Raw genomic sequence first — 263,929 nt, 5'->3', positions numbered from 1 at the left:
CTACAAAGTATTTATAGGGTCAAGTTTTCCTGGTATTGGCCAAAGGTTTAAATCTTTCATTAATTAGGAAACAGGTGGGAGAGGTTTACTGATAGTCAAGAACATGCTTCTTTCAGTTTGCATTAGCCCCTTTTTTTTTAGGCAAAAAATAAATTCATATAAAGCTGGCTGGTAGCTGACAACATAGTGCATCCAATCACTATGAAACAACTAGAGATTTCTCGGACAAACGTTGGCATGGATGTCTTCAAGCAAAAAGGATGATCATTCCTTGTTCTTGTTGAAAGTTTATCCTGACTGACGTGTCCTTTCCAACCGTGTGACTCTTCCTTCTGCAGCGGCCTGTTTAGGTTTTTAGATACTTTTGCATTTGTATTGAGTGACTAGGTAGTTAATATAAAAGAAACCATATGAGAAGTTCAGCTATCTTCAGGACTAAGAAACCATTCCTTCATAGCTGCACAGGACTGCGCAGCTGTTTATTTTGCATGCTGGTACCTGTAGGACTGTAAAACAGTAGTTAGCATTCATATTATGATAGGAGCCAAATGTTAGACAATTCAGGACCTCATTGTATTAAATTCTACATAGCTGAGTGCTATTTGTTACATCTGTACTGTAGACACTGGTACTGAGGCTTTCATTAGGGACAATATAGAGGAATTGCACTTTTGGGTTACAATTCACCAACTTCTGAGCAAAGACTACAAACTGGGTTTACAACAGTGGCTGTGCTATAGACCTTTTCTGAGCAACTGCAGGAAATGGCAACCCATGACACTTTTCAAATACAATTATATTGTTTTTAAATTCCTATTTTTTATCATGCTGTCAGACACTACCATTCTGGAATCTAATTTTTCTCATCCATTTTACCTGGTAAATGTTGTCTCAGTTGCTGACTGCATATTTTTTGTGTTCCATTTATTTTTTTATTGCCTTGCAATGCCTGCATGGCAAATTGTCTTTGACTCAAAGATGACTGTTAAGGTAGTTTTAAAAAGTTCTTAGGCTTGTACTCATAAGGTTCTGAATTGTTTCAGGAATAAGCAGAGGATTCTAATAACCAAGACTTTTAAATTATGTTCTTTGCAATCTCTACCAACTTTTCTGCTCACACATTCGGCTGTGCATTGGGAGAATCTGACGTCGTGCTTGAATGACGAACAAGCCACATGTGAATTATACAGCATTATCTTTTACTATCTCATCTGCAGTCAGAGAACTTGCAAACTGTGATTTACAATGTGTTACTGGATACTTACTCACATGGCTTGAGCAAGAGCTTGATTAAAAACAAAAGAAAACTAAACTAAAAATCCAACAAAAACCAGCAAGAGGAGGTTTTCTTGCCATCTTGATTCAAATAAATCATCACCAAACGTGGTACATGAGGGATCAGGAATCTCATGTGAATTAAATGGGCCTTTTGCATTCTGTTTTCCATATTTACAACACATGACACAGCCATTTCTCCTGACTGCTATGTTTCCAGCTAAATGCTTTGTGTTCTGTTCCTGCATGTTTTTGCTGCCAGATGGGCACCATCAATTATTATTATTAATAGGAGTGAAGATATTTTCATTGCTTTAGCAGATGTTAATGCTTTATAAAAGAAGTATGTGTTATTATTATTGCCACCTTACAGGTACAGAAAGGTGGAGACATTTGCCTAAGAAAAGAGCAGGAGAGAAGCAGTACAGGGGAGATGAGATCTCCAGCATCCCATGCTCTAACACTTATCCCAGACTGTTTGTGGAGTGACAGATACACTTCAGAGTCCCATCACTGCAGCTCATATCTCTCACTGATTATCGGCAATCTTAAGGCTTTACCTGGACCTATAATTGCATTTACCAAGTACTTTTCAAGTTTCATGATTTTTTTTTTTTTGGTGAAAATGCAGGCAGTGACTGATAAAATCTGGGCATGTGCAGGGTGCAGACTCTACCTTTCTATGTGTGGGTGGTTATATTTTGAAGCTATTTCTATGGAATTGACCAAGATCTCTTTGAATCAGATCTTGGAGCACCTTTTCAACAAAGTTGTAAATCTGTACCAGTGGAGTTGAAGCAGTGATTCCTCCCTCCCTCCCTTTTCCTCCTTACACACTTCTTCTGCTCAGTGAGATGTTCATCAATGAGTTAAGACTATGTTAAAATCTCTGTGGCAGGGGATCTCAGGGCAGATGTTGGCTGGAAAGCAACATATTTTCCAGGGAACAGTTCTTCGAGAGAGTGGAATTGAAGCAGAGATGTGGAAACAGGACCTTCTCTGTCTAACTTGTTCTGGTCTCTTCTGGGTCTCCTACTGACTTGTGAATAGAAACATTTGCAAAAATGAGAAAGGTCTTCAACTAAGCTGTGAGGAGAAAACTTGGAGAGGGCTTTTTCTCTGCCCCCGAGAAGTCCTTCCACAAAGGAGAAATCTAGTCTCAAGCCTAGAGCTACTCAACTGCTCAGAGACCAAAAGTTAGACAAGACAAGGTGGAGAAACACGGCTCATACATCAAATTCTCTTAATTGATCTAATTGAAAAACAATGCTTTTCATGTCTGATTATTTTCTTGGTTGCTGAGCTGTCTTGAATTACTTGCCACAAGAAAGTGTGTTCCCTTTTATTTGGGCCAATTATATACCCACCACCAGGATTCCTTTTCAAAATGAGTGTTTCTTCCTTAAGCTCTGAAAACAGCTCTTTTCAGCCTTCTCCACATGTTATCTGTTTTGTCATTCAAGACTAACAACTCCCACAGGGAATGCTCTTTCCTACACTGTGCTGCAGGGATGGAACAAAGACAAGACCTGCCAAGCCAGTTACTTGTTTAATTGGGATGTAAAACTTTGAGAAACCTTTTTGCTAACTTTTCTTTTCCTTTTTCACACTTATTTGGGATTTTCTTGATTTGATATAATGTTATAAATTCCTGTGGATAAAGATGTGTAGGTAAGTACATAGAGTACCATGAAACCTTCCTTTGAAAAGTATTTGTGCATTTAGCAAGAAAATTTAACTATGTCGATATAGCTAGTAAAAAACTCAAATTAAGGAAGCAAACTACTGACCCTGGTCAAATTTCATGTTTTGAAATCTATTAATTCAGACAAAATTAAAGAGTTAATTAGCAGGATCTACATTGCTTACCTCAGGACATATATCCAAGGACCAGATAGTTACTCTCAGATGCAATGATATAAATCCACGAAAATTAGCAGTGGCCTTGAAATCCTCATGAACATATTTCTGATTCTTACTGTTTATCTGTATTGGACAGTGAGGTAATGAGAACTTTATTTGAGCCAGAATACAATTTAACTGCTTAATTCTCAGTTTTTTTTCTCCTTATAACCAAGCCACTATGCTTTTGCTCTTTCCTCTCATCTATCCACAACAAAAACTGGCTGAAAGTCATAACGTACAATTCTGGGGGAAAAAAAAACACTCAGTTCAGAACTGAACTGAAATTCCCAAACTCGCATTAGAAGTTAGGAAAAAAAAAGAAAAAAAAAAGAAAAAAAAAGATCACGACAACATTTAAGATCGAAAGCATCCAAACCCAGGTTGGTGGGAGCAGGGGACCCAGGGCTGTGTCCACGTCTTGCAGAAGCCCTGGCAGCTTGGCAAGGGCTGGGGTGGTGGGGTGCTGACGTACCCTGATGAGGAGCCAGGACTGCCGGGGACTGCGGGTTCCCAGGTTCATGGAAAGCAGCCTGGAAGCTGCAGGGTTCCCTTCTCTGACACAGTCCAGATGTGGGGGCTGTCCAGGAGATCTGCATCTTCATGTCTACTACAGGCAAATGGGAGAGGTGTCTGGCAGAACCATGCACGGTCAAGCACACTGAAAATGTCAGCATTTTATCAGAAAAGTGCTTAAAGGTATGCCTCTATTTCAACAACTGAAAAATATTCATTGTAAAATTCCCATACTGGCTAAAAGCTCTACTAGTGTTACTGACTGAAGCTTCACTGCCATTTTCACAGAGGTTTGCTCATTTTTGGCAGGAAAGAATTTGACCCCTCTCTTCAGTCATGTTACACCCCATTTCCACCAAGTGTCTCTAAGTCTTTTGCCATTCTCTTAGCTTTTCCCATGATGTAAATATAAACTACAGTAGAAGAGATTGTGTTCCTCTGGATTTACTGTAGAATAACTAAGTAGTATTGCTAAATGCTTCTTACAATGTTTTCCTTTCACTTCTCTGTATCTTTCCCCTAAACTGAACTCTGCTGTTGAAAAACCTATAAGAAATAAGCCAATAAGTCAGGTAATAACTGTCAAGGCAAGAATCAGATTACATGCATATATATATATATATATATTTTAATTAAGTAACTAAATATAATACACAGCTATGATATCCCTCTCCTTAAAATCCTTGGTTACAAGGCAGGAGGAACAGCTCTGCATATGTTCATAGCTGATTGCAGGTGTGTAGGTTCCCTGAAAGCCTTCATTGTAGCTCTGTCTTCTAAAACGAGGCTATAACTAAGATCAGCACTAATATTCTTGTCTAAGTGCAACAATGGCAGTGCAGATGGCTTCTGCCCTGGCTTCTACCCTATCCTATGAAGCTAGTCACGCTATTTTAGCTCACAAGTGGGATCTTTGCTTCTGCTGATTTTGTTTGTTTGTTTTGCTTTGTTGTTGTTGTTGTTGAACAGACTGTTTCACTAGAAGGTTACTAAGTATACTAATACCAATACCTCCAGAAGGGCAGCCAGGAATGGTATTTCCATTGACATAGCTGGGTCATGAGGAGGACACTTGTGCCCAGGTAGATTTTCATGATATAAATATGTCTTTTGCATTCTAGATATTAAAAATGACACAGTAGTTTTCTACCAAGAATCAGAACTCCATCAGATTGCAAACCACACTTACAGAGGTGTTTTTTTTTTTCTTTCTTAATGGTTCTGTATTTTTCTCTATAATCTTGTTTTCATGATTGCCCAAAGCCTGCAGAATCCCTCTCACTCATCATATGAATTGCTGCAACTAACTTCCTGTGAACTACTCTAATTTCATGCATTTCTAAAGATCCACTTTCTATCTGTGTAATTACCACACTCATTTGCATGCAAACAGATGCTTTGGTAATTACAGTCTTGTTTGCTCATTTTCCCACCAATATCAGCCTTTTCTCTTTCACAGTCATGCTTCAGTCTTTTCACACTGCAGAAAAGTTGGTATTCTGTCAATGAAAATTTGGGCAACTTCCATTTTTCTCCCTTAAAAAGAGAAAAGGAAGTGTTTCTAAGGCTATTTTTATGTGACAGAATCCAGCAGTTTTATGCAGATACTTGAGCTAACCCTATTCCAGAAGCCGTGCAGTTGTGTTATTGCACGTTTCCAGATTGTTTGCAATACTAGCAGCATGTCAGTCAGAACCTACATCTTGACATGGAGGTACACTACATGGTGTAGAAATATATGAAAATGTTCCTAATCATCTGTGGGTCTCTGAAGAGAGCTGATAAGATCCAAACAGTTTTGCAAAAGTTTGTGAATGGCAATTTAATGTGTATGTTTTTCCTCTTTGGTATGTGTATGTGTTTCCTCTTTGGTGTGAACAGTGCAAGCAAGCCAAGGCAAAAAATCAAAGGATCTCTAATTCAGTGAGTACCTTTCTGTAAAGAGTGTTCAGAGAGATGCTGAGCATCAACTTGCTTTGAAATCAAGTTGCTATTTTTCACTTATGGCTTCCTTTCTCTTGAGCCTGTCTTGTAATCTTTGGTTTCATGTAGAACCCCAGCTGTCTTAGAAGTTCTGTTATAATAGCACCATCTTCTGACTATTGTCCTGTCAGGAGTACTTTTATCTTTGATTCGTTGCATCTCTGAGGGTCCTACTTTTGCAAAAACTGATAGCTCCCCTGCCTCATGCATTGCTTCGAAGATGCAGTGAAGTGGTTAACTGCATTAGACACTTAGCCATACACTCATCTGCACAGAGCTGAGAATTTCTTCACTTTGGCAGCCTGATATTGAAATGTACACACAATTCCAATGAAAACGCAGAGAGAATTAAATGAAAATAGAAAATGTTCTGCTGATATTTTTGATGCTGGCTAAGATCTGTAGGAATAGGAGCCACTGATAGCACTTGTCTTCTCAACCTCTTCCAAGGTCAAGATTGTATGGCAGATATTTTCTTTTTTTTAAAAGGTCTATTACAGTATACATGCAGTCCAGTTAGTAAAGTTTTAATATAACTCAAAGTAGCCTTATTTAACCTTTGCCTTGTTAAGCACAAAGATGTAAATCTTTGTAAATATTCAAATCAATACAAATGGAGATATTTTCCTAAATAGCCCCTTCATTTGTACAGTTTTCATATTGTACCTACTTTATTTAACCCTTGGCTGTGTTCTAGTACATAAGGATCCTTTCTCCCCATTTTTGTCTGGCTGGTAAAGAAAAAAAAACAAAAACAAAACAGCAGTGACTGTCTATAAAAACTATTTAGTCAATTAATTTTGGAAAGGCTGAGGATTGATGTTTGAGGTCACATGTTTAGTTCATATCATATAAGTTATTACTAAAACTTAAGATACAGTTTCAAGATTATAAGCCCAGAGTCTTGTGCTTCATTTATATGAGAAAAAGAGAAGGGTTCTTAATCTCTGGATTGTTTCCTTGCTTCTGTCTCTGATTCACTATGAAACTTTGGAAATCAAAAATTCCATATTTGCATGTCTTGATGATGCATTTATAAAAGACAAATGAAATAAATTAGTTTTTGTGAAACATTCTGAGATTGAAATCTGTAGAGCAGAACAGAAATAGTGCTACTTTGGGTGTTGAATGTTGGTTTGTTTCCTAATTCTATTCTACCATATGCTTCTTTTTGTGATAGGTGAAAATTTTCAAAGATAGGTTTGCCTTGGTAGGACTTAGGCACCTTATTCTGTTCTCATTTGTAATACAATAATAGAAGCATTTATTAATATCACAGGTGAATTAAGAGGATAAATCCTTTAGTGATAATGAAGGACTCAGATATATCAGTAGTCACGTAAGTTATTTGCATATACACACCATGTGATATAGTACTTTATAGAAAATTATACCTTATTTATCTGGGCTCTTCCTTCCCTATATTTATTCTGATGTGCTCACTTGATTTCAATGTTATAGTTTGTTCCACCCTAAAGAACTTCTTTAGTGACTATCAAAGGTGGTTATTTGCTCAGGCTATCTATCTATTTATTTATTTATTTATTTGTATCACTTCCTTTGAAGTGACTTTCTCCAGTCTCTAAAACACTGATGTTCTTGTTCTCTGAATATTTGACATATTATGAAAAAGACTGAGAAACATAACGTATAGAGCTGATGGCTCACTGGAACTGAGAGGAGGTTTCTGTAATTAGTGACATAGTGGGATGATTCATTGCATTACAGAAATCTTTCCAGGGGTGTACATGCTCAAGCAAGGTGTACACAGTTCTCTCCTGCCATCTACAAGTAGGGCAAGAGAGAACTGAAATCAGTGCTTAAATATAGTTGTCAGTTGTATTGATCTTTATTTCCCTGATGACATTAATTTATGAGTGAATAAGCCAGAGAGAAGTACAGGTGGTTATGGTAACATTCTTTACTGTATAGCTCCTTTAGGACATTTATTGATGTCACTAGAAACCAAAGGGTTCAGGTTTTATGCTTCAGTTTTAGCACACTCAGTGTCATCTCCATTTTTTAACTTTCGAAGTGTATGTCCAAAATCATAGTGAACTTGCTGGATCAGAATACTTGCTACTCCCAACCCTACATTTATTTTCAGATTAAAAAAAAAAAAAAAGGTAGATGGAACTATAGACCTCATCTCAAAGGTCATGAGAAAGTGGAGAACTATCTCAAAATAGCTTGGAGCAAGAAGACTGTGCGTTCAGTTAAAACAGTGGTGAGGTGATATCCCCAGATGGGTTTAGATCTTGTTTTGATTTCTGGCTATACATTTTTGTTTCATCTCCTGAACAAATGGTAGATGCTGAACATCCCAAGGGACCAAGAGCCCTTAAGGAACAACACAGACACCCCAAGAAACATTTTTTTTTCATATTTCTCTTCTTAACTTTTCAGTCTCTAACCCTGTTTACACTGGTGAACTGTAATGTATATTTAATGTCTCTACATTCAGAAATCTATCATGCAAGCTCCCCTTGATACCTAAGCGCTTCCAAGTGAAACCACTTGGAAACCAAGTGAAAACCATCATCAAGGTCTCCAATTGGCTCCTCCATCTACTGCACTAGTACACATCAATCCTTGTTGACCTGGTGATCACAAATCACCAGCATCCATACTAAGGTCTGTTTGACCAATTATTTGCCTAACCAGTTTCTTGTTCCTTACCACATATCTCTCCTCATGCTACCCGTTAAGATGCAAATCTTGAAGGCAATCTTGGCTGCCTGCCTGCTTTTCATACCAATCTCTCTGTGTCTTTTCTATAATCACTGTCCTCCATCACCCAGTCCACAAATCTGTCTCCCATTTCCTTCAAATCGCTGTTCTAGCTAAGCTTTGTAAAAATAAAAGGTAAGGCATAAAAAGCGTTTTGGGGACAGTGCAAAGGTCAAGACTGTGAAGTTGAGGAAATTCCACATCTCTTATTGTATGCGGAGTGGTAATGCGGATCTCCATTTCTCTACAGCACCATCTGTTCTTTTAGATCAGCACTTCATAAAATACCACAGAATCTATGAAAACCTATTTATATATTTGTATTATTTCAAGCCATGAGATATATGACAAGTTCTAAAAAGTTATAATTGTCCCTTTACTAATTTTAACCTTCTGAGCATTGCTACCTCATCTGCCACTTTTCATTTTCCTCTTCACCTGCTATTGCTGTGAAAATGGTTTTAGTTGTCTATTTGTTAGCACATATTCTCCAACTATTTGCATATATGTGTGTCTTTCTATCTGATGTTTTTTGTTTTAAGTGCTTTATTTGCATGGATAAATAAAGAAAATATCTCCTCCTGGAATTCAGATTGGCCTTTAAATGGAATTTTAGCCTTTTTTTCATTTAATCTATTTCAAACAAGTGATGTGCTGTTGAGTGCAATGAATTGGTTTATGCAGAATACCACTGGAAAGGCCAGAACACAATGTGAAAATCCCAAGCTCTACATTCTGCAGTTGACTTTCTGAGTTCCCTGGATGACAGGTAAAAGTCAGTTGCAAAGAGCTAGGTCTCTCTGAAGTATGAACCTATGCTTGGCTGATTTGTGGCCTCTTCCAGATAGTGCGTGCAGAGTACTAGACTGCTCCATGAAGGATGGCACAGAAAGTAGAGCATGGCGTAGTCCTCTTACATCCTTCTTCAGACAAGTTTTGCTCTTACTTTGCAGTTACTGAGCATGGGTGTTTAGTCTGCATGGATCAGTCCCAATTCACACTGTCAAAGAGCAGCAGTGTTTTTTGCATGAAAACAATACCGCTTGGGCTGTATTTTATTACCATCACATATGACTTTGCTTTGAGATGTCGTGCATAAGGCTCAAAGCTTCAGTCCTTGGGCTAGATCTGCAGCTGGTGCTTTTTGGAGTAGCTTTATTATATTTGATTGATATCACCTGGAGAGTTGACACTCATCTGCAGCAACGAGAAATGGAGCTGTCCCATGTCACGGCACTCTGTGACAGCACTGTGCACAAACAAAGGAAACCTGGACCTGGAATTCACCCAACAACCAGCATACATCTCAGTGACAAATAATGGAAAGATACAAAAAGCCCAGAGTTTAGTCCCATGGGTTCTACATGCAATTGAAAAGCTTGAATTTCTGTAATTTCTAGACTTACTCTTGTTGTTTGATAAAAAGCACTTGTAACAATTTTACTAGCTGATGAAAATCCGATTAGAATACCAGTATAAACTCTTTTCCCTTTCTGGCTCCTATGATTTTTTTTTTCTGTTTTACTGCCATTGAAATAGATTTTGAGTAGGTAAAGTAGGTAAAATCACTCCTCTTATGTTTGTTTTTACCTGCTGTTTAGAGTATTTGTCAATTCTTAGAGCTCAGACAGCCACAGAAAAATATGATTGATAATGAATTACAATGCGTGAAAATGCATAAAGATATGATCATCTACTGTCCTTTCAGTTACCACATTTGTGCTGTGACTGCTGTACTTTCATTTTAAACTTATTCATGAAAGTATGAAGAATAAGTAGAAATATGAGAATGGCAGATTCTGCTGGGATTGTTGGATCCTTCTTGGGGCCTGTTCCCAAGGAGGATCTCAGGAAGTGAAAGAAATTTCAAGATTTGGATTAAAGTCCCTCATGGATAGTAAGATGTTATGGATTGTTTTTTTAAAAATTCTTTCTTAAGCAGCAGGAAATAAGTTTGCATAAAAGTAAGGTAATAAAGTAAGCATTATAATGAATATAAATTAAAATTGATTATTCACAGAAACATCATTTTCAAACGCATAACTAACAATAGATATTAGGAGAGACCGTTCTGAGAGCAACTGTGACAATCATAATGATAATCAATCTTCCAAGGAAGCTCAAGCTGAGTACTACTTCATATGGTACTTCTGCTTACTTAGTACATACTGCAATTGGAGTCAGGAGTCTGACTAATGGGAAAAAAATTAGAGAATCTCCTTAAGTCATCAGCAACTTCCTTCATATCTTGTTGTTAAGCACTACAGTTAATTAATTGTTATTTAAATGCAGATTCGCTCTATGTCCAACTCTTGTTTGCCTTTGACAGAGTTGGACTATAAAGGTGTTAATACAGTAATGTGTTACTTATCATATGTAATGTTTGCTTGAAAAGCCTAGTGCAGACTTGTAAAATACAGAAGTTATTACAGCATTTACAGTTATCCTTGAATAGTTTGGGATCATAATGGTTAAAATTCTCAAAGACACTTACACAAATTAGGGACTTCCAGCACATTTTTAAAAGTAGCTTTGATACCAGGAGTTAAAAATGTCAAATTGATCTAGGAATCCAAACGCTATTTTACTGCTAGAATAAACATTTTCACCCAAATGAAAATTAAAAAAAAAAAAAAAAGAATGTCAACTTAAGCATCATCAAATTGTCAAATTGCCTAAACTCAAATTCCTTCCAGTGAAGTACTCTAAAAATGCTTGAATATTTCCCTTTGAGAGTTCTGGGACTGGCTGCACTTGATTAGTAGCCAGACACCTTACACTTACAACAAAGCCCAGGTAATCCCTACCTGTTTCATTGGCAGGTTCACTGGGCTGCTGTGCAAGCGTAACCTGATTTAAATGCTGGATGCCAGAATCCTGACCTCTCCCTTCAGTTTGTTTGGGCATCTCCAGCTGAGTCATTTCAGCAGGCAAATCCAACAGAAAATTAATGTGAAAAAAAGGCTGTTGTTTTCCCAGCACATTGACCAGGTTCAGTGCAATGCTTGTCAAATGCTGAAGTCAGTGTAGTAGAAAGGGTGGGAGCATGAGTGAGAGGGACTGTTGGCTGGCTCAGCTGATGTGGAAATTCAGCTTCAGAGCATGCTGGATTAAGCCACACAAAAATACCACAGGAGTGAAGATGGGTTCCCCACCCTTCAGTAACACAGTGTTTGTGAAGGTTACTTTAACTTTGAGAGATTTGCACCTTTATTTTTTAATCTGTCCCTACTTTTTTTAATGAGCAATTTAAGTCATTTGGAAGCCAAATCACCTGACTGTATCACGTGAGCTGCTGCACATCCAGAATTGTCTCTGTGGTAGCAGGTGACTCAAGATCTGAAGCCAACACTGCCAGATCTTCCTGGGATCTAGCTGAGCACCCAGCCCAGCCCACTCCATCCCATTGGAGCATAGGAAACTACTGTCATTCTCCACCCATGGATTATTCCTGCAGGTCCTCCTCATCTTCTCCACCCTGCCAGGTATGTGGTATGCAACTGCCATTCTCAGTTACATATGCCTTACCTGGGTATCTGCAGGGTGGCTTTCAATTCTGATGGATGTTTTGGAACAAAGTAGCCCTAATGTTACCTGACAGAATTGTTCTTCTTTAGGGAGAGCATTAAATCTCATTGCAGGACTAAAAATATGCTTATAATTTTGAGGGCTGTTACCTTAATGATTGAAGAATTCATGAGGGAAATGTGGGATCTAATCCCCTCACGCTGCTGTGAACCCCAAATTACTGCAACTTGGTCTCTAACACTCAGCTTTTTAGGTAAAGGGAATGCTGACATGATTACCTTTTACCACTGATATTGAGTTTTATGCCTAAGACTGCAAAAATATTAGCTTTCAAAGGAATTCATGGCATGAATTCCAGCTACATGGGGCCTTCTTCATGCACTACAGGTTTCAGCAAATCTTCCAAAATTGCTTTAGCACCATGTGCTCATTAGCTTAGTGAGTTCTCCATTCAGCTTCTGGACCCTAGAGAGAGAGACTTAACTCCTGCAGCGCACTCCTGGGGATGGCGAGGTATGTAAAGCACTGGGGTCATGGTGCTCAGTTTTTTGATGACTGTACCTGATACAAAGCAAGGTCCCAGCTGAAAAGGGGACTTAAGCTTTTAAGTCACTTAGAAGCTTTTGAAAGTATCACTGCTTGCTGTATTAGCTGAAAAATGTTTTATATAGAATGTGATACTCCCCAGTTGCTTCAGGATATGTTATCTGGACTCTGAACCCTGTGGTCACTGTGAAGCCTCCCATTCACAGAAATGTTAAAGAGATGTAGACCAAGAAAGCTTACTGCATTTCTCTGGTGAATGTAATATGAGATCTTCACATAGTAGCTGATCTAATTTTCATCAGACACAGCTCACTATTTTGGGCGATCTCACTGCAGAAAAGAATGGAATTGCTTATACAACTGAATTTCAGCAAATAGCTTTGAAGTACAGTAGCTTTTTCTCCTTGTCTTGCATTGTTAGCTTTAGTTCTGTTCTACGATTGCCAGTTAAAAACTTGTTTTTCATGTGAATGAAGTATTTTTTTGTTGTTGTTGTGATTCCACTGTTAAAGAATTGTGTATAACTAATAAAACAGTAAGACCATGCACAGCAGATACACAAATGCCCATAAAAAGTTTGACCATTTGCTTCCTCTGTACATTTGAAACACACCTCATGAGTCAGGATGGCAATTTTAGCCTACACTTAAACGTCTCCACTTAAATTAAACAAAGCCAGGGCATGGGTCAGTCCTGTTTCCATGTCCATCCTGTTGTCCGTCTTTGAACTGCTGGTTAATAATTGCTGTTGTTCACTCTGGGCATAATTTTGGCTCATGCTACTTGGCACTCTCTTATGCCTCATCTCAATTCAGGGATGTTGTGGGCTGGGAGACTGCTCCCAAGAGGTGATATGGATAAGGCTGTCTTCGTAGGAAGACTGGAGAGCAACTTGGCTCTATAGATGTGCACTATGCCATACCATTTGTCCTTTGAGGCACAAGATGAGCCATGGCCCATTTTGTTGTTTAGTACAGATTTGTTTCCACTGACAGTAGAAGATAAATAGAGCCACAGGACCAAAAAGAGGATTCAGCAAGGATGAGATCTTTTCTTCAGCCAGAGAGGCTGTCCTGAATTCTCAAATAGCAAAGTACAACAAGAGTGATCAAGTCACTCCATTAGACCTCCATTAGACTGGCCATTAGACAACAGGCAGTTTCATATTTTTTGCCTCAAGACTGTTCTCCCACTTGACTTCACCTTGATGTTTTGAAATAAGAGAGCTGGAAGAGGTGCTGCTCTCAGGTGAAAAGGGTTGTGGTAGTGAGCAATGGAGCAGTCATCCAGGGCTGTCCCTGCTTCCCGCAGAGATCAGGGGTGACTGATAACAAAGTAAGTGGCTGCAAAGGAGGGAAAAATATAAACCTAATTAGACAATTCTTCTCTTATTTAGATGTGATTGATACTTTCTGCTTGAATCCTACTGATTTCCCAACTCAAAAAATAAAATATATTTAAGATTATTATTCAGATTGCTTAACATCATCTTTTTCCTTTTGAGTTGCATTTACCATATTGGATCAAACTCATATGAAGTTTGATCTCAGAGGATTCTTAAAAATTTTCAATAAGAGTTGTCTTATTAAATTGGCTTTGAAGGTTTTTATATTCCTCCTAAGACACAAAACTTTTTAAATTAAGCTTAACTGTAATAACCTGTTTATCAGTAGTCATATAATTGATTGAGATAAGCTTGCGATATTGAATTTCATGAGGTAATGTTAAAAATATTTTTAATTTATCTTCTCCATCTCTGTTATCCTTTAAATTCTTTCTGTTTATTCTATCATAAAAAATATTAGAAATACATCATTTACCTTAATCATATCATTCTTTAATATTCTTTTTTATAATGTAGCAGAAATGATACAATCTTTCATATGATTAAGAAAAAAATAAAGATAGAAAATTATTTTGGCTTAAAAGAGACATAGTCATAAAATTAAGGGGAAAACAGAATCCAACATGAGACATACACTTGAGAGAAAAATCTTCTCTAGCTGAAAAAAAAGAAAAAAAGAAAAAAAAAAAAAGAAAGATATTAGAAATACTCTGTGCTCCACAGCACACAGAAATATCAGGTTCCTGAAAAAAAAACGCATTATTTCTCTGAATCGAATACCATAGTCTGGATGTCTTTGTACATGCTAAGGTAGGTTTTAAACATTTTTTCATTAGTCTGGCACTGGATTTGAAAATCAATACTGCATTCCCTGAATCAACTTTTGCTGGAGATGGCAGAAGGCAACTTTCAGAATTAATTTGCTGTTAATACAACTACTTAAGTTTGCGCAGCTGGGAGACTTCTATTTTTTCCTGCAGCCTTTTCTTCCCCTTCCCCCATTCTGATTTGTTATTGTTTGAAATTCTGAGAATGTTTTACACACATTTCCAGTGTACAACATTTGGACACTGATAAACGAATGACAAGTATGATATAAAGCCTTGTGGAAGACCCTGCAGGGTCTATCCAGGGAGAGGCACACATCTGTCTCCAGCTGTGCAGCTATTTAGGAGTGAAATGACTTGTCCTGGGTTGGGTAGAGATGGTAATTATTTTCGTTGTTGATGTGAAGATCAAAGGTTATTCTCAGGAAGTAAGGACAAGGACTCTGCTATTTAGCAGGAAAGATTTATACAGGACATAATTTAATACACGGTTTGCACATTAACCTGGTGCTAATGCATGTAGATGACAGAGAAAATGTAAACAGTCCTGATGTAAGATAAATTATAATTGGTGAAAAGCAAATTAATCTACTGGTCATGAATCTCCCACAAGTTAGCAGAATCTTGAGCAGCTGCTACATTCCACAATCACACTTTGAAAGGGGCTGCTTGATCTGAGGATTTCTTGCTACAGTGCAAATAACTTGTTCCTCCTGTCCAGTGTGGCTGCTTTTTTTTTTTTTAAATAATGACCCCCCGCTTCTAACAACAGCATCCAGTCCTAGACTAACCTAACTTACAGATTTATTCCCATAAGAGTGAATCCTTAGGGTTAAGGATTTTCAAGGTACAAACCAAAAACCATCCCCCTCCCCACAAAGGTAGTAGTTTATAAATGACTTTTCACAACTGAGTGTACCATGACCTCATGGTCAGTAGATGAGATGTAATGTTTACTTCTCCACAGTTTCCTGATACAAGGCCAGAAATCCATGAAGTAGCTTTCGCATATTTTTGGTTCCTAAAATCAATTTATATGTGGAAATAGTTTTTCTCTGTTAAAAGTTATTCAGTGTTAAACACAAATATACAAAGTGTTTGAGCAAAGAGGAAAAAAAAAAAGCTGAAGAAATTATGTGGGAGAAAACATCAGGATCTCTTAGAGAAAACCAAGACTGAACTAAGATTTATGCACTAAGCATTGTGACATAACACATTTTTCAATAACACTGACACATGCATAAAAGCTTTTCTGTTCAACGACTATGAGTTCCAGTATCAGTAGGACCTTAGTTCTCTTTACTGTCAGATTCTGTTCAGATCCGTACAGGTTTAAATCAGGAAAAATGCCATGAGCCAGAATGAGTTCTACTGTTATGAAATCAATATAAATGAGTTTTGAATAAACATGAAATGCTCATTGCAGATTCTTATGATAAACAACTACCTGTTTGGCAGAGGTTTAGTCAAAAACAGTTGCAAAACTATTTCATAACTGTAGTTCATTCACCAATAATCATGGAAACTTGTTTTGCCGTATCTATTAGAATCCAGTCATTTATCTCCTGAATAATTGCTAGGCTATGGAGAAACAGTGCAGGGAATGAAATTCTAGACTTTTTCCCTTGTCTAACTTTCTTTCCATTTTCATATGCGCAAGAAAGCACATCCAAGGGATCAAAAGAAATGTTTTCCTCAGATGGCATTGCTATGATGCAGGTATCAGATGTCTGAGGAAAGCAGCTAGTGGTAGATTGCGCAGAGAATATCTAAGCAGGCTTTCACATCGTAGAGAAGTTTCCACCATAAGAAAATTTGGTTTTCTAATTTTGTGCAGGCCCTAGTAAATCTCTCAGAATAGACTAATCTGCTATTACAGTAAGTACAGCCAAAACCCAGAAATTCTCCAGCTAATTCTGCAGCAAGCCAAACCTCACTATTTCCCCACTGTACTGCCCTCCCACAGAACAAAATTTTACTGGATTCCCTTAAAATAGCAAATGAACTTTGAATTCATTGAGGGAAAATCAACTTCAACCAATGAAAGATAGGCTAACCAAGCTAGGGGTTACTCTTAGTTTAACACATAAAGCATTAATATATTTTATATATTCCATTATTATACATATAATGTAGCATCCTTCAAGAATTTAGATAAATGTGGCATTTCTGTTTTGTTAAACCAGTGGGGTGGTGGAGTGGTGTGGACCAGAAGGTGAAGAAAGAAGCAGTAAGAAAGGCTTGGAAAAGGAGGCTCCACACCTGCTTTTTCAGGTGTAGTAAGCACAGAACAATAGGTACAGTAAAGCTTAAAGTGACGAGATTACCAGTCATTACTGGACTGAGATAATTAAAAGCTGACTTGATAGGAGCTTCAGCTACTGAGACCATAGCTTCCTTGTTTACCCTGGTGATAAAGAGCTTCCATGTTGAAAGATTTGGGTGCCAGCAGTCCTTAGTGTCAAATTGCTACGAAAGGAGCATCATGAAATCAATAGCGGTTCTTTGTGGGCATGAAGAGAGAGTTTCTACTGAGCAAAGCTAGGTCATATCAGGTAGAGCAACTGCTGTGCCATCACCAGGAGAGAAAGAGCTGCATGTGTTTTCTGACTCTGCTGACAATTGTGATACCATATCAAAATTACTATAAAGGTAATAAATGTCGGGAAAGGGTTATCTGTACTCCAACTGATTAGTAGATACGGAAAAATGTTTCTCCACTTAGCTATCAATGATTCATTAAAAACAAACAAAGCAACAACAGCAAAAACTCCAATATGTCTTGTATTGTCTGTAACTGTAACACTTAGTATGGAAAGTTTATAATGGAGCTCAACTCTTTCCTGGTCTCTTTTTCATTTCCTTTTTCATGTTCAGAATGTTTTAATACATTTATTTTTAATGCATTTGCTACATTTTACACTTATTACTCTGTTAACACTATTTTTAATTTTTCCCATGAATAAGTCTGAAGCAAAATTGTTTTGTATCAATTTCTATTCCACAGAGATTTATTGCTAGAGAAAAATAAGAAACTCCACAATTATCTTTTTAAAATGTTCTATAATGACAAAAGTACAAAACTTTCAGAAGATATTTTGGAAAAAAAATCTAACCTTTAGCTTTCAAAAGATCACACTGTGGACACTTTAAATACAAAAGCATATTGAATAAAGTTATATTGCATACAGTTAACCTCTTAAGTACAAGATGGATATTTGCCACGTGTGTCATGTTTTCCAGGATGAATCCATTCTCTATGATTTTACCTATGTTATATATCTTGTGGTAGAAGCTCATAAAAATCCACAGCTAGCCACTTAATAAAGACTAATAACATTAGCTGGCCAGAGCTGGGAAAAGCAACTGAAATGGTCCATGCTACTTACAAAGCCAGATTTCACAATAACTTACAGCAAATCTGTAGAATGTGAATAAACTCCTTAGAGGACAATTCAATTGTTGAAAGAAAAAAAAAAAAACGGAAAAAAAAAGACAGTGGCAATACAAGAATCCAACAGACTTTTAAAAACGTTCTTTTCTAGCAGTTTCATGAAAACCTAATGACTTCCTAGTGTCACAGAAATATAGTTGTTTCATAATATTGCTGGGGAGCGATATTATTAAGCACACAGTGCTATTAAACAGAAGTTCATTCAAAAAAAAGAAAAAAAAAAAAAAAGCTCGTGTTTCCTCCCAGCCTTATACATTTTTTCTTTGTAAAGACGTTTGCTGAGGATCTGGTAATGAAGACTCCTATTACGTAGGAATGTTTACAGTCATTAGCCTTCAGGCAAAGTTCATCAAAGGAACACAATTACTTTAAAAAATACCTCTGACACTTTAAAAATACCTCAGCAACACTTAACTCATCTGCTTTCAAACTAGTTCCACAGGTTGCTGCAGAGCTGGACTGCAAGGGAAGCCAGGGTTCATGGTGTGGATAAGCTTTCTAAAACCAAGGGGCTGCAAAATTCAGTGTCATACTGCATTCCTCACCATGTGAATCACACGCCGTCACAGCTGCTGGGTTTGGGTGGATCACCTTGTTCAGTAGCATGATCAACTGGCTGATAGAAAGCAGGAAAAACAGAGTGATTTCCTGGCAGCAGATCTAGAAGTGACGTATGGAAATGTTTCTTCATACTGGTCGTGGTTAGCTGGTGGAACGCATTGCTGCAAGAGCACATTGAGACGGGCTCTAAAGAAGAATGAACATCTATTATTTTATTTCTAACTCCCAAGATTTAGACCTGTAAAGCCTAAATATACAGATGAGAATGCCAGGAGACAAAACCTCACACACCACAGGAAATGAGCCAACTCCTAATAGATGGTTTACAGGAGAATCTTCTGACATGTTACCTATTTATTTCACCAGTTTTCGTAGGTGGCTGAGAAATAGTGATGAGACTATGTTAGATAACTGACAGTGTGACAGTTTGACAGCTGCTTATAATTTAGGCTATGCTTTGGACTTTACCAAAAACTTCAGCAATTTATACCAAAAGTGAGTTGGTATTTTCTTGTGTTTCCCACCATTTCTGAGTCCTAACATTAGTTTCTATGCAACAATGCTTAGCTAAGAAATCATAGTAGCTTCCAGCTTTAGTGAACAATCAGTTTTATTCCTCACTGCCACAGAACCTTTGATCTTGATGATAATTTTGCCTGTTCTGTGTGCCTGGAATAAGGTTGCTGAATGTTAGAAATGGTAGAATTTTATTTGATGAACTTGTATCCTGCTTCACCTTGCATTAATTGCATACAGGAATGTCAAAGGGATAAGAATCCATTATTTTAAAATGCAGTACAAGTGAGAATAATTCATATGGAGCTATTGGTCTCTGTGAGAGCAGAATCTGTCAAGAAGAGTCCTTACTGTCACTGTGCACTGTTGATGCTGCTTCCTGACCTCTACATTTCACTAAAATGTTATTAATTTGTAGCATCCATAGCTTTTTGGTGTTTAAAGTAGATTGAGCAAGTTTCTATTGCTTCTGGCCTGTAGATATTTGATGTGTATTGCTAAACTATTACAATAATCTGATGATAAATTAAAAAAAATAAAAAAAATTCAAGGTACCCTACAGTCTTTGTGGATATAACTATTCACTATGCTAAAATACAACGCTGCGAGTCCTCTCCTGTCCTGGGATCATACCTTTGATATTGGGAACTCTTTGGAATAGGAAAAGGCAAAAGATTAAAAAAAAAAATAAAGAGTATTTTGAGCTCTCCTTCAGTATAGCACTTAAATCTTTCTTAAAAACTGTGATTACTTATAATAGGGGAAAACTTATACATAATTGAAAACCCAGGATCTAGCACTATCAAGATTTTTAGGCAGCCTTACATAAGTAATCTCTGCACAAGTTTATGAGTTGTAGCTTTGGAGCTGTTGCAGAGGGCTGTTGGTGCAGCCTTCCCTGTCACACAATGGCTTGGTGTTGGCAGCTACCCATCCAGTCTCCTTTTTTGATGCAATGTATCTACCCCAGCTCCTAGTCTCTGACTGTAAAATCCTCAGCTGTATTAGGAAGAATCACCTTTGAGAAGATATCAACACTTATCTTCAATTCAATCATTTACTTTCTATGCTTTTTTTTTTTTTTTTGTACTTTCTATGCTTTTTTGTACTTTCACCCAAGAAAAGAGAACACAAATTATTATTTTCACATCCTGATTCTTACACACTAGCCTAGTGATTGCTTGGCAAATACTTCTACCTTTGCAAGAAAGACATAGTAAAATCTGTGCACTTGGGCCAAGCTTCATCTGTGCAGCTGTGCAATGTAGTGGCATTACCTGGCTGAGCAAGAAACTTGTTTTAGAACAGCACTTTCTTTAAGTGGTGGACATTCTGCATTTCCCACTACCAGGAGAGACTGACTGCGACATCCCAGAACACTATAGATACCACCACACTGTCTGAACTGGGCAGCATAGTTTGGGCTGAAACCATAAAAGAGGAAAAGAAAAAAATTATTGATGTGCTAAATAGACAAAAGGGAAATTAGATGAAAAAAAAAATAATAATTTGGAAATTTACCAAGAATTGGTAGCAGCTCCATAAAACCCCTCAAATGTATTTATTCTATAGCTAAATTTATTTATTTGATTGGTTTTGTGTTGTACTTTGTATGTTGCAACTCCTGTATTGTAAAAAGATGCTAGATACACAATGTTAAAGTTTTACTGTAGATTTAATGAACACTCTAAAAAGAGTTTATATTTGGAGGATAAGAGTTAAATATGTATATAATTCAGAGTGCAAATATGCATTCACTTTGGTGTAGCAGAAGAACTTTTCAAGACTGAAATCTCGGGTTGCAATTTTTAAATGATTTTCCATATATTATATGGATTTAGATTAATCTTAATTTTAAATTGGTTGGAGAGCCCTTCAGTATTAATCAACAGATTTTTCCAAGTAATACATATTTTTCTACCTTCCTGTCTTTGACTCCTTGAATTTAATAAGGCAGGGATTTCCTCCTCCAAAGATGGATCTGCTAAATAAATTTGAATGAACTTAAACACTTAGGAAAAAAAAAAAAAAGAAACCCTTGAAAGTAATGGTCTGATAATATCAGGAGTCTGAATCTATAATCCCCAAAACACGACAATTTGAAATTAAATCTGAATCTACATGCTCTTCAATTGTTGTTCAGAAACGTTAGCTCCTTCTTATATCTTTAAAAACCCTTTCCCCAAGCCCATAACCTGAACATGAAGTTCATATAGGAAAATATTATAGAATAAGGCTATTATTATACAAGCCCCATAACTCCCATGGAATTTCCCTTATGAAAGGGAACTCCAGACTGGCCAGTTGGCTTCCCAGTCATCTTTAGTGGTAGAGATATTCAGTGGGGTTATTATTGTGGGTAATGCCCCATATGCTTCCTGCATTAAGAAGGTGAGGGGAGAAGCACACCTGCCATGACATAAGTCATAATGAAATTCACTCTACAAGGTAGAAAAGCCCTAACAAAAATCAGTGGAAAATCTCTATTTCTGAATTTCAGTGTGGAGTTGTAGAAGGCACTTCCAGCCAAAAACTGATCAGGTTTTGAAAAGAATGATGGGGACAATCTGTATCCTGCATTTGCAAGTTCACAGGAAAGGCTAGAAAAGAAAAAGAGAAGAGTTGCCAGTTTTTTAAAACAGGCTGGTGAGTTCTGAGGGTGTTTTTGGATGGCAGCACTGACAGGCCACAGCAGTTCATTGGTGTTAAGCCCCATGCAAACACAAACACACAAGAGTAAAAGTACACTCCTGCGTGCCCCACAAAGATGGTTCGTAGAAATCGCAGAATGAACTGACATTTAATAACATAACTGTGCTTCGAAGCAGGTTTTATGATGCCAAGTACAGTATATGTCTGCTAAAATGTAACTGTAAAAAAGTCATGCACAACTTGCAGATCTCAACCCATTTATATGGCAAACGTGGGGCAATGCTATGGCAGTGGTTGGGATGTGTGCCAGGGGTATCGCTTTCTCTCCAGCATCTGCTGCAACTCCTGCTGCAGACAGGTGCCAGGCTGGGTGGACTTCTGCTCGGACCACGTGTGGCTTTTTGGAGCTTCATAAATGAACAAACAAAAGGGGCATGCAAATTGGAGCACTCCATTTTCATTTTAGTTGGCTGTTTCAAACCGTTTCAGCAGAGCTACCTGAATGACTCTTTGAAAAACAACCTATACTTTTTACCTATAAACCTTTCTCAGACGTGATCAGGTTAGAGGGTATTTCGTGAAGCAGCAATAGACCGGTGCAAAAACACCCGAGGTGTGCAGAATGGAAACGCTGACAGACCTTCAGCTACAGATGTAAGCAACCCAACTCAAATGTACTGCTGCTAATTAAGTAGATGAAACAGAAAACAGAGAGAAAAATTAGTTCAAGTTCAGTGGTTACTTGCTGCAAATTTGTAAATGGGCTCTCTACCATGGAGATATGTAAAATAATGCTCTTGTTAAAAGTTATGTGGAAAATAAAGGTTCTCAGCAAGCTAATTTTACTCTGTTAACAAAGCATGGTTTCAAGCTATTCTTGTTAACCATCCACCCACTTTCTCTTCCTTCACCACCTCAGATTTGCAGATAGGAGGTACAATTACAGTCCTTTGTTTCATCCTGAGATCTCTTTACAAAATAAAGTCTGCTTTCATCCTGTTGAAACCTATGTGCTTTCCTTCATTGTGTAAAACTAAAGGAGCCGAGGTCTTACTTTAAAGTAATCCTTTGTGCTGCTTTTTTTCCCCTCCCTTCTCTTTGTTGTATGTATAATCTGTGTGCCTTCAATTGAACTTTTCCCCTGCCAAATCACACACTTAAAGCAGGAAAAAAAGAAGCTGGGGTGAAATCCTGGCCCCACTATAGTTAATGGACTTTAACAAGGTTAGGTTTCCACTCTAGTGGCCACTGCTCTTTTTGATGCTCCTTTTAATCTTGCCTGAGATGTTTGCTGCTGGGATGGAGGTGATATGATGCAAATTTCTGATGTAGATGGTCTTCTAGAAAGAACAGAGTGCCATGAATTCATGTGATTTAACTGGGTTTGACAACAGCACTTGACACAGTAGTGGGTGTCAGGGTCTAAGAACAAGTACCCCATTCTTAACACGTAAGCAATTCCTAATACAACTTCAAAAGTGAGTTGTATTTGCATTTGTATTTGTGTTTGTGTCTATGTTTTTGTTCATATTTTTATTTCTTCTTCTCTACTGGACTTTTCTGATCTGCCAGAACATCCCAGCATCCCAGGCCGACTGATTTGTCCAGTGTGCTTCATGGGGTGTTCTGGCAACTTGTAGCAGAAGAGAATGCTGCAGAAGACAAGCAGAAAGGGTTGTAGAAATAAGGGAAAGCACTCAAAAACAATAAAAAAATTACCAACATATGACTGACAACTGTGGTGGGAATCTTTCTTACTAAGGTGGCCAGGGCAAGCAGAAAACTTTGTCTGCAATATCGACATAGTGAAGTTAGAGGGACAGAACAGTTAAGATATTGATGTTAGAGTGCTTCTTGTGGTAGCCTCTGCCTTTTCTTTCATGCCTGTAACACAGCTGCTCTCTGAAGGAGCCAGAGGAGATGGGATTGATGGCAGGCTTGTCAAAAGAGTGTGTGCCTGAAAACTAAACCCTTCCCCCTTCCTCTGTCACTAGTTTTATCCCATGGTGATTTCCTGGCCATCTACTTCATTTCCATTAAGCAATCCCGCTGAGTGCACACTGAGCCCTTGAGGCAGCATGTGCTTTGTGTTGATCAAATCCACAGGGAAACAGAGATTGGAGTAGATATGCTTGCTCAAATAGGCAGAATGAGAAGCTTCACATTTCTGTATCTTTCCCTTCCTTCACCAGTGAGTCTCAGGATGTGCACCATCATGATCCTGGAGAAACTCTGCTTCTTCCTTACTCAGTATCAGCTCCTCTCTGTGACTGAGGCACCACTTTTCTGAAATCAATACTGAAAAATGGTTAAAATTCTACAAGTTTAGCATCTACAAGAAAACTTACTTAATTTTTCAGGCTCTATGAAATCATGTAATGACCTATACTCAAATTTAGCTTAAGAGGAAGAGTAGTTTTACTGTGATCATAGAATCTTTTTTTCCCTTTGTATTTCTCTTCAAATATATTTTCTTATTTTCTTCTCCTGACACAGAAGGGAGCTGATTTTTTAAATTATTATTATTATTATTATTAATTATAATAATAATAATTATTAATTATCCTTTTCCAAATACATCCATGACAAGAATATTAAGAGAAATCATTGAGATTTCTGGTGTTTGCATTTTGCATAGGATCTTCAGAAATTGGAGATGATGGCAACATTTCTTAAGAACTGGAGAAAAGGTCTAAAAACCTTCAATCTGTTTAGGTTATCAAAAAGATGACTGAGTGGTGATTTGATTACTGTGTTTAAGTACATCTGGTGAAACATTTTGACACTGTGAACTAATCCAAAACAGGACTTTCGTGAGGACTGAAATAACCAGCAAATGTCAATGAATTCAGAGCGTAGTTTCAGCCAAAAGTGGAAAAGCTTTTTGTTTTGGTGCTTTTAAAGCTAAAGCTATTCCTGCATTTGAAAAGACTTTACTTTAAAAATTTACTGAAGTGAAAAGAGGTCAAATAAAAGGACCGACCTAGACATTTCATATTGACCCAAACCTTTTGTTTGTTAAAGCAAATACTGGGCTGATTCATTATGTTGATACTAAATGCTCTAGCAGTCCAGCTATCATTGTGTTAATTATTCTAGTTCTAAAGAGACATCCCCTGCAGTGGGCTTTGTACTCTTAAATTGATGCAATCAAGAAAGGCAACAAGACCCTGTAACTGTCTGAGCCTTCTTGGATATACAAATAACCATGGTCTTCTGTCAATGGGAAAGTCAGGGAATGGCCTACCCACATTTTAATCTGATTATTTGTCTCATGTATGCTGAGAAGGGGAAGGAAAATTATACCAAGTATTGTTATCTTCATTGCTTTTTTAATCCAAGTGAAGATTCAAGGCTTTCCTATTGTAACCAAATGATATTAGCAGCAACCTTAAGGTAGAGCATTCTTATGACCTCTAATTCGTGGCTTTGTGATTTGAAGATGCTCAGCTTTATAAAAGTACTTTGCTAAAATATTTATTCTGTATATCCCTGCATAATAACCACTATATTTTAGTTCATTTAAACTGTCATGTACAAATTTATAAAGAATGTAAGAAAAATAGACATCAGAGGTGAGATTGCTGAGTCAGGGAAATGGACCCCTGAGGGGGATGACACAAACTTTTGTCTGAATGACGAATATCAGGTTCAGTGTTTAGGTGGTAGAAGGAAAAACTGTAAAATGGAAGGACACATTTTCATAATTCCTATGAGGCAAAGTGACTTTGTTCATATACAGCCCTTGTACCTGCACGCTGCTTTTTGGAATAAGAGGTAGAACTGGTCTCTCACTGTAAAGAGGACCAAATTTAAAACAATAAAGATTAACAGTCTTCAGCAGCAGTACTTATGTCTGCTCCATAGGCCAGCCAGCAGCTCTGGACTCCTCCAAGCTGTTCTGAAAAAGAAAGCATTTGGCTAATTGGACAAAGGTGCTTGGTGGAGCTCTAAAATAATCACTACCATCCCTCATCCTTCCCAGCCCTAAATATACATTTGAACTCTATCTTTTAATCCTGCTTTTTTGGCAGAACATCTTTAATCTCCTGCCCTCCATACTCAGAAAAATTCATCTGCATGTGAGTGTAAATAAAAGTTACTATTTATAGTAGTTTTAAGTGATTTATATTGTCTAAATTTTTATTATACTGTCATGATGAATTTACAGGCTTTTTTCAGTGATTTGCTTTGAATAGAGACTCAGATGTGTGCTCTGCTTACGCTGTCTAACTACTGAAGTGGGCTGTTTTTTTCTTCCAGTACAAATTATCTTTGCCCCTTCCTATCTTTTTCTAAAATGCAATTTGAAGTCATTCACAAACAGTTGCAAATTTGACTTAAAGTTTGTTTAACTGTTCTCACCAACAGAAAAATAAAGAAAAATTTTGGAAATGAGAAATTTTCCAAATGCTTTAAAGCCTAGTTTAGTTCATAGCAAATCTAAAATGCCTTCATAACCCTGTTTTACTGCTGTCAGTGCATCCACAGGTAGGACACAAAGAAGTAGTTTGAATATTTGCTTAGACGTCCTGCTCAAGTTCTCTGCCTATTTTTTTTTTTCTTCTTGGAGTGTTTTCAGCCTTTTCCTGCAGAATACAGTGTGGTGGCTTTCTCTATCACTCTTTCTCTCCCCATGAATTCCTGTTTAAACCCCTATTATTTTAAAGAAAAAAAAAAAAAGAAAAAAAAAACAACTAGTAAATGCTATTTTGATTAGTGGGAGAGGAAATAAGAATTGTATATTTTGGTTCTGTGGTCATACAGAAAATGTAATTATTTGTACAGCCCACTACCCACACACTAAACTTTTGGGTGATGATTTTCCGGATGCATTACGTTGAATTAATAAAGCAATTTGATGTCATGGGGGAAGGTCTATGAAAAGCTGGCTGGGTTAGTTAGTGACCTAAGGACTGCTTACTTCTTAGTGATTCTGTACTACAACCTGTTTTTTTAATGACTGTTTCATTTTGTTTTAATTCCATGGTTGTTGTGACAGAATGAATTATCGGATGTAGAAAAATGTCAAAGAATCTGGCTTCAATTAATCATTAATCCCCTTGTGGTTTGCAGGGAGCTGTGGCAGGAGTGGGGAGAAGGCTCTAAGGCCTCCATAAGCCAGGCTTAAGTCACAACAGGGCAAGAAGAATTCAGAAGTTTCTGAAGCGTCAAGAAAGAACTTGTCTAGCTTGAGACTGACAGACTTTATGGTATGAAAAATAATCCTTTCATTCTGATTGAGCCTTACTGCATCCAGTTATGGGCTTTGCACTTCAGGAAAAAATGTAGTTCAGATAAAAAGGGAAGCAGAGGAAGTAAACTGAGACCTTGAAGACATGGTTTATCCAGAAAGATTTGATTAATTAATGTGGTAGACTTAAAGAAGTGTACCTAGTAGAATGATATGAAATGAGCAAAGAAGAAAAAAAAGTTGATTTCTTGATCGGTGAGGAAAGGTCAAGAAATAATAGGCTGAAATGATCATGTGGAAGGTACAAATTACCAACAGGAAAACCTTCCAGTGATTAAGTGGTGAAGAGCACTTTTCCAGGTTCCTATCAGTAACAGGAGAGACATAACTCAGAACAAGTTGGGCTGACTCTCCAACACAATCCTATCTTCCACCATGTGAGCTCTGAATCAACAAGATTTAAATGTGTTCATCTTCCTTCAAGCCAAATGCTGTAAACCTTGGACCAGTGGATTCCAAATCAGAAGATAAGGTGTGAACACAATGAAAATGAGCTACAAAGTCCATTAGCAAGCTGTAGGTCTGCGGGACAGTATCAATACCAGTCTTGGGACTGGTATGGGGAAGGCAAGAGACTATGGAGTCAGACCCAGTAATGCATGGGACAGGACCAGTTTGTGTTCCTGATGTAATATAAATACCATGAAACACTATTGTTCTAAGAGAGTGTTAACTGAGACAGAAATAAGCAGTGATTCTGGTCTCAGTAAGTTACTCACCCAAGTAAGTAATGCTTGTGTTTAAGTCCCTGATCTAGTGGGAACGTATTTACATGAAACAGAACAGTTTCAACAGATGCTGAGTTTACCCACTTGCTCCCAGAAGGCTTTGTAACTTTTAAGCCTCTCCTTAAAGATGAGGGTTAAAATTCTTCAACACAGAATTAGTTAGCTACTGTCTAGATTAGTACTTTAACCCATGAGATACAGGATGAAACGAACAAGAAGTTTTGTGTAAAACTTAACCTGAAGAAAAACAAATGAAACTATTGTATAAATTCAGCAGAATTTATGTGTAGGGTTAGGATGACTGAAACTGAACCTTTCAGGGGAAAAAAAAAGACCTTACCACTGTTAAAGGTTGTCAAGACATTCTTATAGCACTTTCTATTATATTACAGTGCTAATACATTTAGACATACAAAGCTAAATCTAATGTTTGGACATGTTCTCTGTGAATGTAATATCTTCATTCTTTTCTGGAAAGATAAGACCTGAAAACAGCTGTTGCCCTCATGAGAATGATGTCCTAAGTATTGTGTAGATGTTTGCTGCTGTTTTAAATAGTTTCAGTGGATCAGTGGACAATGATTCTTTATAGTTTGTTCTACAAAGAGAGAAAAAGTTAAACACATCATGATCCTAGAAGACAAAGAATGAAATCAAAAGGAGAAATCTTGTTTTGTAATTAGGGCACAATATGCGCAAATACTTCTTTTCAGCTCTGCTCATTGATATTAAAATGTAGTACCAATTGCAGCAGAACTATTTTCATATAATGGCAGCCCTTTTGTTGTTTATCCATTTATCAATGTACTAGAACAGTCTCCTGCACTATTTATGACTTATAAGAACAAGTTTAAAGTAGTATCCCCACCATATTTGTTGCTTAGCTTATTAACATTTGGAGAGCAATTGTGGTATAGTCAAATGTAAGTGCTAGTAAATAGATTACTCATTCTGGTGTATAGAACCTACACAGTTCTCAGACAGTCCAAACAAGTACTTATCCACTCCTTAGTTCCCCACTACTCAAAAGAGATAATCACTGTTTTCTAAGCCAGATTTTTTTTTCTCTCTTTTGTTCATAGTACATTACATAGCTCCATTACATAGCTATCAGTTATGGCACTGAAGATCAACATGGTGGGAAAGGTGACACACTGGTGTAAAAAGAGCAAAACAATAAGCAATATAAGTGGAAGCCAGAAAAAAAATCTGCAAAATAGAAACAAAATAATATATTTGGTCTTTTCTGTTAGTTTGCTGCTGTCATTCCTCATTCATTTCAAGAAAGGAGCTTGCCCAGTTTAACTTACTTTTTTTACTAAAAGAAAACAAAACTGGCACTACTAAAGAGCTCTATGTGCAGTTTCCAATGGGGAAAAAAAAGTTGTAAGAACCTCAAGAGCAGATGAAGGGCTGTTGAAGCCTATAGCTGTGACAATGCTTGTGGGAAAGTCTGGAACAGCAGGGAAGAAAGTGTCAGCCAAGAAACCAGAAAAATGGTCCAAACACTATCATAAAGCCCTTCTTTTAATAATATGTTTTTAATTTTAATAATATATTATTATTTGGTTTGTTTCTTAGGGCTCTGTGTTTATTAAAATGCATTCCTTGAAGCTTCCAGTCTTTTGGAGCTCCCCTAAATTCCCTCAACATGCAGATTTGGTGTTTTTCCTCTGTTTTGAGAGGGTACATTAATAACCACACACTACTATAGGCATTAAATAGGCCACCCACCCTCCTAACACGTCCAGTCTATGTTTCTATCCACTCATCATGGCAGCTAGCCTAATGGGAACCATGTCAAGGGGTGCAATGAAACACCCTGTGCACCTCTTGACTTCTATCTTAGGGAGGATCTTTCCCTGTTTGACAGCTATTCATTCGGTCAGGGAGTGGAGTTGATTTAGTGCTGACTAGAAAGGAAGAGTGCCCCCCGTCATACCATCAGCAGCAGATCTGGCTTCCAGCCTGTGCTGTTGCCCTCCGGTCACGTCTGCATACATATGACCTGTAAGTTGCTCTAATGACTCATAACTCTTGAGTTTATCACTCACACATGCTGCATGACTGTGACCTATAAGCAACGTCTGCAGTGGTGGGAGCCTCATTTCTGGCTGACTCCAGACAGTTCACGCTTGTTCTGTACTCCTCCCATCTCTGTCTGGCCAGCTCTGCTGTTTCTGTCCAGAAGGAGACGTGAGCACAGATGAGGTTTTTGAGGAAGTCTATGTCTGTATGTACAACTTTTTATTACAGGCAGGGCTGGCAGCTCTGCTTATTTGAAGTTGCCTGACACTTCTGTCTATAAAATCTCATTTTCAATAGGTGAAATGTAACCATCTGATCTGAAATGGTCCAGAACTGGTCCACCTCAGACTCAAGTAATTGTCCGGGGAATGAGCTTCTGTATTTGAAGTTTTCAGGCAAACCTCTTCAGCGGTCCCCTGAAAGTCAGGGACACCGACATATAGCTTTACAAGGAGTGCATTTCTTTTCCCCCAGTGATAGCTCTTTGGTGAGTTTTTCTTTGAAAATCACTCATGCCTTCACAGTTGCAGGGATGCCTGCCAGCTCAGCTGCCACACTGGTGGCCTCTAGAGTACAGGGATATGGTTTCAGTGAAAATGTGTCCAAATCCAAGTGAGAGTCAAGTCACCACCTCAGAAATTGTAACCTGCCCTATAATTGCAGCTTCATTTGCTATTGCTGCAACCACATAAAGGGCTATGAACTGGTTGTAGGCTGCTCACTAGCGTCTATTGATTGACCAAGCTCCAGACTACAGTGCTCACATGTGCAAGCCTGACACGTACCCTATAAGTCCTTAGGACGTGCCTTACGAGGCACCGTGGATTCACTAGATAAACCCAGTAAATACAGATAAGACGTTATGCTGGTGGCCACCTTTCAATGATCCAAACTGATCTTACTAGGGCCAGGTGCGGGGATCATCCTCTAGATTCAAGACCAGGTGGCTTGACTGCAGCCATACTATGTAACACTTGGCCCAGCATTACCTGTGGGTGCCCCAAATCATTCCCTTATCTCTGAGGAATAGTTATTAGTTTGTGTGTACATGTGTGTGTGCCCACAAATTCATATCTCTCTGAAATAATCTGAGGGATATCTTGCAGTTAATTGAAGTTGTATTTTCATAGCGTATACCTGAGGGTAGCTGTGTGGCATAAAAGCACGTGAGGATGTTTTATGGCACAAAGGCAATTTGGATAGTGAAGGACTCTGTACAGCGGAGAAAGGCAAACTGGGCTCAAGCATTTGATTGCAGTGTTCTTTATTGCCTGAGCAACGGACTGGTTCAGTTTATGATCTGTACTGTTGGTTAGGGATGGTCCCTGGTGTGTGTGGCCTACCTAGCAGTGTTGTGGCATTGGAGGGAAAAGTTAGTACAAGGGAATTAAGTGAAGCCATTTCTTTGATATTTCTCACCATTCAACAGCCCCTCGTTCAATGGCCAGAGTACTCAAATTCCTCCAATGCAAAGATTCTGTGCAGTTTAAAAATAAGGGAATTTATGATGAAACTCAGATGTTCAGTAAACATATATTCAGTCAGATTGGTGAAGAGGCAAAAACCAAGGTACCTTAGAAGGACCAGCTGGGCTCCAACTCAGCAGACAGAAGAAAATCTGACTTACCAAAGGCAGCTTACTCTTCTCCAGTCAGAACACAACACTTCTCCCCTGCTATCACACTGCTATCAGTAGATGCTAGAAAAGTGACCTACCCTTTCTAGTGATAATAAACAAAGAAGACCACTCTAAGTGTGTTATCGAGTTACTTCATTTGTTCAAGTGGAAGAATTTTTGTCTCATGTACTAGGATCAAAGGGTAGTTACATAGAGTTTCTGTTTTCTTTTCTTTCTTATATTTTTAATTTCCTTTAAATGACCTCCCCCCCCCGACCTTCTTCACATATAAAATAATTGTAATCCAATCACATATTCTGATATTCAGAATTTAGGAAATTCCAGAATAAAAGGCATTTCATCCTGTTAGTGTTTATATTAAAATGTAATTCTATAAAACGTAAATATAGAAAAATTCCAGCTATATCAGTGTACCAGTATACATATCAGATGTATTGGTATAAAATGTAACCAGATTCTTTTTTTACAAGTCTCAATCACAACCTACATTATTCTGTGTCCTAATATATAATGTATATATATAATTTATTACTGTGTCTGCTTTGCAAAATATTCTTGAACTGGTATTTTTTACTACTCCTCTCATATATGCCTAATAATATTTCCCAATCAACTGCTAAAAAAAATCCTCAGTTTGATCCTTCCTTCTTTCTAAAATTGCTAGTCATGAGTAATGAACCTAATCACTGAGGTATTTTCCTACTTTATTTGACATTTTCTTTATGTAAGTATCTCAAATTTTAATAAAAAAATTAGAAGTCCTTCAATCATAATTGTAAAGAAATGCAATTGTGTACAAGAAGAAAATTGCATAATACAAAGTAATAGCAGACTATTGTTTTTAAAAATTGTTTCTAATAATTTTTAATGTTGTGAAAGAAAAAATACAGTGCGTGTTGTTTTCAAGCAAAGCAGCTTTTAGAGAGCTTTTATCAACAGCAGCTGTCACAGATGGGTTATGTTAGTTAAGAAGATTCCAAAACGGGGAAAAAAAAAAAAAAAGCTTATATAAATGAGAAGAATATCAGCTTGATTATAATAGTCTTTCACTAAGAGAGTACATAATGTTGGGTTCATCTGTTTCCTTAGACATGAGTAAGGAAGTGTAGACCATAAAAATATAGTTCAGAGCACTTTTTCGCACCTAAAAACTTGTATCTACTCACTAGCTCAGTCATTAACCAGAACACAATATATCATTCTGCATATTTTGAGGACTTCGTAGGAGCCTGGATGAGGGAAGTGTTAAGAAGATCATGAAGCCAAATGCTAAATTATTTAGCCAAAAGATAAATACTTTATTGCCAGATTCATTTCTGAACTGTACTGATATTTTTATCTTAATGTATTACAAATTTATGTAGTTATTCTTTTTTTGTTTTGTTTTGTTTTAAATTTGAATCTTTACAGAGTTTTAATTAAACAAAACTGTCTTCCATAGAATTAACATAGACAGTCACAAAAACATATATATTAATAAACTGGAAATGACTGGAACTTTGTCTGACATGATCTAACATTTTCTTTTTCTAGTCATGTCAATAGTATTAACTGGAGTATAGTCAATGATTCCTGTAATCTGTGTTACAGCACAGCTCTTCATGAAGTGAAAATGATGGTGGTTGTATTTTGTCAAGTTCACGGCATAGTCAGATGGAAGAACTAATTAGCACCATTGGAACTAATCAGGCCATTGATTTAAGTAACATTTTTCTGGCCAAATCCATCAACATAATCTAATAATAAACTATTCATTTCAGTTTTTGCTATCGAGACTGTTTCTATATTCTGATTACCAAGTGTAATGAATATGGATGCAAAAATATGAACATTTTCTTGATCTTATATGCAGAGGGCTCTAACAGTCACAGGTCCTTTTTAATTTTACAGTTTGTGTTCTTGACAGCCCAGCAGTGCACCTTCAGCAGGACAGCCAATAAATAGTTTCATCTTCTGGAAGAGAGATAAGGATTTGAATCACCTGAGGTTAAGGTGGGACCTTGTCTTTCATTTCTTGCCCACATGCCAAAGGCAGTAGATCACGATGTGAATGGAAGTAGTACTACTGTCATTTCTTACTTGAAGAACAGGCCAACCAAAGAGCAAATGTGATGTTTTAGGTACTGACAGTAGTTCCAGCATATAAATCCGTCCGACAGCATTTGAAATATGTGGAAGGGTCAGAAGTCTGAACACTCTCCTTTGGCTGTGTCCCTTGTACTCAAGTAGGCTGAAGTTACCCATACCCTCCTAAGGCAGCTAACTTTCTCAGTTTATTGGGAAATATAGGGAATGCAGATTCTTGACTCAGTGTTATGAATTTTATTCCATAACACTGGCACTTGCAATCAGCCTGGCCACATCAATGTGCTCTTCTCAGAATGTGCCTGAACTAGTGAGTATGACTCACACTAAGTATGCATCAAGCTATAGTGGAGTTTGAACTGCACAAGCTGCTGGTGCAGAGGAATGACTGGAGAACAATTCGTCTCTGCCTGCACTTAGACATGGATATACTGCTTTTCAAACTCTTTTTTTTTTTTTTTTTTTTTTTTAAACTTTCTATCTGACAACCATTGGCTTGATATTAGCAATGAGGTTTTGGAGGAATCAACGGAGAGCAGCTGTTGAATGTAATACATGGAACAGAATGCTTAAACCCATGGGATCTCAATTTTAGTAATTGCCTTATAAATTGGCGTTTCTATTGTAAATATGAGAGTTGAAAATTAAAAAAAAAAAAAAAGGAATAGGTTTACGTATGCCCCTGAACTACAATCTCTTGGAGAACATACTTCAGTAACAATTTGTCTCTTTGCTCTTTAAGGACTAAGAACTTCATCACTTGTACTGTTGCTGTCATCCTCCTTTATTCATATTCTCTGACACATAAGTAAGTCAAAAAAGTTATAATCAGTCTGCACTTCAATTGAAGTTTGCTGCCTGCATTTCAGATTTGTAGAAAGTCCCATGTTCCTAAAAGCATTATCTGCTATTTCTAACAACATTGATCTAATCAATATGTACCATCCTTCTAAAATCCTCACCCTGTGTTATTGAAAATCACAGTCTAAAGGAATCTGTTGTAGCTCTATTTTTCTAAGCATGTCTGTAAGCTCTTTTTGGATATCTGCTATGTATAAAGAGTTTTCTAAACTCTTTGTTAAGATAAGGCATGGAACATTCTATGTGGGAACTGTCATATAACACGTTGTAAAACTTTTTAAAGTTTAAAAAGTTTCACTGTATCAAGAGGTCAGAAAGATAGAAGATTTGAGAAAAGGAATGTGTTAGCTTGCTTTTAATATGATAAAAGGAAGAGCCAGTAAGTAATGCATACTAAAGCTACTAAAGGATTAAAAGGTGCAAAATACTAAATAAAATGGCAATAATATTTAACAGCAATTACATCACCAGTTCCGATGATTTTGTATATTTTATGTTCTTTATGTTAATAACAATAACATATTTGATACTAAAAATATTTTTTTTTGATAAAAACTTTTCCATAAAATTATATCTTAAGAATCATTCAACATTTTAGAGATAGTAAAAAAAGATATATAGCAATAAATTGCTCATACAACCAACACCTAAACAAAATAACAAACTTCAGTTCAAACTGCTGGTAAAATTGAATTTGTTTGAATGAAATGTCTTCAAGTAGGCCAATGAACCAGTAAAATTGAAACCAGCTATCGAAAGCACATCAAGATATCATCGAAAGAACTCACTGGAACCAGAAGTGGAAGAGATTATCACTGATTTTTACATAAGAGTGAATGATATAAAACACAAGAAATCCAAACAGAAATGTTATTTATTTTTTTCTTAATCAATGTTAATCAAACACAGAGTAAGAATTTAAGATTGCTATTTCCCAAAATAAAGTCAGGATGAAATATTAAGGTAACTCATTCTTTTGCCTAACATTTTTTTTTCTTTTTCTTGTTTACTGTTTGTACTGCAGGAGGATCTTGGCCTAGCTCTTACTAAGTATTGCACTAGCCCAGACCACAGTGCTCTTTTTCCTTTTTGCCTTGAGCCATAATTAAAAAAAAAAAAAAAAAGTCTAACAACTACATTTCCAATGGTGTAGCTGTAGTGGAAAAGCTAAGAAGAGCATATGTGAAAGGGAGCAAAATGAGCAGCCTTTTTGTTCTCACTTCCATGAAGTAAATACCCTTGCTTGGTAGACCAGAGGAGGAAATTCAGCCTGCATGTAACATTTTCACCCAATCTCCTGTTCAAAAGAATAGTTAGCAGAGCTGAAGTCATTCTGCCAGAACACTGTGTATCTTTGGCATTCCCAGATAATCAGACACAGAATATATTCCTGTAGGTATAATTGAATTCTGAAATAAGTACTTACTGTAGTATAAAATACACTTGGGCAGCATTTTCATTACAGCACTTAATCCAGCTGAAACCTGTATGAGTGCCTCAGAATTCCCCCAAAGAGCATCATGTTTTCAAAAATAGATTTGACAGATGTACAATAGGTCATGAAGTACTTAACAGAGATAACACCTTGAAAACATAATTACGTCCACAATAAAATGAATAAAAGAAAAGTGTAGAGTCTTCAATAAAATAAGCTTGAAATGCTACACATTTGACTGAAGTACCAAAGAGAGGTTGATCTTTCCAAGAAAAGAGCTGAAACTTATTACAAAGCAGAGGTAGAATATCTACACTCAAGACATGGCTTCCAAGATACCAATTATTTTATTGTGACTGTAGGACATTTAAGACATAGATTGGTAGGAGAATAATTTTTTATTTTTTATTTTTGTTAGGTTTTAAAATGAATTCCTACAGTCTATGAAAATGATTCTAATGATTTATTTTCAAAAACTCCACACTTAATTACAAGACATAATAGAAAAATGCTGAATAGGTTTTCAGTTGCCAAACTGATTTAAGAACTAAAATAAGTCTGGAACTTTTGGAACTTCTACTGTCATTCTGAGATTTCAATATTTTGGAAAGAAGTATTACTGTCATTCTGAGATTTCAATATTTTGGAAAGAAGTATTTATAGAGACACTTATTTCTATTTGATTACCTTAGATGGTGTTTCTGCCTTCTTTACCAAAGAGATTGTAAACTACGGAAAGTATGTTCAGGTACAAAGAATGTTTTAAAAAGATATGTGTCTGATAAGATGTCTCATTAAGTATACGCATAAATTCCCTTATGTGCAAAAAGAAACATTTAATAATATAAAAAACAGATGTTTTCAGCATGGATGACTGTGGAGATTATGTATAGTTACTGAAATTGAATGGTATAATGTCTTTTTTCCATTTACACAGTATCAAAATGCTTCAGTGCTAGGTGTCTGATTTGCCTAACCACTTACAGTTGTTTCTTAACTATGCAGTTTGTAAATCTGTTGGCTCTGATTACTAATAGTGGCTGTCAGGTAATCAGAATAGATTAATTTGCATGATGTTTATGTATTTCTTCTTCAACAGCCATGAGCTGAATAGACAAATCTCTACTTGATTGGATGAGTACAGTCCTGAAGTTTTTCAGAATTGTTATGATAGTTGCCAGCATTAAGGATTCAGTTTCTCTCTTCCCTTCTCTTCAACGAAGGCAACCACCCCGAACTCAAACCAAATAAATGGTGGAATTTACACAGAAGAGAAAGAAAATCTCTTCCCCCCAGGCCTAGCTCTGCTGCAGTTATAGTCAGTGGAAGTTTTGCCAATGACCTCAGTAGGAGCAACACTCTCTAAACTTCATTTTTTCTAGCAGGCCAATAAACTTCTTATCTGCACCATGACTGCCACATATTTGTACCACATATTTTTGCCTACAGTTAGACTAGCTTAACACTGGGAGAAGTTACATAGCCATAAATTTTGAAAGCTTTTAATAGGGCTTTTAGGCACATAAACCCCTGCGAATCAGCAGAAGTTATGCAGCTGAAACCTGACATTCGCTCTGGAAGTGCTGTTGAGGTACCATTTTCTTGTATATGCTATGACTGTTATTAGACATATGGGTTTTTTATATAAGAATAATGAATGTAAAATAGACTGTTTATTTGTGATATATGCTATTGAGTATCTGAATTAATGAAACAGTTTCTGCATAGATGGCATGTACAGGAAGAATAAAATATTAATAATGAAATAAAATATTCAACCTTTGACATACATATTTATGAGTGGCTGAGGTGGAAGTTTGGAACATTGCTGGTTTTGTTGTCTCTTACACTTTTTTGTTATAATTTCAGATTTCTAGGAGGGAGATCGAATATCCACATTATATTTATAATTGCAGTGCAGACACATTCAGGCAAGTTATTTTCCAAACACTGGTGTGCTAGTGTGCCTCAGCTCAGACTTGAGAGGGTATCGCAGGATGTGATGCCAGTCAGATGCAGTCTTTTCTGACTGGAGGAAGAAAAAAAGGCAACTGTGATGTAGCTGTGGGTTGATCACATCTGCCCAGTAGGACATCTATCTCTCTTCAAGCAGAGCTACTGCACAACCATCATTTACATTAAAACTCCCAGTCCATTACCAACAGGTGACCTTGTGACCTTAGTTTAAATGCTTCACATCCCATTACTTTCCTCCTGAGCCATCTACTTTCCGAATATTTTTACAATGCATCTCAGCATTGTCACGTTTCTGGCTTCATTTCTGGAAAATGTTTCTGTTCAAGAAAACACTCTACTGTGTGCTTTATTTTACGTATCTTGTGAAATTACAATGAAGCATGCCATTGCCTTTTGCTGTCCATAGAGATAGACTGAAAATGCACTTATGTGCTTTTCTTATGTCCTGGGCTCTGAATGATGGCAGTTATTTTTTCCAGTCTTTCAAACAGAAAAACTAATGTAATCATAAATGCATTGAAATTAAATACTAATAAAGGGTCTTCGGAAGAATGCATATATTCATGTTCTCACTTAAAATAAAGGTTTATTATACTTGAAAAAGATATTAGAAGCATTCCAGCTTTCTAAAGCCTTGCAGTATACTTCTGCAATAGCTTGTTACCCATTACTGAATAGATTTAATTATGCTTTCTCTGTAGTAGAATTACAGTTACAGATGTTTTTTTGCTACTGATTGGAACGTCAGTAATAATTTAATTAGATATTATGACAGTTTCCATGGCTTATACGTTAACACAGTTAAATTCTCTCTGTAAACTAATTTTGAGAACAAATGTTTCTGTTCAAAACCTTTTACAGTGGAAATGTTTCAAAGGTAGAAAAAGTTAATTATAAGGCTTTTTTCCCCTTCTAAATCCTCTGAAGGAACAAGAACATTTTCCATGGAAATATGGTCAGTCACTGAAATGTCAGAGAAGCTCTAACTGTTGAGCACTGAATAGTATATGGGAAGTAAATGAAATCTAAACTACCTTACAATCTAAGTTAAACGGTACTATTTATTTATATAACTATAGTGACCCTCAGTGTGCAGAAGATATGCTTTTTACTGTGTGGTTTTCTTGTATGCGAGAACATTGAATGGCTGTATTATATTTAATTAAAAGCAATAGTGGGCCTACCCAGATGTTAAAAGGGCTTGATGTGAACAGTGTGTTGACATCAGATGAATAGGAGAGGCCACCTGCTAGCTCCACTTTTGGCTTTGTGGATGATTTGCATTCCTGTGGCCTGTTGCTCTGCATGATTGCTCTCAGCACTTCACAGCCCCATGAACTGTTTAATATCATGGATACCTTCCAGCCATGCAGGCTATCTCCTTTTGTAACATCAGTGCAAAAGAAAGAATGACCACTTGCATGATTCTGATGGGTAGAGTATGATGTTTTCCCTTAGTATATACCACATCAAAGAGGAGGAAATGCTTTTATATAAGCTGGATTAAGATAAAAATTAATCCATTCTTGCCTAAGAGCGCTAACAGACCTTTTTTTTTCTCTTTCTGAAAGATAATGCTCATCATTTGAATCTGAGTACCATACAGTTCAGTCTGTGAGCAGTATCCTTGTCTTTCCACTTCAGCACAAAATATTTTTAGTGTAAATCTGTAAAATTAAAATAATTTACTAAATGTGTGCACTGACTCTCTAAACACTGAGGATTCCTTTAGCAGTGTAAATGTTTTCATGAGCGCAAATGCAACTGTTAGACTGTATGTTTTGTTAGGCCAGTGCAGTCCTAATTTCTATCATGCTTCTAAGAAATTATACATATAGCAAGAAATTATACATATATATATACATATAGGAAGTAATTATACATATAGAAGCAAGAAAAAAATGGAACCAAGAGGAAAAAGAAATCATAATAATATTTTCCAGTAGATAATATTAAAAAAGAAAATAAAAAGTTCAGATTCATATTTCCATATATTGTCCTCTTCTAAGATTACACTTGCTGCATAAGACTTCGTGTAAGTTCCAGCTTGAAGGGAGTATTATCACTCAAGGAACAGAAGCATGCCATTAGCTATAAATAGTCAGAGTTATTTTCCAGATTCTTTTGTATTTGTGATCTATATTTACTTTTCCAGCAGTGAGTTGACCTCATCCCACCAAGCTCCACTAACATTTCCTTGTAGTTTTATATTTTGGTATTAAATAATGCATTTAGCAGACATAAAAATGCATCTCATTATGGTGTGATAAAAGATACGTTCATTTACTTAATTTCTAGAAACAAAAGATAACAATTACTTTAACTTACAGTAAGCTGCTGAGAAACATGCTTGCTTTTATGTTTGATATATCTTTTTCATTATGCAGTATGGTGATTTAAGGTACAAGACAGAAAAATAGAATATTAATTCATAACAGATTTATATACTTCGTGTGCGATAATTTAGTTTTAACTTCATGTTAAAGGTTTGTTAAAATGTTGAACATTTTAAATCAACTTTTTGCTACAACTGAACAACGATCTTTGTGCCAAATTAGCTATTTAAGAGCTAAAATAGCTGAGATTAAAGCAGAATTTATATACCTAAATACCTCTTTAGAAGCCTAAATCTAAAGCACAGATTTTCTCACTCCTTACTCAGCCAACTCTGAGCACTGGTGGTATATAAGATTCCTATGTACTTAGGGTTATGATTTCAAAGCTGCTCATATGTCTCAAATTTTATTTCTCAGCATATCCACAGACAACTCAGCCTTAATGCTTAAAGACAGTAGAGATTTATTTTGAATTTCAGAAGATAAAGTGCCCCTAGCACTTATGAGAAATATGTTTTTGGGCCCATCCTTTGGCTGAAAGGGTCTAACAGTGTTTGTAAACCACCAGACTTCAGAGGTTTTAGGGCATTTGTGCTGTCAGTTTCTTCTGGTTCTTTAAAATTTTTCATTGACTGATTAAATGCTTTTTAGTCAGTGATTAAGAAAGTCAGCAACTCCATGGCATACTTATTGGTATTAGCCCAAGGAAAAATACAGTGGTGGCTAGGGTAATCCTGCAGTGAAATACAAGGACTTGGCTCTGCTCTGGCATGATCTGGACCACTGCCACTGGACTACTGGCTAAACAGGAGGTGTGTGGTTGTCTTGGTTTTCTTGCAAGAAAAAAATGTCCCCAGTTTCCAGATTGTGAAACACCATCAGACAGAGTTATCTCTTCAGTCTGTAATTAGGTATAGAAAGTCTTAAATAGGGTGAAGATGAAGATAATCCACTACTTAGAGCATTTTCTACTAGCTGCTTTTCTAGATCTCTGCTTTCTAAGTCCCATTGACGGGTCTGCAGACACGCCATGGGGGGTTGCACCTAGGACCATGTGAGGAGCTCTAGGGTGTCCCAGATATCCGCAGAAGGTTTGACAGTTGTCACAGGACCTGCAGGAGACCTCTGGTCCTCCAGACTGGCAGCTAGGGGACTAAGGCTTCTCAAATGGCACTAGGTTTTTGTAAGTAGGCAGTTGAATTCCAATAAGGGTGTTTAGGTTCCCATGACAGTCGTTATCTAATCAGCACAGTCTAAAGAGTGATTTAATTTACTTTGTGCCTGGATCTGGGAATGACTCTTCCAGCTCCACGGGCTGTATTGGCTAAGCCGTCACTGGAGCTCCAGTGTCTGGCATACACAGAGACAATTACATGTAGACACATAAAGATAAGTATCTTAATTATGCACAGAATCTTATACTTAATTGTGATATTTTCCTGTATTTCCATTGCAATTAGTAAAAGTATAAGGATTTAGAGAACATGTTGCAACTAATGCAAATGTTGTAAACCACCTATTCTAAGGTGACCATGAAAGCCAACTATTGTACGGCCGGACTGCAGCATAAACAGCAATTACTTATGTCCATCTCCATAGTATTAGGAAAATGCAGAGAGAAGAAGACATACTGATATCATTCTGCCAGTGAGTGGGATTGCAGCACTGGGTTTAACTAAGACACCATACAGCTCATGTCCACTATGCTTCTTCTGGAGGGGCCATGCAGGCCTAGAAAGGCTGAAGAACTTGTGACTGGCAGCAAATTAAAGTTTAATATGCACTGCAATTTGTATCTTTTAGAATCCTACATCACTTCCCCATCATAACTGTGTGTTAAGTGCCATTACATCCAAGTATATGAAGTAATAAATAGGTCCCAAGTGCCAAGTAAATACCAAAAAAAAAAAAAAAAAAAAAAAAAAAAAAAAAAAAAAAAAGAGGCATTTCTTCTCCATGTGGGAACCATCACTAGTGAACTATACTTCTGTAAAAAGAAAGTTATTACTGTTGTTCTACAAGTGTTTTCCTTCACTAGAAAGCTGCTATGGAAAATGACAGAGTTTACTCTTTTGTTGAGTGCTCTGTAAATGCTGTATGCCTTCTCCAGATACAGCTTTGCAGATGGAAATGTTTGAGGTGAGGCTGAAAGCTTTACTGAATTGTGACCTGCTATAACATGAGTTTTCTTCTCAGCCTAATTCTCTCTGCTTTGCACTACTCAGGTGCTGCAAAACAGCTGTTGGGCTAGCTGATCTATACAGATGTAAATTCTCCTGCATGCATGAATGCCCATATAATATTGATGGAAAAGGACTGGAAAGCTGTGTACCAACAGACTTTTAGCCTTGAAAATGAAAACGAATGAGGTTTCCCTGAATAGGTGATAGTCCAGAGCATTCCTGCACTCCAGTGATCCCTGCTTCTTTGAGGCTATGAACAGATTTGTATCATTTTGAAGCAGAGCTAACTTCTACTACTGTCAAATTAGTTTCTACTGAACCTCAAGAACACTGAAAATGACCTAAAATCATCTTTGCCACCCATACATGACAGAGGATTATGTTTAATCAGCCCTAAGTAAGGATTTTCAGTAAAAGAGAATAAGATTATATAAATTTCACTTTTAAACAATTACTAGATTATCATCCATTTGACCATATCATGGAGGCAGCTTTATGATAATATCTCCAAGTACATCCAAAGCGTGATAAGGAATTGATAGTGTATCTTTTTGTTGCTATAGCCAACAGAACGGTAAGGCATGATGATAACTACTGCTGTGCATTGCTGTTGTATACATAACGATCGGGTTGTGGGGCACCACACTCTTTACCACTTATCTTTGTCTATTTTTAAGCAAAGTGTTAATTGAGTGCAAATGTGTCTGATTCTCTGATGTAAAGAACTGTTCTTTGTTGACAGTCCTTAGTCTCTTGATTGCTTGTTTGGTACTGACCAGCTGTGGCTTTAAGTGATGAAATATCTTAAAATATGAACTGTGGTTTCTTCAAAGTATGTATTTCGCCTTCAGTATGGTGAAGCAATCAAACACTTAGATTTAGCTTACAGGAAGAGAATAACTTTGCTATAAGTGCTGGGGGGCGGGGGGGGAGTGGTTAGTTCAAGGAAAGAGGATGCTGAAGAATGTTAAAAGCAGATACTGTTATCACTCCCTTTGAGTGCTGAGTTTACCTTCACATACAGTTGCTTCAGATCCTCCCTCTCTAACCTTGAAGAAAGCCTTTCACTAGTATTGTGACATAATTTAAGGAAGGTGTAGGACTGAGGGAGGGCAGGAGGGGAATATCTCTATCTTTTCTTTGTAGAATTTCTACAGGAAATATATAGGCAACTCTCTGAATTACATGAATCTTTTTAAAGATCTGCCGTCCCAGTAACAATTAAAAAACAAACAAACAATAAAAAAAAAAACAACACAAAACTCTTGTTTTGTAAGAGAAACATATATATATATAATCAGAAATTCTGACCTAGGAAAAGATTAGAATACTTTCATGTAAATTCCTATGTTTGGAAAATTAGAAAATATACACCTAATTCTTGACTGCTGTGTGTTGACAACTTCTCCCCCTGCTCACTTTGTGGGGAATCAAACACAGTTTCCCTGATATTGTGATAGAAGATGAGTATCATGAATTGATTCTTTTTGAGGATAAGCCTTTCCACAGTACAAAATCTTAAAACCTTAGGACCCTTCTGCTTACAAAATAAATATAAAGAACTGGCCCAAATCTCACCCACCACCAGCCTTACAAACACACTCAGCTGGTGACTAAAAACTCACTGAAGTCTATGGATTCACTGGATCTGCAATGAGGCCACTGGGAGATTCATTTCAACAGAGGTACTCAGATGGGATGAGAATTTACAGGACCAAGCACTACTTAGGTGTTTGTCCCACACAGAGAAAACATTCCTCTCTCCTTTTCCAGAATGTAACTTGTTACCAGTGTTTTCTCTCTAGCATACTCTCTGGTGTCTCACAAGATTTTTTCTGCTTCCTTGAGAAATAAATGTAACAATCATATTTGTGCTTCACATTGTGCTTCACATTCATTCCAGTGGGATTCTTGCTTCCTAGCTCTTCTGAAGTACTAGCCACATATTCCCAGCTCTCAAACGAGCTCTTACCTTCATTTTGCTCCACTGGGAGAGACTGAAGCCTTTTGTGACTCTCTCCTTGTGAGAAGCATTTGGTTTCCTTATTTTTTGACCTGTATTTATTACCTGGTGAAGGCAAGAAAGTTCTCTTCTGGCTACCCTGGCTGGCTGTGTTCCTTCAACAGAAAAGGTGGCCTCCTGCTAGCACATCTTTCTCACTAGTGCTTTGTGGACAATCACTGGTGTGGGCACAGCGCAGATCTCAATAGCTGGAAATGGATTGTTAGGCCGAGCTGTTGGTAACACCCTGAGCTGTCAAAGTCAGGTGTTTAAAAAAACAGTAGATTCTGTTTTTTCTCAAAAAAGGCAGTAGACAGTTGCCTTTTTATCTGCAGTGATCACATGAATTGGACATGTTTGGATATGTTTAAGTTGCGGTCTTTCACATATGCGTGACTCATTTAGATACGCATATGTGTGGCTCTATCTTGCATGAACCTATTTGGTAAGTTGGTATCAACAATATAGCTAGAAAAAAAAGTAGAATGTGATTTTTTTTTCTTTTTTTTTTTTTTTTCTGCAAACTTCAGTTATGACAGAAGACACTTCAAAACAGTGCTTCGGTAGCTCAGTGGAGATCATCATACCAGGTTCGCTTCTGCTGTTGTGAGCCAGCAGGAATTACAATAATTCAACAGTGAGTAGAGCTTGCGTGAGCTGTACCCAAGTTTCTTGCAACTGGAGGCTGGAAAAGGGCAAAGAAGTAAGGAAAAATAGAAAGGGTTAGAAATGGAGCATGCTATTCCCTTTCCTTCCAAAATGAGCTCTGGAAAAACAAGACTCTGCTGTCAGGACTGTGCTCTCAACCCACGGTAAAGAGCCTGGTCTTCCAAAACAAGGATGATTTTCCACCTTTGAGCCTCCTGTAATTTTTCAATGAAACCAACAGAGCAGAACACCTACTGCATAAAGCAACAATACTCTTAGAAAAAAAAAATAAAGTTCTGTTTTCAAAAAGAAATATTATTCCTAAGTCACTTTGTTGTGGTTAATTATAGAGTAGAAATATGCTACCTTTGAGGTTTTGATCTTTTTTTCCCTCTGCTACTTATGAGCACACTAGCAGGTATTATGAATCTGGACTATCTCTTCTTGAAGCATGATTATGGTTATCTATAGTCCTGAAGCACTGCGCTCTTCAGAGTTAAGAAGGCAGAGCAAAGGTCAGTGGAAGCTCAGCTCATGACTTTTTACAATCCATTTTTTTCCTTAGCACACAGTGTGAGGAAGTCCAAGCTGTGGTGTTTCAGTCTTATGAATGTCTTTTGGCTTTCACTTCAGCTTGTATTTAAAGCTGGATAACTGTTTTAAAGGGCACTTGAATTCAGTGTCCTTTGTAGCATACTGTTCCGCGTCTGTTTAAGAGGTGTTCCATGTGCTTTTGGCAGATGATATTTCCAACCATTCTGAAATGTTTAAAAAGGCCAGTTTTCTGAACTGCCTGCTGCTGTATATGTTGTAATTCCAATTCAGGCTTTTGAAATTACGGATAGATTCAGTATTTTAGTTTTACTTTGTTATGAAAATAATAACCAAAATAAAATACCCTTCCCAAATACAAATAGTAGAGGAAAAATAGAAAAATGTAGGTTTAATACTTTTGTGGTTTGTCTTTTTACATTTGGAAGACTTTATTTTGTTCCTTTTTGACATTGCTGGGAGCCAAGAAAATCAGTTCTCACTGTAGCAATACAGGAGGCTTCAGGACCAGAATATATCATTGCAAAAGAATGATATTGTTAATTGCTGGATAAACAAAAGCACTAGGGATAATCCCCAGAATGAGAAGATCAGATCTTCATGACCTTATCAATTTTGACACTCTTCATTGTCACATGCACAACATGAGCTAATAGACAGAACAGCTGTTTCACCTTGCTGCATGATGCAACATACATACTTAAGCAAGTAAGATGGGATGATATATATGGATGCTCTTTCTTTCCTTTCTGTTTTGCTCATTAGAAAATAAAAAGAAGCTGTTTTGACAGAGCTCAGGGCAGAGCTTAAAATGCAGAGGGCCTTGAGCTGCTTATCTTGATGGTAACCTTAAACCAATGCTACTTGTTAGGTAATTATAGCTAACAGCCATTCTTGATAGGCATGGGTCACAGTCTCATTCATCTGCCAATCCTCTACAAACCATATATCACCTTATATTTCATAATTGCTAGCCCCATACAAATGTCTCATTCACTAAAGTGCTTAAAAACATTGGGCATCCATGTTTACGAACCTGAATCACTTCCCAGATGAATTAATTGTGAAGAAGCCATAAAAGTGACTGTTCGTTGCAAATATTTATAAAGGAGGGTTCACTGGTTTTCTGGTGCTCCGTTCATCAGTAAACTAGTTTCCTGAGCATAATTTAGATGTTGGAGATGTAAATATGTCAATATTTAAATGCTGGTAGAAATATACACGAATGCTGTGCAAGTTCATGTCTCCGTATTAATAACAAAAGGTACACTTCAATGTTTGTGTGCGTGTATGGATTTATGCAAATTTTCTCCTTAGAAAGTATATTATTGGAAATACTAATCCAGCACATTTTCACACATATAGAGAAGGAACTATTTCTTCCAACTTAGCATATATTGAACATAATCCCTCAAGTCATATGCTTATGAAATCCAGTTGGAATAAATATGTATCCTTTCTATGTAGGACCTGCTACATTTATTTAGGTTTCTAAATTTATGTTAAGCAATATAGCTAATGTATTTTTAGTTAACATAGCATTGTTCTACAGAATGAAATGGCAGTAACACTGAATCTGTACAGGCGTTTGAGGTGTTGAAGGCTTTTAACTCTGGGCTTTTAATTTTCATTAGCATTCATATAAAACTAGCATATAAGGATTTTGGGGTGTTCAAGCACTGTTATTTTGGGTATCCAAACCAGAAACATAATGAAATGCCTTTCTTTTTGCTCTGTGCAGCTCCACATCTAAAAATATTATGTCTTAAGTTAGTAGTGCTCAGCACCTCACAAAACAGAGTCCTGAAGCAGCACAGTTGTACAGTTGCATTTTATTAAGCTAACATTAAACATACACATTTCAGGCTTGGTATCAATTTTATGTTGTTCACATGCTATGGTGGTTTGCTGTTTTCAGGTTTGTTGCTTTTGCCTCACAGTAAGAGGCCAGTTTACAACATTGGAGAACTGGCTGCACCTTGGTAAGACTAAATAAATTGCAGACATGTGCTAAGCAGCCACCCCCAGATCGCCTCCCCATCGCACTTTGTTTCTGATCTGCCACACCATGGTTATCACCAGCCAGAGCCTCTCTTCAGTGAAGGCTGCCAAATTTGCTGAAATCCTTCAAACTTGAGTGGCAAGTCTCTGAAGGATTCATCTGATGTGAGGAAGGCTTGATATCTAAGGAGGCCTTTGCCTTAAAAAAGTGTATCAAATCGAAAGCAGTTGTAATTTGGAGCATAAACCATAGATCAAATAACATATCCATAGTTTGCCTGTCATTTTTAATGAAAAAAATATGCATAAAAGATATTTTGCTGAGGAATACATAAGTGGAGTTAAAACGTAAGAGAGAATGCTTGCTTTAAATAATGACTGGAGCTTTATTTGAGAAAATATACTTTATCATTAAGATTAATATAGGTATCCAAAACAGTATGTGTCTGCAAAATTCCACTATAATTTAAAATAGATTCCTGTTGGTGAGCAAGGCCTACCTCAGACTGATTGCCACATTTGGTGACTTGCAGATCAGGGTCTAAAAAGTTTACATCTCAGTGGGAAATGTCCTTTATCTCCTTTCACAGCAGGTGAGTCTGTCAGATGTGAAGAATGATACCAAGAAGACTTGTTCCAGCCCACTTTATCTTTCAGTCTTGTTTTGCTTTATTAAATTTTTTAAACAGTTCATCAGGTTAGTCACCAAGCTTTATTCTCTATTATTGCACTAATTTTAAAATGATACTATTTTGTCTGCAAGAATAATGAGAAAAAGTCATTGTGGATCAGCTGTGGATACATGGCCCCTCCTTTACTCATGCTCTCATGGGGCAGATTAGTCATGTGTTGGTTTAACACATCCCTACAGGCAATGTCTTATTGCTTAAGGTTCAGAAATATGAATAATAAAACTAGACCATAAGCTATTTAGCTTGCTAGAAATTAAATTTAACAGCTTCAGCTCATGAATCCAGCTGTAAAAGTACATACAAGGCATTAAATTAACAGGAACACATGGAAATCTACAGGATCATATTCCAGAGGAACCAAGGTTTGTGTTTGTCTTACCAGATAATCTGGTACGACTAGACAAAACAGATTTCTTTTTCTTTTCCTAATGTTAAACTTTTCATTCCACTAACAAAATCCTTCTCTGAAGAAACTTTACTGCTGGAGAAGAATATTCATAACCCTTATTTGTCGTTCTCTCATAAAAACACCAAGTCTCTCAACTAGTCCTCCTCCTTGTCCCTGTAGCAAAAAAGTTGACACACTTTTGGAGGGATTAATGTGCCCAAAGAATGATCTTTTTTCAAATATACTGATCAATCTCAATAAAAATATAGCAGCTGCCTACAGACTTGTGCATATCCTTGGACCATCACAGCCACAGCAGCACTAACAGTATTAGCATTTGAGAATATATCCGTATAAACAAAAATTAATGACTAAAATCTTGCATCTCAAAAAAAAAAAAAATCCAACCCAAAGGGACTATATTACTATCATCATCATCATCATCATCATCATCATCACAGTAAGGGCATTGCTGTTGTTACTGATTCTATGTGGGAAGCATTCAGACACTGCAGTAATAGGCAGCAGTACGAAATTCCAGGGTAGATATGATGGGGTTCACTTATTTTTCACTGTTCAGATCATTGTTCACTGATATTGTAAGATATATTTGAGCCTTTTGTGGCAGAAGTTTCATATAAGAAGTTCTGAGGTTTAATGCTATAACTGGTTTTAATACAGTGATGAGTAAGGAAGTATGGGTGACAGTGTATTGTGCTTTATAGAAAGGTGTGCTTTGCATCTATTATGGATGTATCAGTGGGGACATGTTGGGGTAGGCCAGGTTACAAGGAGTAAGGAACATCTGGCCACTTGTCTTCCTCCAGATCCTACATGCAACACCTGCACAAAGGCCAAATAATATGTCATTACATGGGACATGACCATTTCTCATTGTATGAAGAAAATAAAGTGCTTTTTTTTCCCATAGGGAAAATCCCAGTTCTGCTTCTGAGGCCAAAAAGAGTCCTTTGGCATTAAAACTGTGTTTTGGCAGCAAAAGTCATGACAACAGGCTTTGATGGTACATCTCTGTACAGACCAGTGTACCAGTAATAGCTGAGAAGGAAAGCCAGGCCAACGATCAGCTTCTAGCCAGCAATCCTCCTTCTGCACAGCTACACTAGCAATAGGGTGTTCTTCTTACTTATCCCACAGCGCCCCATAAAAGATGAACTGCTATCAAAGTCTTGGGTCATATCTTGTATGAAGTCAGTTCCCTTGTTGCCTACATATTCTTTATATAGTTACTGCTGGGCAGCCCTTTAGGAGAAAGCTGATTTCTTCATAGCCACAAATCCATCAACTTTATTGTTTTCTGACATCATCTCTCATGTATTGCTGTTGCTAGGTGACATATTACCTATTGTGAAATCAGAGCTGAATAAGTGTTGCTCAAGTTGTCATGCTTACTATCATTTCAGCTATTGTATCTAGCCTTATCCTTTGTGGTGGTAGAGATGGAAGGGCTTATTTATGGCACTATGAAACGGAGCAATCAAGTCTTTGAAATTACAGCCCAATCAATATTCTTATAAAAAATAAATAAATAGCATTGTATATTGATGTGCATGATGTGTTTATTTTACGTCAGAGACATGTATTGAGATACTTCTACATACACATTAAGATACAACTACATCAGGTCTAAGGTCTAGCTGGTGAGTAACCTGTCTCAGGATCTGCAATCCATTGGTTATCGTAAAAAATTAGGTAGTGATCAAAAATTAAATCTGCCTTTAAGGAAAACTATCCTTCCAAGCATCAACTGTATAAATACTTGTTATATTTTTTAGCCTTTTGTTCTTAGCTGTCCTTTCATGCATGTTGTCACTAGTCCTTCTTAGAATTCTGGTAAACTCTTAGCTTTTGTGATATGCAAAGATAATAATCTCTACTAGTTGAGAGTTCCCAAAATATGTATTGAAATTAAAATATTTCTGTCATTTTGAAATCTTCTGCCTGCCACGAAATTCATTCTTGTTTTTACGCTATAAGGGAAAAATGTGACATACTCAATTTCAACCTTGGTTAAAAAGTCATACTTCTCTGTTTTATCATGATTACATGTGTTAAGAATCAAAGGAATCATTTGCTTTCTTAACAGGATGGGAATATAATTTGCAGTTTGTTTTTAAAAGCTGAATCACTGTTTTCAGATATCATTCCTCAGGAAATATGTTTTCAATTATATCCCCCTCCCCTTTTTCTCTCAGAGCAGCTACACAATCTTTTTAAGCAAGATATATTAATGTTTTTCATAAAGATACTTCTCAAACACCTTCTTTTCTGAATTTCCATTTTTGGTAGAATTGCTTATTTAATACTTAAAATAATAGGCCACTTATTTTGATGATGTCCATCTCATTGATTGCTGACTTCATTCACTCTTGCTCTGACTCATGAATAGCACAAATCATTAGTGTCCTCTCTGGTTAAAACTTTGCTTCATGATATGGGGACTCCACCTATCTTATTTCTCTGCTCTTAGGGCTTCACTTTGATCTCCTTCCATTTAAGAAGGGCCCATCTTATTCTCTTCCTAGCATATCACTGTTTAAATGCCATAAAAACAATTCACTCAGAGTTCTAACTAGAGAAAACAGATTTTTTCTTGGTTTTCTTAAAAGATTTTCAGCAATGCATCTGCCCCTTCATAGCTAATGTGCTCATTCATAAATTCTAGTCATGACACAGATAACAGAAAACAGCGAGATTTTTTACTCCTTGTTTACAGCTTGTTCCTAGGTGTTTGTGTCTAAAAGAAGCAGGCTATTCTGTACCATTTTTGTCAATGAAAGGCTTTCAAAGCTGATTGTTTTCTGATTACCTTTCCCTTTCTATATTTTGCTCTCTCTTTCGGCATTTTGATAAATTGGGATAGGGACAATGTTTTACGTTATGCCTGGATACAGCTAAGCTCAAGACAAGCATGCAAGTATTGTTATATTTTTGTGTGATCATAATTAACCTCTAATGTGTTAGCAGGATGATCTCTTGCTGGACATCATTATTTTAGTAAAAAGAAATAGTCCACAGGCACAACAAAATACCTTCAGAGCTAGTATTCTCTGAATTAGCATTCTATGGCCTTTCTATCCTTACTATAAAAAACATAGGAATCAGACATTTAATCTGTGAAGTACCACATCCTGTCTGTGATGGTAGCCAGCACCAGATGTTTTACACAAAGGTGCAAAAAACCCTTACAGTAGGCAGATGTTGGATTATTTTTCTATTAAGGAGGTCTCATCCTAAAACCTAATAAGAGATTGTCTGAAGCCCTAAAGAATGAAGTTTTATGTACATTCCAGAACAGTTTTCCAGTGTCTTACTTACTAAGTTTCACTCTTTGAGAGTTTGTTTGTTGTGGAACAATGGCAGGAATTGTGTTGTGTGGGCTCCAGATGTAGGTTCAGCAGTTTCCCATGCCAGAGCAACATGCAAGAACAAAATCTGCTCAAACAAAATATTAAACTGCTTCGCTGGTAGCCCCTAGCAAACATAAAGAAGCAAAAAATAGCAAAAAAATTACATTTCTCAACAGTTTAGAAATTAAATCGATGTTCACCAGGACAACAGAAGGCATGTTCCTGACTCCAGGCTGTACTACTGCTGAGCTCCAAAGTCATACTATAAGACATGGAGATGTCTGTGCTTTTAGAAATAGTTGGACATACATCTGTCATGGAAAAGCTTTGGCAACTTAAATACAGTGGTCACTACTTCAGGCACAGATTTACCATGGGTAAACACCACTGTGTTTACAATGGGAACACAAGTTCATTGTCTCTAGAACATGTGCGGTGACAACACTATGGCAAAAAGCAGGAAATGGATGCTAATGAGGCTGGATGAGACAAAGTCTCTCTGGAACCCATTGCAAAAGCAAGTTAAATCTTCCCTTTCTGTCTGTCACGCACTGGAGCAGTGCTACTGCCTCTGTGGCTACAGTGCTGCCTCTGCTGTTTGTGTTAGGTCTTCTGGTGCTCCATGGCTACCTTCCTTCTTGTTCCTCAGAAGGCTCACTGAAAGAGGAGTGTAAGAACTCAAACCACCTCCATTAACACTATAGTACTACACATCTTTGATAGCTCTCTCCTTGAGCTTTGACTTACAAATCTGATTTATAATAATCAAGGCATTGGGTTAAATCATGATCCTTAACATGGTGTGAAACACCTCAAAAATTTTAATGGAAATTCTGTATGAGCAGGTGAGGAAAAAAGCTTTTTACCAAAACAGTAAAGAATAGCTTTAAGTCCAAAAGTCTATTTATCTGTCATCCTCAAGGGGAGTTAAGCATCTCTCCATACTAGGACCAGCAATACTTAAAGGTCAAATAAAAGTCAGAACTGTAAAACTAATGTATCACTGTAGAACTTAAAGAAATACTCTATGCATTGTTTTTAATTCCTTATTACTCAAATTCCTGGCTGTACAGTGATCCAGTGTCAACATTTGGTTTGGCATTTAGGATTCTCTCCTAGGAAATGGGAAGTGTGGGCTCAATACTCTCAAGGCTTCTCAAACCCTGAGCCAGGAACTTCATGGTTGTTCTGTGCTTGATGTTTCCTACTGGCCAAACCTTACTGGCTACCTGTTCACTATGTGGACATGCTGCACTGCCTAGAAGAGTCACCTAAGCTTCCTTCATTGCAGCGGAGAAGCAAGTCTAAAATTAAGCTGCTCCAAATAACTCCCTGAGTGTTGTGGACCCCTCGCTCTCTCCACTGACTCTGCAGAAATATGCAGCTAATAGGCAATCTAAACTGTCTCAAATGTTGCAATACCTAATTTAAATACCTAAAGTAGGAACTGACTAGTGCTGTCCATACCTATTTTAATTTTCTGCAGACAGACTCTTGTATCTGTTGTCCCTGGTAGGCACCTGAGCACCATACAGCCACTTGCTCACTCCCCCTCAGTGGGATGGAGGAGAGAATCACAAGGGTAAAAGGTAACTTGTGGGGTGAACTAAAGACAGTTTAATAGGTAAAGCAAAACAAGGGATTAATTCACCACTTCCCATTGGCAGGCAGGTGTTCAACCACTTCCAGGGAAGGAGGACTTGTCACGCGTAGCGGTTTCTTGGGTAGACAAACGCCATCTCTCCAAACATCTGGCCTTTCTCCTCCATTCACCCAGCTTTTACTGCTGAGCATGACGCCATATATTCAGCAATATGTAAAACACGGCTGAGTTATCAACGCTGTCTGTGTCACAAACCCAAAACACTGCACTATACAAGCTACTACAAAGAAAATGCCCCCCCAGCCAAAATCAGCACACTGCTGTACTAGGAGCACACTGTCACATTTTAAAGCCATTCTCTGCAATCAGAAAGATTAGAAAATTGCTAATTTTCTTACGAAAGCTAATTCTTGTGTTGCCGTAAGACAGCTGACACACAGACTTTAAACCCCCCAGACCTTTTATGTGAAACAAATCCCTTCTTGTCATTGTTATACAAATATCTGCTTTGGAGACAAATTGTCTTTTAATTGGGGTAAAGAAATCATTAAGGATAGAGTGGAGTAGCTGATACTGCAAATGACATTCTTGTTATGAAAAAGAATATTGTTCTCTTTCACAACATGGCATCAATATTTTCATTTAAAGGTATAACTTTTTTTTTTTCCCAGATGAACCTTACAGATATGTTTTTGTTTCAGATGCTTTGGACTCAAGAAAGTGTTTATTACTGCAACAGCAATATGAAATCATGCACATTAGTTTTTATGTGATCACATCTTACATTAGCAGTGCAGTGAAAAAGTAGACATAAAAAACCCTACAGTTTTTCCAAGTGTTTTATTTTAACTTGTTGTTGCTACCATTATGCTGAAAGGGGAATCTCTGAATGTAAATATCATTCCAGTATTTCCTATGTGATCCTTTCCTCTAGAGTTACAGCATTCATTTGCTTGATTCAGTCTTTGCTAATGAAGCCAAAAAATACAATCCTTTGTCCTAACTTATGCATGCTACCAAAGAGGATTTTAGATCACAGGACACAGCTGAAAACTGCAATCTGACTCTGAAGTTAAATACAAACAGCAGTGGAAGAAATAAATGATGCACACATTTACTTGATGATCTCAGATTACTTTGTATTATGGTGCATGTGATATTTGTTTTTCTTCCCCATTACACACTATTTCAATTTATTTTTCATTATTTAGTCGTATTTTGTCCAAAAGTTTTTGCTATGTTGATAGTTTAACAACTGCACTTGGTTACCGTGGATATGCATTTTTAATTTTATATTGTTTAGGCAAAATGATATGAAGTAAATTGAAAAATACCAAACTGCCATATTAAACACAAGGAGACTACCTTGGCAAGCATGCTTTTTACCATGCAAAATTTTGCTCTAAGGAACAGAAAATGTCTACACAAGATGTGTTATTTCTGTCTTTTCCACCACTGTAATTTTAATTGGAGAGAAAGTAATTTAAAGTGGAGTTAATAGAACTGAGCATGTATTAGTAACTTAAGAATGCAATAAAAATCTTCAAAGAATGCTTGGAAAACTTACTGAGAATACAAAGGCTTTGGAACCCTAGCAAATTCAGAATTAACATAAAGTTAAAAAATCAAAATAGTAAATAATATCAAAACATATCCTGTTATACACATGTACAAATGTATTCAGTAGATGGTAGCAGCTATATTTTCAAATGAAAGTTCATGTCTTTAAGCACTCTAAACAACAACAAAAAATGTTCCTGAGGCTAAGTGTACACCTTTAGTCTGTGTTATAGCAAAGTTTATCTCCAACTTTTAATATCTAGAGCTTAAGTTCTTACACATTCCTAGAGTTCTGAGTAAAGCTGGAAAAAAATAAAGGTTCATGGAGTAACTCTCCTTACTCTGATTTTGGAATATGTTTTTAATGAAATATGCAAATAAAACCATGCTTTGGACATTAGATTTCAGAAAAGCCATTTTATTGATCCACTTAGTTGTCATCCTCCATTGTGTTTTTCAGTAATTGTTGTTTAGAACATTTCAAGTTTTTGAAAATATGTTACGTTAATCCTCTTGGAATCAATGATTCCTGTTTTATATAGCTACCACACTAAACTCTGGTCTTTGTATCTGCATTAGGAGGATAATGTTTGTCTGTTCAGTAACACCTCTGCCTTTCTTACTTTTTGGATGACAAATTAGGAGGCAAGTTCGTACTGCGCCAGATTATTATTTTTTTTTTGTATTTTTAGTCCTACGTTGAGTAATGTTGGTGACAGAGAAGAAATAGAAAAGTTCTAGTAACAGACAAGTCACTGTACCAGAATTTTGGGGTTGTTTAGCCTGGAGAAGAGGAGGCTCAGGGGAGACCTCATTGCTCTCTATAGGTACCTTAAAGGAGGCTGTAGAGAGGTGGGGGTTGATCTATTCTCCCATGTGCCTGGTGACAGGACGAGGGGGAATGGGCTAAAGTTGCGCCAGGGGAGGTTTAGGTTGGATATTAGGAAGAACTTCTTTACTGATAGGGTTGTTAGGCATTGGAATGGACTGCCCAGGGAAGTGGTTGAGTCGCCATCCCTGGAGGTCTTTAAAAGATGTTTAGATGTAGTCCTTAGTGATATGGTTTAGTGGAGGTCTTGTTAGTGTTAGGACAGAGGTTGGACTAGATGATCTTGAGGTCTCTTCCAACCTAGACGATTCTGCGATTCTGTGATTCTGTGAATATAAACCCTTACTGATGCTCTGGAACACTGTAATGCCGGGGACATAGCAAACAGTGCACACCAAGCCAGTTTTAAAGACAGTTATATGGCCAATGCCTAAACAAAAAAATCAAACATAGTTATTCTGGGTATGCTCACAAAATATTTTTTTTGTATATTAACATAGCAATTAGAAGAATAAAACTAAAAAGAATACTGAAATATGACTTTTGATTCTTATTGCCAACATATATTTGTGCGTTATTGGATGGTGCCTAATTAATTCATTGTCACTTGCTAGAAAAGTTTGAAATAGAGAAGTTGCATAATGGATAATAGTATATTAGATCCCACGGTTTGTAATAAAATAGCCAACAACTAAGTTAGCAACTCATCAATCTCTATTTCTCTTGTGTTTCATTGCCTAAGTACCTGGTTCCTTGGACTATCTGGGCTTCCCAGAAACACTCCTGTCCTACTCCATCTTGTCTTCCCTCCCCTTAATACTAAAACTGTAACCAGCTCTGATAGCCTGCAGGAGGGACACACTGTTTACTTATCTCTTTTATCTACCTGCCTCAAAGCTATTACCACTCAACCTTTAATGGATCAAGTTTGGCACCATATCTTTTGCAGTATACAATGAGATTATATACCCCTATTTACAGATTGCATACCTATTTGCATTTCATTTGCACCTTTCCCTAGCAGGATGTTGACAAAAACTAGGATGATAAACTTGCGCATGTTGTTTCCAAATAACCATCACAATTTACTACACATAAAACAAACAAAAAAAAAACACAAAAAAAACCCTCTATCCATCTCTTACCAAAATCACAAAATCTGACACAGACAATTTAATTTTGTAGACATCATCCTGCTGTAAGTTCAATCCACTTTTATCTTCCATGGTGACACTTCCTCTGAAGCCAGCAACATGTTTACGAGGTGTTCTGGTTTTAGACTTTCCCTGTCTGCACAAAGTAGAAACCAGGTATTGAGCTGAATGAAGTGACAATGTAATGGACTTAATAATGTTATCTGGACTGGGAATTATTTAAGAAAATGTAGCTAATGCAGCTATCTACATCTGAGTAGTTACCCGTGGGTCTTGATAGTCAGTAGATATTTATGCATACAGTAGAATATGGTTAATTTGTTCCTAAAACAAATATTTAAAATATAATTGTTGCCTATGAGAAAACAGAAAAGGCACATCTTTAATTTTTTTTTCCTTGTTGGAAAGCACTATCCCCAGAAAGCAGTGCAGGTACACTTGCCAGGTGATTATTTTGCCTTATTTTGACTCTACTCTAATAAATGCTCTGTACTTGTGAAGAAATGGATCTAGCATAAAAGTCATCCCAGCATCTCCATCATCAGTCAGTGAATAGTTCTTAAGGATGACTTAAAGTTTCTCTTTGTACCAAGTGACGTAAAGGGGATGCTTACTGGAAGAACAAAAAAACTGGCCCCACAGACAACCAATACTGTTTTTTTGGCTCTTAATAGCATAAAGGGAGGAAGGAAATCAGAGGTTACTGCCTATTCCATCTTATATGCCATATAAAAAAAATAATAACATCAGTATTTATTGGCAGAAAAGACTGGGTGGAGAGGGAGATACCAGCTGCATTTATGTGAAAAACAGAGATGGAAATGTAGTGTACATAAGGGTAGGCAAAATACTTGCTCTGAAAAGGAAATATATTCTTAAATATTATAATAGCACCTTGAAAATCCATTCAGGAATTGGCTCATTGTTTCTCCTGATAATGCTGAGTAGTAGGTCAAGCCACTAAGATCAAGAACTTACAGCCTAAAAGATGGAGTCAGACAAAAGGCATATTTGGTTTCCATTTACAGAAATATCTCAAATGGAAAATGTAACCCATAAATAGTTTCTGCCACAATTTTTTTTTTATAAGCTTCATAACAATTACATTTACCTATGTAAAGCTGGCACTTTGGAGAGCACTCAAAAGGCTGCAGAGTACCATTCTTACCAATGTCAAAGGCAGTGTCCTTCACAAATACAAAATAACATAGCTTACAGTACAAGTCCTTTCTTTTGTGATTCTGTGTATAGATGAACAACTTCTGTGATTATGAAACTAGGTCTAAGGTCACAGAATTTCCCTTTTATTTAATACTGCTTAGTAGTACTAGAATAAAATTAATTTTGTTGTCGTCGTTTGCGTGTTTTACACTGTGACCTAGTTGGCAAAAACACTGCTATCTGATTGAATTAGGGAAAGGATAGAAAAGAATAGGATTCAACATCTGGCAAGATGTAACTTGGACTTCCTGATTATGTCTGTTTCAAATGCCAGGTGTCTATCACCTGGGGTGCAGCCTTACTTTGGCAAAGTAAATCTATTACTACCTCTCTGAAGAATGCTGTCTCTGAATGATGCCGCTGCTAATGGAACACTGATTTACTGTCACAACTGTAAAGAATCTTTTTTAACATCGTGTTACACTTCCCATCAAATTAGATCAACCAGACCTACCATATGTGAGAAGTTATCTGCATTTTTCTCCAATAAAACTGAAATGATGAAAGCTTCGCTTTCCTTGAGGTATCATCCACTATTGGTAGCTCAGTTGTTTTTTCTTTAGCCCTCATCTTCTCCGTCAAGGCTGGAGCATATTATGCCTGCAATGCTTGCCAGAACTCTATGGCTTATTTGTTGTTTGAGACTCACCATATGTGTCTTTGATCCCTGCCTAGTAGGCACCTTGGCTGCTTGCCAGTTTGGCACTTATGATTATCAGCGGTATGAATAGCTCCCTTGCTTCTGATTCTGTCCTTCTTGCTGTCATCAAATCACTCTCTAAACAACTTTCTTATTTTCTTTTAGATGCTTGTAAATGATCGACCTATTTTTACCATGCCTCTCTTGGCCAAGGGTTTGTGTCACACTGCAGGAAATCCAACAGTTTGAAGTTTCCACTTCTAATGATCTGGCTGCCAGCTACCTGTGTAATTGCATGGGAACAATAAGCAGTACAGAAACATCTCTTATGGTAATATTTGAAGTTTCTCTGTGTTTTACACAAATGTGCCTTTTCTTCCCATCTGGTAGACTTGGTGGCATTTCTTTGAGAGATTATTTATTTTAGTGAAAAGCATTCCTTTCAATAAACATTTTAAAACCTTTAACCAAAATACAGTGAGCCAATGACAATGATAGATTCAGAGGAGTATCAGAATGATAAATAGTTTTAAGAGACAGATGGAAAGCCAAAAGCCAGTCATGTGCGATTTCTATTCACTATCCTGATGTAGCACTAAACACATCTGAGTCCTTCCATGTGTTCTAGTAAAGTGAAGTTGTTCCAAAATGCCATTGTTGAACAAAAAATATGCAGAATCAAAATAAGGAACAGCACAGGGCATATAAAGGTCCAGACCACGAGAGGCCCATGTGCTCTTACAGCCAGATCTGCCAGAAGTCTCCATTATTCTTCACATGATTTTGCAAAAAATGCTGGTACTACCATTGAAGCTAGACAAGGTTAAGCAGCATATGGTACCATAATTACCTTCAGGTTGACTCATAAAGTAGGGTGCAATAAGTTTTTTTAGCCTCTGCAACTAAAGAACAGCATTAGCATGATTATGCCTGCTTAAGACACACTCTGGTCAGAGCTACTTTCACATTGTGTTGTTCCACGTGACTCTTGTTCAGAAATAACAATTTGCTGTAGTTCTACAGCTTTTAACACAGTGCTTTTTCAATAGATAAATCATCACACCCTTCTCCCAAGAAACAGGGAATTTCAGATGAGTATTGTACTCACACAAGTATGTCTCTTGATTTTGAGGCAACTGCCTACGTATAATTAGAAGCACTCAAAAAATTCAGTGCCGAATTGCCAAGGATGGAAAAAAAAAAAAAAGCAGAAAAAGATTCAGGGAGAATTAGAGGTACAATAGAAAAAAATCCGCACACACACACACAAACACACACACATACAAAACACACACACACACACACACACACACACACAAAAACCACGCACAGAACACCCAACAATGAGAAACTGTTTATTTGGTATTACCTTGTAATGTATCACTGTTATATTTTCCTTCTCTGCTCAACAACACTGGGATTTCAGCTAAAGGTGCTCCTTTTCAGCATACTTGGTGGCAATCTGAGTCTTAAAGCAGATTTGTGTCAGAAAATGTTGACAGGGGACTTAGCATGGCAGAGCACATTGAAGGCTTAAGCCCTACAAGAACAACATTCAAATCTTGCAGTATGTTTGGTTATGCTAATACCAGCAGGGACAGACAAAGGAGCAGGGATATGAGAGGGATTTAATTTGGAGAAGGTAGCAGTTTGATGGCTAAGTATGACTTGCTTATAATGAGTCTTATCATGATGCTAATTTCAGCGGCATTTGTGAGAAAGATGATTAAAGGGAATAAGAAGTTTGATTTCAGTACTGGAGTATCTTGAGAAGAGGCAGGGTCAGGTAGGTTGGAGACACAAGCGTACTCCTTCCTCACATGACTGCACTTTTCATCCTATTTCCAAGTTGCCAAGAAATGCATAGACAATGAAAAAAAATTTACATCGATACAATGTTTTCCTATTCACACCTACCACACCATAAATCAACTGTCTGTCACAGGGACACAAAAGAAAAAGAATTGATTTTATGGCCATATTTTACGGTATATTTTATCCCCAGCTTTACAGGTAACAAGACCCAGAGTCACCACGTAATGGGTAATTAGTGGAATTTTGGACTGTGAAAATATAAGAATTCTGAAGACACATTTTTTTTTTTCCAGAAGAAGAGAGAAAAGAGAGTAACTACGTCAGATCTCAATCAGTAGAGAAACACCTCGTCACTTTCCTGTGGCCAGATTTGAAATTATACTAGAGATGCCCACTAGTGCCATTTCAAAATACATTTAAAAATTGTATTTTAAATATTTCATTTCTTTAGAGCTATGATGATGCTTGAAGGACAAAAACTTCCCAGCCCTTCAAATGCTATCCAGGTTTGGTTTACAATGGGAACAAAAACAGGGAAGGGTTTTGATGTGCAGACGAGCAAGCTCGGAATGCAATACAGCTACAAAAGGCAGTGCTTCAAGTGCATCATGCCTCTCAGTAAAGGATGGAAACAGGGACTTGGCTGTAAATCTGGTAATCTTGCAGAAAATGACAGACGGAAAGGTTTGGTGAAATCAAGAACTCACTGATACCCCAGAAAATGAATCAATCCAGAAACAACTTCCAGTGCATACGGTGTTTCACTTGAGAGTAGCCTGGAAAGTTGGCTGACACACTGAGTGCTGAAGATGACAAAATACAACCTGCTGCTTCTGAGACATGTTAAAACGTGAACAGTATTGCGTTCGCTCCGAGTTTCTGCCACCCAAACCACCGTGCACAGAAAGCCTCGACGAAGACCTGCTGACCCGCGACCGAGTGAGGGTCCAGGTTTTATCCTGGGAGGGCCACGTTTTATCCCAAACGCCTTGCACAGCCCCACGATCCCTCCCAGCAGCCCTGTTCCTTTCCTTGGCCCTGCGGAAAGCAGGCAGAGCCCAGGCTGGGCTCCATTTCCTCAGGCTGCGCGCACTCCCGGGGGGATCGGGTGCCCCCACACTTGCTCCCCGCAGCCTCCCCCGCGGGGTCCCCAAGTCTCCTCAGCGGTTCCCTCCCCGCAACGCCGGGCAGCCGCGGCGCCAGCCGAGCTCCTCAGGTGAGGAGAGGCCGAGGGTGGCGGCTGGCGGCCGGTAGAGGCGGCGGTTGCCGCAGCGGCCGCGGGTGGGGGCGCGGCGGGGGTGCGGGCTCCCGCCCTCCGCCATTCGCAGGCGCCGCTGCTCGGGGCCGGGCCGCAGCCGGCTGCGGTTGACCTTGCGGCCGGCCGCCCCGCCATGGGCACGGTGCCGTCGGCGCTGAAGCACTGCCTCAGCTACCAGCACCTCTTCAAGGAGCAGCCGTGGATCGGGGAGCCGGTCCCCCCGCCGCAGCCCGGGCAGGTACCGCCCCGAGCCTGGGGGTGGGTGAAAGGGTGGGAGGGGGGCGGCCGGGGGCGGCGCGGCGGCCGCCAGGGGGAGGCAGGGGAGCGGCCGCAGTGGCCGGCCGGGCGGGGGTCGCAGCGACTCGCTGGGGGAGACGGGGATAGGGGTGAGGAAGCGTTAAATAGAAAGCCACTCGTGTGTGCCCCCCCCTCTGCCCCCCCCCCGTTATAACCCCCTGTGGGACCAGCGGAGCAGCTGTGACATTGTAGGGTGACCAAGATGTCGGCGAGCCGCGCTATGGTCACTGCTGCCCTGAGCTCGTGTTTCTCAAGCTCGAGTCAAGTTGAGCATCCTGCAGAGCCCCCGAGCTGCTGCCTGCACCCCTGGGCCTTTAAAGCGTGCCCCATAGTGAAGGGGGGCCCCTCTGCTGGAGCACCTCCAGCCCTCCTCCTGCACTGACCTTGGGGTCTGCAGGGCTGCTGCCAAAAGGGTGCGGAGCTGGAGCCGCCAACGCGTCTGGAACAATTTTACCCTCTCGTGGCCCACTGAGCTCCTGGTAGTGGTGGGCTTGTGGAGGGAGAGTAGAGGTAGGGGCTCATCATCCTACGTCACCTCTGAGTAGGTGTGGGGAGTGGTGGAGGTACTGGGGGGTGGAAAAGGACATGGGATGAGGAGACACCTAGGCAGCTGGCCAAACAAACGCCATAGGGCATGACTCTGCTCATCACAGCTTTGGAAGGGAAGAAATGAAGGAAGGGGAAAGCTACCTGTAGTGGAAGAGGCTGGATAAATCTAGAAAGATGTTGAGGGGAGATGTCAATACAAAGTACTCAAAGTAGGAAATTTTGAACATGACATTGTCTTTGCTATAGCAACCCATGTATTGATAAAGCATATTGTGCCTGATCGTTCATTCCAAGTCTAACCCCAGTAATCAGTAACTAATCCAAACAATAAAAAGCACGAGCCAGACCTAGAACAAAATTGCTTTAAAAATCATGTAAAATGCATTTGTTGTTCATTACATCTTTCTTCTGTTTTCCATATGCTTCAGATATACCAAGAGCACATCTTCAATTTTTGTCCACCATCTGGAACTGACATGAAAATACTAGGTAGCAACATAACTTCAGAGGTGGGAAGATCATGCAAAATAAAGTGTTCTCAGTGACATGAAAGCTAGTAACACTGCATTATAATTTTGCTTCAGATGATCTAGGGTTGATATCTCAAAGCTGCTCATGTGGAATACCCAAAGCAATGCTTATGGGAGATGTAGCTAGAAGCTTTGCCAAGCCATAGAAAATACTGTTGTGAGCACAGAACTTTACGTAGGTAAGCTCCATACAACTTCCAGCTATTACAATTCCATGAGTATAGTGTCTATCCAGCAGTGAATTTTGGGGAAAACTTTAGACATAATCCTTCCAACTGTTTCTGTATAAGTGGAAAAATGTTTTCTTCTAACAACAAAACAGAATGAAAGATATATATATATATATATATTTGGCATGAAACAAAGCACAATCCTCTTTATGTGCCCTTGCTACATTTTGGTGCATCATTTTCTTTCAAAAGATGAGAACATTTTGAAAAAGTTCCTTCAAAATATCCTGATTTGCTACTTCATTGCATCAGTCTTTGCCCCCTGTCAAACAAAACACATGAACAGTTTAGGATTATTGTAAAAAATTAGGGGTTTGAAATAAAAAACAAGCATTAGTATCTTCCCAGAAGATCATAGATCAAGAAAAAATGGTTGATTTCTTTATTTTAATGGATACCTGTAAATTCTGTTTCATTTCTGCAGTGCTGTTTAGAGACTATGTTTTCTTTCATTCTCATCACCATTTTTCTTCCTCTGAAGAACCAGAAAAATGTCTTCCTCAAGTGAATGGTAGCAAACGTGAGAATTAGCTCCTCATCCTCCTTGAGCACATTGATGTGACTACAACGTGCACAGTCTACTGAGCCCCCTGTCAAGTTGGTTACTATTAATGTTCAAATATTTGCTTCTGTATCATCTTCGTTTGATTTTTATTAGGTAAATTTGGTAATTTTCTTTACCTTACATGAAAAAATTTCCATTTTTTCTCACATGGATTGTTTCACTGAAACAAAGTGTAAAAGTTTTCTTCATGCTTGAGTGCATTCTGTAGTAATCCTGTTCAAGAAAAAAGATGTTCTTTATGTGATGCAGAAACTATAGTAGCTGAATTGACATCTAGAAAGAGTTTTTTTTTTTTTTAATTTTGTTCAGTGTATGTGAGACAGATTTGTAATCACAATTATGTGGGTACACCAAGAAATAAAATAGGAGAAGATGTAAGAACAGTTTCCAAGGAGAAAGTTAGTGCTTTCATGTCAGATGAAAATACAGAGTTGTTTTTTTTTTATGTTTAAAATTTTCAGGAGTTTTTCAGGATTTTTCTTTAAACACAAAGTAAAAAATACGTATAAATTTGGTTATATACTCTTCTGACTAATTTGTAAAGGTCTTTTAAATCACCTGGAGCAGTATCTGAGGTGAAGTAGTAAGTCCTAGAGTGAGTAGTGGGATACCTTAGTCTTTGTTTTCCCTTAATTTTTCTGTTTCATTCAGATGGTAATTTTGTAGTATTTTTACAACTATATTTCACTTTAAAGCATAGGGTTGCTTGGAGAGCAAAGTTATTGAAAAGGAAAAGTGAAAAGAAAAAGGTAATTGGGCTAAAGGCTAGATAGACAGTAAGTAGAATTTACCAATATCTGTTAATGTAATTTGCTATCATCCGTTTCACTTATATTTAAAATATTCCATATTGCGTAGATAAACTATCACACATTTGACTTAGTCAATGGGACACCACATTCTTGTTGCTTTACATTATTCCATGTTCTTCATTTCTTAATCTTGTTTTCTTCAGAAAAAAATGCTATCATACATTTTATACAAGAGAATCATAGTTTTGGTTCATTTTCTTAGTGTTACGGTGTAAATGTTTTGTTAATAGGTAAGTTTTACTAAGAGCAGTGATAGCTGCTAACACTGTTGAGAACGCTTTTAAGCAACTTCAGGAATACTCTGCTACATGGGAGTTTGTTAAACACATGTATTTATATCAGAACTGCAAAAATGGTCAAGGATCTACTTAGAAATGAGGTGGCAGTGGATTTTGTTGCAGTATTATGGATATTTCCACAGTGACCAAGATTGTTACTGGCAGTGACTCGTGGCGCTTGAATGGAATTTGTAATGTGCTTTGTGTTCTCTTTTGTACAAAAAGCTTGGGCTGAACAGCAGGGAGGAAGGCTGGTGGCTGTTGATCTGCTGCTGCTGGTTGCCCTCTACCTTAGTGGAAGCCTTCTGGCAAGAAGGAGAAATGCTCTGAGAGAACCAATGTTGGTCTCATCCTACAGATGTAATGTTTTATTTTAACATAGGTTAAAATGGAATTTTAATGCATTGGGAATATGCTGAGGAAACAGCATAAGGACACAGCAGGGAAGAACTGGATGGCTGAAGAAGTGGTGTAAAAGACTGGGATGAAATTCAGGACTACAAAATGTTTAGATATTTTGAGACTAATAACACAAACTTCTGCTTTTAACTATAAACCATGAGATTATCAGTTAGAAATGACTGAAGAGAAGAGGCATGGAATACTAACACATCATGGGAGGACTGTGAGCTGCCAATGCAATACAGCTGTTAAAAAAACAAATGAAATCCTAGGATATATCAGATAAGGTATTTCCAATCAAACAGGGCAATGTTAATGCCATTGCAGAAGACTGTTTCTGAGGCTTGTTCAATTTTGGTTAGTCATGATGAAGAAACTGGCTTCCAGCTGGAGCAGCTCAGGTCTTGCACCAATGGAATGGTCAGGAAAATGCAGATGCAATGCTAAATGACTTTGGTTTGTTTGATATCTACTGTTAACACCTAGGGGATGGGCAGGCAGGGAGACAAGAGGGAAGAGCTGCTTAAAGTAGAGGAATATGCTGCCACACACACAAATGCATACTTTGCCTGCATATTAAATACAGAGTCAAAATTCTTAAGAAATTCTTAAAAGCTAAAGAATCAAGTAGGGGCATACTGTAATAACTTTCTTACCAAAGTAACAGGGTGAATGACCTTTATAATGTAGGCATAGAAATAGGGTTATATAGAGTCATAGAATATCTAAGTTGGAAGGGACCCACAAGAATCATCAAGTCCAACTCCTTGGTCCCCAGAGGACCACCCAAAAAATCAGACCATGTGTCTGAGAGTGTTGTCCAAATGCTTCTTGTTCAGGCTCAGTGACGTGCTGCTACCCTGGAGAGCCTGTTCCACTGTCTGACCATCCTCTCCGTAGTCTGTATCTAATTCAGTGCTGCTGCAATTTATACAAAATTATTCACATATACAGGAAAACAATCCTCTTTTAGGTCATCCAAGTCATACTTACACGCATATGCTGCCCGTAAAGTTAATGTGTGGACAGCTGTGTGGTTTACACATCACAGCCACGACAGCAATGATGTGACGTCCATAGTAGCAAAAGTGAGTGGATTCCCAAGAGAGTTTAAAGCTTATATAACAAGGACTATAGGAACAAACATTTAAATGATTTTTGAAATAGAAGCAATTACAAGTCCATTTTTTTATTACATAACATGGCTTACAGTACTTTGGAAAAATAGGATTAGTTAAGGTCAGAATGTCAACTTCAGTGTGAATATTCATCTTCTGTCACTTTGAAACAGTGCATCCTATTCTACTCTGCAAGAGGGTAATGGCTAAATATAGCTAAGTAATAGGCATCTTTCTATGGGACAGTTGTGTTTTAATGTGCAACTGGCTAGGTGTACTGAAAGGTGTGGTATATTAGGAGTATATTAGGATTTATCTGCTTTGGTGAGAGCTGCCTGTATCTACTAAATGCAAAGCAAAAATGAGTGAAAAATAAATCTCTAGTCTGTTGCTCTGCTGGATGTGGTTGTGACTCTAGGAGGCATAAATCTATCTAAATGATGCTGATGTGGACTATGTGATCCTGTAGGATTTTTTTCACAGATTTAGGCTGTTATGTAGGATGCAATACACAGAATTATTAATAGTTCAGTAAGTTATCACTGGAAAGCACAGTGTACATTATTGTCAGTTTTATAACTCCAGAGGAACATAAACTCTTTGCACCAAACGTATAAATACGTATAACAATGGACAAAAGCTGAGGTCCTCTAAATTACATACCTATCTTGTGTTTCAGTGCCTAGGTCACAATTATTTTTAATTACCAAATTATTTTTAGTGACCCAGACCTAAAACACACTGATTCTATGATTCAGATCATAGAATCATAGAATGGTTTGGGTTGGAAGGGACCTTAAAGATCACCCAGTTCCAACCCCCCTGCCATGGGCAGGGACACCTCCCACCAGATTGCTCAAAGCCTCATCCAAAGCCTGGCCTTGAACACCTCCAGGGATGGAACATTCTCTCATCTCCACACTGCCTCACAGTGTTGGATCAAGAGGTAGATGGAATTGTCTTACTTTTGCAGTTTTAATGTGGTAGTTTGGATTTTGCAATATACAATCATGTTTTTAACCATATGGTAGAAACCTCTCAAATTTACTTTTAAAGTAATTCAAGAATAATGTGATGAAAACTACAGGCCATTCAACAAGCTTATGTGTATTTGTCTTTACTACATTTTGTGTTCAACAGTTGATTCTTGATTGAAATTACAGCATAAAAAATGAGGTGTCTGGTATTATGCTACCTGCATAAAAGGCATGTCTGTTTTATTTGAATCTTTAAGCTACGCCTCCAACTGACTGATTTGAAACATACTACATTTTGTGTTCTTTTATCTCCATGCAATTATGTATTCCAGGAACAAATTCACATTTGCAGGTTCTTCTTAAATAACCACTTAGGTTATTTTAATTTTTTATTTAGCCTGTTTAGTTTAAGAATTACAAAAATTTTCTGTCAAAGATACTGCAAACATTATGACAAATACAGTATACAATAAATAGATCGTAATTTCCTTTCAGGTTGTTTCAATACATTGAAAATTGCATAGCAAGTGTATTTTCAAGTGTGAAAAACGAAACTAGAGGTCCTGACCTTTATATTACAGAATTCTTGTTGCCTGATTTTTTAGAAGGATGACATCTTTTAAAGATACTTAAAGAATTCAATATAGGGAAGGCATTTTAATTGCAAGGGGCAAATATCTTGCATTCTTTTTTGTTCTTCTCTCTCTGTGCTTTTACCCACTGTTCTTACCTCTTTCTGTGTTTTCATATAGAACTTCCAAAGTATTCTGACTTAACATTGTCTTTCCTGTACTTTGAATAACTGATCACTAAAAGACTTTGAAATTCCAGCCCTGCAGATTCCTGTACATATAGAGACCTTGTCAATACAGAACTCAGTAGATAGATCTTTTTCTTGACTAATACATCCCAAGAATGAGACTTTTTTCTTTTGTTGCACATTCCCATGCATTCCCAAGCATCATTTACTTGCTTAATGGTGATAAGATGCAAAGCATACAATGCTATTCAAGCAATAAATATAAATACGAGAATAAAGTAAAAATGATTACTAAAAATAGAGAGCAATTTAGAGTTAAATTATCAACTATAAAGTACATATCAGAATGCTATATCATTTGTTGATGACTTTTGAGATGGTAAATAACATCTGACACATGCTGATACTGAAGGTAGTAAATAAAAAACACAACACATTCCCACTGCATTTAACAGGAGTAGAGAGAGTTCATTGCTGAATTCTTTCCAAAATTTCCTTTGAAGTCAAGAGGAATTTCTCCTTTAGAAGACAGAGTTGGTAGACTCATCTCGATTTTTTTTTTCAGCCAGATATTCTTCATGCTGTGGTATAGCAGCTCAAGAATATTGGTGGGTAAAGAGTGCAAAATCTGAAAAGGCTAAGTAGTCAGTTTTCTAAAGGTGCCAAACAGGATGTTAGACATTAAAAGGATGATAATAAAGGGTAGGTTTGACCCAAGTGGGGTCACTGACTTTTTTTTTCTTTGTGCCATTGGATCGTGAATAGTGGAAAGATAACAGAAACCTTTTAGTTGATACAGATTTATGCTGTATGGGGATTATTATGTGGGTTTAGAACTTCATAATGTAGCTGGAAATGTTGTAAAGGATTTTACAGATCTTGCACTACAAATTTGGGAATTAAAAAAATACACAGGAAATTTCTACTCAGCCCCTACATCTGTTTTTTGGTGAGATCCTGTTTTTGACTTGTCCCACCTCCACCTTCGTCAAAGACTACATATGGGCACAGTGATATTCATTTCCTCACTTGCCAGCTCAAGGAGAGAGATTAATTTCAGACACCCCATGTGTCAAGTCATCATTCTAGAATTCATACAACTTGAGATCATTCTTCTTAATTCATTTTCTACTTGCCTTGGCTGGGGATGAGTCTAAGTGACTTGCCTAAGCTCAAGTAGATTCAAATTTATTTCCTACTGAAATAAATGGGAATGTTATCATTAGCTCAGGTTTTAATCTTAGTAACACTTTAATTTACAAGTTGTGTCTCTTCTCGTTTCATAGTTACTCTAGTTTGGGTAAGAAAATCTCAAAAGTTGCCTTATCGGACTACTTATAAGAACGACCAGTTGGTCATAGAAGCTTTTCTAGAGCAAAATATTCACTGTTCCTAACTAATCAGATTTTGAATCTTTGAAATGTTTGATGAGGTGACTAATAAATAGTAGTAACAGTAGTCTCTTTGGTGGCTTGGATCAACAAATTGTTTTTTCTCCCTTAGAGTTGGCTTAAAGGTGGAATGCAGTTATATTTATTTGCTCTCAGTTTTAATGCTTTTTTTGTTTCAGAGTAAGAAGGTTGCAGCATCTGGAATGAAAGATTGACTTGTTTATGAAAGTGTGTGCTTGAATTGCAGTTTCCATGTGAATATCATGCAGGGAGAAACCAGTGCAGTGTAGGTAGTGTCCAGAGATAAAGCTGAAATAAGTTTTTGTCACCCTCTGCACTTTCGCAGCATAAATATTTGAGGTATTTAACTAAGGCGATGATTCTCTGAAATTTTAGGAATTGAAGGTTATTGATATCCTTTGATGTGTGTCAAATGTGGAAGGAGTTATGTTAAAAGAAACTGTGGGGGACTTCAGAGAAGTAGTTATTTAATACTTCAGGCTGTGTTGAATTCTCTTCTATTGTTTAGCTCCCTCATTCATTTAACAAAGATGAACTATTTGCTTTAACATTCTTCTTTTTCCCCACATGTATATTTAAAAAGATACATGAAGTATGAAAAAGAAAATGTATATTAAAGATGGTGTGTGGTATTGTGAACTTGCTGGGGAATGTGTACCACAACATGTGCTAGTACACATCACAATGCATATGTGGACCTTGATGCACTCACTACACAATCAAGGACCACACACTCAATTATTTGTGAAAAGTAAGGCTCATCAACTAACTGATCTTCGGAAAATACTGGAACAGAAAAATACTATTTTTAAGAATGAGAAAGAAAAGCTGCCAGACACAAATTCATAGGGGAAGGTTCCCTTTGGCTATCTAAGCCATCTATCTTCTATCACATGGAAGAACTCAGCAGGATATTGAACTCTTAGAAAAGTTGCTTTATTGGCTGATTTGGAATTTCTGAGATAAGAGCATGTAATATGAAACCTATAGCTCCATGATCAAAATCAGGCTTTCAAACTGTGATAAATACCAGTAAAGCTAATGCAGCATTTTAGCTTTTCAGCAAAGGAGAAATATTTTATGGCTGCTGTATTAGTGGTTTACACTTGTATAGACCTCCTGGGGCAGAAATGTCAAAGCGGTGTGCAAACTTGAAAACTAAGTGGTGGAGTTGAGATAAATGTTTTTTTTTAAACTTTCTAATGGGTTGGTAGGGATGTAAGTTGTAATGAACAAAGAGTTTATTAAATATGAGTTTATGAATCAGATACGGACTTTATTTTTCTGACTTTCTGATCTTTTAATCAATCTCTCACTCCAGAGGAGTCAGAAAACTGATAAATGCATGATTTATATTTCAGGACAGTGCTTTCAGGGATAATTTTAAGAGTTGCTTTTTTAAACATAGGGTTTTAGAGTTGCAAGTAACCAACGTTCCAGACTTTCACTGGGTTAAGCATAATAGACAGTGAAGACTTTGATCGTTATTTGGAACAAAACTAGAATGTGAAGAAGAAGCTGCAGGTGATAAGGTAATTATACTTTCTGTCAGAACATTGCTGTAGCTAATACTATTTCTTATTAAAGATAATTCCCTTGTTAAACAGATTGATCTTGTGGTTTAGTGTAAATGAATGAAATTTACTCTGATTGTTATGTTTCATTTGAATTTATTATTTGGATTAAATATACTTAAAAGAGTGCTCCTCAACAGATCTTAAGACAAAAAAAAAAAAAATTATTACAAGCAAAACTTGCTAAATGTTGCATCGGTGAAAAGCTGTGCTGGGTATGCTGGGTAGACGTTTCTTCTCTGGCTGTTTGTTTTTTTTTTTTTTTTTTTTTTTTTGTCCACAGATGTTAGCTGTTTTGTATGGGAATAAAGGTGTTAGTTTATGAGTTTCTTGGAAAAAAAAAGTTTAAAGGCTCTGAATGCATGAGATGTGGACTGAAGCGCCAGAGGACATTGGTGGAATGTTAGGTGAAACCCATAGGGAAATAATTCAACAGCAGCATCTGGAAAGGAACTGTATGTGGCTTTAGGGTTTACTTTTAATGCAAGTAGTTAAGATGAGATTAAATAGAGGTGTTAGTATGTGAGAAATGGGGGAACAAGCTAAGTGATGAAGGTACATCATGTGGAACACTGGGATTAGGAGGAAGATTTAACTGAATCCATAGCTGATCACAGCTGAATTTTTAAAAGCTTGGAAACATAATTGGAGTTGAACTATATGTTGGCTTCATATAAAGCAAAACAGCTTACATGAAGAATTTATTGGGAAAGACAAGAGAGAGGATAGGCAAGCTGCTTGACCCTTTTGCCTGAATGGTATGAAGAAGATGGAAAGTCTAGCTACTAAGCCAGCTGGTTGTTGGCTACATGGAGAGGAATCTACTGGTGACTGAGAATTGTCTCATGTCTCCCTATCATTTTTTTTTTTATTCAGTTGCCTAAGCATAGTTGTCTACTGCTGTTTGAGCTGCCTCGGGGTAACTGAGATAGCTCAGAGGTTTGACAGATATCGAACAGGATTTAGGGGAGACCCATGCCCTCCGTAGTTGCAGCTGGAAGTCAAGTGGGATGCATCTCAATTGGTGTATGCAATTAACCAACTGAATTGGGCCCTTACTGCTCAGCTGTTATGTCATATTCTTTTGGCCATTGCTGACAGTACTGAGAAATGGGTTGCCTCAGCTGGCCATGCTTCCTTGATGCTCTGTAATATCTTACTTGTACTCCACCTCCTCAAACAGGCCACAGGTTGTGTCCTACATGCTGTGTTTCAGGAACCTTAAGACAGTACATGTTAATTAAATTTATTAAGATTCGTAGCACACCTGTAGGCATCAGTGTGTAGATATCTTGCTCACATGTCTTAAGTTCCAATTCATTTATACCACTAAGGACATGCGAGGACATTTTGGGCTTAGTGAGTGGTACTGCTGGATTGCCATTTTTACCCTAATTATTATTATCTTATCATCAGAGTTTAGAACAATCCTTTGGTCAAGATTATGTGTCGTAGCAAAAAGAAAGTACAGCTAATGATGACACAATATATTTTAAAAAGTTTTTACACTTATTTAACACTAACCTACTGGTCTTGTTATCAGTTTTACAGCCATGACAACCATTATTCTTTCAAAATAGTCTGAAGGGATATGATCCCGTTCTGTTTTTCTCTTTGTCATAGTTTCTCCTGTACCAGTCCAGTCTCTTCTGCTCCCCTATTTTCAGGGTTACATGATTTAGAACATGTTAAAATCTTACTGCGTTATTTCATGAAACAAAGCAGAAATTTAACAAGTTCAGAGGAAGCCTCAAATATGTCTATTTTTACTGTGACATACCATTATAATATGTGTACTTTGTAATGAGCTTATAAAATTGATAAAATATTAAAATGTTTATTTAAAAGTAAGGAAGTGTCTCTGTCTTTTTCTGAATTTTAAATAAGGAAATTTTTCAGTATCTTTAATTGTTATCAGTTAAATGGGCAGAAATTGATATTTTAAAAATATGCTTACATTTTACTGATTCTGTTGCAAAAATGGAACATTTTTATAACATTCAGAATGGTGTAGCATTCAAGATACTATAATTTCCTTCCTACTATTGGGAAATTATTATGGTAACACTTTACAGATAACACATAACAGATGTTATTTTTCTAAACGGCTTTATAAATTTCAAATTCTCCTGAAGTACGAGTTACCAACCATGGCTAAGTAAATAACCATTAAACTACTGCCATTTTTATCAGTGCCTTTTGGGGAGAGAGCTACGGAAAAAGTAGAGGTGGGCCAGCTGTACTTGAATTAAAAATTTCCTTGATCTTTTAGGCATTGGCTTTGGACACAGAAGGTGATTTTGATGACAATAATAATTGAGGATAGTTGATTTGCTTCCAACTTTTTACTTGAGTTCTTAAGGATCTATGTATAATTCACTTTTATTGACAATGAGGTATTCAAAGAGCATATCTGATAGGGTGGATGGGCTGGCTTGTCACAGTATTCATTTTTTCTCCATTGATATCCCGAAGCATTATAAGGGCAAATTACTTTCACATGTTGGTCTTGTAGGGATGATCATGCCTCTGCTTTTTCAATGTGTGTGGAAAAACACCACTCTTTCAGCCTTCTGGAATTCTGTCTTCAGTCTTGCCTGTAAAACACCATACACACCATAATACTATTACCATAAATAATAGTAAAGGAAAGTGTGGGAGGTTTTGGCTCCAGTGTCATCAGTGTGCTGTTGATCTCAGTTCTCTGTATCCTTTTCATCCAACCCAGATGGCAAAGTATAATAGCTTTTCCAGACTTTGACCAAGATAGGGATATGGATGAAAGTGAGTTGGCTGCAAATCAACTTGGTTAATGGAGAAATGCTGCTTGTTAGCCAAGGGAAGCATTTAGGGAAATAGAAAAAGGTAATGTATACACCATGCCCTGAAAATACATTTTTAATTTTTTGCTGAAGTGACCAGCAGTCTTGGGATCTTACTAACAACAGAGGCCTATAGTACCATTTATTATTTATGATTCCATTGTAATGCAAGTTTATCTATTGTTGTCTATGCCTCTGCTACCACCTGACTCTAGTAAAACTCTCCTTCAACATTATTTTGCAACTTATACAAAGTCAGGCATCTGTGTGACTACAGCATGTCTGTCTGCTTTTAGGATGTATGAACTGTTAGCTGTGATTGACACATATTCAAATCTCTGTGATAACACATGCTCTCCATTTGTAGAAAACAGCAACAATTCATTTTTTATTTTTATTTATTTTTGATAAAACGGCAATCCAAGTTGTCAGTGATAATTCAGTGATAACTCATCAGGGAGACTGTTACTTTACAGACATAGTCTAATTTTTTTTTGTTGTGTCATGTTATGAAGAATTTTATGTAATATACATGCATCATGAGTATTAGAGAAGGGATTTCAAAGACTTTGAACAGGTTTTGGACTTGATTTTTATCCTTCTGAGTATCTGTCCTGTAATGCTACTACTTTTTTCATAGCATCCAACATTGTGGATACCCCATCCCTGGAGGTGTTCAAGACCAGGTTGGACGAGGCCTGAGCAACCTGATCTAGTGGGTGGTGTACCTGCCCATGGCAGGGAGGCAGAAATAGGTGATCTTTAAGGTCCCATCCAAACTGAGCCAAATTCTATGATTCAGCATCATGGCAGGGAGTGGGATGTGGCTTGCAGTTGCCTTTAGAACTGGCTGCTGCATATGCTGGACACTGAGTACACGGTTCCTGAAATTTCATATTTGAAGGGCTGTCAGAGCAGCAGCTTCAGTAAGCTGCATCTGCCTGTGGAATTTTCTGATCCACTGAAGCTTGCATTCAACAAACTTTAAACCATGACCACCAGAAACACTTGTGTGCCCCTCTGCTGACATTGTCAATGGCTATCCTTGTCAGAATAGCGATCATGTAGCAAGGACTGTCATGATTTAATCACAATTTAAAATAAGTAGCATTATGCAGTTCAAATGTTCACATTCTTATCTTCTCTTACTAAGGGGAAAGGCTTCCAGGGGTCTGTAACTGTCTTCACATCATGATCATTTTAATACATATTTTCCAGTATACTTTCACTGGCTTTCTTTAAACTCCTTCAGAAATCAAAATATGTGAAGAAAAGTAAGATTCTAAAACAGTAAAATATGTAAATTGGTAATAAATCTAGAATGTTTATATGTCTATATTTCCACTAAATATTTATTTCTTATATTTGAAGTAATACTAGCAGTTGCATTTTAGGTAATAATAATCTTTAAGTATGTTTCTTCATAAGTGTTTACATTTTGAATAGGTGGTTTTAATAGGTTTTGCTCTTTACAATTATGTAAGTTAGGAAATGTAGCTTTTATTTGTTTTCTGTCCAGCACAGCCATTACTATGTACATGAGACATAACCACCAGTTAAATTGTATTGTGTAATTTTGCTGTACCTGGCTTTGCATGGTTTTGGGGGTTGGAAGCAATATATGGAAAGTTTTAAAGCAAGGACTTCATCAGAAATGAATCCAAATAATTTTAGCAATTCATTGTTTTATGTACTGCTACTGCAAAAAACACATGCCCGGTGTAGGAGTTCAGCGTACCTCTTCAAATTGGAAGAAATATAGTTACATTCTATGTATGCTTCAAATAATGGAGAGATTGAGAAGAAAATCCAGTTTATGAAGAAACTGAGATGATCATAACAAAATAGAGGATAATTTTGTTGCAAGATCAGTGTGGTAGCCTGTGCAATTTTTTTAACTAACAGAAGTAGTTTCAGAATACATTCCAAATGCACAATATAACAGAAAAACAATGAGGTGATTTTAAGCCTGTTTATTACTTCTGAACTTGGCACTTCCTCACAAGAGGGGAAAATGTGAAATAGCCTAAGAAAGAATGTCAGTTTAATCTTTGATGTAGTATGAAGAGTATGACAGAAAAGAACTTTCCACCTTTCGTGTATTAAAAAATGCATTAATAAATTAGAACTTATTCTTACGTTTTTGCAATAAATGTGTAAGTAGACACTGCCAAATAGTATTCAAATGTATGACAAGACTTTCAATCAAACAAGAAGGAAGGAGTCAGGGTTTTCATTTGTGTATTCATAGTTCAAGTCAAGTTCACTTGAATTAGTAGGCAAAGTATTTGTTGGAGGCAGCTGCAGGTTTAGTTTGCATCTCTTAGCACCTAAACACATCCAGTGAAAGCAAAAGGGCAACTCCAAATCATAGAAAACAATATTCAGCAGGTGTTTCACACAAAGTATGTGAGAGTTGACCTTTTCTGGTCTAGCACAAATGAAAATAGTCTGAGAGGTGAGGAATTCCTTCTCTTATTCCCTCTGTTTGACTCCTGCAAACAGAGATTATCTTGATTTATTAACACTGTAGCTCTTTTGGAAAATATGCTATTTTGTGTTTGGCTTGAAAGAAATGTCCTTTCATACAGAAAGGAGTTGCTTATTTATTTGATCTGCTAATATTAGAGATCTCGTTACATTTTGCTAAGAGCTAGGAGACAGCAGGCTGGGAAATCGGCTTGCACTCTTATTAATACTCTCGTGATTCTCCTAGCAGAAAGTTCGTTAACACAACTGAGAATTGTGCCTCAGTTTTCTCTTCTATGAGTGTGGTTGTTTTTGTGTGTCATATGGAGCTTTTTTACTGTTGGAAGTTTGCTGTATTTTTCATGTAAGAGGCCTCTGCTTTTATGTAGAGCCTAGTTTGTTGCTTGGACAGAACACTGTCCTTTGAGATGACTCTCATAGCATCTGATAGCTGTACTCTCCAGTGCGTAAGGTGATGATACAGGAGGCTCAGGGAGAGTTAATGCACAAACACCACTTTTAAGGAATAGCTCACAACTGCTGCTGCCCTAATCTGGAGCATATGACCTCCATAAGTAGAGCTTCTGCTTGCAGTGACGGCCATGAACACTTGCTAACCTTTCTGTGGAGGTGCAATTGATAGAAAGGGACAAAGAGAGGGAGAAACGGCTTGCATTCTGCTCCCAGCATGTGATCACTCGGAGTAAAAAAGTGCTCAAAGGTTTCATATCTGAACTGGATAGTTCAGATATTGCAGTGAATTCTGGAATGAGAAGATTTTGTCAGTCTGACCGTAAGGGAGCAGCGAGGTCCAGCAGCTTACTAAAGGAGGGGAGCCTTGGGTGGCCATTGTGCTGACAAAGCAGTGGGGTCACCAACCAGACAGGGCCCAGCCCCACAGTAGCAAAGTGTGATGAGCAGGGCAGACCCCAAGATGGTAATTATGTTCAACCAGGAGTCCAGATCATTGGGCAAGTTTGTGGTGATGAGAGAAGTCCCAAGTTTCAGTTGTGAGTGCAAGTCAGTGAGTCAGGGTCAGGATTAGGTCCAGTGATGGTAATCAGGGTCAGCCACACAGCCCAGTGACCACGGTGCAGGTCAATAGTGATGACAGAAGTCCAAGATAAAGCTGGAAAGTTAGTCCATGTAGGTCAAGGTCTGGATCAGTGAGAATGGTATCAGAGGAGTTAACTTCAAAACAAGAGGCAAGAGTTCAGTTCAGTTGCTTCTAATGAGTAACTTGAGCAGAAGAATAGAAACCATGCCAGTTGCTCCAAAGAGATGCTCAGAAACAGGAATTAGAATCCTCATTTGGACTGATGCTTAAATATCCGTATGGTACATGTTTAATTTCATATACCTGGAAGATTGGTGATGTGTGAGGTCTCACAGAATTAGAGAGTGGTTGAGGTTGGAAGGGACCTCTGGAGGTCATCTGGTCCAACCCCTCTACTCAAGCAGGGCCACCCAGAGCGGGGTGCTGAGGACTGTGTCCAGCTTCTGGAGATCTCCAAGGTGGGAGACTATAACCTCTCTGGGCAACCTGTGCTAGTGCTTGGTCACCATCACAGTAAAAAAGTTTTGTGATGTTCAGATGTGACAGTTAACTTTATGTGCATTGCTTCTCATCCTGTCATTTGGCACTGCTGGGATGATCTTCATCTTGCTTTGGGTATTTATATACATCTCAGTTGCTGAGAATATTTTGGATTGAAATGGTCTGTTACGAGGAGTAATGTTACTTCCTCTCTTCTCTGTATTTGACTGTATTCTGAATTTTCGGTGAGGAAGAGTTAAGAGGCAGAGATGAAATGCAGCAGGTTAGGTTAGGAACCATGTCAGCAAAGAAGGGTGAAAACCTAATTTACAGTGAGGAAGAGAATACATTGCCTGCTGAGCTCTTGTAGGAGTTCAAAAGAAGTTTCTCCAAGTTTTCTTGATAACTCATTAGATGATGTATAGTTATTTGAGGCAGATGTCTGCTTGAAATTAAGACACCTGAATTAAGACGTATGTTGGTATCTATAGCAGCTGAAGTTCCTGTGACAGCCAGTGGAGATCTGGGACAGGACTTAGCTGCTTAAACAGGTGCCTAGTGCCACTCTACACCTAGAGTATATGGGACATCCTTACGGGACCAGGATATCTGTAGTAAAATGTGCAGGAGACCTGTTCCTTCTAGAATGGCATTCAGTCTCTGAGTGGTTATATAAGCCTGGCAATAGAGACTGTCAGCCACTAGAAGTCTACTATAGGATGAGCTGAATCATTTTTTATCTCCATCAACTGTATTAAATAAAGCTTGTTCAACTGCAGGGGGTATTTAGACATCTGGCATGCCTTTAGACATCCACATGGAAGCAACAATTCAGAAGCCCAGTTCAATTGCCATTTCAGATGCTCTGCAGTGTATAGACATCTTGACAGGTTTGGAACAGGACCTTACTAAGTGGGTGAAATGTGCCCTTCCTGAATATGGAGGCCAGAACGCTTAAGTTGTCAAGATTGACTCTAGGTACATGTATGTAGACAACATGAGTGAGCTGAGGTTTCTTCAGCTTGACATGAATACTCCTCTTCAACTTTGACTTGCGTAGATCCGATCCGATCCGATCCGATCCGATCCGATCCTATCCTATCCTATCCTATCCTATCCTATCCTATCCTATCCTATCCTATCCTATCCTATCCTATCCTATCCCTTTCAGAAATCCTTTAGGATAGGATAGTAATAAATAGATTATGTTTTGCTTTTTAAAATTTGTGACCATATGTCCATGAGTAGTGTAGTTAGTGTGACTTGAACTGTCTAGTTTTCTGTGAGAATATTATTCTTAACAGTGCAACATTTTTCATGAACTCCAGAGCATTCCCTGTTAATGTCATTTGTTATCTTTTGAACTGTCAGTTCTTGAAAATTCTGCTCACTTGATAGAATTCTTTTTATGAAAGATTAATTATCTAAACAAAAGGAACATTTTTTTTCATATTATTTGTTAGTTAATATTATCTGCATTTAATTACCTTCTATTAACTATTACAGTCCTCTTTACAAACCGGATTAAATCAAAGAACTGGCCTCTCCGACAGCATGAGCATTTCTAGTTTGGCTGAATTCCCCTGTCTTTAAAATTACATTTCTTTTGTTCTTGTATGAATGACTTGTATTTGGTTGTAAACAGCCTTGCAACAATGTAACAAGTGTACTAGCAGATTATATTAGAATTTTATAATCAGTGGAAATGACAGTAGAAATGTTAAAGCTATCACTTTGCAATAGTGAATTCCCAGTCAGTTCAGATAAGTTGCTGATACATCTAAATCACTGCTCTTTCATGAGCTCTCACAAGCCCTCTAATAAAAGTTATAAGCACGTTCAAATTACATTTGAAGAGGTGGACTAATATAGGCTGTAGGTAAGCTTACTACCCAGTACAAGAGAGACATGGACATACTGGATGGGGTGCAGCAAAAGGCCATGGAGATAATTAACAGATAGGAGCATCTGTCATATGAGGAGAGGTTGAAAGAGCTGCAATTGTTTAGCCTGGAGAAAGGAAGGCTCAGGGTGGTCTTATCAATGTGTGTAAACTACCCGATGGGGTGAAGTCAGGCTCTGCTCTGTGATGGGACAGGAGGCAGTGGGCACAAACTGAAGTGTAATGAATTCCATTTAAAAATCAGAAAAATGTTCTGTAGTATGATGGTGGTCAAATGCTGTTACATGTTGCCCAGGGAAGAGGTGGACTCTCTGTCCTTGGAGATACTTAAGACCTGACTGGACATAGTCATGGGCAACCTGCTTCAGTTGACACTGCTCTTATTGGTGCAGGGTGGGGGTGTTGTTGGTTAGATTGGACTACAGGATATATAGAGGACCCCTCTGTCCTCAACAATTCTTTGATTTGCTCCAGGTAAGTTAACTCTGCATACAACTCTGCGTAACAGAATGAAATTCTGTAATGAATTACTTGGATTTTGTATTTTGCTGCTCTTCAGTTGATTGAATTCTTTACTGAAGAAGGCAGTCCAAAACTATTTCTATTCATTAAGAGGCATAGTGCTGTTATTTCTCCAACATCCCTAAGATTAGGTTTATCATTTCATTTTCTTTTTTCTTTTCTTCTCTCTTTTTTTTTTTTTTTTACTTTTTCTTGAAAGCATGTTATTGACTCATTCAGTTCATTGTCCAGTTTAATATCCTAGTACTTCTCTACAGAAGTGTTTAATCAGGTACTGTCCATCTTCTTCCCAAGTATCACTTATTTTTTGGTCAAAATTGTCAAACTGGAGAAATAAACGTGATAGAATTTATAAAGGACAGACATAAAACAATTCTTTTAATTAGCCAGTATTAGGTATGATAATAATAATCAAAAGTGTCATATTATGTATTGCTTTTATTGAAATGCATTGTATTTGAGCAGGGGGTTGGACTGGATGACATTCAGAGGTCCCTTCCAACCTCAACCATTCTGTGATTCTGTATTTATTTCTCCAGTATGTGAATAGAATTTGAACTTCTAGTCTTGTTGTCTAAACCATTTGTAACTGTTTTGACTGGTCAAGTCAGCAGAGTATGGCAGATGTGCTAGGATGGATCCTGTGTTTATCCTTGCTGAGGGGTATTCACCAGGTGTGTCCCATTGTTTTCTGAATATCTGTATATATTCTTTATATCTCATGGGTGAATCTCCTCCCTTTTCCCCCTAGTTAACTTGGGAATGAATATCTTTTATATGTCTTCCTGTAGTGTGAACTATATAAATAAGTTTCTGTAATATCGCTTTAATCATTATTTGATTTGTAGTAAGATTTTTATTTCTTCCTGTTTATTTCCTCAGTGTCTTGTAAAGTTTAGAAGATTGACCATTGTTTTCTTTGTTCTTCTTCCAGCAATTGTACTTCTTATCTCAGAGCCTTTTCCCAGTTTTGGGGTATTTGTCCATGTCACTGCACATGTATAGATGGAGTTATGATGACACCTCCCTGCTGATTCTTGTTTAAAACCACTCTCCTGGGCAATTTTTTTTTTTTCCAAAACGGACCTACCTTTGCTCAGTTGTCCTCTGTGGCAGAACACCACCTTGTGGAAAAGGAAAGCAGAGCTTTATCTTGGTTAGAAAGACTGAAAAGAACCAAACCTCCAGATTAGTCACCCTTATTTTTGGGTCGTTTTAGTTTTGATCAGCTCTGGATGATATCTGCCAATGCTATTAATTGCCATATAGATGAGCTGTGTGGAATGAAAGTCAGAAGGCTGAACGAACCTCAGCGCCTTTACTAGAAGTTCTGAAGCAGTTACAGGGCTTAAAAAAGTGTGTTTATTTAATTTGATTACATTTATGGTTATGTAAAGAAGATTATACTGCTCTAATTAAGGGTTACTAGGACTTCTATTTATAACTCAGGGAAAATGTTTCCATACAGAAATTTGGCATACAGTGTCTCAAGCTGAATAGTATGGCTTTCCTTTTTCTATTTCTTTTTTCCCCCCCCTTTTTTTTAAGACTCTTTGGCTGCATTTTGTTTTGAGGGAGGCATTTTTTGTGGTTTTATATGCTTTTTGTTCTCCCTTGGCAAGTCTAGATACATGGAAAAAACAAATTTTCCAGGCTCTTAGTCTTTTATGTCAACTATTTCCTTTTTGATATTTCAAACATTGTACTTTGGTAGTCATTACTTTTTAACAGAGCCAGTATATAATTCAATGAACAGTCACCTCTAAGTATCTGCCATAACTACTTTTTATACTTCATTACATGACAATACTTCATTTAATATAATTAAGTATTATATTTCTAAAACCAAACCGGTTTGCCTGACATGCTTGGTGTTTAACATAAATACTTGTATATTTCTGTAGGGTTCACCTTTTTTTTTGGATTCTCTTCATATACAAGAACTATTTAATGCCTTACTTGAATGTATCAAAGTTTTCTGTCTCCTTGTTGGTTCTGAAAATCCTTCCCTTCTACCCGTGGGAATGGTGCACATTTAAAGCCCTCCAGTTAGAGTTAGGGTGACTCAGTGCCTCAATTCAGGAAGCTCAAGTCCTGGTTAAGGTCTAATGCCATTCAGATAGTAAACCCGAAGTGTTTAAACTCTGAAGAAGCTCTTAAAGACTTCAGTCTGTTCTGTGGATTTGATGTTTGCCTTGTGAATGCAGATGGCATTGAGCCTGGCACAGAAAGTGACTGGTGGCTCCTGTCACTTCTTCAGCTGCGTTTTAAGTTACGTCCAAACATTCTGTGACACTGATCAGAAGACTTAGCAAGAAAGTGGGGAGTCTCCTTTCCTGAGACCATTGCCAAGTGTGTAACTCCATCTTCTTGGAAGAATGTCCTAAAGGCTTGGTTACTGAGTACTCACAGGACAGCTGAGACAAAGGTGAAGAGGTACTCCCTTCCTCCTCTGATTCAGCTTTGGCTACAGAGTGTGAAAAATGCTAGAGTCACTTAGCAGAAGATGGAACATGTAGTCATTTAGTCCCTGATTTATTTCTGAGTTTTATTCAATGATTATGTACTGTAAAATGCATAAATATGACACAGGGGACTGAATCTAAGTATTTGCATCCCTTTTACTTGCTTGTTATCTGAGCTTCAACAATACAACACGAAAGAAATTAATTCGTTAAGCAGGGGAGAAGGATGATGGGAGGAGGAATTGTGAGATGAGTAAGAAGCTGGCTGATGAAGAAATAAGCGAGAATATTGAAAGCAGATTTATCAGACCAAAGGGACATTGCTGGTGGAAATCCTCAGGTCTTTTTTTGTAAAGGTTTTCTTCAATAACACCAAACCAAATTTATTGAAATAATACATCCTTCTGTTAAAATAAGGCGATCACGTCAGTCCAAATGTTCTGATTGTGAAATATCAGGGTGGTAAGATCTACTGATGACAGAAAGATGGGAGGCATTGTCAGTACTGTACTGGATGCCACACAGGAGGAAACGAGTGACCTTGAAAAAAGGAACAGTAGAGTACAGTAGATTAAATCAGATTAAATTGAATGCAAAACAAGGCTTTTCTGGATGAAGAGCCAAGATGTTTACTCCAAGCCATTAATTCATCAGCTTGAAGAGTGTAAGGGTCTGTCTGTAGTGCTGTCTTGAATTTGCATTATGCGGCTGGCCCTTATGAGAATCATCTTGTACACTGTTGTCAGTGTCATGGTCACCAACTGAATTTTAGTTGGGACTGACTAGTGTGCAGGAAGGCTACAGAGAAAGTCAGGGGATAAGAGCCCACGGCTGGAAGAGATTAAACGTGTGTAATATCACAGATGGAAAATAAAAATCAATACTTGAATGCCTTTCTGCAATGCCCATTCACACCGTTCTCTGTGAAATCCAAGGACAGCAGATCTCCTGTTAAGTGGCCACGTGAAAGGCTACGACACTTGATACAGCTGAATGTACTGTTCTGGGAAGACAGGTACAGCTCTTCAATTTCAACAAAGTTTTACCACAGTAGGAACTGAATAGGATTTACAGGATTTGGCCTGGGAATCGAACACTTTTGCCACCGAAGTTTTATGGATATTTTTCATGCTCTAAATTAAGCTTTGGTTATCATAATCTATTTTAGCTCCTTTTTTTTTTTTTTTTTCCCTTTTCCCAGTCACAGCTTTATTCATAGCAAGGCTGTGGCATTTGTCTTGTAACAAGAAGGATCTGATAATCATGAAATAACCCAGATTTATGCCCGTAGTGCTGAAGCTGTGTGTGCCATATTTGTGAAAATAACTTGGGAAAAAAAAAAAAAGAGAAACAATATGCAGCAGATGTGAAGGTTTTACCTTCACATTTTAGTAGGTTTATACTGTCAGTGAGTGTGGGCTTAGCACAGCCTGACAAAGTTTTAACTTACCAGATGTTCCACGTGATCAAATAGATACTATGCAGCTGTTTCCCATTCTTTTTACTGCACTCAGATAAATATACAGTAAATGCTCTGAAATACGTTTATTGTATTTTGGCCAGTATTTCGTCTGTTACTGTAGAGAGCTTCCTTTAATGCACGGGCACTGAGAACACAGGGAAAAAACAAGGTGCTCTAGAAGTTTGGTGCACATGGCTCACTTTCCATTGCTGTGAAAAGAAATTAGCAGCCACTTGGTAGAAACTACACTGGTGATACTAATAAGGAAGGGATGAAAAACATGTTTTAAAAGTTGTGAGATTAGCGGTCATATTTATGCGTGGCAGAAGCGACTTCTGCAGGCTGTGCCTGGTCTCTGTGCAAGCTCTGACTGCTGCATGCAGGAGTTGTCCCCTGGAGCTGACAGTTTCATGGCTCCAGTGGTCTTTAGCTGCCAGGGGAGGTAAAGGTTGTAGAGGGAGCAGCAGTCCTGCAAGTAGCTAGCACTAATCCTATCAAGGGCTTTAACACTGGAATAAAGACGCTGGGTTGGATTTTGTATTCGGTGCAAAATAGAAAACATCGCAGCTCCAGAGCTCCTGATGGGGCTGCCTGCGTTCTTCATCCTGCCTGCTCACCCGGGAGCTGGTTGGCCATCGGATTTGTTTTTAAAGATGCACAGCTTTTGGGAGTCAACCTAAGCAACTGTTATGAACTGTTGCAGGTCCTACAGGCCCAGGTTACGTTAACTACCACACCTGTCAATTTGATTGAATAACAGAGCAGCTAAATAATAAAAAAGGAAGTTTCATTTCCCTTCACCTGCTTTTTTGATCTCGTTTCTCATTCCTCCCCCTCCAACTCCCCATGCTCTCCTTAGCCCTTTGACCTTACTGCTGCCTTCTTTCTCTCCTTTCACCATCAGCCTCCTGCCTTTTCAGATCTGCTCTTAACCCTGGAAAATTTTTCTTGTCTACCAGGGGCCTTCCTTGTTCTCCTTTAAATCTTTCTTTAAAACCTTCATCTTCTAGTGGAGGAATTACTTTCATCTTTCATTAATAATCTCTTCAACATTTCTTGTCTTCTCTGCCCTGTTCCTTTCAGATTTATAGCCTAGTCTTGCAAATTTTTACACAGAAGTAACTGTTCAGTTAAATTGAGAACATTCAGGTAGAAGCTTGGAGGATGGGATCGTTTGTTTGGAAGCTTTTTGAAATGGGAATATTTCTCACTCTGTAAAACACGGTGTTCATTTATGGTTTTATGTACATTTTTATAATAAACATTTGTAGCCTCTGAGGAGCAGTGGAACGTATGTGCAGATAACTTCTGCTTTATATTCCCTAATTCAAGGTGTGGAATATATTCTCACAGAGTTTGAAAGGCAGTGAGCAAACGTACTGTTGACAGTATGACTTTATACCCTGAATAATATAAGAACCATGAAAGAGGACAAGTACAAGCTGTGCCTTTTATTTTAGAGATCTTCATTGTTTAGCGTTTCAGTATCGATTTGTGTTTCAGGAATCCCAAACATCTGGACTGCCTGAGTACATAAAGATTGTAGAAGTTGGGCCAAGGGACGGATTACAAAATGAAAAGGTAATTTTTCTCTTTTTTTTTGTGTGTGTGTTTTGACATGGATATCAGTGTCATTTTCATTGTGTAAAATGCGTACATCCTACTAATCACCATTTTTTCCATTTTGTACAGTAAGTATATTTGTATATATTAATAACTGTCTTGCATGTTAGAATAAGACTATATTATTACTGTTTAGCCAGATGTTAAATCATATCACTTCTTGCTATACTTGGTTAACTAGCCTTTCTGTTACTCAGCCACCATTTTTTCTCTGGAATTTGTTTTGTCAACTAATTGTATTATGTCATGACATAATTAGTAAGCACCACAAAACACTAGCTAGCTATTTTTTAATATGTGTTTGTGCTACATATGATACTGTAGTAGGAATAGTACAATAGATTTTGTCATATTTCCAGGTGAAATAACATGGAAAGGAGAAAAAAATCACTCTTTTGATATTATTTGCCTGAAGGGGGATAGGGAAGCATGGAAGAAGATTGAAAGAGACTGTGTAAAATACAGTACGTGTCAAAACAATCATCTCTTTCTGCAAACGGGAGGTTAAGCTTATACATGTTGATACTGATATTAAAGGTGTTAGTAGAGCTAATGGTATTACCAGAATAGGAGAATTACTCTGTCTCAGCCTTGGAGCTTTTTTTTATCCTATTTTTCTGTGGTTGGACTGTATTAGTTTCCTTTGTCACTTCTTCACTAGGCTGATCTTTGGTTACTAACAATTAGGACAAATCTATAAACAGTTACATAGTAGTGTTCCCCTATTCTTTTGTAGTGGACAAAGAAATGGAGTAGGATACTTCCTAGTGCTTTCCCTGTATTGTAGCTTCCTACTCTCAATAAACAGTACAGTTATGGTATAATGTACCAGTATAGTTCATGATTTTAAAACACATGTATTGATTATGTACTTATGACTTACAAAATTTCTTACTGCATGAAATACTTTAATATAGTATGTTTTCATGTTCACAGGTGATAGTCCCAACTGATATCAAAATTGAGTTAATCAACCGGCTTTCCAAAACAGGCCTTTCTGCAATAGAAGTGACCAGTTTCGTTTCATCCAAATGGGTGCCTCAGGTATGTAAAATCATCACCATTTCTACTTTCAATTTACATGTCATTCCATGCAGTGGAGTTTTCCAGTAGTGTAGTCTGTATAAATATAGAAGACAATGGAACAGGAGTAAATTATTATTATTATTATTATTATTTTTGTAAAATCAGATGCTGTAGTCAGGTGCTGTTTACACAATTTTCAAGTTTTGTGGTTTTATTTAGGTCCACTGAAGTTGGGCTAATTATTAAAAAGTAGTCCCAATGCATATGCATACTATATATACTAGGACTATACATACCTTTATCTGTCTGTCCCACTAATTGTATTCCAGTGAAAAACATCAAGCTGGAAGAGTTTTCATTATATTCACTTGTGTCCATTGAAGGGCTTGTTGGAACACAAAGGTTTGTAACTTCTAATTATAAGGTGCTCTGCCAGCTAATGTTATCCATAGCCATGAATTGCTTGCCTTGGAAGGGGGGGTTACCTGTGGTGAGTGCAGACACAGTCGGTGTCAACAATTGAAGAAAATGACTGGAGCGCTGCAGTGGATGGCTACAAACTCTTCAGAAGGAGTAGGCTAGGAAGGAGAGGTGGTGGGGTAACCCTGTATGTTAGGGAGTGTTTGGATTGTCTTGAGACTGATAATGGTGATAACAGGGTTGAATGTTTTTTTTTAGAGGAGGTTGCAGTGAGGTGGGCATTGGTCTTTTCTCCCAAGCAACAAGCAATAGGACAAGAGGGAATGGCCTTAAGTTGTGCCAGGGGAGGTTTAGTCTGGATAATGGGAAAAATTTCTTCACTGAAAGGGTCGTGAAACATTGGAACCAGATTTCCCAGGGAAGCGGTTGGGTCACGATTCCTGGAGGTATTTAAAAGACGTGTAGATGTGGTGCTTAGTGACATGGTTTAGTGGTAGACTTGGCAGTCTGTGGTTAATGATTGTACTTGATGATCTTGGAGGTATTTTGCAACCTAGCTGATTCTGTGATAACAAGGTACATGGCCAGGCATGGTCTTGGCTGCTCTGCAGCTGCACTGTTTCTTAGTCAGGGAGGAAGCATTAGAGTCTCAGCTTAAAAGTTGCTGCTGAGTGAAAAGGCAGTGTAGGCCACGTCAAGACTTCTTAACAGGGCTGTTCTTGGGAGCCTGTGCAAAGCCTTATTCCAGCTTTTTCTTGCTTCTAGCTTTCTTCTTCTGCCTTTCTGCTTTCTTTCCAAATCTGAAATCTTAGACGTTGTCATCACTCTCCAAACATAAAAAAAATTTCAGGTGATTTCCAATTTCTTCAGTGCAGCACTAGGGCAGGAACTTGTGTGTGTTGTTTGCAAGAAACAGCAATAAGTGGGGAATGGGATAAGGATGGGTCAGGCCTCACCTGGAGTACTGTGTCCAGTTCTGGGCTCCCCGGTACAAAAAAGACAGGGAACTCCTGGAAAGAGTCCAGCGGAGGGCCACAAAGACGGTACAGGGCCTGGAGCATCTTCCCTGTGAGGAAGGGCTGCGAGACCTGGGTCTGTTCACCTGGGGAAGAGAAGACTGAGAGGGGATCTTATCAATGTGTATAAATACCTGAGGTGTGGGAGACAGAGGGATTTGGCCAACCTCTTTTCGGTGGTTTGTGGGGATAGGACAAGGGGCAATGGCCACAAGATAGAGCACAGGAAGTTCAGCACCAACATGCAAAAGAACTTCACAGTGAGGGTGATGGAGCACTGGAACAGGCTGCCTAGGGAGGTTGTGGAGTCTCCTTCTCTGGAGATATTCAAGGCATGTCTGGACGCCTACCTGGGCAGCCTGCTCTAAGGAGCCTGCTTTGGCAGGGGGGTTGGACCTGATGGTCTTTCGAGGTCCCTTCCAACCCCTTCGATTCTGTGATTCTGTGATTCTGTGATAATTGGGTCACAGGATGCTGAGTGGGGCTAAGAGGTGTGGGAACAATGGATTGACACCATGAGTAAAGAGCAACTGGGTTGTAGGATTCTGAGCTACTTTAAAGTGAGTTGCTTCATCACTTACGTAGTGATAAAGATTTGAGAATATGAAGTCAAGTTACAGAGTGACAAATTCAAGTATCCATATGAAGAGCAGTGCAGCTGATCTCTGGGGAACATTCATGGTAGAGGGGACTTCTTGTGGAAGCAACTCCGATTCAGAGATGTACAATCAAGTGAAGAAAATCCAGGTACGCAGAGCTTGTACAAATGGAGGAAACTTCTCAGAAATGCTCCCTAGCACCAAATCAAGGCAGCAGACTCCACTGAGTCTGAAACTAAAATCCCACTGTATGCACAGGAACAGTTGAGTATTTGTATGTTTAGTAAGGACTGTGCAAGTTGTTTACAAAGTAAAACTCAAAAGTAATTAGTATGAGAAAATATTTTTTTTAAAACAATTTTGTTTGCACATCTTCTGTCAAAATGTATAAAAAAGTTTGTCCAGTTTAAGCTGAGAATGCATCCTGGAACTGAACTGTGTTCCAGGCTTTCCTCTGGGAAAAACATGGTATGATCATACTTTTTCTTATCATGAGGTAGCAGAGTGAACTGGCTGTATAGCACATACTGATTAATTTTAATGTTCCTAGGATCACTAGAGAAGGGCCCAAAGGAAGGATAATATGAAAGAGGAAGAGGACACTGACAAAGCAGAATTTTTTTGGTGGCAACATAGGAACAACATGCATTCAGACTGTGTTGATTAAAAGTGTATATGCTAGGTTTTTCCAAGTGTCATCAAACTTCGGTGGTTACAACAGAGAATAATAAAGACTTTTTGAATATAAGAAGAAAAAGAAGAAAAAGTAAAACAAAGGTGTATTTCTTCCTTTCATGTTTAATTATTTCCTTTTCCTATGGGTCATTAAGAATACCAAATTTAGAACAAGTTTGTCAGTTTTAGGAAAAATGAACAATCCCTTCTTATCTTAAATTCATGTCTGAATATTTTATTTTAGTGGCTTTATTTGGGTTTAAATTGTTTTTTTTATTTAAAAGATAAGATTGTGTTGCTCTGATAGGAAGTGCAGTCCTGACTTTGTCTTTTCTTTGCTCCTTTTTTTTTTATTTTCATAGGTCATGGGAATAGAATTCATGGTTATGTTTAGATCACTCATTCATTTATTTCTTTTTTTAGTATTTTAAAGCTCTTTTATGGTTTCCCATCCACTGTTTTTTTTGGCAGTGATTTTATTGCTGAAAAAAGCTAAAAGAAAAAGTTCCACAGTAGCAAGATGCCATATAAAACAGGATCCCACACCTATAACCTAAATGGCCAAAAATTATAAATAACTTAGCTTAGAAAGCTTATTTTTAAAGAAATTTGGAAAAGAAATAATTTATTACAATTTAAAATCTTCTAACATGCAATATATGTTAAAATGGGATTTTACCTACAGGAAAAGTAGTAATGGGACAAATGTAGTACATAAAATATTACTTGGACCTGGCAGCTTCATACCGTTTGAAACTGTGTCATTTTGGATTTCTAGTATATTTTAAGTTAGGCTATAATTTTAAAGAATGGAATTAGTTCCAACATTTGCTATTTAATTAGTCATTTAGTTTTAAACATTCTCCCTTGCCCTGAGAAATTTTACTAAATTAAGGAATGAAACATTGTTCTTAAACCAACAAGGCAACACAGAAAGTCTTTTGTGTGTTTATCAGATATGTTAGATGATCATACTGGTTTAGTTTACATTAGAAGCAATTACTAAAAGTTGCATTATACCATCACTTGATTCCTAATGGAAAATAAGTTGTACCTGGCTATAAGACACATTTCATACCATGTATCCCCTTTATAGACGCATGGTGGGCTTGCATTGGAGGGGACATGCATGCATTTTTCTGGCATTTTTAGTTCATCCGTATTCATAAGAGAAAACCAATGACATGAAGATTCTAGGTTGATGGTAGTACTGGCACTTAATAATCTGCTATAATTTAATAGAATGTGCTTAGAATTGTCATACTGCAAAACTATCAATATCTTATCCATTCCAAATTACATGTTACAAAAGCTTTGTAGTTCATCTATTTTTTCATACAGTATTCCTAAACTGACTTTTCATGAGTGTGAAAAGAATAAGAAATCCAATTCAATATCAGAATAAGTATTGTTTGCTTGGAAAATTTTCATATATTAGAGATGATTTAAACAGTATTTAAAACACACTATTGAGATTAATTTTGTAAAACTCAAAATCTGTAAGACATGAAATACAAAGGATATGCATTATTTTACCTTTATTGTTTTCATAGACAACATTAAAAATAAACTTGATTTTCTTCCACTTCTTTCAAGAAATAAATTGTCTAAATAATCTACAGTTTATTACATGAATAAGTCATTGATTCATCTTCTTGATTACTACAGGGAGCTATATTGAATCTTGAGTGAGAAAAGCTTGAGTATATCTTACAAAGGTAGAATTTCTCTAGTGAGGGGAGGCTAAGGAAAACAAATGCTTCAATAAGTATTGTTCTTTGACCTTGTTGTAATAAACAGTATGTTCTTCTTTTAAAAGAAAATCCTAAGTATATTAAAATGTTGCACTATGCAGAGTTCTGTATTTTGCTTTATTGTTTTATGAATAGACTTATGATTAGTCTTTTCAAATATTCTGGTTACAGTGTTGCATAGGTTCAATTACAGGTAAGACTGAAGTCACGTTAGTAAGAGTTCTGAGAATTCAGTATGTGGACAGTTTCAAAATTTAGTTATTCTGTTAGTTCCACCTATGGAATCCATTAAGGTAGTTTTAAAGTTACAATAACAATTGATGATTAATATGAAAAAAAGTTTTTCAGTGTATGATGCAATTTATGTTGTTACAGATACACACAAAAAGAACATTTTCATAATTTTAGCTCCAATTCTGTATTCAAGTAGAATTTGAATGCTTGCAGCTCAAGTATTCAAAAGTTAAGAAATGCGAGAAAGGGCACTTGTACAACCTCAGTTTAATCCCTTTGCTGTTATCCTTTCTGTATGAACTGTATACTTAATCTAGACAATAGCACTATCTAAGTGATTTTTTGCTTAGATACATAAAATCAAAAAATAATTGCCAATCAATACCGTTTTTTCTATGTTTTAGATGGCAGATCATAAAGAAGTAATGAGAGGCATTGAGCGACATCCTGGAGTCCGATATCCTGTTCTCACGCCTAACCTTCAAGGTTTTCATTCTGCTGTAAGTGCATTTGTAAAAGATGTCCACAATTACCTCCTTCCTGTTTTCCTGTTTTCCTTCGCTTCCAGCTCAGTACCATAAACTAGCTATTTATCATGTACCCTATCCTGTTAGAGCTAAACTATGCTTTTTTTTTTTTCTTTTAATGAAAAACTCTGAGTCTTCATCGTGAAAAATGACTGAATTCACAGAGTGATGTTAAGTTCTATATATTCAAGCTTTAATGAAAGTATCATTCAATCAGTCTTTGGAAGTTCCTATAAATGATGATTGCATGTAAAGAGAAGGAGAATTCCTTTTACTTCTTTGACTTGTTGGCCCTGGAAAAGGTTCTAAAAAGTGTGTTTTCTTATTGGAAAGTAGTGAGTGAATTAAATGAAAATGGTTTATAGGAATGTATTAGATTTCTTAAATTTCGCATTTCATTTCAGTAGGGTTCAAAAATTGTTAATTGTTTCAGTTCATACTAGAAAATATTAAGAATGACAGGACTTGAAGTGTTTGGAGTTACAAAAATGGAACATTTCAGTCTTCATAAAACAATAATTTTTTTCTGTGTTTTCTGAAAATTTTTTTAGGCTTCTGTGACTTGCCTTGATATAGGACAAGCCATATTTGAAAGATGTATTTCTTGATGGACATTTGTGTATAGTCTGTCATTCAGGTTCTATACTGCACATGCAATCTCTGTTAAAACACGCAATCTCCTGTACATAGGCGAGTCAACCATTGGTAGTCAGATTTATAGTGCCACAACTGTGTCTACAGCGGTAGCTTGTATGAATTAAATTATATCTTTACATACTCTACTTAGAGATATAGTGAAGAGAAAAAAATAAAGAAATAGTTGCAGGTGATTCCTGAATTCTTTCTTGCTGCTATGTTATTTTTTCCCTCTATTTGAAAGGGTTTTTGTTCCTGTAACAGTTGCTGAAGTTTGGAAGTTACCCCTCAGGAGCAGAAGGCAAAGGGAAAAAAGTGAGAAAAAATGAGCTAGAAAAAATGATTTTATTATTTTATTTTAATTTAATTTAATTTAATTTAATTTAATTTAATTTAATTTTATTTGTAGAAAAAGAGTAGTATTCTCACTGGAAAGTGAGAATTAATTAATTAGCTATTCTCTTAAGTTTAAATGTTTTCTCCAATCACTTGACTTTCATCATTCTGATTTACCTCGTGTTACTTGATTTACTGAGTACAAGCTCAGGCTAATTGCCCCTTTGGTGAAGCAAAAACATTGACACATTCTCTAGGCTGGTATTTGCTTAGAGACTTTTTCTCAGCGGACTCCAGATATACATTCTATGTATTGTCCCTATCAACTATGACACCAAGACCAGTGGAGCTCTGGATCCCACAGTTGACTGTATCAAGGAAATTCCTGTTGGTTACTGTTGCTGGTGTACCAACATGCAGGATACAGAGCCTGTCCTAAGTGTTAGAATGACTTCCTGGCATTCACTAGGAACAGGATTTTTTAGAGGATGGATATTTCAGGGATGTTATATGATCTTTTCTTTTTGTGAAAAATGAAATGTAAGTATCAATCATTGTTATTTTTGGAGTGTGTTCACATAATTTCCTACATTTCAATACCTACATTTATCACTTCAGAAATGTACGTGTATCCAATTGCTAAGAAGAGAAAGGAAATTTGCCACAGTGTAATGAACTCAAAGTTTAATTCAATTGGTTTGTATGCAGTAGATTAAAAATAATGTAATTAAACTATTATTTGAGATACAGATGAGACTTATAACGTACTTTAAAGTTCTAGAATGTCTTACAGAATTAAACAATCTAAACTTCTAATGCAGCGTTATGCTTTTGTTTTGTTGAAATGTATTTTTCAGATTGCAGCAGGAGCTACAGAAATCTCAGTATTTGGTGCAGCATCTGAATCTTTTAGCAAAATGAATATTAATTGTTCTATTGAAGAAAGCATAGAAAAATTTGAAGAAGTTGTTAAATCAGCAAGGAATATGAATATTCCAGTGCGTGGGTAAATATAAAGATTCTTAAGTAATACAGAGATATTGGAGTCACTGTTAAAGGGATTATTTTTGTACCAGTAGAAAAGGATACTACCAAATTTTTACATCTTAATTTAATGAAATAAGTCTTTATTGTGAAAATACTTTTTTAAAAAATACATATATTTATTTTGTTCTATATCTTGTAAATCCTAATGACAACTAGTTTTTCTGGAAATTGAAAAAAATAACTGTATCTACATATCCATTTACTCTGCAAATTTTTATATTATCACAGGTGACAGAATAAAATTTGTTTTGTGTTGCTGAGAACTTATAACATTGTTTCCTGAACCTTAAAAAGTATCCTGCATGTAGAATAATAGTATTGATAATGTATCACTTAATACACTGTAGGATCAAGGTATAAAAATGATGGAACAAATTTTTTCCTAAAGACAAAAAATTTCATGATGGTTATTCTGAAATCTACAGAAGCTGAAGTGTATGGAGTATCTAGTGCATGCAACTCTGAAATCTTCCAGTATTTATCTTTATCTAGAGTATTTTATTTTAAAGTTAAAATACTTAGGGGTACTGGCCCTTGGACAGTCTTTCTTTTTCATTTGCTTTTTCTGTTGTATTACACAGAGCTGCATATCTAAGATTATTGGTGAATGTCCTCGTGGATACAGTAACGTTCATATAGTTTCAAGATGAAGCTCAACAGTGAGGTCCATTGAGGGTTATTAGTCATACAAACTACATACAAACTCAGGCTAAGGAAGTACCTGGAGCTGAAAAGTGGTAGAGGTAGATACCTCACAGGCTTAGTGCTTGGAAACCTGTCGGGAATAAATACTGGGATTTCTCTTTCCTTCAGAAATAGTGAAGAGGTAATGCTACTGCTCTCTTGCACAATACTGTGGTAGTTTGAGTATTTGCCTTGAGAAGGGCAGATCTGACTTCTAGTTCTTCCTCAGCCTCAGAGGATCAGAGAATAACAGAATGGATGAGGTTGAAAGGAACCTCTGGAGGTCATCCTGTCCAACACAAGGATTTTAACGCACATCCATCCAACAAAGGGTTTTGACACACAGCTTGTAAGTGCTCAATCCTTTTTGCCTAGCCTGGTTATGTGTTTCAGGTGGACAATCACTTAGATAGACAGGTAATAACTTTCAGTGTATTAAGAAACATGAATTTGTACCAGAGTTTAAATACTCTGCCTAGCTACTAATCTCTCAGGTAGAGTCAGGTTTTGCCTTCCTGAGCAACATCTCTTATAAGAAGTGTGTTGTTTAACAGGTCTCTACACCTATTTGCTGTGTTTGTCTGAAAGTAAACTCTGAGCTGAGAAGATAACTAGCAACTTAAGTTCTCCAGGAGGATTAAGATCAGGGATTAATCAGCCAGAATTGTAGGTCCCAGATAGGTGTAGGTAAGAGGACAGACAGTCAATTCAGAAAAGGCAGCATGTGTATAGCAACAAACCTTTAGCACTGGTGAACATTTGTTCACAAAATTTCTGTCTTCCGGTTTCCTCAGATGTCTAAGCATGTCAAGCAGTATTTTCTTTCATGTTCCTGCATTTCACTACCAAAATTCAAACAAATGGCACAATAGAGCCAATCTTGATGGTTATCAAGGGAATCCTCAAAGCTTGTGCATTGTATGTATTTTTGGATAGCTATGGGTGTCAATAAATGGACTTTGCAACTGGTCCAGAAGATGTAAACTACAGCTGATGAACAAGCTTCCTGTGGTGGACTCTAAGTTGATGTTGGAACTTAAAATGGTAACTAATCTTCTCTGCACTAGTTTGCACACGCTTAAGAAAGTGGAACCCTGCTGCTTCTTTTCCGCAAATGTGTGTCTAAGGCATTTGTAATATGCCAGCAGAAGCTATTCTGGCTCTGATACACTGACACGTGATGGAAATGGCTGTTCCCACAATAGGATTCTACAACATTCCCATACATTTATTGTTAACTACCTGATCAATCATATGTGGTCACACAGCAGAAAAGAATGAGAAAGCACCAGGTTGGGAAGACACTTAGAAAGAGGATGAATTAAGAGGCAGAAAATGGTTAAACAGAGAAGCAGAACAGAATAAGACAAGAATAATATTAAAATAATTAATAATAAAAAGAAAGAAAACAAACTTAGAAGATATAGTGAGAGGGATATCAATAGTCATGTAAGGAAGCAAACAGTGAAGAGCAGCAATCCAGAGATGAACAAAAATAAGATAATTTAACCCAGAGAAAATATAATCAGATTATGTTTTAGAAGTGCTTACTTTGTGCATCCAGTGCAAAGATCTGTAATTTCACTTCAGTGTGCAAACCTAAGCAAACTTCACATAGTATATGCAGGACAATTTTATTGAGTCTGTCATGCCAGGTGCAACATGTTACACAACGCTTCAGCAGTGGACTGCTAAATATCAGATATGCTATAAAATGAACAGATTTGAAGCTGTGAATGAAAATGATGTAAGTCTATTCCAGCTATAGCTATCTTCCTCAGCCTTACAAGTCTAAGAAAAGTGAATCATTGAGAGCAGGAGGCCACTGACAGAATGATTGCCTTTGTAGGACTGTAACTGAGTAAAGAATCCAATTAGAAGGGATTAGTACATCGAAGTGTGTTTATATTACAGCTATCTTCAGCACAGAATATTAGCTTGGGAACTAATTTATCTAGTGAAAATTAGAGATTGAGACATTGAGATATAAGATACTAAACTAAAGTTATATTTCAACAAATCAATAATTTTAGGAGAAGACTGACTAGTATTTGTCCAAGGGGATCTAACTTAATTCAATAGTGAAGTTGCTAATCTGCTAGAACTCTGACAAGAATCTAAATGGCAGGAAATGGAGCTTTCTTTCATAGCCAGAAAACCTGAACTAATAATTCAAAGTATCTAAAGCATCATCTGAATATGGTTTTCAGTATATGAAAATATTGAAAAGAAAGTTTTGAGCATGCTAATAAGTTAGAAAATAAACCAGAACCAGTTAATACAATCCATTTAGATTTTTAGTGCTCATTTAAAAAATCCCTTCCAGGAAGATTTTGAAGAGGCAAATTAGTAATTAATGAGAAATGAAATGTTGTTAGGGATCACAGTCCAGACAAATAATGTTTTCAAGGGAATAGTTACCAACTATTGTGATACACTGAGTCTTTTATCTGCACGTTCATACTCATTCAGACACACTCCTCGTGGGTTACAGAAATCTGTAGGAAGCACTGAGACTGAATGATTGCTTAGAAATAAAAAGGATTGATTAGCGTCCATCTACCTCAGTATTTTCTGTTAAGGTTCAATATACTGTCTTTTGTAGACTAGAATTCTGAAAACCAGAAAAAAAGTCCAGGCACATGAACATGCAGAGTACAAGACTCTAATGGCAGATCTCTTGAACAAAGTTCTAGAAGGTGGACTTGAAACTTCTAATTAGTTAAAAAATAAAGAAATACCCATAAAGAGGAAGCATCAGTTCTGAATGCCAAATCCAGGAAGTAAATAAATCTGTTTACAGTATTTCTGCTGCTTATGATAGGAAGATTATGGAAGCAGACCATCAATTCCAGCTCAATTCTAGAAGTCTTGTGCTAATACCCAACAAAAGCCTGCACTGCTACAGGGAATTCCTTAGGACTTGAGTGGAGGTGGTTCATTAGTTCCCAAATATTGCAGTACATTTAGAAGACTTGTGGAGATTTACATTGCATTCAATGATATAAAACAGAGGGCTTCTCCTTCTTACTGAAAAAAAAAAAAAACATGTAGAAGATAATCAGGAAGGGGAACTTAAAAAAAACAGTTTAGGTAGAAATATTCACTGCAATCAAAGTGACTTTTTCCTGGAGATAAAACAATGAAAAGAGTTAGTTATTGAAGCCTGTGATTTATGATCTTGATTTATGATCCCATATAGCTGCTACTATAAAAATTACTTTTACTGACAGATGAAATAAATGGCATTTTCCCTGAAACTTTTTTGTATCCTTTGCGAGATTCTCTGAATGTTGAGACAATTGGGACTTCGTAACAAGTTGTTCTTTATGCTGTTCTGCCCAGATCTGTATTGTAAATGTCACATACACAAGTCAAGCAGGGGCAGAAACTGACTTTCAATATTTGAAATTTGGGAGTTTCTGTTAAATGATGTCAAACCTGGCATTTTAGAAACTAAAGGATGGGATATTACTTAATTTATCAGTCAGCATTCAGTATTTAGAACTGGTACTTATTGTTTCACTGATTGTTTCTTAATTTCAAGGAGAAGATTAGTTTCCGGTTTCATTTTGTTGAGTGGCATTTATTTATAATTATTACATATTGATTATAGCTGTTGTTGTAACATGAGGCAAAGCTGAGCATGACAACATGACAAGTCTGAGATTGTTGTCCTAAATTTGTTTTTAGTTACCAGAGAGAAACAGGCAGCCTTTAGGCTATAATTTATCACGTGTGCTTTCTTAAGTACCTGCCTTAGGATAAGATGGATCACTCTCTGAATGATCCTTTTGGCTGCAAAGGAGCTTGGATCCTATGCTATATTAGTCACACTATAGATTGGCCTGTTTAAGGCATGGACTGTAGGTGATTATCTTTGATATCAAAAGTTAGAGCAGCTAAACCCCATTCTACCTGTGCATATACTAAAGATTAGCATCTTGTAATTTATGTAAATTGCAATAGATACAATGAATGTATTATTAGGCTTTATGGTGCAAGGTAGCACTAAATGAAGCTGTGGAGTATTAGGGCAAAGATTTGCACTCCGTGCATTGAGAATTAACTTTTTTTTTTTTTTTTTTTTTTAATCACTGCTTTAGAGAATAGCTACTTATAAAGAACTGTGGCCAAACTCTGCAGCCTTTACTCAAGAAAGCTCCCAGGACTGCACATTTTGGCTTCTAATGTAAATTTTCTAGGCTAAATATTTTGCTTGAATTACTTAGGTAATAAAAATATTAATATGCATAAATTTATATTAATTTCAATGCAGAGATTGTTTCCTTTCTAAAGCACTATTGTTGTTTAAAGTGTTATTTATTTGCAGGAAATGGATAATTTAGTGCCTTGCCCTAACACCTTATTTGAGCAGTTCAAAAATACTTCCAAAAATAATTTTAAGGGGTTCAAATTTTATTTCCTATTTTTACTGGCATTTTTGAATTTATGTAGTGAGTGTAAATCATTGGCAATCCTTGAATCTTATGAAAAATGCACTCAAACAGTTGAAACTAAACTTTAAGCTTTTGCATGTCTTAACTGTTGCTACAGCTGCACTAACATTGACTCGATCATCATCCAGAAAATTTATGTTGTCAGCTGTCACATTTAAAATCTGTAGCACAGCACACAGTTTTCTAAATGTTTACTAAATTAGTTCAAATGTTTATGAAAAATTGAAATCTTGCATATGGTCTTAGAAGTTAGACTATTTATTAGTATCATAAAGGGGTTTTAATTTTTATTTTTTTGTACATGCATAAAAACTTTACAATAACATCTGGGACACATTCTGTGAAGACACTGCCAAATCAGTGTTATAAACTGTGGTCAGCTAATGACTACTATGCATATTTTGCATGTGACATGGCACAAAATACTGCTGGTTTTAGGATTGCATCTTTTAATACATAATTCAGGTACAGTTAAAAGTATCATCTTTTTCAGTGATTAAAAATGGATTTTTTACCAATCCAGGATTGGTAAAAAATTGTGGCAAATTATAATTGCAAGTAATCACACTTGGATTGTGTTTTACTGTAGATACAATTTTAATGTAAATGTATATGTAGAGAAGAAGTGAAGTAAAATCTGGTTAAAACAGATTCTCCAAAGTTAATACATTCCAAAATTGAAAAAGACATAGAAATATATTACAGTTACTACAATAGAAGAGCAGTAAGGAAATAGGGAGTTTCCTGTCCCCGTTTTCCACAAATGGCACTTCAGTACCTACTGTATGTCCTGTGAAAGTGAAATAATCTGTCACCCTCTGAAACATTCAGTTCTCTATAGGACTGTCTTAATCCTAATAAAATGAACAGGGAACATGAAGCTGAAAGGTTGTAATTTTTTTATATATACCAAAAAAGCACCTCTCCAGCAATTGAAAGTGGTATTTATGTCCAAGTCCTGAAAAAATTTCATGTGAAGAGCCCTTTTGAGGCCATTTGGACTATTTGCATGTGCAAATGTGAATGTGTATGCAAGTGTTTAGAGGTTCAATGTTAGAAAAACAGATGGAAATGTTTGCTGTAAAATAACTTTTAACTCTAGAAACATTTCCTTACAAAGCTGCTGCTTCATAAATTAAAACACATGTAATCACACATTAATTCTAAACTGGTGTATATAATTCCTTTGTTTATAGTCCTGTAACTTTTAAGAATGAGCAGTATGCTGAAGTTCACAATACGTAAAAGAATATTGGAATGTATTGATATATGTCTAACATCTGTGTCTGTATAGAATTCAATACCAGCTGATATACCTGAAATACAGCGATATTTTTTGCTATGACAGATAGATACCATACAAACAATTGTATTGCAATACTATCAAAATAGTACAACAGATACCTTTTATGTTACATTATAATAAAAGTTACAGGTTAAAACTACTATACTTGTTGATTATAGGAAATAACTATCATTTTACATCTATGCTAATACACAAGGTAAGACACAAAATAGTAGAAGTTATAGAAGAAAGGTTCAATTTTAGTTATTTTCATAGTGCTTTTTATATTTGCATTTATTTTGAAAAAAATACATGTGAAAGAACGCATCAGTTTTCTTTTAATATACTTTATAACAAGTAATTTTGGAAATAACAAAGTTTATTTTGTTTATAAAGATACATTCTAATTATCTGGAACTTCTGATTATCAAGACAATTTGATCTTAATTCAGTACAATAATGCCATTTTTCCTTTTTTTACAGTTCATCTTAGATACCTTAATTCAAGTCATTTGTCTGGATACTCAGAAGTACCATGAGATAAACTCTAACAATGCAGTTTTGCGCAAATCAATGCAGTTTAAAGCTGTGTATATTTTACAAATACAGGCAGAAACTTCAACCTCATATTTTCTGGCATTCTAGAATACTTAGGGCTGGACTACATGTGTTTTTTTTGCAGTGCTTTAAACCACCCTTGTTAGACTAAATTATGTTCTGTAGCATAGTCACAATTATATTAATAACAGGGTGATTTGTATCATTATCGCTGCTTTAGAAAGTTAGTAAAACCAGCTTAACACCTTCATGTCACTATAAGTGAGCCTATACTTGAGACTGTGGGAACAACAAAATGTAGACGAGCATTTAATAGACTTCCTTGGAAGCAGCACATTTTAATGTGTGAATGGTAAACAAGTACAGGGTTGCACGGTATTAAGCCAGCTGGTCACAGTCCCCTGGAGAAGTTTGAGAATCTAGATTGCTAGAATGGTGGGATTTTGTGCATTTTGCTGTACTGGGCACAGGTTAAGAAAAGGATGTAGGAGCCATTATAATAACTCTATCATACTGGATGATTGCGCTATATAAGAGGAGAGATTTTTCTTAGGTACAGCTTTTTACCAATTTTTACTCATTTTTTCTGTGCCTGTAAGATAGAAAATACTACTGTTGGACCAGAAGAGCTTTTTCTTTAATATATATATATATATATATATATATATATATATATATAAAAGGATACCTGCGGGAATTAAAAATTGTCCCTCTTTCTTGCAAGTGTTAGTGGAAAATCAAACTTGAAATATTAATATGAAATTATGAGGTAACAATGTGTTTCCTAGTATGTTACTAATTGCTGCACGGATATAGGTATCAAACCTGAAGTGGTTAAGTGACCCCTTCATTATAGTAACAATTTTGTTCTGTTTTTAGAGAAGTCACTTTCAGAATTTGGTGGTGTTTTCTAGGCATCCTAAAATTACTAATGAATACTATAGGCTTTCACTTTGAAAAGCACTTAAATTGAGAGCTATTTTTTGATATTTTTATTTTTTCAATCAAGTGCAGAAAGAATTCCTGGCCTTATTTACACATTTTGGGCTTGGCTTGGAGATTGTGTTTCTGGAAGAATCTCCTTTTCCTCCTCTCTTCTTTGTATTCCCCTCTTCTTACAGTAAAGGTTGCCTGTTTCTAACAAATGGCTTCCGTTGCAAAGAGACAGATCAACCTTCATATTATGATTTCACCAAATGATAGGCATATACATTTTAGCACGAACATCCAATAAAAATAAATACATCTGCAGTGAACATGGTAAATTATATGCGAACTTACACTATAATAATAAACAGGAAACAGCAGCATCTGAGTCTGCAACTGGCTTCTCAGGAGGCTCCGTGCTTCCAGCTGTGGTAGCAGCTGTGGATCTGGCTCTGGAACTCTTGCTGAAACAAACTGACAAAGGGCTGATTACAACATGGAGTTCAGTTTCTGCTTGGATTCATTTTCCTTTTAACACTTTGGTTATGAAAAGTTTGCTCATTTACCCTGTTTGTGGTTTCATATCCTGCACTTCACAGTCATTGGGCTGGTGTGGTGATTATCACCATTCCTAGTGACCTTGATCTTGGGGACCTGATATTGTCTTATGTTCCATTTGTGGAGCGCTGCAATTTGGTTTTGGCTTATTGGAAGAAATTGAAAACTCTCTTCCTCTTCCTTATCCCTCCCCATCCCCAGAGGCTGTTCAGCATTTTTATCCAGAATATTACACACTAAAGTTGGTGGGTTTTATTTTTTTAATTGTTGTTATATTCGTAGAAAACAATTTAGGAGAAGATCATAGAGTCATAGAATCATTAAGATCAAATGATACTCACCTGCAGAGAAATCTGGAAAACAGGCAAGAGACTAGGTAACCACTGCCAGATGAAGGAAACAGAGATCTTTTTATCACTTTTTTTACTGAAGAGAGTAATTCTGATTTCACGCAACCTGAGTGAGAGAAACAGCATCAACCTATGTGTTCCTAAAGCAGCTTTATAGATACCTCCACATATTGCAAGCCCTTCTTTCTACTCTGGTTGCTTGGGCTATTTCTTGATAGCATGCTAAAGACATAGCTAATCTACTAAAATGCCTGGCCTAAGTGCATACTTAGAATTAAACACTTCCATTGCAAAGTCTGGTTTGTGAACTCCCAGATATTTGCTTCTGCTCTCATACTGTGGAGTGTCTCTGGTGAATATTCTGAGACCAAGACAGTCTTTTTCATTACAAATTTCTTTTTTCTTTCAGTCCTGCCATCTTTTTAGAAAACAGCTGTATTCTCCAACTTAATTGAATCCCCAAATTAAATCCCAGTTGCCTCTGTAACTCATTGCTCAGATTCTTCCCTCTTTTTCCCCTCTGCTTTTCTTCACAAAAGTTCTTGCTTTTTCTCCTAAGGAAAAATAGATACAGTATGCCCTTCCTTCTGTCACTATTCTTCCTCACCTCCCATAATGCTTTCTCCTTCTCCACTGTCAGAACAGCAGGAGTTTCTTGTCTACTTCCCATCTGTACCCCTTCTACTTGCCCCAGTGACCCCATGTTCTGTTCTTCCTCTTATTTCTCCCCTCCCTTACTCTCTTTCTTAACCTCTTGCTGTCCTCTGGCTCTTTTCCATTGCAATATAAGAAAGCATTTGCCTCTTAAAAATTGCACCTTTGACCCCACTTGGTTCTTCATATCATATCTCATCGCCTATCTCTGCTTCATTCCTAAGCTCATTGAAGGCGCTGTTTATAATTACCGTCTGGAGACCCTCTTCTGTGATTCCCTCCTATAACTCCTACACTTTGGCTTCTGTTCCTTGCTTGCAACTGCAACAGCTCTCACCAAACTCCCTGATGACAAGATCTCAGAAACAGTAGTCTATCCTCATTCTTCTTGACTTGTCAGTAGTGTTTGCTGCAGTTGACCAGGCTCTTCTTTAAACTTGTGTCCTTTGTTACTTTCTGTGGCTGTCTTGTTCATTTTCTTCTTTCCAAATGGTTCTTCACCATGTTCTTCAAAGTTGTTTCCTATTTTGGAGGGGTGTGGGTGGAGGTCTTGGGGCTCTGCTTTGGCTGGATTCTCTTTAATGCCTTATGGGTTATTTCATGCACCACAAAGAAAATGTAGCTGCCAAATGTATCTGTAGATAGCAGATAACTTTCCATCAAAACCTCCTCTTGCTTGAGCTTATTAATTTGGAACCACACAAATGCAATTACAAAGCATCCCACCCAGAGCTGCCTTAAGTCTGGATGTCTTGGCAAATGCTTAGAGCAGATAAATGATTGTATTCCCTCCTTCACCTTGGCGTGCTTATTTTCTCTTTTCATATCATAGGTTCTCTGTACTGCTGCTAGCTGTACCGGCTCTTACTGGCATCTGTTCCAGCTTGTATTACTTTTTCTACGAATGACTCAAATTGTATCTGCTATTTCCAATAAGAACATAACAAGAACTTGTCAAATGGAATTTGTATTTTATGTTCTCTACTAAAAGTGCTTATCCTGTTATATTTTTGGAGTGCATTTTACTGTTTTACAGCCTCATCTTAGGCATTTCACTTCCTTTGACACTGCTATCGAGTCCCATTTCTGTTGATCCTGTCCTTCCTTCAACAAATCCCAGTGCTTTTTTTTGTAATGACAGTACCAAGAAATTTACTGTTATCATCACGCTTTTTATGACAGTTCATTAAATGAAAATATTAGACAAAATTCTGCCCAACTCATCCTTGGCAAGTTCTACTAAAAACAATTCTTTCATTCTCCATGGGACTTTGTTCCCTCTGGTAGGAAGTCCTTTACCTGTCTAATTCTTTTAGTAATCCCTGTTTTCTCCAGTGTAGTATCAGATGCCCAGTTAGATTATATCTGTCATATTTTTCTTGTTTAAAACGTCAGGCGAGGCACAATGGTAGAAGCATGCAGAGAGTTCATAATCTCAAACAGATTTGTATGTTGTAGAAGGCAGATTCCTCAGGTCACCACATACTTTCATACCTCAGTAGGCCCAGCTGAATTATGTGAGCTCAGGCGAGTTTCTGCTAGCTGGTGTGAACTACGGGGAGTATTTCCTTGCTCTATAGATACCTTTTGGCCTGTTTTTACTTCTGTTTGCCCTACCCCATTCCAGATGTCACTCATGCCACATTATCATTACCAAATGCAGTTCTTCCTGTTCTAATATATATAGCTGTTAGGAACATGTAAGATAAATGTAATTAAAGGGAACATGTGCATACATACTGTATGTTTTGCATTTGCTTTGTATTTAGTACTGGTCTTGCTCACTTCATAATGAGTACTGTGGCTGATGTTACAAAATAATTTCATTACAAGTCTGTGTTCACTAACTCTAGGCACCATGGTATTACGTAAAAAACAATCCTTTGGCTCTGAAATTTTTCATGCTTGGTAGCGTTTGAAAAACTCTGTGCATGCATTAAAAAAATAAAGGAAATTATCTTGAATTGTTTCAGAGTTGTGTCACTGAAAAGCAGGGCAGTTCCTAGCTGTTAAAAGTAGCTACTGTTTTATGTAGATAAGAAAATTTAGAATTTTAAACCTTAAATGGTGACATCTAAATTGGGCGATATTTAATGAAGCGTATGGCCAAGTTTGAAAAACCTGGCTTTCATAATAACATACAGGTAATTGAAGTCATGCCTAGTAGGCACCTGGGCTAAAATTATGAGAAGGATGTAACGGACCCAACCACTTTTGTGGAAAGAAAATTAATTTCCATTTCTTTGTCAGGGCTAATCAGGTTCCTTTTAGGTTCAGGGTCTGCTTCATTGTTACTGCTGGTTCCAGTGTGCCAACAGCATACCTTCATATAAGGGATGGAATATGTTCTACGCATTAAAATGCTGACATTTTTTCACAGTTTGTTTTTGCCTGTTACTCATCCTGATTTCACATTCTATCAATCTGTTTCTCCATCAGCTGCAAAGAAACAATATGTTCTTTACCCTGTGGACCTTGACTACGTACAAACTGGCATCTGTTCAATCCAGTTTGCATTATACAGTGTATAATTTTACATTATATCCTTCAGTGCTGAGGGAAGGGGAATGACAAGGGATCGATGAAGGCTCTTGTTCTCCTATTAAGCAGTTGAGCAACCTCCCACTGGGAATGGGGCTCTGCCTGCCTTTGAAGCTGTTGTAAATCCCTCTACAGCCACACTTATTTTGATTTTGAATGGCTGTTTCTGGTTAGTTTAATCCTATTCCTAATCAATTTAAGATAAACAATTAGAAGCTTAATTGGAATTTCATGGCTTTTAATTGTCATTAAAAAAAGGAAATTTAAACCAAATTGTACATTAACACAGCATTAAGACTGAACAATGAAGGCGCAGTTGTGGCTCCCAGTTTTTGTGCTTTGTGGAGTAGATAGCTGCTGAGAGACACGGGTTCTCACAGATTCTGTGTGTCCCAAAGCACACCTTGCAACGGAGCTGTAATTGTCCTGAGGCACTGGCACAGAAATGCCAGCAGAAATACAGAGGGCCAAAGCTACCCTGTTCATCACAGTTCTAGCTACTGATGAGATGATGAAGTGGTTGTAAGTTTCTCATGTCCTTGTGCTCTCTCTGTGATCCAGGTAGCTGGCACAAGGAGGAAAATGATACTGTACTTCCTCTGAATTCCTTGTGTGGGCCAGGCAAGGCAAAACTTGAGCTGGCTCTTATAACTTAAAAGGAAATACCGAGAAAAATCAAAGTTTCCTGCAGCAGAGTTAACTTGGCTGCATTGCCAGCCCTTTACAACTTGTGACATACATTGAGCATAAATAAAGCTATAAAACTTTGTTCTGTGATTTAAAAAGAATTTTGGGAAACCTGTTATTTTCATCTGATGTAATTTTAACTTTTCATTGGGATCTTTATTCTGCATTGACTGGCTTAACTATTCAAAATTATATTTAAACATTTTTTTTGGAATGTAACATGGATGGATACAGATATGCCTATATAAAACAGAAGTATCTTTGTGTGTTGTTCTTTTTGCTGTAGGTATGTGTCTTGTGCATTGGGATGCCCATATGAAGGAAACATCATACCAGCTAAAGTGGCAGAAGTAAGAGTGAACTTCTGGCTTGTCTTTTAATGAAACAAATATACATTTTAAAATGTCTATAAGTAATGTTATCTACTTAATCCTAAAAAGTTCTTTAATGAATAACATTTAAGGGAAGCAAACACAAAACACAGCTAATGCTAAGGCTGGATGCACAGCATCACTGTTTTTCTCAACCATCTGCAGTCAAATCTAAGGAAAATAGTGTCTTTTGATTGTTATCAGTCATGAGAAAAATATTATGTGGTATTTCCTTCAACAAGAATGCAAGGAAATACTTAAGGAAATAGATTCAAGCACATATGTCAGTGGACCATGTTGTATGAGATGATTTCCAACACAACAACCTCTTGCAAAGGATAACTGCTATTAAATTCACTTTACACTGGCATGAGCATACCGTGCCAGTAGAGCCACTGCTAAAACATTGTGCTTCTGGCATGTGACATACAAGTGTAATGTGACTAACACATGAACCAAAGCTCATCCCCAGCGTGATTTCCTACAGCTTGACTCATTATATTTCTGTGATAGAATAAGCTACACCTTCCCTCTGCACACCCTTTTTTCCATTTGGGATAAAAGAGATTGAAAAAGATATCTTAGTCTATTTTTTTCACAGCAGAGATGACAGATTAAAAAGACTGTAGAGTGAATCACCAGTGTTATATTTTCCAAGAAGACAAAGATTGCGCTGAGGGTGTGATGGACGTTAGAGATGAAAGTGGGGAGAGAATTCAAGCAGCACAAGGCAGAACAGACCAACTTTACTCCTGGATAAAGACTTGTCTTCTTTGTTACACTTAATCACCTATTTTTGGTGATCTAGCAGAATCTCCACTTTTTTTTTTTTCTTGTAGCACTAGCAGCTTGTCAACATTTGCCTGATATATTGTGTTCTCTGTGTGTGGCTTTCAGGTTTTGTTCTCCTGCATCTTCTTTAAGCATACGTTCCAGATGGAACTTGCGATAATGCTTCTCCCACAGCGACCACATATACTTACACTCTTTGAAAAGATAGCTAAATTGGAAGGTACTCAGTATTTCTAAATTAATTGGTTTTAATATGAAGTGAAAGTTCGAAGTGACACAGCTTTAGTTAGAGCAGTGATGACAGATTCAGCTGTGCTGTTGGTAAATTGCTTACTGCAATATCATGTTCCCCAACAGGCTTCTTTCCATGTGTTGCTCGTTTTTTAAAACTGACTACTCTCCTTGTGCAGGAAAAGGTTCCTTTTCAGTTTGACAGTGGGAGTGCTCTAATGTTCCAAACCTGCATACATTTACTCACACAGCTATTTTATTTTGTGTCTTCATCCAAGTACATGTCTTTTACCTGTACACCATTGTGTATGTGTTTAAGAATGAAAGCTACCTCAGTAAATTATTCATTCAGGCACGGATTCAGCAAGCACTGATGTTTGTATAAAAGTATCTGATTAGCTGTTAATGGGTTCTATGTGAACATCTGCACTCATCCTCTGCAGAATCAGAATTATCAAAATTACTGGCCATGTTGCTCAACCCTTTCAGGGAGCTGCCTCTTGGGTCATCATCTTTCTTGGGACAGGAACATGTGACTGTGCATTGTAATCAGCAGCTATGATTGAAAGGTTTAAAGGTTTAGACTGTTTTTTCCACAGTCAATGACAGTGAACAGTTTGTTTGTTTGTTTGTTTTAAAGCAAAAACTTTAACTGAAACAAAAGCAGTTGGGAGAGATGGATCATTAACCTGTACGCATTTCAGGCTTACTAGGTAACTATTTTATAGTTATCTCGTGAGTCCAGACTTCAGATGCCTTTTGACTTGTAGGATCCATCTGGTACATGCATATGGTTCTTTATTTAAAAAAATGTTTCTCATCAATTAAAATAAAACTGCATAACCCTTTTTATCAGTTATCTTTGTCTTGAAGTGGAGTCACTGTTTAACTGTTTATCCTCTTCTGATTTTTATTTTCTACCTTAGGAAAATGAGGCTTGAAAGTTGTTGAAAGCACAGTATAGCATCCTCAAAGCCAGTTGTGTTGTCCATTATCTTCCAGGCATATACTTGGTTTTATCTTTCTGCCTGCTTCTTTCTTTTCTTAGCATCATTTTAACCTAGATCAGTGAGTTCATATAAGTATTAACCATACAGTATTTTCCCCTTGCTGATCAAGTTATAGAAAATGTACCCATTCATGTTTTAATATTGTATTATTGCAAATTTTCTCTTAAATCACAAGGGCTGCAGCATGTTTTATGTTGTTATTCACTTAAAACCATCTGTAACTACATTATGACCTTTTGTATTCGATTTAAGAGGATAGTTTTAGATACGCTTTGCAGCAGTAGGATTGTTCACATGCTTAGGGGACTGCAGTGTTGGGTGACCAGCTTGGAGCAGCACAAAACTGATGCAAAGTAAAACTGCCCAATAATGCAGAACATGGACCTATTCAATTAACAATGCTGAAACCTCATAATCGCATTCTGATTACACTGACAAAACAGTGTGTTCTCTTCTCCCCCACCCTACTCCCAAAAATCCACACTGAAAACTTATAAAACTATGACTAATGAGCTGCCTCCTACTATAGTAGGGTAGAAAATCCAGTATGAAAAACTCCCATTGAGTTTTTAAGCATGCACATTATTCTTGAAATTAAATGTATATCTCTTTTTAAGGGTCAGTTTAAGGTTAGATCATAAGTCAGTGATGATGCTCAGCTTGTTACCAAAGTGTCCTGTTGTTCTTTCAGAGCTATATTTTCAGAAAGCTAGAAGACCAAAGAGCACTGGAAATAAGTGAATCCAGTATGATATCTAGCAGTTTATATTGCTTCCTTGCCATCACTAAAATGCTCACCTATAAAAAGTTTGAATCAAGCATAGAAAAGAACATGAAAAAAAAAAGTCTGCATCTTTCTCCCTGATCTTAAACAAAAACTCAAGTTTGGGTATTAAATAGAGGTAATCCACCTCTAACTGCAGATGATCTATTTTGTCTTACAACAGTAGTCCAGTTTAAACACCTGCCATGTGCTGATGATATAAAAATGTGCTGCAAGATGGAATCCCCTTCTGCAATCTGGTGAATGTTCTTTTCTTGAGTGTATATGGAATTTATGTTGATATGAACCAGGGGCTCTGACTGTAAAGCACAAGGAGTTTTACAACATTTGCAATAGTCATAGCACTTACAGGCTTTAAGCAGAACAATTCAGACCACTTGAAACTCTTTTTCAGCTGTTCTTTGAATTAAGTGAACAGTGATATTAATCCAGTACTTCCGGGACTGCTAGTGCAGCACTTTGTCAGCTTCCTCAGACATATTCACAGCAATCCCACTGATGAAGCCTTGGAATTGATTTAACAGGAGAGTGCAGTGCAACTGAAGTTGTCTTGGAAAAGAGTTGTATTTTTTCATTTCTAAACAGTTGTTTCCAGACTGGGATTCCGTTCCAATGGAGTGGCCTATTGGGATCATTGATGTGCAGTGGGGAGTGCTAAAGGGGACAAACGTACTCAGCAAGTGAAAATAAGTTGAAAATCTTTCCAAATAAATTTGACAAAGCTGAAATAGGAAGTTTCTACATTCAATTTCTAAAGCAATGTGTTCAGTGCAAACATAATTCTGTACTGCCTAGTGTATGTCTCTCCATACAAACATGACGGGGCCAGACCTCAAATCTCATATGCACACAAAGAAAGTGAAGACACAATTCTTGAAGCACTTAGGGCTCTATTTCTGTAAGCAAGCATAAGGGTATGTTTGGTATTAAGAAAAATTTTAAGACTTAAAGACTAGAATGTTAATTGAGTTACAGTTTTGCTTTTTTTTTGTATTTTAGTGTTTGGCTTTGTGAAAAGCAAGCAAAATTAATATTAACTACAGCATGTTAAAACTTCAGTTTTCATTGATGTTTCCAGTGCCAAGACAAAGCTAAATCAGGCTTCTTGTTAATTATTTATTGTCTTAGCTAAGCCATGCGCTTGGCTCTGTGTAATAAGCAAACAAAAGGCCAGGTCTTTACCCTGCACAGTTTGTAAGCTGAAAAGTACATGAAGAAAAACAAACAGCTGGGAAATCCCCAGAGAGAGGAAAATGTTGGGAAAGGGCTTGACAGAAACTTAATTCATAATGTAAAATCTTGCTTATTTAGATTCTGTGGGAGAGTCAAAAAGCAAGTTGATAGATTTGGCTTCATTGGCTAGTCCATGTACAGAAGCAGACCTACAAACTTAAAAAGAAGAGGATCTATGGGAATTTTTTCTTGGGTTACAGTATTCAAGAATGAATAAAGAGGATTTCTGATATGTAGATCCAACTCAGTGTGACAAAAACTGAAACCTGTAGAGAAACATGTCCTTTCTAATGTATATTCTGGAGCCTGGTATTCACTCTTTCATCTTGACCTCTTCGTGTTTCTGTTTTTAACCAGGTATCGAAACGGCTGTACAGTATGGGCTGTTATGAAATCTCTCTGGGGGATACAATTGGTGTGGGGACTCCTGGAAGTATGAAAAGAATGCTGGAAGCTGTTATGAAAGAAATTCCTCTGAGTGCTCTTGCTGTTCATTGTCATGACACATATGGCCAGGCATTAGCCAATATCCTCACAGCCATACAGGTAATGCAAGTTCTTATTTTATAGATATGATAGCAATAGTCTTATTTTAATACAATGCACAATTAAAAAAAAATAAATAAATCCCACCCTTAAAGAAGCCAGTAGAAGAGGAAAAAGCCACTCATTAAACTTTTCAGCAAGTGTTTGCTCACACTTTGAGTTGTCTACAGGTATTATGGCTATTGTTTTTGCAAGAAAATTTCAAAACATATTCTGCAACCTGGCATGAAATTGAAAGTAGCCAGTTCTGAATTTTTATCTACTTACTACTGTCAATTCCATACAAAAACCCTAAGAAACAGTGATGATGATTATATTCCACATATTTTGCATGAACAAGGGAGATAAAATATTTTTTCTGATGTCTTTTCCTAGGAACATCAGTCCATTTATTGTTCACTAAAATAAAATTTCTATTTTACAAATGTGTCTAAATGTAAAATAGAGTAATGTGTAATTACATCTTGATTTCAGATTGATAAACCTAAATTATTGGCGATCATGTATGCAGAGTGGTCTAGATACTTCTACTACTATTAACATATAGTATGCTTTTATGTTTTCGAATTTTATGTTTATGAATTACATCTTCCAAATATGATGAGAAACAACTTTGTATCCTATTTAATCTTATTTCAAATCCATGGCTAAATAATCAGAAATAGCTAATTTCTATAAAAGATATTTTTCTCTTTCTGTTCATAGGTTTTTATAATAGGACACAATACCAGAAATAGACTACAAATTCTAATGGAGTTTTTGTAAGGGTATCATCTTAATGAAAAATACTTTCATATGTATGTGCATTCCTAAGGAGATCTATTTTTATTAAGTCTTACAGAACCAAAAACTGTTTAAAAATGTTAGGCCTGTATTGTTCTATTTTATATTTAATGGCATCTTATGCTCCTTGCAAGTTATGCCATCACTTACTAGGTTAACTTTTCCTTTGTTCTGACTTGTTATTTTGGCACTGCTCATATTATGTCGTTTAGAAATAACAGCAATATGTTAACAGTGTTAGTGATACAAGCAACAAGAGGGAACATGGAAATGTTTCAGTATGGGGATCTCTGTAGGTATTTGATTAAATACTGAATCACAAACTTGATAAAAAGGGCTCTAACGTTTACTCATACTATTCACTATTGACCCTTACTCACTTTTACTGTTGCAAATGTGCATGTATGTACCATGGGATAAATCAATTGCTAATTTCACAGTTAGCTTCAGTTGCAGATGTAATAGCTAAAAGCATGAAAACCCCTGAGCATGGGAGGAGTTCCCCATAAAAATACTTGAAGCATTGTTTTTTAAATCCTTCCTTAAAATAATTGCTGTCATGGTGCCTACTAAACACTGAACAATGGTTATGCTTTGTTAGCCCTGGTATTTGTTGCAATACTCATTTCACATTTACCTCATGGTCCTATCTTTGTATTTACTTCTTAAATCAACTCATTAAGAGTTAAAAGGGAAAAAAGCTCGTAGTTACCTAATGTGCAGTTCAGGCTAATTAACATGTAAACTCAAGAGAGCAATAAGCTTAAAACATATCCCTCATGGAGTCTTCTCCGATTACTGGGAAGCCATGAGTGCCTAAGCTTCCATCAGAAAACCTCCTTATGTGCTCAGGTTCTGCTACAGTGCACGTCTGAAGGTGCTGTGTTTTTGGCTGACCTGAACTTGTCATAGATCTTGCCAAAATTCCTTGATGAAGCAGGCATTACACAGTCTCTCTGACTGGCTTTATGCAAGCAGCTCCTTGGCTTGGTCTGAAGGTCAGTCCCCAGTCTCTTGGATCCTCACACAGGTACAGGACATCACAACATCTCATCCTGTCTCGGTGGTCATGCACTGGTTCTAAGTAGTGGCTTTGTTGCTTTGTTCAAAGAAACTGGGCAGCTAGCAGAGAATTATAGCTATGTCATGTTGTTTCTAAAACAGGGCAACTTTTGCTGGTCAGCTGGATTATAAATGCCAAAGCCAGATGAGAATACCCAGGTCACTTTATAGTCCCTGTTGCCAGGCTTGTCTGTGTTTTCCTTTCTGCCAAAGAAACATGAATGGGTAGTTTAAAGTACTGGAGCGAAAACCCTTGTCTTCAACTCGGTAATTTGTTTTGTGAACCAGATTCTCCATAGATGAATTCCTTACCCTGCCTGCTTTATGGGTTTGTATGATCAACACAATATTTCATCAGGAGTGAAATGTGATTGAGGGGTTATCGAAATAATGGGCTGCAATTATTGCTTGAAAACCATTTTCAAGAATATTTGTCAGGCAAATTACACTATTCCTAAGACACTGCAAACTACAAACTCAGACTCAGTACTGTTGTATTGTATATTGTATTTCCTAAGAATTAATGAATGACAGCTGGAAAGCCACAAATCACTCTACACTAATTCAGGCATTGCTTCGATGGGAGATCTCCTAGGAGTGGAAAGAGGTGCTGGTGATTCAGTAAGTAATTTTTTATACAGATCACATTGTTCCATGCAGGATTATACTACCCAGAATATTTTCTTTTGTTTGGGGCTGATCCAAAGTCATCTAGAACTGACAGGCCGTATCTGTATAAGAAATTAGCAGGGAAGTAGCCTTGCAATTTTAGTATTCAGTTTTATGTGTGTTGTTTTAGCAAAAGGATAGGTAGTGAAAGATGGGAGAGAGATTAGCCAACTTTTAAAGGATAAGTAATTTTTTAAGTTGCTGAAGCGAATCATATAGGCCGAAAGCATTACCTAAAAAAAAAAAAAAAGAGAGAGAGAGATTCACTTTCTTTTATGAAGAGAATCTATGTAAAAATGTGAAGAACATGAAGTCATGTTTCATTATAAAACATTAAACAGTTTAAGTAGAAACATGACTGGCTCCTGGTTAACTGGCTTAGTATTAAAATATCAGAGTATAAAATTTACTGAAGAGACAATGGGAAGAGGATTAGACAGGATGGGAAGTGATGTGGTGATCTAATTAGAGGTTGTGTGGTATTTTGAGTAAAATTGCATATGTGGGTTAGCTAATGTGACAAATACAAAACGTAGCTAAAAGAAGGAGTAAAACATCTCTAGGAAATTGTTACAGACCTCCAAGGAAGAGTAAAAAGATGGGTCAAAAAACTTCTGTGCTGGAGAGGCCTCAGTAAGGTAGACCATTTATCTCAGGAGATTTGAGTTACCTTGACAATTGACCCCTGTAGCATTTAAAGAAAGGGTAAGAAAGGGGAAGATTTTTAATGGAAGTGATACAAAACTATATATTTTTTTTTTGGTGTAGCTTGTGTAGTTGCCAGAAATAGCTTTGTCTGTTTTCATAGCACATGCCTGAACATGAGAAGAGAATATGGTACGAGGTAAGGAGGTGTTTTGCCCTGCAGTGATGCCTCAGTGAGTGAATGAAACAATTGCCTGGTAATCTCACAGAATTTTATAAAATTTGAATTACTATCTTAATTCATTGATATGAACTGATCCCTACACTACTGGGATCAAATCTTAACTTACAGAAAATGAGTTCCAATGACTTAAGAGGAGCAAGGATTTTTATTACTGTGTGTAATCATTTCCACCGTACTAGACACTACAAGATTTGAAAAGAAATGCACACTTTAGTATCAGAAACAGAATTTAACAAGCCTATAATTAAACTTTCAGGGCTGAAAAGTTCATGTTTGAGAATAGGGTGTTTTTCATTATAGACATTAAAATATATCCCTGTACAGAGATGAAAAAAAATATATTGTTCATTAATATCTTTAAGGCCCTTGAATTTTAAAGATTATTATTATTATTATTATTATTAAGAAATAGGAATGGCTGGCTGCTGAACTCTTCCCTTCATAACTTAACTGAGTAGATTCTAGCCCCTTCTGTACATGGTGGACAGACTAACCAACTTGCATATTTTTGTGGCTCAAGTTTACATACGGAATAAGGACTAGATTCACACAAATGCAGTAGGTGTTGATATGTCTAAGTTTTAAGTGCCACAACTAGGAAAGGGATCTGCAAGTAGCAGAAGGTCATGGTATATTAATTCACAAGGATTGTTATGTTATGGGAACAGAGTTCCCAACAGCCAGCAGCCTGAAATGGGAGAGCCTATGTTAAGCAACTGAAAAAGGGATTATGGTTTAAATTCCCCTCTTCCATGGTTCTTTAACGCTTACACTTGAAGCCTTAGGTGAGATGAAATTTCCACCCAAAATCATCTCCAAGGTGTGAGTACCCGACTTGTCTCTTTCTTCAAATACAGGATGTGCTGTTTGTGGCTGTTTGGTTTCCCTGTAGTAACATCTCACTGACCACCCCTTTAGCTGTTTATTAGAGGCCAACACACCAGCTCACTGCTAAGACCTCCTGCCAAGGAACTGCTGCTAAGATGCTTCTATAGGGGCTCCCCCTCCTTCACTTAGGGGTGGCTTTAAACCTGAAGCTCCTGTGCTTGGCCGCCACCTGAACTACCCTGCAGCAGTGTTGCAGCTGTGCTACACCCACTTTTGTACCCTGATTCTCACCCTCATCCTCGCTCACTGGCTTGACTTTCTGGCTTGACCTTGGACCTCGCTCATCACTAGGATCTTGTTGGGTGATCACTGGACTGTGACTGATCCTGGTTACTGTCTCCATACCTGATCTTGACCTAAACTCACTGACTCAACTTCCTGTCTCCTTTTTGGTGAGGTTGCTGCTGCCATTGACCTAGCTGTGACTCTTGGCTCTTGGCTTGCCTGCCTTCATGGAGCAGCCTGTCCTTGGCTGCTACTTGAGATAGCTGAATATTTAGAGGAGGGACCAGCAACCGGTATCTTCTGATTTAAGGATGGTTCTGAGTAGCAGGTGATAGTGTTGAAGTGGGAGATACAGCGGCTGTGCAAGTTAGCAGGTCTCATGTGCTTTGATCTTGGGGCTTGGCTGGAGGCTTTGTCTGTCAGAGAGGCAAGCTATTGACATTCATTTAAATCATACATTTCATTGTGTCTGGTTGTACACAAAGCCCTAACAGTTCTGCATTGGGAACTCTTCTGTGTTTAAAAAAAAAAAAGCTGGACCAAAAAAACAGTCAGAGGCATTGATATCTATGTCTGAGGGGTATCATGAGTTTTAACGTTTTAACATTGCCTTTAGTTGCCAGTTAGTTGCCAGACCAACTTTAGCCACAATTCTCTTAAGTTTTGGACTGGCATTTCTGGGATTATTTGACCTAAAGACTATATTCATAATGATGAATTTCCAACTAGGTACAGCATCTGTAATAATATTTTTGTTCTAGAAAATTCACTTTGCATTTGTATCCTGAAGACAATTCCTACACCTTTGCTTTGTCTAACTTATTTACTAAATAAGTTTACTAGATAGTAAAGGTTACTAAAGGATCCAGTACTCATGCTAGTGTAGCTCAGTAAGTGACTTGTATGTACAGCTAGAAGCCATACAAATTACAGTAGCTGAATAAAATAGAGAAGTAATAAAAAGAAATAACAGTAGAATGGCATGAAAGTATGGATAGCAATGGTAGGAGGCTGAGCGGGAAGAAGGCAGCTATGTTTGTATACTAATCACATATAAATATTCAATTGTTCTTGGGTTTCTGTTGGTAACTTGTTACATTTTTGCTGATTTATACATAAACACATACATACAGTATTCTTGATTTCGAAAGAAGCAACAGGATAATTTTATGAAGTACAATTTTACAAAACTTTGTTTTGTAAGAACTTAAAAGCATATTTTCCTATAGTTTAGTTTTCATGAGCTTTATGTACTCATTTCTTGCTTGTATTTCATTTCCAAAAAGACAGAAAGTTAAAACGAGCTGTTTTTCCTGGATTTACATTGAAATTCCCCCTTTTTTAAATAATTATAATGAAAAAACATAGCTAGATTGTGATCTTTTGTATGACTGCTTGGACAGGGTCACAAAATTAATGATGATTTAAAAACTAGCTGAACTCTTGCAAAATGCTGTATTAGCAGAGAGTAATGAGGACATGGTGTAAGTAAAACCTCAACAATAAAGCTAAAAAACTCAGTTCTCTGCTTTTCTAAGTATGAAATAGCAATCAAAAACCCACAGCATGCTGGGTAGCAAAACAAAGACGTTAGAAGAGAACAAAGAAAGGAGCGTTAGCTCAAAGCGTCATTAATTCAGGTATGTACATTTATTTATGTGCTGATATAAATGGTCACCATTTTGGATGATCAAAATTTTGGACTGCTTTTTATGTGCTCAAAATGTAGGTTTAACCACTTCACTTCCTTCACTTGCTCCTCGTAAAACAGAGAAGTATGCACAAGCTTTGAATAAAGATATAAAATCTCTCTGGTCTCCCACCTTTATCTACCATTGACTCCTAGTCTGTATGTTTATCACTGGTAGTTGTGCTTCTTCCTAGCGACCATAGGCTACAGTTGTGGTAGGACTAGAAATTTGTTTATACACCTACATCACTCAACTCTTATCTAACTCATTAGTATTGGACATTCAAAATAATATACAGAAAGAAAAAAAAAAGACAATCATTCTTTTTTTTTTTTTTGTAAGAAATACTGTATTTTTAATTCCTTGCAAAGCACAGTCATTCAGAGCTATAGTGTAGTAAAATAAATTGACACTTTTGTTATAGGGCCGAGAAGACATAAGCAACCATGAAAATGTGTGAAGCCTTGCGTATTGCCATCATACTAGACTTGAGCTAGGAATTTGTCATGGAACAGTGAATATGAGCTTAATGGGTGAGGAAGGTAGTCTAGCCATATTTGCCTGTTGCTAAATAAGCCAAAGTATACTCTTTTGGGGGGCAATAAATAGTAATTGAGGAGATGAGCGTGTATGTTGCCAAAGTTCTTGCTTGAATAATACATTAAATACCACTAGGACTGTATTATTTTCTGCTGTGTGCTAGGGTGCCCATTGCCTAGCATTGAAATGATTTACATCTAAACTTATTTTTAATAGTTTAGTTAACATTTCAACATTATACTAAAGACAATTTTTTTAAGCCAGCAGGGAGGTATTATATGGAATGAATGAGGTACAGGAGGCAGGAAACATAAAATCTTGGCTTGTCTTTTCGTGACTTGACATGTCACTGTGCACATCACTTTTCCTCAGATTTTCATTTATGAAACAGAAATAAGGCTCATCTCTCTCTCTTTTTTTTTCTTTTTTTTTTTTTTTTGTGTGTGTGCGTGTGTGAAATGCTAAAAAACCTACACAGACGAAGAATATCAGACAAGTACAAATTATTTTTATGAAGTCCAGATTTAAAAGTTATTTTTGAAATTGTAATTTATAAACAGATTTCAAATCTGGTGCAAAATATAATTTTGAGCTAAAAAAAAGCTAATGTATATGAGTGGGCAAGTGATCAAAATACATCTACATGTCCATTCAAATCCATGTAATACTCCATTTCCTTTCCCCTGCATAGCCTGGCACTCTGAAGAATTTATGCAGTACAATATGGAGTGGGAAAGACTTACCATATTAAACACTTACATATTTTGGGATCTTGAAAAATGTTAATTTTTTTTTTGCATTCTTGTTTTGAGAAATGCGTAGAAGTGGACAGGTTTCAGGAGACCTCACAGGTTTATTTTCCTCTGCTGTTTACAAGTGAATCAAGATATGCTAAGAAACTGCAGAAGACTTAACAGAGAGCTACAGAAACTAATTTCAAGGGTCAGATAGGGAAACATTAGAAAAAGCACAGCTTGACTGAGAATGGGATTCAGGAAGGGCTGGTCATGCTTCAGTATTTTGCTGGAATTCTTTGAGGCAGTTGCTGCCAAAGAAGACAAAGGATATCCAGTGGCCATCATATGCTTTGATTTGTCAGAAAACAATTTACAGTGTTCTGTACTGGAAGTTAATATTAAGGCATAGAGTCATGTAATAAGTGGAAAGTTGGCAAAATGGCAGGAAACAAATGGAGTTATAAAACAGAATATCTTCTATCTGGAAAGCACCCATCAGCAAGGTTGTGGAAGTATTGGCCTGTGGGTCCCAGGTTTTCCTGCTTATATGAGTAATTTACTCTACCATAGTGCTCCTGTTAAGGACAATCAGTCTAATGTATAGAAATTAAACTTTTTAGATTTAGATTTAGAAATTTTAGACTTCCAGTGTGAGAAAAAGGATAGCTAGCACATTTTTTTAAGTGTAAATCTGTCTAATACTCTAAAACATGCAAAAGAAATAAGTTTGGGACCAAAACTATGAGTATATGAATATGCTAATTTTAGGTAAGGTAAAAGATTATTTGTTACAACATGCTTGTCCGTTAAAAAACAGGTCTTCGTAGAGCTTTTGTATTTCTCTAGGAGCTAGTTTGTTCAGGGCACTCATCAGGGTTACTTTTCTGGGTTTAAAGTATAAATGATACTTTTGAATTATTTGTCAGTAAACTAAGAAAGCCATTAGTAATGACAAAAAAATTCTTTAGCAAACATCAATTTGCGTTTTTATTTCTGTTTCCTTTCATTCATTTTTCCTCATAGAAACAACATAAAACATCAGTAAAGCTAGCAATTAAAAAGTTTAGATGTTTAAGCTGAAGAAATACATTGCATTAAAAAAGAAAAGAGTGAAAAACTCTTCAAGAATGAAAACAGAAGTGAGTAAGACTATATTTTAAAGCAGGTAAGTTGGGGGAAAATGGCAGGTGAACTGTGAAAAAGTACCAGATTGCAAAGTTTCTATTAAGAAAACTTAAAGAGGGGGTATGCACTTTAGAAAAGTAGAAAAACACTTGTGTTATATAAAATAATATTACTACTATAAGCAGTCAGCTAGTTACTTCTGTAAGTGAAAAAGCATACTGCAGAAATGAATAAATCAGACCTACATATGGGAAAAAAATGAAAACATAAGCATTCATACTGAAAATCTGAGAGATGTTTTCCAGTATTTTCTCTGTTCTTTCTCTTTTTTGGCCTTTTTCATAAGTACTGGTTTTATATTATTGCCTGTAATTTCAACAAAATAAAAAAGAAAGAAAATGAACAGACAATACCGCTCCTGCTCTTTTCTCAGATCAGTACAAAAGAAGGAGCAACCCTGTTTTTATTGCTTTCTGCTGTTTCTCACAGGATGTGCATAGTATGCAGTTTCTAAAGGGCTGAATGTTTCTGATCTTTCTCTCTGTGCTTCAGAAAAACCTGATAGCCTGATAGTTAACAAATAAATTCCTCATTGCTAATATTACAACTGTTACACTATTGCTAGGAAAAAAAAAGTTTGAACAGTGGACTTTGCTTCATGATTTTTAGTTTTTGAAATTTTTAGTTTTCACACTTTTTAGGATAGGAAAGGGAATAACATATTTTATTATATACTGAAATAGCAGCCAGAGTTGCTAAGACAAAGAAGTATTTACATTAATATACCAACAGGTAGCCTGTATGGTCTTAAGAAAAAAAAAATCTTAGTATATTATAAACAATTAACGAATAATAGAAATCTTCATTCTTCTAGCTGCTTCTAATATGATGATTGAATTTCAGAAGCTTTCAACCCTAGTTACTGAACCAACAAACCTCAACTCTCTCTGTTTCAGGATACTAATCAGAAAAAGAGATCCTTCATCAGTTATAGATTATCCTTGTCTCCAAATTCTCTCACTAGTGGTAACTTGGAGCAGTAGACGCAACTTCCCTTTGGCTTAAAATCAAGCCTCAACTGTCTTTTAAAACATTCTTAAATCCTGAATTTCTCATGCAAATCCATGTGTGTCTTTGTATGTCTCTGCAAGCTCATATGGATTTATCACTCTAGATCTAAATGGAATATGAATGGAGAAATCACTGTAGCAACTAGAGAAATAAATTCTAAAGTGGTTTTAGCAATTTTCTATCTTAAATCCAAAGATAATTTCTGTACTAATAGCACTGAAGCTGTGGATTTATAGAAGGAATGTGTTTGGCCCAAATGCTTTATGCTCCTTCCTCTTTTTCTGTGCTGGCCTACTTATACTTTTTTTCTTGGAATGCTGTTTTATTGTAGCTTTCTTAATCACCTCCTGAATGCTTTCACTTCTGAGTTTCCCATGTTGTAAGTGATGTTCAATTGCACGTTTCATTCTTCAGTGTTGGTGGTATGTTCCAGTGTCAGCTTCGTTGGTAATTTTGTGTTTCATTAAATCTAGAACCATTAAGGCCATTCTGTAGGCACTCTAGTATTTGTTACATTACTGGGCATCTTTCTCCTGTTGTGAGTGCACTTCTATGCATATAAAAATAAACAGATTCAGATGATTTATTATAAATGATTCTTAGCCCTTCATTGGATGCTGTTCTGCATCATTCATTAGTTATCATATCTAGGACTATAGTTTGTAAAATGGAAAGAAATTAGAATTCATAGAATATGAGTAGAGAGTTCTGTCTTATTTCACCTTTTGCCAGTTGATTACAGGTTTGGAAAACTGTGATTGCAAACAAGGCTTATACAAGGTAGCACAGGATATAATTTAGATAATTAACCAGCATATTATAGGCTCATCTGAGGACAGTACTTTGGTCAGGCTGTTGTCTTCTCTCTCCTTTGTTCTCCTTTGTAATTCCTTTTTTTTTTTTTTTCTCCCATTCTTTGTCTCCCTCTGTGCCTAAGTGGAGTAAATATACTGCTGGCAGCTCACTGGCAAGAAAGGAGAATGATATGAACAGATACCATGTTCTTACATCACCTAATCATAATATTTTCCCTGGCACTTATGTTAATTTTCTCCTCTTTCACTATTTTCCTAGCCATTGTTTTTTAGCTGTAAGTCCACATAGCCAGAGCAATAGTCTTTTTACAGACCTCCTTCTATCATCCCAACTGTGTCTTGTTTAACTTGACTATTTAAATGACTAAGAGTCAGCATCATCCAGTTCTGAAGTGGACTGGGCAGTAATCCAGCTCTTTCTGTTAGAGACAGACATTCATTTTTTTGGAATAGAAACAAATTACTTCCAAATGCTGGAAATGTAAGAAGGCTTTTCAAAAAAGGTTTTCAGGTGTTTATAGAACAAATTAGTATAAAATAGTTTTCAAAATGCTAAGCCCAATTCAAAATAAATATTTAGTACTTTTAGGAGTTGTGAAAATATAGCACTAGAAAACTGAAATCACTGAGCTGTAGCATGCATAAAAATATAGTGAGGGCACACTGGTGTCAAATTCCCCATGCATTTTTCTGTTGTGCCTCAACTGGATTGCATGCATAAAAAGGTAGTACTTTTTTTTTTTTTTTTTCACATGAGACTACATGTAGGCTGTAGGTTTGACAAGATGACTGTCTGTAAATATTTGTTATTTTACAACAGTTTTTGATTCACTGTCTGAAAATCTAGATTATCAAGATGACTGGAAAACAAAGACTTTTCATTGGCTTGAAGGTTGTTTTTGTGCCTCATTCAGCATCACATAGGCACTCTGTAATCCAGTCCAGTTCTCCACAGCTATTACCTGTCCCCTTTGGTTTTATGATATCTTGCTTGCCTCTTACACACCTACAACAAATGAAGTGGTATTTCCACACACGAGTATCCTACACACTGGCTCATCCCAGATCTGCTTCATCCTAGCAAGCTAGTCCCATTCTCCCCTCTTAGCATCCTTCCCACATTCTTCACCAATTTCTGTCTCATCAGACTACGTGTCTGAATAGACTTAGAACTACCTCCTCATTCTCAAATATTCTCCAATTCTAGTTATATCTTTCCTTTATTTTTTTCCCCCACTGAATTTCATGATGTTTCCCAGGCTGTATTTATTTTTGTCATATCTCCATTTGAATCAGTCACCTTTCTTTCTGCGGCCTGGGTCCAGTGAAGTGTCAACTGGCTACATCTATGCATGTAAACTAAACGTGCCTGGGCTTCCCTGGCACTGAGGCCAACTGATATGAAAAAAGCTTGCATCCATAAAATCAAATTCTTACCCTACAAAACAAGGTAATAGAGGTCATTTTTACCCTACAAAACAAGGTCACTGCCATCTATGAATGATTTCTATGTGGTGCTAGTTCCCCAAATGTGCCAGAAATTGTTTGTTGGAACCCTACCTGTCCCAGGCCAAAGCTGTTCCAGAGACTGTGGCAAGAGTTACACACAGTGGACGATTGACTTCCAGTACCTGGGAGTCTTCCCCAACACAGTTTAGTCTACTGGTGATATACATAGCAACAAGAGAGCGCAAATTTCTTTATATTAACAGCACAGAAAAGAATTTTTGCTGTCATTCCTAGTGGCTTTTGGAGGCTGTCCCCATGGCTGAGGTTTCAGACGTTCTGGTCAGCCTGGGCTGTGTTCTGTGCTGCTGGAGTCCCTGAGGATTTTCACTGCCCTACTGATGCAGGTCTTCATGATGCAGCTGTACACTGTGTCTGTCTGTACGGCTGAGGTGGGACTCCCCAGATTACATGTCCTTGGTTCAAGACGTGGGGTCATGAGCACTTCAGGAGGCTATCATTAATTACCATGAGAAAAGGAGCGCATTTAAGTTGTTTTGAAAAGCTGAACTATTATGGCCAAATTTTTCCAAAGCAATCAGTTCAGGGCAGATATCTGTCCCACAGGATTTCAGCTTGATTAATGAAAAATTGGCAAAGCTATAACATACTGTACCATAGGATCTGAATATGGAAGATGCTGGCCAATCTTTGCAGCTGATATAGCTATCATGCCAATTTAAATTAAATTTCTAATTTAAATATGCCACAAAAGTAAAGTCTGTTTTTAAAAAATAGTAATCTAAAATATATTCTAGATTAATACTTAGTTCATGTTAATAGACTACCTATTTGTTCCTGTGATTAAGATGTCCTTATGATGGTAATTCTAGGATATCTATTTTTAGATCTTTGCTAATTTAGAATATCTGAGTATGCCAATAGTTGTGTACCTAGCTTTATGTTTTCAGCTAGTCTCCTTCTGGATTGACTGTGGTATAGCCTTATTCCTTTCACTTTCTATTCATTTTGAGCTTACATGCTGTACACTGAAAAGCTATGCGGTGCAGTGATAGTAGTGCCATATAGTACAACATAATTTTAAAACAATTCTAAAAAATTAAAAGTTTGGTGAGGATACAATTATATTAAGTATATGTAAGGACATATTTTCATGGCATTCTAAAAAGAAATTATTTCTATAAGAGTTGCTTTACTTGTTTTTAGAAATTCTCCCTAAAATCATATTGCACTTTAATCAGGCTATGACTCTGCATCCATCAGTTAGAAGAAGACAAATGGCTTTTAAGCATGTGTATTTTTCCACACTGTCAAAATGACTCTCTCTCCCTTTTCTCCCTAAAGTAATTATTTTTGAGTTTAACAGTAAGCGTAAAGTAAGGACAGAATTGCAACAGTGCTTCTCACTTGGGACTGATGTTTCTTTTCATGACCTTATGTTATTTGTGAGCATGGTTTTTCTAGTTTATGCCTGGAAAAAAGGTATTGCATGGAAGCTGACTTTTAGACCCAGGCGAGGGTCAGACTAGTTTGCCATGGCAGGAACAGTCCTGGGAAATAGCTGCAACTGGGTCCCAAATCCCAGTGTCTCCAGTAGGGAAGTGCAGTGTTTACAGGATGATGCTTACTTCCTTTTTGGGCAGCTCTACAGACAGCTGTGCTGAGGGGGTGGAACTAAACCTCTGGCCATTCTTGCATATTTATGGCTCCTCAGAACCAATTTTGTTACGATCCAGCAAACAATGAAGGAGGGAGATTTACTTCCTATTGTTGAGACATGTCAGGTGGCTTTAAACAAGCTGTCGGGATGTTTCCTAGGGTAAATTAAATTGCAGAAAGTGCAGAGGTACTACCATCAGACATAGTGAAGTTCCTGAGTTCACTCTAACAGAGTATGTTGGGTAGATCTTTGTAGTTGTATGAGAGCAAGTGAACATCTTACATAACTGGAATAAGTCGAAGATGACTCTTCAGTCAAGACAGAAACCAAAGCTGATGCAGTACTTAAAGTATGACAATCATCTTTTCTTTCTGTGCTGTCCAAAAGCAACATTGGACCATTCTTCTGAAGTAATTCATTTGTCATTTATCTATTTTTTTTTCTTTTGAAATATTACAGTACAAATCGAAACAGCTAGGGTTTCAAAAATAAAACCTTTTTGATCATTGTAGAGATAAATGAATGGTACACTCCTTAATTTTTGCCAGCTTGCATATTTTCCTGTTTATTTAATTTTTTTTCTCCTTTGTTGTGTAGTGCAAGTACTGTACAGTGACAGATTGTCAGAGGCAAATAATGTGATTTGCTTAATGTAAAGTCCTTTCAAATGCAGGAAGTAAGCAATTATAAAAAGATTTTTCTCTGATCTTTATTCCCTATAGTTAGATGTTACTCACAGTAAGAGTTGTACCAGCCTGTAACAGTATTTGATGTATATTTTCCTCTTAAGAATAAACTGTATGAACAGAGTAAAAGTAGACTTAGCAAGTAGCAAGGCAATATAATGTGCATTTACAGCAAAAGAGAAGGTGCTAAGTTGAATGTTTTTTAAAACAAAGGCAGTGATCTGGCTTTACTGTTAGAAGAAGTTTTAGATGAGCAATTTGCAACTGTCTTTTTTTATTTTTTGATATATAAAAAAGGAACTTTATGCAGCATAAGGGGAAAAAAATGTAAGATTATATTTTGTGACTGCCCACCTTGGAAGGCAAGATTCTTTCGGAGGTACTGTAATGTAATAAGGTATTGTAATGTAATGTAATGGACATTACCAAATTGATCCAGTTATAATGGAATAGTAGAAGCTGAGAAACTGTTACACTTTCTTTTAAAGTTTACTGCATTATGATGAAAATCATGGTGAAAACTTTATGTTAAATAAAGACTCACTCTGACACATGGTGTCCAAAAAGATGCCCTATTTGATTACATGCTCTTTGGTCACTACTTTACTGTAGTTATTAACTGTTTAATCCCTTCCTGGGTTTCTACTCAGGACATCATATTGTAGCAGAAAATGGAAAGTTCTACTTCCTTGAAATTACATAGATGAATGAATAAAACATATATTCCAGAGTTCTTAAAGGGAGATTGCTCCTTGGTTCTGAATCTTTGCAGTAGAAGCTATATTTTCCAACACGACCTTACTGGTCCCATTTGTTAAATACATTTGTCTGAATCTGGAATAAAATTAAGCAAGTGTATAGCTATTTGCAAATTCAGGGTTTATTTAGTGGGAACGAATTAAAAAAAACAAATGTACTGATGGAAATAACCTACTGTTTTTTGTTGCAAAAGATGTAGAAGGAAATAATAAAAATAAATTAACTAAAAAAAAAACACAAATATTTAATACTTTATTATACCATAACATGTACTGAAATTTTGCTATAACTTTTGCTTAACTAACTGTGAACCTGGTCTTCCTCTAGAGAATGAGGTGTGCAAAAATGAATACATTTGTTTTCGTTGTTGGGTTTTGCTTTATGTTTTTTTTTTTTTTTTTTTTTTTGGTGGTGGTGTATTTTTTTCCATGCAATGATTTTCAGAACCCTGATACCAATGAAGAAAAAAGCAGCAGTATAGCTTTGTAAATATTTTATAAAATGTCCATCTGAAGCCCCTCAACCTCTGCTAATTAGAGGCCATACTGTGGAGATTGACAGGGTAAATTACCAGTTAATGTTTACACAACAAAACATATGCCCAGTACAATATCCTACACTGATGTTACTGAAACCAGAGTCCGGAAATGTACAGTGGAAACAAGACGTGGTACTTTTCTTGTGCCAACACAAACAGCAATTATAGCACAGTGTGAGAGAAGTCATAAGGAATACTACTGCATATCAGTAGTTCAACAAAGTCAGCACTTTTGTGTAATTGCAGGGGAAAAGGGCTGAAAAACATTACAGATCTCAGCAAGAAATGGCCCTTTATACTTTTAAACTGATCCTTGATAAAACAATGCTGGGGTCATGAGAAGGCTACTCTGCCAATTTTGCTTCACTGTGGGATCCATTGACATCTGGCTGAGCTGCGGAAGCTGGAAAACTTCTTTAATATTCTCTTGACAGTAAAATGGACATGTGGAAAACATTCTAATCTGTTAATCTTTGGTGCTCCTGAAGAAAAAGGACATTTGGCTTTATACTTTGTGATGATAAATATTAAGTCTCCAGGTCTAGCTGTAAATAAGTTGAAAGCGTTCGAATGGAGAATGCAGTTCTTATTTTCCAAATATGGGAGAAGATGAATATGCACCTGTGTAATCCAGATGATGTAATAAATGCCAGGAACCTTTTTCTATGGGTAGTTTACCGTACATCTTGGCAATTTACTTTTCTTTATGGTGAATATATTTTGTCAATGAATATTAGGGAGCAGAATCTCCAAACTTCCTTATGTCCTACATACGAAATCAGAATAAAGCGTTGTTTCACTCAAGGGATTATGAAAATAGAAGTAAGAGAGATTCAAAATAGTAGTTATTCCTGAATAAAAAGTGCAGGCTTTTATTTAACAGCATTAACTGTACTAATCCTTTTTGACCTGAACTTTAAATCTAATATGGAATGATAGCGAATGATGGAGATACACATTTATTCAACTTGAGATAGAATGTACAATTCTTCATTTCTGCCATGAGATATATTACCAGAAATGAGAAGAAAGAAGAATTATCTAGCACATTAAAAAGTAGCTGCTGTGAGCATACACTATGCGTTGTAAATATGAAACATTTATTGTGTATATTAACACAATATGGGGATGATACCAGGGAAAACTAAATTAGAATTCAAAATTCTGAACATTCTTTTATTACATTTTGAATTAATCTGAACAAGTATAACAATGCATAAAATAATACATTTATACATTTGATGAAAGTTAAAGTGGTTTTCTTGATCAAAGTAGCAGACTACATCATTATAACACATGTGCCCTGTTAGAAATGTGTGACTTAGGTTAGGTATCTTCTTTTACAAAATAAGTAGCCTTAGGAATTAAGAGAACTATTGCTTCTTCTGAAAGCAGTGAAATGAATACAGTAACAGTTAAAAAGATGAAAACAGATTTTTGTTCTCTGATACAATGAGGTCCTTTTCTTTCTGCCTGCTTATTGGGGAATTATATTTCATTGATTGTCACTGGTATCTACAAGAGGCATCAAATCTGGGAATTCCAACTGCAGGTTAGAACTATTTTAGTGGTTTTAATAATAATGATACAGTCTTGAAGTTCATGCTTTTGCTCAAGCAAGCTCCCAGAGAATAATAATTTTAGTAAAGTAAGAATTAGTCCAATTTACCTCCGGAAGGCTGGGCAGTTTCAAGAGATCTAGGTCTGTATGAAATAGATTCTTGTAAGCAGTTAAGTGTTGCTGTTGCCTAAGGAAATTCAAAGTGCAATAAAATCTGGTTGAAAAGTGGAGGGGTAAAGATGAAATTGGAGAGGGTCTAGGCTTCTCAAGGAACGTGCACAGAACCCACCACCATCCTGGTGTTTCTGAAATAGCTAAAAACTTTAGCTTCAGCAGGGTCTTCTGTTTAGGTGTTGCCATGGGTTTATGAATTTTTGTCCATTGAGCTTCCCAAGCTTCTACTCCAGTGAGCCAGTGGTGGTTTCAGACTGTGAAGACCACACATGCTGTATAGGTGACCAGCGCTTAGACACAGAGCTGATACTTCTGTAGGACTCCACAGGACATCTGGAGATGAGCCCCAGGGATGTGGGAAGGTCCCTGTTTTTGCTGACAGGGTGGCAGGTGGGTGGGATTTCAGAGATAATGTGGGGAATGAAAGTCAAAACAAAGTGGGTTTTGTGGGTGGGTGATGTTCCTGGCTCTAGGGGAGTCAGGTGCTGCTGTGTGAGGGCTCTAGCTGAATGAAAGTCAGATGGGATTTTAAATGCTGTTACCATTTCACTCCTTAAGATACCCTGATGCTGACATGCCATAATACTGCCATGGAATGAAATAGTTCTGCTCTGCTTTTCCAGCTTTCTTATAAACACTATTATTGCTACAAATGTACTTTATTAAAAAATGTTTTTAGCCACCCACCTATTTTGCTTGCTTACATTGGTACAAGCTAGTGTCCTCTGCCATTTAGTGCATCATGCAAATTGAGGGAAATTGGACCTCCAGGAACATTTTTGGCCACCCAGTTTAAGCCACACAGTGAATCAACAGAAGCTGGTCTTCCAGTAACTAAAAGGGTTGGGAGCTGACAGGAGTTAATCAGGAGTTAACAAAAAGATTGAAAAAAATTGTAGTTTCTTTCTAAGGTATAGATACAAACAAAAGGTGCAGTTAAGATAGTTGAACTACATTATATGATGCCTGAATGTATGCAGAAAGTAGCCTTTTCAGATGATGTGATGTTCAGGTCAGATTCATCATTTTCATTGATGCATTCCTGTATTCCATATCCACTTCAAATATTGCCACATCCACTTCAAATATTAGAACAGTGCCTTTCTCTGATTCACCACAGCAGCGCTCTGTCCTTTTTCAGTATCGTAATGCACAGTGTGTTCCCTGCAATGTGTATTCATTTTCATCTGTGGTTCCAGCCTTCATTCAACTCATTCTCAGCTGATGCTCCATAATTTAGGCATTATGATAATTCAGCTGTCTTATTTTTGTGGGTACTTCTCTACTCAGTTTATCCTCTGTCAGACATCCCTGGCAAAGTGAGTGGATTTTGTTTCTTGATCAAAACTTCAGTGTCACCAGTTCCCAACAGTCCTTCTTTAGTCTCAGCAAAATTTTCCTCTCCCTGAACAATCCGTTACCACCACTTTAAGTAAACCTTTTGTCTTTCCTGTCCATTCAAAGCCCTCAGCATGTTTTCAGGTTTATTTTTGTTAATTTGCACTGTGATGTAGCATGTGAGAAGAACCTTGTGGCTGCATATAGGGCACAGACAATCTGTCATAAATGTTGTATCTGTGGACTAAACAGTTCTCCTCCTGCCCACTCCATTGCTGCCCATAGCTTTTCCTCTCTAGTTCCTCTTTCCTTCCTGATCCCCAAATTATCTTCTCTGTTATACATGTTTAACAGGTCTCCTGACTGTGTCCGAACTTGAATCTATAAACTGAATATCCCAAATTTTTAAATCAGATTAATTCATAGCATATAGCAGGCAGACAAACTGTGAAACCACCAGAGGTTTATCTGAGAGCAGAGACTTCTGCTGAAGAGCATCTGGGGCAATAACTACTTACTTCAAATCAGCAGCAGCTGGCTTGGAAAATCTGGCAACGCCCTGGGTTGCTTGGGGTGGCAGGGAGAATGGAAAGTCGGTCTGTGCTCTGATGGTCATCATATCTTCACGGGTCTCAAGATCTTAAAATGTGTCTCCTGCTCCCCCTGCAGGTTTTGTGATCCTTAGCAGGGGAGTAGCTCTAATACGGTACAGTCCTGAATTAGCAAACCATAGTTACTTGTAAGTAAAAAGGAGCACACATACTCAAAAAGAGAGCAAAATATGCCCGCAAAGGCAATGCTAATAGTGATTTCTGAACTCCTGCTTCTCAATCTTAATTTTATTACGGTGTAGGATTTTGATTAGGACTTTCTAAGCTTTTCAAAATCTCAAAAAAATCAACAGGAAAACAGTCTCTTGTACATTTAATGACATTTATTCCCCTAAAACATCCATGAAAATTCTCTGAAGATCTGGATCCACAACACAGATCTTGAGTGCTCCACCAGTAGGCGAGAGATTGCCCATGCAGGTGATGTACTGCAGGCCAGAGACAGATTTTCTTAGTTTCAGAGAGAAATTGCTCCATAGTTCTTTGCTGAGGTTGAGGGAAGGAGCATTGTCAACTGCTGCTGGCTTGACCCTTGGGCGTTTTAGTTATCAGACTGACCAGGTTCCTGACAGTGAGGTGGAACTTTCCTAACCCCAGGCTGTGTGAGCCGTTAAAATCAGTGCTACTCCTGTGCCAGATGTGAGAGTGTAAAGCTGTAAGAATGTCTCCAAGAAGCTCAAATTAGAATTATTGAATATTAGCATAACAAAGCGTTTTTCTTCTCCAAAACTTGTTCTTGGAAGTGGCCAACCCCATTTTTCACTAGAACTTTCCAAAGCAATCCAGCCTGAGGTGGAGACAAGGCATGGAAAATATAAAATCCAGCAGTTAAAGGCTGACAAAGTAATAAACAACTGAAAGTACGGTCTTATGATGGGAAGTGTTAGGGAACTTTAACTCTAGATGTCATTGCCAGCTTTACTTATAATAAATGTGTCAGTAGCAATATGAAAAGATGTGTGCAATAAGTTAAAGGAATGCTGTATTAACCTATTTTATGCAGCACGTCTGCCCACAAATTGCTTGCATCTCAATATGTTTCAGGAGGAAAGGATTTTTTTTTTTTTGGCTGAATGTACCAATTTTCTAAATAAATGAAATGGGAAATTATAGATTTTAATGTAACAGTGACACCCTGTGGTCAGTAGTGGCGGAGTTTCCTCTGAAAAGTATCGTTTTCTTTTGTGATATATTAATTTTTAGCAAGAGAGGAGAGAAGAAGCAGAAAAGAAATGAAGTTAGCTTTCAGGGTTTTCCACAAAGAGACGTGTCATTCTGTTTTATTGCTCTGTATGTAGAAATGCATGTTTCTAATTTTGTTTCAAATTTATTTGTTTCTAATTTATTTCTAATAAATAATATTTATTTACATGCATTTGTCTTATTGAAATAAAGGAGGTGGCAAACCTTGATTTTAGACAGTTTGAGAATATAACTCATAGAAGAGTCTCTGTGAGCACAGCCACCTTGCAAAGAGTTATTGGTGTAGTTACTTATATTTCTGTAGTTATCTAGATCTCTAGAGGAGGAGTTTCCCTGATGGCATACCAAGTAGTGATGGGTAACTGATGCCAGAGAGACACAGTAGTATGACAGTACCACACTTGTGCCAGCTACACACTGACAGGGCTGCAGTATTAAACAGAAGTATTAGGCTTGTGCTGCCTTCTCTGTGGACAATCTTTGACCCAACATGTATAAGTCCTCCTTTTACTTCTTCCTCCCTTCCTTCTTCCTTAAACAAATGCTTATATAATGTAGTGATGTTTTGTCTAAATGCACCTATCTTTAAGGCACTGTGGTACTGAACTTCACAGTGCTGTGGCCCGTAAACTTTCTGGGATAACAAATCTTTTGCAGTTTAATAGGGATACCTTTTTTATGCATACCTGGGATCCTGGTTCTTCCCTAGATCCCCTAGTTACTTGATAAATGCAACTGATAAAAAGTTATAAAAGCCAGAAAAATCCAACATATATTATGGTTTCTAAAAGTTACATTTTTAAAAAAAATTAAAATAATAATTTATGACAGACTTGGTTTATAGCTTCAGATTTATAGTTTATGCATCCCTGGAGTTACTGATGCTGGCCTTGCCATTTTTAAGAAAGGGACAAAGTTTATTTTACAGAAACATTTCTGTCAGATGAAGCCAGGTTTAAAGATCAGTAGTGAAGGTAAGTAAGAAGACTGACTGTCCCAACAGGAAGTTGTGGGGAGGCAGAAAAGCAAACCAAGAAACATGAAGCATTTATTATTCATCGGCAATAATGGTTTCCTGTTAAAACTGGCTATTTGACAAAGGTGATGAATTTAATTCCTTGCTCTATCTTTGGGGAATTTGGAAGTTAACATGGGACAGGAACAAAAAGTCTTCTGCCTTCTCTAGAGAGTAACTGAAGCTAGCCAAAACTAAAGTTTGGAAGGTCTACAGGAACCACTATCAGGAATTTAGTGACTGTAAAACCTCTGCAAGTGTTTAAAGATTGGAGCATTTAAGTGGTCCTGGAAGCCAGGCCATTGTTCACCCACACACATATCCATATGTAAACAGCTCAGTGAGTGCTCATCTTGGATGTATCCTATGAAATAGCTGCGGTGCAACATCTCATGAATCTCAGCACAATTTAGTGCCTGTCAGGAAGTGACAACGAGACTGTGGGCTTTGTAGAGATCTCATATTGACAGTGAATGTTTTGCAAGCTCAGCTTGCTGAAAGGCTTGAAACTCATTATCTCCTTTAAAAACCTGACAAATATTGTACATGTGATGAAGGATGAGGCCTTATTTTACACTTTATGTCAATTTTTAGCTTTTCTTTTAAAGTCCCTTATGCTTTCAAGTGCTGCAAGAGCAAAACATCTTCATAGCTGCTCAAACTCGCAGAGAAATTATTTATTAGGTGCTATATCAGACTCTGTGCTTGGACGGGCTGGGCTGTAATATTAACCTTCAAATTAGTTAGTAGTGCTGCTGAAGGATGTTTTCCAACATCTGTTTTTAGCACAGTTAGAATGGAGCTTGCAGTACTTATTATTTAAATACTTTTTGAATGGGGCCACACGGGCGATGAACTGCAGTGATTCTGCACATGAATCAGAAAGCACGTTATACTTGTCTGTCACTGAAGGAGGTAGCACATGCAAAAACAGATGGGTGCTGCTGAGCCTGCTGCTGAAATAGCAGTACAGTGCAGCAGACATCTTATCAGAAGGGTTGTAAAGAGAACTTTAAAGGAAGACACACTCTTTTAATGTTAGAAGTATATTGTTTCTTGTTTTTTTCTTGCAGTTGAAGCTCTGTGAAGCACTGGAGGAATACTGAGAGTAATATAGGTGATAACCCCCAGGAGTAGGTTCTCCTCAGCTTTTGACATACTTTTCCATCTGTTTTTGGATGCCACTTTGTCAACAAAATCAATTTAGTTGATATTTTTCCCATTTTTGCACAATGACAAGTGTTTCATGAGATAATTTGCTAGAGTTAGAAAGTGACTGTTTATGCTGAAGCTGTTCCTGAGTCTATTGATCTTCCTAGGAGTTTAACAACTGTGATGTATTTTAGCACATTATTTATCTAAAATTTTTATCCTCCCATAAAAGTTAGTGAAAATAAGTATGTCAAGAAGGATTCTCTAGAAGTTATGACATAACCTGACAGCTGGGGGGAAACGCCAAGAAGGGCATTTTTTTCTACCTTTTCATCTCTGAAACAGTCATTTCTGATGGAAGTCATTATTTCTGATGGAAATCTTAAAATCAGACTGAGACAGCAGGCATGGCAGTAGGATGCATGCTTGTATCAAACCAACACATCTACACGCTAGTCTCCCTTTTCTCTTCCCCAGACGTTCACCATGCCTTAGTTCTTTCCAGTAAGAGGCCTTTGGTGTCTTTCTGCAGGGACACTTGCAAGCCTGACAGCTGCCACTTCGGAGCTTGAAGCAATGATTTCTAGAGTAAATGTATGAATCTTAGCAGCTAATGCAAAAGAAACAGAATTTCCTGTTGAAAGCTATTTTAAACACATACCCTCTGTGTATTGGGCACAGATGTGTTGTATAACACATTTTCTGACCAGCGGGTTACACAAACAAAGTGTGTGACAAGTGACTGAAATGTGAAACATGTACTTTGGTGATTCACTCCATAATTCACAGATTAGTGTACTTTTAAATACAATATCCTTCTCAGAAGGTCTCATTGTGAGAGCAATATGAAACAGTAACGTCTTACCTGTCACAGTTATGTACCTTTTCTCCTCTGAGGTCCTTATTAAAGGCTTTGAGCAACTACCTAGCTCAAGATAATGTTCCCTGTCTTAGAATAGGACCTGGGACAACACTTCAGTGGATTACTCTTTAGTTTTACACTCTAGAACTGTTGGAACTTCAAAGAGCCAGTAAGGTCAATGATAGAACTGTTAATGCAACAAAACCCTAGGGAAGTTAATTTCAGAACCAAAATACCCACATATAAAGTGAGGCTGGTGAGTATATTGGGAAAGGGGATTTAGGAACTGCAACACAGTCTTTTGCCTGACTTACCAGGTAGTTGCATTTCTGTCTTTGAAGGAGAAACTCAGGTTCCTAGCCTATGGGGATGGTTAGATCCCTGTATGAATGAGAGCAAGAGAAACCAGCTTGCAGTGCAGTCAGACCTCTAAGCTGGTCTTACTGACTTGCAAATGTAAGCAACAGGAGTGGTTTAACCTCTGAATCTCTCAGAACCCCAAATCAGGGCTGGGGTGAAAACTTGTCTGTGCTTAAGAACTCCTGTCCTGAATTTGAGTTGTGAGTGAACCGTAATTCATTCTGTCTGGCTTCTAAACTTCTGGTAGTCATCTGCATAAATTTTAGGTGGTTAGCCGTAGGGGAAGGGGATACTCTAGTGTGAATAAGGTAGAGAGTTGCTGGTGTTTTTAAAGACCTGATGACCTCTCTGCTTAATACCATTACGTGACTCTCAATATCTGTAGAACTTGAATGCTTCCAAAGGCACCTAATCTTCAAGGGCAAGGCTGAAGAGCTTTCTCTGACAAGGGAGACTCAAGTGGCTGGGATCACATACCTAACATTGTAACAGAAAAAAAAATGCATCCCCCTTTCAGCTTTATCTTAAAAACCAATCACAGAAAGAAGAGAGTGCAAGAGCTCATTGAACAAAACAGTGGAAATCACAGGGTCAGTCCCTTTGCTTCCCTGACCAAACACACAGAGAAGTGTGTTCTTATGTTCTTATCCCATAAGAAATTTAATACTATCTGTTGGGCATAGTTGGTAATTTTTCTACAATTTTTTATCATGAATATGCTGAGAAGGGATCAGGAGAGAGAAAGAGATCAGATAAAGTAGGAAGAAAATAATATCAGAAAATTATCAATTAAGGGCAATTGGCTGTTTTCTCAATTCTTACTTTAAATGAGAAAGTTTAATACTGTATTTCAATCAGAACTTATACCTATGGAGACCTTCCGTGATACCCAAGCTATTCTGTTACTTGAAGCAGCTTAACAACTTGGCTTTTGAAAGCTGCTCCAAGACTGTGCTAGGGTGTGAAATTTGCTGTTTCGGGAACTGTTTTTTCTTCTAGACTTGTGACTACTGTAAACAAAGGGTCAGACTCACCAGGATACAGTTGTTTAATCTTTTTATTTCCAGTTGTTTTGAACTCAAACTCTTTAACAGATGTGTCAAAATGTAATTCTTCCTTACATTCCAGTGTTCAACTTGGGTGAAAATACCTTGTAGTCTTCCTCTAAAACAAGAACAAGAAAAATGTCCACAGAATTATTAACATGGTGGTTTCATTGTCCCTAGTAAAGACGAAAGAAAATAAAACCAGAGGAAAGAAAATGCTACTACTGGCATTCTTTGTGGAAGCATAGCCATTAATATAAAACACATTTTAGAGTATATATGTCGCAAAATCTTTTGGTTAACACATAATTCAGATGCTAATATTAAGAATTCCAACTTGAAAAGCCTTATACATGTGTTAAAATTACTCATTTGAATAAATGCATTGATTGTGTTTGGTTGTGTGTAAGCCTTTGCAGGAGTAGATGCAGGCTACTTAAAAACATCACACAGAGATATTAAGAGAGAGAAATCATAAAACTCTGGCTGTAAAACAGCAATCATCTTATCTGCCAAAATCACATGTAATTGACTGTTAATTCTCTGTTCCACATCCTGTGTTTGAAGAGTCTTACCTTATAAAGATGTCAGGACTGAGGCTGTTACAAGATTTTTTTTGGAGGAACACATCCATTTGTTGAGAAATATGTATCTTATCTATGGCAAATAATAGGTGTAGCCTGCTATTTATGAATAATTATAAATAATACCTGGTGATGGTGATGCATTTTTGTGTTGTTATTTTCCAGATGGGAGTTGCTGTAGTGGATTCATCTGTTGCAGGTTTGGGTGGCTGTCCCTATGCAAAGGGTGCTACTGGAAATGTGGCCACAGAGGATGTGATATACATGCTTAATGGTTTGGGGATCAATACAGTAAGATAATCTTTACTTTCTACTTAAGACTTTAAGGTAAAGACTAACATTTTTCTAGACAACATAGGATGCATACCGGACAGTTGTGCTGTACAAAAAATATTGGGAGCATGTGGTAGTTTTTGCCAAGTCAGTGTTTTAATATGCTTTGACACAATATGAACAATATTGTCTTCACTAGCAATCTAGAGCAGGATGGGTTTGAGTATTTGACAGGAATTTGAATAACGCCATTTCCCTAACGGGAGATATGAGGAGCTCAGTAGCAACTGCTTTGAGTCATTGCTCTGCCTCTGTAACCTCAAAATATAACTACTGTAGATATTGCCCCAGAAGTCCAATCAGCGTTTCACTGGAAAGATTGAGTGAACCTCAGCTTTTTTTTAGAAAGCTTTGGGTTTGCTTCATAATGCTTATTAATATGCTGTCAATTCTTCTGGCTTCAAAGTAGATAAAGAATTGTGTTTGGGGCCCAAGCATAGGACAGTGTTATTTGTCAGTTATTCACTTAATATATTTCAAAATTGTGCAAAATCTGTTCTTGGCTAGAACAGCGGTTTTGGATGCCCCATACCTGGAGGTGTTCAAAACAAGGTTGGACGAGGCCCTGGGCAACCTGATCTAGTGGGTGACATCGCTGCCAACCCCCCCTAGTGGGGTTGGAACTAGGTGGTCCTTAAGGTCCCTTCCAACCTGAGCTGTTCTATGATTCTATGAACAGTTGTTGACTTTTGCAGGCTTCACAGTCATGTTTATTTCCAGCCCTGTTCTTGAAGGAGAGGGCAAGGCAGCTTATCTGCACTGAGCTGCACTTTAATTAACCTTGCCAGTGAGCCTCCTCATTCCATGAGCACACATTTAGTATCTCATGTTTGGTTGGCATGTTAATAATTCTGTAATCCTGGGAACCAAGACCCCTCTCAAAAGGATGTGTTCTTTAATCTTCCTTTTGGTCAGCATTGTTCTAGAAATGTGGCATAATGAGTTTTTACTAACTTAAGCAATACAATGATTTTACCTTTAACTTGGACTTTGAGAGTCAGGTTCAAAGGAGAAAATATTAAGAGCTGCCAAAACTGCTACATGTGTAGCTTTTATGTAAATTACTGCAAAGACAGAAAAGTCTAATGTCTGCCATGCAACAACCTAAGTTAATGGGGAATTATTGCCTGCCTATTGCAGTTCAGTGTGGCATGCATGCTAACAGAGTTCCTTGACATAAAAGAACTGTGGAATTTGTTTCTGAATTGTACATCCCCAGACCACTGTTAAATCATATTTAGTCCGTTACAGAGTTCACTGTAATGATTTTCTGTTTTCATGTGCTTCATAGGGAATTCTGGTTAGATGTCAGATACCTGTTTGGAAAAGGTTTAATCATGTGTCCACTGGACAAGTAAACTGTTTTGAACTCTGCATAGGTGATTTGGGGTGGCATTTTCATGAAGAAGATGCTTATTCTTTTAAAATAACACTGTTCTTTGGAATGGGGAGGAGAAATTATGCATTTCAGTTTACATTGCTGGGTACCTTTTAGAGTTAGCCTTTCTCTGGGCAAAATGCCCATTGACTTTTATGACTGACTCCCAGCAAAAGGAATCAATTGAATAAAAATGCCCTGATGAAAAGAAACATGCTTTGTTCCAGGCTAGTTGATAAGACTTACTATTCTGTGAATGATTTGGTGTCAAAGCAGGAATCTAGCTTATCCTAAAGGCTGATTCCAAATGCTATGAAGATAAATATCTCATCGTCAAATATTTAGTGCTCCCCATTTTTTCATTTTAGATTATGCAGTAGCAAAACACAAGGCTTCACTTCTTGACCCTTTTCTGGCCCATTAAAAACAGAGTGGTTTACTGGATGAGAGACAAATCCCTGGATGTAGACACAGAGTCTCAAAATTATTGTCTTAATACATGAGCTTTGGTCTTTGCAGTGTTGGTTGGTTTTGATACCACGGCCAATTCTGTAAAATCATTATTGAAAAAAATCTATTAATATGTCCTTTTTTGTATAATGGCACAAAATGAAATTACAATTATAATTGTGCCCATTTGCAAGGAGCTTCTTCTCTTGTTCCTTTCATCTGTGCATTAAAGCCCTTATTTTGTTGACTAAAGTCACTTAAAGTGTCCACCAAAGGATGGACAGTATTTAAGTGTACATTATTGTGTTCAGATTGACTAGATATGTCAAAATAATAATTAATACTTGTTCTGAACTTTTCTTCATAATGTGTAACCAGGAATTGACACATGAAATGAATCTTTAGCAGGCTAAGTGTGAAATAAATCTGTAGTAGAGCCCATCCACAAAAAGGTTGATTGGTTGTACCACAGTGAATGAATAACAAATTATGTCATAGACCATTAATGCTCATGATACTTTGTAGGGAGCCATGTACAAAGACAATTTCTATATGGTTCGTATGTAATTACAGTAATAGAGCTTGTGCTTATGATGTCTTTGAAGTAGCAAACAACAAGCCTTTCTGAGAAGTGACTAAATACTCTTAGCCTCACATTACTGAGAATGAAACCAAAGTTCGGAGAGGTTTGGTATTTATGATTGCTGAATGACAAGTGATTAATTGAAGTCAGTGGGAGTTAAAGAGCTTTGCCTTCTGGCAGAAGCTTTTCTAACTTAACTCACTTATCCAAGCTCATAGATACTATTGGAATCACTTGTCTTTATGTTTCATGGTACCAAGGAGGAATTCTGAATATTTGAAATGGTTACTAAGTACACTTAAGTACATGTCTGAGCATCTGTTTGAAAACCTATTATTTTGACTCAACAACCTTACAAACATATGACACTACTCTTTTCCCATACCTATCTGTAAGTCACACTTGTGAATGCTGGGTTTTGTGTCCTCATGACAATCCTCTTGGGATCATGACACATAAGAAAGACAACTTAAAAGCCAGAGATGCTTGTATTCCATTTAGTGAATGTGAACTGTGAACATGTTTCTTATCAACATGTATCACATTATGCATTGTTACAGTGCTGAAAATGTGAATTTTGCATAGTTTAGGTTTTTTACTTTTCATCTTACATAATCTAACTACCAAGTATGTCTATGGTGACATGTACCTTACTTCTTCCTAGTAAAAAGCATAGATATGGTAAGAATTTTTAGATTGTGTTATGTACAACAGTTCTCTACAAACTGAAATGAAGTAATGACCAATAAACAGAATGAGCTGAAATCACCCTGGTTATAACTCTATAAAATGAGAGAATTATAAAGAGATGTGTTTAAACAATAAGTTTTAGATGGTGCTAAATGCTAGAACTGATTCGAAACAGAAACTTTTTTTTTTAATTAGAAATGTTTTTGGTTGCATTTCTGTGAAGTAATTTCTATACTCATTAACATTCTTAGCCAACTCCAAGAATGAAAAAAGCAAAGTTTACTGTAGAACATGGTAAGTGCTAGATCTTTCAAAAAAAAAGCATCCTAATGAGGTCTTGGTCTGTACTTCAGTACATAAATCTGTAATTGTTATGAAAGTGTATTTCTGGTGTAATAAATCTTGCATTCTTTAATGTTTACTAAACTAACACACTTATCCCAGTTCTGTGTAGCTACTCAGTGTATTTGCATTTCAAAGTCCCCATTTGCATCCCTTCTACTGGCTTTACTAGCTTCTAAATCCCAATTTTTGGAGCAAGTGCTTGCATCGCTTAGACAATTGAAGTCTAAAACTTCATGAGTTCTAAAACTGTACATGAGTAATTCAAGAGACCAGTAATGCAGTATTTTTTCCTTTTTGATCTGATTCTATTTTAGCAATCAAGCAGTACCTATATGTGTCTTATATTAGTTAAAAAAAAAAAACCAAAACAGTTGATTGCTCAAGGAATATTTTTTTATCTAGCACTGATCAAGCAGCTGCAATTTTTTTAGTCAGTTGTACTAGCTATGCAAACTGTACTTTTGCATTGAGGGGAACTTTTTCAAGATCATGATTATATTTGTTCAAGAGAATGCAGGATATCGTTTCTCACTGATGTCAGTTGCCAATAAAAGTATGTTTCCTTCATTTTCCTGAGGTACAAATGAAATATTTATAAGCATGAAGTTTGGTGATAAGTGCAGCACATAAGTAGACACTGTATTTTATTACAACTTCTTCTAGTTATTATTCCAGTTCTTTATTCCGGATTTTTTTTGAGTTTGAAATGTATTACTAGAGTATTTGGTGCACTGCTGTTAGGGTAAGAAATCACCCTTAGAGTGGTAGAACCTTCCAAACACCTGGGAGCTGTGATTGTTGTGTAAGTCACTATAACTTTACTGAGCTCCATTACTGACCTATGACAGGAGTCAAGCCCTTTTCAAAAATTAGACCCTGGAGCAAAATAACATGAAACTTAAGCATTTTCAGTGTGTGCATTTATTATTCTTAATGTTTTTCACCTCTGTTTTTTAGGGAGTAAATCTTTATAGAGTGATGGAGGCTGGAAACTTCATCTGTACAGCTTTGAACAAGAAAACAAACTCAAAGGTTGCACAAGCTTCCTTCAATAGTGGAACAATCAATTGAATGGATTTTCTTTGCAGATTAATTACATTTGTCATCTACCTTGACCAAGGACATTTATATCAAGAAAACAAACATAAGAAAATCATTTCAGCAAAGAACTAAAACAGAACCTAGATATAACTTTTTGTTATGGGAAGAGTTTCTGTACTGTAGCGTCTTGTCAAGAATTGTCTGGTTTGTAAGGATGAAATAAATGACTCATACAGAACGCTATGCTTGGTACTTCTACAGATGAGAAGAATGTATAAACATCAGGCCATTTTACCATTCTTTAACTTGCATTTTATTATTTTTTTTTTTAGGTAAACTGGTTAGAAGCAGTGAATACATGGTTAATTTTTAATCAAGATTACTTTTAGAACAGTACAAATATTTGCAGTAGTTTATGAGATCCCACATTGTGTGTGGCCATTCTATCATGTGTTTTATTTGTCTGAATCTATATTTTTCATTTGTCAAGTCAGTTTTGTAATGACCATGGAGCCAAATCTGAATGTACTGTAAGAAATTTTTAGCTATAGCACTTTTGTTATTTTGTTTTGTTTAACATCTGCTAAGTATATGGATGACTTTATCTTGTTCCAAGACTTTGTGGTGAATGGCAGCCTGCCAGATCCTCCAAATCTAATGCAAATTTCCTTATTTGTTACATATGTTAAATTTGTTGTAGTTGCCTTTTTTTTTTGTCAACTGTATTAAAATGTAATTGTATGAAGAAATTAAAAATTGGCAAGGTTTGCAACCATCGTTCAGGGTAGTAGTAGTGTAGAAGGGGCTAAATTTTGTCCAAGGTCTCATTGAACAATTTGACTTTTTCTTCTGTAGTCTATGAATTGACATTCTCATTAATTTTTGAGGATAGTAATGCTCTGTTGTACTAGCTTACACAGAGGGAACCACCTCCAATTTATCTCTGTGCTCTTGAGACAGTTATACTATACTTTTAAATGTCTTAGTTCAGCAAGATGCTAATTAACTGCATTGTCATTTTTAGAACATAATGAACAAATGCAAAGAAAAGCCTTATTGTATCTATAAACTGTTCAAATGTTGCGTGAAAATACTGTCATTTTTCAGTCTAAAACATCAGTACTGTTACTGACTTCGTGTAGGATACTTCCAGAATTCTCTGTGTACTTAACCTTGATCTGTATTTTTTTCTGCAAATAGCCTGTTCGTGTGGTGGGCCAAATCCGTGGACTATGATATTTTTCCATATTCTCTGTTTTCCTGCAAAATATGGAAGCTTGGGAAAAGGTGAGATGGAACAAAGTGGAAGATAACATATAAATAAGGAAAAGGGTGGATCATTTTTGTCTGGAACTCAAATCTGCCAGGTTACAGCTGAGTCTTAGCTTGCCTTTGAAATTCCAAAGTGAACTTTTTCTGAGATCTTTAAGCCGGTACTGGAGTTTGGAATTGGCACAGCTTAACAAAATCAAACTTGGCATGCCATGAAGCTCAAAGATAGAATTTTAATATAATCCCTCTATCCAGTTTATGCTGTAGTAACAGTCAAAAACAATATAAGCTGCATTGTTTCGCTCTTTTCATGGTAAAAGTCAAAGGATAAGCAAAGAAATCTGCTTAGGTGAGGCAGGAAATTTATTGCCTATCAATGCAAAATAAATTGCACCTCTTCCTGTGGCGTCCAGTAAGAAGACTTACAGGTACTCTTAAAGACATGGAAACCCTGATTTACGTGATCTGTTCTGGGTGCGTACTTGGATTGCCACAAGAAAATGTTCCATCCTCATTGTAGGCCAGTTTAGGAACTGCATTGATATTATCTACTTTTTGGTAAGTAGAGTAGCTACTACATCTTAGATAAAAGTGAGTGGTTATACTACAGCCACAACTTCTATGTTAAATAAGATACCTGTGTAGATTACAGAATAAAAGAGCTAGCTCTGCTCAGCTCTTTGAGAGTTCTAGACACCTATATCCTAACTACCATGAAGGGTTCCTGACTTTTTCTCTAAGAGACCCTTAAACCCTGGAGAAGTTGTCAGATATGCCTCTGCACGTAGTGCATCATAGGTTGTTCAGCATCTGGAATGTCCTAAGGCTCTTAACTCTCCCTATGCCCAGAAATAGGGTACCTGTGGGTCTGTGGGTCTGTGGGGATGAACAACCTAAACTGCCTCAGTTCTTTATTGATTCTGCTTTAGAAACTACTTGGGAGCTTATGAAGAGTCTTAAATGCAGGTCTGTTATTCTATAATGATGTAAGCATTGGAAGAGATGAGCAGTCACATCTGGAGCCAGTACTTTACCCACACGTTCAGCTTCAACCACATAGTGAGTTATAGTAATCCAGGGTGGAGGTCACAGACATATAGATTGTTTGTCAGGATTGTTTAAAGGAGGAAGAAACATAAAGCCAGATCCAAAAAAATAAAAAAATAAAAAAATAATTATTTGCCAAAAGTGCCACCTGGAATAAATTATTTAGGCATGTGGATCCAGGTGAGCAATCTCCTGAAAATGCTTCTTTACTTGTAGTGTGACTGAGAATTGTTAGACATCTCATGTTTGTGCTACTAAAATTTGTTCAGCACATAATATTCTGCTGCTCTGCTTTCCTGAGATGGCATTGTTTTGGCTGTGCAGAGCATGTTAATGCCTAATCTTTAGTTTCAGAAAAAATAGGCATATTTTGCCCTTAAGATCAAGGGCTAATCCAATAGTTATTCTATGAGCATGCATTACTCACATAGATAGCACCGAGTTCACCACATAGTAAAGCAGTTGAGGCTGCATCCCTCCAAAAACATGGCAGGAACAGTATGAGATATGATGGTGCTACTGCTCTCCAGTGCTTCTGAGCTTCTAAATCTTTAAGTTTACATTCAGAGTGACTGACCACGACTGGTGCTTGCTCTTTGGTTCCTTTCAGTGTCCCCCATTGAGTACATTGCTGTTAGTTCACCCTGAAGTAACCCTCTGCCTATGGAAGGCTTAAATCCAGGTGTTTTATTTGTGTGAGAAGGTGTCCCAATTACTATATTATTATTAAAATTATATATATTTTTTGAAAGCTATCAAGAAAAAACAACAGAGTGCTGTGCATGATCACACAGATAAAATGTGAGGACATTCTGACTCCCTGTCTGTTTTGGTGATGCTCTCTGGGTTTCCTACCAGAGACAAATTAGATGTACAGAGGGAGCTGGGGTTGTTTAGCTTGGAGAAAAGAAAGCTCAGGGGAGACTTTATTGTACTTTTCAATTGCCTTAAAGGAGGTTGTAGAGTGGTGGGGATCAGGCTTTTCTTCCAAGCACCAAGTGAAAGATGAAAGGAAATGGCCTCAGGTTGCACCAGGGGAGGTTTAGGTTGGATATTAGGAGAAATTACTGAAAGGGTTGTGTGGCATTGGAATAGGCTGCCCAGAGAAGAGGTTGAGTCACCATCCCTGGAGGTTTTCAAGAAACATGTAGATGTAGAACTTAGCAGAATAGTGTAGTGGTAGACTTCTCAGTGCTAGGTAAAAGGCTGGACTAGATGATCTTAGGGGTATTTTTCAACCTGAATGATTCTGTGATTCTATGATTTGCTTCTACGCTTTGAAGACTCTTCTGAATTCCACTGTTTTGAAGTCACTGGAAAGATCTCATGGAATAACATGGAGATCATCTTACTTGTGCCAGGGCCAAAGAGTATGTAAGCTGGAGTGCCCAGGGCAGTCTTTGGTCTGTGGCCTGGTCTGAACCTGTGAAGGTTCAACAGATGACCTATGTCATGTTGCTGGAATTCTCTTTAATACTTTCATAGTAGTTTTTATTCTTGTACTGTTGGCAATAGCTAGAAATTCAAATATTGTCTTCTTTGGCAGGTCAAAGCACTATATTCTAAAGGCATGGCTCGTGTGCTTTTCTGGAGAAATTGGTCAGTTCCACTAGTAATGGGCATAATTGTTCTTCAGTGCCTTTCACAAGACAGCAGTGACATGGATCCCTTAGATGCATAGTGCTAATGTCTTCCAGCAGCAGCTTGCTTTGTAGTTGAAGCTTTTATGTATTAGGGCAACTTGGCTCTGGACCAGCACTTTAATGTTTCATTTTCATCTATAACCAGAGTTTATGGAAATAAGAAGTGAATATTCTGGTCTTGTGAATAAGTCCAGAGAAGCGTTGGCTAATTTTCCTTTCTTAATAGCATCATCTGAGTCCATAAAACTTTTATTATTGTAAAAAGGAGTCACAGAATGAAGACTATGAGCCTGTGAGGTAAAATTCCTATGTTTGGGATCCGTGCTGTTGAAATGAAAAAAATGTTTTTCCAAAGGGTTAATGTGAATGTATAAGATCTGCCTATTTTTTCACAGAGGTATTTTTAAAGGGTAGAAATGCTGTTTAGCTGCTATGCTAAATACTTGAAAATTAGTATTCTGTGCCATAGATTTTTTGTATGATTTCTCAGACTGCCTCAAGTTCTTTTTAAAAATTAAAAAAATAAAGTCCTGTTAATATGACAGGATACTTAATAATTTCTTTAAATCTGAAATGTCTAGAGAACTGCATAAATGTAAAAATTAGTCTGGAGAACTGAATGAAAAACACATTTCCATTCCAGCTCTTGCTGATAAATCTTTTGTTTGTTTGTTGGTTGGCTTGTTGTTGTTGATGATGTTAAGCTATGCTTTTGAGTGTTATTTTTCTCTACGGTCCTGCTCTAACACAGTGTTGATCTGCAGCGCTACCATAAACAGCAGGCAGAAGGACCACAGCCAAAGTCAAGTTAGTCCTTTGAAACTGATGTCAAAAAGATATGTTTGCTGAGGAATTGACATGTACCCTCCTTGTTAAATCTATTTGTGATTCTGCAATTTGTGATGTTGAAGATGAAACAAAATCTATCTTAGTGTTTATTGAAACTGATATGTATTATGCCAGATTCAGCGGCTCTGACTAACCAGCTCTCACATACGGCATTAGTAAATATAAGGTGTCACTCTGACATGTACGCCTGTGTTGACTTTGTTACATCATAATCTGTTTGGAGCACGTTTTCTTAGAATTACCTTTTTATCATTTGTTCCCGTGTGCTTTTATAGCTGACAAATCTCTTCTAAGTTACTAGGAAAACATTTCTTCCCTCCATTAACTAAACATTAAAAGCTACAGCCAGTAATGGAGGTAGGAGTTGAAAAATTCAATGAGGCATCATCTAGCTTTAGATGTTCCTATGCAAAGTAGAAATCTGTGCCATGTACGTGATGTCAAAGACCCCTGCACAGTTCATGGGAGACTGACCAGCTCCAGCATGTGATCTGAAATGTCAGCGTGTCAGATGGAGTACTTGGAAAAGTCAGCAGTATTAATCCTACTGAGCTTCAGACAGTTATCTTCCCCTGCTTGAATAAAATGGTTTAAGTTTTCCCTCATGGAAAGACACCCAAGAACTCAATGATATTCACTCTTCTAAGGCACTGTCTTGCAGATAGTGATGGTCCTGCCTTCCATCCATCTACTGTGTTACTAGCTTGATCTGACACCTAGCCCGGAGTACCAGATGATAATTCCCACAACAGCCTGAGAAAGCTGTCTGTCCAAGAAGCCCATTCTGTCACCTCACAAAAAGGTGAGATGTCTAAGGAATATCTTCCTTTTGAAGAATTCAGGACTTACTGTGGCAAGACAAGAGAAGTATAGACTTGAATTTAAAGCTTTGTATCTTCAGTGCTGCATAAGGAAGAGATAGTCCTGTGTATGTCTCAAAAACTACACATTTAATTTGAAACAATCTTTAGATAAACTGCATAAACAATATTGAAAGCAAACACTTCAATCCAGTATTTAATGAGAATGTTATAAGACTAAAATTTATGCTTTCTCCCTCTAGCACAATTGTTCTTCATTCTTTTACTGTGTGAAGTCCCAGCTCCAACAGAAGGGGGACAAATCATGTCCTTACCCAAAATGACCTGGGAATCCCAAGTCGTCAGTGAGACATCAGTGTTCTTCAGCTGGGAATTAGGTGCAGATGTCTCGCTTCAGAGGAAAAGATTTTAATTGTGATTCTCTTACAAAAGATTCTTCATCTGTCATGAAATTGTTTTGCAGGACATATGATATTGTTGGGTCTTAAGCATGCCTAGGACTGAAATGGCAAAACAGGGGGATACTGCTCTTGGTAAAATACTACTGACTGAATTTTATCTGTATCTGTGTAGTTGGAATACGGCACTCCTTACTCTCTGTTTAAAAAATAGAGTCTAATCATGATCACCTGAATACAGATCATCACAGCAGAGGTTCCTTTATTTAATAATTAATGACTGGATACAATTGACAGAATACAGTGTCACTATGAAATATAAATCAAAAGAATTGTGATACAGGTACATTTTACATATGTAATGGAGGAAATGTACTTTTCCATTGAGCACTAAAGTTAGCCCTAATGAAAAGAGCCTGTAAAGTTGCACAAGTAATACATTTTCTGCTAAATATTTTACTGTCTTTTAAAATAACTCACATACGTAACCCCAGTTTCAAATACATCTTTTGTGTGTCTGAATGGGTGTTTTTAAGCACACATATGAAGAGAGTTCCTAACATCCAGATACAAGCTAATTAGAAAATGAAAGGTTTATAAGACAGAAAGTTACAAGAGACATTTTTATGACTGAGGTTTAGTTAAATCTGAATATAAATGGATTTCTTCAGATTTTGAGACACAGATGGTTGAGCATTGCATCATTGGTTTTTAAAGTCAGACTAACAACACAGGTTTCACTTCATATTCCCTGTGTAAAGAAATTATTTTATCCAACACTGATAAACGGATTCTCAACACTGTTCTCAGAAATTTGAACTTTTTCCTCTTTACAGTTTGAAGATTAAGAATATTAATACACTACTCTCAAAATACCTACATAGATGTACTAAATGCTGCAAATTGCTATACTGATACAGGAGATCCTTCTGATTAGCAAACTACCCAAATTTCCACTTCTTGTTTCTGTTCTATTTTGTCCAAAGGCTGATTTAGTAATGAGATAGCATTTAATTGCAAAATAAGAAGGATTTTTTATTTTTTTATTTTTATTTTTTGGCTTTGTGCAAATCCTAAAGAAAGAGAAAATGTCTACTGTAATAATTGTTTAAAATCTCTAAAACTCTATCCAACATAACTGCACATCAAAGATTCTTGCTCTTCTGATCATGTCAGAAATTTGAATTTCTACATTTCTTGCCTTTGTTCTCAATCAATCATGGTCAAAATTGGAACTGAGTTCAGTGTAACCAGTATTTCATTCCTGATACTATTTGTTATGTGAGTTACATTTAGTGGGAAGTCAGAAAAAAATCAAACTAATCAAATTGAAAATCAAATTAATTACTCAGATGCTATCATAACTGGTTAATACATACGCTGCTTATGGTAATAGTAATACAACAAATGCCAGTCCATTACTTTGTGCTGACCAGAACCTGATCATTACAAAGATTGAACAAAGACAACCAATCGCTAATAAATAGAAGCTTAAATCTAGAAAATTAGCTCAGCTATAGGGAGAAATCCAGAACTCATTGCCAAAAAGTGGGATCCAGAGTGGTGGGTTAGGGCCCGTGACTCCCAGTACAGTGCATGGGGAGAATTGGGCACTTTGGGTATTGCCTAGAGACAATGAATAGGAAACAGAGATGATGAGAGGAGTTGTAAGTTCTCTCTTGAGAAACAGGCACTTTGCTTCAGCCCCAAACAAGTTTTTTTCTCCACTGGCCATTCATACCACAGGATGTTGTCTAAAATGGTGGTTTTCACATTGACAAGGCTCACTCATTTCTTTTTGAAGCATCTCAGAGGAGAAAGAATAACCAGTTTCAACAACAACATACTGGTCAAGACAAAAGCCCAGGTAGTCAGAGTTTAATTCCTCTTCATACTGAGAGGGGCTGTAATCGTGATCTCTCCCTCTACCCCACAAAGTGCTCTGCCATCAAACTACAGGCAGCCTGCCTGCACATACTACCTCACAAATACCCCATTAGGTACTTGTAGAGCAACCTTGTGTACAAAACTCCCACATATGTGCTTTCTAACAACTCTCTGAAATGTATCCAAGTGGATTCTTTTTTTTCCTTTCTGTCAGATGAATCCAAATCCCCAGGCTGGCTTCCAAAGTTTGCCACTGCTAGGCATGTTGAAAGGCCAGATTCATGCCAATACAGCATTTATACCTGTCATGTGAATCTACAGATATAGTAAATGTGCAGCTCAGGACAGATCTGTGAATCTACGCAAATGAAAGAGAGTAGAGAGTACTTTTTTTTTTTTTTTTTTTTTTTATGCTTGTGAAAGTTTTAATACGTGTTAATAAATATAAAAATCTTTTGTATGCTCAACTACAAAATTCCATAATTTATAGTAGGTTTTCTGATATATATTTTATTATAGCATATGTACAACAGGCTGGCTTTCAAGAATAGCCTTAAAAAGCATAACCAACGGAGTAGTTCATCTGTGACTTTTATAATGGACCATAAATGTTTCAGAAGAATGGTCTGGCGAGGGACTTCTTGACTCATGTTTTGTTCTGCAGGGTCTGAAAATAAAGAATGTGCATGTATTTAACAATAAACTATACAGCTTTGTTTTGAACTTTGGCTTAATTGAAATCAGTGGCAAAATTCCCCTCCTTTTATGATGAACACTGTGGTATAAAGTAATTCCCTTCACCATTGTTAATGTGCTGTTCTTTCTTCCATCCCCTGTATTCTTTAAACCTGAGTTTTATTTTTATGCCTATATTCCTGTAACTGCAAGCCTAAAGAGAAAGCCACTGTGCCCATATATCCTTAACTTGCCTTTTGCATTTTTCTGCATGATTCCTCTTTGATCTGCCTCTAAATTTAATAATGAAATTCGACTCAATATCCCTCCCACTATATATGGCTCCTGCTACATCATGTTCTGTTACCTGTCATCTGACAGTGTAATTCTTGAATTCTGGCCATTTAATTTGGTCCAGGAAAATGTATCATTTAAGAAAAGGCCATGTTCATTTGACTAAGTGAATGCACATTTCTGTTTTCTTACTGAGCACTGGCATATGGGCAGTTTTTCATACTGTGTGTGGGAATGTTTACAGAATCCTATCAGCAAAAATGGTATTTGGCAGGAATATTAGCTTCAATAGCAGCATTCACTGTTTGGTTTTTAAATATGTTATAATACTGAATATTCTCATTTCCTTTCTGCATTACCTCTGCCTGCTACAGAGCTAGAAAGGTAGCCTTGCAGGATTTTTGAATTCAGATTTCACCTTCTCCTGCCTTGGGACAGGAAATGAAACCTCCTAAAGCCTGGGATCTCTGTATGAATGGAGGGCATTGTAGATATGCATCATATTTCACTTCTTCCTGCTGACACCCGCAATGTCAGTTCTTTCCATCACTGGGACATACTGAACTGTTTTTAAAGACAATCACAGTGCCAACCTCTCAACTAAATCAAAACATTTTATTTTCTGCTTTTCCAATTTCCTAGAACCAAAGATTAATACTCCTATCAAATTACCTGATCTTTAGGAGAGTCAACAGGACTATTCCTAGGATGAGAACTATGCAGGAGGAATAGGCAATAATGTAGACTGTTTCACCTATAAGCCAAAACCAGAAAGCAGACAAGAAACATTTACTTCTTCTGTGACAAGAATCAGGTTTGAGATCTGAATTGGAATACATACATATGCAAACTAAATTAGCAATCAATTCTGATGCCAGTAATTAAAAGGAGGAAAAAGACCTAGGTGGTATGCCAAAGGTAGGAATTACTCTTCCTTCATCAGCTAGTGCAAAATCGTTTTCAGACTCCTCTTAGTAAATACCAGCTCCAATAGCACTTCATATTTGTACCACTACCTTTTACTGTACCCCAGGGAAACTGCAACAGCTTGTTACTCTGATTTGTGTTTTGGAGTATTTTCCCTGTTGATTTTGAGGTGTTAATTTTATTCGGTGTATTGAAGGAGATCTGGCTCTTACATATCTGCTAGGTTTCTTTTTCTTTTCCACATATTACCATAATTGCAGTGTGAAGCAATAGTCAATCTAGAATCAAATTAATGTAAAATGGGATCTAACATTGTGTTTCTGGGCCTCGTGCCCACGGAGTTTCCTCTTTCTCTTAGGCTGCTCACCAAGAAGTCACTTAGGCAGTTTACATGCTAAAAATTCCCACTGTTGAACAACTGGGAATTGTTTCAACTTTTGTTTCCCAAATGAGGGGAAACTTGTTTTTCCTGGTGGAATAAATGTAGGAGTTTTGATCAAATCTTCTGAAGAAAAAAAATGGTCTCAGTACAAAACATCAGCCCAGAACTTGGCATCAAGGGGTACAGAGATTAGATGACAAGAGGATTCAAAACCAGAGCCACAAGAATAAAGCATGAGAACTTTTTACTTGCCTGTTATACTGTTTCTATTGTGTTAAACAATTACATAAGTTTTGTTTATACAGGAACTTAAATGCAGAATGGCAAAATATGGCCTTAGCTGTTCCTAAGGTTTTCCACCTTACTTAGTTAGGGAAACACCCACCAAGGAAGAGGCAGAGTCTCAGCCCCATCACTTACCTGAGCTGGGAGAAGGTCAAATTCTGGTCTCTGAATCAATTATGATTATTACATAGTACATGTGTGTGTTTGTGCATACACACACACAAGCTATTGAAAAATACTTAACGTGGTGAATATTTGATGAAAGAGGGTGTATTTTGGTCCCAGTGCAGGACTGCTAATACCATACATTAAAAGATAAATCAGAAGGTGTCCCTCCTCTCAAGTTATGACAGTTCTTTAAAGTGATAACTTTTAGGAAAGGAATAATTTTTATTATTTTTTTTTTTTTTTTTTTTCAGTTTTTGAATCTTCATTGTGCACTGAAGTCAATTTTTAAAACTTCCTATAACTGCAGGGGCTATAAAATTTCCTTTTTTTTTTTTTTTTTTTTTTTTTTTTTTTAAGTGGAAAGGTATTGAAGACAAATAGAAGTTTTCACAGTACCTCCCTTACCATGAAGATTGGGAAATTATTCTGAAGAACAATCATGGATGGTAAAAATGGACTAATCAAATTTCACCAAAATATTTGATTTTTTATTTCATTAAGAATTTTGAAAAATTGTTGCATTCTGATTAAATAAAATACTCTAAAATGATCAAATGAAATCAAAATGTTCTCCTTTTTTTTTGTCAAACTCTTACAAAAAAAGTTATATTTTTGGTGAACTACTTTCTTGTAGAAGAGATGTTGATTATAATATTTTCAGTTCTGTAGGGAACACATGAAAGATGTTAATAATGAGATCATGCTAGAAGCCGTATATTTTCTCCTGCCTTCTGAGAAATGAGAGAATTTGTAAGGCTGGGAGAGGGCACAGTTTGGTGACTGAAGGGCTAATTCTTCATTTTATATTTTCATTTTATATATTCTTTGTGGTTAAATTACTTGAATGTGCCTATTTACGTTTCCTTAAAACGTTGTTGGGGTGTCTGTTTCTTGATCATAGACTCATAGAATCATAGAATGGCCTGGGTTGAAAAGGACCTTCAAGTTCATCTAGTTTCAACTGCTCTGGGTAGGGTTGCCAACAACTAGAGCAGGCTGCCCAGAGCCGCATCCAGAAAGAAGAGCTCATCCTGACCTTTTTTAAAAATTCAAGAAACAGTTTATATTAGTTTTCACTATTAATCTATATCCATCCAGTTGTTGAAATGTGAAATACTGATAGGGATGGTAAGAAATATAAATACAAAATTCATCCCAAATCCCAACCATGAAAACCAGAATACACATGTAAATTCCTATATGACATAACAGTCTCTTATGTCTGATCCCATTTTGATCACTGTATACAAGTTATTGATCAGCTGAGTATGATATAACCAACAATGTTTTAAAGCTTAAAAACAAGTACCTTAAACAAACAATAAAAACTGAAATTAAGCACATTTCTAGTTATGGGTTTGTAAACAACTTAAGCTCTCATACTGTGCTCCCATTCACATTTCACTGGATAGCAGGCATCACAATGATTAAATACATGATTAAAAGTTAAAATATTTACCTACTCTTAGTAGAACTGGTTTAAAAAAAAAAAAAAAAGTGTACCTAGGTACTTATTTCATTACTCTTTTGAGAAGCAGCCATCTCTGTTTTTTGGTTCTTCTCTTCTGCGCTGAGGTGCGAAAGAGCAAACCTCTTTTGGGTTCTCTGACCAGATGGAGAAAAGGATACAAATATCTGTGTGCCTTGTGAGGAATGAAAGGCACAAATAATGTGTAAAGACTTCCAGTAGAAACCAGCTAAAATGTGAGATGTTTCTATCTCCATATCTCGGAGAGTGAATTGACACCAGTGAAGAGCAGACAATTCCATTGCAAAGGTGCAAGGCTGTACTGGGCTGTACTGTCCCGTGGAGGTGTCTCGTGCTCATGAGAAGCTAGGGGACCAACCTAGGGACAAGTCTATGGCAAAGCCACCATGACTGTGTGACAAATGTCTAACCCTTTCTTGGATAGGCTGTGAACCTCAGGGACACAACCAATGGAGCTGTAGGTACCACTGAAACACTAGATGAAGCAGTCTATATAGACATACAAACATTTCCAGTGACAAAGTTTTGGTAAAGGATAGCTGTGGGCTCAGCAGCTGGAACAATTAGTGGTATCAGTCTCTTGTGTAAATCTACCTGCTTATGTATATGTAGTGAGATGGCTGTGAATATTCATCAAATAGATGAATTCTGGATTGTGCTCAAAAGTTTCTTGGCTACCTGCAGCTTCTCACAGGCTTTTTCTACATTTATAAAACAATGAGATCGACAAGGTTTCATACTTTACAAATTAAAGTTGCTGGAGCTGAACTAATCTCAGTTCCCACAGCAGCTGGTATAATTATAGATAAACCCTGCCAATTACTTGTTTATCTATATTCTCAGCACAGCAAAACTGCTCAGTAGAAAATATCTGATAACTCTATAATTTAAGAAGAAAATAACATGAATTCCAAGAGTTTTGGGTCAAGCCCAATTTTATTGTATCTCGCAAGAACCAGATAAGTGTTGTATTCCTGACTTCTTCTTCCAGCCAAAAAATACTTTAGCTCCAAAGCTCTACACTGATGAAAGTAAGTGCTTATCTTCACATATGATTCATTTTTCAAATTAAAGTGTAAGAAGCAATCTTTTCAATTATTTGAATCTGTAAAATCATGGCAATGATTTGCATAGAATGAAGTCAAAACTAGGCTGGAAGTGCACAACTAGGTAGGCAATAAAAATATTTTCTGAAGTTTGGAGAACAGTTTTAGTTTATCACATTATTATTATTATTATTATTGTTATTATTATTATTAAATTTTATAAAATGACATAAAATTCTGGCCCCATCTGAACTTCCAGAAAAAGTCTCATTAACTTTTGTATGATCAGGACTCTGCCCACATCACACCTTGTTAACCAGGCCATATCCACTGACAGACATCTATGTTGTCATGTACCCTCCTGGGTATGTGAACTAGTGTAAATCCAGTTAAGACTTTTAAACAGCCCTGTTTTTATATTGCAAGCCAGAGGCCAAGGAGCAGAGGACTTTATCTTTTACACCTTCTTTTCAGGATAGCCTGTAGTTCAGTATTCCTGGCATGAGCCAGTTACTTGTGTGGTTGATCTCACTGAGCCAAATGGAGCCCCTTGACAATGGTAAAGCAGAAGTGAAATCTCTCCTCACTCCATGTGCCAGCTGGGCCAATGCTTCCCAAAGCAATTAAGTGCTTTTGTTACCTAACCTTGTATTCGAACATCACAACTGTATTTAGGAGGCTAAGGTCTTTGAGATACATCATGCCAGGATGTAAAAAGTTAGCAGGCATCAGATTCTCTGCAGCAACACTTTATGCATACTCAATGAGTCCACAGCAGGTGGTTATCTCTTGTGTACAGAGTTGGGCATTTGAACTACTTTTGACCCAAGGTATTTGGCTACTACATTCACACCAAAATGTCTCTGTTTACATGAAAAGCTGGAATAATATTTCCCCACTGAAAAGGATTATATTTATTAGCATATATATTTGAATATATGTTTATATTTATTATTTATTATGAAACTCTCCTTTTATAAAAACAATCCTATTCAGTGATTTGCAGTACCTTTTACAAAGTTTTTGAACTTTTTAGGAACCACGTTTTTTGAATTAAAAAATTTAGAGACTGATGACTCATCTGTAGATGGTCATTAATTTGAATTTGTGAAAGATCCTTTTATTTTAGGCAAATTAAGCAAAGGATTCTTCTGAGATTTTAAGGTAGGGACAACACATCGGCAAATGTTATCTCCAGCTTTTCAAGTTCAGCAAATATCCTCAAATACCTCCAGACACACAAAAGGCCGTATTTGACAACTTAACCATTTTGCCTCTGCACCATGGGATTCTTCTTGGGATTTGATTTCAGTAAAAATAAATATTTTGTAAAGATGATAACTCCCTTTGCAGCCAGAGTAATGCACATTTGCTAGCATATGAATCCAGGATCCTGGGTTAGATTTTTGGCAGTGGTATTTATGAAGCAATTTGCAATATGGTTTTTATCATCAGGTAAATATCTTGAATCAGATTCTTCTCCTTGACCTGACTTCCTATGAGACATTTATAGGTTAGAGAGTTCCCAGCCAGAGTACATAACAGGTCCAATAGGATGAATATTTTACTGTATGGTTTAGGCTGGTCAGCATTCTTTGTATTTTTCTAAGGCCATCCAAAATTCTGTTAGAGTTCAAGGACGGGTTTTTGGAAAGTATTCAGATTTCAGTGGGAGCAGAATTAACTTGGTGCAGCCTGATTTTTGCAAACATTTATCCAAATCTTTGAGAGAAATGCATACTGCATTTTACCCAATGAAAGGTTCTGCAGTTAGAACTAGTCACTGGGGTGAAATAGCTCCCATTTTACTTTTTCCCACTTAGAGCATAATTTCTTCCATTATAACTTGTATTATCTAACCACTAGAGTCTAGTTCCAGCTACAGATTCAGGCTTCCCTTTAGTTGGCAAAGAGAAGCCAACACTTCTAGGATACAGCAAAGATGCTAAAATTAATGCTAAAATTACATTTGAATGCTCAATTATTCATGATATGGGTCTCAGGAATCCTATTCCTACCAATCTATATTTATACTTCCTATGTTGCCCACTTCAGCAATAGCTGAAGGATGGTGATAGAATATCCTTCATTTTGTACTGCATGCAGAACTTGAATTACTTTTTAACTGTTGAAGGTGTTCAGTATTAACATTACTGGGTACTACAGAACTATTTTGTGGTAATATCTGAAGTATTGGTGATCTGCCCCATACAATGTAGAGATGGTCACTCTCATTAGAGTCTATATTTGCGCATTAAGCTTTTTAGTGTTCTCACTCTGTAATGGGGTCCTTCAAAAGAAAATATAAAACTAATATTCTTTCAACCATGAGAAAATTTGTATATTAATTAAATATCCTTCAACTTTATGTCACTTAATTGCTCAGTGTAAATGCATGGAAATAAAACCAGATGCAGCTCTTCAACCCGTGGGATATCACAATCCACAATTGCATGCCCTTCTGTTGCACGAGAAAGTAATATCTGATGGAGTGTAACACAAAACCCTTCTCAGATCACTTACTGTGTCTCCCTAATTTTGTTGTTTTAACTAGTATGGCACAAATAGGCAAGAGAATTACAAGAGAAGTAGGTGTGACATCAAAGATAATCATTTATACTACACATTATGACTACTACTCTCTAATGACTGTACGGAGAATCAGACACTGGCGGGCTTAATAGCTTAATTTTCCACAATTATAATATAGTGATTGTGAGCCATCTATTTCAAAACCACTTATCACAGAAATTGGTTCAGTCTCATTATCTTTATTTTGTGGTTATATAAGCTAAGGCAAGCAAGTAGAGGTTTTTCCACATTATGCTGAATGAGGGAACAACAGGTAGAGCTCACTTTCCTGAACCCACTCAAGAGACCCAACCTTTTGTCTTCTCTATCACACACAAGGGAAATTTCAAGAGTACTTCTATTAAAATCATGAAGTGATTTGCCCAGACTCACCATTAATTAAAGAAGAATGTAGCTGTGCTCTGGAAAGCTTTTCTCCTGGTACTTCTGTATTCACCCAATGAAAACCTTTCTTCTTAATTGAAATTTGACCTGAATAATGGCAAAAACATCCATTTAAAATATTATTTAAAAAATAATAATTTATGCGAATATTACTGCTTGATGTTTTGATAAGAGCCACAGAATTTATAAAGGCAGCTATGTAAAAAATTTACGTATTGATACCCAGCAAACCAAGTGAATGAATGAATGTTAGTTCTTCCTTTTTAATCTCAATTATACCTCCCCTGTAGTTTATTTTATGGGGGAGAAGTGTGCTTTAAAGAAACATATTCTTTGCCTCAAACCAACTTAAATTATCTTTCACAGAAACAAATTTAGAAATTTCTCACCATTTCTAGATTCCTATTGCTAGTTCTGGGTATTTGCCCATTCAAATTTCAGTGTTAAAAATCCTTACCACCAGAACAGTAAAAAGTATCTAAAGTTCATACCCAGGCCAAACGAATAGGTTTGTAGAAGGGGTTGGATGAGGTCTGGAATAGAGCACTTACTCAATATCTCATAGCTACCATAAAGATAACCACATTTAACACAGCAACTTACAGTCAAAACCATAATCATATCCCTCTTCAGTTTAGTTGCATTACAACTACGCATATAAAAAAGAAAAAAGAACCAAAGCAAGCAAGTTTCTAATCACTGTGCAACTGTTCTGTATAGTAGGTGCCAAACTTTTATTTAGCCAGAGGCTCTGGATCCCCAATCTGTTTTTGATTGACTAGCAGGAACTTCATTGCACCACAGGAGCAAGCAAACTTCTTTCTTCAATCCCAATTAGGTTAGGGAAGTTTCCATCACAAAAAACCTTTTATCCTGAGACTGCTTCAGGGAATGGCAAAAGCTGATGAGCAATTATTTGATTATTATAATATGAGGGTCATCTTTTTCTTTATAGGTAAAGAATAACTAACAGAGCGATGTGATCAGTCATTTGGACCATTAGATGCAGCCATAAAGCAAACAAACAAATAAATAACATTCATCAGCAAACTCACTGCTAGTACAGTCTCAAATCTAACAGTGTTAAGGTATTGCTTTGCCAGGGGAGCTAGTATTTAATTTAAAAATTTTTCTCAGACTGAATTTTAGTACTGATTGTCTAACCTTAAGGGCAATGTTTCTGCAACATGATTTTAATTTCTGGGTAGACTTTGAGTGACAAGAAAAAATTATACCATTATCAGTGGCAATTTTTTGACTGCTAAAACTGAAGAATTAGCTAATTCATTCAATGAAATGTGTGCGTGCAATTAATATGTTTTTAAAAAACATCCCATCAGAAAGAACTATGAGATAATTAATCCTTTTTGTTGAAATCTTTGGAAATAATTACTTCTCCCAAGCTAGCTTGCAAATATATAATTACAAGAAGATGACTGGCATAGGGTGTATTGTTCAATTGAGTTAATCCTAGTGTTTTTACTTAAGGCCAGATCCCGAAGCCTCCATTCACAGTCTTAGCAGCTTTTTCTTTGAGAGTCCAAGTCTTGGTTGTGGATGTGGCCAGCCAGCTCTTTCCCAGATAGCTAGTTTGCAATTATTTCCGTGGTGTTGGGAATACAGCTAGAGATGTAATATACATGTATTTAAATTCATGGTGAATGGAATTAAAAGATTCCAATAGTATTTTGGATATAAGAAGTTTAAACTATTTCCTCTTAACTGTGTAGGTCTGCGTGATCCTCTACCAACATATACACAGAAAAACAAATAAATTACTCTCCTGAAAAATGGAAATTAATGCATTGTCTTCTATGGCTTGATTTCTAACACAAACAAGACCTGTGCTCAGAAGTAAAAGCTAGAAAACTCTCGGTTCAGTTTTGTATTCTTTCTTATTGCTGTTAAGAAATTGTGTGAAAATAGAAGACAACTAATTCCAATGATTTTTGTGATTTTTCACAACACAGCTAACCTGTGCCTAAAATGCCAATCATTTTTAAGGTTAGCATTTATTAGATAGCTTCCTAAATATATGTTAGCCAGCTTACAGTTTAAGAAATACTAATATTTATACTCCAAGAAGAGAAGAAAAGGAAGAAAAAAACAACATAATATATATCACATAGAATCACAGAATCATAGAATCATAGAATCATAGAATCATAGAATATCCCGAGTTGGAAGGGACCCATAAGGATCATCAAGTCCAACTCCTGGCACTGCACAGGTCTGCCCAACAGTTTAGACCATGTGACTAAGTGCACAGTCCAATCTCTTCTCAAATTCAGACAGGCTTGGTGCAGTGACTACTTCACTGGGGAGCCTGTTCCAGTGTGCGACCACCCTCTCGGTGAAGAACCTCTTCCTGATGTCCAGCCTAAACTTCCCCTGCCTCAGCTTCACACCGTTCCCACGGGTCCTGTCACTGGTGATTACGGAGAATAGGTCATCTGCCTCTCCACTCCCTCTCACGAGGAAGTTGTAGACTGTGATGAGGTCCCCCCTCAGCCTCCTCTTCTCCAGGCTGAACAGGCCAAGTGACCTCAGCCGCTCCTCATACGTCTTACCCTCTAGGCCCTTCACCATCTTCGTTGCCCTCCTCTGGACACTCTCCAACAACTTAATGTCCTTTTTGTACCGTGGTGCCCAGAACTGCACACAGTACTCGAGGTGAGGCCGCACCAGCGCAGAGTAGAGCGGGACAAACACTTCCCTCGACTGACTAGCAATGCTGTGCTTGATGCACCCCAGGATACGGTTGGTCTTCCTGGCTGCCAGGGCACACTGCTGGCTCATATTCAACCTGCTGTCAACCACAACCCCCAGATCCCTCTCTGCAGGGCTGCTCTCCAGCGTCTCATCGCCCAGTCATGTACCAATATGTACCATATTATTGGTACAGACACTGCACAAAGGTACAACATTAAGTAAATGACAGAAAGGCTTTGAAACTTTTCTGATCTGCATAATATTACACGCCCTAAATTATTCTTTTATTGTTATTCCAGCCAGCAAATTAATGTAGTCAGACATGTAGCCAATTTATTGATTTACTGCTAGTATAAATTATCTCTCAAAATCAGAGAAAAAACTGCACATGTAATTTGTGTTTCCATTTGGATTAAAAACCCACAGATATAAATCTTTGTGATATCAATGGACTTATAGCAAAGATATGCTAAAGATATGCAAAGATATGCAAAGATATGCTAAAGATTTGCTGCAAACCAGCAATTTAATTTAAACTTTTAAACTAATTATTCTTTAATGTATCATGTGTTACTCACGTAGCTCACTGAAGCAGGTTGTACTGTGAAGCATGTGATGGAAGAGCTTGCACAATGGCTGTTCTGCTGGAGGTGAATTCTGGCAGGTGCACTCCACATGCAGCATTGTGCCCCAGTTGCTAATGTAGGCTGCTTTGCACTCAGCATTTGCAGAACAGGGCATGTCATCCTTAATTAAAGTTTCAAGACAAGCTTCATCATCATAACATTTTTTGGTCACATGTCTCCAACATTTTGACTGAAAAGTTTTATATTTTTTCCTGGCAGAAGAAAAGGAAGTATACAAAATAAAAAAATAATAAAAAAAATGATTTCACAAAAAGGCAGTTAAAAATGATCATAAAAAGACAGTGTATTCTCAAGGTATCATTTCAGTCTTAAAAATCACAATATTTGGTGATAGATGGCATAATTTGGCTCTGATTTGCACCTAATCAGTTTCAGTGAAACTGCAAATTTGTAATTTGAGAAAACAGTTGACTTTAGTCAAAAAGTTTTTGAGAAAAAACAACTGTACCCCAAATCAGCACCTGTATACACTTTCCCAAGGTCCAGCAAAAATTATTGTGAATACCAACAGTCTCAGATCGTCAGAGAAGAAATGTGGGCAGAGGAATAAGTCCAGTCATCATCATGAAAAAAAAAGAGGCACCTTTCTAGTGGGTAAGCTTGTTGGATAGCATGGTAGGAAGAGTGGATATTCAACTTAATTAAAATAAAAAAATCCACATCCAGTGCTAAAAAAACAACTGACCAACCAAACAAAAACCCCAGACAGAATACTAACAAAATATGTCCAATGATGTGGAAGAATTTCATTGCATATATTAAACCTTAAAAATTAATTGACAATGGAAATAAGTTAGGTGAAGAATTAATTTGTTTCCCAGCTCAATAATCTTAAATGATTTCAGTTTATTTGTTATTAGGTAGAATAAAATTAGCCTTTAATGTATTAGTTATGACAATACAAAAGATCTATTAAAGGCTAACTAAAAAATCTTTAGATATTTATTGGAAACCAGTTTATCACTTGCATTAAATATTAGTGGTCAAGAGCAGTAAACTGTTGTTGTGTATTGTACAGTAATATATTAAGATAATTTTTCTTAATCATAAAAAATTTGGCTGCTAATCTATTGTTCATATTGTATAGTTCTTACAAGCAAGTCACATGGAAAAATGTAAACTGTTACAATGCCAGCTAGGACCTTATTGTAAATATTTTCGTTATACAAAGAAAGGCTTCAAAGCAGATGCCACCTCTGTAGTAATGGAATTATTTTTGTTCACCTCCTGACTTATAGATATGTCTAGCCATAATTCACGACTAATTTTGCTTATTATGTTCACTTATTGTCAATGCCAGGAAACATTAATGCTCTGAAAATAATGGGTAATTCAGCAAGTTTCCATTATGATATTACATGTGTACACATGCACATGCACAGACTTACATTTGTAGCCCAATTCTTCGTGACATAAAAGGGGCAATTCCCACTGACGTCAATCTGAATAGCCTGCACAGAACTGAAAGCATCTCTTGGTCTCCTGCTTTGTTTACTGAAAGTTAATTTGAGCACAGCTTTGAGGTAAAAATCAGGTCTAATCCACAAGGGAACCAGGGACTACACTGAAAATCAAAGTGAGCCAATTGACCATCCCCAAATGGTGGCAATTAAGAAGTGTGAGCATAGGCTAATCCTTTCGTATATTTTCTAAAACAAAATAAAATCTGAAACTGTTACTCTTCATTACTTTGGTGGTCTGTGAATGTTTCAGGGAAGCTTTTTTCACATTTCAGCGTGTCTGAGAAGAAAAGAATAAGATGAAAGTTTTGTGAAGGGGCAAGTTGCACAGTGTTTCAATACAAAGGGTCAGATGATAAGGTGGAAGAGGTAATTACTTTAACCAAACTTCTCCTAGCCTGCTGCATAATTTGTGTAAACGGCTAGAGGGCAAATGTGCAGACTGGCAGGTGTTATCTGAAGAAAGTGTTAATGAAAATACCTCACAGCATAGTTTGTTCAGTTGAAGTGGTGTTCAAAGTCATGAAACTGGCAGAAGAAAAGGCTGCACTAGGTCCCAGACCTATCTGAAAATGAATGTTTTAGTTTACTTGTGGAATTAATGCATTTGACACACCAGACATCTATGATAGATGTCCAGGTGGAACTTTGTAGTCACTTTTCAGACCGGATTTCAAAGAATTGCTGTCTGCATCATAACCTAACTTTCTGCATGGTAAAATTGGGTAAAATGACCTAAGAAAACCTAATAACGTGTTATATGAACCTAGTAAAATGTTCTCTACCCAGATTTGTTTCATCTACATATTATAAATATTCGGTGTGGTTTTTGTATGTGGTTGTTTGCCCAGAGAGGTTGTGGGTGTCCCATCCCAGGAGGTGTTCAAGTCCAGATTAGATGAGGCCCTGAGCAGACTGATCTAGTGGGTGGCGTCCCTGCCCATGGCAGTGGGGTTGGAACTAGATGATCTTTGAGGTCCCTTCCAACCTAAGCCATTCTTTGATTATATGTCTTTCATGCAATGTTTTAAAGGCCCCTTCTGGTTGACTTTGTGTGAAGAGGTTCTCTAGATACCTGTGTGTTTGAATGGAAAAATAGTTATGATGCAAGAGTAAGCCATAGGGAGGAAAAGGGCTTGCTGGAAAGGTGGAGTATGAAGGTTTTCTAAGTACTGATAAACTCTAGAGAGCTGTTCAACTTGCAAGAATAAGCAGTGCATGCTGGCAAAGAGTCTCTGCTGTACTACCCGAAGACTGACCGATAAGTCACCAGGACACCAGTGCAACATTACTTTTATGAGCCTACAGCTGAAGTTGGCCATGAGCATACAGTTGGAGTTGCACTAAGCACTATGAGGGAAGGTGTGAGTGTGTGAAAAAACTCTGTGAGGGAACAAATGAATGTGTGGTGTAAATGTCTTCTGCTGTTAATAACATTTGGTGTCTATCAAAAATAACAGCATAAAGAACAGAAGATGTTCTAAGAAGTACTGGCTGTGACCTCTCTCCTCTTAATTTTATCCCCTATCAAAGAAAAGGGACTTTGCAACAAACCCTTATTTTAGAACATTCCTTGTGCACCTGAATAGTTTGTAGTAGTGCTATAAGGTGATTATCAGATCTTGTGCAAAAAATAACAAATAAAAAAAAATGACCACACCAAAAATTGTGTTCTAAAACTGACATCTAACTAACATGTCATGATCAAAGATTAAAGATGGTAAACTCTCTGCTGTTTCTATCCATGAAGTATGGCTTTTTGAAATGTTAAACACAAAAGATGATATAGAATGGATACAGTGCAGAAAATCATTTTGCTATAGATGAGAAATATGGCACATGTAAAAAAATATTTGATCAAAAAATTATTCTCAGTCCTATGGCTAGGCAAAACTTAGGAAAAGTAATATTTTTTCCACTTACCTGCAGAATTCATTTTCCTCACACATGTGAATTACATTTAGGCATGATGGGTGGGGAGCTGCAGTAACTGCACAGGGCTTGCCATGAAGAAGTTCTTTGGCTCTGTGGCAGGATTCATCAGGCTGAATACAATCACAAAATATCATCATTTGGGCAACTTCCAAAGGCATGTTGTGATAGAAGAACCTGATGGCTGCTTGACATTCTTCCATGTTGCACTTCTTACTTACTGAGCAGACCTTAAGGTACAGGGACAACTGTTTGTTACATACTTCATCTTCAACACAGTCCTTGTTCACATCCAAACAGGTTCTGTTTGCTGTGTGTGCTAAAAAGAATAATGATTTTTAAAACGAAATCACAAGAAAACCTTTCTCAAGTGACAACTGGTGATCAAGTGAATTGATGATCTTGCCTGTGATATTCCCATTAAAAACAAGTTTGACTCCCAAAAGCTCTGAGACAGCTCTTCCAGCACTGCCTCTTTTAAGTCCATTGTTTAGTCTTCATATTCCTCCCTTCTACTGCTTGGCCCTCATATGTAACCCCCCTGCAAGTTCCTGCCCTTGCCAGATGGTGAGGAAGAAGAAAGTGAGAAATGGAGAAATGGAAATTTCTTCATAGAATGTAAGGTTTCTGGGAGCTAGTGGTTAGTGGATACTTGAACTACTTGAAACTGCTGACATCTCCCACCGGGCTACACAACAACCAGTGGAGAAGAGAACATAAATTACATTTCTCTGGTTTTAAAGCTAGTTCAGTTTTTTTCCAGCCTGTGCTATAAACCTTCCAAAAAGATCTAGATATTTCTGACCTTATAATGTGGTAAGTTACCTTTTGGCGTAAGTTTTCCCTCTATATCAGGAAAGGGATTTTTACCTGTCATTTTTGGATTTTTCTCTATACAGTAGTTTAACTAAGAATACGTAGGGCTCTATCGATTCCCTTCTGTTCAGTAATTTGAATGAAAACTATCCATTTTAATCTGGAGATACAGTGTACATTATGTGAAAACAGAACTAAAACCAGTTACTAGGATTTATAAATAAATTCAGAATTACCTTGTTTGGAGAGAGCAGATAAACTCCACTGTAATTTTGTTTCCATACTAATATTTTCTAGAACAAAAAATATACGGATATAAGCATATGCAACAATGATAAATCATGTCTCAGCTTAGTTCTCAACTTTAAATTATTGGCTCTGTTGCTGGCATAGTGCTGGTAGTAAAAATAAACAAGATAAAACAAATCAGCTTGATCTAATAGGAACTGTCAGCTTGTTAAACTCTAAAAGCACTGTTAAATATATTCACAGATTTTGGGGTGAAAACACAGTTTCTTAATTGCTGTTGATATCATTCTCTACGTAATTATACATCCTGTGAATAGAAGAAGAGTTTTAGAGCTGCTCAGCACAGAGTAAAATCAGGGTTATTGTAAATAAATAAAGGCCAGAGGCCTTAACATGTTCATCAGTACATACAGTTTTTAAAACTCAAAAGGTTTGTCGTGTTAAAGTAAATGCAGGCAGAGAATTCTTATTATTAGAAAACTCTTCTTTTTTATTATTATTATTGTTTTTAGTTATAGTGCAGTACTGAAAGGGACTGATTAGGATCAGGTTTTGAAAGATTAACACATTGAAGGAAAATAGAATTTGCACTTAGGCTATTGTTTTGCTATCAGATTATTCATTTGCGTCTAAATAAACCTCTTAAAACTATCTTGTTTCTAACGTTAAACTGCAAACAATTAAGAGATCTTTTTTTTCACAGGTGTGCTCATAATAATGCACGTATGAAAGGACTCATATTCTTGGAATAGCACTAACCTGTGTCAGTGTCCTGACTTTTATCATCATCATCATCTTGAGCATCACTTTCACTAGCTGCTGAAACTTGGTTCCCTTGAGAGTATTGTAAACAAGGGTTGTTAAATATTCCCTTCCATATTTTAAGGCATCTTATTTGAAGTGGCTCTGAGCACTTGCACTCTCCCAGCACTGTTTTCTTCAGTTCTTTCCATGCTGACAAACATTCCTGGCCACCTGTTGGGAGCCTGCATTCTGCTGCCTCTGCCTGGCATGCTCGCTGGAAGCTCTTATACACTAAAAAACAGTATGGGTCTTCTTGACAGTGTTGTTTTGCAATGCTGCAGTCATTCTCTATTTCATCTGTGTGTCTTTGGTTTTGGTGGTTTCTGTCTTGCCTAAAACTCCGGTCAGCATCTGATTTTGAGGAAGTTTCCAAATACTCTGTGCAAATAGGTAAAAAAAAAAAAAAAAAAAAAAAAAAAAAAGAAGAGAGAGACAGGTATCATAAGGAAGTTGGAATGTCATCGCTGGTCAGCTCAAAAACAAACTACAATAAAAGGAGTTAAATGTCCTAGTCATGACATAACTAAATTCAGCTGTATGTATATATACACAATTTTAGCCACCACGATTGGACATATGATGGATTATCATTTCAATTCACTGCATAATCTCTGAGGAGAGAATGGCAGTTCCAGACTATGGTTCATTCATTGCCTAAACTAGTTATTCAAGACAGGAAGAATTACTCCTGAAAGTATCTACCAACACCATGAGCTGTCCTTTGTAGGTAAAACCCATACTAGTGCAACTCCATTCAGGCTTTTTGCTATACCAGTAAGAAATGTAATCTCATTTAATGGAAAGGAGAGGAGAGGAGAGGAGAGGAGAGGAGAGGAGAGGAGAGGAGAGGAGAGGAGAGGAGAGGAGAGGCAGAGGAGAGACACCCCTCCCCCCAAACAAACCAACCAAACAACCAAACAACCAAAACAAACAAACAAAACTTTCCTTTGCTAAAAGCAAATGCAACTGTTACAATGATGTTAACATCATGTTTTAGATACCTACTCTTCTTGTTTGGGGCAAGTCATTTCAGATGAGGATGTTGTTGTTTCCTCTGCAATAAAGCCACATATTCTGCTACTCTACGATGTACACTGACTGATGCCAGCAGGGAGTGATGGATCAGAGTGGAGAATCAACCTCAGGGCTTACTTTCCACACTCTTTTTCACTGGCTGATTTTACCTCTCTCACGTCAGATTCGCTAATCATTACTCCAGGAGACATTGGATAAGAAACTGCAAGCCTTTCATGCACCAAGTAATTCTCAATTATAGAAACAGACTTTCTGAAGGGAAAAGGGTTCTCAGAATAATAAAAAATAAATTAAAAAGATCTGGGCCCTTTCTTTACAATGGAATTTTACAGGGGATGCATTTTATTTCTTAAGTATGGCTTTATGAAGGCAATAACAGTGTTCTCTATACCAGCTAACCTTTCTTAGATGTAATGAAGATGCTCCTGTAACACAATATGACACAACTGCACAGTGGGGCACCCCATTTTTGCACATTCACATTCACAAGGGCTGATCATGGCTGTCTTGACAAGTAACATAGATCCAATGGTGCTCATGCCTCCTTGGGCAACAAAGAGCCCTCAGCACAAATAATATTTTCACTCTTGCTTTCCATTGCATGGAGGAAGAGCTTGGAAAACCATTTGAATTCCTCACGTGCCTTGTACTAGCTTTGTTTATTGTAAAGCATTGTTTTCATATGCATGTCAGAATGTTAATATCATAGAAAAAGAAAAACAAAACTAATTTGAGTGGGGAATTATAATGTTTCAGAAATGTGCAAAGAAATTTGAATCCCGTTAACATGAGTGTTACAAAGTTATATTTTAATTTTTCTTCTTCATAATTAAAACTTAATGTTTAATTAGTTACCTTTGTCAATCCTGCATTGTTTCCCAAGGAAAGCTGTGATGCTACAGGAATCATCTGTAGTGCAGACACAGTTCTTAAATTCTGGGTATTCGTCAGCCAGGACCTGGATGATTCTATTACAGCCACTAGTGTCTTCTGCCTTGCATCTATTACCTAGAACTCACAGTTAAAATTATAATGTTGTTAATGTTTATGAACGCTTAAGGGATATGGTTACATAAAACAATTCAATTGAAGCACAAAAATAATGTTTTGCCAAGAGAAGATGGTTCGAGCCTAGTTTTGTTTGAAAACCAATCATAATTTACAAATTTTAAATAATATTCTGAGTGATGTAATAAAGTTGTGGGTACAATATTCCCTTCTTGTATTCAATCTGACCTATTACCAGAATATCTGTTCATGTTCATGTTTCCAAAGCACATAAAATGTTAAAATGATTACTTCTGACAGGTATTAAACAGAATTAGTGTACTTTTGGCTTATAGGAGAGTTCATTTAAGGGACCATATTCACTGGAGTCCACAGAGAGGTAAGCCAGCAGACACCATTGTGCTGGATCGCAACGATGGAAATACCTGCAAGGAAGGGGAACAGAGGAGCAGAATAGTTGGGACCTGACACCACTTCCACAGAGCCTGTGAGACAAAATATATCAATCACCCCTCTATTTATGGACTAAATGGTTTTCATTATTGCTTAAGAGAGCTACACATTGCTTAAGAAAGTTGCATAAGAAGCAGTTTATTACCATTTAAGTTTTATAATGTGAAAGTCACGGTCTACTTTGTCAAAGTAGGTATGCAGTTCCCCACACCAACACATTTCCCTCTCATGAATATTAATCATCTCACAACATGGAAGATAAGGCATACGTGGCTCACAAGATTCAGGCAAGTCATGTGGCAGCACAAGGATTTGTTTTAATCTATTAAATGCATATGCTACTGTCTCTGCCTTGTCAAGAGTGATGCCTGGCTTCCTGCCTTACTGCTTCCCAGGTGAGCAGTGTGGAGCACCAGTGGTTGAGTGCTCCAGGAAAACTGCAACACTCGCAGCCATGTGTCACCACTGCCACTGACAAGCTTTAATGGGATTACAGCTTTAATGTCATTTATATATTGGTGACAGGAATAGCAGTGGAAGGCAGTCAAGATGAAGGCCTGCAAGAGGAAAGAGTGCACTTTGCCTGTGCCTGAAGGAATGAGGATTAACTACGCCATAGTGCACATCCCCATCCCACTACCCCCAAATCCTTTTTCAAACAGTGCCTCTATTGCTCTTTTTCCAGTTGATGTTGCTGACTAAGGAGAGTTTGGGATTGAAAATATGCACTGCTCCAGGGGCATGTCACAGTCCAGCAGGGAGTCACAACTCCCAGTCTCTGCTCCCACTTCACCTCTTGCTTCAGCAAGGTAGGAAGCCATGGTACCTGGACTTGCTTGTATATGTATATGTATATGTATATGCATATTGCTTGTATATGTGGTTTACCTTGACCTCAGTAAGGCTTTTGACACCGTTCCCCACAACATTCTCCTCAAGAAACTGGCTGCTTGGGGCTTGGACTGGCGTACGCTTCGCTGGGTTAGAAACTGGCTGGATAGCTGGGCCCAGAGAGTTGTGGTGAATGGAGTCAAATCTGGTTCGAGGCTGGTCACTAGTGGTGTCCCCCAGGGCTCGGTACTGGGGCCGGTCCTCTTTAATATCTTTATCGATGATCTGGATGAGGGGATCGAGTGCACCCTCAGTAAGTTTGCAGATGACACCAAGCTAAGTGCGTGTGTCGATCTGCTTGAGGGCAGGAAGGCTCTGCAGGAGGATCTGGATAGGCTGGAGCGATGGGCTGAGGTCAACTGTATGAAGTTCAACAAGGCCAAGTGCCGGGTCCTGCACCTGGGGCGCAACAACCCCAAGCAGAGCTCCAGGCTGGGAGATGAGTGGCTGGAAAGCTGCCTGGCCGAGAAGGACCTGGGAGTATTGGTTGATAGTCAGCTGAATATGAGCCAGCAGTGTGCTCAGGTGGCCAAGAAGGCCAACAGCATCCTGGCCTGTATAAGAAGCAGTGTGGCCAGCAGGTCTAGGGAAGTGATTGTCCCCCTGTACTCGGCTCTGGTGAGGCCGCACCTTGAGTACTGTGTTCAGTTTTGGGCCCCTCGCTACAGGAAGGACATGGAGGTGCTCGAGCGAGTCCAGAGAAGGGTGACCAAGCTGGTGAGGGGTGTGGAGAACAAGTCTTACGAGGAGCGGCTGAGGGAGCTGGGCTTGTTCAGCCTGGAGAAGAGGAGGCTCAGGGGCGATCTTATCGCTCTCTACAGTTACCTTAAAGGAGGCTGTAGAGAGGTGGGGGTTGGTCTGTTCTCCCACGTGCCTGGTGACAGGACGAGGGGGAATGGGCGAAAGTTGCGACAGGGGAGTTTTAGGTTGGATGTTAGGAAGTACTTCTTTACCGAAAGGGTTATTAAGCATTGGAACGGGCTGCCCAGGGAGGTGGTGGAGTCACCATCCCTGGAGGTCTTTAAAAGACGTTTAGATGTAGAGCTTAGCGATATGGTTTAGTGGAGTACTTAGTGTTAGGTCGGAGGTTGGACTCGATGATCTTGAGGTCTCTTCCAACCTAGAAATCTGTGTCTGTGTCTGTGTCTGTGTCCACCCCATCTCATCTTTTCTTCTGAATTTTTAGGAGTATGACCCTCACCTTTAGCCCTCACATTTCCTTCTCTTCCTAGTAGCCAAGAAGCTCAGGAAGTCTAATAGGAGCTATTGAAGGTCGTGGACATAGGACACTCCCTGACAGTAAAGATAGGATGGAAAATATGTGGTGACATGGAGACTATGGATGCCCAGGAACGTAGGTGGGGGAATATTCTACTGTGTATTTTATCCAATGACTAAAGGATAATAAGAGAATTTCAGGATACAATTTCAGGAGGAAAAGTTTCAGGGGTAGGAAAAGCAGTGACGATCAGGAGGGGCTTGTGTAAAAGTTAGCTAATTTACAAAATTTATGACTGTCTTCTTCATGGGCTTAGGGACACTTCAAGGTTAGAGGTGGGCAGAGATGAGAAAATAAGAAACATAAATCCCAGTATATTTTATTCAGGTACCCCAGCCTTACTGAGCTTATCCACCTTTATGGCACCAACCACACTACCAGCATAGTGTCCTATGAACATATGGATCAATTACAGCAGCTGACAACCAGGGAGTGGGATGTAGGTAGTGGGACTACGAACTTAAAAAGGGCATAGACGGAATCAGGAAGCTCATCAGATATATAGGGTTCCCTTGCCTGGCCTCTTGAAAGCTGTGTAGAAATAACCTATTATCAGTATTGGTCTGTTTGTACACTGTGTTGATTCAGCTGTGATGAACAGTAGAAAATATTTTATTGCTGGTTTTCAATTATTTTGCTTTATCATTCATTAGTTCTAGGTAATATATTTTAGCTTATACATATGCTACCAAGGTATTTACAAAAAATGTTCTCTGACCTAATGCTTAGCAGCCATTCTTCATTATTTGATTTATTTATATGTACACAATTCATGTACATGTGACCACAGAGAGAAGCATGACAGAGTAGAAGCTGACACATCCACAGTGATAATGTCTCTTCTTGCACAGTCAGCTCTGAAGTCATCTCAGTAGGAACTGCATCTGAAGAGTGCAAAGTGAAATACTGTGTTTTCCCCTCTAGCACTGGTGAGACTGCATCTGGAGTGCTGTGTGGAGTACTGGACTCCTGAGTACCAGAGGGACATGGGCATACTGGAGTGGGCCCTGCAAAGTGCCACAAATATGATGAAGAGAATGGAAATATGTTCCATTATGCACAGAGGCTGAGAGAGCTGGGATTATTCATCCTGAAGGAGAGAATATGATACACATATTCATGTGTACAAATACCTGATGGGAGGGGGATGAAGAAGGAAGGACCAGACTCCTTAGTGGTGTCCTGTGACAGAACAAGAGGTACAAACAGAAGTACATGAAAGCTGCCCAGAAAGATGGTGGAGCAACATCTTTGGAGATATTCAAAATCCAGCTGGAAACAGTCCTGGAAGATCTCCTGTAGTTGACCCTGCTTGAGTAGGGGGGTTGGACTAGATCTCCAGTGGTCCCTTCCAACCTCTGTAATTCTGTTACTCTAAGAAAAGTAAACCTACTTCCAAATCTAATTCAAAATGCGGTTCCTTACTTGATTTTTTTCTTTTGAACCCAGATGTTTCCAGTTCTGAAATATTAACTACTGGTTAAATCAGTGCTCAAAAGTCTATATTTTTTTTCAGTGAAATAAAAAAAAAACACAAAACAAACAGCACAACAAAACCAAAACCTTAAAAATCTTCATTCTGCTATGCTGAAATATTTTTGACATTTTCAAAGCAAAAATTTTTGATTCCATAAAAATTAAATATTTTAATCTTTTTCAACCTGACATGTCAACTGACTTGTAGACATTTTGATTTTTTTTTTTTTTTTTTTTTTTTTTTACTGTATCATGGCATAGAAAAGGAAATGGAGGAAGGGTAGGTCTCAGAAGACCATAAATTGAGATTCTGAAAAAGCTGCTGTAGTAGAGGAGCAGTGATGGACAGTTTGACTGAGAAAGGAGTCACTTAGGCAATTGTCTAGAGAGTGTCCCCTGTCCTGCTCTGAAGAGCAAAAGATGTAGACCATGATAATGCACACATTTAACTTGGAGGTTACTGTCTGAGAGTCTGTACTATTGAACTTGTACCACAGAGGAGGAGCATTATTATCATTTGTAGTTAGATTTTGATAAAGAAACTAGCAAAACGAACATTTATCCAGTCACCTATTGCCTCCAAATACCACGTTTATGCTCAACTCTAAAGGGGCCTTTTCCACACACATAGCTCACCCCATGAAATTTTTTATTTTGCATATGTAGAGTACATTTGACTGATAATATAATGTTGTTCTTAGTAATAATGCTGCTGGTAGGTTTTCTATTGTTGTTCCAGTGAATGTACGTAGAGGTACCATCAGCTCTCTGACTGTGGGTCCACATCCTCTGGGGTCATGGTACATAATAACCACATTTGGAATAATTTGCCCTAGACATAACAGACTATTTGAGTGCCCTGCAGTTCTGGAGAGTCTTTGCTAAATGCTATTGTCATAACAAAATATACAGATGCAAAACCAAACAAGGAATCACGGGAGAGTTTATTTTCAGAAGATTTCCATGACCCAGTTATATGTCATTAATATTAGTGAATAAGAAATGGAGCAATGTGCTTTAGTGAGAGAAATTACATATTATGGGACAATGCAACAAATCTAAAGGGGAGTCAACAGAACTAATCATACTGGCTCACTTCACCTGGTGGCAGGGTATGATGAAGGCTGCAGTAGAAATCCTGACCTTTATGTCAAGTAGTCTTGGTACTAATGCCTTTGTGCATGATGTGAGAGAGAAAAATTCGGCTTCTAATTGGGGGAGAGGTTTGGGGCTAGACAGTTCATCTTTAGCTCACTGTGTTGAGCCTGAAAGTACTGCATATTCCAATATTCCTCTTCAAATACCAATTTTTGAAACTGCTCCACTTCATATAAAATATTTAAAAACTCAATAGAGCATGAGAAGAAACTCAGTTCCTTTGGGAACTGTTGTAACCATTAGGATATCATGTATTTTTCATTTACTCTGTCTGTTCTTAAAAGTATTAAGCCATTCTATGCAAAGCAGATACATAGCTGGAACAGGACACACTAAGAAGGAACCTCAGATAATTATTTTAAATATTGCCTTGTGACCCAGGACACCTGGGTTCAAATCTCTGCAACAAATCAGACAGCCAGAGTCATTCAGGCAGCTCCTGCTGCAGGTGAATATTCCAGCAATGGGCTGTTGAGCGTGAAGCCAGGCAGTGCCTTCTGCTGCCTGGCTTCACACACAGACCAAACGTGAGACTGAGCTCTTAACTCCTGACAGGGGGACATTCACTTCATGAATTCTGCTGAAACTCAGAACAGAGTATGGTGTCAGGACATGGCTGGTTTTGTTCAAGTAATGTCAATAGAAGGAGAAGGAGGGTTTCCATGGAGATTTAAATACCTCAGTAATTCCCAGTGACTGAGAACATGCCTTACAGAATTAAGTTGACAGAAATGGCAGTTACGTACCTAAATCTCTTTGGTTGCATTTATGAATAGGGCCAAGGTACTGACTAGGCTAATGGCAAGTGACTGTGTATAGATTGCTGCACTTTAGCATGGTAAAGTCCAGTCTGTGAAGATAGCATGGGCCTGGAATTGCTACCAAGAGGCAGTTTTGTGCAGCCAACCTTGGGGTAAGAAAAATTAGCTGTATGTGCACATGCTGTCACATGGCAGTTGAACTTAGGGCCAGAAAATAGTCCCTGACCCATTTTATTTACTTATACTGATGTAGCCTGGGCAGATCAAAGCCCTTGACATTTATAAGTCAACAGAGGAGTCATCCTAGTGACATTACCATGCTGTACTGCCACTCTTTTTCTCCCTTCCATATTCACATTATCTAACAAGTGAATACTTAACATTTAATTGCAAGGTCTTTGGAACTTTAAATTTAGATTTAAAGAAGGGAAGAGGTTGTGACTGATACCCAATGACTTTTATGTGGTTTGTTCAAGAAGACACTAGGCTTTTGGAGAAATGAACATTTTCAACTGAAGTACAACAGAGATTAAGATGAGTTTCAGGTCAAACATAATACCTGGTCTTCCCCCACTTAGAACATAATTATACTTTACTTGGAAGTAAAGCATTGGAAGTATAAAAAACAGAGACAGAGACTATTTTTCTGCTTCCTTTTCTTTTTAAGGGTCTGTTTAACAATTCAAGGAGGATTAGTCACATCCCTAACCTGCAGTTTATTATATCATCACTTCCTGGAAGTGACTCTAACATGTAGTGACATGTAGGTACCATTCACTGAAAAAATGCAGTATGCCTCCCTACAACACAACTTTCTTTGAGGAATGCTTTATTTGATCTCTTTCTTATCATAATATGGTATTAAAAGAAAGTATTCTAAGTAAATACTACTTTTCTTTTTTCTTTTTTGGCTATTGTATTAAATCAACTCCGAATTACAGAAAGCAAGGTTGGAACTTTTTTCCAGTTAAATTCTGGAAAAAGATTAACGTAAGCCCACAAGAACATAATTTCTGCTGAATTCAGGCTTGCTGAATTGGTTCAGACTCTGACCTTGCTTATAGTCCAGAAATTTCATTTACCACCTTATTTAAGGGACAGTGTCACTGTTACTGAGAATAGAAATGGCCACAGTCAAGGATTTCAGACATTTTTTCTGCTGCTGTCCTTTGCTCTTTGGAATCTCACTGACTTCATTCAGTTACCACTGCAATATTATGGCACAATATGGATGTGCAACCATTCAGCAGTTCAAAATAACATGGTGTACACCAAAAAGAATTACCTGAAATGTTGCAGACATCTTCAACAATACTCCAGACACTCTCACATCCATTTGCAACATTTATACATTGCTTACTGAAGTGCAGACAGTCAGTAGTCTGGGCAGTAGCTGTATTTATGAAGTACATTAATAACACTGTAAAAATAGAATATAATGACTATTTAACACAACAGGTACCTTTTAAATTTACATTTAGACCATAACGATATAATTTACTGTAGTTTATCTATAGATTAAAACCATATAGCAACTCACTTTTTGATAGAATAAAACTTTTCCTGTTTTACACCTGAAAACATAAACTTTTAAGTTTTTAAAGTTTCAGTGTGGCAAATTTTATACTGTTTTTACTTCAGAGTTGTGACATCAGCCATAGCTACATATACCGTCATTTCATAGATGTATAGAAATGACTGTAGTTCTGAGATCCCCAATAAATTACAGAGGGAAGACTGAGTATACAATTCAGAGGAAACATAATTTTATTTGGATTGCAATTTCATGAAGCTAGAGGCTACACAGGAAAGAATAGAAGATGTGAAAGAAAGAATAGAAGATGTGAAAGAAATTTGAAAGAGATGTTGAGACTTGAGATGTGAAAGAAATTTGAAAGCTAAACAACTGTTAGATAATATACATAATTAATTATAATATACATAATTAATAGATAATATACAACTATACAACTGTTAGATAATAAATAGAATTTTATTTCGTAATGCAGTACTATTCACCCTCTTTATTTTTACTTTGCATTTTTTGAAAGCGATCTTCACATTTATGTCTCTATCTGCTTCCCTGCATGCACTGAACCTAAGGGCATGTTAATTGCATAAAAAAAGTTCTAAACCTGAAGATTGATGCAGATTTTTCAAGATAAAGAACTTTTAATCAGCACCACCTCTGGCTTATGTGTAGAAAATTAGATTGCTTTGCTAAGGAAAGACAAATCAGTTGGGGTTTAGCTTTTTCATCAACATTCCCACGGTAACACAACATCTAATTTGTAACCATGTAACCATGTATCTTAATTTGCTGTAAAATCAAGCTTCAGACACAGATTTAAGGCTTTATCAAACTAGCTGCTGAACACCTGCTGGGAACATTTTCTTTGGATATTGAATGACACTACATCTCCCTGACCAATGCTCATTTTTTATGATGTTCAGGCAACTTCATCCAAAATTGGAAGGGTTTCCGTCTGTATTCAATTCCTTAAATATGATCTGCTTGAGGCATGAAATATTGTCTTAGTACTTGTCCAGACCCTATCCAGAGGAATGATACATTTGAGAAACAAGAAAAGAAATACCAAATATGTCTCCTGATGATCTCAAAGATGCTACTACTAATGATCTCAAAGAGCTGCTACTATTTAGAGTAGATACCATCCCTTCTGGAAATGACGCTTAACTCGATACAATAGTGCCGTAGGAACTCTTTCTGGAGACACATTGATAAGGATGCAGTAACATTTAATACTTTATAGCTGATAGGTGCAATAGCATTTAGTGTGCCTCTGAGACACATAAGAGGCCACGTGCTTATCATAAGAGGGTAAAGTTGGTGTTAATCCTTTCCCATTTGTGCGTATCTCTCCTATTTCTCAGATCTACGCAGGGTGAATTGTGAGAGCAATCATCTTGAGCCTGTGACACTCTTGTAGTCTGCTTCTGCCAGTCAGTCTGGAAGACTGATTGATAGACATGACTCCTGCCAGTTAACAGTGAGGAATGTACAACTGGCCCATCCAAAGGAATAATTTTGGCTCATTATCATAAAATGTTATTCCTGGGACTGCCTGTAAAAGTTCTAACTGCAAAGTTACTTACTATTTACTCAAATTACAGAGAAAAAAAAATGCTTATACCTTACAGGTGAAAATGACCTGTATACATAAGGCAGTATACTATTACACACCCAGGAACTTTTAAAGAAAGGATACTTTGCTGGATGGCCATTTCAATATGCTTTAGGTACTAACACAGTGGAAGATGTATACCTCTGACTGGGATCCATAGCACAAAGACTCTGTTAAGAGTCCCTCCTGTTAAGAAAGCTTTTCATTACCTTTGGCTGAAAATGAATAGTCAAACTAGGGACTAATTAAAAAGCTAATTAGCAGCTCCTTTTTTAGGATTATTTCAGACTGCGTGTATTTTAAACCTGACTCGAAACTGTGCCACAAAAAGGAAGAGATGCTTTTGCAAAATGAAGAGGTAAGTGGAATAATCTGTGATTGAAGCTAATTCAGTTGTAAGAAAGGGCTTCTCCAGATCTAATGATGTATTACGGATAGGTCTTTTGTTTCCTCAGCAGTACACTGGGCATACTCTGGCAAGCCTACACAAAGCAGTCTGGCCTATATGATTTTAGAATTCAATGCAATCTAGTTTATACACTTGCTTAAATTGGCAACCATTATTTTAGTCATTCACTTTAGTTATTTACTCAAGTGTTTGGAGTACTCAGAGGCTGGTTTGCACTTAGGAAAGTTCAAGGCATCTAAAAGTTACTTTGTAGCTAAAACTTTTAGAGGGATCTAGTTTGACGTGAGGACATACATTTAGATTCCAGGTGTCTATTTTTGTACAGGTGTCAATTCATTTTTTGGAAGAATTCGGTGTCTAAATGATGAGGGGGTAAAAAGGACATTGTAACACCTTCATTTTGCAGATTGGGAACTGAGACACAGAGGAATTACAGTGTCTCACCTAAGACTAAAGGATTATCTGGCAGATAATAAAGAATAATAGGAAACTGATTTCTCAAGCTGTGGTTTCCTGTGCAACAGCTAGAGCAGCAAGTTAGGTAGCTCCAAAGGAGAAAAGAAAACAGTAGTTGATATCAGGGGTTACAACTGTGATAAAGGACAGCTTTATTCTAATAAAACCTGGAGCAGAACTACCTACAGAATATTTTTAACAGTGGAGTGGAAGTTTAGAATACTGGGATGGTAAAGAGAGAAGCAGCATGTATATAAAATGTAGAGAGGGGAAAAAGAGGATAGGAGAAATAAAGAATGGGTTATTTCATGCTCACTTCTACTAATTATTTCTGTACCAGCGTCGTTGTCTTCCACCCCCCCAACATTTTTTTTTTTCCTTGATTCAAACCGAAGGGGAAATGTCAATAACCCTCCTTGCAGCACTGCCAGCACTGAACGCTTTCCACTTAGCAAACAAGCGACTGTTTATTCAGACAAGGCATCCCATATGCATGTCTCCTATCCTGCTCAACCTCTTATCGGTTCTGGCTCTGCTGGCTGTGCTACCCATGTTCAGACACACCACCCGGGCCGAGCCGGGATGGAGAAGGGTCAGAGGGACAGGTGGGGAGGAAGCGAGGGGTCCCGGTGAGGATGAACAGCACTTACCGAGGCGGAGGAGCGCGGCCATGGCTGCTGCTCGACGCCGGGGCTCGGAGCCGCCCGTTCAGCACCCGCGGCGCGGACAGCGCCCACCTGCCCCGAGCGGGCACCCTCCCGGTGCCAAAGCCGGGCTTCTTCCCACCTCCTTCGACAGGAGCAGGTGGAGTGTTTCCCCGCCCGCCCCTCCCTCGGTCCCTCCACCCACAGAGCTTCCTTTGATGCTGTTGTTATACCCTGTGCTTACGTTTCTCTCTCTCTCTCTTTTTTTTTTTTTTTTTTTTTCAACTGCACTGCATCTAGAAGAGAAGTGGTTCTTGGGTTCATTTTTCATGCAATTTGGCACTCCCTCCTTATTCAGCTCCCACTTGATTTCAGGAAGAACTAACAGAGTGAGGCTTTGGCTGATGCTTATAATCTCTCCGGAAAATGCGCTTTCAAGCACTCAGTCTTGTTTAACTGTTGCTGTGTCTGATCGCTTTTCTGTAACGTTTTAGAAGTGAGTTTGATTGTTTTCATCTCAGATGTGGGACAGGCTCATGGTCTGTTAAGCAGAAAGAGTAGCTGTGGAGCATATTGGACAGCAGACCAGAGGAACAGTCTTACACTTTTGCATAGTACTTAGTGTATAGACTTGAGGAACAGTCAGAGGAACAGTCTTGCACGTTCCATAGTACTTACTGTATAGACTCGTTAATAACACGTTATTAACGAGTCTATACAGACTAGGCATCTAAATTCAGGAGTTTCATTAAGATACATCAAAAAGCAAGCAAACAAACAAAAAACCCACCACCATCAACAAAAAACAAACAAAAACAGTTTTCCATACTAGAGTCAGAAACTGGCCAACCCTAAATTGTACAATCAGTGACATGTCAGCTGAAGTTGTTTCTCTGTAGATAAATGCAGGAAATGAGAAAAAAAAAAAGTGGTTTCCCTTTTCCAATTTAAATGTATTTCTGCAAGGAATAAGCTAAGAGAAACAGAGGTATACATATATGCATAATTTACTTCAACTACTGCACAACTCTCAGACAACCTGACAACTCAGAAATGAAACATATGAGTAAAGCCATGTACTTAAAAACCCAGATCCAGCTGAAGCAAGAGTAGATAGCATGAACTATAACACTAGACATGCTGTAAGAGTTCAGACGGAAAGCCCATCCGAACTCTTGTTCACCTAGCTACCTGTCCACCTACTAGACAAAGTACTATGAAAAAGCATAAGACTACAGCCAATATAAGGTAGCTGAATACTCAGACAACAATCATTTTCCAGTGAAGAACTTTTTGAGCTGGAGGACCATTCCACGCCCTTTGCTCCTGTAAACAAGTCCTGTATTCCTATGAGCTCATGCAAAAATTTAGCATACACACTGACAAGTGGTATCACCTCCTAGCTTGACTGGATGCTCTTTGATTCTTGCACTGGAAGGAGGAATAAGCAGTAGATCTTTATTGATCTCACCATTCCACTCATGAGACTTGTTTTTGCAAGTTGCTTATACCATACAGAACATTTTTAATTGCATTTGGTCCTTGAAAGATTTAAACAAAAAGGAACCATAAAACATCCAGCATAAAAAGCAGAGATATATGGTAGGTGAAATTCTATCTCTATTGGCAGAGCCAGAGCTTGAGAGGAGTTTGGATTTTACTTTTTCTCTGTTTAGCTGAGGAAAATACAATCTTGCGTGTATTATTATTTTTTTTTTATAACTGATTTAGTAAATTTATTAATTTACTAAATTATTAATAAATTTTAATTTATAAATAAATTTAATAAATTTATTATTTTTAAAGTGTATTCAATAAAATAAAATACTTTTTCTTCAACATATCCAACAGCAAGAAAAAAAAAAAAGAGGACTTATTTTCAAGTGAACAGAATAGACTGACAGCTATTTTAGTTTGGATGGCTAAACTTGCCTTGGCTGATTTTAACTTGCAGCAGTAGGTTGTGATGCATCTTACAGTGAGAGCTGAGTTAAGGTAAAATTTAAAGTGCGCTCCTTCCCTGATGCCAGTTTAATGACATCCATCAGTTTTGCTCATATCCTAGAATGACATTGTGCCCTCTATGCAGTCCAGAAGAAAAGGGGGAAAAAATTACCTTTTTGGAGGAGGAGAGTGAAAGAAATTATTTTGCAGTCATTGCAACTGCAGGGCATCAGCTTAGCACTACAGTGACAACAAAAAGCAGCAGGAGGTCAGGATATCAGTTCTCCAAGACTGTGAAATATGTTGAGAAACAATGTACCAGAAAGATGGTGGCACAAACACCAATTATCTACACAGGAACAAGTATGTTGTGATTCAAACTCCATGTCTAATGATGCCATGACCAAATAGGAACAATGGCATTAGAACTTAATTTCTATTCTCCTAAATTGCTAGTGAAAATATTAGAAAACCTAGGCAGCTAGAGGTAACAAAACCCAATTTAAGCTCAGCATTCAGATCTTTTTCAATATTTAAAGGCTGGATAAGAAATGCTCTTTCCTCAAGTGATCTTTCTGATGGATAAGAAGAAGGAGTAGAGCAGTTTTGCAATCCTATTCTTATTGAAGACAGGAACAGCTGTACATCAAAATAGCCATGCTGGCAAAGTTTTGTAGATATGACAGTCAGCCAACCACTCTTCTAACTCACCCCAAACTTAATTTTAAGTATTACTTCATATGTCAAGAGAAGCCCAGAAGCTTAAGACACTTTAATTTCTGTTACACACACAAGACATTAAATTCTGTTTTGCTGTTAAAATCTTTCCGTCTTCTTGCAGCTGTTTCTATCTTTATTTATATCTGCTCTCCTCTCCTGTATGTTCCAGTTTCACTATTGAGTTTATCTTTACAGGAAACTTTCAGAAGAAAATGTCTGTTTTTCTCAAATTTTGTAAAATAAGAGGAATGAATAAAATAAATAAATAAGAATATTTGCATTAAAACATTTCTTTTAGAAAACCCAAATTTTTTTATTTTTATTTTTATTTTTCATAAAAATAACCAAATCTTTACCTGGATAATCATATTTGATGCTCAGGCAAGAATTAGTTAACACTTTGTACCCATCCTTATAATTAAAAAACTTAGATAAGTGCTAATTGTATTGCTTGTGTCCGGAAGATATGCTATTTGCTCTGGCCAGGAAATAAATAAATAAATAAATAGATGTGAAATAGATGTGTAAGTGGCTATGTCTCATCTTTTACTTATATTCTCTCTCAAAAAAAAAAAAAAAGAAAAAGGTATTGCTATGTTTAAGTTGTGGCTAAAAGAAATCCCTAGTAATGTTTTGATATTTTTAATTGGGAGATCTGAGTGAAAATAAGAAAAGAGAACTAAGGAAACAATAGAGAAAAAATTATCTGACTAAAGGGAAAATTAAGGTCAGAAACTCCATTTCCAGCATGTCAAAAGAGAGCTGCAGGAGTCAAAAACTGACAGTGAACTTTATCCCTAGTAAACTAAGTCACCAGGGATGCATTATCTTCATTCATAAAGGAAAAAGAAAAATAATAAAAAAAATACAATGTGTGGTAGGAAGCCCCAGGCCAGGGAGCTTCTTCCATAAATAGAAAATGGATGTGTGAATACTTGATCTACCAGACCAATGAGATATCTCCTCTAAACTTCCAGAGAGAAATACTTTATTTTAATTTTTCAAAACTTGACATTTTCTTGGCACATAAATCTGTTGTTTGTATCATTAGTATTAAATGGCAGTTGAGAGAAAACAACTGTGAAAACAAGCAAGATAACCAATGTTTTCTATTTTAAGTATCTTCAGAGATCTTCTGGAGTAACACTTGCAGACATTATGGACTAAAATGAACTACCAAAGTTAAAATGTCCAGTTCTTCAGGGGTGCTGACAGTTGTTATTCCTAATGGCCTGAGTAGGAATTTTGAGCTTATAGCACCTTTGAGCACCATGTAAGTTTTATTTAAGTAGTTGCTTTCTAGGCACTCATCTGAAGAAAAAAAAAAAGACTGGCTATTTAGTGTAATTTTATGAAAAGGGGTGTGACTTGCTGCACTTTGTGTTCACATCTTAGAAGCATGTCTGTGCTTAGAAAAGCACCCTGGAATCTCCCAAAATCAATCTAAAGTGAAAATTCCTTAATGAACATAGAATTTACTACAAGCGTTGTACTAGAAGTGCAAAGTAATTCCAGAATACCACCAGTGCATAAGTAAGCATTCCTTGTAAATAAGTAATTCATTAATAGAAAGAGGATATAAATAAATGATGTTTGAGACTTCTTTCAAATACTTAGAGTTCTTTATATGATACATTTTGGAACATTCCACAGAATCTAAAATATATAAAAATAAATATCTACAGTATTTACAAAGTATGATACAATTCAATCTTTAAAAAGACTTCTAAAGACATGTTCTTTTAGCTCATACTGAGGTAAGTAGGTTTCCATAAGACTGAGAAGAAATAGAAGAGGCAGTCGTTTTGTAGGAATCCCTTTGTCCAGTTGTCCTAGTCTGTAACACAGCTAAAAAACTGTGGCATTCTCAGGTGGTCGTACATGTATTGAGCCAAAGTCATCCTTGCTGTAACTCCATCGAGGTAAATTTAGTTATGCTGGGGACAAATTTATCCCACTCTGCATTCTCTGTTTTGCCTGTGCATTCTGCAGAAATTCTCACTGCTTCGTCTAAATTTGAAGTCATGTTCATCCCTGGTATGTGGAGATGCAGTTCCACTGACTTCAATGGGCTGAGTGTAGCTGTGATACCTGTAAGATAAAGATTTTAAGATGAACTTACTGCTTGTAGCTGGTAGCTGACTGGCTCACCCTGTGATTGGCCCTTTCTCTGAACAGTATAGAGAGATGGTGATCTGTTAACAAAATGGCCTGCCAAAAAAATGATTCAATTGCACTGCAAATTTTAAGCAAATACTTCTTGACTGAAGCTTAAGGGCATTTCTGATGCATAAACTTTAATTTTTTAAACTTTTAAACATTTTAAATGTGTTCTACTACTTATTTAACATGTGCTATTTGGTAAATTGCCCTGTCTTCCTTATCCAGGTGCTGTTGTGATCAGTGGAGCACTACAGGTTCAGTTGTCAATACAGGACAGGAAGGAAAAGGAGAATGATTAATGTATAGATCACTGCAATCCTATTGTTGGTTAGTCTTCGCTATATCTAGAAGAGCTTTACTGCACATACAGATGGTGACTTTGCAAGACTAATACTTGTATAGCTGAAACACAGCCCAAGAGTGAATAAGATGTATACCTCATCTTAACACTCTGCCAGAAGTTCCATGCCTAGAACTCTTTCCTTGCCAGCCTTGTCTCCTTTATTTGAAATTTATTCTTAAGTATGCAAATTTATTTCTCAGTCTGGGGAAGGCATCTTTTAATCAAAGCAATCACAAAGTCTTAGGATAGTTGGAGCATTTCATAAGGACTTCAGTAAGAACAGGTTTACAGGAAAGCTCCACTGATTACAGGAGTGTCTTCACTGATCAGGAGCAGATGACAATCTGTACCTGATTCCAAAACAAGACTTTTTTTTTGTAATCTGTTTTTCAAGGGACTGGGTCTCTCCACTACCCCAGCACTTTCAATGTGAGTATATGATCACCAGAAAAAGAGAAATACCATGCTTGCCATTCAGACTGCACATGAGATTCAGTTCAAGATTAAGAAACCTGATTTTAGGTATCAACACATAAGACAACTTAGGTGTCTAAATTTGTACTCAGTGGAAATCTGGCCAACATGGTTACAACGTGGAGAGTGGACAGTGGTTAATGGCCAGGTACCTACTCTGGAGTGTGTCAAAAGGCTTTTTAGGCATTGTTGACTGTGTTTATAGGGGCTCAGTACAGCTAGCAAAGCATTAGTATCCTTTTTAAACACTTGGGCATAGGACTGTGACCACCTGCCCATTAGAGATGGCAAGTGTAACAGAGGATCTGTGTGCTTCTGGACCAGCAAATGTAGGGCAAAAAGAGTATCATAAAACTGTAGGGTAAAAAGAGCACCATAAGGAGTCTCAGATACCTGTGTTTATGTAACCTAATCAAGACTATATCTCTTTTGGGTGCTTGTACACATACAGCACCTATTTGTACCTACATTTAGGTATCTTCATCCTGAATTTAAATCCCACCCTAAAGTCCTAGAGGAAAAAACTCCTCTTAACACAGAAGAAATTTGTATCTGGGTTTGTTTTCCAACATGTTAGTATCTATTGCTTTAGACATCATGGAGTGTCCAATCCAGACTTCAGCTTTTGCTCTAGAAAGGCACCTACAAGAATCCTATGTTTGGGCAAGTAACCTTAATGGTTTGAAATGGAAGTGTCTAAGTGAGTCACCCTGTGAATATTCTACAATAAGTGGAGAGAACATATGTCTTCAGAGGTAATTTATTTCTTCCTTTTTAGATATTACTTTCAGGAATAGACTAGCTGTCCTTGGACATACCAATTTCTCTGTTATCAATATATAGCTATATAGTCCTAGCCTGAGATAATTTCTAGACAACTAACATTCACACCCTTAGGAGAAGAAGGATGAATCCCATCCCTTGTAAAGTCCAGCTGAGATATAATGTATAATGTATTGAGAAATATCAAATAATAAATTATATGTCATTTTCAATTTTTTCACAAAGCTAGGGAATTGCACAATCATTTCAGTGTCTACCTGGAATTGGGAAAGCTTGAACAATTTCTGCCTTTCATTTTAGACTATAGTCATCTGTTTATCAATCTGTATAAGAGAAAAATCAAGATTGGTCTCCCAGCTGATCCTCAATACATACAATACCTAAACAACAGGAAAAGGATCAAAATAAAATAAAATAAAAATGTGAGAACAGAAATTCACGTGACTTTCTTATTGGATCAGCCCAATCCACATCAGAATGTCTGGTGAGCAGATATTTGCCTGGTGAAAAAGTCAAGGATATTCACGTAGTACAGTCTGTACACCCAATTTTGGCTAAAAGAGATATCTGTTATAAAATATTCCACAACTTCAGAGAATTAGCTCTGAGTAGAATATACCTCTTTATAAACACATTGCAACTCTGTGGAAAATTATTTTCACTCTTTTAGGTACCTGTTCTTTTTATACTTAGGAGACTAAAGAATGCAGAGATCCAAAGAAAATCTTTAAATAAAATACTTTTACCCTACTCTCCCCAACTGCAACTCAGATTTTAAAATAAATTATATGAGATTTTGATTCACAATATAATCAAAGTTGTAGCATACCCTATAAAATATATCTTATAAATTACTTTTCTTACTGTCAGTTCTTAATTGTGAGCACCTTTCTCTCACTGTGCTCTGCTTAGATTCAAAGATTTTTCTATGCACAATTACATTTTAATTTCATGGCATCAAAAAACATAGGGACAAGTATACTACCAGTGGGTAATAGGTGCAGTACCGTTTGCTGGAATTGTGTTTATGTTGGTCAATACAACATGTTCTGAAAGTTTTGAAACATTATCAAAATTGCTGATCTGGGTGGTCAAGGATTTCCGACTCTCTGTACTGGCACGACCTCTGGTAAGCCGTTCATCATGGTGACTGTGAATGCCAAAGATGCAACAAGAAAATGCTGCTTTAAATTCTTCTCTAAACTTTCCTGTTAAGCACAAAAAAAGATTCATGAAAAAAAATTTACTGTAAACCATATTTCAACCAACTTCATAGATTAGAAATAAACAGCTATCTAATACAAATTTAATCCAGAATATTCTGGAATATCTGGAAACAGATGTTTTTCTAATGCTACTAAAGTAGGAAATCACAATTTCAACAACTTAGAGAATGACAGACAAAATATAACCTTTGTAAGAAGATATGTTAGGTGTGGTATGAAGCCTAAATTATTCTTGGCTAGACAGGATGGACAAAGTAGAATGACTTATGAAATTATGGTGTTGATATTTTGTTGATTCACAACACATTTAATAAAAACAACCAATTGAGCAATAGTAGGCTTAAATGACTGGATCATTGCTTGACATGTGAAATGAGAAGCATGGTTAACCCATATTTCAATTTCAACACATTTTACAAGAAAATTCAAAGTGTTCAACAGCCTGCTTTCGGAGCTCAGGGTAAATTGTTCAGATCATCCTCACACTACACACCACAAAAAACACAGAGGGCAAATGTGTAGTGAGGATTAACAAACTTTTGCCTCCCTGCATTTGGCTCTAATACTACCAGTTTAGGTCCTCTTTCTGCCATTCATAGCCAAATAAGGCAAATACAAGCTAAGACAAACTTACACTAGTAAGTAAATAACATCCTGATAGGTTCTTTGGCCTTGAACCTAGTTGGCACAGTCTGGCCATGCAAGTGTTACTAAACACTCACAGCTTCCAAAATCTGATAGCTGCATATAAAATGCCAAATGGCGACAGCCCTTGGCCTGTGATAACTCTCAGACAGTATCCAGATATTTAGGGAAATAGTAATTGTTTCAGATCAAAGTCATGCCAGTGACTTCTCTAAAAAATTAATGGCATGGACAGTCAAATTCAAGCACTTGGACTCAGGCCCTGACACTATTTAGGTTAGTTATAGGTAGATAGCCTGAAGGTAATGGGATACATCAGGCAACGTGTTCCAAGAGGATCTAGCTCCCACTGGAGGAGCTCTACTGATGTTACACAGTCATTAATTTTATTTGCTATGGCTCATTACATTTAAACTATACATTAAACTTGAGTTCTAGGTAACAGCAACTTACCACTGAGGAAGTTATAAATAATAGGATTGGCTGCACTGTTTGCATATACAAGCCAGTGTGAGAATGTGAACCAGGCATATACAGTTTCTCTGTCATCAGCATGATTAAACATCCCAAAAACCCTAAAGAAAAAGAAAAGCAAATCTGAAAGATGGCAAATCATATAAAAAGAGGTCATCACAACTTCTAGACTAATTTTCTCCCTGATTACTTATTTGTCACAGAAAAGCTGATTCAACACTTCTTGTTCTCTTGAGAGAACAAAATCTTCTCCCTACGCCTCAAAATATTTTCTTGGTGTTTTTGCACAATAGAGAGACTATAGACACATAAGTACTTTGCAACAGTGCAGATATAGGACTTTTCTGCTAAGTAGACAAAGTTAGTGGCTGTTAGATAAAAAACAAAACAAAACAAAACAAAAAAAACATGGGAAGAGTCTCTTTTGACCAATTAATGTCATTGAGGTTTCCAGCTCTAGGCCCATTCTCCAACAAACAAGGTCTCTGTGGAATTAGAAAAGCACTGAACGGGTCCAGAACTGAGCTATGGAGGCTACAATAACGGCTTCTGTTCTAGAGAAATCTGCTTTACACAGGTTCCTTACACCTAATTTAGCTATTTAAACACAAATCTAACTACAGGCCTTCTCTGCTACTGTAGTTGAAACTATCTTTGTAGTTACTCTGTCATTCAGATCAGAGGTAGCCTGAGCTGCCATATGGAAATACTTCTTTCTCTCTGCATTAACTACCAAGGGACCTGGGGATGAAAAGTACTTAAATTAGACCTTGGGAAAGTGCCAGAATTGAGTGGGATGTATTTTAGCTTTTGTATACAACTTGAAACTACTCCTTAAAAATTAAATATTCCTCAACCACCAACAGAAGTGTTTCTTTTTTTAGGATGCTTTGCCTCTTGAAATCAGCTAATGGCTTCCAGATAAAATCTGCTATATGTCATTACTTATTGGCATGCCAGAGGTCTCAAGAGATGAAACTATATCAAAACCTGTCAAGTACTGTACAAAAAGCAGAGTGTAAACAATTATATCTTAAATGAGCAGGAGAGAAAAGGGTAAAAAAGTGAAAAGGAGCTTCCTGGAGAACTAAAGGATTAGCCTACAATCAGGCTGAAAATTGGATCTCAAAATTGTGTATGATGGAGCTTGGGTACAATCCTTGGGGCCAAGCAACAACGCTATTCTCTCTTGATAACCTTCAGCTTCTGCTTTAGGGAAATGAACTTCCAGGGTTCATTTACAGCAAACAAGCTGTAATCCCATCTAAATGACAGGTTTTAATGAGGAGATAGGTTAGATCATTTTCATGAGGAAGAGCTTATTAGTAAGACTTGTACTATCTGGCCTACAGTTTCAGTACTGCAGATAAGTTTGATACATGTTTTTCTTGCAACTGTATGCTTATTTTCAATTTCTTTATCATGAAATAGGTAGGTTTCTTCAAAAGTATCTGTCAGAATAAGTGGAATCTCATAACATTGGGTTGTATTTAGACAGAAAGTGTTTATATTTTGGGATAAACTTTACCTTTTCAAGACATTCAGGATGCTAATTGGTAGATAGCAAAGTGCAAAAACCAGGAGGACAACCATTAACATACGTGCTGTTTTCCTTCTTGCACGAATCTGTTTTATTTCAGCTGCCACAGCACTGATCTTTGACTTTGTTGACTGTCCCAGCCCTCGTTGCTGTGTTGAGGGCTGCAGAGACTTCCATTTTTTCTGAACTACTGAAGAAGTTCCTGGGATCTAAACAAGACAGAACAAGGGACATCCTCAAAATTAGCACTTTGAAAAACTAGCACTGTGGGTATCTATGACAAGAAAAATAGACATGTTGACATATACAAGGTAAGCTTGTATGGAAAAGTATTTTTTTTTAATAAATAAATTAACTGATGTAGATGGAAGAATCAAACCAGATTTCAGACACACTTGAAGGAGCGCACAAAAAATTGTTTTGTCCAAATATACCAACTGATGCATTAAAATTACCCTCACTTCCCACTTAAGTTGCCTTGCTTATATCTTCAGACTATCATACTTACCAACATCTTCTGACTACATACTTACTACTACTATAGTTATGTTGCTATGAAGATCTATGTTAAATGTTTTCTGTATGACAATAGATTATCCTATTACTATGTTGCTACTTTAAGATATTAACTTCTCAGCATAGAAAAGCAAGGATTGAAAGCCCACATAAGTTTAAGAGCTATAAAAATGTCAAATATACAACCTAAAAGACAACGAAACAGCTAAAGAGGTCACAGCTAAAATGTGGATCTCCATGCAAAACTCTTCAAAATTGAATGAATACATAGTGAGGAATGGGAGAATCACAGAAGAGTTCCAAGACAGGAAGAGTTAGGTTAGCCAAAGACACCATGCAATGGGTAGATGTAGCACCTAGTTATTAAAAAAAAAAAAAAATCTCTGTCTTTTCTTTGTGTGCACTCATACAAGCCAGGCCAAATAAAGAAATTTTGCTTTGGTTTTTCAAAATTATTTCCTGCCTACAGCCTCATTCATAAGACTACAGATGACAAGGACTTTCTCAGAGAAATCAATTTATAACGTTGTCAATATTGTACATTATGAAAATCTTTTGGGCAGAAATTTAGTTTTATTCATAAGTAGTGAAATTGTCTGCAGGGTGACAAGTCCCATGAGTGTAAAATTGTTCATATTTAAAATTATGTGCAGAATTCACATCCTCTATTGTAGAATTTTAAAAAGTAGGGCTAATCCACAAAAAGTGCCCAGAAGAGAATGAGATTTTGTGTATATATTATTTTGTTTTTTTTTTTTATTTTTTTCTTCAGAAAAAACAAACAAACAAACAAAAAACAAGTTAAAGTGGAAACAGTTATTCTAAAATTAAAGCATGCAAATGCAGAATTGTTCTATAATAGCTATTATGCATTTTTTCATGAATAGTTTCCTTGCACAGACAAGCCCTTAATTTAGCATTTATGTGCACCATCAAACCTGATTTACAATTATTGGAATCCTTTGGCAAAGCTGTTTTATAATGAACAGTAAATCAATGAAGCAGAACAGGTAGATATATTATAACTTTATTTTTATTATTATTATCTATTTAATTTTAACTATTGTCTCTGTGGACACAAAGGAAAAAAAAAAACTTGCACTTCTTCTGAGGATTCCCACTCATTCAGCTAAATAAGTCAAGACAGTTTTACACCTGGACATGTTTTGTCCTATTCCAAGGGATTTAACACACTTAGCTGTGGACTGTAGCACCGCAATGTATCTTTGCCATGCACTACAGGGATCATAAGCTAAAATTCTGATTCTGTCTTATCAGTGGTATTTTGTTTTTGTGTTCTAACTTAGAAATGGAAACTTTTTATTCCTCTTCACTCATACCAAATTACCATTTATCCGAATTACCATTCAGATAATGGAAATGGAAGCAGAGATACTCAGCCAAATCTCTCCTGACCTATCCCTCCTGATTATGCCAAAGATTCACTGGAAGAATACTGTGACCAGCTTCCTTAGTAGCTAGATGCAACTTCAGTGAAGTTTCTCAAAACAGCTATTTCTACAGAAATATTAGATATGACAGTGTACATGGTTTCTACCTGTCTGTGTAGGTAGAAGAGTCTTTTCTGCTATTTCCGCAGTCTTCAATAGCTTATCAAATAGGTGATCAAAGGTAGGGACTCTATACATGTACTATGTCACTGTACTACATATCAAATTGCTAAATCTTCATGAGTTTGTACTGAGAAACTTTCTACTGAACTTTTTTTTCCTTTGTCTTTACCTGGCAAATAACTGGGGTTTGCTACTGGTAGTATACTAACCAATGATACAGTAAGAATTTTATCAGGAAAAAAAGAAGTGCTATATACTCACAGATGCATAGCTGAATGAGTACCTTCTAAGGGACAAAACACTTCATAAGTGTTTGTGTACAGAGAGACATTTACAAGTAGGCACTTATGTAAACAATGCAACAAACATGCATTATGCACGTACAAGTATACAAATGCCAGCATAATGCATGTATTTGTTTTGGTTGTTGAATCAGTCATAGAGATAGTTATGTAGAATTTGTATAATCCCAAAATTTCACTAAGAGGCCTCTAGCTGTGTCCAAACAAGTACTAAAATTTGCATAGTTACTTTCTGATGCACCTTTCCTCTACCTCCTCAAATTATTGTCAATGGATTTATAAGCAGACAAAATCTTTCCAAATGCAATAACTGTTCGCAAAGATTGGAAGGGAATATTTCAGCTGACAAAATAAAAATGGGCAGCGTTCCTAGTTATTAATATAAATAGACTTTAGTGTCAATGCATTTGGACATCAATAAAACCGAGTATACAAGACTTGATAATATGAATTATGTATCAACACTTTTACCATGTCCATTCAGTCCTTTTTATTTGTTCAGATGGCATTTTTAATCCACTCAAAACCCACAAGAGAACACTGTCTTCTAGGTCACTACTTCCTTTCTAATAATTAAAATAAATTACTTGAAATCTTAATATTTGTGGCATGATTGTGCTTGCCTTTGCACAGATGAATCACTAAATCAAAGATTGCAAATCTTATATGTAAAGATGTGCTTGAAGACATAATCAGTAATATTAAGAGCTCTTGCACAAAGTATCTTATGGACACCTTGTAAATTTTTCTTTAGCATGCACAGCACACTCCATTAAAAAAAAAAAAAAAAAAAAAGAATTAACCTAAACTTGTTAGTGTGCAACATATATAAGGAAAAGAAATATTGTGAAGATGAAACCGAAAACACAACTGAAAACAAACACCCGAACCCCAAACAGTTTAGTTTCCAGCCACTCAACTTCAGCTTTGAACCCCAGCAAGTATTTTCAAGCTACATGAAGGTTAAGAACAATTACCCGCATTAAATAAATTTATGGGCAATTTGAGATAATTGGAGGATTGTAAAGAAAGTAAAAAACAGAAGGTTAAGGAATATGGTGATAAGATCATTGGCCACCACAAGACAGAGTCACAGATAATTATTCAGCAACACACAGCATCTTAGAGCTACGTTAGACTGAACTTAATTTCAAAAGAAACTCAGCAAAACTTTTTTTTTTTTTTTTCCTCATGACGAGTCCCCTCAAATTGTAAAGGTTAAATTTTGTCTTGAAACTATCTTCTTATTTGGTCTTATAAATGTAAGAAGTTAAAAGCAAAAACGATAATTTTAACTTCAAAAGATAGATTTTTACTTTGGTTTAACCTAATATCATTAGAAGTGAGAATAATTGCTAATCCGAAAATCAAATATCAAAATGTCATAAAGTCATTTTTCCACATATTTTAATTATTCATAAGATATTTTGTCAATATAAGGTTTGATTTTTATTTTTTAAAATAGTTGGGACTTCCACAGTGGTTTAATTTGAACCATGTGGAACATGCTTCTGATGTGGCAGATAATATACACTGGCCAGGACAGCCTCAAATTCAGATGATATGAGACATAATGGTGAAAGAGAAATGATTCATGCCCATATCCTGAAAGAAATGTCAGCCACTGTTAGAGCCATTTGAGAGGAAAAGGAATATGCTGCATAATCTCTTCAACAGGATGAGTTTATTGTCCGTTATAGAATGACAGGACAGGATGGTGGGGGCCTACAGCTATAGATAAAACCCAGACAAAGCAGAAGACAGCAGAGAGGACCATAGACTGATGCACAGTAGATTATGGCACTGCTCACACCCAGAAAATGACTCTCAAACAAGCTGACACCAGTTCATATTGTTGGAGGGGGAAAAACATTCCTAAAAAAATTCACATCATTTTTGCCACTTCAGTTCTCATGTTGTGTGTTTGCTTGATAGTCTGTTGTTTACTGTTTTCATTTTCTTTCATATATTGTTAATGTCAGTCTTGAACAACTAGAAGTTCATGTTATAAATTACAGAATCACAGAATCACAGAATGGTTGATGTTGGAAAGGACCTCATTACTGAAAATAGCCAGGTTCACATGGTTCCCATCAGACAATTCCAATCTCTCAGTTCGGATAGTTGGACTTTCTATTCCAACTTTTGTTCAGACTGGACCTGTTATGAAACAGAGACTTGACAGAATGAAAAATAAATAAAAAAAAAATAAATTGTACAAACTACTAATAAAATGAGAAGGATGATCTTAACTTTTGATTGCTGCAGAAGACTTTAGCAGTACACAGTCACCAAATACGATCACCTAAGGTCTTTCAGTAAGCACTTCAGACATAATGTCTTTCCTCTCTCTACAGTCAATTTTTCTGTTGCCTTTTCCTCTCTGTCTCTCTCTCTTAGGAGTCTTTCATAGACATGAGCAAAAAGAGTTCTACATTCAGCCTGGCTTCCTTCTGGACCAATGGGCTGAGGTCAACTGTATGAAGTTCAACAAGGCCAAGTGCCGGGTCCTGCACCTGGGGTGCAACAACCCCAAGCAGAGCTCCAGGCTGGGAGATGAGTGGTTGGAAACTGCCTGGCAGAGAAGGACCTGGGAGTACTGGTTGATAGTCAGCTGAATATGAGCCAGCAGTGTGCTCAGGTGGTCAAGAAGGTCAACAGCATCCTGGCTTGCATAAGAAACAGTGTGGCAGCAGGTCTAGGGAAGTGATTGTCCCCCTGTACTTGGCTCTGGTGAGGCCACACCTCAAGTACTGTGTTCAGTTTTGGGCCCCTCGCTACAGGAAGGACATGGAGGTGCTCAAGAGAGTCCAGAGAAGGGCGACAAAGCTGGTGAGGGGTCTGGAGAACAAGTCTTACGAGGAGCTGCTGAGGGAGCTGGGGTTGTTTAGCCTGGAGAAGAGGAGGCTCAGGGGCGACCTTATCGCTCTCTATAGGTACCTTGAAGGAGGCTGTAGCGAGGTGGGGGTTGGTCTATTCTCCCACGTGCCTGGTGACAGGACGAGGGGGAATGGGCTAAAGTTGTGCCAGGGGAGGTTTAGGTTGGATATTAGGAAGAACTTCTTTACCGAAAGGGTTGTTAGGCATTGGAATGGGCTGCCCAGGGAAGTGGTTGAGTCACCGTCCCTGGAGGTTTTTAAGAGACGTTTAGATGTTGAACTTAGTGATATGGTTTAGTGGAGGACTTGTTAGTGTTAGGTCAGAGGTTGGACTAGGTGATCTTGGAGGTCTCTTCCAACCTAGACGATTCTGTGATTCTGTGATTCTGTGATTTTTGAATGCATCTCCCTTCCCATCCAAGGTGACTGTAAGCCAGCAGTGTCACTAAACCTGTTGACAGGGCTGAATGTAAAAATCCATGTAAATCCAATCTTAAGTGACCAAATGGAGCATATAGGGAAGGGTGCATATGGGAATCAACACCTAGCCACAACAACAAACAAACAGAGCTAGTATAAGTGACTTACCTGGCGACACCACAACTTTCGAAATATTTGTAAATAAGCCAACACCATAAGACACAGTGGTGCCATGTATGTCACCAGGAAAAAGCATGTGTGGTATATTTTGGGGTAAACCTCAGCTGGAAAGAGAATTGAAAAAAAAAAGTATTTAAATATACATACATTTCAAAATCACTTTAAGACATTATTCATATAAATATGCATACGTATTTCAAACATAATAGGTAATAATGGAAGATGCGTCCAGTAACCTCATGGCCAGGACTGATTTTTTAATCACCTCCATACACATTTTGTTCCTATTATAAACATGGTCTTATCTCAAGCATCTTTTATCTCTTTTATTACGTTATTGCTTTCATATGACATTTTTGCTTTAAGGTATTAAGTCTTAAGAAGTTTGGTTTTTATTAAATCAGTGAAAGATAGAACATTGCATTACCTAACAGTAGCTAACCAGTTACTTAAACTGCCTCATCTTTGACACATTTAAGAGGTTGTAGAAATGTCTTTAGTTTTAATTCTGCAAAGGCAGAATTGTATGCCTGAGTAACTTGTACAGTCTCTCACCTATAAACATAGCATGTAGACTACACATTAGAAGTACTCTACACTCTTCTCCCATTCGCACAGGGCAGGATTTCTTTTAATCACTTTTTGGTGGCAGAAGAAAAGTATCTTCTAGCTGTACTCAATTTGTTGTTGTGATTGTATGAACAAAACCAGAATTAATTCAGTCAAATGTGCTAAACAGGAAATTCACAAGTTATTTTGACACAGCTTTAACAATATTGAGTTTGCTACTACTGTGCTGTAATGCCGTATGTATCTCTTTCCCAAAGACAATTTATGAATGTTAGAGACTAACATAAGTGTTGTGAATGTGCTGTGTTTTTAAGAATATTGTATCATAAGCTTCATCATTAGATTATGGACAAATGTGCAGTTGGTGCTTGGAAAACTTAGTTTCACTTTTGTAACAACAAATGTAGTTTGGTATTATCAGATGTTGATATTAATTACAACTTAACATCTATGGACAGCCTCAGAAAAGGAATTAACATTATGTAGAGTGACAAAATGTAGCAGAAAATAAACTGCACTACATGAGCAGTTAGATTGCATGGTAAATCTAAACATTGTATTTTGGGCTACAGTAAAGAGGGAATATTTGTGTTAATTTCTGGAATTTCTCAGTGTTTCAGGGTGGTGAGATCTGCAACTGAAACTCTGCGCTGATTGTACTTTCAATAAAAAGAAAGGAAGAAAAACTGAGTTGCGTGAGATGAGATCTTCAGTGAATCAAACTTATTTTCTGCCTCTTAAAGTAAGACTTTTCACCCTATCAAACAAGAAGTCCAATTGCGTGTCAGGAGAATCCCTAAGAGGTTGAACAGTCAAGGAGATACACAGACCTGGCCTGTAACTCTCATAGTAGAGAGGACTGTACCATCATGTTAACTCAAGGCTCACCCTCAAACCCTGACTCCTATAATGTCACACCGTGTTGATCCTGAAACAGCTGGTCAAAAAACTTCATTATCAGGGAAACAGACACTTGCTATACAGATGTTACCAAGTACCACACATATACATACAATAGGCAACATCTAGCCCATGTTCACTGCTAGCAAAGGCAATAGAAATGTTGATTTCACAGCTTTGATGGGTAAGAGTTCAAACAATTTAGATGAGCAGCATTTGGCTCTAAGATTCTGTAGCAAATCAGGTTATCAACTCTTCACTGAACAGCCATAGCCAGTGGCTCATGTGAATATCCCTGAGAGAGGTAGGCCATTTAGGCCTTTTTTTTTTTTTTTTTAATAACTGGCAATGATTTGGGTTTGTATGTTTACTGATGATCTGAAAATTGGTTTTACACTTCAAAAATGCAGCATCACAACAGTCCAGTCAGACAGGGAAACAGTGGCATTCAGGCTTCACACGTGGAGTAATGTTAACTTACTGGGATCATGGGAGGTCAGAGCTGAAAGTACATTCCTTCTATTCAGAAGGAGGTGCCACCTGCTTCATCAACGCTCTGCAGGCAGCCAGGCCCCTTTCAGGTGGAAGGACAGTACATATTTAAAAGGCCATCTGGAGTTTATGGCTTCCAATTTATCATTCCAAGTAAAGTGAAACATTAAATGAGTCTAGCTATCTACAAAGAACTGATGAACCAGGTTGGAGAAAGATCCTAAGACTTGCCTTTGAAGTTTAGCCACCTGGAAAGTGCCAGCTGCTACACATCAAAGGAAACCTGTCCCTCCTCCACCCAGGGCAAAGCCCTTTGTAGAACTTTTCCCTAAGAAGTATGAGTCTGTTTAGCTTCTCAAGGCAAAGAAAAGCTTTAAAGTTGTTTGACAATCACAACAGTGAGGAGTAGGAAGGGCTGGTTTGGGATACCGTTCATTTATCAAGCAGGCAAGTTGCAGGCTCCTCAAATGAGAGCATCAATCAGTCTATGGGACTTGGTGATATATCAGCTGTATGACTGGAACCACTAATCCTCTTACTCTCAAGCAGAAGAGGTGAAAACTGTCCTTTCCATCAGTTGGTGTCTTAATGGGTTGTGGGACAGGGGAAGATCATTTTTAGATTTTCTCACAACACTGGCCACTGTTTTGCTGAAAAGAGGGGAGGGGAAAAGAAAACAAGTGGGCACAAGGATTAGAGTGGGGTGGGATTGCTGTTCCAACTCAGTACCAGACATAGAGTATGATTACTCCGCCTGATAATTATCAGTATGCTAAAATAAACCTTCTTGTGTCAGCTGTAAAGTTTCCTTCTCAGCACTGTGTTGCAGTCCCAGACTGTCATTCAGTGAAGCAAGGAGGCAGACGTTTGAAATTGCAGCTTCTGGATTTTGCCAGAATTTTTCTATATATGTTTATATACACATATATACAAACTGAAAATAACCCAGACTCTGAAGGTTTTGATAAGTCTAGCAAACAAAATATCCCCTTAAGCACAATGAAATTGGTACTCTTGACAGCTTCTCTAAGAATAGGGAAAAATAACCAGACTATCAAGTTTTTTAGCATGGAGAGTTCCCAGGTTCCCTAGTCTCAGGAAGATGCCTATGAGGTTTTGGACTTATCAATATGCAGAAGCAAAACAGCTTAAAAAGTTTATTTTAGAATAAACCTTAATAGGTAGGGATGTTAGAAAGTGCATGCCCATAGTAGAGAAAATTATATTACACAGCACAGTCCCTTCCAAAATATTTTCCTATGTCAGAGTACTTACAACTAGTTAAATACTAGAGTAGAATAACATTTTTCAAACATGATATATCATGCTTTGTGCTATCAATTCATGACAACAAGTGTGATTTTAGTATTAACAATATTCTAACTACCTTCTGTATTAAAATGTCCAACACATTTTGCCTTAACTTCTGAATTTTAAATCACAATATAGTTCAAATATTCTCATTCCTTGCATTGATTTTGGACATAAGAATATGAATATATATATATATATTTGTATTACTAAGATTGGCCTGTTCCAGGTCATGTCTGAACACATGTAGCTTCTAACACTATGCAGTACAGTTGTGCCTGTTCAATAGTTGCACAGTACTCTTAAATAACTGATGGCATGGATCAACATTTAGAGTCTGTTGTTTTCTACACTCCAGGTAGCAATTAGCATTACGGAATTGAGTGCTGAACACTCTGATAAATGGGATGTATAAACCTTCATGTAACTGCAAATTCCAGCTATGTTATTTTCCAGAATTAAGACAATACGTTTTTGTATTATTTTATGAGTAATCTAGGAGGAAATAGAACACAAAGTCTTCTTTTTGTTTCCATTCAGCCATGTAGTATCGGGAAAGGATTAACTCCATATTCTTTTTATCATATGCAAACGGGTTGGCTAATGCACTTTGGCTAACACCGTTTTCATGAACAGCTCTAAGAGAATGCATTTAGCTGGCTTGGACACATGGTGAACTCATTTTAATATATGTTTCTTTTATTTTGGCACTTTATCATCAAATTCAACACATCGCAATTACAGACTATTATAGAACTGTGGCCAACACTGGCTCCTTAAGTGAGTCTGCATAGGTCACATGTTGGATCCTTCTGCATTCCCAAATAAAATATTGTTATTAGACAGTACTCAAAATGAAAAACCCTCAGCCTAGAATTGGCAATGAATTTTATATTCTGGAATGCCAGAAGCAATTAAAAAGAAATTGAGTCTTGTTTTAGGCTGAACTATTGCTCCATTTGCAGTCCCTGGCAGCTCTCCAACCACATGCTTGAAATCTTATTATTAGTCAGGGTGGCCACTATTTGTTCACCATTTAGGATCCCAAGTGTCACTGTGTTGATCAGACCTTCCTTCCAGACACTCACCAGACTGGTATGGATTTCAGCAGCTGGACCTAAATCTGGGTAGGGTACAGTTCTGTCTCCTGCTTTGGCATCCCTGACATTTTCCTGGACTGTTCCAGACATCTTCCTGTCTGTTAGTACTACATAGCACCTCACTTTTCAATGGCCCTGAGTTCCCAGAATTAGTATAGACTTCTGAAATACTTTGGAAAGTATCATTAAGCATCCCCTCTTAAAGTTCCAACCTTGACAATTCTCACTTTAACATCCTTGGGACATAAGGTGCATGTGATACTCTGCAAAGATTTCATCAGACAGCATAAAATATATGGAGTTCTAAATAAAGCAGTAAACACCCAAATACAATCCTTTTCCTCTTCAGACAAATTGAAACTCCTATAGTATTTGCTCAGAGTCTCTAGAATATGTAGAATATCTAACATCTCCACTATCTTTGTGAATGCATTTTTTTTTCCTTAGGAAAACAAATTTCTTTCTCCTTCAAAATCCTCCTAGTTAGCTTTCTTTGACCAGATATTACCACAGCTAAACAAGGCAAAATAAATAAATAAATAAATAAATTGAAAATATTAGCTCTTTAGTCCTTCATTTGGCTTTTAAGGCTCACCAGTCTTTTCAAACTGTTGTCCGCACTCTTTTGTTTTTCTATTTGGGAGCCTTTGTGATTTCAAACCCAGGTTCTCAGTAGAAAAACTGTATCTTCTATGCTTTAACCCAACTCATTGTCCTTAGACAATTCTAATTGAAACAAAATGATTTCTGGCTAATGACACTCCATTCTCCATGGTCTGAAAAGGATGTGTTGTATTTTATCCTCATGGATAATGTATGGTTAAGTCTACACTTACTAAGACATCCAAAAATTTGAGCAACCTATTAACCTATGTTAATACACAGAAAGGTTCCTCTCTTGAGTTACTCTGGTAGGCTATTATTACAAAGCAATGAGAGGATTATTTGTAATGGACAGATGAAACATACTAGCAGAATAACTACCAATGATGGTGCATTACCATTAGAAGAATCATTTATTAAAAAGATAACAAGATAAAAATAACATTGTTATCTTTAATTGGAATGAAAAGCTTTCCCATTTCAGAAAACTTTCATGGATTTTTAATGTGAAATTATTTTCATTTTATGTTCAATATCAATTAAAAAAAGAAAAAATAAAAAAAATAAAAAAAAATCATTTTGGAGTGTTGGCACTTCATTTCTGAAAAAAAAAAAACACACAAAAAACAAACCTTAATTTTATGCGCAAGTACTTGCCTTTATTATGCCCCTTTCTACCTCTCCAAACATCTGAATAAAGGCTCACAGAAAAACCTGAAGATCAATAGACTTCATTTTTGACAAATACACTTTATGGGAGTCTTGCAAACAATCTGGGAGCTTCTTTTCTTTTATATAATGGGTGCTTCAGCTCAGCCATATCTGTGGGCTGGAACTATTCTAGTCCAGTATTGAATGACCCGGTCTTTAAAATAGTTCCACAGCTATTACAGACTCTAGTCTGAAAGCGACATTTTCCTGTTCGAAATCAAGATGACCAATGGAGATCTGGAAATTCTGAGATTGTGTTCCCTGATGAAATACTCTCCTGACCCCCTAATTAATTAACTGTGGTGTTTTCCGTCATTTTCATTTTCTAGGTTGATTAAAACAATCTTTGCTTCAGATCTAACCTTGAAGTGATGAAGACGTGGATAATTAACTCTGCAGTCAAAATGAATGGACACAAATTGTACTCAGAGTGAATGCTGTGAAAGAAAATATTCACATGAATCCTGCAGCATCCAGCAGCAGAATGGGATACAAAATTGTTCACAGATGAAAAGAGAACACTAGAAGTAAAGAACAGATGTGACTTCTCCAACAAAACAGCAAGTACAATACTTCCAGCTTAATGGGGGTTCCTGAAACCTACAAATTTTCAGCACATCTTTGTCTGGAATCAGTGCCAGCCAGCTAATGGACATCTCTGCCCCCATTCATTGCCTTGTCCCAGAGGACTAACCAGGATGAGGGAATGTGATAGCCAACATCTTCTCATTAATCCCCCAGTGGCCCTGAAGAGGGAGGAACTTCCAGAACACCACATGGAAGAACCCTCAGCAGTTCAAGCTGCTTGAACTAATTTATCACAATAATTAAGTACAGGTGATCCAATTGTATTTTATCTTAATTGTTCACAGGACTAGAATCTTCTACAGACACAGAACTGATGGAGAATCTGATTGTATTTTAAAATGACTTGAGGCTATTAAACAACCACCTTTTCATTATATGTTTTGGCAAACTTGGCTTTATTTTTCTGTGTTTGAAAAATGGTATTACTGATGGTCATTATATCCAGTGTCAGAGTCACAGCATGTAACTCATATGCTCTATTAGCATTGGAGTTATGCCAAGGCCCACCAGAGTTGAATCTTAACCATTCACGTGAGTGGCTAACATGACTTGTTGTGTGAACTGAATCAAAATAGAAATAGTTACTCCATGGCAACCCTTATGACTTCTTACAGCTGAATTCAAATACAGAAGAAGTTAGATTCAGAGTTAATCTGGAAAGGCAGAATTACACTTCTTGGATAGAATCATTTGTAACCGACTGCAATTTTAAAGTTATCTAAATGATCTTGTCCATGACAAATTTCAAATTGTAGACTAACTTGCTACCCCATATCCATGACATCTTTGTAAATTCTGTAATGACATGCAAATTGCACTGAAGTCCCAGGAGATACAAATAAGGACCTAATCAAATACCACCAATTAGCAAAATCAGCGTAGCAGGTAAATAGAAGTTCTGTTCCTGTGTAGTTATTTCTGAAGACTAAATACTGTAAACCTGCAATATCCATCAATCACTGAGAATTACATAACCATAAGCCTTTAAGGATGGGAACATTTTCACCCTCTGGGAAACATTAACATGACCAAGACATAAGTCAGCCTCATTCTTTTAAATTTGGTTTTAAATGTACTTTTAGTCTTAGCAGTATAGAAGAAAATATAAATTCAGAGTATTTGAAAAACAGTAGTTCTAGGAAAGGTTATATAATTAAGAACATTCTGTGATATGTTTATACACTTGACTGCATATTTAAATGTCCTGATATTTTTATTACATAACAGCAGGAAAAATTCAGTCTTTATGATCAATGACACACTCACCTCCCCAGTGCTCATCACACACTGTGAACAAGGTGGTTTTATTGGCTAATCCTGGGAACACACTGCTGCACTCCATAACAATAGCCTGAGGAATCATTATGATGCAGGACACAATCCAGATAATTATAATGCTGTTCCTTGCTCTCTTGGCTGTGCTTTTAAACATCAAAGGGTGACAAATTGCATACCATCGATCCAAAGCAATGCAGCTAAGTGTTAGTACAGACACAGAGACTGAAACTGTCTAAAGAAAAGGAAATATTATGTTAATGTAAATGTAACTTTTCTGTTTCAAAAGTGATTTCTTGTAATTTCTGAGAGTTTTAAAAATTCTTTCAATTTTCAACAGTTTATTATTTGAAATTATGAAATAGAAATTATTTTCAGAAAAAGTCTCTGTTTTAGTTGCTTCTTAAGGAATTACAACAGATATCATCATCTGCTGTAGAATAGAATAAAATAGTTCAGCTGGAAGGGACCAACAAAGATCATCAGGTCCAACTTGCTGACCACTTCAGGTAACTTTGCTAACCAAAATTCAAAGCATATTATTATTATTCAAGTATCTCTTGAACACTGACAGGTATGGGGCAACAATAACCTCTCTAGGAAGCCTGTTCCAGTGTTTGACCACCCTCATGGTAAAGAATTTTTTCCTTATATCTAGCCTGAACCAATTCATACATTAGGGTGCTACTGAAAGTGAGTAGGAGTAACGGAATCAGATTCTTAAAGAACAAACTTATGCATCTTAGAATTTGCATAACTTTATCTGAAAGATTAATTCTAAAACAGTCAACAAATTAGATCTTTTTTTTTCTTTGTAGAGCAACTTAGGAAAAAAATAATTCTGTATTATATTTGGATATCAGCACCAACGTTTTGCCTTTTCAGTTTTCAAAGGACCAACAGAAATTCAGAATCTCATGAAAAAAAAGCAATTAATTTAAATTAGATTACGCCATTTTTAACCTCTTATTCATTGTAGGAAATAGCATCACTTTTGTTTTATTGTTTGGTTATCATTTCAGTTTCTCCTCAGAATTTCTTGCGCTCGAATGGAGGCTTTGAGACAAGTTTTGTGATTTTGATACTATCCAGTAGAAGACACGTGCTGAAGGACTGTTGCCCTTGACAATGTGGCTTCTCAGCCTGAATGCATAGGTCTCTGCTGAAAATACAGGTTGTGCTGGAGGCACAAAGATGATCACCTGCATACTTTCAGATTTTTCTGCTTAATTCTTTTGATTTATAATGACTGAAATGCCAAGCAAGTTGTCATGATAGCATGCCCAGTGAGTTCAAGTGAACTGCTATACTTACAAAAGGTATCTGTCAATGTTTTTTATGCAAATGATCTCATAACTAATTAAGTCCACTGGTAATGAGTGGTGGCAATTATACTCAAGGCAGAAAATCTGATCAGCTCCCATTATACCAGGACAAGATGACTATTTTTAAAGAGTGCAAAATAAGTCACTAAACACATATGAAGGCATGGACTCCACTCAGAGTTCTTCAAAAGTTCGGATTCTCCATCCTGGACACCTGAGTAGCTGTTTAGGTCCACATACTGAGAGAATACTTCTGTATGTAATTCTATTTCCAGACATTTTTCTTGTTTTGTATCTCTTCTGAATTATTAAAAAAGATCACACAAAGTGAATGGCATAAGACAAATGTTCCAGAAAGTGCATTGCCCAAGTCTAACAAGAACAATATTTCTTAAGCACAAATATACTCATAAGTGGAACAGTCCTTCAATCCTCTGTAGGTATCCTGAGGTATCTACTTCAGTAGCAGTGACAAATTTTTGTCACATAATCACCATTAGGAAGATGATATTGCTCTTTCTGTTTTTCATAACATGGATAGTGTGTACACAAACACAATAGAATAATACCTGTAAGTACGGAATCACTTTGCAGAGGGGCTGCCCAAAGAACCAAGTTTCTGTGATGTCCACTACTAAAGTTGCTGGAAGACAAGTAATTGTGACCAGAATGTCAGCCAGAGATAGATTCACTATGAAATAGTTGGTGACTGTCCGCATATGATGATTCTTCCACACTGCAATGCAAACTGAATTTGGAAAGAAAAGTTAGTGAGCGGTAAATGACTTAGGGGATGCTTCAACAAAAAAACACTTCTCTTTGCAGAATTAAGGAAATGTTTGCTTCCTTTGTTTAATAAAGAGTATTTGAATATGTAGTTTGTTGTAGAGACCATGTGTTTTCTTTTAGAGTGGAAACGAAATGGTACATGTAGAGAGATTCTCAGTAAACAAAGAGTGGTTTTCTGCAGACCACAACATAGGAAATAATCAGATATATTATGCAGTTTACAGTACTTCAAGTACTATCTTCACTAACTATTCACACATCTTTCTTCTATTTTATCCCATTGGCTCTGTTCTATGGAAATACACATCTACATTTGTGAAAGTTTCTTTTTTTTTTTTTTTTTTTTTTTTTTTTTTATGACAGTGTGATGCTTAATTCAAATTGCTACCACATGGAGTCTTGTAAACTGTGTCAAGAAAACAACCTTCTTATAAAATATTTTGCTGGGAATACTATATCTATTGCATCTGCAGAGAACATCTAACATTTGCCTGGGAAAAAGGTATCTGTGATTTGAGGGAAGCAAACAAAAGTAATTTTTTCAGTATTAAGCTCAACCCATTTTAAATGTAGTATATTTTTGACCATGATTATTGTGACCAAAACCAGTATATAGCAGCACGCTAAAGGATGTGCCCTAAAGCTTTTATATCATTTCTTCCCCCCCCCCCCCATTTTTTTTTTTTTAATTTGACAGGCTTTTACAAATGAAGCAAATCATAGAATCATAGAATGGCTTGGGTTAGAAGGGACCTTTAAGAGCTCCTAGAGTTGGAACCTCTAGTTCCAACCCTCTTGCCATGGGCAAATCACTTCTTTCACATGGATGCAATAAATTCATAAGTTAAAAATGCAAAAATTGAGTCTGAGAAACTAGACTAAAAACATTTTTTTTTAATAACTTTGGAAGTAAAACCCAGAGAGATTGTAGCAATCGATTGCCTTTCGCCAAAAACTCTAAAAAATCCTGCTCAATACTTTCCTGAAATAGCACAGTAATTCCTTTAAGAAAACACTACAATTCATTCTACACCAAAGATTCTTCTGCTGTAAACAATATTTCATTCATCATACAAATCTGGATGAAGATTCAAAGTCTCCTTAATGTGCCAGAATATAGCACTATGCTAGTTTAGATATATTAAACAGATCACAGAATGCTGCAGAAAAGAGTTAGAAAGGACCTCAAGAGTTTGTCCAAATCTAAAAAGGAAGTGCCTAGAGTTAAGCCATTCTCTTATTAAACTAACATAGCTGGCACATAAGTTTTTGAGATCAGATGTTTTTTCAGATCCTAAGAAGGATGGTGTGCCTGAAAGTTTGTGTCCATCTCCCAGCTATATCGGTTGAAGTATATTACTTCACAAATTTTGTCTTGCTTGTCTTTATAACAACCCAACTACAGGAAGACTACGAGTAAGTCACTGTTTGCATTTTCAGATCTGTTAAAGGTGAAGATATCGTGCTTCTCTTAAATGTAGCACAGTGTTGAATCGAAAAGGAGAGGAGAGGAGAGGAGAGGAGAGGAGAGGAGAGGAGAGGAGAGGAGAGGAGAGGAGAGGAGAGGAGAGGAGAGGAGAGGAGAGGAGAGGATATTCTAATGTGTGATCTACTTCCATTTTGCTATTTTCTCTCTCTCTCTCTCTTTTTTTTTTTTTTTTTTTTTTTTCCTGGAACACAGGCAACAATGAAGAACAGGCTTTCCCAGTGGCAATACTTCAAATATGTAAAGATTCTTATTACATCTCTACTCTGTTTTCTTTTCAGACTGTAGAACTTCACAGGCCTGTATCTTTTGCTGCCAGTCATTTTTAGAACTTCTGTAAGCACCCTTCTTTCTGTTCTCTGGATGCTCTTCAGAATGGATCACACCTTTGTTGTCAGACTGTAGTGATCCAAATTAACACAATACCCACTCATGACTTTCCTAAATCTTTAGTAGGAGCTAAGTTTGGATCACTTCTTCATGAGGGCTAGGTTTAGACATCTGGGGGCAATTTAGGGCAAAGGGAGAGGGAGGAGTGAGGTGGCCTTCAATTCCTCTAAGAGAAGGTGATTTTATCAACAAACTTGTTTCGGATTTGGGCTTCCAAATTTATTCTAAAACAAGTGCTGTACCAACATAGATGTTCTTCTAATGTATGCAGACATGAATGCAAATACTATAGCTTGTAGAAACTTAATCTTTTTTATATATACATATAAATCTCTCTCTCTCTCTCTATATATATATATATAGATATCTATCAGGAGCTTGTAAATGCAAGTCAAATTCCCTCTGCAAAGCCCTTTGTTGCCCTTGGAGAACGTCTCCCATGGTATTCATTTCTTTTATTTTCGCCCTGGATACAGAATTTCACGTTTTCTTAGCTGTGAACTTAGATATCTGAAAGGCAAGGCTTGTAAATCAAAAGCTTAAAGGAAACATATTATTTATATTTACAGTCCGTTTGGGTGATAAAATTTACATGCTCAGGTAATTATTTATCTAGCACTGCAAGATAATAACTGTCCAGATCTTTATTATTTCAATTTTCTGCATGGGATTACTACAGTTGTAACTTAAATATCAACAATGTGAGGCAGGACAAAACAGGGGAGATAATACATTGCTGCCCCTCTGGAATGCTGTTTGCAGCTGGAAATGCAGTGCTGGGAAGAAAAGTTGCAAACATCACTTCATTCATTCACAGCTATGTTAACACTTTAGGCTTCTGCTTGTGGCTTGTTCTTTTTCTTCAGTATAATTCATACTGAAAGTATGGTCTTGTTTTATACTTATGCAAAAGTTAATGTTAAATGGCAATGTTTTTTTCTGTACTTTTTACTTCTTTGATGAACAAATAAAAAAAAGTTGTTTTTAAAATTCAGATTTCAACTACTTCATTCTCATATTGTGGTTCATCAGTCCTACATTCTATCTGATTCAGGCAAATGCATCTTTTTCATCAAAGGATGTCAGTGCCCAAAGGTGCTAGATTTAAGCAGATGTGTCAAAGAGCACATGCTCTTTGATGAGGTCTCTTGTGCTGACAAGTTTAAGAAAAACACCTGAATGTAAACATTATTTCTGGTAAAACAAATCCACAAAGTTATCAAATGTGAGTTCAATCTCATTGGCAACAGAGAGTGTCAGAAATCAATTCACAGCATTTTGCATTTTGTGTTCAAAGGCTTCCATAAGTATCAGCAAATGAAACCTCACAATATCTCAGAGAGCTAAGAAAATATTATCATTTTCATCTCTGAAACAAGGGAAGTGAAGCACAGAACAGAAGTTGCCAAAGGCCACACAGTAAATCAGACTCAGAATAAGAAGCATGGACTCATAATTCCCAGCTCTGTACTAAGCCTTCCAGATCACACTGGCTTAACAAGAATGGAATTTAGATGAACTTTGATACTTGCTGTTCCTCAGAGAAATAAAAAAGACTGTGCCCCTTGCTACTCAGGGAATAACAGATGCAAGAGGCAAAGCCAATGTACAGAGAGTAGCTCTAAATTCCTCTGAATTCCAATCTAAAGGAGCAAGAGGCACCTGAAAGGTAGAAAAATGATCATTTGCAGGCATAGAAATAAAAGATAAGTTGTTACTTTAGATTTCTTTATGCTTGTGTGGTTCCCCTTTTGATCTCATACATTCTTTGAAGCATAGACCATTTTCCATTCTTTGTATTACATATAGCACAAAAGCATCTTAATTAGCATATTTACATACTAACTTAATAATTAATGTCTCCCAGAAACTTATTCTATGACTGTATACAAAAAAGCGGGTATGTATAAGAAAGACTGTTACAAAAGCCTCTGAAAAGAAATTATTTTAAAAACGAGTCAGTTCCCCCCACTCATTGCCCTCTGCTGGTTGAAGTATTGCATTCAACACAAGCATTTACAGTTTCTTCCAGTGCAAGGATAAACAGAGCTGTGAGCCTTTGCTGCAAGTTATTTGAGCAGGGTAGAATGGTATAAATGACAGAAAGTTACTTCAATATATTCCATGTAGACTAGATGTCTTTCTGAGTCTACTGCCTACTGCTTAGAACAAGCTTGTTCAGTAGTCCTGGATATCAGCTTCATTGACACACCAGTGATCTAGCAGATCAGTGACAAAAGCTCTCTAGCTGGTGTTCAAAAACTATTTTGCGGGAGTGCAAAGCAGTCTGACTATGCCACTTACTACATTAGAACTAGTTAAGTATCATAACAAAATAATTTTGCATACTCTCCACTCTCACCCCTTTCAACATGCATTTTCATTTGAGGCAGCTCTATAAAGAAGTAGAGGCATGCAGATCACGTGTAAACTCTCCAGAAACATGCTCAAGGGAGGAAGCTCCCAGGACTGCAAAATGCCGTCTGCCTACCCAAAGGGAAAAGGCAGACAGCAGCAGATTTCTTCCCACCCTGGAGAAGAGAAGCAATGATGCAAAAAATTAGTAGAGGTTCTCAACTAGAAGTACTCTGAAATCATGAAACAGGAAATAAGCTCTTCAGACCTCAGCAGATCTATGAACTAGTAAAAAAAGTTCTGAGCAAAACCAGATATTTTGTGCAACCTCTGATGAACATGAGTGAAGAAGAAAGTGGGAGAAATTGTATTAGCACGGGCAGCGAAGATAGGATCACCAGTTCAAGAAAAAATGTGTGTATAATCTTCCCAAACTGTGAGAACTCTGTACTGGAACCAAAGTACCTGCCAAATCTTTATGACTATGTTCTGTATTACAGATTTTATTTTTAAAACTCTCATGATTCCAGTTAATAACTTCTGCAAACAAAAACATGCAGGCCAGTTTTCACAAAGAACGGCTATTTATAGTGGTTATGATGTAATCAGACTGTTCTAATTCCTTCATCATACTGAAATTTCCCACCACCGATGCTTCCGTTTCCTTCCACCAGAATCAAAAGAAGTTTAATGAAAACTGTTGCTATTCTTACCTCTGCCACATAGTGTCAGTGAAAGCTTGGAAACTAGCTTGAGTTGTCAGGCTGACAGTGTTTGGGAGAACTTGTAGAGGCTTTTCTCAGAGAAGAGAGATCTGCTATAATGAAGCTCGCCCACCTTCCTAATACCAAACAAACAAACAAACAAACAAAAAACCAAACCAAACCAAAACAAAAAAGCTCACGAGACTAAAAAGAACAAATTCAAATCCGAGTTAAAGTTTAAGATACTATTTGAAGTCTATCAAGAAAACTTCATATATCTCATTATAGTCCTGAAGAAAACAACCCTCTCAAATACAACAGTACAGTGAGGGTTTTAGATTGGTATTTTTCATGTACAAATCTAATCCCTGTTGGTTTAGTGTCCTGGGGCATTTTAATTAGAGGGTGTAATGCCATCTATTCAATTAGCATAGCTCATTGTACCTAAAGATGAATATGAAAACAATACAAAGGCTCCAGCTGGTATAAAATGCAGCTGCTTGCCTCCTGGAAGATTTATGTTGTCTTGAGCATATTAAACATTGTGCTGGAGTCCTTCTGTTGGTGAACAGTTGGTTCAGCTGTCAATTTGTTTCCTACGTCAGCCCTAAATTATTTCCCTAACACTCCAGAAATCTTGCCAACCTCTCATTTAATGGGTCATCTTCAAACTGGACTTCTTGGCCAAAGTAAAAACATAATTTCCATAACAAGCAATACATACCATTTCCTTACATAAATTAATTACTCTATGTCTTATCTCATTTTTTGGTAATAAATCCCAAATGAGTACAAAGTATTATATTTTTTCCTCCATTATACTATGCTTCAATACCTTTATTTTGCTTTAGAAATTCATCACCAAAATTGTATGACTAAAATACGACCACACAATTTATATGGAAGTAATGCTGTGGATATAAGCACTACTCATCAGCATCTTCAGATGCACAAAGCAGGAAGCTTCTAAAGAACGTTTCTCCTTCACAATGTTTTACAGTGATAAAAAAAGGTGTTTAATAGATTTGAGTTACACATTATTTCCCATCCACTCACCCTCAAATGTAAAAAAATTAAATAATAAAAAAAAAAATGTTTCCAGCTGGAAAAGACTTGGTCTTTTATATGGCAATCTCCCCCTTGTTCTTTTTTGTGTGATGACATTGCCTACTGTGAATAAAAGCCTCAGTGGTGGGGAGTCTATCAACATGGTCATGCTGAAAGGAAGTCTGAATAGATAAAATACCAAATGGCATTCTGCTAGATCCCCTGTTGAAACACTGAAGCAATGCATACTGTTAGATAGAAAAATGCTGTCACTGAAATTATTTTGTTCTATTCCTGATTAAGAATTCTGCTTTAACATAGCAGTCTAAAAATTAGGTGTTTAAGCCTGGGCTTATTTTATTTTTTTTAGGAAGGCTTTCTATGAGTTTTCAATAACTTTATTGATGATCTTGATTAAGGGACAATAAACACTTCAACTAAATTGTAGAGGATATTTAATTGGGGGTTTTTGAAACCATCAGTGAGAACAAAAGATCTAAAACAGAGAGATCTCCTCCGTGAATAAAAAGATGATATCTGCTTCCTAGGCTGTCCATCTGAGCTCTACCACTCTACCCACTACTGAGGTCTAAAGTCAAACATTACTTCATTTTTTACATCATTACTCTTAACTTAAAAGAGAAACTAACAGAAGATCAAGTTTACGTTGAAAAAGCAATAGAAAGACTGACACAAAGAACAGGCACTTTTAACACAATGTTTATTGCAATGAAAATATTGAAAAAATCCTACATCTGGTAATAATGCCCACCAGATAAGAACTGTCCTTGAATATATGATGTAACAGCTGAAAAGGTTTGGATTATGTTCTAGGCTGCATATACAAAAGAATTACATAGCTTGTAAGTGAAGTGCCACCTCCTCCTCACAAGACACACTAAACACATGTCAACAAAAATCATGGAAACATGACAAAAGGAATGGGAGGTTAGGTCATGCTCCCTGTGTATAACACATAGACATATCTGCATAGTGCAGGTTCCATTACTTTTTTCATGTAAGACTCTAGAAGAAACACTGAAACTGTAAGAAATATAGCTGAATAACAGTGAATAAATGAAATCTTAAAACATTTTTTTTTTCTATCGTCAGCCTGAAGTGTACTAAGGAACTGTCTCCCACAGAAGACAATGAAAGTCTACATAAAGAAAACATATATATATATATAACATCTAGTTTGCTTGCAGCCATATAATTTCTGAGGAGCTTTCTAGCTACCAAGTGTTATCTTATTATGGTGCTAGAAAAGAACATAGGAAGTAAATTCTGCTTGCTGGAAGCTTATCTCTACAAAGTAAAATTGGGAGTAATAGCACAATCATCTAATTGGCACACGATTCATTTTCTAACTCAGTCACATTACATAAACTTAGGCAATTAACAACCTAATGGGAATGGGAGTTATTACTAGAAGATCAGCTACACTATACAGTCTGCCAAAAATGCCATATTTGGTCAGTTCTGGATGAAGTGAAAGATATCATCACACATTTTCCTGAGCTTTCTATACTGATTAACACAGACTGAGCAGTTTTAAATTATCCCACTACACACACACAGTTGCATATACTTATTTGTCTATCCGTAGTAACAATAAAAAACCTACAAAATCATTATGCACATTTCATGTTAGAGATGGAAGGACCCTTAATGTAGCTGTCACACTGCTCATGACACTACAATAAAAAGATTTCACACTTCATTGTGACTCAAATTTAAACCTGCGTGACTTATTAAAATCAAGGTGAGCTTCATAGCTGAAATGCTGGGCAAATCTGAAACCATATGCTTCAAAATGCATGTCAGCATAAAATGGAATTGCATTAGGAAAAACCCATCCTTTTCCATGTCCATTTCTAATGAAGATGGATGAGTGCCTTTGCTTTAGACTATATGAAAAAAATAAGCTCTGATATGGCACAGCTGTGTAAGCAGAGAGCAGGCTGCTGAGTAAAGACCTCTGAGCTGATATACCTCTTCTTGGGGTCTCTTCTTTGCTTGGGAGCTGCATTCAAGCCCAAGCTCTCACATTTAGCTCGGGCAAGACAAATGTTCTAAATGTGCATGTGCTTGTGTTTGGCCATGTGTCTGTCCAATATTGATTGTGGCCCTGACTTGACTTCCTGGCTTAACCTCAGACCTGCTTCATCCCTATGAATTTGTCTGTTAACTGCTAGGCTGTGTCTGACCATCACCAGACCTGTCCAGCTCCCCTTGCATGGGCACTGTGGAACTGTGCTCATGCTGGTGAGGATACTGCTCTGCTGGTCTTGCTGCTGCCCTCAACTCCTGTCTCTCCTTCCACTGGGGACCAGCGTGTTCTAGCTCTTCTCTGACAAATTTCAGCTGGGAGATGTACTGTACTGAAAGCATAAATCAGAAGGTAGCTAATATCCTCCACTCCCCCCCCCCAAAAAAAAAAAAAAAAGGTTTTACCTGATATGCAGCACAGAAAGTAAGCAATAAACAATGCTTAAAAAACAAAAAAAAAAAAAAAAAGAAAAAGAAATATGGTGAGTTAAGGCAGAATGTGACAACAGCTTTCATTATATTTGGTAATGCCCCAAAGGCACATCAGTCTGAAGAGTACTTCACTGACCTAAGGAAAAGGCATGTTAGTCCCTGTTCAGCTCTGGGTAGACTGGACTTTACTGTTTTCGGTGGTCTTGCTGGACTTGGGCAGTGGCTGAAGAGACAGGATGAGTTATTTTCCTTCTACCATACATAGATGGTTCTTTCAAAACATCACTCATAATACAAAATCATATCAGTCCTTTCCAAACTACCTCGCTCAAGGCTGCACCTGTTTTGGGAGTAAATAGAAGAGCTGGTCTTCAGAACTATCATTCCAACAGCGTTGAGAATGTACAAAATTAAATCGGATAAGTCTTTTACAAGAGTTTCACTTGTTTATCAGGAGGGCATCTTGAAAGTAAGATGACACAAAAGCAAACATAGCAACAGGAAAGTTTGCCATTTGCTTCCTAGACAATTTGTCAATGCATGTGAGTGTGCTTTCCCTCCCCTGTTTGTGCCTCCCCCACCCAGCCCTCTGCAGATGTTCTGGCATTGCAGGGGAATTCTGACTAGGTGGTGATAGTTTGTCCTTCTGTAGGAACTGCTGAATAGCTAGCACTTAAGTCACAGTTTATGATATGTCGGATAAGAGATATTTCATCAGCAATGCTGTGGACAGCAGAAAGGAAGAAAACTGGATGGAAGATCAGTCCTAAATTTTCTGTTTCCAAGAAGTGTGTGGAGTTCCAAAAGTAAGTACAATAACGTTATGAAAAACAGCTATGAATTAAACAGGGCATGAGAGTCCATATGGTAAGGAATATGCTTGTTTTTCTTTCAGTACCTTATAATGGTTTTTGACCCTTGAGACTGGGCATTTTTCCACTTGTTCAGATTCCAGCCCTCCTCCTTTGTCACCAAATCAGTTTAAAGCAGGACTATTGTCTTTTGGAATGAGGTTGGAATACAAGTAGCCAAACTGCTTATTCTTTCATTCTGACTGAAAAAACAAACAAACAAACAAACAAACAAAAAAACACGGGAGAAAGGGACAGTCCTTTGTATCCAAATATAAGGGCAGCTTCCAGACAGATGCAACTGTCTTTTAGCAGAACTCAAATGAAAGTCAACAAAATTTGTATTAACATTCAAGGCATTAGGTATCTCTTGCAGCTTGTCTTCCTTCTGGGCATTGCCCTTTTTCAGAGCTCGACTGCAGTATTCACAGGAGGCAGAGTTGCCTTTTGACATGAAGGATGCTAAAAGGAAAGAGAGTTGTCTGCCCTCTGGTCTCTGGTCAGAAAGCATATACAGTGGAAAAAGTTATGCTTCTGGATGTGACAGTCTATAAAGAAGAGGACATAATGACAATTCAGCTTCATCTTTCAATGCATTTCTACTGTTTGTGTATCTCACAAGGGTGTGCATGTCTTCTTCTTGCCAGTGATCTCCATATTATGCAAATACCAAAGTATTGCAGCTGATACCCTAACACTTACATAAATTGAGCCCATATATTAACTATTTTAGGTAGATGAAATGTATAAACATCACATCACTTCCTGCATGGTATCTTTTCAAAAAAGGATTAAGCAACTCTTGTTAATATTCATCCAAGATATAAAGGTGACTTACATGTAGCTGGCGCTACAAACCTAAAGTACTTGATTCTGTGACCAAGGTGCTGGAGCGTGTCCAAAGATGAACAATGAAGCTGGTGAAGGGTCTAGAGCACAAGTTGTATGAAGAGCGGATGAGGGAGCTGCAGTTGTTGAGCCTGGAGAAAAGGAAGCTCAGGGGAGACCTTATCTACAGTTACCTTAAAGGAGAAGTGGGGATTGGTCTCTTCTCCCACACATCAAGTGATAAGACAAGAAGACCTTAAGTTGCGCAAGGAGAGGTTTAGGTTGGATATTAGGAAGAAATTCTTCACTGAAAGGGTTGAAATGTATTGGAACAGACTGCTCAGGGAAGTAGTTGAGCCACCATCCCTGTAGGTCTTCAAAAAACATGTAGATGTAGAGGTTAGTGACATGGTTTAATGGTGGACTTGGCAGTGCTAGGTTAAAGGTTGGACTAAAAGATCTTAGAGGTCTTTTCCAACCTAAATGATTCTATGATTCTATATTCAGTGCCAGATTCCCCAGATAATCTGGACAAAATAAAATGCAATAACTTAAAATACAGTTAAGTGAAATATGCCTCATCTAAGGCAATCAGAAGGATTCGTGTAGATTATGGCACCATTTAAGAGAATACATGATCTTCATGTGGATTTCAACTCTGTGTGTTTATTAGCCAGACACCAATATTAACCTGCAGATAATAATCCAATTCTACCAACACATGCATGCATGCATGCATAGACCTCAGTATTCACCAGATGATTTTTAAATGATGACATAGAAATATATGAGACATTACAGTTGGCTGTCGATCATCATTGACTAGAACTTTGGTGTTAGAATTATACCCAAAACTTTTGTTCTACACCCATAAAGAAAGAAGCCCTAAAAATCAAGCTATAGTAAGCAAAAATCAGATGAATGCTGTTGAGCTCTATGAATGAGACTGCGAACTCCTTGAAGAAAGGACCACAGATGGATGCTGTACAGACCTCAGCATAACATGGTGCTAACAGTCACAGAATCACAGAATGGGCAGGCTTGGAAGGGACCTATGAAGATCATCCAGTCTAACCCCCCTGCTGAGCAGGATCACCTGGAGTATGTGGCGAAGGATGGCATCCAGGTGGGTTTTGAATATCTCCAGAGAAGGAGACTCCACACTCTCTGGGCAACCTGTTCCAGTGCTCTGTCACCCTCACAGCAAAGAAGTGCCCTCTCATATTGAGCCAGAACTTACTGTGTTTCAGTTTGTGCCTGTTGCCTCACATCCTGGCTCACCATAGAATAGATAGCAAATAATAGAATTATCCAGAGAAGACTAATTGTCTGTCAATTAGGCTTGGTTTCATTCTAAGCTGGAAAGAGAAACAAACATCACCAAGTTCTGTGAGTAAAGAAAGTCTCTGAGATCTCTTGCGGACATTCTTCATGGTCTCCAAACCATGGCATTCAGCATGAGCTTCAAGCTGGGCACTGGCAGGCTTTGTGTGCTCCTGCTCTCAGCTCCTGCTAGCTCTGCAGAGGGCTGCCAGAGTCCCAGCAGCTTGGCTGGTGGGACACCAGAAGGCTGCTTGCTCTGTGGTCAGTCTTTGACCCAATCAAGATTTTCCCTGTACTGTTTAATTTTCAGGACTGCATGTTTTCTGAGGGAAAACATTTCATTAGGAAAATTCTGACCCCCTTGAATAAATAACTTAAACAACAACCATCCCCATTCTAATGTGTTAACTGTGTGGAGCTGTTAATCCCTTATGGTCTTATCCTTATCCTAGGGTTTAACAGCTGGAACTGGTTAGTGTGCAATCATTGTGTCAGTAACTACAGGCCTCCATGCATCCTAAATGTATCTTTCCTTCTTTTATTATTCTTCATTTCTATTTCAAGCACTTTTTGAATAAAGAAAAAACAGATAATTAGTCCAAAGTCAAAGTACATACCCTTTTAAAAAGTTTTGCTCTAGCTTTGCAAAGTTGAAGGAGTTCAAATTCTCTGCAGTGGTAATGGAATGTTTTGGTCATGTGTGAAAAACAGAAAGTCCTTACCCTCAGTATCTATTCTGCCTCTAGAGATAAATAGTGACTAAACGAAAGAGAAAATAGGACAAAATATACTGATGATATCATCCTGATTTCAGATTCTCTGAATGTTCATGTAACTACGTCTTAAAACCTTCTTAAGACCTGCTTCTCCTCAGTAGCTTGCAATGAAACCTCTGGTGAGCAGCTAGTGTAGGCACACGCGAGAATCGTTGCTATGAAGCACCTGAATACAATAATCAAACCTGCATTCAGATGCAGAGGCTTGCAAATATTTTCATTTTAGCTGGTTTGTGCAGTAGTTTTGATAGGGTATGTCAACTCTCCTAATTGAACTAAAAGCTAAATAGCAATGCAGACCTTGTTATACACTACTATTAGCAGGACAATTCCTGCAGTGCAGCTCAGCCAAGAGCCCAGTAGATGTCAATCAAAGTTCAAGCTTTCTACCCTTGGCTGTTAATTAACTGTCAGAATGCTTTAATCTCATTTATTACTAATATCTGAGGGATGTGCTGTGCCCTCCACTTGCACAGATGTTATTATGGGAACACAGTGAGTTGCCTCATTCCATGTGAATGCATAATTGAAAATAGAAAGAAATTAAGTTTTTTTGGGACGACATAGGGAAGGGAAAGGTATTTCATGGTTTCTTAAGTGTTAACTGAATAAGACATGGAAAAAGCAAAACTAGAGCATTGACTTCTCACGCTAGCCCAGCAGCACTGCTCAAACATAAGCAGAGGAACACACTGCATCATTAAGGGTGAAACTATAAAGCGCTGTTAGCCACTAAAACTCTCTTTAGAACAGCTTCTGCTTTGCTTTGAGAAGGTACAAGACTAAATTGAAGATTGACAATGAGTAAGGATTTTTACAGATTGACTATGAGCAGGAAAATTAACTTTCTGGGGATTTCAAAATGTACACTCTTACGTATCAGATTTTCACCGCCAGCCAAATAAACAAGGTTTCACAAAAAAAGTCTTTGGAAAGACCACATCAATCTCTCCCCTCAAAATCACTTGAGCCTGCAATCAGTGCAGTGTGAGCTTTCTTGCACAAAGATGAGACAGTGTTCAGCTAACGAGCACCTGCACCTGCCGATCCCACAAACAACTTGCCCGTCAACAGGGGCAGCAGTTTGGGTGGGTGAGGTCTGTGCAATGCACAAAGGTAGTTTAAAAAAGCAAAAGGCTTGGGCAGAAGCAGTTCAGTAAAAGGACAGGTAGGCAGACAGCTAAATGCTCCACCCCAAGATATGGTACGGACACATCAGGGAGGAGCAGCTGCACATCAGCACTGATATCACCTCTGTCTGCGAGTGCAAAGCCAGGAAACCTTTTCTCCTGGTGGCTTCAGGGGAAAAAAATGTGTAAGCAGGGTGAGAGCTGCTCTAGCCGAAGGTTTGACCTTGAATCTTTAAAAGCGAGAGGACAGCCTGCTTACAAAACGGGCAGGGGTGAATAGGCAAACACAGACAGTTCTCCTTAAGCTGTCTTCGCTCAGGATCAGAAGAAAGGACACTTTTCTTCGTGGTTTAAAGCACAGGCTGTTTGGGAAGGCTACTACCTTTACCCTGAGAAGCTGGCTACCGAGTCACGGACTGAGCAAGTACGCTCGGGCTTGTGGATAGCCCTCTCGTAGCCTCTTTGGCTGAAGGCTCACTGGTTTCGCCAACGTGCGTACTCGGTGTTTACCGGCAGCTAGCGTGCCATTCCAGACAAAAATAGCATCATCAGTCCGTCGAAAGAAAAATAAATAAGTAAAAAATCCTCGCAAAACGTTGCCTCTGGCTGCAGTCATATTTGCAACGCGTCTAGGGAAGCCTTGAGCGCTCGCCGATGGCAGCGCTGGCGTGCATAAATCCTGCAGAAAATCATGAATGGAAGCCCCGTATGGCGTGGCTGGGCGCTAGTGAGCCGCTCCGTTCATGAAAATGTCAGTGCTGTAAATACGGGACGCAAATGGCCGGGGCTCCGGGGGAGAGGCTGCTCCACGGCGGCGTGTGCGGAGGAGGGCGCTCCGGGGGGGCCAGGGGGCGAGGGGGGAGATGGGGAAAGGGGGCGATAAGGGGGGATAATGGGGAGAGGGGGAGATGAGGGGGAGATAGGGCGATGGAGAGATGGGGCGAGGGGGAAATGAGGAGACGGGGAGATGATGGGGCGAGAGGGAGGTGGGGAGACGGGGAAAGGGGGTGAGAGGGAGATGGGGAGATGATGGGGAGATGGGGCGAGGGGGAGATGAGGAGATAGGGCAAGGGGGGCGAGGAGAGTTGGGCGCCCTCACGGCCGGGGCGAGGCCACCCCGTCCCCCTCGCCCCTGTCCCCCTCGCCCCTGTTCCCCGATATCTCTGCCGGCCCGACAACGCGCCCGTTTTGGGGTTCCCAGCACGGCGGGGCGCAGGAGGGAGCAGCATCCCTCCGGGCGGGCGGAGAGGCGGGGCCGCTGCCCGCGGAGGGCAGGGCGGGCGGTTTCGGCACCTGTGCCCGATGGATGGGGACGGGAGCCCGGCCCGGCTGTCCCCGAGCCCCCGGTGTCCGGCAGCCCCTTCCCTCCCCGCAGCCCGGCTGCTGGGGATGCGGCGTGTTCAGCCGTGGGGAGAGGTGAAACCCAACCGCGGGTCAAAAAAAAAGAGGGGCTGGGAGGCAACTTCGGGGCGCCGCACTCACCCAGGACGTTCCCGACGAGCGCCACGATGAAGACGACGATGTAGCCGGCGATCAGCGCCCATTCGTACTCCTTGGGGTGCAGATACTCCTTCCAGAGGTAGCGCAGGAACTCCTCGTCGTCGTAATCGGCGGACGGGCTTAAAAAAGGCTCCCGCGTCTCGTTCAGCTCCGGGGAGGATGTCCAGTTCCTGCGCGGAGGGGAAACATCCTCGGGCTGCGTCCCGGACATCCCTGGCGGTGGTCCGGGGGCTGGCTGAACCCTCTCAGCGCTCCAGCGCTCTCTCCCGCCCCTCCATTGAGACTTGCGATCGCCGGTGCCGAGCTGGGTGTGGGGAGAAAATGACGCGGAAACTTCGGGAGCCAATGCGGGACCGGGCTGGGGCTCCGAGCCGGCCCCAGCCGCCCGGCAGCCTTCCCCCGACCCTTTTTCCCCTCCGCGAGCGCGGAGGATGCACGCCCTGCCCGGCCCGGGGTGGGGGACATCTGTCGGGGGAATCGATGGTTGAAGGACGGGGCTTCGACGGATGGCTCTTGTGGAGGAGGCAAAGGATGAAAGGAGTAATTAAAACTGAGCGGTCGATGTGTCTTCTGGGGGCCCCTTTGAAAAGTTCGGCTGTGTGTTATTGGTGTGCGGCTCTACCTTCAACGCACGGGCTTAATACAGAGCCAAATATTCATAAACACTGTGGTGCTTAGCTCTAGACAGTGCTGGCTAAAACAGGACAAACCTCAGTGGGAAAATCTATAAGCACAGTGAACAGACAAGCGAGTTGTTTCATCACATTTTATGACCATGAAGGCTCACTGTAGGCTTGAGTCTAGTTTCAAACCTCCAGCCTGGGATCTCGCTGCCCCTTGGCTATTCTGGGTTGAGCTGAGCTGGCAGAAAGCAATTCAAGAGAGTCCAGAAGTGCTAGTTAAAAAGCTTGATAGGATTCCAGGCTTCTAGTCATTGCTTCCTGAATTATTTTCATACTCTGCCTAATGTTCAGTTCCTGAGAGAGAAGGGACAGGGCTGGACTTGTCCTTCCCTGGCTGAAAAAAAAATCCCGTTTTTCAGGTAATCTTTTCACTTACTTGCTGAATAATTTAATGAATTGGATATAAGCACCACTTCCACTGTGAAAGGGCACACCTCTCTCAGTTAAGCATTTATGTGCAGGGTCTACACTGCCAGAGAGTGGAGGAACTATTATGTGACTCTACTTCCAACACATAACTTTAGCAGAGAGGCAGATACTCATGAACGCTGTAGTGCTTAGGTTCCTGAATTGTTCTTCATAAGCACGGAGCATTCCCTCATGCCTTCAAAGTCCAATTCAGCATCCCCACCTAACCACACAACCTGGTGTTGCCTTTAGGCACCTGTTTTTATAGACCTGCTCTCTTTGTTTTAGTTTTGTTTCTGTAAAATAAAGAAACAAACAAACAAACAAATAAACAAAAAATTCCTATTCTACTGGGAAGTTGAGTAGACCTTTCAGGATAAAGACATCAAAAAGTGAGATATACTTGGATATACAGGTAAGATCAGCACCTTACATAAATTAGAAAGGTAGACTTCACAAACCTCATAAATAAAGATTAGATACTCCTCAACTAATGAAAACAACTAATTTCCTGTTAGTAAAAATATGAGTTTTGGGAAGTGATTTAAGCTTTCATGAGAACGTTGGAATACTGATGTACTTGGTACACAAAAAGAGATGCATTTAAGGGGCTTGTCATGGTCTTCAATAGTGTAGATGTAGAGCATGACCATTTGGTGATCAGTATCGGACAACCACAATCATTCTCCAGCTTGTTTCATATGTTAAAATGTTGATCCATAACTTCCATATCTGCTTCCAAGTTGCCATAAAGTCTGAAACAGGTAACGCCTTTTTGACATAGAATACTCCTTTCTTCCTCTCTCACCAGTAGTAAGGTAGTAAGGAATTGAATTAAAAAGACATAATATTAAGAAATGACATGGTTTTATGAAAAAACAGATCTTAGAGCTCTTTTTTTTTTTTTTCCAACCAGATAATAAATGTGATTGATAAAGGCATAAATGATTGATCATGCAGATTGATAAAATGCATGAATTTGCTATTCCTAGAGTGCTGAAAGACATTTGCTTTTATTGGTACAGCACATTCTTATTAGGTAGACTGTATAGTAGAAAATCGATGTGACACACATTATAAAGATTAAAAATTGTCTAACTAACAGATCTCAGAATAAAATGGTAAAAAAAGAGTTGCCACTGAGCTCATGCCTTTCTACTGTCAGATCTTGGTTCTGTTGCACTCATCATTCAATGACCTTGAAGAAGCTGGCAGGTGATCCAAAAATCAGAGATAATCAGCTACACACAAACTCCCATCATGAATCTGTAGCCAGAGAGCTTCATGTGATAATTGCCAGTACAAATAAGTATACCTGTAAAAACACATTAAGTATAAGAAACTTGGCTGAGCTAAAATATGCATCATGCATAAAAATCTGCTATTCAGGAAATACTTTTCAAATGGAGTCATTTTAGCTGTGTATTTTAAAATCAAGATCAGATGCTTTCTTAAAAGATAAGTGCTATCTGAAATGGGAATTAATTCAGAAAAGTCATCTGACCTGTAGCATGCAAGAGGTCAAACTAGATGATTAGAGGAGTCCCTTCTGGCTTTCTAATTTGTGAAAGTGTGTTAGTAGCATAGATTCATTTGATTAATTTAACTGCTGATTTACTTTTTAATTATACAATTTATATCAAGACTAGTGCAAGAGTCTAAATCTGTTCCTTCCATATGCAAGTGAACAGTAAATGCTCAAAAGTAGGTAATTCTTATTTTATTAACCTTCTCCCCCCCTTTTTTTTATTTTTTTTATTTTTTTTTTCAATTTAGAACCTGTTTAACATGTGGTTTTAGAAACTCTTACAAAGAATACACTGGCTACACAATACTTAAAAGGAGCGTAAATTCAGGGTTATATCTATTAATATTTTTATCTCATGAGAGTACCATTTAGTACTTTATTTAGCTAAAGTGTTCACATACACTGATATCTTTCTAATTTGTAACTTTCTATCACTAATCCCAAAATACTGAAATGAAATTACAGCCATAAAAGATATGCCTTGTGGCTTTCAGTGCCACTTATTTTATGATATTAGACCATGTGAATATAAATCAAACACAAATTTATGCTTTATTGCATCTGATAGCTCAAAGGAACTGACATTCATAGGGAACAAACCAACCCTACTTCAGCATCCAAGTTTATTGCTTTGTCAAGCACATTTTCCCCCTCCATAATAATCGTTCTATTGCAGACTGGAATTAGATGATATTTAAGGTCCCTTCCAACCCAAACCATTCAATGATTCAGACTCACATTTTTATTAATCACACAAATAGACAGCAGTTTTTCATATGTTAGAGTCTAGCACTTTCATTTTAAAAACTATTTGATTCAGAGGATTAGTTCCATACATGTCTAATAGTATATTAAATTCGGAACCTTTTATCAAAGCAGAATGAATTATAAAGTTTTTGCAAACTTGGGTTAAGAGGCAGCTGAGCCTTAGGGTTTCTGTTCAGCCTTGTCTGAACATTTAACACATGCTTTCATTCTTGGGAAGCAAACCGCATAAACATGGCTTTTAAAGAGAAATAGATTGTTGTATTGGCAGTAGAGATGAATTGTTTGAATATGTCCTTCCTTCCCATTTTCCTTTCACTGCTTTGATTTAACAGCTTTTCTCTGCCCCCTTTCTATGTTATGAAATATGTCACATGATGGCTCAATAGAAAAACAGCATTACTGTTTATTTGCTTGAGCAATCCTGCTCAGTCTTGTACCAGCTTTTGTCTGCGAAGCCCCTCTGGTATCTTTCTTCCTATAATGGTATTTCAAGGTGGAACTGCTGCTTCCCTGGCAGCAGCACTAAGCAGTTTCTGAGGAGCTCTTGGGCTATCATCAGCTAAATAGATTGTGAAGAAGGGAGGACGTTACAAGAGTAAGTAGAGAGAAGCTGAAAGCAAGAGAAAGACTGATCGAGAAGACCAGATTTGGATATCTCTGCAGCCATAAAATTTAGTGGGATAATAAGGGTAATATCTATGAAGTGGTGAGGTGCAAAGAGCCACAAAAGAAAAATGAATACTACAATGTTTGTGAAAAGAATGGATTAATCAGCAAACCTTATAAATGAATATAATGATGCTCCATCACACAACACATCTGCAGCACCACATTTTCTTTAGCCCCCCTCTTGTCTTAGAATTAATTCACTAATAAGCTGTAGGCTAAAAGGGCAAAACTAGTTTTAACATAAGAGATATTATTCAAATCTTCTGCTGAATTTTTGGAACCACTGGTGATATAAGAAGTCTCCAGCAATTAACTTTCTTTAGCTAACCTCAGGCATTTTCTCTTTATTCTAAAGCAGAATAGGATCCTGTTTTAAGCAATACAACAGTGAGCAAAGGTACTGTTACCAATATATAATTAGACTATCAGCTAAACTCTATTGATTAATTAGCTCACTAACACCATTACAATGAGGCAAAGCCAGGGTGACTTGCTCTATTTCTAGTAACAATCAGATAAGAAAGTTCAGTAGTTGGTTAAATCATGCTATCATCATTATTAATATCCACCAATGTAGAACATTTGAAGTGAAAAATCTTATTTTATTTTTCCAACTTGGTGCAATTCATATAAAAAAAAAATCAGTGCAAACACATTATTCCTCCATGCTTTTCTTGAGCTTCTTTCATATTAACAGCTAAGTACTAAAAAAAGTTCACAAAAACATTTATTTTGATTAGGAAAATGAATGTGTTCCATCTGCAATATTCACTTCTCCATGAAGCCTACAAATATCTAAAAACAAACACATTTAATGATGAGGGCACAGATCCAACCTTGACAGAGCAAATTACAATACACCTTTCCTAAATAGGTCCCTGAACTGTATACAGAAGCTGGAAGAGGGATGACTATTTAACTTTTTTCATAAGACATGCCCAATTATAATTTCAGTCAGCAAGTTTAAATAAGCAAAAAAGAAAAAGCTCTTCTTCACTTCATGTTTATGTAAATACTGAAACTCATTGTAGAGGCCAAGGCAAAGTTGCTTCAAGTCCATCAGAAGCTGTTACATGAAGCAGTTTGGGTGTAACACTACACTTGAGAGCTCTGAAGCCAAAGAAAATTTAACTCCAAATTTAAACTGTTTCTTAAAATTCATCTCCCTAACTTCTACTTCTATCCCACTTGAATATAGCACAGGCTCTTTAGTGTGATCTGAGAAAAGATGGACATGTTCATACTGAGTATTTCGAGGAATAAGAAAGTAGAGGCACAAAACTGTTTTGAGATAAAGATTTTGGTGATTTTAAAGGAAATAATAGCTTTTGAAATGAATCTACCATTTATTTATAAAATTACTTATAGTAAAGGTTTTAATGACAATTAGAACCCTGGATCTACCCTTCTACCCTTTACGAAATGCAGGAAGGGACAATATTCTTCAGAATGAAAATTTTAAGTAGACATTGTAGATTAACAGCAGGAACCAAACCAGTGACAAAGAAATTTTTAAGTGATGTATCACTTCCAGTCATATGAAGGCAAATTGACAGTAACTTGCATTATAGGCTATGACTTGTATTTTCTGTACTCAGGTTCAATGGCCTACTAGCCCACAGTGATATAACATCACACCAAAAGTACTATATAGTCCTTATGTTTTCATCAGACTGTTTCTTTTTTCCTTCAGAAAAACAGATCTTATTCCAGGAGGTCAAAGATCCCTCTAATCAGTGTTATATCTCTGACAATGGCCAGGTAACAGGTGTTTAAAGGAGAAAACAAGGGTAAGGCAAGTTTGCAATGATACTTTTCACCATTACTACTTCCCATCTTTGAGCAATCGACATGTTAGCAGATTCCTGAGGCAAACCATTAGCAGTCTGGTTAATAGGTCTTCACGTGTTTTTACTCTGATGATTTTGCTTAATTCTTTTCTGAAGCCATCTAAACCTCTGGCTTCTACAGTAGCTAGAAGCAATGCTTCCCACAGTTTTTTGCAGTGTTCTTTCTTTGCTACTTTTAAAACTATTGTTGGATAATTCTATTTGGGCTGTTCATATAAAAGAATATATTTCCCTTTCCACTTTTTTCCCTACCACTTGCAATATTCTTTTCCTCAGTAAAATCTTAAGGAGTTCTAATATGCTTAGTCACTCCTTGAATGGATCTCACTTTCAGCAATCATTTTATTTTTGTTACTCAACTTAGTATCACCAGAAAATTTTATTACCATCTATATTCATGTCCTTTCCGGAATGCTGCATGAAAATGGTGATAGGTACAGGTCCAGCGTAGGTCCATGGATCTAGTATCAAATTTCTACCGGCAACTTTTCCCATTTTCATAAATAGCTCTTTATTTCTACTGTTGACTTTTTTTTTTTTTCCCAGTCTTGAGCATGTTATTAATCACAAAGGAACCAATCAGATGGTAATTTAACTTAATGAAGGTCATTTAAAAGATCCCCAAAGTAGATTTTTAAAAAAAAACCCACAAGTATACTTCATGAAATTCATGAATGATGACTTTTTAAGGGAAATGTAATTGATATGTAATGTATACTTTCCCTCTTCAAAAAGCATGATGATTCTTTCCTATCATGTACATTCATGACTACTACTTCTGTAACATGAAACCGCAGAATATAGAAATAAGACTCACCAGTCCAGTGTTTCAGAATCCTTGGCAGTCCCTGTAAAAGTCTGGTTACATATTTGGTACCTTTGCTGTCTCCTATATTGTTTTCAACTAGACATTACTTATTATAGTTCCCAGGCTAAAAATTTAATGCTTGAATTCCTTTAGTACTCACTCTGATTGTCATCGGATCATAAGAAGTAAAAAAATCTTTCAGGACCATTTTTTTTTTCTAAGATGACAAATACTGGAATACTCATTCCTATATCATATTTACTTAGGAACTACTGTCTATGAGACAGGCTAGGTATGACCTGGCTTGTGTCTCTGGTTTTAACCTTTTTCCTTCCTTCCCCAGGGCATCACGATCATGTTGGTTGGTCATGTTGGGTCTGGAGTGATCTCCAGCTTCTGCTAGCCCCAAATTGTTCCAGTGAACTGTCTGAGCTAGTGTTGAATCCTGTGTCAGTGTCCCACATAATGTAGACATAACTTTTGCATCCTACTGAATATTCTCCTTCCTTTTGAATGCCTGTCTGTTCATTACTTCATTTAAAACATCTATTCCAGGTTATCTAGCTTATATTTTAGTTTTCCAGCCTTTGCACTATTTCATGCATGTGATCTTGTTCTTTTTCTTCTTCCTTTTTCATTTTATTTTATTCTTTTCATCTTTTTTTTTTTTTTTTTTCATTTTTCTTTTCTTGGTGACCTGTTAAAATGAAAATACACATTTAGTCTTTATTTACTGTCAGTTATTTGAATTTTGTTGACTTTTGCCATATGCTTCATTTTAATACAGTGTTCTGTAACTTCACTACCAGATGAATCATCTCAAACTGTGTACTTTTTAGCATATTGGTTTTCAGATCATTAGTTTAAACACTTCCCCATAATTATTTCTGTTTCAAGTCTCATCAATAGATTTCATTGGCTTTGGGTGGTCTATCTCAATCATGTGTACATTCCATTATTATTATTATTATTATTATTATTATTATTATTATTATTATTATTATTATTATTATTATTGTTAATTTCACCAGTTCCTCATTGATTGACTGCTCTTCTTTAGGCCACTTCTCAGTCACACATTGACACTGCACTTTGCCTAGCCTTGTGTATGGTACTGAGAACATTTCTCAGTACATCTTTTCCCAAAGTTTGTATATCATCTGCTGCTAACATACTCTAATAGGACCTCTTGAGATATTCAATTATACAATAAGTCATCAGAAAACAAGACAGAAGTATTTGGGCATTAGAATAGTACACAAAGCATCAAAACCATGTGTATCCATATCTTTGTTCATTACTTGCTATTTTTCTTCCTAAGATGTGATTTTATATTCTGTTTAAGCACTTACACTTTTGTGCGGCATTTAGAACCTTTACTGCTGCCTAGTTTATTGCACAACTACTTTATATATTTTTTTCAACTTCATAAAATATTTCAGGTAGGTAACAAAACTTTTTTTCCTCCTGTTTTTAATGAAACACTGCATTAATAGTTTTCTTAATCATTCAACAAAATACTAACAAGAGTTTTAAGGGGCTATATACTGCATAGCATAGCAACATACTTCCTTCCTTCCTTCCTTCCTTCCTTCCTTCCTGCCTTCCTTCCTCCCTCCCTCCCTCCCTCCCTCCCTCCCTCCCTCCCTTCCCTTCCCTTCCCTTCCCTTCCCTTCCCTTCCCTTCCCTTCCCTTCCCTTCCCTTCCCTTCCCTTCCCTTCCCTTCCCTTCCCTTCCCTTCCCTTCCCTTCCCTTCCCTTCCCTTCCCTTCCCTTCCCCACCCTGCACTTTCTTCTTTTCTCTTCTTTTCTTTTTTCTTTTATTTTCTTTTCATTGTTACTCTACCTATAAAATGCATATTTATGGATGAAATTGTTAATGAGAATTCTGAAACCGAACACCAAATCAGTGTAGAGCTTGGTTTATCAGGTTCTAGGATGACGCCGGGCCAAAAAGAAAAAGGAACACAACAAAAACCCCCAAAAGAAACAAAAACCAAAAAAACCCTCAACCCTTCTTCTGTTATAGAATCATCAAAACTAGAGCCTTTTGTGGTCTTCTCCAGCTCGCCAAGTATTGAATATCTCATTCTGTATTCATCTGTTACTGTTGGTTACATGTTTCACCAAGTCTTACCTTGCCTGGCTGTGCATCAAAGAATACTGTCATTATTATTCATTATCCAATTTCCTATCAGACAGCTTCTGGCTCAGATATTTATTATGCTAAATACTGTAAATGAAGAAGTTACTCTGCAAAAAGAAGAAAGCATAATATAATATAAAAAGAGAAAAAAAAAACAAACACAAAAACTATACCAGGTTGACGAAAAGATGTGCAAATGTTAAAAAGCCTAAATACAGATTAATCTTGTATTGCAGAATTTAGCCCAGCTTGAATATCGGATGAGTCTTTTAGTGAATTAAACCCATATTTTTCTATTAGTCAAGTCACCTTGCATTTTATGAGTCAAATCTAGGTTCAGTTCTCATGCCTGAATACCAGAACTTATGATTAGTGACAGATTTTTCTCTCTCCCCTTTACCACTTGACAGCTCTTGAGCCTCAGATAATTATATTTCTCTCTATTATTAAAATCTTTTTGTGTCTATGATTTAAAGGAAATATATGTATGTACTTTGCAGAATGAGCCTATTAGAGAGAGGAGGAGGAGGATGTCATTTAAGGACTGTCTCTACTACCTGCAAAGGAAATTGCGAAAGGATCAGTCCTGTGACCTGGCTTATGCAAATTTACCCACCTACTGTGCAGTGCCCCAGTGGGGCTGGCAGAAACCTGAGTGGGCTCTACCATGTGCAAATACAGAGATGACTGCTGATTTGGACCAAGGGACTGGAAACCCTTCAGCATCGGAACCTTGCCTTTTCCTGTATTTATAAGTAAGCTGCAAGCTGTCAGAGTAATATATGTAGAAAAAATTATTATCATATCTCACATCATTGTTATATTTTTGGGCACCAGTACTGAAGAGGACAAACGTATTCTTCTGTGAAGTTGAAAGTGAGATGCAGCACTTAGCATGCATTGAGTGATCAGCACAAAACTGGAGATCATATCCAGGTCTGTACAATCCTTCCAGTGATTTTCAAAGACAAATAATCCATTTTTATTTTAATTTTTTTTTTTTCTTAGGATCTTTGGCTACCGGCTAGAAAACGCTTTCACTCCATGGTAGTTTTAATTCTTTCCTCTTCTAAACAAAACACAGAGTAGGGTTTTCAAAATTGAAGATATATATAGTCTTATAAAAATGACCTCTAGATTGCTTTCTTATATTGGGAACTGAAACAATGCACTATCAATAAACGTTGGTTGTGTATAATTGTCCTTTCAATTATTTTTGCATTTAGGACCTGTAAGCATTTCATTTAAGATAATGAAAGGACCAATTAGACATTGTATTAACTTCTTGTATGCATAATTTTACTCATGCTCATAGGCAACCTTTCTTCTAATCTGTGTAGTAAACATAGTTTTTATAGATTTTTACTTGGTATCTAAATGTACAATGACACATATAGGGCCCTGAAGAACACATTGCAAGCATACCTGTTTCCAAAAGCTTGTCATGTTTAGGTATTTCTCTCTAGTTGCTTTTAAAGGGTGGTAAAATTAGCCATATGAAGAAGCATAAATACTAGGCAATCGAAGAGCCACATAACAAATAAAACAGTGATACCCATGTTTTTATAAAATCAAGGTCATGTTTCTCGTAAATAAACCAAATTTTAGACAAAATACTGAGAGTTGGTCAGATGCATTTCAACGTTAGCAATGTAAACATTTAATTTACTGAGTGTTTTGCTTTGAAAAATGTAATTATGTTGGCTGCTCGTTTTTCATTTGCTGTTATAGAACAGCTTGCAAACGAGGCATCCATGTCTCAGTTTAAGATCAGTTGGCTCATGAGTAGTCAAGATCTACAATGAAAGATCTAACGAACTCATGGCGAAACATGAGCAGAGCTTGGGAAAGTATTATTTGAGAAAGCATTATTCACTTTTTTCCTTCCAGTTTTCTGGTCTTTAAATTCTTCACCCTTGTCAGAAGTTCCTCAGAGTTCTTTCAGTGGCTTTTTCTTCTGGATTTCATAACTCTGTGCGCTCTAGGTGTAAAAGATATTTATTGGGATATGCAGCTGAGCTCTTCGTATTTTCACTGCAAACAAGACTATATTTAATTACTTCATGAGGATTCTGTATGTTTATATAAGTCATAGTAAGTTGGTTGCAACCACTTATAGAAAACTGTCATCACCTAACCCCAGCTTCTAGTTCCTCATCTGCAAATTGAGTTCACAGAACTTCCTTACCATGAATGGCCGTGAAAAAATAAAAACTAATGTGCTGTATGTGAAGGAGGTGAAGGATGGCAAGCTGAGCACCTAAATTTGCACGAGTTGCTGAACTCCTGGCACTAGTGCACTGACTAAAGTTCAGACTAAGTCCACTAAATCCAAACTAAATTCTGGGATTTTAAAAGGCTGTCTCTTGCTTTAGGATTTTTTTTTTTTTCCTGTAAGCTGTTTAAATAATTAATTTTGCATCAAAATAATCACAAATGAGTCTGGCTTCAGAATATCTACTCGCATCTACAAATACCTAAATGGAGTTGGTTCATAACCTTTGTAAGGATATGTGTATTCTGCTACAGGACAGATAAATTGCTTTTTTATTTCCATTCCCCTTGACAGATAATAAGAGTGAGCTAGATCACAGGATGGAGAAACTACACTGAATAAAGAGCTGTTATGTGTGTGCCCCAAACTATTAGTAGCATTGTTACAGTTCACTGAAGGTCTCTAATTAGTATGCATCCACAGTGAGAAAGGACAGTGTAGAGCATTTTACAAGAATACAATATCATTAAATAAACCAGTGGTGTTGTCTCATCAGTAATACTGTTGGATATGCTAGTCAATCTACCATTCCAATAGCACACTGCAGATTTTGAAGATCTTTGTAAAAGGATGGTGAGAGTGATAAAGACAATGAGAATGTCTTTGAAAAGAAGTTGATAAATGGGGATGGTTTACCACAGGAAACAAATCAGAAAGGATATCAGTGAATGCATGAGAAATAATGAAGAGCAAGAGGAAAGCAGACTGTGTATTTTTGTTCTCTTTAAGTCATGGCAGAAGAAGGAAAAACTGAATTAAATTAGTAGTAGAAAATACAGCATAGATACAACACTTTTCCTTTCAATAAGGTAAAAATACTGTAGAACTCACTAAGGCTAAAAATGTAGCTACCTTATAGAATCATAGAAACATTCAGGTTGGAAAAGACCTCTAAGATCATATAATCCAACCTTTAATCTAGTACTAAAATCCACCACTAAGCCATGCTACTAAGTTTTACATCTACATGTTTCTTGAAGACTTCTGGGGATAAGTGACTCGACCACTTCCCCGGGCAGCCTATTCCAATGCCGTGCAACCCTTTCAGTAAAGAAATTTCTCTTACTATCCAACCTAAACCTCCCCTGGCATAACTTGAGGCCATTTCCCCTTGTCTTATCACTTGGTGTTTGAGAGACAACCACCTTGCTACAACTTCTTTAAGGCAATTGTAAAGTGTGATAAGGTGTCCCCTGAACTTCCTTTTCTCTAGGCTAAACAACCCCACCTCTTTCAGCTGCTCCTCATAAGACTTTTTTTCTAGACCCTTCACCAACTTCATTGGACATGTTCCAGCACCTCAAAGGCCTTCTTGTAGTGAGGGTCCCAAAATATATATAGTATATATATTTTATATATATATAAAACTATATATATATATATATAGCACATATATATACATAAAAAAAGCTTTGGCTTAGCCCTAATCTTTAGGTTTGCAAACTTACTTGTGTTTGAAATTAGGTGAAATTTCTGAAGTTTCCCATGGACAATTAAGATACCTGGGATCCCCTTTCTCATGGGTTAATGCACTATGAAATCTATTCAACAAGTGTGCTAAGCTGCACCTTAAAACCAGCCAAATTTCTCATCTCCACAAAACCTACTTACTGTGAGTACACAAAACAGCCACAGATAAATTACATGTCTACTGCTGTCACAAAGTAACAGGAAAGATAGATGATTGCTGCTGAACCAAATATGTTTTCCAAATTACACTCAGCCCAAAATAAAATTATTTAAAGGAAAACAATTCAAGAATATTATGTCACTTCTTGAATATGGCATTGTAACATGCTTCTTGGATAATTAAGAAAAGAATTAGGTTTTGCCTTCTGTTGAGGTATCAGTGCAAAAGCTGCAGAGGTGTACACCTCAGAACATAGAAATTACAGCTCGGGTATGCAGATCAAGCCACAAAAAATTGTACCTGTGTGATGTGTGTAGGCAGGATGTAGTAACAGTTATTCACCGATGCTCTGCTTGTTCCTCTCTGCTATAGAGAAAATGAGAGGTTAGCATAATAACCAGGAAACTGTCTAAATTACTCTTGAGTAATTCAAGACACTTACATACATACAGGTTTCATATTCCCAAATCTATTAACAGAACTTAATACAGTAGGTTGAGAGCACACTGGATAGCGAGCAATGCTCCAGAGAAGAGGACTGACGCTGCCTCCTGTGCATCAATCTGTCTCCTAGGCAACTAGCATTTAATTAATTATCCAAATATGATGTCCTCCCTTTACTAGAGACAACTTAGATCATGTTTTTGCACTCTGTTAGGTGGAATACAGTTAAGAGAGAATGCACTGTACCTTGCACCTGAATCCTATCTTTAGCTATCTATACGTTTGCAAGTAACATTATAGCACAGTGTTATTATACCCTGGACTGTGTTGTAGTGTTTTGCTGTAATACAGTACTGTATTATCTGGTTATTTTCAAAACTTTTTTTTTTTTTTTTTTATCCTGTAGTGGAAGGTGGGTATTTCCTACATAAATACTTTGTTGCTCACTCACTTTCTTCAAACCTTGTCATCCCACGTACCCAAAGAAACACAACTTCTTTGTTGTGCTATAAGATGTAGCATTTTCTATTATTATATACTATATTGTTATTCTAACACCCTACTAGTTTTAAACCTAGGCTTTAGATTTGCTCTGTGAATATATATATATATATTTTCTGTGCTTTCATTCATAGGCAGTTAAAAAAATATATATTTTCATTTAAGTAACAATGTTGAACTTGAATGCTGAGAAACTTTCACTTTGTATCAGAATTTATAATATTGTTTCAAAATAACAGTTATCTCTATTGACTTCTGTGTGTATTTTTACTGTAAGACAAAAATATATATATATATAACCATAGTAAATAAAATAAATGATAAATAAAAAAAAAAAAACATGCATCACTGAGGATTAACAAAGTACTCAAAACTGTAATACTCCCCAAATCATTTTATTTCTTGCATAAATTTCTATCTGAACAGATATCTGGAAAAAGTATCACACATTTAAAGATGCTACCAGAAAGCAATGAGTAGCACCCTTTCAGTTGTTCACTTCTGCTCCACCACATGTTCTGCTAACATTGACCAGTTTCAGAAAAGATCTGCTGTTTAGAGAGGAAGTGGACTTCAGATGAGCAAAGTATTCACTTGTCTACTTGCTTGTCACTTGAGGTGCTAGTGCATGTGTTTAACTGATATTTGATGTAATGTATACACCTAAATATAACAAGGCATGGTCTCTGATCCTGAGTTAGCATGCCACAGGCTAGCTACATCAACATTACTTTGCACTTCGCTTTGAGTCTCTTTGACTACATCTCTGCTGCTACTGGCTACTTCTATGCAGTACACTAAACAAAGCCTAAGCAATATTTGAGTACGATTTGGAGGTTAAAATAGGGCAGGAAGCATTTCCAACACACAGGTCTCAGAATGTCATCCATTTCCCAACAAAAGAGCTTATCTGTGCTGATATGAGCCATGTCATGACAACTAGTGCCATCAGAAGTATCCTGGCTTGTTTTAGGGTACCCTGGATCCTCCTTCTTTCCCTTCATGAAGATGGATGTGACATTTTTGTTTTTGCTGTCAGCAGAAATCTTATCATGACATTTTACAGAAACCCTATCATGACATTTTAAAGATGACAGGGAAAGGCCTCTCAAAGAAATTATCCAGCTCCTTCTGCATCACTGGATTCATCCCATCCCACCTGATTCCATAGGCTTGTGTATGTTGAATTTGCTTAAGAGTTCCTTAACCGCGTCTTCATCTACTATGAACAGTGTTCATTATCACACCCTCTGTTGCTAGATCCAAGAGGCCTGAGAGCAGATCTTACTGGTAAAGGCTGAGAGAAAAATACTACTGAATAATTTTGCTTTTCCTGCGACCTCTGTCACTAGCTAACTGGGCAGAGAACCCACATTTTCCTTAGTTTCACTTCTTTTGCTGATGTCCATTAAGAAACTTTTGTTAATGTTCATGTATGTTGCTAATTGCAGCCCCAGCTAAACTCTGGCTTCCCTAACTCCACCCCTACGTGCTTAGGCAATGTCTCTATAGTCACCAAGTAGCCCATCCTCATCGACACCTTCTCTGTATTTCCTTTTCAGTTGGCTCAACACAATGGCAAGTCTGCTTTCAGGAATGGACAAAATAAAAGTGGTCATAGTCACCTGATGTGAAATGCTTAACCACTACAAACTGCTGGTACAAATGTGTTCATAATTTTTTTGAAGAGTCAAAGCTAGGTCAGGAGTCATCGATTCTGCACAGCTAGCATAAATCTTTAATAAACAACACATAAATCCTCTCTGAAGCATCAGAACTATATTCATGCCCTTATTTTTCATCTGGTTGCAGCAGGTACTGCCGGGTGACCCAGTAGTGCCCAGAACTTGGGTTGATTGTGGGTGAAGCACGGCGTATGTCTGGCTTATGGAGCTGAACATAGGAACAGTTGGTTACCTCTCCTGGAGAATCCAGCTGCAGATCCTGTAATCCATGGCACGGGGTGCTTTTATATATTTTTTTCTATTTGGAACACACTTTATTTACTTAGTTAAGACGGATTTTCCTAGGAAGAGAAGTGTCTTTGATGTTTTCTATGACAAGTGCGATATGCATTATGTTTGGACTGAGTTTTTAGTTAAATGAAATCAGGCAGTACAAGTAATAAATCATAGCAGCTATAAATCAATAAAAGCCTATGAAAGTTAGGACAAACTGCCTTGTTCTTATTCCAAAAGTCTGAATTTAAGAGAAAATGACAATAGTCTAGAAAAAATAAGAACACAGCTAAAAAAAAAAAAAAAAAAGGCTATCCTTGAAGACTTTTTGTGGGAACAGACAAGAAAGAAAAATATAGGAGGGCAAACAGAAGGAAAAAACAAAAAAAAGAGATGTGCAGACCTTTCTAAGAACCCAAAGAAAATCATTCACACATCTGGAAATAAAACTCATGGCTCCTGATTCTAAATCTTGCATCTTATACAACAGACGTTTGCACCTTAGAACTATGGGACTGTGACCAATGCAGCCTGTTAAAACATGAAGCATCCACAAATCTGAGTGCTTTAATATAGTCCTTATATCTGAAATTATAGTCTTCCCTCGAAGCAGTGGATAACAGCAGAGCTGTGACTGAGTGTCCTGTTGCTTCAACTGTTAATCAAAGCCTGTATCCCCTGTACTGGGTACCTATTGAGGGTAACGCACATGGGAGGTTGCTGAAAAGGCTTGTACAGACACTGCTCTTAATCAGCACCTATTAAGGCTTCTCCCAAACTCACTTTGGCTCCCTGGAACATGGGGGAGTCACTTAACCATGCCCAGGTTGTGTTCTTGCAGGGGTGATGTTTAAATGTAACACATCTTAAGCATTGGTACAGAAAACCACTGTGCTTCAAGGCAGGCAGCCAACTACCATTGCCAACAGCTCACAGCCCCCCTTAGGAGCTTCCATCTGGGTAAATAAGTGGTATTTATCATGAAAGTGAGGCTATGTCTATATTAATAAATTAGTATTCCAGACACAGTTCTGTAGCAATTGCATCCATTCTATTTAACTCTTTTACTCTTCTAATCAGGGCTCCCATGTCCACACAGTTCACTAGCGTAAGCATAGGCATAATCTGAATGAGTACAGCTCCTGTCAGTGTTCCTACAAGCTTGATGTCATTCTCAATGAAACCCAAATAATTAGATACATTTACTGGCACACTTCAGCATAAGTATTTCAAGTTTATTGATCATATTCTTCACTAATTATTTGCGTTTGACTGAAGTAAGGCATGTGACACAGCATCATATGAATATTTCCTTGCATGCATGAGCATGATTAGACAGATCAACTACTGTTACCAAAGAATTTCTATTTTGGAGTAGCCCAGTAATGTTCTTGGAGAAAGAGATGGATCAGTGCAATTTTAAATTATTCCACTTGTTCACATTCTCAAGGCCTATTCAAAGCCAGAAGCTAGAATTGCAGAAGTATGCCAGTGGGTCTAGTTAAGTACAAGGAATTGCCTTATTTCCCAGTAGTGCCCATAAAATGTTTCTTAAAAAAAATAAAAAAATAAAAAACAAAAAAGTCAGGAAGCCTTTTAAATGTCTTGACTTAAAAACACTTGGTTTTGGATCCTGTCCAAGCATTCCAGAAATTTTTCTTAGGTGACAGAATAGATGGCATATGAAGTTTCTAGGGAGCCACTTGAAAAAATTAGTTTGGAAGTAGGTTCAATTATAAGGAAGGAGTACTGTAATCTGTGTTATAATCCATTTATTTCTTTTATTTAAATTACAGGAAAAAAAGGACTGTTATTAAATTAGTTGAAGGATTCTAGTTTACGTCTTATGAAGATGTGGGCTAAGAAATCCAGTCATGGGAGGTCTCACCTTATCAAGCACTGGCATAGTTGGAGATGGTGCTGGTTCCAGTCATGTACTTCTGTGCATGATAAAATTGTTAGGGAAAATCTTAAGGGAAAAAATAAATTGAGAGAAAAAGAAGAAAAAGAAAGAAAGAAAGAAAGAAAGAAAGAAAGAAAGAAAGAAAGAAAGAAAGAAAGAAAACACCAGCAAAGAAAAAATAGCTGAATTTTAGTACTACCTATACATTTTTTTTTTCCCTGATTCGTCATTAAGATTGCTCTATATCTTAATTTCCAAAAAGACAACAAAGGTGAGGTTCTGTTAACAGTCACATTTTCAACCTAAAACAGACAGCTCCAGGCACTGGAAGGTGTACATACTATATTTAGCACATTTTGAGTTATTCTACCTCACCTCACTCAAGCAACATTCTACAGAACCTGAAAAACAAGTGTGCTTGCATGGGTGCAAGTGGCAGGCTTACAGTACCTGGACTAAATAAGAAAAAAAACCTCTATCTTTCTTGTTATTTTATGATGATTATTTATAAAAGTGAACAAAGGATTAAAAAAAAAAAAAAAAGGAAAGGAAAGGAACCTCAAGGGAACTATATTTTAGGTAGGTGGACAGCAAAAAATTAGAACCCACAGGATTTCAACTGCTCTCTCACTCCCCCTCCTTAAAGGGAAAGGGGGAGAAAATATGGTGAAAAGGGCTCAAGGGTTGAGGTAAGGACAAGGAGATCACTCAACTATTATCGTTGCAGACAAAGCAGACTCAGCATAGGGAGATTAATGTAATTTATTACCTATTACTAACAAGCTAGAGAAGTGAGAACCTAAAAAAAACCAAACAAACTGAAAACACCTTCTCCCCATCCACCCTCTTCCACCTCATCGCCCTGAGCAGCACAGGGGAACAGGGAATGGGGGTTGCGCTCAGTCTCTGATGCTTCGTCTCCGCTGCTCCCTCACGGTCACTCTCTTCCCCTGCTCCACGTGGGGTCCCTCCCACGGGATGCCATCCTTCCAGAACTGAGCCTGTGGGGGCTGCCCACAGGCAGCAGCCCTTCAAGAACTGCTCCCACATGGCTCCGTACCATGGGGTCCATCTGTCAGGAGCAAACTGCTCCAGCACGGGTCCCCCACATGTGGGCGGCAGCTCCCCCCAGACCCCCTGCTCCTGCGTGGGCTCCTCTCCACGGGCTGCAGCTCCGGCCCCGGGGCCTGCTCCTGCGGGGGCTTTCCATGGGCTGCAGCCTCCTCCAGGCCACATCCACCTGCTCCACCGGGGGCTCCTCCACGGGCTGCAGTGTGGAGATCTGCTCCATGTGGGACCCATGGGCTGCAGGGGGACAGCCTGCTCCACCAGGGGCCTCTTCACAGGCCGCAGGGGAACTTGTGCTGCATGCCTGGAGTACCTCCTGCCCTCCTTCTGCACTGACCTTGGTGTCTGCAGGGCTGCTTCTCACTCCTCACTCTCCCAATTACTGTTGTGCAGCAGATTTTTCTCTTCCTTAATTCTTCTCCCACAGAGATGCAAACAACATTGCTTATTGTCTTGACCAGCAGCGGGTCCCTTTGGAGCCACCTGAAACTGGCTCTTATCTAACGTGGGGCAGCTTCTGGACTCTTCTAGCAGAGGCCACCCCTGCAGCCCCCTGCTACCAAAACCTTGCCACATAAACCAAATACAGGCCACCAGATTGGTCAGGCAGATGTTGCCCTTGGTGAAGCCATGATGGCTGTCTCAGATAACCTCTTGTCTTGAATGAGACTTGACATTGCTTCCAGGGGGATCTGTTCCATGATCTTCCCAGTCACAGAGGTGAAGCTCACTGCTCAGTAGTTCCCCGGGTCCTCCTTTCTACCCTTTCTGAAAATGAGAGTGATGTTTCCCTCTTTCCTGTCACCAGGAACTTCACCTGACTGCCAGGACATTTCAAATATGATGTAGAGAGGCTTGGCAACTCCATCAGCCAGTTCCTTCAGGACCCCAGGATGCATGTCATCAGGCTCCATAGATTTGTACTTATTCAGTTTCATCAGGTGGTCTCGAACTTGCTCTTTGCTTACAGTAGGAGGGTCTTTGCTCCCCCAGCCCTCATCTACAGGTTCAGGGAAACAAGAGATATGGGAAGTTATTGAGTACCTCAGCCTTCTCCATGTCTGTTGTTACCAGTTCTCCCTTATTTATCAGAGGGAGTATACTCTCCTTGCCCTTTCTTTTCTGGCCAATGTGGCCAGAAAATTGGCCACTCCCTTGCTATTTTTGCATCCCTTGCCAAGCTCATTTCTCTGTACATCTGGACAGCATCCCTGTACTATTCCCAGGCCACATGTCCCTGCTTCTATTGCCTCTGCATTTCCCTCTTGTGCCTCAATTTGACCAGCAGGTCCTTGCTCAGCCATCTCAGTTTCCTGCTCTCCCAGCTTGCCTTCTTGGTCCAGGCACTGGAACTTGCATGTCCACAATACAAAGTTGATAAAATTGTTCTTGACCTGGTTTTCAACCATACTAAATAATTCCTCTGCCAAACAGTTCCTGGGAATAATTCAGGTGGTAGCACAGACAAGGGAATATTCCCAATAGAGAAAGATAGTAATGAATCCTCCTGTCTTGGAGACAGTTTAGGACTGGAAAATGAACCTGGACATCGTTACTTTACTAACACAGATGTAACCTGACAACATTTAGAACATGTTATGAATGTAGATTTATTTTTAAGTATCCTGTCTAAAAACAGCCCTATCTTCCATTTGTACTGGCATAGAGAAAAATTAGCTTTCTGATTCCCTTTGAATATGCAAGCAGGATCTGAGAATAATAGCCAAGATAGTTGATAGCTAAGATGCTAGCGCTGGAGGAAAAAAGATTGCCTGATCTCAGGGGATCTAACTGCATCATTAAACTAATGTCATTTAAGTTAGATAAAAAAACAACCCTTGTAATTCTCCCACCTGCAGCAGAATTATATTTCAGAAAGAAAAATCAAGCAGTAGCATGCGTGCTAATGTCTGCTAAATCATTTCCTTTATCCACCAACTGACAATCACATATTTTTACAGAACTGATTTCCTAGACAAGCTAGTGAGAGTTCTGTGTCTTCCATTATTCAGTCTCTTTTGGGCTGTTAGTCCATAGATGGGAACTCCCATCGCTGTCTCCATTTTGAGAAGGAATGAATTATAAAAATGAGATTCTTTTTCATCCTACACACAAAATCCGTTTTCCCTGAGCAGAGGAGGAACAGGACTTTGTTTTTAATTTCCTTCAGTCATCTTCTCAGTCATTTTTTTTTAGCCACAGAGCTCCCTTCTTGGGACCAGGTGCATGACCGCTTTTCATCCTGTCTTTTTCTCCTTGTATATATACACTCTTTTCAGACAGTCTCCTCATTCACAACCAGTCAAAGGGAGACCTCTCACACAGTACAGCTCATCTCCACCCTGGCTCTGATATTTGGCTATGTTCTCTAGGAGTTGGCATCTTAATTTTTATAGCTTGATGTCATTATATGAAAGAGTTTTAGTTGTTGCCTCTCTTTAAGATAGAAGAAGGCTGAACTAGACATTGTTCTGTTTAAACTGGGCTTGTTGCTTGATCAAAGACCCTTTCACAGGAATGACTAATACCTTCCAGGACATGAAATATCCATGTGCCTGTTGTTATTTTCTATCCTTAGCTGTGATGCAAGAAAGCTGTTGCAAGTTTGATGCTAGCTAAATTCAATCAAATTTCCTCTGTCTGACCATTAGAAATTCTTCTGTAGAGAGCTGTTTTCCTGGTGGATCAGCCAATTAACACTTTTAAAAGACCTGATGGTGACCAAACTCTTGACAGCTTGGATTGCATCCTCAGTAACTTGATAAGCATTGAATCCACAAGTGATATCAACTGAAAAATCATGTGCTAAATTGCACTTCTGTATCAGAGCCTAAGCCAGGAGGAATATACCTAACTGTACCATTCACATGGTAGCCACACTAGCTACAAACCTGCTTCACAAGTTGTCAGCACACAAATCACAGTAAACCTCTGTGTCCTTGAAGGCCACTTAGGCACCTGCCAGTGGGATAATAAGAATAAGAATGATCTGTGGAGCATGCTAGGTGTCTAGTAAGACCTTACTGTCATAACACTCTCCTGATTTGTGTCTGTCTCAAAAGTCAATAATACTAACATCCCCAGTAATAAAGAATTTAATGCAACACAAACCCTGTCTCATTGGTTAGGTGGTACCAGCTTTGTAAGGACTAGTAAAAGACCTTTGGACAAGTGAGTCAGCAAGTCCTTCAGCTCCACACTGAGTGCAGGATACCTGCTTTGGATGTGTAGCAGAATTGTTTATCCTATGTACCTCTAAAGATAGAATAGTGATGCTAGATCATATTTAGTAGATGGCCCCCACTTAGCATATGTTTTATTATCTATGGCATAATGGTCACTTTTATCCACAATAACTTAGATGCTGAGCTGAGACATCCAAGACAGGACGGTCATCTTCCTAGGATCGGACGAGAGAGAGAACACATCAGAAAAGTTTCCAGAGAACCAAAAACTTAGACAGGCTTGCCTGGAAGCCTTTCCTTACCACTGAATTAACTTAAAGGACCTGTGCTTTGAACTTAAGTGTATTTATTTATTGCTTTAAGATATACAGAGAAAAGGTTTTACCCTAGCATGAGGCATGAATGGGTGCTTGATAAATACAAAGGTTTATTAAGTTCCAGATATATTTAACTTTGTGAACTGTAATCACTAGATCCCAACCTGGATTGGACACATGTAACTCAGATCCTTCTCAAAAATAAGGGTAGAACTTATTACTGTCACCAAGCAAGTTCTTTGTTTAGGAAATTTTGTTCAGATATTAATTTTCTGACTACAGCAGAGAAGAGAATGGACCTCAGAATCCCGTTTAGAAATTTCTGCTTTCCATTGTATGCACGAAAGCTGTATTCTTTTCAGGTTAATCCAGAGATAGCAATGTGAGATTTTTTTTTCTTTTGTTAATTCTTTACACTTATGTTTAAAAGATTTACTATTTATATACCTCTATTTTTGCATCTTGTAAAATATAAATCTTTAAGTCAGAGCTACAAGCTGCACTTCATATGCAATTGAACACAAATTACATCTTTGATATTAAATATATATATATTTTTTTTCTGTATTTTAAACTAAGATTTTAAAGTACTTCTGGTACGTCTTTCCCTCCTAACTTTTTTAGGAAGAAAAAAAAATGTAATTTTTGCTAATTATTAAAAAATATATTAATTTTTACTAATTACATTTTGAAATTGACCGGTTGCAGTTGACAATGTGACATTAGGCATACTTGTTCATTGTAAGCATATTCTGTTTTTTAAGAGTGGGTGAAGTCTACTACTTCAGACAATTTTAGTTGGCATATAAGACAAATTACTATCATGATAAATGTATGGCTTATTACTAATAAACTGATTCAAAATACCATGATTATTTAAAATATATTAATTCTTTAGAATGTAAAATAATCCGTACAGCATATTCCTAGCTGGTGATTTATTCCTCAACTAAGGATGCTAAAAGTTGTTTTGATAGACAGATAGATGTATTTTCTTACTTATTGGTTGTTTTACTGCTATTTCTAATATCATGAAATGATTAGCAATCTCCTTTTCTCAATACTTGCCCTAGGTTTTATTTTAGAAATATTCTTGACAATAAATTAATTTCTTAGGAAAAAATATGACAACTGGGGGAAATAAGTGCAGATACACCCAGAACAAGAACAGAAGAACAGAACCGCTGTCATGTCTGGGAGGTTTCCATTATTCTTTTTGACTGCTGCACTCAATTTGTTCTACTCTTGAATTATGGGATCGTCTCAATCATAAACAGGTAGAGAAAATATTCAGTAATTTGGATGTTTTGCATAAACTTAAACGTATCCATGACTGATAATGCATTTGAAAGAACCTATCATCTGCTAGTTCCTTGAAGGTAGAACACTACTACAATGAAAAACTCTTTCTTAATAAAAACGAAGGGCAAGGAATTAAAAATAAAATAGTAGCAAAATAAACAGTGGGGAAAATATTAGAAATACTTCCAATATGCCTGCATACCTTTGATTATTTTTATTCATTAGCATAGCAGGATTCCTTCTTGGCTTATCGTTAGAGGTAATGCTCTGTGCTTAGCCATACACATTTTCATATCAAGAAAGAGCTGCTGTTCAGACGATGTACAGGCGGACAAATAATCCACTCTGTGCCAACCGCAGTGTTTGTTTCTGAGTGTGCTTCCCAAAAGTGTGTCATTAGCACAGTGAGTTAAAGATGACACTGAGAGGTAGCTGTTACTGAATTATTTTAAAAATAAATAAATGAATGAAAGCAACATCAACTATACGTATATATACACATATATATATATGCATACATTTGCATCCTTTAATAAATAAAGGATGAGTTACTTTCTAGTGCCTTATGGAGGCTGGAGAAACCTTGAGAATATATGGATACTTTCAACTACTTTCTGTAATACTTGTCTTGTATCTCCTCAAAGGAATAAATTAAGGAGTTTGTAGTGTATAAACAGGAATGAGAAATTTAGGAAATAAATAGTGTATACATTCAACAGCAATCTGCGCTATATGATAATAGGATGCTTTTTGCTGAGGAAGTGTAAAAGCTTCTTAGTATTGAGTATACTAGCCATTACTTTTAAAAATACTGTCTATTTTACAAAACAAGGGAATGGAAGCTCAGCATATCTGGCATATGCAGGAGACAAAAATGGAAATTTGGCTAGCAGATGGTTTCACAGAAAAACTGCTAACTTCTTTGTTTAAACTAGACTACTTTGGAGAAACTTTTTTTTTTTTTTTTTTTTTTTTCTACATGAACAAGAGATCATAGCTAGGGAGAAAGAACACTTAGTGGTCCGTTGAACTTTGACTATTCATGGTGACACAGTAGAAGACATGAATCATTACTTTTTAGTACATCCTTAAACTGTCATTATTGCTATGGACCTGCTTTGAATTGTGCTGGGAAACATATAATGGGTCAGCTATCATTAGATAAAAATAAATTAATATAGCAACTGCTTCAAAACCCCTTTCAGATACCTAAGGGCTGACAAACTAGTCTGAAATGAATAATCTGAGAGATTATAGGAGTTTCTGATAAATTTAAATTTTTAACAAAGAGACAGAAATGTATGAAACCTCTGAAGAGATTGATATTACTCATTATTTTACATATTTCAATATTTTTGTTAGTTGTAAGATTTTCTAGAAATCCTGACCAGCTCACAGTGAGCATTTGATGCCTGCTATTTTAAAAACAGACTCTAGATATAACACTACTAATGACATTTGACATCCTTGGATGACATTTTGTATCCTTGCTGGGTAACTTAAATGCAGAAAGTAGAAATTTATACCCAGAAAACCAATCTAGAAATCTTGCACTCCAGAACTGCCTAGCTCAAGGACACTAGGCATATTCCTGGTCAGTCAGAGATTTTCCTACAGGATTAAATCAGGCACTGTGCATGCTCAGAAGTGTGGAGAGCTAGCTATTAATTCCATCTTTAACCTAGCATAATTCTGTGATGTAGTGGAAGAGTGTTAACAAAAGGACCTTAGTAGATACAGAAACCTCTCACAAATGATAAAATACTAAAAAAAATAACCAACAGGCAGGAAAAAAATGCATCTCAGAATGTTTTAAGAAGCTGTTCTTTTAATTTCTAATGAAAACAATGTAATGGGCTCTAAACCATTGCCCTGGAGGACACTAATCATAGTCAACGCATTTTTATAAGTTTTGAAATATTTTTTGTGTCCCTTTAAAATATTCTTCTTTCCTTCTCTAACTATTTCTAATATTATTTCTATCTTCATTGTGGTCACACTGTCTTCTTTCTCTACTTAGCAGTTTTTAGTAAGAGAGCATTTAATCTTATTGATCTTATTCATGTTTCTTGATTAGACACCCTAGTCCTAGTTGCCCCCTTCCTTCTGAAATCATTGTTGAGGTCAATTTTATTAAAGATGGGTTGTGTCATACAATTCTGATTAGGCTTTTGATTAGGTCAGTCTTGGGCAGTCTGTGCTCAGGTTTCTGGTTCAAACACATGCTTATCTCTAACCAAATCCACTGAAGCCTGTCTTTCCTTTATAACTTGTTGTAAAGATTTGACATTAGACTGATGGGCGTTATTCTGCCTTATGGAGCATCGATCCAAAACTGACAGATTTATGAAAATCATAACTATTGGACTACAAACTTTACTTGCTACTTCTTTCAGGGTTCAGAGATTAAAGAGATTAAATATAGATTTGAATCCAAATAGATTCTGCTTTTTACATTTTATCATTTGCATTCCTTTAGAGTTTATCACATTACTAATGTTTTACGTTATCTTTTTTGCTTTTGTTTCCATTTTTCCCAAATGGTACTTCAGAACACATTTCATCAATGTTGCACAGGGTGACTCTTACCTGTGTTTGTTCCTTAAGTTCAGTATTTCTATTTCAGTAGCCTTAATCCTTGTAACAGGAATTACTATTGTAATAGTTACAAAACAAATTTCACTGAAAATCAAGACAAAATATTGTCTTGATTTGTCAAAAAATTCTTTGGGCATCATGCCCAGATAATTTTCCTCCTCATTGCAGCACTGATTCTACTTCTTTCCAATTTTTGTTTGTTTGTTTGTTTTACGGTTTTTGAATTTTCATTTTGTGATTCTTTGCAGTTTGCAAGATACTACTCAGCTTTCTTCATTAACCTGTATTTTCTCCTTAATTCTTTTAGGGTCTTTTTTATTTCTAATATTGTGCATGAAGTGCCTTTTCATTTATGGAGAAGTAGAACCTCAATGTCTTTTCTTTTTCATGTGAGCTACAAGAATCATGATGTTTTATATTCAACTTGAAAGAAATTCTATATGTTATGGCTAAGTTTCTGAGGAACTTGACCCCAGCTGACTTCAGTGAGTCTTCTAACAACAACTGACTGACTTTTTTTCTAATCATGTCATTTTACAGATCAAATTTAGAAAAAAGTAAATTACCAGTTTATGAGGCACAAGGAATGGTGTGTCCAACTTCTATGAAGAAGTGAAGAGAGAAGGGATAGGAATCTGTGATTGCTAGTAGACAAAGAAAGGACTGATCTTAAAGTAAATCTTCAATTTTTAAAGGTTTATAACATGAACACAAACACTTAGCTACAGTTTCCTGCTTATAAAAACAACAACAACAACAACAAAAAAAAATCAAACCAAAACAAACAGAAAACAAAAAAACACAACAAAAACACTTTAGATTTAGCTTACTGTTTTAGCTTACTGTTTTCACTGTTATTTATTTTCCATTCAGTTGAACCAGCTTGTGATTATTCAATTTGTTAGGGTCTATCAAGTCATCACTGAAGTTCTCACTGCTTTCTAGAACAAAGTATGAAAGAGGACCTTTTCTCTTGAGTACCTCATCTTATCATGAAGAACTGATGTTCTCCATATTGTCCAGATTAGAAAATCCCATAAAGAATACAAATACTACTTTGTCTACAAAAAAAAAAAAAAGTAGAGTTTTTTTTTTTTTGCACTTGAAATTGATCATATAACGGACTCCAAACATTTCTCCGTAAACTGTGCTTTTCTTCTCCAGATTGATTTGGATCCAAACAGATTCTACATTTTGCATTTTAATATTTTTATTCCTTTAAAGCTTATCACATTACTAATGTTTACACTATCTTTGTTTTTATTTCCATTTTTCCCAAATGGTACTTCAGAATGCATTTCATCAATGTTGCACAGCGTGACTCCAACCTTAATTGTTGTAGTGTTGAATAGTATCAGAGAAATCTTAGCATGTACTTACAGTCATTGGTATCTTTGTAGTCCCTTCCCCATTTCCCTGTGATAGGTTGCAAAGAACAAAAGAAGTTTCCAGCAGGTTAGTATTTGGGCTTCCTTTACTCCATTTGTTTTGATCTATCTTTGATTAGATAAAATACAATAACAATGGTGCAGAATATAATGAAGCAAGACTAAGGCTGAATATTCAGGTTTTGAGAACTAACTTAAATTCTATGACTGAGTCTGGCTTTTGAGATGATGTAAACTTGTTATAATTCAGATATCTCAGTGGTTAATACTGTTTTATTTCTGCTGAACCTCTTCACCAATTTAAATATTTTTAAACTACTTTTTATTTGAAAGACAGTGACATAAAGCTGATTTATTTATTTATTTATTTGTTTGATGCTGATGATGTAGAATGAATTTTTGCATGTGCAGATCCCTGAGGCACATATCCTGACTTAGCTGACCCTGCTTTGAGCTGAGGGTGGGACTAGATGATCTCCAGACATCCCTTTCAACCTCAGCAATAGTGTGATTCTGTGATTCTGTGAATTCCACTCTCTGCCCCCAGAGTAACAGTTACATTTTATGTCTTCATTGTCCAGACTGGAACTTGTAGTTATATCAGTATGTCAGGCTGCCGCTATGATTTTCTTCTGTTTCTTTGGTTGCACTCTTAAAACGTGATGATTCTTCAGTGAAAAACCACAGAATTGAGAGTAGTTTTCAGATGAGCTTAAAATCTGTGAAAGATCTACTTCAGTCCTTATGACTACAAGGCATCAGTGGCTGATCTTCTTGCCCTATATTCACAAGTGAATTCCAAGACATTTTGACATTGTAAGTATTTAGTCTAAGGACTGCTATTAAAACAGGGGAATGTGTTCCCTCATATTTTCCTTTGTGCAGTATTTTCTTTTATTTCAGCTCATATCCTTGAACAAGAGATAAAATAAAGAAGTAGTGGAGCTGACATTTAGATCTGTGCCAGTGGAAACACTTCTGCAGTCTGTCCTTGCCAAAAGGAAATCACAGGAGGCACTATTATTGGTGATACTTGTTCTAAATCCCACAGAGAGAGAGTTTGTTTCATTTTCTTAGGAGACTTAAGGTAAAACTGAGCCAACTGGAGTGATTTTTTGAGGAATCCAGCTGATTCCTAAATTTTAGTAAAATCAGAAGGAGTTTCTAGGAAGACCTGAAAATGATATTTACGTGTAAAAGTTAATAAACAGTATTTTGTGGTTTAGACTTTGCTTCTTTCAACCAGTATTATCTATCAGAGCTTTAAAATGAGTCTGATCTCAAAATTTAGTTTAACTGCATGATATTTGTTTTCTTTCCTTTAATAATTTTACCTTTTCATACATCACTTCAAATAGCTTAATGGTATGATGTTTTTGAAATTTATGTTCTAAGTAACATCTATAATTATGGTGTTTGAACAGTAATCTTTTCATCCGTTGCCGTGGGCTGATACTCTGGGTCTTTTGCTTTCATCATGGAGCTATTTTTAACTGTTACCCTTATGGGCTAATAATTTAGAGAGTAGCTGTTACATATAAATCAGTTATCCACATTTTTTTCCTAAAAAAAAATTAAAAAATAATAGTTGCTTATGTACATGTTGAAGGAGGATTGCATTAATATGTAGAAATTCCATCAGCAACATATAGTTTTGGTTTTTTTTTTTCAAATTTTTAATCTAAATTAGAGAACTGTCAGCTCATACTTTATTACTAAGCAATCAAAGAACACATTTGCCATCTAAAATATTTTATTATTCAGATTGTTCAAATTACTAGGTAGATTAATTAATTCAGAGACTAAAACTCAGACCTCAGTTTAATGCATGTGGAGTTGCATAAATACAAGTAACATCAAAATTTTGCATGGTGGAAAACAACCACTACATCCTTACATGTTAACAAACAGTACCTAATATAAAGAGAAAAAAAGAAGAAAAAGAAAAAGAAAAAGAAAAAGAAAAAGAAAAAGAAAAAGAAAGAAAAAAAGAAAAAGAAAAAAAGAAAAAGAAAAAAAGAAAAAGAAAAAAAGAAAAAGAAAAAGAAAAAGAAAAAGAAAGAAAAAAAGAAAAAGAAAAAAAGAAAAAGAAAAAGAAAAAGAAAAAGAAAAAGAAAAAGAAAAAGAAAAAGAAAAAGAAAAAGAAAAAGAAAAAGAAAAAGAAAAAGAAAAAGAAAAAGAAAAAGAAAAAGCTGTACTCTCACAATAAAAATAATGAAAAAGGAAAAAAATCAATATCACAAATGACAAATCTAATGAAAATGTAAAAATGTGTTTATATTTTTTAAATTTTAAATAAGAAGTCAGAAAAAATGGTTAATAGAGTCTTCAGGTATTTTTAGCAAAAGAAACCATGTCAAAGTTTCTAAGGGCTGAAGATACACCTACTACTTGCAGGTAGAGTTTGCAACGTCGGCAAGAATGTTATTATTAGTGGCTTAAGGGAGGATGTAGTAGGGTACTCAGAAACATCCACTTCCAAATTTTGCAAGTTTACTTCCAGCCTGTGTCTGGCTCCATTTTTTTTTCAATACTTGAACAGGAGAAATGTATTCCATTACGGCTACCAAACCTTGTAAACTGTTGGTTAAATCTGTCTTTTTAGATATTGTTTTTAGAAAAAATCCAGCATAATTCTAAAGATCTACGTATGTTAAGAAAGTTACAGTCTTCATGAGATTGGACCTTGTGTATGAAGTGGTAAAATAGCTTTAAAGCCCAGTTGCTTGGAGATCGAACATGTGCTTGTACAGCATGTGCAGATGACACAGCACAAACAGATTTATTTTATAAATATTTATACACACACACGCACACACATACATATAGCTAGGAGGAGATTTCCTGGATATAAATTTATAATTAAAATACAGAAGGAACACATAACAAATATTGAAAGAATTTACTTCATTGAAAGAGCGTTTCTTAGGGCACAATTCCTATTTTCTTAAGGTTCATTAATCCAATGAACTAGCAGACAGGAGAGGAAAGCAGTCATTTTGTTTGTGTGAGTTTTATAGAACCTTTATATGTGATTAGAAGAGAATACAATCCCCTTGTTTAAAAAGTAACATCTAAATTTTGAGTCAAAACTGGTCCATTACTAAGGAATGTGAATTGACATAGTTTTTTTTTTTTCTTTTTCCTTTTACTTTTTTTTTCCTGTAAACAATATAAATAGAAATCTATGTCAAATTTAAAATATTTAGGAATTAGACTTACTGAAATCATCCTGCATTCACAAAATGTACTTAGGAAAAAAAATCAAACGGGCTTTTTTATCACTACTTTTGGTTTGATAGCAAAATAAATACAAGGGAGAAACAACACATCTGGTAGCATATGATGGACAAAAATATAACAAGCCAGCAGTTGGATGAATCATTGCAGAGGCTCTGACAAAAATACACTGACCTCACTCTGACATTTAATTAAAACATCAATCTTTTGTTGTTTGTATGAACCTTTCTTCAAAATAAGGTAATTAAAACAAAAAAACAGGCAAACAAATAAAATTAGTAGGTTGCATTTTATGTGGGGTTGTTAACATTTCTGGTCAATAGATTTCTTATCTATTCACATACTTACTCACAGGTTATGATATATAGAAGTTTTTGTACACAGACATTGTATTCAGAATTTATTTAGAATAGCATTTAAGTGAGTCCTTCAGTGCTACTGAGTTCAACCGAGGGAAAATAATAATAATAATAATAATTAAAAAAAAAAAAAAAAGCAAAAATCCTTAGCTGTTTAACAAATGGAGAAATACATTCTAAGGAGTTATGAACTGAGGTCTTGAGCCTATTATTTGGCCAAGACAAAACTGCCAACTTAAGCCTGTACAAGTTAAGCCCACCACATAATTTCTGAAATTCAACATTTCTTCTCTACCCCAATACAGATGCCTCAGAAGAGCTAATCAAAAACTGCATTAAAATTGAGAAGATGCTTAAAGCTACCTGAGAAGGAAAGCATCAAAGTGAAATGGTCTTAAAATCTGTACCTCCTGGAATTTTGACAACTAAGCCAGAAATTACTGTGGATCTGTTAGCAAGTAGGGCAGTCCAATAAGAGCCAATGCATTAAGCAAAACAATGCTCAGGATTGGACATCCACACTATAAATGTTTCAGAGGGCTTTTCTAGCCAAGAGGCCAGCTTGGTCCCTGTGGCTGAATGCTCACTAGTGCCTGAATTGTATCAGAAGCAGACCTTCCAGTTCAGTTCCACACAAAATGAATTGAGTCTATGTGTGCCTGAAGTGAATCCAAACATAGTCATTGAGGAAGGTTCATGGATCGTTTTGTAAAATACATCCTCAATACAAGATAAAGCACCAATGTAGTTCCCCACTTTCCAAACTCTTCTTTTCAGATGAGAAGTCTATAATAATTCTTAAAAAGAAAATTCTAACAAGCATTCTTAAAAGGACAAGTGGTGGTGATTGTGCCTGCTATTAGATTAGAGGGCACAGTTTTCATTTCTTAGATGATCTGAAGCAGTAGGCTACATCATCATTCTCCTCTGCTCATCTTAACTGCCCATCTGCTCATCTGCTCTCTGATACACTCCAGTAAAAGTTATTTTGCTTCATTGGCCCAGGTTTACCTGGGGAGAGGAAAATCCTTCCAATATCCTGCCAAATAGAAGCTCAAACTTTGTTCTAAGGCTCTACCTAGAGCTCTACTAAGGCTCCACCTAGAACTAGGCAATGATACACTCACGAAGATCAGTGTACACAAGCACTTCCAGCACCGAGATTAGGTAGCTGCTACTGTTTAGTTCTGTCTTTTGGTAAGAGAGAATGGAAAAACCCTCTAAGAAAAAAGAGAGAAAGGTATACTTCTAACACTTCACATAGTCTTTCTCACTTCCCTTTTCTCTCTTCCCACAATTTTCATCTTTCTCACTTGCTTTGTGGTGCTTAGTTTGCCCCTTCATATCCAGACTGAAAGACCTCTGCACTGGCAAATGTGGGATGACATACAAATGGAGAGCATGGAGAAAAAGAAAAAGGGCATTCTTTTTACCAAAGTTGACTGACGGTGATCTGGTATTGGGTAGTAGCCTGATGGGATTAATTTTACAAGATTCCTTCTCCAGCAAGAGGGAGACGTTCCTCTAGGGGAGTTAAGAGTAAATCTGTACAGCCTCCTGGCTGTACTTTATTCACAGAAGAAAGAACATCCCTAGAAAGATTAACCCCACTTCAGTGAAGTAAGCCTTTCTTCTAATTACTTTTTATTTAAATATACTAAGATCTTCAAGTCAGAGACTTCCTTTCATGTATGTAATCACCTAAAATACTTGGCACTATTAAATTAAATACATACTTAGCTTTAATAATTAATATCATTCCTTGTGGTAGAGTTAAACTCCATCTCACTGTTCTGGACTCTTTCCCTTTGAAGTTTACAAGGAATAGAGATGTTGTCCAGCCAACCCATTGCAATAACTTTCCATCTGTGTGGAAGGAGGGAGCATCTGCTCCTCTAAGAGTGTATGGTCAAGGACCTTTTTAGTGCAAAAAGTGGATAATAAGAGAAGAGGGAAGCTGTAAACAAGAACAGAGGCACAAATCTGACAGACAAACATAGAGACACAGATAAGAAACAAACCTCATCAGACACAGTAATTGGCAGGCTATCAAGAAGCTGCAAGCAAACCTGGGCTTTGCAAACCTGAGGGTTGAGGGTGATGGAGGAGGTTGGTAGAAATATGCAAGCTGATGAGGGAATATGAAGGGGAAAGGGGAGCAGGGAGGAGGGAACAGAGAGAAAGGGGTATAAAAAGGGGCAGTTATGTGTAAAATGGAGCAGATCAGTACACTTGTCTACTTGTCTGACTGAGCCCCACGTCTGATCACCACAATCTGTTTTTTTTATTAAACCTTTCCTTAACTATTTCACTCTCTATCTTGTGTGTTTGGATCTGCATTTGGTCAGAGGTGCCAGGTGGGTGGAGTGTCCACACTGGTATCTGGGGGACCTGTGGACATGGGGTGCCTGTGAGAGGAGTGTGTGTTTGTGTGTCTGCAGTGAGCATCAAACTGGACCATCTGGCAAGTAGGAGACCCGTGGGGTGAGTAAGAGGGTCTGGGGTCTGATTGGGGATATTGGACAGACAGAGGGGCCATGCCAGTACTCAAGGGATCCATGAAGGTGCATGTGTGCTTGTGAACCTAGAGAGTATTGAGTGTACCCCTGCACCAGTGACATTTTGCTTCTGCCAGCCCTAGAGGAGAAGGGCTTATGACTTCTGTGAATCCTATGTGTAAGTGCTGTTGATGCCAGTGCCCTGTCTGTGTGACCAGCTGTGTCCATGTCCTGTGGGTGTCCTGGATGTCTTTGGTAGCAGTTCAGCTTCACTAATGGACGAACCTGCAAAAACGGAAGCTGCAGCTGCTCTTGTGGCTGAGCAGGAGGAGTCCTGGGCTGGGGCTGCTGGAGAAAGCCTAACATCCCTTCACTGTAACCACAGTCAATTTTGTAAGACAAATTTTTGATCATTAAATATTCTGTGAATGTATGAGAAATAATTGCCCTTCTTTTTGGAAGTTGTTTGAGAAATGAGTATTAAGGTACTCTATAAATGATGTGTTTTCAAAATTACTTGTGGAATAAAGTCCTTAACCTTTCCAAGAAACATTAGTCTACATAGCTTTTATTTTTAGAAATAGTTATACAATATCATATATGTAAGTAAAAAGGAAAAAGTAATTATTTCTACAATAGATCTAGTTCAAAAAAAAAGGTTTTATAGAAAATGGAAATGTCAACCTTTAATTAAGATCATGCTGGACTAAAATTAAAAAATGCCTGTTTAATAAAAAGTAAATATTCCTTCAATTCAGTGTATATAGGGGAATTATAGTAACAAGTTACCAGCTAAACAGACTAGGAAAAGGAAAGATTCTATATTTTATAAGATTCATTCACTATTGTTTCTGGTTTTATTAATATTTTGCTGCAATAAGTTATTACATAAAATATTTGATTATATGGACACAGACTTTATTCTCTTCATTGTGTGGTTCTAATTTGCTTTAAGAGAACTAGTTTCCAGTTCTCCAGATCAGCACAACAGTAGGGAAAAAAAATCATCCAGATGTTGGGATGGTTACCATTCTTAGTGTCCTAGGATACCTAATGTTACTGTGTTTAAAAAAACAAACAAACAAAAAACAAAAAAACAAAAAAAAAAAAAAAAAAAAAAAAAAGCAGGAAGTCCCACGATCATACTACCAAACACTGAACACAGTATTTATGAACGCATTTTAGATTTTCTCTATAGATATCTAATCCTCAAATACAACCCACATGACAGGAGGTGTACAGAATATGGCAAGTACCTCCAGACTGCATTCAGCCTACTGTCTTGAAAAAGGCCTTTAAGACTTATCTTGGAATAAATATATTAATCCTGTCTGTCTTTCATTACTTTTTTTTATTTTTTATTTTTTATTTTTTATGAAATTCAATAATGTATTATTAATTATAGATGTACAGGTGTACAGAATACACCTTTTTGATATGCAAGGGCTGTTCCATGCAAAGTAAAGAGAGGATGTGTATGTGTGTGCATGTAAAGATGTTCTCTGATGGCTGGTGTTTTGTCAAAAGAGTTCTTTAGCACTTCAGGATGGGTTGCAAAGCACCAGAATACTGGAAGCATTTGAGATATTTTTTGATTGAGAATGATAAGCAGGAATATCAAAACTTTCAGGAAGGATTATTGAATGCTGGCTGCCTACCTGCAGAATTAGAGAACAGATAAGTATTTAAAGTTTAGTTTAAAACTTGTGAAGCTGCCAGATCTTAGCAGTCTAGAAAATCAAGCTGGAAGCTTATGAAACTGGCTTGCTGAATCTAAATGGGGCTAGTGAATGTGTCTGTCTCTATTGGTGAGACTGGCCATCAAGAATTCCAAGCCCCTAAGACCAGTTTGGAAATCTGGAGAAGACTTACCTTTGGAAGAAAAAGACCATGTTAGTGAATATTTAAACAAACAAATCATACACAAGTCTACACGACCTGATGTGATGCAGGCATGAGTGCTTTGAAGCTGGCTAATGTCACTGCAAGACCACTCTTGATTATCTTTGAAAGGTCACGGCCATCAGGAGAATATTCTGAAACCTGGAAGAAAGCAAATATCACTCCTGTCTTCAAGAAGGACAAGAAAGAGGATCTGGGGAACTACAGTAACAATGGTCTGCCCCATCTTGACTCTGTGGGAAGGTGATTGGAGCAAGTGTTTTCAAACATATGAAGGACAAGAAGCTGATTGAATCTAGTTAGCTTGGATTTACAAAGGGCAGATCATGCCTGACAAATGTGGTAGCCTTCAATGAAATAGCTAGCTCAGAATATGAGGGAAGAGCAATGGATGTTATTTATCTTGATTTTAAGAAGATTCTTGATGCTGCCTCCCATGCTATTCTTCCTGACAAACTGATGCAGTTTGGACTACATAAGTGAGGTGAACTGCTGGGCTCAGAGGGTTGTGATCCAGCAACACTGTGTCAAGTCACTAGTGGAATCCCCCAGGCTACCAATATTGTTCGATGCTGTCATTAAGGATCTGGATGATGAGACAGAATGTGCCCTCAGCAAGTTTGCAGATGTTACAAAACTGGGAGAAACAGCTGATACATTGGAGAGTAGTGCTGCCATTCAGAGGGACCTGGTCAGGCTGGAGAAATAGGCTGAATAGAAGCTTATGAAATTCAACATGACTAAAGGCAGAGTCCTGCCCTTGGGGAGTGTATTGAGCATAACTGGCAGGTAGTGTGTGGGGACTTCAGGAGTGACCTGTGTAGGAAGAGGTCAAGGACTGTCCTGTGCTAGTCACAGCTGGTTCCAGTTGGCTTAAGAACAAATAAAGTAGACCCATTGTGTGCCAAAAATCAAACAAATCAGATAATTTTATGGTGCATCTGCGAAAACATATTTAAGAAAAGGCAGTGACCGCTAGGAGATACAAAAGAGATGCCAGGGAAAGAGACTTGTCACAGGAGGAGAGATACCAGTTCTACAGTGCAGTACATCTGGAAAGCACCTTTGCAGAGAAGGTGCTGGGTATCCTGGTGGACAACAAATTGACCACAAGTCAGCAATGAGCCTTTGAGACAAAGAAGACCAACAGCATTCTGGGACACATTATGAGGGGTGTTGAGAGCAGTCACGGGAAGTGATCCTTCCCCTCTTATCAGGTCTGGTGAGATCTGGAGTGTCTCAGTCACTGGGGTCTTCAGTACAAAATAGACATGGGCGTACTGGAACAGGCCAGTTCCATACTGGAATGAAGATTAAGGGACTTGGCATATGAAGAGGGGCTGAGAGAAATGGGGTTGTTTAGCTTGAAGAAGAGAAGGCTCAGAAGAATCTTATCAATACCTGATGGGAGAATGTAAAGAAGAGAGAGCCGGGTTCTCAGTGATATTCAATGAAAGGACAAGAAGCAACAAACACAAATTGAAGAACAGGAAATTCCACTTAAATATAGAAGAAAATATTTTCACTGTCTGTGGTGAAACACTGAAACATGTTGCTCAGAGAGGATGTAGAGTTACCATGCTTGTAGATACCAAAAACTTGACTGGATATGGTCCTTGGTGACCTACTCTAGTTGACCCTGCTTTGAGCAAGGATGTTGGACAAGATGATCTTCAGAGGTCTCTTCCCAGCTCAGTGATTCTGTAATTCAGTGATTCTGTAAGTCATCAAAAAGGCTGTTTCTGTCATTCTCAGAGCATTTGGAAAGTTTTGTTGATTGTGCTATATGTGGCTTTTGCTTCTAGACATGGAAAAAAATCATCAGAGGATGAGGTAGAAAGGGCTTTTTTAATGCAACAGCTCAGTGTTTGGAACACTTTTCTGTGAGGTGGAAGGCCTCTGTTCACTATCCACCTCTGCGTAGGTCTTGTTTGAGCTTAGCATAACCAACCTACCAAAGATTTCCCATGAAAATGTCCTCATATCTTAAGCTTGATTCTGAGATGTATTGCTCTGACATTCAATTGCTGGAACTCTTTCATTTTCAGGTTGTGCTTAAACTTATAAACAATATTGAAATGACTTTGTCATTAGGATAGTCATAAGAAGAGTGGAGTTCTGTAACTGAGTTCCCTTTCCCATTCTGGAAAACTTTTTTTCACAAGTAAGTATCCACAAGGGATGATTGAGGATAACTTACTGAATACTTATCCTGGTAGATTATTCTGCTGGGAGCTCAGAATATGAGTTCAGTTCACCTTCATTGTGAAGATGGAATGAAATACAGATGTCACACATATTGGACTAGTTCTCTAACAACTAGGTGCCTGTTCGAAGGAAGACTGCCTATATTATCACCATCACTGTGGATTTAACTTTGTTTATGTTTGCTTTTCTGGAAAATGTCTGCAGGGGATTGGGCCACTGAAAGTGGGTCAGGGGCTGGACCGCTTTTATTGGTCTTCACAAAAAGGGAAGTATTGTTTTGGCAAGAAAAGATGAAAATAATTTTGATGACCTTATTTGAAACATTTTTATAAAATTGAGTGCTGAGTCAAAGAGCCCATTGTGAAGGTAACTATAAACTGAGGCTTTTTTTCTATAAATTGGGATGAATTCACAGAGAATGGGAAAATGAAAAAAAAAAAAAAAAAAAAAGAAACACACTACAAACACAAACACAAACGTGATTTTCATTCAAGGTTTTTTGAGTGCCATGGTCAACCGTAATGTTTTATGAACAACATTAAGATACGTGACTGCCATAGCACTTAAAATTGTGTTGGCCTTGTGTGGAAGTACTGAAGGCAATTCCACTTCCACTGACTATAAATTAATTTGTGCAGAACTTGCTGTTCTTCTTTCACCAAACTAATTTGCAGAGGTACTAACAACAGAACATTATACTTTTTGCGATTCATTTTCTCTGTCTATCTGATGACATATGCTTACACACACAAACAAAAAAACCACCCACCTCTAAATCCAGAACAACAGACTTTCTATAGCTCCTGTTAAATACAACAGCTATGAAGCTAAGATAAACATTAAAAGTTGGAAAAGACCTTCAAGTCCAACCATAAACTTGACCGAGTCCCATCACTAAACCATGTCTTTTAGTGCTACATCCACATGTCTCTTAAATACCTCCAGGGCTGGCAACTTTACCACTTCCCTGGGCAGCCTGTTCCAATGCTTGACAACCTTCTTCCATGAAGAAATTCTTCCTAATATCCAATCTAAACCTCACCTGGTGCACCTTGAGAACATTAGCTGATCATGCTTGAAGTTGTGATTTTTCTTAAGTATGTCACACAACTTGAATAATCAAATTTAATTTACAAATTAATTTACAAACATTTAATTTAAAAAAGAAGTTTTTTTTTATTTACAAATTTATTTTTCAAAACAAAACATACTTCTAAACTAGCAAACTGAACAATTTTGTCATTCAAAGGCCATCAAAGAATGATATTATACATATTATTTATTAAAACTCTCAGACCTCTGAAGAGGGTCATTGTCGACTGTCTTTCAGGAACTTTCCCTGGACTGGACTAAATTCTGAATTGTGCTCCGGAATTGCCTGGGACAGTGCTAGCTGGTCAAGACTGCCAGGTACTGTTGTAACAATTAAGTAGTTTAGACAGTTGAGTTGCCAAGTCTATTCCTTTTACTGTGCTACTTTATTTTCTAATATAGAATATGCAGGGTCTGAGAAGGTCCAGTAAAGTAAACAAATTCCAGCAGGCAACACAGCAAAAGAGAACTTTAAAATATAGGAAAAATTAAAAGCCTGTAGCCCAGAGCTACATCAGAAATACAAAATAATTTACACTTACATGTTGGTTTTTATTTTTATTTTAAAAATGTATTTATGTTTTACAAATAGCAAAGAGATCTGTCAGAGAAGCAGTTTCAGGTCATGACATCATGTGACCCAGACAAATTACACCTAATAGTTTTAAAGAAAGTAGCCAGAGAGCTCGGTGGATCATCATAAAGTCTAATGAATGATACATTAGGAATTAATCTTTGAAAATGGCAAGAAATCCAGAAGATAGCTGCTCACATATTTCACATAGTTATTACAGTTATCATATCTAACATTTAGATATGGTAAAAAAGGGTGAATCAGAGCATCACTTCTAAGCAACATAATAGCTAATTCAGGGCTAGCAACAAGGAATTAGTACATTATCTGACCAGCACAGAGTGACTGATAGTATACAATCACACTTCAACCCTTGCAAGAAGCTCAAAGGAGAATCTTAAAAGAGGACAGACTCAGGAAGAAAAGAAAAAAAAAAAAAAGAGAGACCTGTGATGTGGTGACTGAAAAGCACACTCTATCCATCTAGTCAGAAAGAAACTATGGAGGTCACTTGCCATGGATAGCAGGTACTCACCCAGTGTGGAAAATAGAGAAGTTTTTCAATCCAACAGACAAGAGCATGCTGCTAGAAGTTGAAGCCAGGCCACTTCCCTGAGGATGAAAATTAAACATTAGAACAGTTCATCAAAGGAGATGGGGGAATGTTAAGCTCTCACAAAGATATTGAATTTCATTTTAAAAGCCAGTCATTGATCCATCTCCTGGGTGCAATTCTGTAGCTAGCATACAAAGTGAGCCTGAGCGGAACACCATGTCATCCCATGGCAATACTTGAGTTCATCTGTGCTGAGCTTCCCCAGTACAAGGACAGGGCACGTTAGCCTGGGTCAGTGTCCTCAGAGTGTGTCCTGTCATGTCCTCTGCCCAGATCTTGCCCAAGAGCCTAATACAAGCCAGTCTCTCTGGAGCCACCACAGCAAGACAAGTCCCATCCTTGGAGCTACACACACTGCTAGTGAACCCTAAGGGGGCTAATTCTAGCTTGTGCTAAACACTCTTGATTTTGGGGCACTGTAGGATTCTTTTGCATTTCATCCTGTTGCTGCCATCCACATCAGTCTTTGGACAAAGACTCTTCAGCTTTTAGCTCCAATTTATGTCCCACTGTGTACATGGCCAAAATATAACAGCTCAGGTTACATGTTAAAAACAAACAATCCCTCTTCTCCCACACCAACTAAATACTTCTGCAGTTAGAAATGGCTAACTGTTGGCTGGTAACTGAAAATACAACTATTGTGGCTGTGAAAATGAGCAAATTTTATCATAGAATTAACACATTAGTGATTGCTAAGAACAGATGACAACACTAAAAAGAACTGTATTAGCAACAGTTTAAGGAGCAACCTGTTATAAATAAATATATCTCCCAAATCCAATCCTCTCTCCTCTCTTCTGAACTAGTAAATGTTTTCTGGTTGTCCAGGCCTAAGCTTCCCACCAGCCCCCAGCATGCTGTGGCTGTGCTAGGGCATTGCTAACACCATTAGCAGTCTGTTAGTTAAGAATCCTAACGAAAGGGTTTTGGCAAATGCTGCAGTTTTTCCTATCATAGTAAATAACGTGGATGGATTGACTGACATTGCATCATCCGAAGGCCAGCTGGGACAGGCTGATACATACAACTCAGTTCTCTTCTCCATAAAACCAGGAGGTGGGCACATCCAAACTATGCTGGGAGTGGTCCCTATATGGCACATGCTAACTCCTAAGCTGGGACACTCCTATTATACCCAGCCCTGCCAGAGTCAGTGCAAAGAAAATAAAGGTGAGAAAAATAGCACAATAACAGCTTGGTGTTTGGGTCCGTGCACCAGCCCTTTTAAAGATCTAAATGCACACGAAGAAGAGGAAGGCAGAGCATCTCAGCAGCACAACACTAGCAGCATTAACAGAGCTCTACTATATTACAGTGCTGTAATAAAATCCAGTGTGTTTTTGGACTTGCCTGTTTGAAGGGAGTGGGCCCAAACTTAAAGTGCTATTCTGGACAGCAGGTTTACTAGGAGGGGAATATGTGGTGTGGGCTTGGGGATTTTAGATGTATGGCTGGGAACAAAGCTAGCCAAGCATCTGACCCAGTCTAACCCCAAGGTTATCAAAAGAAGTGATGACTACGTCATGTCCATTTATTATTTGACAATCTGCACTAATTAAATTAAAGAAATGACCAAAGATGTCAAATTCAAATGCACAGTGCTTCAACACTATTTTTAATTTCTACTAAAGAAACCCCCCCAAAATAGCTTTCTTAAATGCAGGGTGGATGTAGTGGGAAGGATTTGACAACTGTAACTAGCCTAAACTCTCAGCAGAGAAAGAGTGATCCTCATTGTATTACTCCAGAGCATAGTGAAAGTGCACAGAAATTTCCTGTCAAGCTTTCATAGCAGCAAAAAGAATTAAAACGTAAATGAATGTAAATACATTTTCTCATACAAATAAATAAATAATTTTTCTCAAAAACCTCCAACTCCCAAGCTTTTAAATTCCCTATTAATCTTTCTAAACTCATTATAGGAAACAAATTTACTGTGGATCAGAAATTATAAAATAAAACCAGAACATATTAACACATCTCTGCGACTATTATTATCTGCCTTCCTAAAGACTAAACAGCCTATTAACACTACACATATTTATCCCAAATGAGGATACATTTCATTAGCTATACTAAAAGTGGGATTGAGTTTGAGATGAATTTGTGTATGCAGGGATTCAGTTTTAGATGAAGATAAATAAATTTATAGGTATCTATTGGCACATAAAGTGTCCCATTTCCCATTACAGTCAATAGACATTGCTGTCATTGACCCTGGGTAAGCAGTTCATCTCAGCCTTCATTAGAGACCTATGATGAAACTCAGTTGCCTAGACATTGTTGTCAAGTACCATTGCAACTAATGTCTGGTGTTCAGTTGTCTTTCCAGAAGGATGCAAATCTCCCATAGATTCTGTCTCCCTCAGCAAGTGTCTTACACATCCCAGTGTGTCTGGACCGGCACTGGAGGACTGCACGGAGGCAGATGAACCCTGCCCATAATGCTTGATCAGGTAACTCACTCCATTAGCGGTAATGAGAATTTCAAAACACATGGCATCACTAGATATCTAAATGAGAGTCTTGAACTGAATCCTGCCCTCAAAAGACATTATGAAAACTCTGTAGTTGGTAAGAAGCACATGCTATACAGCAGACCATTTGCTGTTAAGAATGAGATGCAACTAAATATGTCTTAGTTGGGATTTATCTTATATTTTATTTTAGGTGATAGAAGGTTTCAGAAGCCTATAGAATGATTAGACAGAGTGGAACAGAATTGAATAACTCAGGCTGGAGAGTTCTCAGGAGGTCTCTATTCCAATCCACTGCAGGGTTAGCTGTGAGATCTGACCATGTTGCTCAAGGACTTCTTCCAGTCAGGTCTTGAAAACCTCCCTGGACAGAGATTACACGACCTCTTTGGGCAACCTGTTCCAAATGTTTCATTTGGAACTCCAATTCTTCAGTTCAATTTCAATTTCACTTGGAACTCCGAATTCTCCTCAAAACTCAAGCACTTACACTTGTGATGGTTTTCCAATAAATGTTTCTGAAATAGTGAAAAAATAAGAGATGATCAAACTCTGAGTAGAAAATGTTTTTGTGTCCTTTTAACAGCAAAATTGAGGCAAAAATTGTAACTAATCAATATATATATATTTGATATTAAAAGA

The 263,929-nt window shown here is 37.3% G+C and overlaps 3 protein-coding genes across 6 annotated transcripts; 1 reads left to right on the top strand and 2 right to left on the bottom strand.

Annotated features, from left to right (window-relative positions):
- Window positions 1–61,809: 61,809 nt before the first annotated feature.
- HMGCLL1 (3-hydroxymethyl-3-methylglutaryl-CoA lyase like 1) lies at window positions 61,810–146,112 on the top strand. 4 transcript variants are annotated; one of them, XM_040552747.1, is made up of 10 exons: window positions 62,146–62,333; window positions 86,283–86,360; window positions 87,339–87,446; window positions 92,531–92,626; window positions 94,483–94,631; window positions 107,663–107,726; window positions 112,155–112,343; window positions 138,020–138,145; window positions 142,591–143,619; window positions 143,967–146,112. In XM_040552747.1, exons 1-9 carry the CDS (start codon window positions 62,229–62,231, stop codon window positions 142,702–142,704), a joined length of 1,029 nt encoding a protein of 342 aa, XP_040408681.1. In that variant the 5' UTR covers window positions 62,146–62,228; the 3' UTR covers window positions 142,705–143,619; window positions 143,967–146,112. The 4 variants fall into 4 exon arrangements, with proteins under 4 accessions (XP_040408684.1, XP_040408681.1, XP_040408682.1 ...); XM_040552750.1 differs by lacking the exons at window positions 62,146–62,333; window positions 143,967–146,112 and adding an exon at window positions 61,810–62,053 and having other exon boundaries at window positions 142,591–143,430; XM_040552748.1 differs by lacking the exons at window positions 138,020–138,145; window positions 142,591–143,619; window positions 143,967–146,112 and adding exons at window positions 114,707–114,809; window positions 119,782–119,858.
- A 2,619-nt stretch (window positions 146,113–148,731) lies between these two features.
- On the bottom strand, window positions 148,732–176,959 carry GFRAL (GDNF family receptor alpha like). Its single transcript, XM_040552746.1, has 9 exons — window positions 176,800–176,959; window positions 169,344–169,502; window positions 167,409–167,831; window positions 166,637–166,693; window positions 165,576–165,903; window positions 162,124–162,383; window positions 158,822–158,920; window positions 152,233–152,314; window positions 148,732–151,258 (listed from the first exon to the last, which is right to left on the bottom strand). The coding sequence occupies exons 1-9, from the start codon at window positions 176,924–176,926 to the stop codon at window positions 151,171–151,173; spliced, it is 1,623 nt and encodes a 540-aa protein (XP_040408680.1). The 5' UTR covers window positions 176,927–176,959; the 3' UTR covers window positions 148,732–151,170.
- Window positions 176,960–184,478: 7,519 nt separating this feature from the next.
- Window positions 184,479–221,210, bottom strand: HCRTR2 (hypocretin receptor 2). Its single transcript, XM_040553476.1, has 8 exons — window positions 220,873–221,210; window positions 205,797–205,975; window positions 203,894–204,137; window positions 196,341–196,456; window positions 190,470–190,690; window positions 188,921–189,042; window positions 187,604–187,804; window positions 184,479–184,924 (listed from the first exon to the last, which is right to left on the bottom strand). The coding sequence occupies exons 1-8, from the start codon at window positions 221,099–221,101 to the stop codon at window positions 184,731–184,733; spliced, it is 1,506 nt and encodes a 501-aa protein (XP_040409410.1). The 5' UTR covers window positions 221,102–221,210; the 3' UTR covers window positions 184,479–184,730.
- Between the last annotated feature and the right edge of the window lie 42,719 nt (window positions 221,211–263,929).

Source organism: Cygnus olor, chromosome 3 (assembly GCF_009769625.2).
Source record: "Cygnus olor isolate bCygOlo1 chromosome 3, bCygOlo1.pri.v2, whole genome shotgun sequence".
Taxonomy (NCBI): Eukaryota; Metazoa; Chordata; class Aves; order Anseriformes; family Anatidae; genus Cygnus; species Cygnus olor.
This window is presented reverse-complemented; position numbering and strand designations above follow the sequence as displayed.

Excerpts from the sequence above, each read along its gene's own strand:
- HMGCLL1 (XM_040552747.1), top strand. The coding sequence starts at position 62,229 with ATGGGCACGGTGCCGTCGGCGCTGAAGCACTGCCTCAGCTACCAGCAC. Across the intron at positions 86,361-87,338 it reads ACGGATTACAAAATGAAAAG|GTGATAGTCCCAACTGATAT; the intron begins GTAATTTTTCTC and ends TCATGTTCACAG. Across the intron at positions 87,447-92,530 it reads CATCCAAATGGGTGCCTCAG|ATGGCAGATCATAAAGAAGT; the intron begins GTATGTAAAATC and ends TCTATGTTTTAG.
- GFRAL (XM_040552746.1), bottom strand. The coding sequence starts at position 176,926 with ATGTACTTCATAAATACAGCTACTGCCCAGACTACTGACTGTCTGCAC. Across the intron at positions 158,921-162,123 it reads AACCTGCTTCAGTGAGCTAC|GTCAAATTTCAATTAAGAAG; the intron begins GTGAGTAACACA and ends GCCATTATTCAG. Across the intron at positions 152,315-158,821 it reads ACATTCTTCTTTAATTAATG|GTGAAACAGTCTACATTATT; the intron begins GTGAGTCTGGGC and ends TTTGGCTTATAG.
- HCRTR2 (XM_040553476.1), bottom strand. The coding sequence starts at position 221,101 with ATGTCCGGGACGCAGCCCGAGGATGTTTCCCCTCCGCGCAGGAACTGG. Across the intron at positions 205,976-220,872 it reads GCTCGTCGGGAACGTCCTGG|TTTGCATTGCAGTGTGGAAG; the intron begins GTGAGTGCGGCG and ends TTCCAAATTCAG. Across the intron at positions 204,138-205,796 it reads AAGTGATTCCGTACTTACAG|ACAGTTTCAGTCTCTGTGTC; the intron begins GTATTATTCTAT and ends CCTTTTCTTTAG.